This window comes from Chenopodium quinoa, unplaced genomic scaffold (genome assembly GCF_001683475.1).
Source record: "Chenopodium quinoa cultivar QQ74 unplaced genomic scaffold, ASM168347v1, whole genome shotgun sequence".
In the NCBI taxonomy this organism is placed as follows: domain Eukaryota; kingdom Viridiplantae; phylum Streptophyta; class Magnoliopsida; order Caryophyllales; family Amaranthaceae; genus Chenopodium; species Chenopodium quinoa.
The window spans coordinates 2,267,094-2,537,293 of record NW_018742393.1 but is presented as its reverse complement, the minus strand read 5'-3'; the positions used below and the strand labels follow the sequence as shown (position 1 = coordinate 2,537,293).

General features: G+C 34.9%; 31 protein-coding genes, 1 non-coding gene and 1 pseudogene across 47 annotated transcripts; 11 read left to right on the top strand and 22 right to left on the bottom strand.

Annotated features, from left to right (window-relative positions):
* Positions 1 to 2: 2 nt before the first annotated feature.
* LOC110702019 (protein PLASTID MOVEMENT IMPAIRED 2-like) lies at positions 3 to 2,157 on the top strand (the record flags this gene model as incomplete). The annotated part of the gene is given in 3 exon segments (XM_021879662.1): positions 3 to 201; positions 204 to 830; positions 833 to 2,157. Coding segments are annotated over 3 exon segments (1,686 nt in total), but the record flags the coding sequence as incomplete, so codon positions are not given.
* Positions 2,020 to 5,324, bottom strand: LOC110702010 (serine/threonine-protein kinase phg2-like). Its single transcript, XM_021879650.1, has 3 exons — positions 5,180 to 5,324; positions 4,962 to 5,139; positions 2,020 to 3,159 (listed from the first exon to the last, which is right to left on the bottom strand). Exons 1-3 carry the CDS (start codon positions 5,322 to 5,324, stop codon positions 2,631 to 2,633), a joined length of 852 nt encoding a protein of 283 aa, XP_021735342.1. The 3' UTR covers positions 2,020 to 2,630.
* A 21,257-nt stretch (positions 5,325 to 26,581) lies between these two features.
* On the top strand, positions 26,582 to 28,284 carry LOC110703957 (zinc finger CCCH domain-containing protein 14-like). The gene is made up of 2 exons (XM_021881761.1): positions 26,582 to 27,445; positions 27,792 to 28,284. The coding sequence occupies exons 1-2, from the start codon at positions 26,825 to 26,827 to the stop codon at positions 28,050 to 28,052; spliced, it is 882 nt and encodes a 293-aa protein (XP_021737453.1). The 5' UTR covers positions 26,582 to 26,824; the 3' UTR covers positions 28,053 to 28,284.
* A 21,378-nt stretch (positions 28,285 to 49,662) lies between these two features.
* TRNAE-CUC lies at positions 49,663 to 49,735 on the bottom strand. The gene has a single exon. It is a non-coding gene; the product is annotated as a tRNA-Glu (tRNA).
* A 156-nt stretch (positions 49,736 to 49,891) lies between these two features.
* On the bottom strand, positions 49,892 to 55,504 carry LOC110703946 (2-hydroxyacyl-CoA lyase-like). Its single transcript, XM_021881752.1, has 2 exons — positions 53,935 to 55,504; positions 49,892 to 50,580 (listed from the first exon to the last, which is right to left on the bottom strand). Exons 1-2 carry the CDS (start codon positions 55,327 to 55,329, stop codon positions 50,266 to 50,268), a joined length of 1,710 nt encoding a protein of 569 aa, XP_021737444.1. The 5' UTR covers positions 55,330 to 55,504; the 3' UTR covers positions 49,892 to 50,265.
* Positions 55,505 to 58,215: 2,711 nt separating this feature from the next.
* LOC110703937 (RNA polymerase-associated protein LEO1-like) lies at positions 58,216 to 61,455 on the top strand. The gene is made up of 6 exons (XM_021881740.1): positions 58,216 to 58,867; positions 59,009 to 59,062; positions 60,241 to 60,476; positions 60,558 to 60,698; positions 61,063 to 61,122; positions 61,208 to 61,455. Exons 1-6 carry the CDS (start codon positions 58,609 to 58,611, stop codon positions 61,283 to 61,285), a joined length of 828 nt encoding a protein of 275 aa, XP_021737432.1. The 5' UTR covers positions 58,216 to 58,608; the 3' UTR covers positions 61,286 to 61,455.
* Positions 60,658 to 73,080, bottom strand: LOC110703919 (DNA ligase 6-like). Of its 4 annotated transcripts, XM_021881719.1 has the most exons (20): positions 70,613 to 73,072; positions 70,394 to 70,511; positions 70,199 to 70,280; positions 69,256 to 69,358; positions 69,070 to 69,166; positions 68,894 to 68,996; positions 68,166 to 68,279; positions 67,923 to 67,970; positions 67,539 to 67,636; positions 67,384 to 67,449; positions 66,874 to 67,033; positions 66,689 to 66,796; positions 65,247 to 65,296; positions 64,434 to 64,468; positions 64,255 to 64,316; positions 64,009 to 64,170; positions 63,825 to 63,913; positions 63,482 to 63,581; positions 61,737 to 62,027; positions 60,658 to 60,745 (listed from the first exon to the last, which is right to left on the bottom strand). In XM_021881719.1, exons 1-20 carry the CDS (start codon positions 72,861 to 72,863, stop codon positions 60,704 to 60,706), a joined length of 4,179 nt encoding a protein of 1,392 aa, XP_021737411.1. In that variant the 5' UTR covers positions 72,864 to 73,072; the 3' UTR covers positions 60,658 to 60,703. The 4 variants fall into 4 exon arrangements, 3 of the variants coding, with proteins under 3 accessions (XP_021737411.1, XP_021737421.1, XP_021737417.1); XM_021881729.1 differs by lacking the exon at positions 67,923 to 67,970; XM_021881725.1 differs by lacking the exon at positions 60,658 to 60,745 and having other exon boundaries at positions 61,544 to 62,027; positions 70,613 to 72,863.
* Positions 73,081 to 77,631: 4,551 nt separating this feature from the next.
* On the top strand, positions 77,632 to 78,877 carry LOC110703910. Its single transcript, XM_021881711.1, has one exon. The coding sequence runs from the start codon at positions 77,924 to 77,926 to the stop codon at positions 78,437 to 78,439; it is 516 nt and encodes a 171-aa protein (XP_021737403.1). The 5' UTR covers positions 77,632 to 77,923; the 3' UTR covers positions 78,440 to 78,877.
* A 3,286-nt stretch (positions 78,878 to 82,163) lies between these two features.
* On the top strand, positions 82,164 to 88,555 carry LOC110703901 (EEF1A lysine methyltransferase 2-like). Its single transcript, XM_021881699.1, has 7 exons — positions 82,164 to 82,708; positions 83,677 to 83,814; positions 84,484 to 84,684; positions 85,566 to 85,662; positions 87,355 to 87,458; positions 87,805 to 87,856; positions 88,048 to 88,555. Exons 1-7 carry the CDS (start codon positions 82,485 to 82,487, stop codon positions 88,261 to 88,263), a joined length of 1,032 nt encoding a protein of 343 aa, XP_021737391.1. The 5' UTR covers positions 82,164 to 82,484; the 3' UTR covers positions 88,264 to 88,555.
* Positions 88,556 to 90,282: 1,727 nt separating this feature from the next.
* On the bottom strand, positions 90,283 to 92,793 carry LOC110703893. Of its 2 annotated transcripts, none has more exons than XM_021881686.1 (7): positions 92,451 to 92,793; positions 92,069 to 92,157; positions 91,865 to 91,927; positions 91,722 to 91,769; positions 91,593 to 91,646; positions 90,689 to 90,746; positions 90,283 to 90,583 (listed from the first exon to the last, which is right to left on the bottom strand). In XM_021881686.1, exons 2-7 carry the CDS (start codon positions 92,111 to 92,113, stop codon positions 90,543 to 90,545), a joined length of 309 nt encoding a protein of 102 aa, XP_021737378.1. In that variant the 5' UTR covers positions 92,114 to 92,157; positions 92,451 to 92,793; the 3' UTR covers positions 90,283 to 90,542. The 2 variants fall into 2 exon arrangements, with proteins under 2 accessions (XP_021737378.1, XP_021737368.1); XM_021881676.1 differs by having other exon boundaries at positions 92,069 to 92,142; positions 92,451 to 92,785.
* An 834-nt stretch (positions 92,794 to 93,627) lies between these two features.
* On the bottom strand, positions 93,628 to 96,539 carry LOC110703881 (pentatricopeptide repeat-containing protein At4g02820, mitochondrial-like). 2 transcript variants are annotated; one of them, XM_021881664.1, is made up of 2 exons: positions 96,062 to 96,539; positions 93,628 to 95,201 (listed from the first exon to the last, which is right to left on the bottom strand). In XM_021881664.1, exons 1-2 carry the CDS (start codon positions 96,362 to 96,364, stop codon positions 93,945 to 93,947), a joined length of 1,560 nt encoding a protein of 519 aa, XP_021737356.1. In that variant the 5' UTR covers positions 96,365 to 96,539; the 3' UTR covers positions 93,628 to 93,944. The 2 variants fall into 2 exon arrangements, with proteins under 2 accessions (XP_021737356.1, XP_021737360.1); XM_021881668.1 differs by having other exon boundaries at positions 93,628 to 95,196; positions 96,062 to 96,125.
* Positions 96,540 to 97,355: 816 nt separating this feature from the next.
* LOC110703865 lies at positions 97,356 to 100,948 on the bottom strand. 3 transcript variants are annotated; one of them, XM_021881644.1, is made up of 8 exons: positions 100,521 to 100,948; positions 99,724 to 100,139; positions 99,375 to 99,446; positions 99,212 to 99,279; positions 98,888 to 99,026; positions 98,325 to 98,405; positions 98,140 to 98,232; positions 97,356 to 97,795 (listed from the first exon to the last, which is right to left on the bottom strand). In XM_021881644.1, the coding sequence occupies exons 2-8, from the start codon at positions 99,835 to 99,837 to the stop codon at positions 97,706 to 97,708; spliced, it is 657 nt and encodes a 218-aa protein (XP_021737336.1). In that variant the 5' UTR covers positions 99,838 to 100,139; positions 100,521 to 100,948; the 3' UTR covers positions 97,356 to 97,705. The 3 variants fall into 3 exon arrangements, with proteins under 3 accessions (XP_021737336.1, XP_021737340.1, XP_021737347.1); XM_021881648.1 differs by lacking the exon at positions 100,521 to 100,948 and adding an exon at positions 100,432 to 100,520; XM_021881655.1 differs by lacking the exon at positions 100,521 to 100,948 and having other exon boundaries at positions 99,375 to 99,432; positions 99,724 to 99,809.
* Positions 100,949 to 101,763: 815 nt separating this feature from the next.
* On the bottom strand, positions 101,764 to 103,510 carry LOC110703858 (protein PIN-LIKES 2-like). The gene has a single exon (XM_021881637.1). The coding sequence runs from the start codon at positions 103,319 to 103,321 to the stop codon at positions 101,930 to 101,932; it is 1,392 nt and encodes a 463-aa protein (XP_021737329.1). The 5' UTR covers positions 103,322 to 103,510; the 3' UTR covers positions 101,764 to 101,929.
* Positions 103,511 to 104,639: 1,129 nt separating this feature from the next.
* On the bottom strand, positions 104,640 to 104,975 carry LOC110702001. Its single transcript, XM_021879639.1, has one exon. It carries the CDS (start codon positions 104,973 to 104,975, stop codon positions 104,640 to 104,642), a length of 336 nt encoding a protein of 111 aa, XP_021735331.1.
* Positions 104,976 to 112,476: 7,501 nt separating this feature from the next.
* LOC110701995 (S-protein homolog 5-like) lies at positions 112,477 to 112,920 on the top strand. Its single transcript, XM_021879628.1, has one exon. The coding sequence runs from the start codon at positions 112,477 to 112,479 to the stop codon at positions 112,918 to 112,920; it is 444 nt and encodes a 147-aa protein (XP_021735320.1).
* Positions 112,921 to 114,262: 1,342 nt separating this feature from the next.
* On the bottom strand, positions 114,263 to 115,013 carry LOC110701660. The gene has a single exon (XM_021879274.1). The coding sequence runs from the start codon at positions 114,937 to 114,939 to the stop codon at positions 114,520 to 114,522; it is 420 nt and encodes a 139-aa protein (XP_021734966.1). The 5' UTR covers positions 114,940 to 115,013; the 3' UTR covers positions 114,263 to 114,519.
* A 3,838-nt stretch (positions 115,014 to 118,851) lies between these two features.
* LOC110703853 (ATP-dependent Clp protease proteolytic subunit 3, chloroplastic-like) lies at positions 118,852 to 123,838 on the bottom strand. The gene is made up of 5 exons (XM_021881632.1): positions 123,545 to 123,838; positions 121,825 to 121,939; positions 120,968 to 121,143; positions 119,576 to 119,671; positions 118,852 to 119,481 (listed from the first exon to the last, which is right to left on the bottom strand). The coding sequence occupies exons 1-5, from the start codon at positions 123,836 to 123,838 to the stop codon at positions 119,191 to 119,193; spliced, it is 972 nt and encodes a 323-aa protein (XP_021737324.1). The 3' UTR covers positions 118,852 to 119,190.
* Positions 123,839 to 125,410: 1,572 nt separating this feature from the next.
* Positions 125,411 to 130,244, top strand: LOC110703847 (E3 ubiquitin-protein ligase SINA-like 10). Its single transcript, XM_021881627.1, has 3 exons — positions 125,411 to 126,964; positions 128,446 to 129,198; positions 129,782 to 130,244. Exons 1-2 carry the CDS (start codon positions 126,662 to 126,664, stop codon positions 129,109 to 129,111), a joined length of 969 nt encoding a protein of 322 aa, XP_021737319.1. The 5' UTR covers positions 125,411 to 126,661; the 3' UTR covers positions 129,112 to 129,198; positions 129,782 to 130,244.
* A 1,649-nt stretch (positions 130,245 to 131,893) lies between these two features.
* LOC110703835 (dol-P-Man:Man(5)GlcNAc(2)-PP-Dol alpha-1,3-mannosyltransferase-like) lies at positions 131,894 to 138,832 on the bottom strand. The gene is made up of 14 exons (XM_021881621.1): positions 138,678 to 138,832; positions 138,017 to 138,240; positions 137,899 to 137,933; positions 137,666 to 137,803; positions 137,180 to 137,248; positions 135,765 to 135,922; positions 135,607 to 135,673; positions 135,478 to 135,531; positions 134,794 to 134,882; positions 133,142 to 133,258; positions 132,657 to 132,772; positions 132,482 to 132,560; positions 132,338 to 132,394; positions 131,894 to 132,255 (listed from the first exon to the last, which is right to left on the bottom strand). Exons 2-14 carry the CDS (start codon positions 138,201 to 138,203, stop codon positions 132,084 to 132,086), a joined length of 1,338 nt encoding a protein of 445 aa, XP_021737313.1. The 5' UTR covers positions 138,204 to 138,240; positions 138,678 to 138,832; the 3' UTR covers positions 131,894 to 132,083.
* Positions 138,833 to 140,935: 2,103 nt separating this feature from the next.
* On the bottom strand, positions 140,936 to 145,758 carry LOC110703824. The gene is made up of 9 exons (XM_021881611.1): positions 145,587 to 145,758; positions 144,759 to 144,884; positions 144,041 to 144,131; positions 143,870 to 143,929; positions 142,747 to 142,809; positions 142,434 to 142,637; positions 142,235 to 142,343; positions 141,890 to 142,107; positions 140,936 to 141,357 (listed from the first exon to the last, which is right to left on the bottom strand). Exons 2-9 carry the CDS (start codon positions 144,872 to 144,874, stop codon positions 141,265 to 141,267), a joined length of 954 nt encoding a protein of 317 aa, XP_021737303.1. The 5' UTR covers positions 144,875 to 144,884; positions 145,587 to 145,758; the 3' UTR covers positions 140,936 to 141,264.
* Positions 145,759 to 146,505: 747 nt separating this feature from the next.
* LOC110703804 (regulator of nonsense transcripts UPF2-like) lies at positions 146,506 to 160,236 on the bottom strand. 3 transcript variants are annotated; one of them, XM_021881595.1, is made up of 17 exons: positions 160,086 to 160,236; positions 159,690 to 159,787; positions 159,275 to 159,362; positions 158,448 to 158,650; positions 157,504 to 157,848; positions 155,548 to 155,652; positions 154,627 to 154,754; positions 154,129 to 154,302; positions 153,845 to 153,926; positions 152,829 to 153,179; positions 152,520 to 152,717; positions 152,308 to 152,409; positions 150,764 to 151,015; positions 150,453 to 150,671; positions 149,706 to 149,876; positions 148,446 to 148,631; positions 146,506 to 148,150 (listed from the first exon to the last, which is right to left on the bottom strand). In XM_021881595.1, exons 2-17 carry the CDS (start codon positions 159,765 to 159,767, stop codon positions 147,200 to 147,202), a joined length of 3,633 nt encoding a protein of 1,210 aa, XP_021737287.1. In that variant the 5' UTR covers positions 159,768 to 159,787; positions 160,086 to 160,236; the 3' UTR covers positions 146,506 to 147,199. The 3 variants fall into 3 exon arrangements, with proteins under 3 accessions (XP_021737287.1, XP_021737281.1, XP_021737295.1); XM_021881589.1 differs by lacking the exon at positions 160,086 to 160,236 and adding an exon at positions 159,862 to 160,073; XM_021881603.1 differs by lacking the exon at positions 160,086 to 160,236 and adding an exon at positions 159,862 to 160,073 and having other exon boundaries at positions 159,690 to 159,772.
* A 1,663-nt stretch (positions 160,237 to 161,899) lies between these two features.
* LOC110703795 lies at positions 161,900 to 164,053 on the top strand. The gene is made up of 3 exons (XM_021881579.1): positions 161,900 to 162,056; positions 162,162 to 162,256; positions 162,966 to 164,053. Exons 1-3 carry the CDS (start codon positions 161,959 to 161,961, stop codon positions 163,751 to 163,753), a joined length of 981 nt encoding a protein of 326 aa, XP_021737271.1. The 5' UTR covers positions 161,900 to 161,958; the 3' UTR covers positions 163,754 to 164,053.
* Positions 164,054 to 167,463: 3,410 nt separating this feature from the next.
* LOC110703780 (heavy metal-associated isoprenylated plant protein 21-like) lies at positions 167,464 to 170,900 on the bottom strand. Of its 2 annotated transcripts, XM_021881565.1 has the most exons (4): positions 170,811 to 170,900; positions 168,406 to 168,486; positions 168,142 to 168,217; positions 167,464 to 167,908 (listed from the first exon to the last, which is right to left on the bottom strand). In XM_021881565.1, exons 2-4 carry the CDS (start codon positions 168,475 to 168,477, stop codon positions 167,613 to 167,615), a joined length of 444 nt encoding a protein of 147 aa, XP_021737257.1. In that variant the 5' UTR covers positions 168,478 to 168,486; positions 170,811 to 170,900; the 3' UTR covers positions 167,464 to 167,612. The 2 variants fall into 2 exon arrangements, with proteins under 2 accessions (XP_021737257.1, XP_021737263.1); XM_021881571.1 differs by lacking the exon at positions 170,811 to 170,900 and having other exon boundaries at positions 168,142 to 168,213; positions 168,406 to 168,489.
* Positions 170,814 to 176,901, bottom strand: LOC110701986 (annotated as a pseudogene).
* An 805-nt stretch (positions 176,902 to 177,706) lies between these two features.
* LOC110703762 (PKS-NRPS hybrid synthetase CHGG_01239-like) lies at positions 177,707 to 182,472 on the top strand. Its single transcript, XM_021881550.1, has 3 exons — positions 177,707 to 179,424; positions 179,513 to 179,622; positions 181,896 to 182,472. The coding sequence occupies exons 1-3, from the start codon at positions 177,903 to 177,905 to the stop codon at positions 182,400 to 182,402; spliced, it is 2,139 nt and encodes a 712-aa protein (XP_021737242.1). The 5' UTR covers positions 177,707 to 177,902; the 3' UTR covers positions 182,403 to 182,472.
* A 104-nt stretch (positions 182,473 to 182,576) lies between these two features.
* On the bottom strand, positions 182,577 to 183,219 carry LOC110703771. The gene is made up of 2 exons (XM_021881559.1): positions 182,845 to 183,219; positions 182,577 to 182,760 (listed from the first exon to the last, which is right to left on the bottom strand). Exons 1-2 carry the CDS (start codon positions 183,163 to 183,165, stop codon positions 182,620 to 182,622), a joined length of 462 nt encoding a protein of 153 aa, XP_021737251.1. The 5' UTR covers positions 183,166 to 183,219; the 3' UTR covers positions 182,577 to 182,619.
* Positions 183,220 to 192,748: 9,529 nt separating this feature from the next.
* Positions 192,749 to 195,779, bottom strand: LOC110703751 (mitochondrial intermembrane space import and assembly protein 40 homolog). 2 transcript variants are annotated; one of them, XM_021881539.1, is made up of 4 exons: positions 195,532 to 195,762; positions 193,781 to 193,812; positions 193,546 to 193,671; positions 192,749 to 193,172 (listed from the first exon to the last, which is right to left on the bottom strand). In XM_021881539.1, the coding sequence occupies exons 1-4, from the start codon at positions 195,617 to 195,619 to the stop codon at positions 192,990 to 192,992; spliced, it is 429 nt and encodes a 142-aa protein (XP_021737231.1). In that variant the 5' UTR covers positions 195,620 to 195,762; the 3' UTR covers positions 192,749 to 192,989. The 2 variants fall into 2 exon arrangements, 1 of the variants encoding a protein (XP_021737231.1); XR_002507770.1 differs by lacking the exon at positions 192,749 to 193,172 and having other exon boundaries at positions 193,557 to 193,671; positions 193,781 to 194,629; positions 195,532 to 195,779.
* Positions 195,780 to 198,325: 2,546 nt separating this feature from the next.
* Positions 198,326 to 204,729, bottom strand: LOC110703746 (protein AAR2 homolog). The gene is made up of 13 exons (XM_021881533.1): positions 203,744 to 204,729; positions 202,746 to 202,828; positions 202,497 to 202,554; positions 202,355 to 202,414; positions 201,775 to 201,904; positions 201,461 to 201,684; positions 201,289 to 201,381; positions 201,119 to 201,190; positions 200,188 to 200,220; positions 199,849 to 199,989; positions 199,231 to 199,287; positions 198,651 to 198,746; positions 198,326 to 198,557 (listed from the first exon to the last, which is right to left on the bottom strand). The coding sequence occupies exons 1-13, from the start codon at positions 203,837 to 203,839 to the stop codon at positions 198,519 to 198,521; spliced, it is 1,182 nt and encodes a 393-aa protein (XP_021737225.1). The 5' UTR covers positions 203,840 to 204,729; the 3' UTR covers positions 198,326 to 198,518.
* Positions 204,730 to 205,279: 550 nt separating this feature from the next.
* Positions 205,280 to 213,156, bottom strand: LOC110703741 (pyridoxal kinase-like). Its single transcript, XM_021881524.1, has 13 exons — positions 212,942 to 213,156; positions 212,694 to 212,811; positions 212,177 to 212,270; positions 211,974 to 212,078; positions 211,649 to 211,732; positions 210,640 to 210,713; positions 209,534 to 209,598; positions 208,787 to 208,850; positions 207,556 to 207,621; positions 206,828 to 206,884; positions 206,558 to 206,602; positions 206,415 to 206,468; positions 205,280 to 205,951 (listed from the first exon to the last, which is right to left on the bottom strand). The coding sequence occupies exons 2-13, from the start codon at positions 212,772 to 212,774 to the stop codon at positions 205,811 to 205,813; spliced, it is 930 nt and encodes a 309-aa protein (XP_021737216.1). The 5' UTR covers positions 212,775 to 212,811; positions 212,942 to 213,156; the 3' UTR covers positions 205,280 to 205,810.
* A 2,795-nt stretch (positions 213,157 to 215,951) lies between these two features.
* LOC110703722 (trichohyalin-like) lies at positions 215,952 to 222,333 on the top strand. 5 transcript variants are annotated; one of them, XR_002507757.1, is made up of 4 exons: positions 215,952 to 217,302; positions 218,358 to 218,464; positions 221,380 to 221,458; positions 221,741 to 222,333. XR_002507757.1 is itself a non-coding variant. In XM_021881505.1 (2 exons), the coding sequence occupies exon 1, from the start codon at positions 216,328 to 216,330 to the stop codon at positions 217,297 to 217,299; it is 972 nt and encodes a 323-aa protein (XP_021737197.1). In that variant the 5' UTR covers positions 215,952 to 216,327; the 3' UTR covers positions 217,300 to 217,302; positions 218,358 to 220,452. The 5 variants fall into 5 exon arrangements, 1 of the variants encoding a protein (XP_021737197.1); XR_002507761.1 differs by lacking the exons at positions 221,380 to 221,458; positions 221,741 to 222,333 and adding an exon at positions 220,084 to 220,452; XR_002507755.1 differs by lacking the exons at positions 221,380 to 221,458; positions 221,741 to 222,333 and adding an exon at positions 219,824 to 220,452.
* Positions 222,334 to 228,431: 6,098 nt separating this feature from the next.
* LOC110703713 (uncharacterized protein At1g66480-like) lies at positions 228,432 to 230,274 on the top strand. Its single transcript, XM_021881502.1, has one exon. The coding sequence runs from the start codon at positions 229,119 to 229,121 to the stop codon at positions 229,791 to 229,793; it is 675 nt and encodes a 224-aa protein (XP_021737194.1). The 5' UTR covers positions 228,432 to 229,118; the 3' UTR covers positions 229,794 to 230,274.
* Positions 230,275 to 238,525: 8,251 nt separating this feature from the next.
* Positions 238,526 to 239,360, bottom strand: LOC110701653. The gene has a single exon (XM_021879269.1). The coding sequence runs from the start codon at positions 239,109 to 239,111 to the stop codon at positions 238,887 to 238,889; it is 225 nt and encodes a 74-aa protein (XP_021734961.1). The 5' UTR covers positions 239,112 to 239,360; the 3' UTR covers positions 238,526 to 238,886.
* Positions 239,361 to 239,994: 634 nt separating this feature from the next.
* LOC110703702 lies at positions 239,995 to 240,844 on the bottom strand. The gene has a single exon (XM_021881494.1). It carries the CDS (start codon positions 240,451 to 240,453, stop codon positions 240,223 to 240,225), a length of 231 nt encoding a protein of 76 aa, XP_021737186.1. The 5' UTR covers positions 240,454 to 240,844; the 3' UTR covers positions 239,995 to 240,222.
* Between the last annotated feature and the right edge of the window lie 29,356 nt (positions 240,845 to 270,200).

Sequence of the window (270,200 nt, the reverse complement as noted above, 5' to 3'; positions counted from 1 at the left end):
AACTTCATGTTGCAAAGAATAGGATCAACCAAATCAATGAAAACAGGATAATAGCGGAGTCAGAGATAAACCAGGCTGAGTTCGAAATCCTGAAGGCGAAAAAGTTAGTTAGGGAGCTCACATCACAAATACAAGAGTCGGAATTAAGGGCTAAGGAGTTTCAGAAGGGGAAGAGAGTTGAGGAACTACCTGGCCAAGAGGAAATGTTCAGTATGAAGAAGTCGTGAAAGAAGTTGAAGCAGTCAAAAGAGATATCAGCAAAATTAAACTTGAGATAGAACGAGCAGTTGAAGAGAAATTCAGGGCAGAAAAAGAAGCAGATGCTGCTGGTTCAAGACTCAAGTTTTATACGAGTGCTGCTGATAAATTAAGGATAGAGATTGAAGAAGCTAAAGAAGAGGAGGTCTTGGTTGAGCTAGCTCAAATCCAGGCACAGAAAGAACTTGCAGAGATTGAAGCTCAGAAGAAAGAAGAAGAGGAAAGATATTCAAATCTGATTGCTGAAACTAGAAAAAAGATCGGTATATTGAGAGATGAAATTGAGAAAATGAAATATCTTGAAGATATACTAGAGCTTACAGTTTCAGAGGTTGATGTATTGCAGAATGAGCTGAATTTGATTAAGGAAATGGACAGTAAATATCAGAGAAGAGTAAGTTTAAACGACTCTGCTTTGAAGACAGTCACAAAAGATCTGGAAGCAGCAAGGAAAGAATTGGAGACTATCCAAGCAGAAGGGTTTCAGCTTATGGGTAGTATGGATATAATAAGAATCGAGCTGATAAACATGACAAAGGAGAAGGGTGAAATTGAAAAAAAGGAAGCAGAAACCAAAATTTAATAAAGAAGATGAACTCAACACTTCTAAGGGCCAAAGATAAGTTAGAAGTTGCCAGAGCATCTGAGGAAAAGGCTAAGTCAATGTTACCATCTCTATCCCTTGCTTTAGAGAGCTTAAAAAGAGATAAGGAGGCAGCAAAGAAAGAGGAGGAGAAATTGAAAGAGGAGACAGACTGCATCAGGGCTGAGATTCAGAAAATTGAATCTGAAAATGATACTAAGGAAGAGAAACTACAGGTTGTAATTAAAGCGCTAGAAGTAGTCAAAACTTCAGAAGCAAATGCTCTTGAGAAATTGCAGACCCTTGTAGAAAATGCAGTGAAAGCAAGGGCTTCCCAGACAAAATCTACCATCACAATATCAAAATTTGAGTACGAATATTTAACAGGATGTGCAGCTGGAGCTCGAGAGACTGCTGACAAGAAAGTGGCAGCTGCTCAGGCATGGGCAGAAGCATTAATGGCCAGTGAGAGAGAGGTTAAGATAGAAACTGCTTTGGTAGAGAGGGAGATTGAAGAGCTGAAGCTAGAGGAAGAGCAGGAGGTCAAGAGGATGGAAGAATTAGAAAGCGTGGAGGATTCAGAAACAGAGCAGCAGCAAAAAGAGATAAACCATAGCCGGAAGAGCCTTCAGGGGAGGAGATCAATAAAAGATCATGATTATAGCTCAACCCCACTAAGACAAGCCAAGTTGCGAAGATCTGGCTCTCCGGCTACAAGACGAATAAGCACTTCAACCTCTTTATCTATGAAAAGAAGGAGAAAAGTAATGCTCAAAATCGCAAAATATTTTGCTAATGAGCAGATTGAGGATGAAAACTCAGTCCCCTTGAAGGCAGACACAGACAATTAATCACCTTTGAGTATTCATTTAATAAAATCACATTCAAGCATTGTTGTACATACAAGCCAGATTCTTCAGATTCTTTATTTTGGGAGATTTTGTAATCAGTACATAGAGTATATTAGATTAGTAGGATATGATAAGTATGCATGTAAAGATTCGCCAACTAATTTCCAAATTTTGATTCCACGTGAAATTTCACTTATATAATTCTGCAGTTTCCTGCGTCTTCAAGTACGGACCAAGGACACAACCAGATTCCTAGATAAGAATCATAAGATACTGACGATAGATACAAAAGAATCAATTAATCATTTTTGATACTTCAATAACAAATCCAAGATAACAGCAAATACTTATACATTACTTCACCAAAATGTTACATAATCAGAACCACAATGCTTACAGAAAAAGCACCTTTTCTTTGATTAAGCTTGTGAATATAAAAAAAGTAAGAAAAAAAAAGGTCAAAAATATGTATACTAAACAAACATGTATTAGAGCAACAAGACGATATACTGCAATACAAAAAGAAAAGTGGAGGAAAAGCAGGGAAAATGAAATTACACTGTTGAACTCTATGTTTCTTACTCAAAACTGTTTTTCGAAGCAGCACTTTTCCGTTGGTCAGAATCCTCAATGTTTAGTACTCTCCAACTGTAACTGAGTGAAACTTTCTGGAAGCATCGCTGTTGCTGCACTTTGTGCCATTTGAAGCTGAGAAGGCAATATAAGACCAGAAGGTTGAGTTTTGTATATCTGGGCATGCATAGGATCTTCATATTCACTGATATTATTAGTTTTTTCAATGGGAGGAACAGTAACAGGCTGAGCTGGTTGATGCACTGCAGGCAAAGTCACAGGTTGGGTTGCCATTGCAGTTGGCATGTATACTTCAGAAGCATATTCAGATGCTGGAGTAGCAGGTTTACTGTAACCTTCATAAATTATCGGGGTGAAACCACAACAGGATTTGAAGGCACATGGGGTTGACTCCTAGCAACGTTTGGTGCAGTTGTCATAGTACAAGGCATAGACGCATCATACAGATTTTGTGTTTGCCCCATAGGCATCATGTAGACTGGGTATGGCTTATTTAGCTGATATTGGACAGGTTGATGTGGTTGGACATAAGTTGGATACATTGGAGTATAAGATGCAACAGGTATAGAATTTGGGTAATATTGGGGAGCATAATTGGATTGAGGAGCAGCATAGTGAATGTAATGTGGCGTTGCTGTTGCTAGTGATGGTGGCTGAGGTGGGGACTGGTGCTGAGGTTTACCCATTGGTTTAGATACCATATAACCAGAAACCTGAACAGAAGTCAGAATATCACTCCGAGGAGAACGATCAGAAGCATTGCTTTCAGTCTCAACAGGGTTCACAGAAGCAGGATTAGAGTCAAAAAATCCTGATGCGTCTTGATACACAATTCCTTGCTGGCTGAAGTTTGGGCTGGGAATGCTGCAGTCACTGTAAAATACAACAATCCATGAAACTACCAAGATTAGTTACTCAAGATGACCAATAGGTGAATGCTAGAACACAGCATTCCAAGACATGATCCATCAATGCATTACGCAACGCCACAATAAACTGACATTCGTTTCAGAAAATACTTCGTATATATTATAAATGCAGAGTTCAGAATGTAAAGTGGAGAAATCAAACTACGAAGAAATAAGTGTAGGATCAATTGTAGACTAGTCTTAAGATCCAAAATATTACTTACATCTAACAGCTTCCCTTACTACTAGCAATTAATATGTATATGCAAACACCCCACCCAAAAACATAATTAAAAGAAATTTAAAATAAGAAAATGTTCTAATCCTTAGATAGTCACCAAATTCTTAACGAACTATAGTAGATGATAATTAAACCTAATGTTTACTTTATTGAAAGACAATGAGCCCAATGCACATTTGCTGGTGGTCAACAGGCTTAATGACAGACAACACAGGAAAGCAAAGGCATATACATAATTTACACTGAGATCTGGTCATCAAAGGATCACTGCATAGGGAGACAATTATGGCATTATTACTGACAGAATTGATTTATAAACATGTGCATATTAATTTGGAAACTTGGACTAGCATCATGTAAGTAAATATCAAGACTGACCACGAAGCATGTACGAATGTACAGCCTCAACATAAAGAAACCCATTGAAAATTCTTGGAGCTTCTCAAAATATTGCATAAAGCCTAGAGCATTTGGCATGGCGAATGAAGATCACGGACCCCAGTACTTCATAAAAATTATCACACCTCCGCAACCTTTCCTTTCCTATACTTAGCATCAAACATAAAACAGCAAAGGATTTCCAATCACTAAAGCAATCACCACTTTCAAAAATCAAATCTCATATAGCCACTGCAAATTATCACCATACATGGAGAGGTTTTGCCCAGGTCATATAGACCTAACTGCTGGACAATCAACACATGCGACCGAAACCTGAATAGCCTACTCCGTGTATAACTGCACAATATTCATTCACCCCGTTTCTGTACATCCAACAATCATCACCATCACCACCACCACCACCATTGACATACCTCGGTCATTCCAAAAGTCCATTGAAAGTCTTAGCTCTAACCAATCTATATCTTTACGGATACTGTTTCAGTGTTTCAGGAAAACCACCATAATAACCCAAATATCGCCAATTAACTCAATGATATACACAACCTAGTTACAAAAACACAAAACATGTACTCCGTACAAAGTACCAACTACCCGAAAGAACGAATTCCGCCTATGGATCCAGTTCAAACAACATTCCGCTGCAATCTAGCTAGATATCTACAAAGACAATTAACTACTTCTAATTGACATCACAATATTTTTATTTATTTTTTTTAAAAAAAACGTTGACATTTTGTACTTCCTCTTAATAGAATGAATCACCATCCATCCAAACCAAAACATTGCAAAAACCTAAAGCTCATTAAACTTGAATATTGTAATTTCAGGCAGATAATATGATAGCTATGTTTGCTTTCTTTCATTTCTCAATTAAATCAAATAAATTGCAGGAAAACATCATACTTGAAAACTTAAATAATTTCTGTACTTTATGAACAAATAATTCTTCAAATTTTATCCTAGAAATTAACCAAACAAAACCCACATATTTGATATTTCATCCTCCATCTTCAATTACTCAAAGTTCATCCCACAAAAAATGATAATAATAATAATAATAAAATTACGAAAGTAAATAAAAAATATAAATTCAAAATTTGAAAAATAGTAAACTAAATTACCTTCCCAGAGAATCAACAGAAGGCAAAACCACCTTAAAATCATCCGCAACACCCACTTTATTATTCTTCCCGGGAGAATTCGAAGACGAACTATTTGACCCAAACGACGAACTACTCTCCAAAACAATCGATTCCGGCGCCGACGACGAAGAATCATTACTATTATTATTGGTATTATTTATTATTATTATTATTATTATTATTATTATTATTATTATTATTATTATTATTATTGGCAGGACTCGAACTCGCGACCTTGAGCGCATCAGCAAACCAATCATCATCACATTTCAAATCACGAACAGGTTCCTCTTTCTTAAACAGAAAGAATCTGATACGCGAACCAAGACAAAAGTCGATCATATTCATCAATCATATTGTAGAGATCTTCATCAGAGGAGATAGAAATGAGGGAGTCGAGGTCATGGTTAGGGAGCTGGTATTTGAGGAGAAAATTGAGGGACCCATTAAAGAAGGATTTAGCGATGTGAGAGAAAAGGGAGGAGAGAGAAAGTGAGGAATTTCGAGGGATAGAGATAATGCGGGTTTCACCGCCGGCGTAGAAAAGGGTTTTGTCGTGAGGACGAGGGAGGATGTGGCCGTTGAAGCTGACCATTAGCCGGAGTTTTTGACCGGAGTTTTTGGGTTCTTTCTTTGCGCCGCCGACGACGACGGTGGGAGATGTCGTCGCCGGCGGTGTCGACGGTGAGAGATCCATGGGAGTGGATCTGAGGAGAGAGAGAGAGAAGGAGGAGAGAGAAAGTTGGAGGGTGGTTTTTGTGGGTTTGTTGTTTATAGCGCGGGTATGTTTAATAGACAAAATTATGTGTAATTTCTCTCGTTTTGCGGCTTTGTTTCCCCTTTTAGTGGGGTTTATCATTTGTAGAAGAGGGGTAATTAGGTGGACTAAATGAACTATTGTTTCGAATTAAATACGCTCGATGTATATTCGTAATACAATACAATACATTGTCGTATGAATGTCAATAAGTTTAGTTTAATACTAAAACGTGGAAGCTAATTACTTTATGGTTCTATGATGTATGGCTTATGCTTGGATATTATCAATTTGTATGTTTGTTAGGATGTGCTTAGGTCTTGTTTAATTCAACTTATTTTTACTTATTTCAGAAAAAATAAGTTCAAATCAGATCATCGTTTTATATGCAATTTTTTGTTGCTAAATATCTTTAATTTCGTAATGAAAAAAATTATGAAAATTACATATTAATACAATACACATTATTTCGAATCTAACAAGATCCCACTTGATATATTTTTTCTTTATATATTATCGTACACTTAAGGTCAAAGTTTGGTCAAATCAGACATTAAGATTAGATCAGATCAGACTAAATCAGATAAGTTCAAATAAGGTGAACTAAACAAGGCCTAAGTATTGAGTCGTTAGAAATAAAGCATTGTAATTGGCTTGGACCAATGTAACACAATTGTAATTTAGATTAAATAATTGTAGAATTCAATTAAATATTGTTGGATTTGTGTAAGGAAATTGGACATTAGCAACCACTAACCAATTCCAATAAAGCTTGTCTTGAAATGGAATATATAAGGTAGTCGCCAACAAGTTTTAGGAACTTATAAACTGTTCACGGGTGTGAAGGTTACACCCCATTCACGATCACGGAAATCGTTAACTCCATTGTAGTCCAGAACCATGACTGGATGTTCGGGGATGATGGTACGAATCCAACCTTAAAGAGATTTAACCCGCCCTAAATACTCAATTCTTATGATACGCTTTTCGATCAACATACACACATCAAGTTAATCCTAAACATGTTTAATCTATGTTAGTTGATTATTAATGCACAATCAAATCTATTATTGGTGATCACTTAAAATGGAATATATAAGGTAGTACCTAAAAGGCGACTTGACTGGGTTTTAAGTTTATGTGTGACTAGTTGACTTTTTATCGTGTTGTGTCAAGCTTGAATGTATATAAGGGTTTTTTTAAAGTCATTAAAGATGAAAATCATCTTATTGATTTCTTATGAAGGAGATGCTTTATAATAGTTTCATTCTCTATCTTAGCTTAACTATTGCCCATGAACACTTGTTAGAAAATCTCACTTGTTGTTAATCTACAATTGGATGTATGTGTTTCTGTTGCTACTAATCCTATAAGTCAAACCTTATTTATTATGCAGAAAATCAATCAACTAATATGTAAATACATGTATAATGATTACATTTAGGTAAAGTTTTGGGTGAGACGGACTCACCGTGAGTCCGCCGCCAACACTCACAACACCATTCATTCATCAACTCTCGCTAATCGAAATCCAACCATCATCATCTCGTTATCCACTTCCACCGTCTTCCTCCACCACCACTTTCGCCACCAGCGACGAACCCCATAGGAATATCGCAATTCCCGTCGATCTCAGCGACAAGAGCGCCATCACTGTTCAATAGGCCGTCCAAAACTACCTCTGTCCCTCTGACTCCGTCACACTCCTCCACATCCAACCTGCTTTCATCCTTTACGGCGTTTGCTGCTGCTGCTGCTTTTTTGGCATCGAGGACTGTTCGGATGCCATGCTGCGGTGATTAAGTCGAGGAGAGCTTTGAGTGTGAGTTTGGAGGGGAAGGTGTCGGATGGAGATGAATTGTTAGGGCTTGTTAGAGATGATGTGAAATCTGAGGGTTGAGAAGAGAGAAAATATTATTGTAGCCATGGAAGAAGAAGAGGGTCAGTGGTGAAGGAGATTATTATTATTATTATTATTATTTATTTGGTATTATATTATTATTGTCAGGTATTAGATTATTATTGTTTGGAATTAGATTATTATTGTCAAATATTATAATATCATTGTCAGACATATTGGACTCACGATGAGTCCGGTCTCACGCAAAACCTTCTCTTACATTTAATTTTCATAAAAATGATAAGAAAGCGACAATTCTTTTGATCTAATCTCCTCACGTATGTGCTTTGGGTGACAACCAATAATGAAAATGGTAAGAATTATGGATAGGGGATAAAAAAGCAAGTGTTTGGATTTAGGAAGGTGGTATAAAAACCGCTTTAAAAGGGTGAGCTAATTTATATCCACATGCAATACAGCACACACTTGCATTCATGCATGGTATATGGCCGCATGGGGAATGGTCCATTGTTCTGGCTAACGTTTGCATCGAAACATCATAGCCACCTCTACCACTTCAACTACAAGTATATAAATTATATTAAAAATACGTTTTTTTTTTTTTTTCTTTCCCTTTTTGTATTTTTGACATTCGAAAAAGCATATATAAAGACTAGCTACTGTCATAAAAAATTAAAGGAGGACAATAGTTTTATTAATATTATTTTTTTAATCGATCTCCATTCCCCTTGAGAATTAGGCGTCATTGAAAAAAAATTCCATTATTGTATGATCTCTTCGATAGGTCATTTTATTCAATATCTCTACTTTCCCATCACCTACAATTAAACACCATTTTCTTTCACTATATACTTGTATAAAAATGCACAAACTACCCTTGTTTTTTTACCCTTTTTTTTTTTTTTTAAGGCTCCACAATTTGTTTTCATTTACTAAAAAAATTTAAATCTAGCTAGCTATCAGTAAGAAAAAAGTTATGTAAAAATAAGTTTTATCCAAAAATCACACATCATCAATAAACTCTCCAAATAAAAGTAAACCCCCATAAGGCTAAATCATTAACCCTATGATCGGATATATTTCATAACATGTATGCTCTTTAGTTGTACGATACGGAATTTATATCACCAAGCAAGCAAACAATATACGAAATAAATAAAATTAGTAAGGCTTTTTGTAGATAGAGTTGATATAGGACATGTACTTTATACATAATATTGCATTGTAAAATTAGAGTTGATTTAAGCTACATTATTAAAAAATAAATAAATAAATAAATAATCAACAATTAAAAATAAAAGTAAAATTGATAATTAAGGTGATGCATTAGAACGAATCATGTCTTTCAAGCAAGATCAAAAAGCTCATTGTCTTGCATAGTTGCATTGGATTGAGAACGACATGAGCTAACTACATTAATCTCTTTTATAAAATTAATTACATTCTCCTTTGTCAAAATTAAAATAAAATGGCTGAAATTATATTTTGTCAATTCGATCATCTTGAACAATAATTAATAAATCCAACTGCAATCTTAAATTGATTAATAATATGCATAAATTGTTGTTCAAAAAAAAATTAATTAAATAATATGCGTAAATTGTTGACAAAGTTTAGTCCCAACCAAACGTGTAGCTTGTCTAGTTTGTTCTTGGTCTTACGTTGGTCACAATCAAAGCAACTCAATGTCGCTCCTTTCAATTTCATTGTACTCGTAACATTTGATGACTAAACCTTTTTTCTATCAAAGTTGCCTCAAAGGATATGTCAAAAATATGAACCAATCATGGTACAATAATCGCAATCATGAGTCATATATAAACTTAATTATGGTAGAGGGGGGGGGGAATGCAATACTCGTACCTAGCACAGTAAATGTGGTCAGCATAAGCTTAACGAAGTACCAATACGTATTACACGTAATATGTATTATGTAAACGCGTGCATGACAATTGACATGGACATATTTATCTTAAAGAATTATAAATTTGTAAGGACACTGAGCAAGTGAGTAGATATATATAGACTCGATGTTACTATATAATTGTGTTTCATTGTCCATGTTAGACTATAAATGTAGTTAATTATTAGTTAGGTAACAATTAAATTTTAGCAAAGTTTGAATAATTTTTTCATTTGTAAGGTCCATTACGTCAATGAGTTGGTGTGCAACTCCACATAATTAATCAAATTATCCAATACCGCTATACATTGCTTGATTATGATTCAAAGGGTACTATACATACTATAATATGGTAACTACCAAGAATTAATGCAGCTAACCAAATAGAAATAATTGTTTGAAAAGATACATGTATAGTAATGCTTCTCAATAACAAGCTTTGTGGCACACAAAGTGACAAAGGATTACAAACTACTACAATGACTACAAGTCAAGAAATTTGGCATTTGAATAATAGACATTAACCTATCTAACAATAGAATGTCGCAAATATAAACACATTAAAGAGGGGATTAACGTTACACAAGAAATGAGAAAATATAGGCTTTGATGGGAACTATAGCAAACTTTTTAGGCAAATTCTTCGTAGTTACTCTTTTCGTCAATCTCTTAGCTAGTAAAAATTTAAAAAAATTCTTAGCTACTAGTAACATTCTTTTTACTAATTATCAATTGTTTTGCTAATATATCGAGTTTTTTTATACAAGTATTTTTGTAAGGAATAATAATATTCTTTTTTAATTTATAACGCAATTTGTGATCAATTTAAATCATTTTAATAAATTAGCGTGTCATAAGTCTCTTGAGTCTTCTTATTTCTACTTGATTCATACTCCCTCTTTATTATTTAAGCCTTCAAATATTATCTCATTCTTCAATATTATTATATTAATGCTCATAATATATACTATTTTGACAAGCTCAAAATTCAATTCCTAAAGTATATGGATGGTAAAGATCACTATTGCAAAGCTAAGAAATTAAATAAGTGTGAAAGTTGATTTTTGCACTCCTACAATTCAATGAGCCCATAGCTATATGTGTACTTTTGGTCTTCGATACCCTACTTCCATGAGGAAGATCGAGTCAAAATCAACATTAAAGTGGCAAAATAACTTCGTATATTAGTTTGAAAATGTACAACCTAATTAAGTCCTTAACATTATGTAGAGTATTTAATGAAATCATAATATCATATCATCATATGCTTATTTTTGAGAATTGAAGAGATTTTATTGTCTGCAAAGAGCCAAAGAGTATTAAAATGTTACTCGTAAAGCAACAAAAAAATTAAAAAGTCACAACCATCAATTGTGGTAAGGACTCATAATAAAAGCAATCCTCTATATCGAAATAAATAACGAGTTCTTTTTTTTAGGATGCCCACCTGATTTACCGGAGTTTAGCTATGACTACATCCGTATCTAACCTGGATCGCACACTTGCCTTATAGTGGGTGAGTCTCCCAACAAGAGTTGATGTTGCTTATCACTTGAGCCAACTCTTGTCGGTAAATAAAGAGTTCACTCATACTATCATAGTATATACTTTGACAAACACATGATATATACTTTTTTTTTTTTTTTTTGTGTTTTAGAAGACACATGATATATTTACCTTTAAGTTACCCTGCCTCCAACGCAACGTTATAGCTTATAGTTAGTATAACTGAAATTATAAAAGTAATATTTGTCAAAGTTATACTTTACACATGATACAATTATATACAAAGCTTGGGTTAAATTTATGAACAAATAATCATCTTAAATTCACAAGATCAAATTTTTACAAAAAAAACATTAATAAGGAAAAAAAAAGGTAGTATGAATACTCTTTATTGTTGGTGTGGTTTTTGCGGGGCGAAAATTAGGGTTGATGGTCATTGACTCATTGTTGTTTGGTGGTGATGGTGGTTGATGGCTGGGGTGGCAGAAAAGGGTGGTTTCGGTGGATGGGCTTGGCTGGAAAGATACTTTTGGTTGCTGGGGGTGGATGTAAAGGTGGTTTTAGTGGATGGAGTTTGCTGGGTAAGTGTGAGAGGATGGTGGTGGGAGTTTGGGGTTGAAAGTAGATTTATTTATTTAATAATAATGTAAATAATCTAACCAATAATATGTTGATATGTTGCTCATTTTACCTGATCAATAGGTTAATAAAAGTCTGAAACTAATTTGAGAAGGGACCCCTCCTAATTGGGATTATTTTGATTTAAATCATAGTTGAGATTAAAATGAGAAGGAAGCCAATAGTTTGGATTATTTTTGTTAATTTTTCCAAAATTAAAAAACCTAAAACACACCTAAAGATTTAGTAATAATGTATTAGTGTAATTAAAAAATGGTTAAATTTGTGGATGCCGGATGCTAACTAATTTTGTTTGTTAAAGTGTTGCAAGTTGTGTTAATTTGAAATCAAATTCCGTCTACATCACTGTCTTTTGTGTTCTTTGTACTTACGCACACACAAAAAACAGGTTAATTTTAAAAACTTAAATTGGGCTAAAAGACTAAAACCGTTGAGTTAAAAATTGGATTGTAACAAAAGAAACTCAAAACAAACAGCCCAACAAAACCCAACAATGAAACCCTAATTTCAAAAACCCCGCCCAAATCGCCGTATATATTATCTCTCTCTTCAAAATTCTAAAACCTGCAAATTTCAGAGAGAATAAATCCATATTGGTGTGTATTTTTTGATTTGTCTGATTTTTGGGTTAGTGATGATGACGAGAAGGGGAAAGGGTTAATTTCTCAGGTTGATTATATTTTTTGGATTTGGTATGTGTTTTTTGATTTATCTGATTTTTGGGTTATTTGATGAAATTTGGTAATTTATCCAGTTTTATTGTGTATATATGTTATTAAATTGATTAATCAATTTACTTGAAATTACAATAACATAAGAAAAATGGCATTTGATGTTACATTTAAGTGTGTAAATTCCCCCATTTGGGTGTTGTTGGAGTCTTGGAGATGCTGATTGTACTACATTTTGATTAGTGTAGTTTTGTAATACATGGGTTGTTGTAGTTGTGACAATAGAGCATGGAAGAGTTGGTTAATGTTGGATATTGTTGTAGTGAAGGATGATGGTAATACAATTGAAGGGGATTGAGATATTTGTGAAGAAGTCGGGTAAATCAATTGGTGGTGTTGGAATTATTGATGTATTATTACATAACACATAATGTGAGTGCGATTGAGGATAAGTGATGCTTGTGAAGTTGGGTGTATGAGGAATTGCATTAGGCTCTCAACGTCGGGGATCAAAAGATGATGGGTACGTTTTTGACATAGTAAAAAACTCGAAGGCCTGAGCTCCAAGAGTAAGAGAGTGTTTCTTAGCCAGTGTAAGGTTGCTGCCTTGCTGGTTTCAACTCAACTTTGATCAGTCCTGAATTTGGTCAAAGTGATACTGTCTGCATTTCTTCTTGGATTAATACAGGGAACTTACTGGCTTGAGTTTGCTATATATTCTAATCTTGATAAAAGAGATTTCTGTTCACGCTGCCTAGTTGTCCTTAGTTGAAGATGGTTCTTAGCAGTTAGCAGCTTCTATTCACTTCATGTAAATGCATTCAGTCACTAGGATATTGGCGAAAGCTGGATGAGCAGTGCCAGACATTTTTATCATTAACTTGTATAGATTTTGTTTGCCAGTCAGATTAAAGACTGAGTTTAGTGCTCCTTTATTTGTGCTGGAATCGATTAGTGTTGCTCGTGTGAGATATTCCTTCGTGTATTCTCAGAATTAAGTCTCGTTCAAGTAATCTTCCTTTGATTAGTGTTCATATTGGAAGTTCTATAGGTCAAGTCATATAATTTTGTATGACTACCCTGTTGAAGTTACAGTACCGCCAATACTATGCTTTACAAGTACTGGCAGAAGGCCGACCAGATGGTTGTAACTTGTAAGTACTACGCTTTACAACCTTTATTTGTTAAAGATTAATACGGGTGCACTCTAATTTAAATAAATAACTTAAGGACACGTTAGTGATAAGCTAATACAAGATTTATTTAAGAAAAGGGAGGGTGGAATCATAATTATTAACTTTTTTACAAGCACAGAAAGATAATCCACTTGTTTAGACTGCTGCCAAAAAAAAATAAATAAAAATGTGTTATTATATGGTCAACATGGACTTAGATCTATATATAGCACTGTAGCAGGCAGTACTGAGGCAACCCTTAAACAAAAAACTCTAATTACAATTAACCTCTAATCCCCTTTATCTATTCAAATCTCAAAATTAAATGGATTCCAAGAAAGGAAGAATCAACTTCCTTGACAAATATGAATCTCCTTGGAACAGGAAACAACCCAAGAAGAACAAGAATCCTAAAAATTGGTTAAGCACCAACTGCCAGAGATTAGCCACAATAGATATGTCCAAATTGCGCCCGGGTTTCGGGGCTGGTGTCGGGTGTGGTGTTGGGGTTGGGTTTGGGTTGATAGGTGGGTTTGGTTATTCTAGTGGCAGTGGAATCACCTTCGCCCGTTTTTTTGGATTTGGGTTTGGTTGCGGTGTTGGGGCCGGGTTTGGGTGTGGGCAAGGGGTCGGTTATGGGAGATGTTTTTATGCGACGGTGCTTCGGGTGGTATTTGGGTGGGATGTTTGATTCACACTTCTTAATGTTTCCCCCTCTTTTTGTAAGGCTAATAATATTGCACCATTGTGTTGAGGTATTACCGTATTAGAACTTGTGGTATTAGTCCCATAAGAGAAATGAAATCAAATTTCGGGAAATTGTACAACGTATGATTTAATGTCAAATAATTGTCTCTTCTTCTTCGTGCTACTTTTATTTTATTTTTTTGACAGACATTTGGTGCTACTAATTATTGATTTGCTAACAACTCCTTAATTATTTGCATAGATGTTATACTTAATGGTAAGTTGGGCATGTTAGTGATGTGTAACGTTGGTGAAGTTCAGTGAAACTGTTGTTGTTGAAGAACTCAAAGGCCTGGGCTCGGAGAGTTAGATTGCATTTCTTAGTTAGTGTAGGTCTTGCTAGTTTCAAGTCAACTTTGGTCTGTTTTCAAAGTTAAAGTCTTTTAGACTTCAGAAGGCAGAAGTTGTTGAGATTTGATTTATTACTGGCTTGAGTTTGGTATATATTACTTCGTATAATCTTGATCAAGGATTTTTGTTCACAATGCACCTAGTTGTGCTGATAGTTTTTGTTTGCCGGTCGGATTAAAGACTGAATTTAGTGCTGCGTTATATGTCCTGGAATCGATTAGTGTTGCTCATGTGAGATCTTCTTTAAGGCTTGTTTAAGTAATCTCCCTTTGATTAGTGTTTATATGGGAAGTTTTTTTTTTTTGAAACGTGTTTATATTGGAAGTTCTACACGTCAAGTCATATAAGTTTGTATGAATACACTGATGAAGTTGCAGTACCGCCAGTACTATGTTTTACAAGTATTGGCTTGATTTTGTCCAACTTCTGACCTGAAAGCCAACTAGAGGTTTAGACTATTGTGAACGGTCCAAACCTAACTCTACCATCTCCTCAATCTTTATTTGTTAAAAGATTAATACGGGTATGCTTTAGTTTAAAAAATAACTTAAGGTCCAAAAGGCACGAGCGTGTTAAGCTAATACAAGATTTATTTAATAAAAAGGAGGGTGGAATCATAATTATTAATCATTAAACAATGTACTGTATTACTTTATGGTCAATGGACTTACTCAGATCTATACATAGCACTATAGCAGGCATTACTAAGGCAACCCTTAAGCAAAAAACTCTAATTACAATTAACCCTAATCCCCTTTTTATATTCAAATTCCAAATCACCATGAATTCCAAGAAAGGAAGAATCAACTTCCTTGACAAATATGAATCTCCTTGGAACTGGAAACAACCCAAGAAGAACAAGAATCCTAAAATATGGTTAAGCACCAACTGCCAGAGATTTGCCACAATGGATTTGTCCAAATTGGGCCCGGGATTTGGGCCGGTGCCGGGTGTGGTGTTGGTCTTGGGTTTGGGTTGATAGATGGGTTTGGTTATTCTAATGGGCAGTGGAATCACCTTCGCCCGGTATTTGGAGTTGGGATTGGTTGCGGTGTTGGGGCTGGGTTTGGGTATGGGCAAGGGATCGGTTATGGTAAATCTTTTAATATGATGCTCGTTCATGTGTTGGCTCATGTGTTAAATGTTTCCCACTATTTTCAATAAACCTAACATTGCATCATTGTGTTATGGTATTAGTCCCAAAAGAGAAATAAAAACAAAATTTCAAGAAAATTAACTTTAATTTTACTCTATCTGCTATATGATTTTATGTCAAACAATTGTGGCTCTTATTCTACGTGCTCTTTTTTTTTTGGACGGATTTTTCGTGTTACTAATTGTTGATTTGTTGACAAGTCTTTAATTATTTGCATAAATGGTATACTTAGTGGTAGGTTGGGCATGTTAATGATGTGTATTGATGGTGAGCTCACTGAAAGAGAAGTATAAATGAAAAATAATGTTAACTAGAGATTTCTTACTTTCACGCTTGATTTTGTTCAAGTGTTATTCAATATATTCATGAGTTAGACAACACGGAGTAATATTTTTCAACGTTTGCACTACTAAAATCTAAAGGAGTTGGAATAGGAAACAAAAAAAATTGTTACTTGTATTATTAATAGAAGTGTACATGCTACACGGCACAACCGGTTGTGAGGATCCATTTAATCCTCAAACCCAAGTACATCTGACTTAATCGACTTCCAACTCGAACCATAACCGAACCCTTGCCCATACCCAAACCCAACCCCTACACCACACCCAAACCCGAACCCGAATGCAAGACGAAGATGATTCAAAAGCCCAGTATTAAACCCAGCTCCACCTACCAACCCAAAACCCAGCCCAACACCACATCCAACACCAGCCCCAGCTCCCGGGCCCAAAACGTAGGTATCAGTTGCAGCGTTTTTCCGGCGATTCGTACCGAAAAGATCGGGAGCAGAGAAACGTTTCTCGTCAAATTTCCATTTACTGAGTTTGTTGTTTTTGTTGGGTTGATGTTGTTTCCAATTCCAGAAAGAGTCAACGGGGTCAACTTTGTGAAGAAAATCGATGCTGCTTCTTTCTTTGTCGGAGAAAGCCATTGGTGTAGAACAGTGATTGTTGAGCGTAACTTTGTGATTTGAATGGATAAGGCCTTTGAAATTGAGAGTTTGATTTTTGCTATTTTTAGATCTGAGAAATTATAAGAAACATCCACTTTTTATTACTCCAGTAATCTAGGTGCTCACAAGACTGGGTTTTGGGCCTTGTTTAAATGTTTAGATTACTAGCATTGCTTCACTGCATTGGTTCTCTTTAAAGGACTCTGTGTCGCCACGGATATTTTAGTACAAATGTGTAATTCTACTAAGGTTTCGTCTGTTTATATTATTTTCACTTAATCGAAATAAATAAAATTTAAGGAATTCAAAATTGATATATTTTTGTTTAAATAAAGCATTAAGGGTTAATTAAATTTAATTTACAACTAAATAAGTTTATAAAATTTCAAGTAAGTTCTTTCATATTTAGATAATTGAAATTTAGTTGGATGAAAAACACTCTAAAAAGTTTTTTTTTAAGACGAAGATTAAGTCGGGATTATATTGCAAATTAAGATTAGGCAGGGAAATTAGGTGGATGAAACACACCCTAAAATAATGTAATATATACTTCGTATAAGTTTTGAGCTTAATTCTACAAAGTATTTTATAAATTATAGTTGTTCTACAGAGTATTTTATAAATTATAATTGTTTGAACATAATTTATTTAATTGTATGATTGATTAACCTATTTTAATCGTAAGTTATTGTATTAAAAAAATTTAGAGATGAAAAAGTAATTGTTTGACAATATTTAAAGGACTTTTGATTAGTGCTCCAAAGTCCAAAGGTGGTCATTCATTGCTTCATCACTCTAGCCGTTATTTATAACATGATTAACACCTAGTTTTGGGCCAACATACACTGCAAAGTTTCAAATCCAGACTAATATTCAAAGCCCAAGCGGCCAAGCCCCAACCTTCTTATGTTTTTTATTTGACTTTCACTTTAGGAGAATTGGCCTAGTTAGCGTAATGTGTAATCACCAATTCATCAGTCATCACCATCAAGGCATCAAAGTGATGTTCATCCCATTTACATTTTCTCTTCATCTTAAAATATGCGAAGTACTTCGTGTGCAATAACCATCCATGTTATCATGTTATAAACTATACAATAATCATATTTTAGATGATGTTATATTACGTATGCAGTAAGTGTTGCAAAGATTTTTTTGGTATTACGTGTTATAGCAAACACCACATCATCCATGTTATCATGTTACAAACTACGAAAATAATTTTTTTTTTTTAAGTTAAAATATATTTTTCGCCGACACTTCTCTGATGTTAGAGAATTTTTATACCCAATGCAATGAGTTCTCTAATTAGTTAATCGCTTCAATTGTTGTAATACCAGCAATGTTTAAGCAGTATATACAACATAGCTCATGCTAATTAAAACTTCTTAAGCATTTGATGACGTATTGCTGGTCTCAAAGAAGTTTCACTAAGTCAATTTGATTATGCGAAATATTATGATTTAATTAATCTTCTTTTGATGATTATGCTGACGTTATTTGGTCTGATGAAATTTTCAGCAAAGAGATGCTTTTGCTAATAACATGTTTACTTTAAGGTTGGAATCAAAGTTAGAGAACTTACTAGGAAGTGTAGCAATATGATTTTTATACTGCTATTTATTAAATTTAAATTAATCACCCTTAATTTGCACACTTTCTAAGTTGATTGTTGATTATTATAACTAGCATTTACTCAATTTAATTTCCAGCTGCATGGTATGGTCATGTTCAATTGTACAGTTGTACACTCCTACGACTTAATGTAAGTTTCTTTCTCATATAATTGTTATAGTTGACTTTTACACCATAATATATCTAAAGGAATTGTAGGAAAATGATTATTAGCTTATTATCTTCTTTTTCGCCAAATACATCTAAAGGTATCATTTAATTTTTTTTTAAATAAAAAAAAACTAAGATGGTCCCTAGCAAATTTTCTCAAACAGATGTGTCAAAGAAAAGACATCAATCAATCAATAAACCTATACTAAAGGCGAATCTCAAATGAAACATGTCATTTTGTGGTAAAATAATTTCCCGCCTAATTTTACCTTCCAAAATTTTTCTTTTTATTACAGTTGTTACTAAATCTTACCATAACTTAAATTATCATTTTCAAGGATAATTATTTACATGATATTTTAATAACTATTAATAACAATAAATTTCCTTTGTATATTACAACAAATCTAAAGTTAGAAAAACATTATTTAATAAATCAATAATTTATAAAATTTCTACTAATCAACAAATAAGAAAAATGTATAAACTAAAATCAATTTTTTTTTAAAAAAAATATTATACATAATAATTTCTTATAAAATTAATGTTAGTACTATAAATTCAAAAGGCAAGACATATTTATGCATCAATTAATTTCATTAAAGTTTAATTATGATAATCTTTGAATTAATAAGTTAAATAAAGATCTTACTACTATCCGTGCATGCACAGGATTTATACTAATTTATATTCTAATTCGTAATTATCCTCTACATCTCCCACTTTTATATCCTTTGTCCACTAAGAAACCAAGACATTTCTCGTAAATTATATTCTACCGAGCATTTGTAAATAATGGTACAATACCCTAATCAAACAACCACTAGAAAAATGTAAATAACAGATAGCGTTTTATAATAATTCAAACACAACTAACACATGCTATTCCAACAAGATAACTGTAATTATTGACCTAATTAGTCCTACTAAACGAGCTTCTTAATTCATAGTACTAAATTGTATACAACCACGTATACACAAAAAAGTTGACAAAATCATAATAATTTCAGCAGCATAAATATTTGTTAGGCACGCAAAATCCTAATTGATATACGAGTTTTCAAACCGGCCTTTGCGGACTTTTTGAATATTGACCCAATTAAAGCCAAACTCCTTATGTTCACATTTATTCAGCGGAGCTTGCGTCACTACATAAAACAACAACCAACCCATTTATAATATAGTTTATAGTTTTATACCCACAAAAAATAGCTGCATATATTGCCCTCATATTACACATTCTCTACATACAAAAAAAATATGGAAAAAATATCTAGGCCTTTTAATGGGAGTAACTATTGGAAAAAGAATGGGTACAATCTCTTAGATGGAGCTATTGAAACTAAGAGGAACATACAAGTGGTGAAGATCAAAAGCGGATCAAATGACTCTGCTACACGAAATTTTAGAAGGTTTTGGAGGATCAAAAAGACGCTTAAGTTTAAGAGTTTGAGGAAGACAATTACTCATGCGCCAAAGAAACTATGGCATACGTTCAAGAATGGGTACGTTAACATGATGTTAAAAATAGCCGGCGGAGTAGGGCAGATTGATGGAGGTATTGAGTTTGAGAATAAGAGGATTTCACAAGCTAAACATGTTAAGATTAAGTATAAGAATCAAGATGATTTTGAAGCTAGGCTTGTTTTTGAGATTTACAAATCGTTGAGTACTTCCAAAGGGTTGTCTGAGATTGCCTAGTAAGATAAGATACGTGTATAATTATTATTGTTGTTGTAGTGTTTATTTATTTCTTTATTTTTTATAATTTTGCATTTAGGTCTAGGAGTTGAATTATGATGATATCTTCAAGGTTTGTCACTTGTGTAATTGCACTCGAGAGCCTTTGAGATGCGTTTTAAAATTTTGCACATGGTTAGAAGCATAATCATGCCAATTCAAGAAAAATTGTAAATTTTCTCCATCTTTATTAGAAATAACATTACGTGAAGAACTTGTGTTAATTGTGCACCCAATTGTCTCATGTGAATGTTAATACTCTTGCAAGACGAGTTCAAGATGAACACTTCAAATGAGTAGCTAGTAGAATTGGACTCGATCCTATTGGTCAATTTGGTTTGGGTCATATTTACTCTAGATGCTAAGTTATTCGTAACTATTTCGATTCTTATACGAGTGTGTCAATCAACTTATCATAATAAAACAATTGATAAAGTCGTATCATTTTTGTAAATTAAATCGAGTTGCCTCAAGTCTAGAAGCATTTTTATGTTGTGTGAAGGAGACTGGAGAAGATGCTCATCAACTTTCAAAATTGGACTGCGGATAACAGCAGATATTATTACATTTGCTTGAAAAATTCAACTTCAAAACCTCAGAAAGAAAGGTTGCTGGTGTGGAACTGAAAATTTAATAAGCAAATAGTTCATACGGAGTAAGTTATATAGTAAAGTAAAGACTTTTCTTTTCTCTCCACCGTAATTATTAAACAATTAGAGGTAATTTAAGTGGAAAAAGTAAAGAAGATTAATCAGACTTTGGTAGCTATTACTAGTTAATACTAATAGATTTAATAAAATTAATTAGTTAGCTAAGATTTGACCCTTTCTCACTCCAACCATTTGTTTGTTCTCAATCGAAAATTGGAAATAGTAGCATTATATAGCTTAGGCTTGAATCTACATATGACTATTGTTAGCTTTTGAATGACACTTCTCTTAACATGATGTATAACTAACTATTATTGTTGCAATGATTTAATTTGTGAGCATTCATAAATTTTTTTAATATAATTAGAAGTCTAGCTCAATCAATCAAATTGTAAACCAAACTAAGGAATACACCAAATTTTGGTTGGATTTCATATTTCAATACTTTTTATTGATGCCTATTGATGAGTGTTTGTACAATAGTAAAGTCATAAGATTAGTCTCAATTAACTCTTTATTAGGAATCTCGTATGTCTTTTCTCCATGATACCTTCAACTTACGTAATATGTCTATGTCTAGTGGCGGATCTTGGCCGAAAATATTAGAGGGGTCGGGATTTAAATATTTTACCACTTGTTCAAACCTAATCACTATGCCCCAATATTTTATAAGTAAATATAGGTTATTTAAGTTCATTAACTAATTAATTACAATAATTTACGGGGGACCTGACTTCGAATGGCCCCGGTGGAAGGTCCCCCTCTGTCTATGTCAATTACAGTGATTAGAATGTTATTGTATTGTGTGATATAAAATTTGTTGTTTAGTGTTTACTTGTTGGATTGACTGATAGATTTTAAGGGAGTGTTTGATATAGGGATTTTATAGGGATGGAAACGGAATCATATTAGCGTTTCCGTTACATTGTGTTTGGTTACGGACTAAAGTAACACAAACCGTTAGTTAGGGGTAACCCAATCCACCCAATTGTTTCCCCTGTAATAGGTGAGGAAACAAATCCCCTTTCCTTCCTCTAACACAAAAAATAAAGAAAATTCTTGTCTCTCCTCTTCACTTGCTTGATAATTCTTTGAAAATTCCCAAAAAATTTCGACGATTCTACGAGGAAGATGCAATTCTCCAGATCTTACTCCTAAATTTTCGATTTTCTTCTGCAAATCTTCAGAAATTATCACAGGTTTGCTATCTTCATTTCTCTCATTCAATTTCTAGGGTTCATGTAGTATCAATTTTTGCGTTTTTGGTATGAATTTATTACTTGCGTGTTCAATTGCAACTTCAGAAAGTTGTTTTCGTTCAATTTCTAGGGTTCATGTAGTATCAATTTTTGCGTTTTTTGGTATGAATTTATAACTTGCGTGTTCAATTGCAATCTTAGAAAGTTGTTTTTGTTTGATTTTTGATTGTATTATTATAATTACTTCAAGTTTCAGCTACGAATGTTATTGTTTTAAGCTTCAATTCATTTGAAATTATTTAACAAACATTGGAGTTTTGTATAATTTCTTCATTTGGTAATTATATCTATGTTATGAATGTAATAGATTATTGGTGGTGCTGAACATGTCTTATTTTGCTCCATATGTATGCATTTCGATGAGAAAGTTGCTGCTACTATTTTGAGTATATAGACCATGGTTTTCTGGTGCTATACATGTCTTATTTTGCTCCATATGTGTATGCATTACAGTGAGAAAGTTACTGCTACTATTTTGAGTATATAGACCATGGTTTTTTGCTTAATTTTGCTTGTTTCTTGAGTAGTTTACTCCTCATGATTTGGTTGACAATATTTGTTATTTGATTAACTAGAGATTGATATAACTATTGTTTTGCCATTTATCAGGTTCAATTTCCATTTATTTTCTGTGTTTCTTGTACAATGCCTCGACTTATGCATTCTATAAGGAAGAAAAAGCTAAAACAAATACAAATAGTAATTGCAATGGTTATTATTATGTTGATGATGTATTGGATGTGGTATATAATTAGCGTTGTTACAATAAGGGGGGTTCAAATAAAAGATAGGAAAAGAAACAAAAAATTGTTACGGATGTTAGTATTGAGAGGGCTTTATAGGAGAGTGATGTGAAATGCAAGAGTGAGCTTCGCGTTAATAGAAAAACTTTCAATATTATTTGTGAGATGCTTAGAGACATTGGGGGTTTGAGTGGAACAAAAAACATGTCGCTTCAAGAGATAGTAGCCATGTTTTTATACACGTTGGCTCATCATAAGAAGAATAGGTCTATTGGACATTACTTCTATAGAAGTGGAGAAACCGTGAGCCGGCAATTTCACCTTTGTCTAAGGGCTTTTCTCAAGTTGCATGAAGTACTACTTTACAATCCCACACAAATATTGGATGATTGTGAAGATGAAAGGTGGAAATCCTTTAAGGTATTGATATTTTCAAAGCCCCTAAATTTTGCTAGGATTTTCTTATTTTTGCTTGTTTGTAAGTAATATTTTTTCCTATTTTTGTAGAATTGTTTAGGGGCATTAGATGGGACTTACATTAATGTAAATGTGCCTTCAAAAGAACGACCAAAGTATAGAACAAGAAAAGGAACGATTGCTATGAATGTATTGGGTGTTTGTGCACCTAATATGCAATTTATTTATGTTCTTCCTGGTTGGGAAGACTTGGCCCATGATATGCGTGTACTTCGAAATGCTCTTTCTAGACCAAACGGTTTTAGAGTACCTTGAGGTAAGTGAAGGCCTTTTTTGTGAGTGTATATGTTTTATTAGTTTTGGTTGGAAGTAATTATTTTTTTTCAATAACTTTGAAGGTAATTATTATTTGGCTGATGCGGGGTATACGAATTGTGAGGGTTTTCTTGCTCCATATAGAGGTCAAAGATACCATTTAAAAGAATGTTTTATTAGTGTGTTTTTATGTATTGTTGTAATCCCATCATTCTCAATTCAAGATTAGTTAATCCTATTATGTTGTTTTGATTGTAAAGTTTGGTGTACATTGATCTTGTATTGAAACATAAGGCTTCATTGGTCTAGATTTACTATTAGGATTTTGTCTTGGATATTATATTTTCTAGTTTTCATTGATTTGTACTAGTGTGCTTCATTGCCTTCATGGTTATAGGCTAGGAAATTTTGCTAAGGCACTTTAATACTGATGCATCTTAGGCACTCCAGCCTCTTTTGACACAATTGATGGATCTTTGGGTGCTAATTAAATTTATGTACCTTTTAAATCTATTGTTGAAAAAAAAACTCATTAATCTCATAATCTCGATAATTTTACTCTTAAGTCTTGACATCTCATAACCTCTACTAGTCTGCTTGTTATCCTTTCAGTCTTTATTGCATCTGTACCACTACCTTTTTTATGGTGTTATGTTTTTGTATGTTAACATTTTCAATGGTGATTGTTAAATGATGTCTTTATTTTAAAAAAATCAGCATTAGGTCAGTAGTAGCTTCAATTGATTTTTGGTTTTTTATTTTTTGTTTTTAATTTTTCAGATGGAGGCTAGTCAAGCTAAGGGTGAGGCAAGCAATCGAGGTAGAGGTAAAAATAAAAGGTATTGGACGTATGAAGCTCAGCATCTTCTATCAAGCTCCAACTAATATGAAGAAACAATATGCAATTGATCTTCTTAAGAAGAAGTAGAAAGTTTTGTCCTAAGTTGTTGTTATTGGAGTTAATGTTTTAATGGTTTTTAAATGCTTTTTTTTTTTATTATTTTTTTTTTTTTTTTTTGAGAATACTTGAATTTCAATGCTTTTGTAGTCAACAACTTATTTGACTTTGCGTATATATCTAGCATATGATATATTATGGTAATCGGTTCAAAAAATATATATATGTATATTATGGTAATTAGTGTTGCTCTACATTGTATAATGTATATCAAAAGTTAGCCAAGACATCAAAAATTAGAAGGAAAACTATTTGTTTCCAAGTTATCTATGCCAAACAAGAGGAAAGGGATTGATTACAATTATTTACGTTTCCTTAGTAATACCAAACAACTAGTAAGGGTAACACTATATATTACCCTTTCCCCTTCTAATTTGTTTTCATTCCCTTACATTTACTAATTTGATACCAAACACCCCCTAATTGAAGTACTACTAGATGATAATTTTTACCTCGAGGTTATTCTGACATACCACAAACATTTACCATTGTCTAATTAAATTCTTTTTCAAGCCTCAAAAGAAAATTATATTCTCGATCATAATGTCCAATTATTTTAAATATTTATTACTTATTTTAGTACGTATTACATATTAGTCGAAATTGAACATTTTCTGATTTTTTATGTACTGTATTTCTTTTCTCGTATATAATTATTTATTTATGTAATGGTTGAATAATGCATAATTTGGTTTTATTTAAATTAGAGTAGAATCGCTAAGATAAGACAAACCATTGCGTTGAGAGGTCAATTAACATCTAGATAAGCATTGAACAAATTGGTAAACGGAGTAACGGCTAAAACAACAAATAGTCAAATACACATTAAAACACTATCGGACTGACACATTAATTAGGACCACAGTGGAAAAAACATGGGCAAAATTAATGAAATACTTAAAAAAAAAAAAAAAATGAAATTACCAAACTATTGTTTTTTATGATTAAAACTATTGTATTTTATTTATTTAATTGTTGTTTAATTAAATGGTGATTCTTTGCGACAATAATACGAGTACAACAAATTGTTTTTAAATAATTAGTCCACATTATCATTGCATGCCTTTTAAATAGGGAAACTCTTTCCACGTGGTGCCTTCCTTTGTCACCTTAACAATCTAAGTATGTAACCATACTATTGCTGTAGTCAATTTTATGGAGTATGGAGTGAATGGTGAGTTGTCATAATTATTGTATAATGGAATACTCCGTATCAAATGAAATAGAGGATTTTGTACTAGGACATCAGATCATATGAAATAAGTGTATGTGAAAAATATAAGGAATGTACAATTCGAACTAAAAACTGTGAAAAACTTTAAGGAATGAAAGGAGTTACTCCTTATATTTTAGCTAAATTCAATTATAATAACCTAAAATTATATATGAGGCTTTTTATTTCGAAATATAAGGGATTCAAAGAGTGATATAAATTAGCGTATTCTTGGAGTTAGAAGTATTTATTTTCAAGTTGTTAATGAAGAAGTATCAAGTATGTACACATACATCAGTTTAATTGTTCAGTAGTTTATTTTTCAATTTATTGATCGAAACAAATTCAACAAGGTTTAATTATGTGATACTATTTTTCCTAAAAAAAAAATTGTGATACTATTTTTTTTTTTTTTAATCTATATATAGATGAGAAATCATGATATAGGAAGATCAGATCAAAATGGTATTGAGGGAGTAACATTTTCATGGAGATCGAAAACTCGAAAAGTGACAGTGGTTGGGATGCAAAGAAGATTAGCTACCAAACTTGAGAGACATATAGCGACATAGATCACTTGCATAGGGATGAAACAAAAAAAATTGAACGTAAAACTTGTACTGACTATTGTCTATTTCAGGTACACAGTACAATAGCAACAACAGCAACAAGAATAAGACAGTTTATGTTACGTTAGTTAGTTACAAATTGTGAACAACAAGCAAGCAATACTACTATGCCATGATTATTTTCTGTTAGCCTCTCTACCTTTTCCTTTCAAATATTATTTGTCAAAATTAGTTAAAACTCAACCAAATAAATCAAACAAACAAATAATAATAATAAATATTAAATAAATAATAAAGTGTTCCAAATCTAACCAATAAACCTCATGATTGACCCAACGATTGAAGCCTTGAAGCCACCTCCACCCCCTTTTTCTCCTTCTATGTTAAGCAACTTTAATTTTATGCATATATATTTCATACTATATATAATTTTTATGGTATGTTACTTTTACTAACATAAAATTTTAATACTATGGATTACAAGAATAGTAATAAAAATGATGATTATTATGGTTCTGATGACATTATATCAAACAATATCAAAAACTACTGTTTGTTTAGTAGTACCTCCACCTCCCCTCCTTCCACCCCCTCGGCCACGGCTGCTGACGGATCAACAGCATCCGGGGCTAGCCTATACCGTGCCCGTCTCATCCTCGAAAACCACCTCTATGATGAGCTCCTAAGCAGGTACCGGCTAGCGATCACCCGTCTTAAGGAGCTCAGTAGGGAAGCAACTACCCTCCAGGAGGAGAATGAGTGGCTCAAGTTGACTAATGATGATCTCACCCGCCGCCTCAACCGTGCCTTGTCGATCTCGGGACAACCGTGTGTGGACCCCGCTTCGGGTGGTTGGAGTAATAATAATAGTAATGCTAGTATTGGTGATGATCATCAAAATAATAACGTGTTTGGTGGTAGTACTAATAGTCCTACAAGTACTGTGGTTGATGATTTGGATGAAGAGGATGAGAGGTTTACATTGCCAAAGAGTATATCAGTTCGATCACCGGGTTATTTCAAGCTTGCGAATTCGAATTCGCCTACGCCGGTGAATCAGTCCCAATATCCATCTCAACATGCCAATGGAACAGTGAGTTTCATACTTAATTAAACTCTCATACAAATACCTCCTAGCTAGCCTTTATTTTTTATAAAAAATATATACGTCGCACTAAATTACTACTTATATTTTTTTAGTTGATACGTATTTTAAAACTTGTGTGACGAAATGAATACAAATATCTACAAGCAAATGACAACAACCTAGCTATAATAAGATTAATAACGTGTATATAATTTACAAGGTTATTATGTGTAATGTGCAGACATTTATTTTCGTGCGTGTAAACTAACAAAGACAAAATATAACCCTAGGGAAAAAAATCATGCTAGTAAAAATGTATGAGTAAATATGTAATGATTATTTATTGTGACAGATATTGAGGGTGAAAAAAGAAGATAAAGCAGTAGAGATGGATGTGTTCAACCAAGGCATGTACAAAACCGAGTTATGCAACAAATGGCAAGAAACAGGTACTTGCCCTTATGGACCACAATGCCAATTTGCCCATGGGGTGGCAGAGCTCCGGCCCGTGATTCGGCACCCACGATACAAGACTCAGGTCTGCCGTATGGTCCTCTCCGGCGTCTCCTGCCCCTACGGCCACCGCTGCCATTTCCGTCATTCACTTTCCTAAATTCATGACTTATGTATATTTGTGTTATATGTTTATACTCCGTAATAAGTTCTGAAATCATCAAATAATCTTGTCTTTATTTTTGAAGTTGAGTTATTAGAGGAAAAGTGTTAAAATGTAGTTATGGTTAATGTTATACTTATTGCTTGTCAATTGCCATAGCAATGATGTGGATCTATGTATCTCAATAATCTTATACTCGTATATATATGGTCAAATAATATTTACAACATGATTGATGTTGATTTTTAAAATTTAGTTGATGTTACACTTAGGGATGACAATCCAGTCCGGATCCGACCTTACTCCACCCTGATCCGAGGAAATAATCCGCTTCGAGTCCGACTCCGTCAAAATAATCCGACTCTGAGTCAGAGGAGGGTCGGAGTCGGATCCTACAAAAAATCCGACTTTGACAAATGTCCAATTCCAACGGATTATCTGACTCCGATGGATCGTGGTTTTGGGTGTGGGTAACGGTGGCAGTGGGTGTGGGTTGCAAAGGCCCAAATAGCCCAATTTCTCAAATTATATTGAATAACTGAAAAAACTCAGAGTCGGATCAGATCGGAGTCGGAGGCCGGATTTTGAAGTCGGATCGGAGTCGGGTGTCGAAATCGGATTTAGCCTCCAACTTCCTGTAGGGTCGGAGTCGGATTTAGCATAATTCGCACCGAGTCCGACCCGTTGCCATCCTTAGTTTACACTTATTCTATATTTTTTTATAGATAATTGATATGGCGTGCTCCAGATACGTCTAATTACTCTAAACATGATATATTTCTGGTACTACTCCTTATAGAAAGTAGTTCTGAATACTAACTACATCTTAATTATAAATCACTTTATCGTAGATCACTTTTAACTTGTTATCTTATCGTTAAAAATGTCATCACTTTAATATTTTATGAATATTGAATAACTTATTAATTACGAAGTGTTTGCTAAGAATGCTAACTAAAGCAAGTGTATTGGGCAAATGGACAATATCAAAGTGTTGGGTGAATTCATTTATCAAAAAGAAAAAAAAAAAAAAAAAGTGGGTGGGCCAGACGATATGTAGGGCGAATTTTGGGCTTTTCTTCATTCTTCCAATCCAGAGACCGAGAAAGGCGCCCAAGCACTTGTTATAATTTCAAGTAAGCCCAAAAACACTTGGAACAAGGTTTGGCAAAGGTGGTCTTTTGCTTGTTTGGACTAAAGCTAAATGTTTAAGAAGAGTTTCAACAAATTCTTAGTCCAGTTACTAGTCTTACTACTGTCAGTCTACAAATTCAAGCATGAAAATTCGAATCTGTAACCTATCGTGCACAGTTAGTGTAGGCCATCAGTATCTGTTAATGAGGCCAAGGCTCATTGATTCACTCTATAATTGTTTAGATGACAATTTGAATAAATTGTTTGATTTTAAACTTGTTTGATCGATTAAAGTAATCCAAATTTAAGTAGGCTACTATACATTCGGCTAAATAACATTACGATGAGTTGGAATAAGGGAATAGGAAATTTTCTTCTTAAGGCTTAATTAAAAGGGAGATAAAAGTTTGAATTTGGATAGACCATTATCAGATTTCATTGAATGGAGGTTCTCAAACTTTCGTCATACATATTCTTTCCCTAAAAGATATTTTGTAGATAACTTTCTCATTTTGGAAGAATTCTGTGTTCGCCATACACATGTGATTACTCATGGAATAGAATTTATACTAGTAGTTCTAGATGCTAAGCTAATTTGACTGGAAAGGTTAGAAAGCTAGATAGATATGTCAAGATAATTAGTTGTCCCTTTGTCTTATAGGTTGTCTTTGTTTGTTGTTTGCATAATTTTTAATAAATATATTTGAAATTTAATAACTCTAAGAATTGATAATATGTCTTTACACATCTAGACAAATTGATTCAACATGAGTATGTTTTTCTTACATTAATCGGCAAATTCGTATGGTTATAGTTTTAGTATCTTCGAATAAAATACTCCAAATTAGGAACACCTTACAGAAACGTAGGGAAGCGCAATTTTACTAGTTGTTTTATCATTGTCATTAAATCTTAACTTACCCAAAAAAAAAAGTGAAATGAATAGAGTATCTACAACTTAGAAGTAGAGCAACATTGTAGATAGATTAATTCCTTAACTATAACAATATTATAATTATGCTTTAAATCTTCATGCCGTCACAAAGAATTGACATATCAAAGCACATCATAAATTGACTCAGTTCGAAAAGGGTTTAAGTTCCACATTATTCTACACCCAACAAAAAGGAATTTTCATGTTACATCTATAACATCACATAGAAATTGCCAACTCTTGAAATGTAAACCATGCATTTTTATTTGCCCTTAAATTCAAGATTCATTCTTCATCAAGTGCCATACAATGAAGCAAAATATGCTTATGATAAAAACTTAAAAGTGTGTTTTCTTTTCATTAAGATATCTTATTTACTTTTTATTATTATATGCTTTGGCATGAATTGAAATGAAAATTAAAGTATGTATCCCTCCAATAATAATACTTGTATAATGGAAGTCGAAGAAAAATAAATAAATAAATAAAATGAGGATTTTTAACTAGAGATTCTCATCAACTAACTATGGCCTACGGTTGGTCTCTTCTTGACGGACTTGTAAGCAATTTGGTATTCCCCAGAAAGGAATAATACGCGCTCCACCAATTTGGGATAGTCCAAAATTTTTGGGTCCCTATTCTTTACCCTACACACCCAGGGAACAGGGTGTGCTCCTTTTCCTTAATTTTTTTTTATAAAAAAAAAAAAAAAATTTAAATATTAATTTTATTTTACATTTTTTATATTAGGATTTGCCACTAAATTTTATAATTTGATTTTTTGCGAATGTAATTGGTTTTGGGACCTTACCATGTGTATCTAACTTTCTTAAAAGATTAGTTCAGTTTAAATAATATAATATTAAAAAGGATTTTTAACATATCAGTAACGTAAGTAGTAAATGGATGACATTTAAAGAGATAGTATGATTGATTGATTGTTGTAAGAGTTTGAATTTCACCATTTTTCATCGACATGTGTTTATATTAGGTTCTCATTCTTCCCCTTCCCCCTTTATCTCCTTTCTCAGTCATCGGTGACCTAATAGAATGATTCCGCATTTTTTTATTAAAACATATTTTGAGTTTTAATTTAAAGTTTTCTCAAAATGACAACCACTTTGTATTCATATAAAATCAAAGTTCCAATCAATTTGAATATCTCAAATTCTACACGTACATAAAGATTAGTATTGTCATGGTTTCTCTATAATTATATTTTAAGGACATTAAAATATATTATATTGATTGTCTCAAGAGAAATTATAACGATACAATTGAGTGTAGGTAGATGGTACTCTGTAATATTGTAAGCAATAATATAAAAATTATATTGTATATATTATCAAGAGGTATTTATAAAAACAATTTTTTTTTTGTTTTTTTTTTCTTCGGTAGTCCAATGTAACACAATATTATACCATGCAAACATGTAAGAAGCATATATCTAACAATTTTGACTTTTTTTTTATACTATAACTATCTAATTACTTAATTAACTACTAAAAAATGGTCAGATCGACATGTATCAGTCATGTTAAACCAAGTTAAGCTTGGTCTAGATAGTAGCTTCACCTTCCAACCTTAAGGTTGATGGTTCATTCCCCTACTAAAAGGCGCATTGAGGGTGGGATCCCTTATTCTCCCTTCACTCTCAAGTGTCTAACCCACAAATTGTATACCAAAAGAAAAAAAAAAACTGTGAAAATTGAGGTCTGATTAATAAATTCTGATAATTTTTCTTACCTTAATTAAAAAAAAAAAATCATGTTAAAATAACAATAGAAAAATTAAGTGGTATCATAAAGTCAGGCCCTGTTCTTTTGAGCTTCTAGGCAAGCAGAGCAGGTGTTAGCAAAATAGAGAAGATTGAGTAAGCAGTGCTGAACAGAGCAGAGCAGCTCAAAAGAACAAGATCTAACTTTATTTAACAAACCATATTTTTAAACAATAAAAATTATAAAGTCCAATAACGAACAATTAAGCCCTCATAGGCATTGAAATAGGATCGGACTATCCACTCACAATTCAAATATTGCACTACAAAAGCTTAAATTTCCTGTGTGATGAAAAATTAGGCAAGAAGGCAACAAATAGTAAAATGATAAGGAATAACTGCTCATGAGGTTGGAAAAGACATGCATATATGAAACATGCATAATCACCTTGACTGATTAATGTTGAATCATCACATCCAAATTGGGGATCAAATGCTCTTAAAGATAATTATATACTTTTTGACATTATATTATATTTCAAACTATAGTATAGTGTATTATTTGAATATAAACTTGATGATGGTATGGGGTGATGACAGGTGGAAGTTTGCATTATAGTTTCAATCACAATGACCGCCCATAATATCTTGGTTTGCACCAACAAAATTAAAAGCAAAGATATAGGAAGACAAATGGGGCAGGCGATAGAATGGAAAAGAGGTTAAGATAAGGCTCTTGTGAATAGGGTTTCTCCAACTTTCTCCATCTTCTTCCCATGCTTTATCTCTCTATGTGCAACTTGCAACGAATTCTTGTGATGTCTAATTTTTCCTTTATTTTCGTTCTGTCTTTCCAGATCTTTCAGCTTTAATTTTTTTCAAAAAAAAAAGTTTTTTTTCATCAGATTAGACAAGACAGACAGATGCCAATTAATTTAACCGATGACTCTTGATAGCTTCTTTAGTCTAGGTTCAAATGCAATTTTTCAAGACAAAGTGCGTGGGACCCTCATATTAGACTCCTTATCACAAAGGATACCCAACTTGAATGATAGGTAGTTTACGAAAAGAGGACACACATATGAATTAGGGATCATATATTCGTACCACTAAACGTACTAATAATCTTATTTAATTAACTAAATGAGGGGCTTAGTATGTGTATGGTTTAGATCTAGATATACCATCGTAGATTGTTAGATAACTTGTTAAAAATTTTAACTCCAATCACACAATTCACACATAACTTTGTTTGATTGAGCAAGTCATATGATGATAATCTCACACAAACTTACCCAAACATGTCAAATTTACCTTAAAAGTATCAAAGATTGCTCCTTATAACAAGAATTCACCTTAATTAGTTTCACAAAATGCTATTCTGGCGACGTATCAACAAATTCACTTTGTGAATTTGACATTGTATAGAGCTAAGACTCTTACCCAAATATGAGCTAGAACAAAATGTCTTACAAAAATAATATGCAATTTTTCGAAGATATAGAACTAAAACTCCAAAATAATCCAAATATGCTTCATATCAAATTGAAATTGAAATTGAAATTAATCTATTGATTTGATATAAATTGCATTGGGTCCAAGAAAATAAAAAGGAGGAGAATAATATATCATTAAAAATCTTCAAAAGAAAATGGTGACCATAGAGATGAAGTATTTGGATCCTCTAGCTAAGCTATACTACAAGTACTGAAGCAAGCTAAGTTTTGGGTTTAAAATAGTGGCTATCTATGCATTCAGGTTTATTTAATGGGGACAATTTTTTACAAGCCGCTATCAAAGATTAAGACGTATCCTAGCCTATTTGCCTTTTTTCCCTTTCATTTTCTACTAATATTGCCAATTCATAAAAAGCTTGCATAAAACACCGATACATACCCCGTATTTCAAAAGCATATATTATTAGACCTTAGACCTTGGTTGCTTAATTATACATTATAATAAATATCGAGACATAATGTCACATTACGTTATATTTGTCTGTAATTCTTTCATTTTACACTTATATATAAAATTATCGTTCACATACACAAAATTAAATCAGATTTAATTTATAGACTATGTTTAAACCTCGTATATGAGAAGAAACTTAAATACATATTTAATTAAATGGAAGGAAGTGAACATTTATTATTAGCTAGAGATAACACATACGGTAATTAATTTGGCACGAATTAAATATTGACACACTATATATACATCCAGTAGCATATATTCAAAGCTTATCCGATCCATATGTTTTATTTGGATTGTCTTTTTCTCAAATCCTTGTAGAATAATCTCTTTCCATTGTATTATGTCATAGCAATGCCCATATATGTAAGCAAGTGTGTATCTATGTAATTTACATTTGGATTGTCATCATTTTATCATATACGTGTCGTTACAATGCCTGAATGCATCTGTTTCCCAATCTAGATTTTCACTACCTTGCCGACTTTATTACCCTATGTACATTAAACTCTACAACTTGTTGATTATAATCACAAATTGTGCATTGTATGAAGACACAAACATATTGAACTTTACCTATATTCATATGGGAAAAACTTGATGAAATCTATGATTTTGAAAGATATTGTAGGATTCTCTTTGTTATCTTTCCTTATATTTAGCATAGCATAGGTTCACTATTTCAATTCACGACTTCACGTTAGCTCACAAGTCACAGTTGAAAAGAAAATATAACATATTATATTTTTCCAAAATAACATTGATATTATTATATTAACCAGGCCATTTGCAAAAATTATCTACCAAATTAAATAAAATTATTGACAGATAGAAGAGCCTTTCATTTTGGGAAATATGAAATCGCTTGCATATTCTCCAAATATGACAACAAATAAATATTTTCCTTTAAAGGGAATATTATAAGGTATATATCTCTACCTTTCATTTTTAATTAGTGCATTCACATTATACTTCATAATATTATGTGATCATTTGAAGTACAATAACCCTTCACCCCTATAAATAGGTTTTCTGTACTTCAACTCTCTTCCAACAATCCACAAACAACCAAACCTCAAAGGGAGAAATTGAAGCTAAGGTCATCTACACCAACCTTCAAGCCTTTTATATAATTTATCGCGGTGTTCGGAACATGTTAAAGAGGAGGCAGTGGTGAATGGAAGCTGACAGAAGATAGAGAGCACTGAGGATGATATGCAGATTAAATTTGCTGCATCTCAACTCCTTTGTGCTCTCTATGTTCTGTCACCACCTTTAGCCCCTCTATCCTTAATTTAATTTAATTACCAATTATATTTCGTTGCTTTTCATTTCTTGGTTCATGTAGCCGACTTTAACATTGATTGGGATTAAGGTTTCGATGTTGTTGCAATTGTATGTATAATAGGCGAATGCGAGGCGCTGACAGAAGATAGAGAGCACAGATGGATGAAATGTTTGAAATTTGCATTTTATTACCTTTGTGCTCTCTATCTCTGTCATCACCTTCCTCCCTTCTACATATACTAATGTTCTTTTATTATGTTTAGTAATTATTTAGGAATGTTTTTTATTTGCATATGTTATGCTTAATATATAAATCATGGCCTTGTTTATTTGTATTTACATGTTTGTTTATGCAAATTGAATTTCAGATGGAATTCTAAGGCAATGAAATGGTAAGTCTATTTCTTTTGGATTAAGAGGCTTAAATTGAATTTGACTAATTATTGTCTTCATATATTTAGGTTATATTTGATTAAGGTATATTCAATAGAGAAGGAAAGCGCAAGAAATTGGAATGGATATTGATTATTGAAGACCTCAGATTAAGAGGGTAAGTCTCATGGAATTAAAAAATCATATTTTTTCGTCATTTGTGAAGGAGTTGTTCCAATTTAATCTATGATATGTCTTGATCGAGTTTCAGATTTAAATTATAAATGCCCTAGCATTGATTGCATAGATTTTTCCCATTTGGAATTTGATTCGGCTCTAATCAATATTAGCTGAAATCTATTTGGCTTCTGAATATTTTGATTTACATAAAAGACGATTACGTGGGAATTCCTGTTCTATTAAATCAAACATATAGCTAGGTAATTCATCAACTTTTGAAGCACCATAAGTTCCGATTTATTTTGTTTATCCATTACCAATTTTCTCTTCCATGTTTCCAATTTTTTCTACTACTCAATTAATTATATTGTAATTAGTGTGACGTAATTGGTTCTTGATGAAATAATGATACAGTCTGATCCAATATTAAAGTCTCAAAAACCTAATTTGGTCTATATCATGATGTAATCTTTGGAATCTGTGTGCCAATTTCTGACTTATTTCGATTCGGATTTAGATAATAATTTAGCATTAAGCGTTCTTTCAAGCCTTTTAATTGGTTCAAACTTAGAAAAAAAAAATTGATGACAATGTTTTAACCCGTCGTATTGCTAAGATAGTTCCATTTAATGTTATATAATTGCGCGATAAGTATATACTCGTATTTTTTTTTCCGAAGATCTCCCCTTATGTATTGAGTATTCATGAACACTTTGTCCTTTAATTTACGAACTAAGCTAGCTCATCTTAGTAAGTTCACTAATTGTATTAATTAAGTAGCTTTACTTATCCTATGTACTTTCTTGCATTAAACATTGATTAAATTGTTTTTTAATTTGTATAAAATATATTATTCATGATCCATTCTTTATTGTGTTTGTAAATCAGGAACCAAATTGTCTATAAATCTCGAGCACCGGAAGATGATCAATAAGACGAACAACATTTAATTGAAGCACGAGCTACTTCTTTAATACTGTATTTTTAATTATTTGGTCAACACTTTGCTAAGAGAAAATCAAATTAGAGAAATATTTCAAGGTAGTTTATATAATTAAGGGCGGTGATTGTCAGTTTAAGATATGTAATTATGGGTTTTAATTATTAAATTAGGCCAGCAAATAGTTACTTTGTACTTTATACAGTATTAAATTTTAACTATACGATTGTGTACTTAATAACTATACTTGTAAATTGATACTCCGTAGTAGACTTTTTATTAGTAGAGTACAAGTTTTCACATGGAAATGGCAGACCATGATGTAATTTGTCCGCTAATCATGTGATAATGAGACCTTTCTATATTAAGTTACCTTAGTCAGTTTCCATATGTGGTAAAAAATGTACACTTTCCACAATTGGAAAAGACTATATTACAGTACTGAAAAAGGTACATGTGTAATTACAAAGTTTTAAGTACAATAATTGATCACTAAGCAAGTAGAATATCTAATTTTTATTTTAAAAAAAAAATAAAAATAAAATAAAAAATTAAAGTAAGGAAAAGGACCCTTATCATATCTCAACCTAACTCTTATGGTATTAAGGAATCCCGGCCTCACCCCCAACCTTAGTTATATACTATGAAAATAATGTTTTCAATAATAAATTATTAACATTTTGTAACCTTTTGTAATAACCCATGTACATTTCACAACATTCATTTTGTATCACACATTTTAAAACGAAGTTTTACAAGATCATATTTGACCAAATGGTAATATTTATTTATATCCTTTAATAAACAAATTTTGACTGCAAAATTCAAATTGTTGCACTTCAAAAATATGAACAGAATGTATAAAAAGCACAACTTTATAGTCAGAATTTGTAAACTTTGTCCTAAATAAATCATTAATGACAACTAACATCACACAACGGATGTATTATACCCCTTAATACTAAAATTATCATTAAATAGTATTAATACAACTTTACCATTCTCTTAAAAAAATTCATGTCTGGATAATGATTGTCTTACCAAAAAAAAAAAAGTTTTATCAAGTACTGTATTAATAATAATTTTCTATAAAAAAAACGATATATGTATTACCCCTAGAAGAAATTAAACCCTACTGCTTGGTTGATTAACCTAGTATAAACAAATAGCATGCCATATTAAAGGTTTTTTTTTTTTTTTTTTAAGGCGTACTAGCCTACTACTAATTACGGAAACCCGAGTCGGAGCCCTGCGCCCGGTGCCCAGTAGTCCCTTACATAAATGGCCCCAAATTTAATTTACGTTTTATAAACGCCTTATCTTAAATCCTGGCTAAAATTGCAAAGACCAATTTCTTACTTGGGCCCATGCACTTCTGTTGGCTCACAACCGTCCATTCTCAGAACTTCATAAATGTAACTTTTTTGTTTTTTTTAAAAAAAGGAACTTCATAAATTACCTTCGAGGAGGAAAAAAAAAAAAATAGTAATAATAAGGCTGGCTTGGTGTAGGTGTATCCGTGGAGTCGGTCTTGCTGTATACTCCTTTCGTCTCTTTATTGTTGTCCCATTGCTATTTTTAGGGTCAAATTTTAAAAATTTTGACCATAAATTACCGTTAATCTATAAAAGATAATATAGTCATGAGTGGTCTTGTTAGATTGTATATTTTATTAATATCACATTTTTTTAATTTTTACGTGTATAGAAATTAAGATTTAGACGTTTTAATACGCGTCTTGGAGACCGTGTACTGTCAAATGGGGCAAAAAAAAATAAGGACAGAAGGAGTATCATACAGCACAGGATATTTTAGACATTTTCTGTAAAATTTTAGATTTTAATTGTATATTTTGTGTACCATTAGAAACATATATAGTATCATTGGAGTTTTAATGGTATATTTTATGTATCATTAGTATCATTGAAATTTACCTAATATATTAAACTTTATTTGTACTACTAGAAAAAATATCATGACATATTTGTACAATCAGATGATATTATAATACCATTGCACAATCTAATGATACTATTTATTTACTTAATGGTATCTTTATTATCTCAAGAAAAAAGTTCATAATATTTACAAAACTTTCATTGTATGTATTGGTTCATAACTTCATACCGCATAGGTAAGTACCAATACTTAGCGGTATCCGTGTATGATATGTACTTCCTTTGTTCTTTTTTGTTAACACGTTTCTTTTGACAATATACAAGTCAAATGCACGATTGTCAAAAATTTATATTATAAATAAAAATATATATTGAGACAATTCAAACAAAGATCACATGTGACTATATTTATGAAATGGTTTATCAACAAAATGAAATTTTGAAATATCAAGTAGATAATATAAATATGAAAAAAAAAAAACCTTTTATGGTAGGGTAGATCGATTACTTCAAATAATATAAGTTGGATCTTGCGTAAATAATATACTCATCAACTCAGCAACAACTTCCCCCCCCCCCTCCCCAAAAAAAAAAAAAACAAAAAAAAAAAAACTAAATAACTTTGCGTTTTTCGAGCTATAATTGTTAAAGAAAAGTTTACAATTTTAAGTTTTGGTTTAGTTTTGTGGTATCTATGACTAGTAGGACTATAGGAGCTTATTGTACCCTCGACATATGTCAAAAAATTTAAAACGTGAGAATGTGAGATATTACATCGTGATGAGACTTTTTTTTTTTTTCTTCTAATTGGTAAGGTGAACACTCACCTTAAGAGGAGGGAAATAGGGAAATCCTCCTAAGGTGAATTTGATGAGAATCAAACCCAAATCTCTCACCTAGAATTTGAGAGACTTTGTCAATTGAGCCAAGCCTCCTTCTCACACCACGATGACACATGGTGAGTATTAAATAGGTATAAAGCAACATTGAAATTATGTAGATTACTATGAATTTAGGGTTTATATCAAAAGGAAAAAAAAATATTAGGGCTTAGAATTTGTGTTGATCCATCCAACCAATAAAGAAATTTCATGAAGAATCATTCACGACCGACTTCTTCCTTAACTTTCTTGGTTTGGACCAACAAGCTCGGATAAAAGCATGTAATAATAAAGGAATAATGGAAAATTCAAGATGATGGTATTTAATTTTCATGTATGGATAGGATGTAAGAGAATCATATCTTGAATAATTACACCACAATCCTGGGAATAATTGTTGAAGATATGGGGTTATGACAGGTGGAAATTTAATTACTTTCATTTGTTCCTCAATCATGACCGACTATGTTCTTATTTATTACTTCTACAATGGTATAAAGTAGTATATATATTATATCATGGTACATTCTTTTCATCTAATTTTCCATTATTCTGATTTATTGATGTGATTATTGTTACATTGCATAAGTAATCCAAGTACATAGTATAACTTACATAAAATTTTAATAGTATTTCTTATAAAGTGATTATTTAATTTTTGTATTTGTATATATATATATATACATATATATATATATATATACACATATATAATAGGTAAAATTATTTGTCCATGCGATTTATATATATATATATATATATATATATATATATATATATATATATATATATATATAATAAAATAAAATAAAAAAAGTCTTTTGAACTATAAAATCTTAATGTTTGAGAACGTATATAAAATTTTAATTAGAAAATTGGTGTGCAAGACAAATAACTTTGTATATTTTCCACCACTATTTTAATTATCTACACTATACATATACTTCTTTAATCTATTTTGCTGATTCACATTATTGTCGAAGTCTACCATTTTAAGATTGTTAACGATGTACAATACGTACTATACATGTGTATGTGAGTATCCTACATTGAAAAATGAGAGAAAATGACCATGTTATAATTTTAAATTAGAGATATATTCCTCCGATTCCGTGCATTGCCAGTTAGGTAGTAAACTAGTAATTTTGAGATGATAAACCTCATTTGGGCTCTTAGCTCTTAACTGATTCAAAGATTCTTTAATTTATTCAATTTAGAATTTAGCATATCAAAATTTCACATTAAATTGACTTCTAAACAAAAGGTTGAAAGAAAGAGAGGCTAAATAACATAATCTTTAAATAGAAGATAAAATAAAGTATATCTTTTTCCATATCTTCTAATTATTCACCAACAAATTCAAAAGTACCACTAGCTGAGCAGGTGATAAAATAGAAAAAGGAAGATAGGGTTTCTTCACCTAGCTTTCTCTGATTTTTTCGATCTACGCTTTATATCTCAACTTGCTAGCTAATTTGTGACGTCTTGGACACTATATCTATCTAAAGTGTTCAATTGAGCACATATTAAGTTACAAATTAAAATCTCTCTAAAAAGAAGTTACAAATTAAAAAATAAAATAAAATAAAATAAAAGGTTGGGAAGAAAAGGGTTAACATGAGAATGGGGCAAGTGAACTATAAAGGAAGATTTATAATCATTCTACAATTAATTAAGTACGGAAAGATTATTTTAGTTATATATTCAATTTCATGCTCGTATTAATTACAAGCATGCAACCTCGATGGAATGATTTTTCCTTTCAAATTGATTGATAATTAAATCGCATGGACAAATAATTTTACCTATTATATACTGTAAAATATTTTAAATTATGAGTAAAATAATATTGTTGGCTTTAAAATTTGTAACAATATATAAACACCTACTTTTTTGAATGGATATATACACCTACTTCTATCATTTATTTATTGCAAGTGCAGGGTTGACGGGGACAAGGTTTCGGAGCAAATTGACCAACCGGTTACCATCAAAGATTGATACATATGTGCATGCTTTTACCTAATTTAACCAATTGATTTAGGCTTTTATGAAACACCAATTTATTTTCCAATTGCAATTGTAGAAGTTTGATATAGACCTTACATTGATGTTAGTTGATTTTATTTCATTCTTACATAGAGTGGTATTGAAATTACACAACGAGTCATAATTCATAAGCACTAAACAAAAGGTCAGTTGATCATTGCATATGAAATTTAATACGTATATAGTAAAAGTATTGTATCTCTCGTATAGCTTAATTAATATTATACGTATTAAGAATTTGGGAGAGGCCGAGAGGCAATGAATTTTCCAAATCTATAATTTTGTAATAGTTAACATTGTCCTCAAGATATTTATTTTTAATTGGTTGAAAGCTTTTATTATTTTATTTACATGCACAACAGCAAACATGACATGACAATGTTACTCTTTAGAGTTTGTCTTACCATCAATAAATAATTATACAGCGTAGCTTGCATTGGAAATTCAAATCATAAATAACGATGAATATATACAAGCATAGGATTCAATTCAGATTCAAATGTGTGTATAAATATGTATTCCAAATAGAAGTCGTCATCAATAACACTAATTGATCGCTAGCTAGAAAACCATTTTTATTTGTAAGTCGACACGTGTTCAATGATCGTCAAGTATTGAAATAAAGTTACAAAGACGATTGGATCCCGTCACCAAGTAATTAATAAACATGTTATTAATTAGTTAATTTGTTTCTTCATTTCCTAATACTTGTATAATTAATAACCTATTTAGCTATTCATAATTTCATATATAGAAAGAGAGGCTAAGCCATATAGTTAAGCCATCTATGAAGCTATCTCTGATTACCTAGAATTAAACTTTGTAGTATAATTAACAGGTCGGTCTATCAATCAAACCATATAATTAATGGATTATGAACCGACTAAAACAAGACTTAGATCCATGATTTATCAATCAGATATAATTTAGTGAAATTTTATACTTGTTTTACATTTGAAAAAAAAAAGATTAATAATAATAATCACTTACATAACTACCAAAAGTAGAATTTTCTGACAAAAACTTGTATTTTGGGACATTTATTTCATAAAATCATGAGTATATTCTCTAAAATAAGTACTGTTACAGAAAAATTTCATGCATAATTTGGCTTCAAAAGGGAATATTATAAAGATTATATTATTTCACCGCCTTATGTACGAAAAATCTTACGTATACACAAATATTTCTCCCCTATAAATAGGGTTGTATGTGTAGTTGTGTATTGTTATGCATGCTATAGTAAATAGTATGCTACTCCCTTAGCTTCCTCCAAATATATAAAAGCTCACACCAATAATTTGAGGAATCCCTCCCTACATATAATATCCGGCCTTAAGCCTTCAATTCTCAAAATCTCTCGATCACCCTCTCTAGCTAGCTCTAGAATTTTGATAGAAAACATGGCAACTTAATTCAAATCCGATAGGTAATAATTTAAGTCGTACGTGTTCTTGTAGTGTTCATAGTCTCTCTTCTGTGTATGGTAGAAGGTGAGCGAGGAGGCGGCAGTGGTGAATGGAAGCTGACAGAAGATAGAGAGCACTGAGGATGATATGCAGATTACATATGCTGCATCTCAACTCCTTTGTGCTCTCTATCTTCTGTCATCACCTTCAGCCCCTTTCTCTTTTTTCTGTTTCTTTTATATATACTCGTATACTTTTTTTTTTTCTTACTTACTTAAATGGTGCAAAGTTGTTGACAGAAGATAGGGAGCACAGATGGGTGAAATGCCCATGAAGTTGCACCTCACTTCCCTTTGTGCTCCCTATCTTCTGTCACCAACGTACCTTTCCTTAAACTTAGACTTCTTGTCGTCGGATATTCTAAAATAGTATCGATTTACTTTGGATTAGGCTAGTGTAACACGGAGTTTTTTTATTGAGGTAGCTAGCACGCATGCATGGACATAGATAAACGAGCGACGACATAAGATGTAATTTAATTGAATTGGTAACATATTATTAGCTCTATATATATTCATATTTATTGCATGCGTATCTCTACATACTGATTTTTGTGGCTGAAATATACATACTATAGGTAGCATAAAACTGTACCGTGATATGGTAATGGTCGTAGATAGAAAACAGAATATTTTTTTATTTCTAGATGTACCTAAAAACAAAATTTACATCAAAATTCAATATTATGGAGTAATTCGTATTAATTAGCTTAGTACGTCGACAATATTAGCAAAATCATATCATTTAGATAAGAAATGATGATGATGGCGCGAAAGCTAGAAGAAATAATCATATATAGAAACAAGATTAGATTAATAGTTTTGGTAACAATTGGTCAAGATTTGTTAAAAAAGATAGAAGGATTTACAATACATGGGCTAGGATTGGACGAGAACTTCTCAACCTCTATTACATACAATGAGTCTTTAATTATTCTACCAAATTATGTCTAGCTTTTGGTACCAACTACCTTAGAATTAAGACTAAGTTTTATTAATCATTAATGACTCGCAATACTGGAAACTGTTGAGATCTTGCACACCTATTTGTAAGAGTCTAGTTTTTTATGTTCTTCTCACGTGGTGACGTGCCAATATCAATTAAGAGTATGTCAATACCAATTAAGGGTGTGTCAAATTACGCATCTTTGGACCGAACTACCCTTGACGAGAGCATGGCACGAGAGGTCATTCTATTGTCTAAACGAGCCGCTAAGTTACTACTGTACCTTATTACCTTGTCTTTTTTGTATTATTTTAATTTATTTCTATTTGTGAAATGCATTGTACTCTCATACTCCATAAGAAAGGCTTACTATTGGCCGGTGATTGTCTGCTCTTATAGATCACTAAGACTTCAGTCTGTCGAAGTTTCATGGTATAATATAAATATCATAAAAGAGTACGACTTGTTTTCCGACATTTCACATGCAATTTGGCAGAAATTGAAGTTGATATTATTTGTCCTCTGATCATGTGAAGAGTACTGAAGATGAGAACTTTCCTTATTAGTCAACCCACTTTCCGTATGTAGAAAATATTATGTTGTACACATACACTTTATATATATGGACACTTCTTTTAGTGCTAAAATAAAGTTTTACAGTACATTATTTTTCTAATATAATTTGTTCTACTTGTATATTAAAGTTCTCATTGATTGCACATTAGAGTAATTACTCATTATTGTTCGTAAAACTTTCTCCATGGCTCCGTATAGTACCTATTAATCCACACGGAGTTTTTCTTAGAAAAATTTCCCTACAATCGTTGTAAATGTCAAGTGATATATAATACAAGGCCATAGTTTCTAACCAATCATAAAAATTGAAAAACAATTTTATGATATAAAAAAAAGAAAAAAAAAAAAAAAACCCTCCAATTAACCCCTTATGGAGTTGGCCTATTGAAGGAGCATATATAGCGTATCTTTAGATCCATATTGTTAAAAGATGACAATAGCCATGTAATTCTTGGGGTACAAAGAGTCACATAAAGCAATAATCTAAAATCATATCATTCAATTTTTTTCAAAAAAAATAAAATTCATATCATTAAAAAATTTATATGTCAAATAATTGCATGAAAACATGAATTTCAAGAAATCATCCTATAGAGCTATAGGTAACATGTCATGTCATTTCAACTAACATAAAAAGAATAGACCAACATGACTCAAAAACAACGGAAATTAGCTTATAATTAGCATTGTATGTCATCTACTAGTCTTTGTATCTGCTAGTCCACAATTACAACTTTCTACCCCTCCACCTTTTGTCTTTCCTCTTTAGAGAAAAATGAGACCACGATATTCGTTGTTTAATTGTTTCTATAAGTGTACTTGTTACCAAAAAATAAAGGTTTTTGGTTTATTACATGCTAGAAATATACAAAGCACAACATCTCCACCAACATCAGATAATGATGATCCATCACCACCTGAGCCTCCTCACTTGCCAGGTCCAATTCACCGTCCACCAATACCGGACAACTCACCGCCACCAGGCCAAATTCACACTTCACCAACTACTGATGATGATGAGCCGCCTACTCGTGTGGACTCACTTGTCGTTCTTCCTCAATGAGCGGTGCAGGCCGGTCACGTACCACCATATTGGGGATGGTTTCGTACTTTTGAATTATGTAGTGGTAGTAGTAGCATCTTGTAACTAATTAATTCATTCATTGAAACAATAATGTATGATACTTGTCTAGAATGTTTCTGATTATTAACCTTTTTTAATTTTCTCCTTATGTGAACAACACATTAACAAACAAACGTTATTAACAATTTCTTGTAATTTTACCTTAATTATTAGTACAATACTTCAATTCGTTTGTTACTTTATTAAATTAAAAGGATACGTGAATGATTATAAGTTGCTTGGTGTATAATTGAAGAGAGCTCCAACGACCTAACGTCTAACAATTACTAAACTTGCTTGTGTTTCCTTTTTTTTCAACAAACTTAAATTGTTGATGAGTTAGTCTCAACTTTATCATGTCCTCATACCTTTTGCCCATTGTCTTGTGTTCAAAGAAAAAAAGACTATAAGTTTAGGAAATATATAGTAAGGGATGGGTACGTATTTGACACTTAAGGAGCTCCCAAGGTACCGGTCTAGGCCCTAGGGTTCTCGTTATTCGGAGTTTGGGGGGGAGCTCCCAAGGGTCTAAGGCCTTGGAGGCTAGAACCATCCATTCATGTCTTGATCCATCCCACACTATCATAGCTTAATTGCCTTAGCTTGGCGTTGTTGCCTTGACTTGGCTTCAGTGCTTCACCTTGGTACCTATGACAAGCCAAGACGTTACCCCAATCTAGATTATCTACTAATATAAGTCATTCACTCATTTGAGAGTCACTAACTATCTAGTACACCAATACAACGTAATCCCATCAATTATCTATGGAAAAGACTTGCATATTATTTATTGCACTATTGTTAAATACACAATAGTTGTCAACTTTGTAAAAGGGTGACTTTTAACTATATAACTAAAGATAGACTTAACATGTTGTATCATATTATTTGTGACCCTCTCAACCGTACATGTCAAGATGTTTCACAAGGGTCACATGCCCAAAAAAAAAAACCTCACCTAGAGCTGTCAACGAACCGAAAACTACACTAAATGGACGGTCAAAGAGCAAACACCAAACCATCAGAGTTATTACTTAGCATAGTTCCCTAAATTGACATTCCAGCTACCTAGTAATCAAGAAAGCATCATTCAGAGATATAATTCACAATTTGCCATTTTACATATCTACCAGTCTAAGTGTGTAACTGTAAACTATGTGACCACTTGGTAGTCCACATTTTTCCCACCAAAAAGTCAACAAAATATTAGCCCTGCCCATTTCCTCTTTATAAATGAGGCCTCCACATTGAGTCATTTCTTAACTAAAGCCCAATTCATAACCTCTAAATAAAATCTCAAACTTTGGTCTACAAGAAAACAATCAATATGCCACATCCTGGGCAAGACCACAGCCATGATCCACCAATGCCGCCACCGCAACAGCCACCACCACCTGGACCTTCTGGCCCACCACCACCCATGCCGTTCTTTACAACACCACCACCCCCAGGTCCTGTCCATCCTCCTTCACCTCGAGGCTCATTTTATCGTCCACCTCCACCAGGCCCACCAGGTCCTCCTCCTGGACCACAACCGCCTTTTGGCCCACCTCCCCGTCCATAAGTTTGTGACAAGTAGAAAATTGCGCTGTAATGGATAGTAATGTTTGTACTTAGCTCATCTTAGAATGTTACATGAAAGCATAAATAAATCTTGAGCTAGAATCACCATGATCTAGTGGCAGACGGTAGTAGTAGTAGTACCTCAAGTATGTTACAATAGTTTATATGACCCTATTGTACGTATAAATGGCTGATGATCAGTGATGTGTTGAAAATTAAAAGTCATGGATTAAATGTTAGATAGTATGTTTAATATGTGTGAATTCAATCCCTTTGCAAACTTATCCTAGCTCGCAATTTTGATCCGGTGAAATTTGAAATCTAACCATACACTTATACAAACTTATCTATTATATATTCAAACTTTGTTCCAATACATCATTCATTTTTTATATCATCATACCTCATTTTGTTGTATCAAATTTTTTTAGGAATGTAATTCTTTATGCTTTGTCACATATTACTTGTCCAATTTGTTATTTTTCTAAAAAAAAAAAATTTGGATCAAATGAGGCAAATATACAAGACAGACTGTATAAATAAACTATAACACTTATGGAACATGAAGAACTTGTTTTCTTGAACTTATTCTTAGCAAAATCACTTTAGATTTTCAAACCAAATATTCATAACACATAAGACTAAACTTTTAGCTAGTGCTTACTTTTTACTAATATTTTTGATTGTTTACATCATGTTTGACCTAATATAATAAAACCAAACCAAATTACCTTATTTCATATTCAGCATAACCACTTTCAATGGTGGGCAAAAATAATGCTTGCCCAATATCTCTCTACCCAATTTCTCTCTCAACAAATCAGTTTTGCCTATGGGCAATTTTTTTTCACCATTTCTCTCCCAATGGTGAGCAAAAATAATACTTGCCCACCACTCTCTCTATTACTTTTTCAATACCCCACCATTACTTTCTCTCTCCTACACAACACTTCTTTATTTATTAATTTCATTTATATTTTAACAATATTACTCCAAATAAATAAAAACTAGTCTAAAATAAAGAATATGGAGGATTTATGGTATTTCTGAAATTATACCAAAATGTATGTCTATTTATAGAGAATTAAATTTTATGACCGTTGGTAAATTTTTTTTTTTTTATTAAATATTTATTTCAGAAATTACATTACAAACATTATTACCGTTAATTAATGCATGCCCACTATCTTACTATTCATCCCAATTTTTGCCCAAGTCTTGGGCAAATTAATACATGTCCATGGGCAAGTTTTCTTTAGCCCACCATTGTAAGACAATTAATGACATGCTTGCCCACCAAAATGCCCATGAGCAATTCTTTAACCCACCATTATGGGTACTCTAAATAAAAAAGTTACATTCACAACCTTAAAAAGTTAAAAGTAATTTTTGGTGGGGTAAAAGAAAAATGGAAGACATGTTACTAATGTTAGATATCCCAATAAATAAAAAGGTACTAGTGATTCATGTGGTAGCTTGCATAGAAAATGTGTGAACCACATGGATATTTGCCAAGAAAAATTGGACACGCCCTCATCAACTTCTAGCCCCCACTATTATTTAATTTGTAACCCAAAAATATAAACATTGAAAGCTACTTCACCGACTTTTTAAACACCAAAGTATTAGTTTCTTAACCTCATAAACAACCTCTTTTTTTTTTTTCTCAATAAACCAATTTCTTCATATCATCCTTTTTTCCACAATAAACTCTACCTAAGTATCAAACTTCAACCTTTGTTTGATACCAACACCACCATTATGGCCTATAGAGGTCCTTATCCCTCAGGACCATCACCACCTGATCCTTACGGCCCACCACCGCCACAACCTCCGATATACGGTCCGCCACGGCCTGAATATGGCCCTGGCCCGCCACCACCGCCTCGGACACACCCTGATTACTATGCTCCCCACCCTCATCATGGGCCACCAGGCCCACCTTCACCTCCTTATTACTCACATCATCATCAGCCCCATCACCGTCCTGGCCCTGGTCCTCCAGGTCCAGGCCCGGCTCCACCACCCTACATGGACCGTGATCCTTACGGCCCATCACCGCCGTCTATGGACCGTGATCCTTATGGTCCTCCTCCACCTCCCAACATGGACCGTGATCCTTACAGTCCACCACCGTACATGGACCGTGATCCTTACGGTCCACCTACTCCTTGGCCTCGCCAGGGTGCAGCACCACCGCCACCACCTCGGCCTTATTAAGTTGAACAAGCCAGCTGAAGATGATCATGATCCTACTTCAGAGTGAAATGGATTATGGATTAACATCTCTTTTGATATGATCTTCCTTCTATATTCTATAAATAAAATTTTGTGTATGCTAGAGTTACTAGGTAGATTGGTATTAGTATATCTTATTGCATCTGTATCACTGTATGTTTTTTTAGGAAGATCTATGAAAATCAAGCTGATTTGAGCTACGTTCAATAATGTTTGTTCAGATTTTTTTTTCTATACAAAATAAATTTATGCGATATTAAGCTGATCTTTAGTTTGGAATGCAAAGATTTGGTCAATCGTGATATTCGGTAAGGCCAAAAAAAAAGGTAGTTCCGTTGCCGGGACTTGAACCCGGGTCTCTCGGGTGAGAGCCGAGTATCCTGACCAACTAGACTACAACGGATCATGTTAATAACAATTGAAGAACTTAAATTATAATTGTAGCAAAGATATTTTCAATATTGACAAAAGGGTTACTTTTCCAGAACTAAATTATTCTCAAATCGAATCAGAAATTTAATTAACCTCTAACCATTCTAACGTCTTTCGGGCATGGTACTAATTCCAGAATTTATAGGATATTAATATATTAAGGAAAAAATATATACTTGTACATGCCTACATGGCTAAACGTTAGAAAATAGAGTATAAGCCTAATAGGATAAATACAAGTATCTGCTTTGCACATCCTATTATAATCAGCAAGCACTCAGCTTGAATTCATGAATGATATACATCCCAACCTCAATTCATCGGAAAATAACATAGATTTATACTACAGTACTTATAACAACTTATTTCAACAAATATAAGCTTAGTGGTGTTTTAAAAAGTCGAAAGGGCAGTGGATGCTCAAGGCGCACTCCACACTGTACTCACATACTTACACTTAAGAAGAGGTTGTGGATTTCCGTTATATGATATGTTCGTACCTCAGTTCTTGTGTTGCATCCGTCCACTTTCTGAGCCAGCATAAGGATCGATTATGACATTTATTACAGCAGGCTTTTTCGCTGTGAAAGACTCGTCCAAGGCTGACTTCAGTTCAGCAGGATTCTTGACAAGATAACCTTTTCCACCAAAAGCTTCAATTAGAACATGATATTTTGCTTCTGGGACAAAAGAAGTTGGGGCAGGGTCTTCTTTATGAGGGCCAGTGAGCTCTTCAGGACTTCTTCGGTCACCACCATAAACACCATTGTTGTTGAAGACTATAACTATAACAGGCAACTGATATCGAACTACAGTCTGCAGAGAGGTTAAGATGAGAAATAAGATGACAGTGAAAGTTACACAACTATATTCTATAGGAAATCACTTGGCCAAAACAATTCACAAATTATGTTGAAACACAACTTGTATTAACAATTCACAAATTATGTTGAAACAAATATAATGTACTTCGTCAAATTTCTAGGAAATGAATGGGTACAACCGTACAACTTATCAGATGATGAGAATGCAGGCAGGCATTTTAGAGAATAACATGTTGATCTTGTAATAACACTACTGTGCACGACTTGTTTTGTTCTATTTTTATCATAACTTTACATGATAATATTCAGTAGGTGGTTTATGCATAATGTATTAATATGACAATGTTTACCAACACTGTCAAGTTATACTTTACACAATAATACCAACATTACCTAATGGCTTATGCTTTTCATTATGCACACAGCCTCAACAGAGTCAACAGTGGTGATCACCAAAAATTTAAAAAAAAAATGATTTTAACTAGTACATGATTCAAGATGTAATGACTGTAAGTTACTTTCACAGCATATTAAACTAAGGAAAATTTTACAAGAATAATCCAACCTTAGCCCTGTTCTCCCAAAATAACCAATCTTTCTATTAACCCTGAATAATCCCAAGTTTACTACATATTTTCTTCTACCGAGCCTATTTGACCAGTTACTTGAATTTCAGGTAACCATTTTTTTTACCCCTTAATTTTTCCCCTCCCTTCTTCCTTCTCCCCTCTTCACCTCCATTTCAAGCTTCCAGCCTTTAACAATGGCTCCCTCACTTCCCTGAACCTTCCCGCCACCACCTCACATCACTGTCAACCTAACTTGTCAACCAGCCCACCCCACTACCCCCTCCTCTCTCTATCAACCAGCCCACCACGTGCTACCCCCTTGCAATTAGCCCGCAACTCAGCCACCACAACCTCCGCCACCACTAACCCCACCCCAACCAAACCCAGACCCGAAACCCTTCCCCCACTCCTACCCAGACTCAAACCACCACCTCACCTAGCCGAAACCATTAACCCCAGCCCCACCCAGAATCCGAAACCCCAACCCCACCTACCCAGAACCCGAAACCCCAACCCCCACCATTTTCCTTCTCTTCTCTCTCTTTCTCAATTGAATTTGGGGCTGAATTGGTTGTGGTCGTAAATTGTTGATGTTGTGGGGGTTGTTTTCGGTTGTGTTGTGGGTGGTTGTTGATATTGTGGGTGTTGTTTGTGGTTGTGTTGTGGGTTGGTGTGGATCGATGTTGTGTTGAGTACTTGAGTGGCGATGTCGGTGGTCTTGAAGTGGTTGTAGGTGGTGGTCCCGTGGATGGTGTTGAGTGGTTTAGGTTGTGATAATGAAGGAAGGGAGAGGAGAGAGAAACAGGCAGGAAGGGGGAAGGAGAGAGATTTTTTCTTTTTTAATTTTCAATTAAAAATAATTTTTTTTTAAAAAAAAAATAATAATAATAATAATTTTTTTATATTAAAAATAAAAAATTGACCAATTAGGAAGTGCCACGTGGATGGTAACCGGTTGTAAAGTGTAAGGTGACCTGCTAGGGTTGCTGGAAGATTATAAATAGTAAACTTAGGATTATTAATGGTTAATCGAAAGGTTGGATTATTTTGGGAGAATGAGGCAAAAGTTGAATGATTCTTGTTAAATTTTCCTTAAACTAATGCACCGGGGGGGGGGGGGGGGGAGGCCTTAATCTCTTAACATTATGCTTACTTAGTTTTTGATAATTTAAGATGTACGTGATTAGTTTAAAGAAGGCTACAACTTACAAGTCACAAATTTTAAATGTTCAGATACATAAGATGAATTATTTAGGCAAAATAAAAAAAGAACCTTTGTTTATTGGAGCATAATCCTAAAAGACAATAAATAGTGATTTTATTTGCTCTATTAATAAAGAGAGCTTTGCCTTAAAAAAAAATAATAAAGAGAGCTACAACGTATTAGAAAAGCAGATGCCAAATTGAGGGTATACTAAAGCAGCTACAACATTTGTTGTTGTAAAGTAGTAGACCAATCTATGCCTTTTTCCAAATCAAGGGTATGGCTTACAAACTTATAAGGCCAGGAGCTTTTCACCCTTCACAAAACCCACCACAGGAGACAACCTCATGAAAACTATTAGCATTTGGGGTATGCATGGTAAACTGTCACAAATCCAACTTATCATATTTCATTTGCAAAAACAACTGATGGTGTATAAAGAGCTAAACCAATTCTAAGTAAAACATTAGATACAAACATGTCAGAGCACACAACGATCATCTACAGCACATTATAATTGCAACCCACACACAGGCTCTTTGATCTGTACACCATATTAGAGGTAAAATTGCATCTGCCCTCATGTTAGCTCTCTGAATGAACACAGGGATCAGCTGAACCAACTTGCACATATAAAAGACAGTAGAGCAAAGATACAAGGACAGAATTTCAACTTACACTTATTAGTAAACAATGCAACCAACAAAGCAAACCTATGTGAACATATGAAAATAATCCTAATCCCATTGAGATTTTAATTGATACTGGTGCTCTCAGAGCTATTCGCTGATTTAGAGACTTAAAAATTGCATGCTCACATCAGCAAATGTTTTATCCAGCATAAATAAGAAAGTTAAACATCTCTGCAATCTACTCTGGACCACTAACACAGTAACACTAGTGAAAAAAAATCAGAAGAATCATCTACCAGATGTCCAGATGACAGTGTCCCTAAGGGAGGAAAATAAAACCCCCAATACCATACAATAGCTTTGGTAATCATAATGTGAAGAGACTTGAGGATTTGAAATTTGTTGTGCACCAAACTATGGAAAGGGTAACCAAATAATTAAAAGAAAGAAAAGTCATTGCAAATCTCTCCATTGGCACATTTGATTAGGAAGGACTCAGTTGGAGACAATAAGCAAGAAGTGTATACTATGGATGTAAAAGATCAATGTCGAGCCTATCATTCAGAAACATAATTCACTTCAAAGTTCAATACTCCCAGCTTCTTAAAAAGTTTAATTTCAATCTTTCCAGCCACAGCGTAATTGATTTCTGATTCACTATAGTGAACCAAAAAATCCACAAAAGATGCTAATGCCTCTCTGTCTTTGTTAAAGCTCCAACAATAGTAATCCAATCCTATTACTATGACAAATTGATTTCTACTACTAAAAAATGGAAATTCATAGCATGATCTCAAGTAACAAAGCTACATTAGTATCATTCAACAGAAAATCATATTGCACTATCAAATAATCACATAATAAATTGCATTGCATCTAAAGATAAATAAATACCACATGATTTTAATGTACCATACAATATAAAAGGCAAATGGACATACCTCTACTTCCATAGCACTAAAACCGAAACCAGAATCTCCTTCAACAGCAACCACCAAGCGATCAGGGCAAGCCACAGCGGCCGCAATACAGTAACCTAAACCAACTCCCATAGTTCCCCAAGTACCGGCATCCAACCTCGTCCTAGGCTCCGTCTGAAGCAACACAGCTCGCCCAACATCCATAGTATTAGCCCCTTCAGACACCAACACAGGCGCAGGACTCCCAACTCCAATAATAGCATCCCTAATGATCCTCAAAGGAGTGAAAAAATTAAAGGGCACAACATCCTTAGCCAACTGACCCTCCATCCTAGACACATTATCCTTAGCCTTCTTCGAAATCGCCTCGACCCAAGGATGATTCCTCCCTAAACAAAAGGGATCATCCTTGATCACCTTATTAATCAAACCCACAACCTTCTTAGCATCCCCAACTAACCCTATATAAGGCTTCCTAAGCTCAATTTCCTCCTTACAAACATCAACCAATATAAACTTGACATCCTTAGACCATTTTGGGGGCTCCCCAAAGTGAAGCAACCAATTTAGCCTTGCCCCAACAACAAGAGCAACATCACATTGTCCAATTGCAAGCGACCTCGCCGCGGTTGCAGCCAATTCATGATTGTCTGAGATCAAACCCTTCCCCATAGGCGTGGGCAAGAAGGGCATCCCAGTACTATCAACCAACTTCCTTAATTCATCCTCGGCCCTCGAATACGCGGCCCCTTTTCCGAACACAATCAACGGCCTCTGCGCGCTCCTTAGCGCAGCCACCGCGTTTTCTACATGGGAAATGGCCGTCAAATTCGACGAATCCGATGATTCCTGTTCTTTTTTCACTTGTTCCTCCGCTTTCGCAATGAGATCCTCCGCCTCAGCCTCCGACACAGTCTGGTGGAGAACATCCGTGGGCAAGTCCAGGTAACACCCACCGGGCCGACCCAAAACGGCCCGGTTCAAAACCCGGAGAACTGCACCCGGAACTTCGGAAATGGAGGTGGGTTTAACGGATAATTTCGAAAAGGGTTCAACGGCTGAGATTTGATCAAGCTCTTGGAAATCTCCTTTACCAGAATCACGTTGATCGGATGAGCCCGAGATGAGGACCATGGGCCAGGTGTTAATGGCGGCGTTGGAGAGCCCGGCAAGCCCATGGACGCAACCCGGCCCGGAAACGGTGAGGAGAATTCCGGGTTTTCCGGTGAGGTAGCCGTAGGAAGAGGCGGCGTATCCGGCGGATTGCTCGTTGTGGAAGGCGATGAAGCGGATACCTTGGGAAACTGCACGGGTTGCGACGGAGGTTACGGGGATTCCGACGACGCCGAACATGTGGGTGACGCCAGAATGGGCGAGGGTTTTGGCGACGAGAGTGTTGCCGTCGATTTCCGCCATTGAAGGAGGTTAGTGAGGTCGGAGTTTGGGGTGGTGAGTGTGGTAGTGGATAGAGACGTGGAGTGTGGATGAGTGGAAGAAGAAATTAGGGGGAGCAAAAAATTTTGGGGGTTATATATGAGTTTGTTTTTGTAATACGCGGTTTATGAGGCTTTGGAGAGTGAAGTGAATATTTTCTTATGTTCTTACAATCATACATTCATACATGAACATGTACGAGTAGTAATCTACAAGTTATTGCAATTGAGGGCGACAAGTTTCCGATAAATGACTTATACATCAGCAACTTTTTGGTGTAGCAGGCCACACCATGTGACAGGGATTACCCGAGTTATTTTGTTAGGGGTTATCCGAGTTATTCAGTCAGGGGTTACTTGAAGGGTTCGGACAGGAGTTACTCGAGGGCTTCACTCGGTCAAGGTTACTTGAAGGGTTACTCGATCAGGGTTTACTCGAGGGGTTACTCGGTTAAGGGTTACTCAAGCTACTCAGTCAGGGGTTACTCGGTTAAGAGTTATTAAGGAGTTCAGGGGTTACTCGAGTAATTCGATTAGGGGTTACTTAAGGAGTTCGGTCATTGGTAGTTACCTGAGGGTTCAGTCAGGAGTTACTTGATGGGTTACTAAGTCAGGGGTTACTTGAGGGGTTACTCGGTCATCAGGGATTACTCGAGGGGTTACTTGGTAAGGGGTTACTCGGTCGGGAGTAATTCAAGTAACCCCTGACCGAGTAATTTGAGTAACCCCGACAACTCAAGTAACCCTGACCGAGTAACTCGAGTAACCCCGGCAACTCGAGTAACCCCTGACCGAGTAACTCGAGTAACCCCTGACCGAGTAACCCCGGCAACTCGAGTAACCCCTGCCGCACGGTACAGCAGGCCGCATACAAAAAATTGTGTTTATACATTTATACAGGGCGTTTAGTACGAGGAATAGGATAAGTATAGAGAATTGGTGAGTGGGATAAGGATAAATAATTGTAATTCCATATTAAGTATGTATTCTATGTGGAAATAAATCTGGAATAAGTGATAATATCATTAAATTACCTTTACTAATTTCCTTCTATCCTTTTTATCTCCCTAAATGAACACTCCATTTGTGGACATTTACAATGCATATGATCAAATAATCAAATATATTTGTTCTTTCTTATAATAATCAAATATATATGATCAAATATATTTATTCTTTCTTATAATATATTTGTGGACATTTACAATGCATATGAATATTCTGCATTCATTAATTTATTATAATCAAATCGAACAATAAACTAAATAACACTTAAGGACATTTTGCTAATATTGCTTCTTACAAAAAAAGAAAAAGTTTGTACATTAACATCTATAAGACCGTTTCGCTACAGATTTATATATTTGACTATAAGATTCCCCTCTTACACCGTATATACACATTTTTATTTGACTATCTTTGTAATTCATACATGAAAAAAACACACAATTGTAAACATATAACTCTTTATTGTTTTTTCTACTTCTACATAATATAAAAGAAATATGAAAAATACGGTCAATATAGAGTGCTATTCAAATGACGAGATTTGTCATTGACATTTACTACTCGTCTTAGTGGTTCCTTCTTTTTGGGTGAGGAGTGGAAATTAAATTATGAAGACAAAGTTGGCCTAAAAAAAGTTGAGATTAGGTGAACGGCACGCGAAGGAATTGAATGGGAGAAAGCGAAGTTAAAGTTGATATCATCCTCAAATCTTGGTAGTTTGGTGATGATTTGATTACTATTTTGTTGATATTTGTAATAGTTTAATAATGTTGTAATTGTATATACAAGTATCATCTTTGCCTTGGATGTAGCTTGGGTGGAGTAATTCTTTTTCATTCAAAACCGAATTTATGGAAACATAATAAGCTTAACTTTTTCTAATGGAGATTTGCATGCAACATTACTTCATAAAGCAACAGTACAACTAAATTGGACAATATAAAGAATTTATGTATGAAATTAAGGTTGTTTGTATGTTCGACAACTTGCACACAATAATTGCATGACTGGTTATATTGATTAAATCCAATCAATGTTAATCACAAGATGTATTTGTAATAGATTGAATGGTAATTGATCATATATAATTAGAGTAACATAATGATCAAAACAAGTCATTATTTTTAGTGATACAAATGATACATGCGTGTGACGCTTTATGGTCGCATAAGTCTATATATATATGCATTATAAGTTTATGTTAGATATTATGGACAATTATTAGTTTGAAACCATCTTAATTAGAAATAATATCATTTGACTATTTATTAAGGTTAGTAAGGAACAATAATATTTGGTGGTCCATATTCCATAAACAGTCTAATAACTAAAAATACTCGTAATCGATATAATTATGTCGCTCAGATCAGATTTGGGTCTTGCCTAGACAGGTCGGATCACGCTCAGCAAAATCGTTCGAGTTGATACCAAGTTCACCACCAACAATAATTATAAAATAAATCAATAATCAAATCAAACGAGGCCAAATGATTTCGTGTACATATTAGGTGTTGTTTGGTTGGAGGTAAAATACATGGGAAATTCTATTTCCTAGGAAATGGATATGACATGTGTTTGTTTGGTTGACACAAAAGTGTTAAATTAGAGGAAATAGAAATTCCAAGGGAAGTTTGAATTCCCATGAAACATGGGAAATCACTTACCAAGCCCCCCTTGGTAAGTCACATTTTCCATGATTATTGTGAGGCCTACTTGCATTATTAGCACTAATAATTTAATCTCTTTCTTTCTCTCTTCAAATTTGTTCACCTAATTAAAAAATAATCAAGCTAATTAATAAAACATAGGAAATCAATTCCTAGGAAATTTAAGTTCCCATATCTTCAACCAAACAAACAAATGTCAATTCCTAGGAAATGGACAAAGAAAATTATATGGGAAATTATTTCCCATGAAAACTCATTTCCCATATCAACCAAACAACACCTTAGTTTTGTCAAGTTTACAAATAATAAAGTATTTGAGTGAGTGGTAAGAATTAATTACAAGATCCCTTGAAATCGAAAGAAAAACTCGACCAAGTGAGTTAATTTACAATTATAGACCCGGGAAAGTGCATCATACGGGTGACCCGAATCAATACAACCCGACCCAAAATTCCTGAATAGCTAGCTGTCTTCTCTTCCCCCAAAATCTCACATAAACCCTACTCTTTCTCCTCCATCTTTCTCTCTTCCTTTGCACTTCAATTGCAGAACAAAATAAAAAAAATAATAATTAAAATTTTTAAAAAATGATAAAGAGAAGATTTTACAGAGCAGACCGCGGCGACAACGACAAGGACGACGCTTCATCGGATTCTTCATCGGATTCCGAGGTTGAAGTTCGGAGCTCCGATGAATCGGAAGAAGATGAACCAACGCACCTTGAACACGAACCCGATTCCAACGTTGAAGTTGACAATGATGCTGATAATGACGACAATGAAGATGATGATGACGATGATGTTCCTTCTCCTTCGAAACTTCAACAACCTTCTTCCTCTTCTTCTGGTTCTCTCTCTTTCTGGGTTTCTTTGAATGTTATATTTTGTTTAATTTGTAATTGGGTTTTGTTTATTGGTTTTAATTTGTAATGGGTTTTATTGGTTTTAATTTGTTATGGGTTTTTGTTTATCGGTTTTAATTTTGCAGGGTATGAGAGTGAAGATAGTTCTGCTAATGAAATTGATGCTGAATCAGGAGAAGGTAATTTACATTGTTCTTCTGTTTGTAATTTTAAGTAAATAGGATTGGTTGATAATGTGATTGATATTAATGGAAGCTAGAAAGTTTGGATTTTGATTTAGTTCTGATATGCTTGATTGTTGTGAGTTAAGTTGATTGATTAGTGAGGAAATTGGTTTTCCTGTTAATTTTCATTTTTACATGGGAAATGCCAAATTTATTAGCTAAGTTTTAAGTTATCATTTAGATGATTAGGCATTGTTTTTGGTGTAGTCGGAATAATCGAAAACAAAGGAAAAGAGAAAGAAGATTGTTTGTATTATGTTGGGCTGCTGTTGTGTGGTTTAATACTATTGAGGTAAGAATAAGCTATAGAAGTAGTATGAGAGGCTGAACTTCATTGGTGAGAGTTTGATAGTGGATTTTTAGGATGATCTTGACCATTTGCTTTTCACTGAAGTGCTTAATTTCTGCGCGGGTGCCTTGTAGAAGGTGGCATTTTGCTTGTGAGTGGCTCTATTGGATTCGCTAGTTACGTGTTATAGCTAGGTTAGGAATATAAATGATCAAAATGAGGGTAGAAGTATTGTATGGCTTCATCAGGAGTAATTTGGGGTATGATTGCAATTTGCATGGCCAGTTTAGAAATTTTGTACATAGGCCAAGCATATGTGAAATGACGGGGAGGGTTCACTATGGATGAAAAAGGTTGACTACTAACTAATGGCTTCTTAGACAGTATTTAGATATATCTATGAGTATTCGTTTTGGGAAAATAGGTGAAAGATTGCTAGGTTTATTTCATATATCAACAGCAATTATTATATTGCCTGTTTTCCCCCTGTATGTCTAGTGGTTTATTTCTTACAAGGCTTGAGATTTTTGAACTGTTTTGCTTGAATTAAAAAAGGTATGGATACACAAGCAAACTTTGAAAAAATCAAATTATGGGTTTTGAGTCCATACCATAAAAGAAAAAAAAAAAAAAAGATTAATTGTACAATAAGACAGGTAGAAAAAAGTTTTGTAGCTCCAATCCATGCCCAGGGTTTCTTGTTCTCATACCATTCCATGCTAAGTTTTACAAATGCTGCTCTTTTATTATCCATCATCTGGGTAGTTTTGTCTGATCATTAATCAGTAGTTCAGTAATATTAAAGAAACTATTCAAATTTTTAAGGAATTATGAATATTGGCAGGTTTACTTGCAAATGATGATGACAGCGGATCTGAGAAAGACGGTGACCAACTTAAGGAGAGCCTCTTATGTAACAAAGAGAGTGGTGAATTAATAGAGACACAGACTGAAGATCAATCAGCTGTGGATGATCTTCCAAGATGTGTTTTGAAAAGCAAATCAGTATTTAAGTGCAGGCTTTGTCCGAAAATTGTCTGTCTGAATGAAGAGAGTTTAAAAACTCACCTCAAATCCAAGGTTTGACATTCGACCTGAAAGATTCATAATGCTTTTTACCTGAAATATTGCTTTATTACACTCACTCTTTATTTCATTCAGAGACATTCAAGATCAGAGAAATTACTGAATGGAGGAAGATTAAGGCGTTATCTCAATAGTGACGGGGAAGAAGAAGTAATTTCTGACGATGATTGTGAGACTCATGCTGAAAGACATGCAAGGATTATTGCCCTGGCACAGGTTTGTCAATTCTCTGTCGGCAGATTTGCGACATTTCCCCCCATCCCCTACAACAACATCAATGCTTTAGTCCCAAAATGATTTCAGGTCGGCTAAGATGAATCGTTTTGAGGAATTGTACGATATAAAGATAAGGAAATAACAAAATAATCATTTGAAAGAGTTTGAAAATCCTAAGATACCCCCCCCTCAAAAAATCCCCTGCCCGGAAAAAAAGGGAAACCCAACCAATCCTCTGCCCGCTAAAAAAGAACTCCGTCCAGTTCAAATTTGCTCAGTTTTGTTCAATATTCAATAGTCCTTTCCTTTGGGCTTTGAGACATGGCAATAGTATCCTCATGAATTTCTTCACTTGTCATTTTAGGACACATCAGTGAAGAAAAGCAAAGGGCGGCAACGACAAAGGCACCGGTTAAAAAGAAAGGTGAATTGGTCTCATATGTTTTACAATGAGCTTTATATATATATGTGTGCTATCAGATTTAAAGCGTTGCTTTGTTAAACTGCAGAAGAATTCTTCAACAGTACCAGGCTCTGGACAACAGAAGGAGAACCGCGCTAAGAGGAGAAGAAAAAATGCAGATTGATCCTAGTCTGTTTCATACTTGGAGGGACTATACTCGTAGGCATTGTAGCAATTTGTTATAGCCTGTAAACTGTTGTGATATCGGATACTGTTTTTGTCATCCAAACTATACATTCCAAACACTTATAGTCTTTCGTTGGAAATTTGTTAGTAAAAATTTGTTCATGTCTTCATAAGGCTTATAACCTACTTCAGCTAAGGATTGGCAATATGATTTTTGCAACAGCAAGGCATGCTTTGAGAAAAATCAATCAAAAAAGAAGGTAAAAATACGTGCTGAGGACACAATCCGTCCTGTCATTTTGACACCCTTACCTTGTGTACATCCTAGTGTACAATAAATTAGGGGAATTGCTTTGAACTAACTAACAAAAGGAAAATATCTTGACACATACTAAATTTATGTACACAACTACACATTAAAGACGAAAAGTCTAATGAACACCACTTACATCCATTTTCCGAGTTTGAGAATGAAACATTTCGGCAGTTTCTGAAGAGGTACTGCAATCTTCTGGTTGTCTGTCCGGACGGGTACGGATGAATCTTGGAAACCTCATAGAAATACCTCGTGAAGGATGAACGATTCCTACGGCAGCCTTGTGAACAGGTGATACAGTGAGGTCTGCACCTCTTATCTCCCACACCAATTCAGCTGAAAACCACATATCAGGAACTTCATCTGTTCGGTAATACAAGGGCTTCTTGATCAAGATCTTATCTCCAGAGAGAAACTCTTTCATCTGTAGTTCATTAATTGTAAAAAATAAATATTTATTCTTCAATATAATAGATTCATATATTGAAGACTGTACAGCTACTTATGCCAAAAATCAAACCATAGCGGAAGGATCAGAAAGACAACATCATTCATTATCATCCCAGTTCCCAAAAGCACTATAGAGAGTTGATAGTCACAGTATCAGTTTTAACTGAAAGAAATAATCAAAAAAAATTCCATGAGGTGAGAACAACCCCCCCCTCCCCCCCCCCCCCCCCCCCCCCAAAAAAAAAAAAAAAAAAAAAAAAAAAGGAAAGAAATTTAAACCAGCCGGCAAGCTAGTTATCACCAAGCATTCCACATGCAACAATGATGACCTTAACATAAAAAAGATTATGCATCCAATACCAAACTAACAGGGATGGAGATTAATGCTAATCAAGTAGGAAGTGCGTCGATCCTCTTATTTTGATTTCTCAAACCAAGAGATTCATAAATCGGGAGCTAATTTCCAAGTTGACCAATGATAGATGGGTAGGAATGGCAGAACCTAAACGAGGAATTCTACAATAGCCATTAGCTGCTCAAAGTTCTCCCTTTAGGACCAATGTCTAGAGACACTCTTATATAATCAATCATTAATGCTGATACATCGTCATGTATCTAAATTAAATCGACTTAGAATTATGCATCCTATCTCCTATGTTTATCAAAAGAAAAGGTCACAATTTCATTTCTGCCCAACTCAACTTACAATGTTCATTAGTGGTATTAGTTAGTCCTTTAATACAAAGCCTCTTTTAGTTTTGCGCGGAAAAAAAGAAAGTTGTAAATTCCTTAAAACTAATGATTAAAAGTACATATCTGCATGTGGGGTTAGAGAGAGATAGAGAGAAAGAAAGTAGTTGGGAATAATTGAAGAGATAGAGAGAGAAAGTGTTAGAAATTGATGTTAAAAGTATAGAAAAGTAAAGAAAAAAAGATGACAACTCATCAAAAAGAGGGTAATAATGTCAAAAAATATAACCTTTAAATAGAAAGAGGCATTGTATTTGGTTTACCCAAAAAGGAAATGAAGCTTTGTATTAAGGGATAGAGGGAGTACTCTATTACTCACCTAACACCAAGAGTACAAGAACCTTCAAAAAGAAAAAAACCAATGATATGTGAAAGGGTGGGGGATACAAAAGGTCTATTCTCTCAGTTTCGTGACCTTCGACATTATGTGAAGCAGTCACTAACTACCTGCCATTCAGAAAGGGGACATTCTGAACGATAACTTCTAAATAAAGTAGTGTGCACCTTTCACTTCATAGTCTGTAAGTCTGCACCATCTTCAATTACTCCATACATTTTAACAAATTTCCCTCAACCCCCTCTTTCCCCAAAGGCCAAAACAGAAGGGGAAAATTTTAAAAAGTTTACTAGTAAAAACATCTTGACAAGACTTCAGCAGAACAACCCAGAACAAATTACCTCTTTGTAGAAAGCATCCGTAAATCCTGACATAACACGGCATACACTTTCAAATTCCTCTGTATCAGGATTGTAACAAGCCATAAGAAATGGACTATACCTGCAAAGATTGATTAAAAAAATGATAAAAATATATATATATATATATATATATATATATATATATATATATATATATATATATATATATATATATATATAAATCAAATAGCCAATTCATATTGATAAAGTGATATAAGCAGCACTTGGAAGTGTATCACACTGCTATCATGAACTTAAATGCCAAGGAAAAGTTGACAAGAAAGGGGTATCATGAGATGTTTTCGATGCAAAGTAGAATTACCATCCTGCCTTTCTCCCATTGCCATGCCAAGCACCAATGGGTACTAAATCAAGGGAGTCCCCCACACCATCCATATAATCTCGCTTTACCTGAGGAAAGTAATTATTGTTAAGACTTACAGGCTCAATACCGATTTTTTTATTAACATTCAACATAATGAACAGTGAAATAACCCAGAAAGCACCTTCAACCATGTATCTGCACGCTTTGAAGCAAAGTAGCCAGCATCAACATCTAGTGATTTAACCATAATTCCTTCACAAGAAGACTGGAATGCATCTTCAAGGAAAGCATTAATCTTCATCAGAGTGGCTTCACAGTCTGGATGAGCTTCATCTGCTTCCACCTGGGGAACAAGGGGCTGTTTTTAAGAATGGCCATAAAAAGGTCAAACTCGATCAATAATTCAATCAACAAATGATGCACTTACAGTTAATTCCTTTGCATATTCCAAATAACCAGGCTTATTCCCTCTAAAAAGACCGTTCATGCCTATGCATATTTCGAATTTCAGATCAATATTAAATCACACACTTTTGCCATCAGCATAATATTTATTTTCTCATTGGCACAGAAAAATGAATGATCGAAGGATAGAAAAATGCATACACTGCCGTCTCTCCCTGAGTGAGCAAGGCAACAGCCTGGATCACATAATTTATTTTCTGTCAGCACAAAATTGCATAAATCTAACACGAAAATACTTTGGAGCCAAAAAAAAATAGATTCAAGATTATCTAAAGAGAACAGACAAAATTAATCATCAATTATAAAAGGAAAAAAAAAAAAAAAAAAAAAAAAAACCTATAACTTAATATTGAGGTCAATAACTGTAATGGACCGGGCTGCCAACACCAAGCAACCACCTTTGTTGGGGTATGCAAGGCAGAATCACAGAAAGAGGGGAGACAAGGGTCAGCAGCCAAAAGTAACAGAGGGCAATTCCATGCTACATGACAAAAGTAATTAAGACTCCACTAAGAGGAAGGGCAACAAGTCCTGCAAACTGATTCTCTCTAAAGCAGCAGTAGATGACAAACTTAATTAATGTTAGGTTAACTTTTGTAATTGGTAGCTTGAGTATATAAGCAAGTAGTAAGTTGGCAGTAGGATTCATTCAGAAATTTGTGAGGAAATTGTAAGAGTTGTAGCCTCAAGTCACAAGAGAGATTGATAGCCTAAAGCTATTGTTGAGACCGTTTGTCATTATCTAATTAACAAGCTTCCATCCTTTCCATAATTCGTGTTACATTTACTGCTTGAATATTGAGGCTATAACAATAACTCCCCCAACACAGAAAGAGTATTAGAAAAAGAAGGAATGAAACTGGAAAAGACCACACAAAATATAACAGAAAACATAGAAACGAAAGGCAGAAATGAAAATACATAAACTCTAGGCAGAAAAGTCTAGATGATTACTTCTCTCCATTGACGAGCATGACATCGAACACATGGACACAGATGTCAACCTGCAATTCCGCAATTTAGGGTGAATAAAAATCATAAAATGACCAAAAGGGGGAGGGATTTGGAGTAGCTTTAAAATGTTTTTGAGGTCTGGGACATCATCAAAATCCCCATCAATCTGAAATTCGCTAACCTAATGCGAAGTATATTAGTATGAAAACTCCCCAATAACAAAAACCTTTATAAAAGACTAACAATCAAAATTCAACCAAAAAATGTCATCAGTAAACATTTTTGACTAAGGGTGGCACTGAGCATCTAACAAACTTTTAGTTTTCAAAAAGTCAGCAGAGAGTTGGACAAAAAACAACAATATACATGATCATATATTCAAATCATTGGAGTATCCAAGGAACAGCTATATACAGTAACTAGTATAAGTCCCGTGCAAATGCACGGTTTTTACAAAATCTTATTACGAATTACAACGTTTAGTTATTACTACAATAATTAATTTTAAAAATGAATTACATTACTTTACATAATAAAACTAACTTCATTATATACAATATATTATAACAATAAAATCAAGGTCAATACCCGTGCAATACATTTTTAGTCCCACACTTTGATAGGCACATGGGTAATAATTTAATTAATAATTTGTTTCATTTTTAGTGAATGGTGGAGAATTTAATTTTTGTTTTATTAGTACTATTGTTATGATTATAGTCAATGGGTATTTTTATCTAATATTCCTATAATATTAAACAAAAAAAACATTGTTATGTATAAATATATAATTTGATTTATTATTTAGGATTACATATTTGTATCATGTTTACAAAATGAGGTGCAATGTTAATAAAAATATAGATTCTTACAGCTTCATTTATTTTACTTTTCATCGAAAATTGTTGATGGGTCATTCTTGAAAATAAAATATAAAGTACAAAATATGCATATAATTAGACAAAAAAGAATAATTTAAAGTCTTATAGAAAATTTCTACTTTAATACCCAATAAAAATGGTAAGAAAGATATGAAAATATATATTGGTAGAACATATATGGAAGAAATTTGATGTCAAATATATATAGAAGTTAATATTTGGCAAAAAAAAAAAAAAAAAAAAAAAAAAACCATTTCGGCGGGAAAATTTTTAATAAGAAGATGACACGTGTCATCCAAAAGTTCGCCTTAATAGATCACTTGCATCAAGATGGAAGGATCTGGCAGGTCCATATGAAATACTACGTAGGACAAAGTGAAGGATGAATGGCAAGATATCACTTGCACTAAGTGAAGGATGAATGTGTCAACAAACTAAGTTACTGGTTCAAAAAAAGATCCTTAAGAAATGCATGTAAAGAACCCACCAACCTCCAAATACAATAGCTTTCAAGAAATAGATGGCAAAAACATTATAATACGGAGTAATAAATTGATGAACCTTTATTCTATCCAATGAAACCGAAGAAGCTTTACTGCCTCTCTCTCTCGCAGATAGTTCTTGAAAGGATATAAACTTGTTTCCATTCTTGCGATCAATTCCAACCACCTGGGACAAAAAATAATCTTTACTCAAACAGAAGACAAAAGAAATGTTGACCTTATAAGCAAGGGGCCAGGGAATACCTCCGCATCTATAATAAAAGACTCTGCAGAAGGTTTACATAAATCCTGAATAATGTGCACCAAATCTGGGAATTTTGAGGTCGTCTCATCCCCCTTTCTTGAAAAGATGCGCACAGAACCATTATCAAGTTTGTGTATTTGGGCACGTTGACCATCATACCTTTATAAATGCAGAAACATTCAGAAAGCATTCAAAATAACCTCCAGGAGTTCTATTTTCTTCTTATTCTAAACTCTCATGGTACATCACAAGTAATTACTCGAGTTCACAAAAAGTCTCAGATTGAGATAGGTCAAAGAAAATCCATGGCTCACAAAGAGCCTGAGACAGCATTTCACACTTCCACCTGGAGCATTTAATATGAGTACCATATTTGTCTCAAAAACCATATAAGTATAATATTATAGAGCATACAAGAGAACATAAGCATCAAATAATCTATGAATTCAGATATGACATGGGAGACACAAAGCAATGGCTAATGAAAAAACCAAATAAAATGAACTTACTTGTACTCACACGTGAAAGCTCTATTCTGGAATAGCTTCAGTGCTTGTGCAACCCCATTAGTTATTCTGTCATAGAATAAAGCAAAATGCCAATAAATTACAAATATAACGCGGAGAAGCATAATATAAAAGATGTATTAAAGAATGGAACTTACTTAGCAAGCATGGGCCTGATAGGAATGCCTGGTACCATAGCTAGCGCAGTAGCCGAAAACTTTATGCCTTTGCTCATAAGAGAAGGCACCAATATATTCTTCATAAAAAAGATGCAAGTCTTATCAGAAAGTATATGACAACACCTAAATGTTTTAAACTATGACAAAAGTCAAGTAAGAAATTGGATGTCACTAAGAATAGCTGAACTAAACAATAACCACATGCACACTCATCTAATGTAGCAACACAAACTTATTATCAAAAGATTGAACATTTACCATATATGTTCACAAATTAAGCAAATTGTTCAATAGAAAAAAAAAAAAAAAAAAAAAGGAAAAGAGATATGAGAAAACAGAGAATGAGCCCTCTGCACAACTTACCAAGTCTGGAAGAATATTATAAGCTTCAACAACAGCAGCAGAAAGGCCCTGCAAGCAATGACAAATCTCCGAAATAAGAATGAAAACATCTTACCTGAATTGACAATTTCACTTCTAATATCAAGTCAACACTGATGAGGGATCATTCCCATTGTTTACTACTGGCATTTATTGTGCCGCATCCCAATAACTCATACAACTAACTTCTAATATCAACAGTCAATATTGAGATAGGTGTCTGACCTGAAGCAATTCTTTTTGATTTTTTCCTGCACCATCATAACAGTTCAAAGCAACTGCTTGAGCCAATGCAGGAAGAACTGTTCTCATCATGGCTCCAATTCTTAAGTTCCTAACCTGAAAGCAGAATATTTTCAAAATATTTAACCAGACTATTTCATCTGCTGCAAAATATATATTGACCTGGGGGCCTATGCTGGCTCAATTGATGTTTAAACAATAAGCTATGTTATCATAATCATATACTACTATTCTATTCAGTTGTAGATATAGCATAAATATGTAAGAATCATCTTCAAACTGCTGACTGATTATATAATCATGAGAATCTTCTCAACCAATACGGAGAAGATGACCCAATGAAAACATGTTTTAACATATCTTTAAGCTGATTCAGATTTGTTTATAAATTATAACAGCATTTGACTTTACCCAGTCCCACCTCTTACACCACCCTTTTAGATTTACCGAAAAAGCAAGCAATCTAATATTGCATTGCATAAGATGCCCAAAAGGGAAGCTGGTAAGAGATGAGAAAGTCCAAGACAAATAATCATTAACACCAAGCTAATCAGGAGTTGAAAAATGATCAGGTGGTCAAGCCCGCTGTCAAATCTAAATGATCAGGTGGTCAAGCCCGCTGTCAAATCTCAAAAAAGAATACAGAAAGACTAGAAGCTGTCAGCTTCTCCATATAAGCGTATGTAAAGAGAGTTTCTTTCATAACTCACCAAGGTTCTGACAAGAAACTTCATTTCCTTCTCTCTGCAAGATCGCATCATACCTACAATAAGGCCTTTTCTCCTACCCATGCTTCCACTGCCTGTCTGTATGCTGACCATATATAGGCACATACTAACATCATACCTTGAGCTAAAGATGTAAATGAACCAGATATCAATCTTACCTAATTTTCTGAAGTACAGAATATACTTCTCGTATCAAAAGGGGTGAAGGAGGAAGAAGTAGTGATTGTGATTGCCGACATTCCTGTGCAACATCACCTATTAAAATATAATATCACTATACCGTGCACATAATTATTATGCACAAAGATTAATCATAATAAGACAGATTATTGAGTAGCACATACCAAGATCACCAAGATTGTTGTACCTTTCTCTAATCTTAGCTCTATTGGTTCCACATGCCTCTTCAAGAGCAGATGCAACCAAACTCCCGCCGATGTTTAATTCCTACATTTACATTAAAGAAACAAAATCTGAGGCATTTAAATCATAACAGCTTGTTTCCTTTTGCCCAAATCCAAAAGACCAACACCATCCAAATCACATGGCAGAGTTGTTTCAGACACGAAATGAAAGCATTTCAATCAGCAACCTACATAGTTATCAACTTATCATAAACATAATTTCCAATTAAAGCCAATAGATGGCAGGTTTTAAAAGATTGGAAAGCCTCACCTTCTCAAGCATAATATCATTATTTGTTTTGCAGAAATCTTCAAATACTCAGAACTACTCATCAAACAATTGACGAAAAAATGTCCAGAGCAGTTTATTTTGTTTTATAGACCTTCAAGTCTTCAACTACTACCAGTTTAAATCACTTAGTTTCCATTTTCGCTTCTCACTTTAGTCATTCCCAGATTCTCCCTTCTTCTATAAGTAAAAGACATTATTCTGTTTCAAAAGAATTATTTCATAAACATTCTCTCTTTATTATTTAAAGGAACTCTTGCAAACAATCATAATTAATCTACTCCGTATTATTTAAGCCCTCTCTAAAAACTGTATTTTTTTTTAGGGGTAAGAAACTAAGAGCATATATCAAATAAACCTAGACCACTCCAGACCCTGCTTCAAAGATCCAAACTGATTGGTGGTGGTGGTTGTTTTCATTTACAGGAATACCTTCTCTAATTAAGTCATTTATTAAGTCATACAAATTTTTTTTGAAAGGCTAAGCAAATTGTTACTAGAAAGAAATTGAGAATATCACTCTGTATGTAGTATTACAAAGAAATATCATTTACAGATATAAAGCAATTTATATAAAGCAAGTAGTTCACCAACCATATTCTCATGGTCAGCCGCAATCTTATTTGTGCAGAGATAAATAGCAGGTAGGACATCCTCTGGAGACAAAACCAGCAAACTGCATACAAATAAATGAAAACTTTGAACTTGCAAACTATCTATTTCAAAAGACAAGATACCCGATGGAAGAAAAAGAACTATATATAACTGATACACAACATAGCACAAAACCTTCTAAACATATTGGAAAGCATAGAGGTAGCTTTAATTTTTCCCTTTTCACCTTCAACAATATCAAAAGTCCGTGCCAAGTGTAAATATGGAGCAGGCTGACCTTGCTTCCAGCAAGCTACACGAAGTGCACATGAATTTAGCACACACAGCCCAGGAAAAGAAACAGAAGCAAACCAGACTGCAAGAATTAAAAAAATAAGTGAAATTAAGGCCAACCATGTTCTATTGGAGAATACTTCTCTGGTGGCAGTGATACATAGTTAACAGCAATATTGTCAACCAATGAATCTTGTGCCGATTGATAGATCTTGTTGCCAGTTTCAGACCTTTCTTTCCCTTGGCAAGAGAGGCTCTCATCCGGAACTTCACAAGGTAGCAATTTGCTATTAACATCTATACTTTTCTGATTACCACCAAGGTGAGCTTCAGAATTATTGTAATACATGTCTAGTGCCAAGCCAACATTTCCTTCAGCCTTTTGTAACAGCTCAGCAGCAAAGTTTTTCATTGATTCACTACCATCAATGATCTGAATAAATTGTGCCAGCTCTTCCTTATAACATACAGCTGAATGTTCAGAAGATAAATTCGTGTCTTCAGTACTTGTCCCAGACAGGGGACCAGCAATGCTTCCCTGACAAACACTGGTATTTTTACTAAAAAACTTGGTTATTGTAGATTGTTTTATGCCACCAGATTCAAGATTTGAGTTAATTTTCCCTTTCTTACTCTTCTTATTTTCAGAATTTTTCTTTCTTTTTCCAGGAGAAACACTGCTTGCAACTGACTGCTTCAATGGAAGAAACTTGGCCTTTTGATTAGGTGACTTCACCAGTGTCTGCAAACTGTTATCAACAGAGCAAGGATTATGAAATGTTGTGGATTGACTTTCTAAGTTTGACAATGATGAAGGGAAAAGTTTGACAATCTGCTCATAAAATTCTGTTTCATGTTCATAAAAATGAGAAACTGCATCAACAATATTTCTTCCATATGTTTTGATAAGTTCTAGCATCTGATCTACAGAAACCCATGTAGGCAAACAATCCCGAAGCTCTTGCATGATCTCCTCCTTTTCCTTATCACTCAAAGAGGCTACAATTTGTGAACCAGGATCATCCATAGGATCTACGGGACACACGGAACCAGAGTCAATTTTATGTTCGTAATCCAATGTGGACACGTCAAACTCCTCTTTGAAATGTTCTACACCTTTGTCCAACTCGGTCAATGGATCATCTACCTTGACCTTCGCTTTTCCCTGAGGTGCACGGTAAAAACCCATCAAAAATTCATGTTTATTAGCCATCTCATCCACCAATCCTGCAAAATGCTTTTGCATTTTAATAGCATGTTTACTGTCCACATTCTCAACATCAGAGCCAACAGTAGGAAGTACACGCTTTGGCTTCAAAAACCTCACATATTCTCTAAGCTCATTGTAGTTCGAATGCTCACTGTAAGGCACCAGATGAATCTCAAACGAATCTTTCGTCCTAACTGCAAACTTATTTCTCTTCACTTCATAAGTCCACCCAGTAGGAACAAATCCCACAACCTTCTTATAATCCTTCTCAACCATAATTTCACTCATCTTCACAAAATTAGGCCGAAAATACGGCCAAGTCTCACCCAACACATTCCACCCAACAACATGAACATCACTAGCCGACTCATCCTCCGTAAACACCCCTTCATCCTCATAACCTAAAGCGCGCAAAATCCCCATTTTCCTACTATCTACATGTATCTTACAACCACACCTACGCGAAATTTCCAACAAAATCCTCTCTTTTCCAATAACATAAGTTGCAACAAGAAACAAAACATTCTTCCCATCATCCCTATTCTCACTCCTAATCCTATCTATCACACTAACTACATAATCAATCGATTCCTCTTGCAAAGGAAACAAAAATTTAGGGTCACAATACGTCGTATCGAGAAAAACAGCATCACAACCAACAAATTCACTCAATTTAGGCATCAATTTCGTATCATCACAAAACCTAAAATCACCCGTATGAACATAACGCTCAAATTTCCCACCATTAACAGGAACCTTAAACAAAAATTGAACAGCACCAGGACAATGATTAGCATCAATTAGGGTTACCTCACAATCATCGATAACCACGGTATCGTCAATCGGTAAACCAACAACAAATGACGCCGAAACACCGAGAACTTTAACAACGAGACGAGCTGTGGTTTCCGAGCAAAAGACGATGCCGCGAGACCAAGTTGAAGTGAGTCCGGTGTAGTGATCGGAGTGAAAGTGTGAGAGAAAGTAGGAGAGAGAAAATTCGCCGGAGTTTCGGAAACCATCGACGATGAAGCGGGTTTTGGGGATGAGTTTTGAGGGTGGGAAATTGGCGGGAAATGGTGGAAGAGATGATGGAAGAGGATTTTGCGATTGAAGGAAGAGTTCGGAGGAATTTAGGGTTAGGGTTTTGGAGGTTGACATGGTGGTTTAAATGGCGGATTTAATGGTGGTTCTAATGGCGGTTTTGTCGGAGCATTTTTGGAAGGGAAGGTGTTGGTTGAAATGGTGGTGGAAAATAAAAATTAAGGATTTGTGCGCCAAAAGAAGTTACTGTGGTTGAACCAGGAATTCGATTACAATGAAGATATAAATTGTCCATATTTTCTGGGCCAAATGGCCATTGGGCCGGATAATTTGCATCATTATGTCATTAACCCTACTACTAAGATTCAAATATAGTCACAAGACTCACAAGTTCACAATTCACAACTCATCACATTTCATAAGGTTGATATTGAGTTATACGTGAGTACTATGGAGACATGGAGTACATAGCTTATATTAAAAAAAATTCCAAAGTTGAGATTATTTAAAGAAAATCGGTCAAAGTGAATTATTAAAAACAATTTTTCCTAAATAAAACATGAGAAAACGATTAGATATAGGAAGATGATGAAGCCTTGATTTTATGCCACCTCAATTCTTATGATGCTATGGGTCGTTAAACACAATGTTAGAGTTATTGAGTCTAATCAACATGGAAAATTTGAGGTTTATTACAAATAACAATTGACAATAACACCAATTTATCAACTGGCCTAAAACTAATTAGTATAGAATGGAGGTAATATCTCATATAAGCATGGTTTGACTTTAGGTATGAGTCATGAGTACTAATATAGTTCATACAAAAAAAAATAAAAATAAAAATAAAAATAATACAATGAATGAACTAAAAGTACCTACATATTACAAATAAGGAGGACCGCCTAAGAACAATGTTTTATTAATGTTTGAACATACTTGTTCAAACATGGTACTCCGTATGAAATACAATATGATTATCCTACCTCATCTTTTTTGACGAGGTGATTAATATTAAGAAGCTGAGCACCTAAATCCCAATCATATAAAAAACACTACGCAGGGTGCAGATCACTAGCATTTTCCTTGTATACAAAATAAAGTAGTTACATTTTTATTACATTGATAATGACCCTGTTTGGTGGTAGCGTTTGAGGTAGCGGTTAACGTTTTGACTAGTCAAACCATTACTAAAAAAATTTGAGAGTGTTTGGCAAGGTAATGGTTCTAGTAGCGGTTAGCGATAAAGGAACCGTTTAGGTAGCTTTTTTCAAACGTTAAAAATAGTAGCGTTTATGTTTGACAATTTTTTTAATTATTTTTTAAACAATATTTATATGAATTTTAATATATTTTAGTATTGCAACCGCTACTTTTGCCAAACACTCATACTCTCAACTGTTACTTTGACAGCTAACCTCTACCCACTACTATTTGACAACTACTCGCTACCTTAATAGCTACTCGCTAATCGACCGCTAAAAGCTACCCGCTATCGCTACTTTTACCAAACAGGACCAATATATACTTGTACATTTAAACATAATTTAAAAAATAGTACGAATAATATTAAATAATGATACTAATAATTCATGAAACTTATTATTTACTACGTTACTTGTACTTGAACTGTGGAATGATATATAGGTACTCGTGACGCGACAACGGGAAACATATCTATATTATCATAAAAAATATAATATAAAGTTTTTATGTATATATTGATCTTATATGAATATGTAAGGGCATATTAGTAGAGTGTATGATTCCAAAGAAGCTCAACCGAAGCTGCGATATCGACTTCTCACCGGCTTAATCTATCGATCATGTGCTGTGTGACATCCTACCTCCTTTCCGAATGTACGAATAATTCCTTCTTCTCATCATACATTCTCTATTTTACATACTGACATATATAATTGTTTTTAATAATGTTAGTACAATTATGTTTGGTGATCAGTATTGTATAAGATTTTTTAGATTTATTTATTTAATGACTACACATTATGACTACGTAATCTTTGGTACATTATTATCATGACTAATAAATATCCAAGAAGCAGGGATCGATGTAATAATTCACTAGTTGTTTTTTTTATTAAATTATTCAAGATAATTATATTTATCGTGATATATCCTAAGAGAGTAAGAGTACATAATTTGTTCAATTTTTGAAATTGTTACTACTTACTCGATCTGCATTAAGATCATTATTTAATTATATTGTTCATTTACCATTATAATTAAGAATAATCAACTCTATAAAATATTTTAATTGAAATTTCAGAACATGTATTTTTCTAAAGTGTTGGTATAGTTATCTACTAAGCCTTGAGTAAGATATACTCCATACGACTAGTGTGAAGAGACTATTTGACCCACGTTGAAGTAAAAGAAGAGGAATGGTGATTGAATTGATAACTAACTTATAAGCTTAGTTGGTGTTTTTACAAACCAAATTTACGATAAAATCTAAACCTTGTTACGTACGTACACTTATTATCTGTAGCCAGACTCTTCAAGTGTACTATGCTTGGTAAAACTTAGCAAGCAAAGTAGTTAAGCTAAGATTTATTAGGCAGCTATATGTTTGTTACCTCTTAGTGAGCTCATTCTAATCAAATTTGTCGTTGAGGCTCATATTAAGTTTCAAGTTTAAAATTCATATTCATGTTTTTTCTTAAAACCATTTATTATTATTATTATTATTATTAGCAACTTCTTCAAATGTTCCTTTTCTCCATAATATATAATCTCGTATTCTTATTAGTTTCCTATCTTGCAAGTTGCTTCATTCCATCGTTACATTAACATGAAACCTTTGGAGACAGGAAACATCATCAATCAAATATGAAATATTCTTTGATGGAACATCAGTACGTTTACCTTAAACAAACATACATAGTACTTATATAAATGAAAGAATGAATAATATTGACGAATAGTGTTTTGGAAAGTGGAATAATTTGGTAAGAATCCAATATCCAAGCCATGTGAGTTAGACTGAGATGTAATAACCGTGTAAAATCTTTACGCATATTTTGTCTAACTTTGACAACCATCTGTATTTTTTAATCTAATAACAAGCAAAGATACGGAGTAAAAAAAAAAAAAAAAAGTTTTTTCTATATAGTAACCCTGTTGTGCCCCAACATATATCATTTTTCACATTGTAACTCCAATATACATTTTGTTTCCATACGGTAACCTTGCTGTTATCCAGCCGTTAAAAAATTACGTTAGTGGGGTCCACTCTCCATTTATTAATATTTTTTTATCGATTTGCGCGTTGGAAAACCTTCCGTTAAAGGTTTTGGGGGCTAATTTAGGTCTTAAGGGACCAAATTGAGCTCATATTTGGCAAAAAAATAACTTAAATGTCTCGTTTTGCTTATTAAGAAATGTCTCGATGTACATGTTCTCGTTTTAATACGCAAAATGAGGCATTTATGTTACTTTTTTGTGAAATCTAAGTTCAATTTGGACCCATAAGGGCCGAAAAAGCCCCCTAAACCTTTAACGTAATATTTTCCAACGCACAAATCGATAAAAAAAATATTAATAAATAGAGAGTGGGCCCCATTAACGGAATTTTTTTAACGGCAAGGTTACCGTATAGAAATAAAATATATATTAGGGTTACCCTGTGGAAAGTGATATATGTTAGAACACAACGTAGAAAAACGAAATTAATAGGGTTACTATATTAGAAGAAAAAAAAAAAAAAAAGTCATAATCATAAAACAAGGAATCAAATCAGAAAGATACATTGTATTTAATTTAACAGTTCATGTTTGAAAATGACAAAAATCATTGTTTTAAGTGGACAACACAACATATCTTACTTTGCCAGCTTAAAGGGAAGTTAGCCCACTATACCCAATCAAGAAGCTAACTAACTAAGCTTTATTTGCCTCCCCAAAAATAAAAATGAAAAGTCTTACTTTTATACGTGTGGTACTCTTTAAATTGAAAAGTTACTACATGCTTGTATATTGTAATGCTTGCTTAGGTATTAATTAACCTATATTTACAAGGAGCACCAAGAAATAAGTGTAAGTCAATCAGATCATCTATAACTAATTTTTTGGTTAAGGTTATGATTTATGAAGTAGTATTCAAGATTGAGATCAAATCTCATCTAAATACATACTTGTATTTAATTTATTTCTTAGAAATGTTTTACCTCGTTAACACTTAGTACATACCCTAACAGAAAAAGAGACTTAGATCAGTTCGTTTTACACGTCATATATAGTTAGAGGTCATTTTTAAGAATTTTCTCAAAAAATTATAATTATTCTTGATAACAAACAGAGTTATTAATAACTATCAATAAAATTTATATATATGATACCACTAATAATTAAATTAGTTTACAATTAAGAGTATTATGAGTTTTTTTAATTTTAACTTACACTACGTGAAAGTGACTTACGAAATTATTTTTCTAAAACATTCCAAATAGAAATGTAGCATATTATATTAGGATGGAAGGTGTAATCTTATGGAATAGTTTGTGAAATCAACCACCGTATTTACTATGCTCTTTTTCATTTAGTTTAATTAACAACAGAGATATATATTATACTTCATAGATACGATGAAAATGATACAATTAGTCCTTAAGCTCATGCATTGTATCATGGCTAATGATGGGACCTTTAATCACAAAAATGGACCCCACGCGAGCTCAACCCCATCGCATTACTATAACCATAACAATAATTATGATCAATAATTTGATTAACTCAAAAAAACAATGTACATATATACAAATATTGACGGATCACAACTATATAACGCGGCAATACCTTTAAAAAATACCAAGACAAACAAAACCTTAAATTTTATTTTCCCTTTTTAAAATGGAAAATAAGATAGAATTTCCACTTGTCAAACTTTCATAACTTCAACAACTGGCAAATGAATCTTCCACTTGCCTCTTTTTTAACCGTAGTTGACTTCCACCAACCTTCCCTATATATAACAAACCCTATCTTCCCTCTCACTTCAAATTCATATCCATTAAAACCCATTTTTTTCTCAAAAACTTATTTGAGTTATCAATTTATTATCATTTTCGTCTCGAGTTAAGAGGTTGAGCGTTCGATTCTTATCTAAGTTTAAAATTAAACATTCCGACCACACGAAAGTTAAAAAAAATATACATAAACATGGGCAACTATGCATCTTGTGCGCTATCATCAATGGGCAAACATAAATCAGCTAAAGTGGTGTTTCCAACCGGAGAAATCAAGCAATTTCAACAACCTACAAAAGCCGCGGAACTTATGCTTGAAATGCCCGGATTTTTCCTTGTAAATTCAAAGGCTTTACAAATTGGAAAGAGATTTTCAGCTCTTAATGCAGATGAAGATCTAGAGATCGGGCAGGTTTACATCATGTTTGGTATGCAAAGGGTGAATTCTTTTATTACTGCTGCCGATATGGGAGCTGTTTTCCTTGCTGCTAAACGTGGCTCTAACGGAAAGGTGAGGGTTGTTCCTTCATACTCCGTTGAGAGTGAGTCAGAATCACCACTGGCGCATGAAGAGGACGCGCTTGAGATGAAGGTTGTAGTTGAGGAGTTGTTGTCGGAGTTTAAGCATAGGAGGTCTGTTTCCCGGTCTAAAAAGCCGGTGTTGGAAACCATTGTGGAAGAACCTGTTAGCATTTTTTCAAGAAGGTGAACAAGCTAAGCAACCAAGTTTTTATCCTTATGTTATTAAGGTAGGAAAAAAGAAAAAAGAAAAAAAAAGGAAAAAAAATGGGCTTTTTGGAATGGATTTGGAGGCTCTCTTGCTAGTTTTAGATGGAGGGAGAGAGACTGAATTCTCGTGGTTTATTACTTGCTCTATCCGGAGTTTAAGATAATTATTAATTTCGGATGAAGGGGTAGATTTTTAAGGGTGAAAAAAGATGTGCGTATTGAAAATATGTATTCTTTTGATTTGAATTGTATTAACGGTTTTAGGGGTTTTTTTTTGTGACTTGAGAGGTGATTAATCACCTAATCAAGTTATTGTTGTAACCCTTAATTCTCGTGAAAATATATATTCTTGTGTAAATTGTCAAGACAAAAATTACTGTTATGTAAATTGATTGTATAAATCTTTGTCTTATTTTAACCCCCTCCCTCAATTATCTATAGTTCTGTACAACTAATAATGGATTTTGTTAGTATTAGTGCCAACGCAATAAAGCAACATAACAGATGGGACATATTTTTGGATGGCATATGGACATGTTTGAAAATAAGAAGCTACATCCAAAATAATTATTCCATAAAAAATGATTTAAAAATACGATCAACTTGATTAATTAAAACACCCTTTGAAATATTAAAATATAATTGTAATAATATATACTACTTCTATCGTTTCATAAAGTTCTTCCAACTTTTAATCTATTTGTTTCCATCGAGTTCAAATAAAATACACTTCGTAATTTATCAAGTTAAACTCAAACAACACGCGGAGGCGTACTAATTAATAATAAGTAATAACTACAATAAGTTATGGCCTTACTAATGTTAATGTTATTAGTCTTTTTCTCTAATGATGAAACCTCCACTCACTATTATCAGCCTACCATACCTTGCTTGTATGTGTATCCAACTAGAGGCAATGTGTGGCGATAGACGTATCTACTTATCTCGATCTACGCTACACTGTTGCAAAGTTATAGACCATAAGTTCAAAATCATAATATTAATAGCGACTCCCTCCATAATCTATCGAAGAAAAAAGTAAATTAAATACATCATATATTGATGATAGCTATGTTTTTCGGAGTAGTAATCTACATATGACGGAGCGTGATAGCATAGACATGTATTCCGTCATACGGAGTAATAAACTTGAAATTGTTGATATTTTTACACTTTTGTTTATGGTAAACTGATAATATATTTATCATCGTCTTATCATAAATGATCAGATAATCCATCATCATAACATCCTTCAATCAAAATATGCAATGATTTTCTATATTTTAAAATGTATTATTATCCTATCCCTTAAACAGAAAAAGTCCACACGCAAAAATAATGCTAGGGTCACAAGGCTCACAACTCACAAGACAAAGGAATGAAGGATGAAAAACATGACATTGCCACTTATCTAGCAGTCATATGGGGTTTGTACTTTGAGTTTTGTCGACGTAAATTATGACCAAGTTAACAAACAATTAATGCCCATTTTCTACGCATAATAATTCATTAATTATTATTCAAATGTTATTATTATTAATTAGTAGAATAATATCATTAATATGTATGGTAGGAAGTTTGTTGGTGATGTGAATTCGGTTGAATTTAGTTATGAAAAGTAGTCCAAAGTAGAATTTACCCTTTCTTTATGCATGTATTGTTTGACAATTAACACGCCATACCGTCTATAACGCATTAAGTACCTTCAAAGCATTATATGGCTGCTCCAAGCCTCCAACTCATATCTTCTTATCGACCTTTTGACCCCACATTAATGAAGCCTTGGACTATTTTTTCGTTTTCATATTATCTGATCACTTAACTTAACTAATTTATCACAGTGTTGTGAACTTCAAATACAAATATGTACATTAATTGTAATTTGCTAAACCTTAGCTTGTTCATTACAATTAAGATAGAATGACAATAGTATCCGTAGAAGATTGGAGTATTTTAGTATGGACTATGGAGTAGCACTCATTTACAGAGATACAAATCAATCTTTATATTTTTTTGTTTGAGGAAAGATTTATAATAATCTATTCAAACATATGCTGATAATATTGTATAGAAAAAAAAAAGAAAAAAAAGGATTTAGGATGTTGATGATATCTTTCTACCATAGATGGATTTCCTCATGCAAGTTTTGTTTAAAGTTAAGTTACATTTGACTTTTAAGAATTAAGGACGTTCGTTGAACTTTAATCATACATGATTTCATACTAATTGCGCGTGAAAAGTAGCTGTTGGTCAAAACTCCAAAAAAAAAAAAAAAAAATATATTTGAGGAGTGAGATAAGATAGAAAGTACACAATTTACGTATCATCAAGGTTTTTGACTGTTCAACATACTAGTGATTAGGTCCATATAAATAAAATAAATGGTGAGTGTACTCTTGTTTTTTGCTGGTTAATGGTGAATGTACTTAAAAGAGGCACACAATAACGACCATGAGAAATGCATTAGAAATGTTAATCTAAAAACAAAAAATTGAGGTCTTAACCTCAAACTTTAAAGAATCACAAGTGGTCCTATAGTCCTATTCATTTCCTCATCATATTTATGAGGAGGTCAATTCCTCAAACTAAACTAGCATTTTCCTAGAAAGAGCATTGAAACACACAACTTAATGGCTCCATATCTTGAGCTACATTACATATTTACATGGGACCATGACACATTTGGAACCATGTGGTTCAAACACAATAGGGGTCCAGTGGGCCATAGTTGATGATAGTGAAAATTCATAGTACATAAAAGTATACTATTAGTACTGGTTAGTATATGTCGTATTGGTGGGCCATTATGTGTGTAATAAACAGTTTTCAAGTTGGGCCTGTCTGATGTTGTCACAGGATAATTGTGGTCCACTAGTTGTGGACTAATGGGCCCATGTTCCGTGCGTTGGTTCTGTTGAATACTATCTATGTTGATCATTATCAAGCTATAAGCCTATAATAATGGATTATTATGTTATTACAGTTGTTAAGTTGGAAGTTTGGAATATGGAATCTTAGACGTAATGCTTCTTTCTTCTTTCTTATTATTTAGTTTTTGTAGGCTGCCTCCTCCTCTAATTGCCATTTGAAATTTTTCTTATTGAATTGGAATGAAAATTTAGTAACAAAGAGTGCAATAAAGTCTTCTTATGAAGTAGACACTAACCACGACATATGATATACATTCATACTACTCACTCGCTCACAATAAGCCAGTGATAGAGTAGATTTGTACAAAGTTACCTTGTATTTTGGGTACATAAAAAAAAAAAAAAGACTAAGATTTTCTTATCTGATCAATCATAGTGCATTAAGTACAAGAACATAACATATAGAAGAAAACTATGACGATCATTAATTTAATAGTCAATACTAAGTAGCATATGCGAAAAAAAGTGACAAGGTATCATATGTTATAGGTATTAACTTAAAATTAACTTCATATACGTAGTACATGAATACCCCCCTTTATACAAGAAGATCATATAACGAAAAACGGAAAAACAACAAAACATACCAGATAATGACAACTACATTAAATGGCAAAAGTCCATGAAAGACAATGTGAGCAAGCTTCACACTAGGCATAGAACAACAACCCAATTAGTTTTCCAAAAAAATGAGTAGTCATAGTGTCATACATTCTTAATAAAAATTGGGTGCAAGTAACCACATAAATATATAAATTTGTTTTTTTTTTTTTGTTGGTAAGAACGCTATCAACCAGAAACTCTCGCATGTTCTTCCGACTCGGATCATAGAAATATAGAATGATGGATTAATCAATCTTCCTATGAAATGGGTTAAACAAATAACATCCTCCCTAGTCCCTCCAAGTATGTAAACGTGGGTCCAAAATAAAAAGACTAGTCAAACATCAAGACTGAGTTTTCATTCCATTCCATTTCATTCCATTTCACCGGATAATCCTTCCAATCAAGTTTCTCTTTCCTCTATTGTAGGGTTTTATCCTTCTTTCTCCTCTATCTCTATCTTTCCCCCGAAATCCCGATTTATCTCCATTAATGGCGGGAATCAAGCTTCCTCCGGCGGAAGATACGGCGGAGCTTCCTCAACAGCCCAGAACTCCGGTCACCGGAGATCTCATTTCCGACGATGATCGTTCTATTGCCGCCGATTCCTGGTCGATTAAGAGCGAGTACGGTAGTACTTTGGATGATGAGCAGCGTCATGCTGACGCTACCGAAGCTCTCGCTGCCGCTAATCTCCGCCCTTCCTCTGATTACAGGTTCTCTCTCTTTCGATTTCTATGCTTTTGATTTTGTTCTGATATTAGGTGTTTCTTCAATTTTTTTGAATTTGTGTAATTTGATTAGGTGTTTGTGCAATTAGGGTTTATATTGTTGTCGGCGTGATCGATGTATGCATTTTGCGATATGAGTGTTTATTCACTGAAAGATTTTGGATTCATTTGATTTTTGTTGAAATTTGTGTAATCAGATTAATGTTCTGTGTAATTAGCAAATTTTTCATGGTCATGAATGTCAACATTATGCAAATTCGAGCCTTTGTTTGCTGAAATTGAATCTTAGATTAATTTGGTGTTTTCCTCTTCACTTTTGGCGTGGATTTGCTTAATCAAACAGTTTATGTTGTTGTGAATTAGGTTTATTTGTTGTGTTCAACGTCTGCATTCTGCAAAATGTGTTACTCCGTTTCTTTTTTTGCTCAAATGTGTGTTCTGATCAATTTCGTTTTGAAGTTTATCTTGCTCTCCCATTTACTTCAGGTATCTTTCTGCTTTTCGTTTTCATTGACATTTGTTTTTTCTGATCAGATATTGTTGTTTGATCACTTATTGGCTTGACAGCATATGTGTTGGTTGAAACTGTCTGAATTGAGGTTTATTTTGCTAAATTGATCGGTCACTATCATGTTTAGTTAGGCTCCTTTCATGTAGTAGATGTATGTATCTGGTGATTGGAGTGTTTGTTTGCTGAAATTTATTCGCCATGTTTTATTGGAGTTTTCCCTTAGCTTAATTAGGTCATTTGTCATTACATTTAACATTTTGCACCTTTGATGTTTTATTTAATTTTACACCAGGTTTTTGCGATAGTTTTGAGTTGAAATCTTCTTAATAATTTCTTTCTCTTCACAGGAACAATTATTGCCTATCTGCTGAATTGAATTTCTTTTTTTATTTTTTGTTTGTGTTAACGGAAAATTGGATTTTGTTCCTTTGGTGAGTGACAGTTCAGATAAGGATTCAGAGAAAGACGCAGAAGATGGTGATGGGATAGCCTCAATGCTTGGTCTTCAGAGCTATTGGGATGCAACATATTCTGAAGAGCTTGAGAATTTCCGCCAGCATGGCCATGCTGGTGAAATTTGGTGCGTTGTGTTTTCATGTTTCTGTAAATATTGCAGACAAATTTCCTGATGTTAGTTGGAAAATTCATTTACAGGCTTTCAGCCTTCATTACTTATGCTTGTATAGTCATCACAAAGAATTGCTCTATTATGCTGTGGTTGTGCTTATTGTGAGTTACCAGGATAGATATTAATTGTCTTGTTATAGTTGGCTATAATATCCTATGATGCTGGTCTGAAAACATTCAATTAGATGACTTTATTGTTTGTCGATAGTTTCAAGCCTTTGATTATTGGTATGTTCAATATTTTTGGTATGCAACTAAAAAAAAAAATGGAGGAAGTATTATTTGTGAACAAAAACAAAAAAGTCTTAAACCCAAAATGACTTTCAAAATAAACTAAAAATCAATTAACAAAAACAAAAACAAAAAAAAAAAAATTCCCTCCAAAAGGTTTCACTTGAGTATATAGAAATATAATATAGACTTTTCTCCTAACATAAGCTCTAAAGTATCTTTCAAATTTCTTCTGTCTTTGAAAATAGTCTCTACCCCCACCCCACCTCACACCATTTGGTAGATTTTTTTTGTATGTGAGACAAAACCAATTTTTCATAGGCGAGGATTATTTAGATTGGAGATTTTGTATGCCTTATATTTTTTTTTTCTCACTGCTACTTGCTGTCAGGTTTGGACCTGAAGTCATGGATACTGTTGTTTCTTGGACAAAGAATTTATGCATTGATATTTCTCGGCGTCGCTTGTTAAATCATGTTGGTAATGACAAGACGGAACATGATGATCATGCAGCTCATGACCTGTCCAGTTGGAGTGTACTTGACCTTGGAACTGGCAACGGTCTGCTTCTTCAAGAGCTTGCTAAGCATGGGTATTAATTGCATACTGTTAGTCTCCAACATTCTGCACTACCTAAACTCTAGTTTGATTATCATACATAGTAATATGTCTATTTGGTTTGATAATCCTTAATGTTCTTTATGTATGGAAATTGATCGCAATGGGAACAATTTGCAATTATGGGTTTTTGGTTTTTAAAAATTTAGAAATTTATCACATTGATAACTGTTGCTTGGATGAATAGGCACTAGTGTTTATTATTTGTAATCAAGGATTTGATTAATATGCTCAGAATATTTGGTGGTAATCTAACTTATGCTATGGAATTCAATGCTAAATTTTAACTTGCTCAAGTATTGGGTTCGATGCTATTTGTGAAAGGAGATAAGCTTTTTGATTAGAAATTTGAGTATTGGATGTCTGCTTCCTGGATGATTGATAGCTGGGGCTAGCTTGTTCTGCAAATCTGTGCAGGTCAATTTGGTTTGGTTACTGGTGTATGCTCTCTCTCATGAAAGAAAATAAATAAAAATCATGTGGGATGATGACATGCTTGTATTTATTTATTTTCTCACTAACTGTGCAAGCTCTACGGGATTAATGTAATTAATTTCCTGGTCTACTATCTTTGCATCTTAATGTATATTGAGCGTACAATTACTCATCATTTTCTCAAGATATCTTGGGAAATATGAGCTATAAATTATTAAATGAGAGCATGGTGATTGTGAGTGGTTTGAAGTTTATTTCGTGTAAAAGCCAAAAGATAGGAATAAGTGGTGTTTGAGAGGATTTTGGTTGCTTGTCATATAGAGTGCCATTTTTTTATTTTTTTTTTAGAATAAAGGCATGCACGCTTGATTTCCCCTCTTGCTAGAATTGCTGACTCTGCCTTTTGTCTGCTTGGTTCAGGTTCTCGAATTTAACTGGTGTTGACTACAGTGAAGGGGCTATAGGCCTTGCTCGTGCTCTTGCTGAGAGGGATGGATTTAATAACATTGCTTTCTCGGTATATCATTTTCATCAGCTGGTTTATTAATTATTTTATGCTTTCAAATAACTTTTGGAAACATAATTAGGATTAGAATGAAGAGAAATCTGCAACATCTTTTGAGCTTAGCTGTTAGAAGCATTTAGCAAAGAATGAGGTGTCGTTTGGTTGCTATGGGAATTTTCTTCCCATAGGAATTTGTATTTCATGGGAATTAAATTACTACATCAAATTCATGGGAATTGCATAAAGTTGTTTGGTTGGAATGAAGGAAGTTGTAAATCATGGGAATTTTGACTTACTTAGGGGGGGGGGGTTGGGTAATTAACTTCCATGTTTTGTGGGAAGTCACAATTCCCATGAATTTGCAATTCCCTCATTTACACTTTTTATTGTCAACCAAACAACTCCTCCATTTTCAAATTCCCATGATTTTCCACTTCCCCCATTTTCTTTGTGTAACCAAACAATCCCCGAGTATATCAGATGTGGAATTTAATTAGGAGGGATTGAAAATGAATCTCATATTTTTTTAAAAATAATTTATTGTGTGTGTCTGTTGTTGTTGTTGTTGGGGGGGGGGTTAATAATCTTATTGTGTGTGTGTGTGTGTGTGTGTGAGAGAGAGAGAGAGAGAGAGAGAGAGAGAGAGAAATTCAGTATCAATCGGAAGCTGAGGTGAAGAGAAAACAAATGCTTACATCCAGTTGCTTTCCTTATGCCTGGTTGAAATTGTAAACTGACTGTTCAAACGTGAGCAATATAGCCTTTTAGTTATTATTTGAACTCTTGAAGGTCTTATCTTATTTGTAGCTGAATGCCTGACCGGATGCATGAGTCTAATTGCATCCTGGATCTGTGTTTGTATTTATCTACCTATACATGTTTATTTCTGCCTCTTGACCATAACATTTGTTTCTATTATGCTCTTAGAAACAATGTGTTCATAAAATCTTTAGCTATTTCTCCACTCATTTTTTCCTATGCTGATAGTGAGCAAAAGCTAGGTATCCACCCAGTCATAACAATTTAAATACTAGTGCTTGGGTTATCATGATTGAATGTACATGTGTATTACTAGTCTTTTGTATGTAATTCTCCATTGCATATATTTTGTCATGCAGGGCAGGCCTAGTGTACTGTTTGTGTTGAAACTACAGAGCACTTATCCACTTCTCAATCCTCCTCTTGTACCCTTTCTCTTTTTGTTTTTGCTTATTTGTCCTTTTTCAAGGAATCTGTGGTTTCGGGGCATCTTCTTTACCCCTCTCCCCTTTTTTGCCTTTTTGGGGTAGGGGGCTAGATAGTTCAATGTATTTTACTCCTGTTTCCAAATTTTCGTTACTAGACATTTTGCTGCATTAATTTAGATAGAAGTTTCAAATAGAATGGATGAGGAAAGATATGGGGAGCCCATGGTGCATAATTATAGATGTTGAAATAGACCAGAAAGGAAATTGTTGAATTAAATTGGAAACAGAGATAGTATGCCTAGGTACCTGCGCGTAGGTTTTATAAAGTTGGATAAAACTTATTTTCAGTTTGTCTCAACATCATACTTCGATGATGAGAACTGCCTCTTGTTTCCTATGCCTGTACGGCTGTACCATCATCAATATTATGGCGAACCTTTTATTAATGTTTAGTTCCAAAATATATATGACCTTGCAATGCTCTAGTCTTACTATTTTGTTCAATGCTCTAACCCAGGTTGATGATGTTCTTGATACCAAGTTGGAAAAACAGTTTAAGCTTGTGATGGATAAAGGAACCTTGGATGCCATTGGCCTGCATCCTGATGGCCCTATTAAAAGGTTGGTTTTATTTTTTTAAATCTTCTCAAAGAGTTAGAGAGCTGGTGATCAACTGTTAACTTCATAGAGTACTATTTTTCAATAACCCACTCCTCTCTTTTTGTATACCTTGTCTTCTCAAGAACTGGTGAATGGCTAACTTCATATTTTGTTACAGAGTTTTTCTCAAGTAGATCAATGCACCAGTAGTCTTGTATCTCATAGTACTGCTTATTCTACGCAGTACATTAGCAATTAGGACATGACAATTATTCAGTTATTCAATATTCAGTTTGTTTTATGTGACACTGACTGTGAGATTTGATGTTCTGAGCTACAATTACCAATACTCGCTTTTTTATTTCAGGCTTATGTACTGGGATTCTGTTGCAAAATTAGTGGCGCCTGGTGGAATACTTGTAAGTTCTGCTTACTATTGTTATTGCTGAGGTTTCTTTTATTTGTCTGATAGGAGTATAAACTTATTTCTAGCTCTTGATGGTCTTTGTTGGTAAAAGAAATAGTGATTTTTTTTAGTGATTGACCTTGTTTTGAAGATCTCCTGCTTGTTTCTTATTCCATTTTTGATTTCTTTCCATGAATTATGCAGGTTGTAACATCGTGTAACAGTACTAAAGATGAGTTGATGCAAGAGGTAGAAAGATTTAATCAAAGATCTGCTGTCCAACCAGACACCTCACTAGACCAAGGTGCTCTAACATCTGCTCCTTTCCAATATGTTGACCATATACGATCTTACCCGACATTCATGTTTGGAGGAGTCGAGGGATCACGTGTTGCTACAGTAGCTTTTCTCCGCAACTGAAGATCAGTAGATTTTTAATACAGGCCTTATGTTTCATCTAACTTAATATTTTTATATGGTTCAAGTTTGTGGGTGGCAAAATATTGACTGTAAATGAAAGTGCCTGCGAATTGATTTAAGTTGTTTACAGTTCAATGGTTGAAACATTTTCGAGTTAACAACTTCGCTTGTGTGGATTGTCAAATATAACACAAGGGAAGTCTAATGTTGTAAAAAGCATGCCCTGTAAATTGAACCTGTTGGATTCCATTTATTATTTGGGATTATTAAAGAGGGTGAATTCGTCTCTCTATCTCCCTTTCTTTCACATATTTGTGCAATTCACGACTTCGAAATACAAGGCTTGTGCATTTGCGCTAAAATAAGCCTACATCAAGCAACTTCTTGTGCTGTAGTGTCCACAGAAATCATTTCTTGTGCTGTAGCGACACTTGACATTCCAATTTTTTGCCTAGTGTCACGCCACATAGGCGACAAATAGGAATTATTGTGACATATATGATGCTAAGTAAGCAATTTTTGGATAGATTTTTTAAGATAAAATGTTGTATAGAGTTTTATTATCATTATATTTTTAATATTTCATATATACAAAATTAATCATAACTTTTAATAAATATCTTATAACTCCGTTTTATTTTTATCATAAAATTCTTTTCAAAAAGTTCTTTAAAATAAGATCCATTGTATTAATTTTAGTAAAAAAATAATAGAGAATCAACAAAAATAAGTTTTAACCAGTAAAAATAATTTTGGTTTAGTAAAAATAATTTAAGTTCAATAATAATAATTTCAAGTCAATAATAACACAGATATCTATTTACAAACAAAATTACAAAAAATACACTATTCTATAATTAAGCGATAGGATGTTGTATGTCAAAATATCCTGCATTATTAAAAGGGATTACATGACCGTATTAATAAATATTCAAGACAAAAAGTTTATGCTAAAATTTTATCAACAATCCGGGCATCGCCTGGGCACAAAACTAGTCACTAATAAATAAAGCCGGTCACGCAGCCAGGGCACGAGACAGTGACACTTGGCATTCCGGTTTTTCGCCAAGTGTCGAGCCACGTAGGCGACAAATAGATATTATTGTAATTAGATTAGATGCCACGTTAGATTAGATTGGATAGATTTGTTTAGGATAAAAAAGTATACATAAAATAATTTATAATTCTTTTGAAATAAAAAATTTATCTTTTTATTGACAATAGAATTTTACTTAAAGCAACACACCACATATTATAATTACTATGAATATCCAATTAACAATAGAATTTTACTCCTATACGAATGACCATGGAATTATATATGGTCAAGTATCATTAATTTTTTTTATCTAATATTCTAAAAAATATAAATAATAATAATAATAATAATAATAATAATAATAATAATAATAATAATAATAATAATACGAAACATGTCCACAAATAAGTACACTCTCTAAAATGGGTATCTAGGACAACGCCCGGGGCACTAACTAGTATATATGTAAAGGAGAGTTTTCCCGAGTTTTTAGAGAGCCACGTTGATTTTTATTTTTTTAAAAATTATTAGAGCATCACTTAGGATTAATATTTTTAAAACGCTACAATCGGATTATGCCACGTAAGATTAGTTTTTTAAAGCGCTACCTAGGATTATAATAAAAAAAAAGCACGCACCACATAGGATTAATAATTTTAAAACGCTACAATATGACTAATAAATTGCAATTCTTTTTTTTTTTTTTTGTTGGGAGACTTGTGAGTTCTGTAAAATGGTAAGAACGAGCAAACTCTCCATAAATTACTGTCCTGCAGGTCTAAATCTTTCAAAGAAAACCTACTACCATATGTCTCAAATCACCCTCTCTTAGGGGAAAGACAAGCTGCCATATAGATGTGAGCACGTAGGGAAATTTAAACACAATGCATTTAGTTTACAGTTTTCTTTCGCAATTATAAATGCCTTTGTGCGTAAATTAAAGCAGTCCATGAACAATACATGAGCTCACTTAAGTCAAATTGTATGTAAATCTCTCAAATCAATAATAACTGGATTAGTCCAGGAATAGTGTAATTACTCTACTGCATATAAGAATGTTCCACATCAGAAAAATAACCATGGAACTAAGAGAAATTACGATTGAAGCATCAGCACATAATTGTGCAATTCAGTCAATTGTGAAAGTCTTATTCTAAGTAAAAACAACAGAGCATTACACTTTATCTTAAAGAGATCGAATAACAATGAGCAATATAGAAAAGCTGCAGTGTGTTCTCATTTAAGTAGAAGCTGGTTCCTCAGAAGCAGCATTTTCTCCATCTACAAAAACAAAAAATGGAGCACGAAAATTCAGCTCAGTACAGAACCTATGTATAAACAACATAGCATCACTAAGAAGAGCAAGGTTTTTAATGTAGCACTTACCTTCACCATCTGTTGGAGCACAAGGAGATTTACGGTACCGTGTTTGTTGCTGAGTGGGCTGCATAGACAGAGACAATATGAGATATCACCATCATCTAGATTACTAAACACTTGTTAGTTTGAATAGCACAGCTATAGTGACAATCATTTTGAGGACGGAATACAAAGAACAAAGAAAGCAAGCAGAATTTCAAGGTCACTAAGCAACAGCATATACAAAAGGCATCTATCATAAGATTAAGAACTCAGCTGAGTTAGCTGATTTCTCAAAGTAACTAGACTACAGCCAAAATAGTAGCACCCCCATCAAGAAGTAATTAGGTTTTAAGCACATAAGATCCATAAAGAATAGACTACAGCCTATAATTCAATACTATCAAACAGACCATGGTAAATAGTTCCCCAAATTAGTTTGCTGCTAAAATATATTCAACGACCCAAATGCTGCAAGAAGCATCTCAAAGGTCAGGCACTCAGGCTAAACACAATGCAAGACTTTCAATTAGCTGGCAGATGTTTGGTTCAAAAGAACCAAGTATAACAAGTTTAAACTTGATAAAGTAAGAAGATAACTGACATTTCATACGTTGTAAAGCCCACAACGAACAAGCAACAACAACAACAACAACAAAAAAAAGGATATCAATGTCAGATCAGCATTATTTGATAACATTCAAACATTGTTAGTCTGGTATCTAGTGTACATGATTATAATTTCAAAACCAAAATCTGGCTCAAGTTCCTTAGGGTACCACATAGGGATTGGCTCAATGTTCTTAGGGTGCTGCAAAGGATAAGTAACAGCTAACAGCAACAAAGAAACGGCACAAATCATTCAAATTAATACTACAAGAATTTCACATAATTGAATTAGGGATTTCTCAAGGTGAAGTTTGACAAATACCTGCAGCTTAGGCCGAAGTGCCTCAAGAGGCCCTTTAGGCTTTTCTACGCCTTGCTGTGACACCAAAAAAAAAAAAAAAATGCATTAACAAAGCTAGTTAATGGGACATATTAAAGTGCAAGAAGGTACCTTCCCAAGAGCCCAATCGGCCGAATCAAAGTATGCCCTCTCATGATCCTGGGATAAAATTAAAGCTTCAGTTCATCCATTAACCCACCACATTGATATTAACTTATTAAGGGATTCTCATATTCAAAATGACATGTTTATACCTTGGAGATGAGTGGTGGTTTCTTAGGCACAATTCCTCCATACTTTTTCTTAAGTGTTGCTTCCTGTAAGTTCAGATAATTTTCAAAATTTCAACATTTTACAACTCAGAAAATCAAAACCCATTTATTTGATCTGCAATAAATTGAAGATAATGTAAAATAATAATGAAAAAAAAAAACATCAAGAAAATGGGCTCAGAGAACCTGCTCTTGAGTAGATGGCATTGACCTAGAACCATCTTCTTCCATCTTTTCTTACTCCTTGATATCTTCTGCTGCTGAAAATTCAATCTCTACCCATATAAATACAAGATCAAACAAATTTTGAGGAAATATATAACAGTAACAATTACACCATCAATAATACCATAATTAAAAACAATCACCATATAATAATGTGTTCTTGAAATGGATCAATCCAAAAACAAAGCTCAGGATAGCAAGATCACAATGAAATCAGATTGGGGAAAATTTCTAAAAATTGCACAAACCCTAATCTAACTTGAATCAAGATTACCCAGAAATGAATTATACAAGAAGAAGGTACATCTGAAAAATTTGAATGCAGCAAAGTGAAAGAAAGTACCTGGGGTTTTCAAATTCAATGTTCTTGCCCTGTCCAAAAAGCTATGGCGCCCTCAGCAGCAAATCTTCTGTATCTATCTATCTATCTATATCTCTTATGTAAAACCTCTGTTTATTTTTTTTTTGTTTTTTCCTTTTTTTTTTTGAGAAAAAAAATTGAAGATTATCTTTTATTTTTGTAGATCTTTTGACAATGAATAAAATTATTATTGACTTGCTGATGAAATGCTATGGATCTTATTCCGAATTTGATTTTTTCATTATTAACATTTCATACAATCGTTTTCAATATAACGGCCTTAAAATAAGGTGAATCATTATATGAACTATTATCTTTAAAAATGACTCATAAAATTATATTCATCTTACCACATGATATTTGTTTTATGGTACACTTACTTATACACGCTAATTTTGATTTATATATACTCCATTTTGATTCATCATTATCAAATAAATTGAGACAAAAGAAGTACGTAGTATATTTAATGTTAGTTCATACTATACTCCTATATTGTTAAAGACGATTATAGACATTTATTATACTACGGAGTACTCGTATAACTTACGCATTTAACCTTAGTATTGAAAGTTATTGGTCAAACACTCAAGCCCCTGTTTCCAAAAAGTGGTGGGAGCACTCTAAATTCAATAGTGCACGTTTGAATATTACCTAATGCTTGTTGTTGCTCTTTGATTTGTTGATTAAAAAAAGTGAAATAGAAGATTGATTTCTAGTTGAAATAAAAGAAAGATAAAAAAAAAAAAAAAAAATCGGTTGCATACATAAATCAAAACAAATTCGGATTGTCCAAACTTGAAATCATGAAAGGATCATTAAAAATACAGCCTTGTGGTTAGTTATACAAAACGTCAACTTGGATCCTGTTGGAAAATCCACAAATCATTTTCTACTCGGATTGAAATCATTCAGTAGGAAACCATAAATGACTCTCTTCTTGGATCCTGTTGGAAAATCCGCCGGTAGCTAGTCCTACTTATGTACCAATTGAACAACAGCAGTTATGTAAAGATCAAGAACAAAGGACCTAGTTAAGCCATGAAATGATGCGAGTAATCGAACAAAGATCATCAATCAATAATATCATAGTGTAATCGTCCAAACTTCAATTTCACCATCAACATTGGCATTCAGTAGCTTGAACAATTCCCAATCAGATTACTAAAGTATTGTATTCATTGTATAAATGTATTTAAAAGCATAGGCATAGATCTGAAAATATAATAAAGCATGAGGCTCGAGTACCAAAATTTCAATAGCTATCTTCAATTGAATCTGCGGAAGTCATGCACTCTTTCAGCACTCAAATGCTGATCAATCAACTGTTCTTGCTGCAGATGCTTTCACTTCAAGCACACATTCAGTGGCCTTGCCAGATGCATTACTCTAACCTTTAACTAGATTTAGGCCGTTACCACGACATTTCTTTGCTTGTTGCATTTATTAAATAAAAAACACCAAATTTGCTAAAGCTCAAGATAAACAGCTTGAAACATCAGCAACACACATCGTGCTTGTTAGCCTGATGAGTTCCTTGGTCTCTTCATTTAACAAAACCTTGTCCTCTGTCATCCTTTCTTCAATTATAGGTGGCATCTTCCCAGCACTTGCATAAGTTCGGAGCAACATGTTGTAGATCTCTGTGGTTACATACCCAGTATTACGAAGCACTGTAAGCATATCTTCAGCTCCCTCAATACTCTCCTGCTCCTCTAAAAGCTTGTAAATCTCACGGATGAATGTCAAATTGGGTTCCCATTTCTTGACACTGGTGACAGCTTTTTTAAAACAGTCAAGAACTTGATCTACCTGCTTCAGTTTAAGATAACCACTAGTGAGAAGCTCCCAAGTGGTGTAACTAGGTTTAATGCCTTTCTGTGTAACTCGATTAAAAAATTCAGTAGCTTTTTCCATATGGTTTGCGTTGATGTAAGCTCCAATGAGTAAATTAGGGACACGGGAGTCGCCACTCGTAGAAACTAACTCCCACTCATCGTAAAATTTCTCAGCATCTTTCAGTTCCCCGAGCTTTATGAGGGAAGCTATTATGCAGGTGTATTCTGAATCATTCAATTTGCGGAACACTGACTTCATCTTCTTCCATGTATTATAGACTTCATTTTTCTTTCCTAAATTTGTATACAAACTGATAAGAGAAGAATATGCCGAACGATTTTTGCGGGATATCCTACTCTTCATTTCCTTCAAAGCACACTCGGCTTTGTCATTCATTCCCTTCTTAGTATACAAACTGGTCAGTATGCTAAATGTCATCCAATCAGGCTCAATTTTGGCCTTCTTTATTTCAAGGAAAACATTTTCTGCAGTTTTAACATCGTTCTGAAACTGACATGTGGTTAACCACAGATTGTATGAGACAATATCTGGTTTTGTATTCTTTTTCAACTCTTCCATCAGCTCAGGAATCTTCTCCAACTTTCCAATCTCCTTGTACATGGACATCATGTGATTATAAGGAAGGGGGGAGCTCACATAACTGCATTCTGCCATCTTAACCATCAGCGCCTCAGCTTTATCATAGGCACGATGCTGTACATAGGTGTGCAACAGCGCAGAAAGTGTAGGTTCAGCTCTCATTGTTTCAGGTATATCTTCAAAAAACTTCTCAGCACTGTCCAAGCCACGGATTTTAGCAATCAAATCCAAGTGAACAGCATAATCTCCACACAACAGCTTGATATCTTCTTGAGTTCTCATCCATTCACTAATCTAAGCAATTAAATGATTTAAACTCTAAATAAAATAGCAACATATCTTCAGATAGACGAAAAACTTCTGTTCATGAAATAATGCTTGCAAGTCCTAAGCATATACAACACCACAAGCTGACATTATAATTTAGTTCACCATTTCTCTACACGGTATACAATCACCTCATTTCGTTCCATATATCTTTAATGTTTATCACATAATCAGAAAGCAACACCTCTGCACTTAAACATTAGAAACCCCAAAACGAAAAGAAAAAATAAATAAATAAATAAAATTTCCCTCTTAAGAGTGCTTCCTAAAAATCTCTAGGGAGTGCAGCATTCCTGAATCCTGATAATCAACAGATTGGGGTCAATTTTCTCCAGCTATTGTCCATTCATCAAAGCATCAAACAACTTAATTGACAAGTTAATCCACTCTTTCACAACTGCTAATCCAAATTGACCAGTCTATCATCCCTTTGCGACCCTCATTACCAATTCCTACCCGAAATCCGGTGCTCCTAGGTGTTTGTAGGATTCGTGATTGTTCACGAAAATGAATTCCTCGTCAAATAGGATCATAGAGTGTGGAAAAACAATCGCAAATTCTAGCAATGATGATGCTAGATTGGCATAACCCCAAATATATCAGTTTATCACAGATTAATATGACAAAATATTAAAACTTGCATATATTTCCAAGTGTTTACTTCAATGCTCAATCAATGTCTCAATGATATATTAACATAACCAATAGTCATTTTAACAAATATAACCAATTTCAACTTATAAAAAAAAACCAAAAACACAAAATCAATTTTTTTTTTTCCTTAAAACCCTACATAAACCCTAATATGCAAAGAGAGAGAGATAAACCTCAAGGGCATGTTTGAAGCGCCTGAGTTTACGAAGCTCACGAACAATACGATTAAGCTCATACTTGCGAACTGCATGACCTTCCTCTTTCCATTGACGAATAGTGACCACTGCGCTCCGTTTTGGGTGTATCAGTGCGAGTAGCCTTCTTCCCAATGTATCTCTGCCCCCACCTGAAGAAGAAGAAGAAGAGGTTGTTGGGGTGGTTTTCTTGCCTGAAGATTCTGCCGGTAAAGCCTCTGCCGCCGCTGAAAAACGGCGGGCGGCGGAAATGGCGGCTGCTCCGATGCGGCGTTGTAGCATTTTTAATACTTGAGCAAAGAAAGGTTTAATGCTTTAAGCCAGAAGAAATTTGGTAACTAAAATTTGTTCTGATGGCACCACGCCACCACCCATTAGGCCACTAGTAGACTAGTGAGGTTTTTGTTTAATCCGAATCAGGTTGAACCTTTTTCTTTATATCGTATTGGGTTTTTGGTTATAGACTTAATACTCATTAAAGAGTGACATGTTTTCTTCATTTGATTAGAAAAATGCCTATTTTTCGCCTATAATAAATTCAAAATAATGTGACCTCGGATTTATTATCAACACATGATATCATTGTTAGATGATGAAGCAAAAATTAGAAATAATGTTAGGTAAGATTCAAATAGAACTTTTACATATGGTTTAAGTCATAACATATGTAAAATTTGATAATCATAGAATGAATTGGATTTGATTTAGATTGAGTTGATATTGTATCATATAACCAACCATGAGTGAGTATGACTTGCACTATCCGAAGTTATAAGTCCCCTTAATTTAGAAAGAGACATAGATTAGAAGTCGCCTCCTCCCAATTACGAACATGGGAAGGTGAAGTCCAGAGTTAAACCCCAATTCTCTTTACGAGTAACAGCCTATGTATCACATGTGAATCGATTGCCTATGAGGAAATACGGAGTTTATCTAGTCACACATGTGGATTATTAAGCCCTCAGACACATCCCCCTTTTCGCAAAACACCTCTTTGTATGATTAGAAAAATACTTATCTTGTCCCTACGTATGTTAGAATTTATAGACGCCCCTATGCATGATTAGGGTGAATGCTGAATGCTAATTTCAACCATTCTTGGTGGTTTACCATCCCTCGCTGCTAGCTAGCTAGATTAATGACTTACTACCATTTAAGGTATTATGCAATGTTGAAGAATTAGGGGCAGGGGTGTGTTGGAGTTATACAATTGCCAAAGCAATATTTGTGCTTGACTGCTTGTACTTTGCATGTTGAACATTTTCCAACCCGATTTTCGGATTTTCCTAACCATTAAAGGCCTGAGATTAAAGAGCTTCTTATAAATGAGTTTATATACAGATACTGAGATACTACTATTTACATCTGCAGAGCGCGAGATACAATTTCCCTTTAATGAAGTCATATGCTGAAGAAATGACATCCTTCTTTCCTCTATGACTTCCACAAGACCACAACAGCACTTTTGACAACCCCATTCATGCCTTTATCCAAGAATATGTGCATTCAGTTTGACAAAAGATCATTCTTTTGATTTGGAATTGGTCAGGCGCTTATGAATGTTATGATGAATCAGAAATTGCCACAGTGAGGGTCTGCTCTATCAGATGATGATCATGTAAATTACTGAATGCGGATCACATGAGCTGAAATCTGTGGCTGTGCTAGCTCATTTTCTTCATCTGATGAAGCGTGATAAAATGCTGCAGGTGTCTGTAGGGTAAAAGAGGAAAAAAAAATTATTACATCGTGAAGAGTATGCGCAATCTTCTTATCGCTCACATATTCTACATGGCAAAAAAAGTGCTGAAATGATTGATGGCCAAAGAAGTGATCATATAATCTTTCTACTAAGGCATCTTGCAATTAGATTTGAAACAAAACAATATAAGATTGCAACGAAATGTTTCAAATTTGAAGTACAATCTAGAGCAGTTAAGGGGAAAAAAAAAGGAAATGAACAAACTCCAGATTGCATTCCGTACGAGTGAAAGAAGGCAAAGCATTCACATCTGAAAGACTATAGCAGATTAGCAGGGATTTCATACTTCACTGACCTGTCGGTGTCTCCGATGATGGCGTATAATGCTGCATGCTTTAAGCATGACAAACATCGGCAGAAGAATAGCAATGGTCCGCAGCATCAATAACTGCAAGTAGTTTAAACAACTTTAAAATCTGAATATTATACTGACACATCCATACCACCACCAACATGCTAAAAGGGGTAAAGGTAACTCACTGTGTATAAGGTAAAAGAGTATTCTCCGGCACCACTATATACAATAGGAAGAGTATGGCGTAGAACAACCAAAATCATAAACTGCTTGCAAAGAAACAAAAGCAAAATCTGTCATTCTCTATGCATGAAATGATTGTCATTCTTCTGTATAGACAAAATCTACATGAAGAAAGGTGTGTAAATGTACTCCGTAACACTGCATTCCTCTACCCACTGAATATGGTGGCAGAAGAAAAGATAAAAAGGTTCATTGCAGAAGATTCACCACTTACACTGGAGATAACTGTATTGACATTTTTTAACTACATAATCAAGATGAGGACGAGGGGAGAACAGCTAGACAGTACACAGTAGAGGCAAGGATCCGAGTCATGAATTATATATTTTGCTGTATTTTAATAACAATCAAAATTTAGACAGCATACAATAAAACTAGTAAAATGTAGATTTTTGATCCTCCACAAGTTCAATAATGACATTTGTGCCGCGTGATAGCAGAAGTATGCTTACAACTCAAGCAAGTTTAGATATGCAAAAACCAAGCAAGGAGAAAGAGGGATTACTATGACTGTAATGATCCGACAACAAATTATGCTTGCAGTGGGAGCTGTATAGTCATCAAGTCTGTGATCGAAGAAATTCTGTGCAGCAATTATTGATGGATGATTATATTGATTACTTGTTGCAAATTCCCAAGGTTCCCTACAGAAGTTAGCAGGAATATTAAATTTACTACTAGTTGCTTCGCGCCAGCAATTCTGCTCTTTAAGAGGATAATCTCAGAGATGCAGGAACATCATTGATAATATGATATAGCAATATACATGTGTTCTCAGAAAAAATAAACAAGACCTCTTGGCATGTAATTATTTAGAGATGAGAGGTACCTCAAACGCACGGGAATGACAGCAAAGGGCAATCTAGGGGGTGGCGCAGTATATCCAGGCTTATATGGCTGCAACCTCATAAAATTGAAGAGACTTAATAGTAAATACAGTGGACAGTTAACCAAAGACCACAAAGAAATAATTGGAGAAGATTAGAGCGAACCTGCAAGCAAATCTCACAGACAGTGTCACCCTTTTGATTGCACCACATTTGTACACATCTACGGTGAGCATACTGCAATTATTCAGACATTATGGTTCGATTGGAAGATCTAAACACATAAACTACCCAAGCATATAAAGCATTTAAAAAAAAGAATCAAAACACAAGAACACCATAATTAAACCATAATCAAAAACACAAAAGAACTTTCCATATCAAAACATTCTTGTAAACAAGGCAATACAAATACCTTCACAGCTTCAGTCAACACAAGTAATAAGACAGATGATCAAATCAAAATTCAATAGAATACAGCAACAATCAAATATTAACATAACATTATACCGACCTTCAAGCTACCGCAACAAGCACATGGTGCTTCCATGTTCGACGATTCATCTTCATCATGGCAAATCCTACACTGAGCTAATTTTCTAGGGAATGACCCATCATTTGCATCCATCCTATCAAATGAAAAACTTGTCTCCGTACCTACAACTCTTGTCTTGTTTACACTTTTTACTTCGATAGGAAATACGAGCTAGTTCATTAATCAACGGACAAAATGTCCATACGTACATACAGGGAAATCTCCAAGGAAAATGTTTTTCCCAAACTTGTTCAACACCAAGGTACTTTCACAACTTAATCTCAATCCACATTAATCACACCACGATTACACTATTATCTCTTTAATCAAGTAAGTAATTTTGACACCCAAAATGTCTTCTCCATCAACAATCTCCCAAACTCATAAGCAAATCCCTGCATTAAATTTACAACATCATATCAGCAAGAAATGAATGGGCAAATTAACAACAAAACACTCCCATAAAAGTTAATTCTTCCTAGAATATGACACGAAAATCAATAAATAAGAGATAATTAATACTTCGTACAATATAATGTTCCAAAAACATATGTTGAAATTACAAGAAACCCATGTCAGAAACAAAGCTACTAATACTCATTCACATAATTAATCTGATAATCCAAAATTTCTGGGAAACAAGAAATATAAACAGAACAAACCCAGATAAAAAATCAAAGAACCCACCTTTGAAATTGATTGATGAAGAAGGAAGGAGAAGATTAATGGCATGCAAGAGCATATTAAAGGGAGAGGAGAGAGAGAATAAGACTTACAAGCGATGATTTCTTGAAATAGTTATCTTTGAATTATGTTAAACAAACCAAAAAAGCAAGGTATTATTTGGATTTTGTTATTTATACTCCATCTTTCCTTAAATAGTAGTTTTCTTTTCTTTGCCCAGAAATTACTATTCCTACAATCTTCATCTTCTTCTTCGTGTTGTTCTTGTTATTATGTTAAATAAGAGTGTACAAAAACCAGAAAAATGAAAAAAGGAAGGCATTGTTTGAGTAACGAATCTTTCTATAATTGTGTTATTGCAATTGTTTTCTGAATAAAGTTGGATTTAAAGCAACGGAAGTTGGGGAATTCTGTAATAATAGAATTTGTGATTGGAATTCTCATTGCGTACGGTTCCAAGCCTGTCACCTAGTGTGGTGTGGAGTATGTGGACGGTTTGCTTCCAAGCCCAATTCGATTCAAGTTGCTACCTCTATTCGGAAATAATAGTCACATACTTATTGTCGATGTCAAATTTTGATCTACTCAGTGATTATTTGTCTATGTTGATGTCAAATTTTGATCTACTCAGTGATTATTTGTCTACATTTGTTGAAATGATACGAGTACAACTAGCTTAGCTCGCATTTAATTAAAGATGATTGTTGGTTGAACTGAGTGGAAATAATAAATATATTTATCACGCACAGCTTAATTTTTATCGTTTCGACATGCGTATAAATGTAGTCGTTGGAGTTTATTATTCAGATTATTGAAAAAGTGTCATTTATTTTTTGATACACTTTAAAATATGACATGTTATTACTGATATGTGTGGATTAGTTGGTAAAAATCGAAGGATTATATCTAAAACATTAATCAAATTCGGTTTACATTAGTTTTATTAGCTTCAAAGATTTCAAAAAATTAGTTACAATATAGCTGGAGTAATAAAATCAAATGGGTAAATATAATCATTTATATTCCAATCAAAAGTGATCAACTACAAATCATGGATATTTATAAAAGCAAATCATGTTTAGTTGCTCAACACTCACAAAAGCAATACACATTGATTGAATACACAAATACATAATGAAGGTTTTGTTTTGTGCGCTTGTCACTTTTTCTGAAATGATTTGGAATCGTCATTATCAAGCCAAATCTTATGTGACAATTCATATAAAATTAGGACTATACAAACCCTCAAGTTGCCATCTCTACCATATCAAAGTCGAATCTAGTAATCTACTAATGTTTTGAAGGGTAAGCAATGGGAGTGATAATAGCAACTCATAATTATATAAACAAGTCATATACAATCACCACAACGTATGCTTTTACAACAAAATTCACAATTTTAGTCCGCCGCTAACAAGATGAGATACTAGACATGTCGGAAGTTATATCACATCAATATATTTTCAATATCTCTGATATCCCATATCTCTAACAAAAACCCTTAAGTTAGCGAAGACATGAGAAGAAACTTAAAAAACACGAAAATATACACAGAAATTGAAACAACAGCAAGTACATGCTGCCAGAACAAAAGCGCTGAGGCTTCTTGCACTGCAAAACCCCTTAAGCTAGCAATAGCACCAAGTAATATAGCACTAGGTGTAACATAATGCAGCAAAATCACAAACCTATACATTTGATCACCTTCAACCAAAAGACCTAACTTATCAGCCAAAACAAGCACTCCAATCCCAGCTAAAGGAAGCACCAAGAGCCTCGCGACAATGATCCCCACAGTAGTTTTTATACCGAGCCTAGACTCCTCTGGACCCTCGGCTAGCATCCCACCCAACACGAGCATAGCAGAGGGCATCATTGCATTCGCCATGAATTGAAAACTATCGGTGATGAAAGAAAGAGGGGCATCCTCACCAAAAACAAACCCTTTAAGCTCAGGCACCATACCAATAATTATGGCTAAGAAAGAAGCAATTATTGGTGGGCTAAGAATGTGCTTAATTGGTGTTTGTTCTGCTACAATCCTGATTTTTCTTACCATTTTTGGCTCTGGAAAACACCTTCTTGATTTAGGATCATCATATTCTTGGCCTTCTTCGAGTGTCCCTAACTCGGGTAGTGATCTAAGGGAATCAAACAATAAAGAATTAAAGACTCGAGCAACAAAGGGTGTCTTAGAGTAATCAATTTCCTTATCTTTTATCCCTGGCCACTCTGCATCATGAAGAAGTGGCATACTTAGCTCATTATCATCGCGAATAATCATATCATATTCCTTGTCTTGAATCTCATCCTCAAAATCGCTTTCTTCCACAACCTCATAGTATTCTAAAGGAGGCTCCATCATATGATAAACAAAGGTATAAACAAGAGCCACAGCCACCCATTGAGCAAAAGAAGCATAAGCCACACCATTCTTCTCACAATCTTTTCCAAAGGGATGATTCTTTGAATGACAAACCGAGGTTATAATAGCTAAAGGAAGATTTCCCATGTTCCCTAACGCGGTCATGATCACAGTAAACCGGACATATTCAGGTGGAGGGCGGCATATGATGGTTACAAGGTACCCTAAGAACGAGCCTATAACGATTGAGAGAACGACATTTAAAGGGATGAACCACCAAAGGGTGAAGTTCTTAAAGGTGATAGATTGGCCTAAATTGGTGAAAATCAAACAGGGCAAAAATAGGCCAAATACAAGCTTGCTTAGGAGCTTAAATGTAGCTCTTGGTACAAGTTTGGCTTTCGGATGTGCTAAAAGAACACCAATTAAGGTTAAGGAGATAAGCTTTAGTAATGGTATTATAGCACTATATAAACTCTCATTTTTCATCTTTTCTTGATATACCAAAGAAAACAATGATTCAGCCATTTTAGAAATTACAAAAATTTTGAAACGACCAAGTTTCCTACAACAAAGAGAATTTTAAAGGGAGAACAAAAATTATAAGTATCAGATTATCAGGGCATACATGCTCAGCAAGCTAAGCTAAGGTTGAGGATGATAATAAGCAACATTTTTAAGTCAAATGGAATTAAAGTCTTTCTGAATACAAAGGAAATGGACAACAAGTAACATTTATGGACTGCTTCAAATTAAAGTAGCAGAGAAATATTCCTAATGCATTTTATTTAACCTTGAAAAGGCTTAGGAATGACAGGACAAATGCATTAAAAAGGGTCTTTTAAGCTAAAAGAATTAAGAATCGTATTGTCTAACTAATCATCACCTCATAAGGTCATAAGTAAGCATATACGACACAGTTTTAAGTAAAAACTTTTTATAGTAGTTGGATCGTGATCATTTTCAATTCTTTTCATCACTTAGTAAGGGTATAATGGTTAAACCAATCACAAACTATGTATATATTATTTTTAATATGAAATAATTTTTCCAAATATCTTCCCGTGAAATATTTAATTGCAAACGGACATGTATATTATTTTAAAATACCAATAATTCAAAATTTGAAAGTACAACTTATTGATTTGTTAAGAATATGGTGGTGTAAGTCTAATTGTATTTTTGGCAGTATGCTGTAGTTGTGAATACGTGGCATTTTTATGATTTTTTCCTTAAATAATCAGATTTATTTGTCACCAATAGTTACTGGATACTTGGCTAGCTAGTTAGCTGTGGATTATTATTACAAGTAATTAATTAAAATCAAGTCCGTAATTAAATGGAAAATAGTAGCGATATGGCTACAACTTCTAGCTGTATGGGCCTGTGGGCTTTGTCCTAGGCCAAGTTATGTTGCTATTTAGCCCAATTGAAAGTCCAAACATTCCAAACAAATGATCAGCCCAATGTCCATATTATGAGCTTAATTGTTACAAGTATGACTTATGAGAATTGTTGCTTTTATTAAATTTTTTTTTTTATTTTTTTTTATTTTTTTATTTCTTTTCCTGGTGTTTAGAGAGCCACAAATACGAGTGATGAAAATCAATTCTAAAATTCTCTGATAGTGGGAGGAAAGCTCTAACCACCTGATATATCCCTCAGTCTCTTTGATTAAGTTTTAATATAGGGTAAAGAATATTGCATGGCATGTGATGTTAAAGTGAGGAAAATAAAATGCGTCTAAATAGGGATCTAGTAGAAGTTTAACAATAAAATAAATTAAATTTTGCACAAACTAAATAATGTACATAAATTATTACAATAAAATTGGAGCGTCTAACTATTAAAATGGAGAAATTTTAGCTGTAATTTCGTTTATCATTTCTATGATATGGGCCGTTAATAGACCATTTGAGAATAAAACACTTAATATACCATAAGCCATGATTCCTAGGGCTAAACTTGGTCTAGAATTCATTAGAACAAGTTGCAAGAAACCAATTGCTCCATGCACACCACCTTGAAATTGTATGATATGTTTCTTCTCCCACTCAAACCAATTTGAAGGTACACAAACCTCTTCACCCTTTTCCATCATTTCAAGTTCCTTTATTCGCAATCGAAGCACAATCATATCTTCATCCACCATTCCACCACCTCCGGAATCTTGACTTTCCATTCTTTTACACGATATAACATTCGTCGAATAAACATGTACATCATGTTTGTTGCTCGTATGTGTAAAACCTCTTCTCGTCCTAGGAAGTCTGCTTCTTAACAAACTTATCGAGGTGCATGATGGAGAAACAAGAGACAAACTCGAACTCATTGATTTCGTAACACTTGGGAGACAAGAGGATGCTTGAAATAGGCTACTTATCTCCATTTTTTATGTAACTTGAAGAATTTGAACCAAAAAAAAAAAGTAGGTTTGCAAACAAATATAGAAGAAATAGTTTGTGTATAAATGATTAAATGATGATGAATTACGTTGTTAATATATGATTGTATATATATAGTGTATTACCGCGTTATGAAGTGCAAATTGAAATATAAAAGACTAGGAAAGCGCGTGTAATTCGTTTGAAATGTTAAAAAAAAAAAAAAAAATTGGATTATTCTGCAATTTGCGTGTATAACTGTTTAAATGTTTTTGCGATTGTATTCTAGATGTATATTTAGCCGCACTTCATACTATTCTTAATTTGGACGTCCTTAATTAGGATAAGAAGAAATCCTATAGACATGTCCTATCATGAAACTTTCTTCTAATTTTCCATTATTGTAACGTGTATTCTTGACCCAATAAATATATAGATTTGGGATCACGTGAGAAGTGTTCTTATGGTGAGAAGTGTGAAAAGCAATTACAGCCCTTAGATCTAGAAAATTCAATGGCTGCTATTTAACCCACCTCATTAATGGCATTATTAGTAATTTTCACCAACTTTTTAAATATGTTGATAAATGACGTTCAATTCTATCTTATACTTGACCCTCCATTAACATAGTAGTATACTTTCTCTCTCCTCATACAAGCCCTTCCAGGCTTCCACTATTGCCTTAATTTCATTATATTGTATCAATTATATGATTTTAATGTATCTATAATATATATTGAATGTATCTGTAATGTTCTTTTGATATTTTATCCTCATAACAACTAACAACCCATCTCAGCTGACCTTCAATCTGAATTTTCAAATTTGAATATCTTAATTCATCCAATTTTGTATTGTCTTATGTGATGTAATTATAATTACGTGTGAAATTTTCTTGTAATTATCTGACAAATCAAAACTCAACTTAAACATCAAGAAAACAGAGTATCTTTAATTTTGGAGCAACATAGCCTAGAATATAAAATCTTCTTCAGCTGAATGTTTGTGGTAAATTGCTGAAATTTTAAAGTGGACACTTATTTGATGACTTGATGTGCCCGAGAATGACGAGAAAAGTACGATACGAATTAAGCAGTATGTTAATAATAAGTAAACATGCTATATATATTTTTTTTCTCCTTGTTATATATATTTGGTAATGGTGATCATAATTGGTTGATAAAAACTGGGTTAACATGGCTTAAACTCAAATCAGCCTTCCCATCACACTGAATTTTAAAGAATCTGCAGCATATTTTGGATGTATTTATAGTGTAATACTAATGCATATGCAATGTATTACTAATGTACTTACAATGTGTTACCAATGTATTTACGCTTCTCACGTTAAGTGTACTTCTCACTAGATCCTAACCCTATATTTCTATTGTGATCATCAATCCTTTCCAACTTATTACAACGTATCCGGTCATTACGTTGTTGAATATATTCAGTCTATTTGTTGATCTGAATTTGATTCTAAGTTAAATCTTATACAACAATAGCTAACATGACAAGTTTTGAAAAAAATTCCGTTAGCTAATCGCTCTGTATCTCATAATCTAATTGAAAAGTGCTAAATACATCAATTTTTCGATACAAAAGACATGTTACATTTCATTAAATTAAATAAAGATACTCGGAAAGTTCGATACAACCACGTCAGATATCACATATCCAAGGGGATCATTTATACATTACTTAGCATCATATCAAGGTAGTAATCTAATAATTTAAAAATGGTTATTCATCCTTAAATGAAAAGCAAGATACGTGTGCTTTGCTCTCCATTTCAAACAAGCAAGCACCAGTTTCTTTGATCATCCACCAACATCTTTCCCCACATTCTTGTTTATATTTATTGACATTAAAAATTTCAAAAACATGTACCTTTTTATCCCATTCAAATCCACAAAGTATCTCTTGTGTATTATCATTAACTTCAAATTCTTGGTATTTCCCAAACTTTAAGCTTTGTTTTCCATAATCTTGCTCCTTGGACCTGCAATGTACTCTTAGCTCCTTCCCTTGGGCTAACGCATTTACAACTCGAGCATCACGACGTGGTACGGTGCCTAACCCTTGTACGACGAGTTCTTCTGCCTCGCTAGTATTATTAATAACGTTCAACATAAGAATTATTGACACATTGACGGTAATGAGACCGCCTCGTAATTTCAATTGATTATTGATCATCTTGCTACAAATTGTACGTAGTCGTAGAAAATTATTATTTTGATTAAAATTATGGTTTTGATTTTTGAAGTTGTACGTGACCTTAGGAGGGTTGGTACTTAATTGGTATTATATAAGCATGGAATTAAAGAATTATGTAATTTTAGAATGTATGTGAAAAATAGTATGGTTCCTCAGTCTAATACGCTCAACCTTTGCGTAATTATTTCGATAATGTTCAATATTTAAGAAAAGAAAAAAAATATAAATGGAATTATTTAAGGTACTTTTGAAGTTATTTTGAAGGCAAATAATTAATGATGTTTAGAGAAAGTAGGATGGATTTATAATAAATAATGATGTTTAGAGAGAATAGGATGGATAAGAAGAATGACGTGGCATGAGTGTAACGAGTGGCATTCAAACCTTTAATTTAAATAACTCATGAATTACTTCCCCCGTGTTTTTTCAAGTGTTACATTTTTACTGACATATAGTTTTAGACAATTTAATTTACTTAAATAAAAAAAGAAGTAAATGGGGTAGTAGGAGTATTAAAAAAATATAAGTAATAGTGGGTTTATGTGGAAACCATAAATAGAAAGAGATATAATATTAATATGTAGCTTTTTGCCAAAAAGTGAAGTGTAACACTTTAAAAAAAACATGGTCAAATTTGGTAAGATTTAATTAATTAAACACGGAGGGAGTAGGATTATTACGTGATTACTTAGATTAGGAGTAATATAAGGGAGTCAAAACCCTAATCAAATAATCAGGAAGTGAGTTTGATTAATTAGTTAATCTATCTGGATTCATATCATTGTAAATTATGTTGTTTGAAGCAAATTAAAGGAATTTTATAGTACCACTAAATTATGTAGGTTCATAATTAACGTACGTTACTATTCAAAAAAAAAAAAAATAGCGTATTAAATTTGAAATTCAACTCGATCAAACAAAGTTGATGATAAGAAGGGAGTAGTAGTTCATTATTTTCTCTCGAACAACATATAAATTATACTAATAAAGCATGTAGAAATACATAATTTAGCTACTTTGTAGTTCATTATTTCCTCTCGAATAACAACATATGAAGTATAAATTATACTACTAATAACCAATTGCTAACACATGCACCAATTTAACGAACATTATAACTATATCCTCAAATTCTTATGTTTAACATCCCAACCATAGCATTCAGTAAAATCTTCCGTCGAATAATCAAGCAAGCAAAGGTCAGTTTGGTTGACTTTCCACCAACATTTTTCCCAACAAGGTCCAGCATCTCTATTCTCATCATAAATATCAAACCAATGTAATACGTTGTCAAATACAAAACCACAGAAAAAAAGTGTGTTACCAAATAAATTAGCCCCGAATTTAAACTCGTAGAAAAAACCATATGAAATTAGTTTCACCCCAAGATCGTCGTCCTTAGATTTGCAATGAATTTGTAGATCTTGCTTACTATCTAACACGTTAATTATTCGAACATGTACTTTGGGGCGTAGTCCTGCCTCTATTAATTCTGCAAACAACATCAAACTAAGTAAGGTTAACATAATAATTATTGCACCATTTTTGTAGGCTTGATTCATGTTTATTAAGAATTTAATGAAGAACTATGGTATTAAAAAGATTTGAAAATGAGAATACATAAATCGGAAGAGGAACATTTGTATATATAATGTATAATCCTATCTCACTTTTTATAGTCTCTAATCCGAGCCCTAGTTACTTTGGACAGATTATTCAATATTGTACTAAAATTAATTATATGAGTTAATTTTTCAAAATTAAGCAAGAAACTTTACAAAAAATGAATGCCTTATCTTATGTTTCAAAACGTTCACAATAGACTGAGAATGCGCATAGTTACTATGTACATATGGAGAAAATTGTTATGTTCATATCAGTGGTAATTTCCAATAATAGAGATGAAAAATAAACCCTAGCCGCTTTTCTCCCATTTTCTCTTTAGGGGTCTCAAAACTCAAAATGTGCTTGAAATTTGACTATTTTAATTTGGAACCTTTTGTTTTAGTTTTTTATGTTTTATCGTTAATTTCAATAAAATTACATAATTCTAGTGGAGAGAGTCCCCTAAGGTGCGATAATTTGAGTATTTTATTTTCATTTTAACTAGTATTCTTTTTCTTTTGAAAGAATTTTAATTAGTATTCTTGGAGTACTTTGAAATTGGTTCGTTGATTAAATATTATGCGCGATCACAACAATTATTAATTTTTCAATGTCAATCAAATGGATTTGACGAAAAAATCATTTTCACAGCTATAACAATTGCTAGATTGTTATTCCAAAAAAGTTGTATTTTCTAGCGAAATTTAAAGAGATTAATCTTATGCCGTTTATACTATGTCACCTCATAACTTTGAAACATAAAGGGTTTTGGATACTTGGGTGTGGAAAAGATGTAAAACAAATAAATAATGTTAATAAAAATGAACTGATTAACTACAGTAAGAGGATTTCAATCTTGAACTCTCTTATTTGTTAGATAACTAACTAGTATGTCACTTAAAATAGTACTAATTTCTTAAAAAAAAAAAGTACGTAGTATTAATTTAGGAATGCATGTCAAAATCACGTGTTGGTCGGTATAGTTAATGTTAACTTTACATGATATTTCCACTTTTAGTTCTCTTATCTATTACCCCGAAGACACTCGTTGCCTTTTACCCAAAAAAAAAAAAAATTGATTCCGCATGTATACGCACTTGGTGTGCACGCAATGGGACTTGAGACTATTGGGTAAAACTGTAAAACATGTAAAATTGATGCTCCTGCTCCTAATACAGAGTAGATCATTGAAAAAATCAACAAACAAAACTTTGATATTGAATCTTAAGATGATTCTAATGTAGTCTTGTTACTTTTGACTATTACAGTTTTTAAAAGTGGACGGTTGAAATTATTTGTTTTTTGATTTATTTTTAATTAGTAATTTTAATTAAAAATAATTTTTAAAATATATTTTTATCTTCCAGAAATTATTTTTAATATTTTTGAAAATTTGGAAATAAAAAAATTTAAAATAATTAAAAAATATTTTTTTAATTAAAATTACTATTTAAAAGTAAATAAAAAAACAAATAATTTTAGCCGTCCATTTAAAAAATTATGGTGATTAAAAGTCATAAGATTACATTAAAATTTTCATTGAATCTTAATTATTAATTTATAAATGCAAGTTATAGATCGTCAGATCATCCTAGATCGAGACTATGGGGTATAGGAATTAATGTGTCATGCATTGTGTCATTAAAAACGCAAAGAAACAAAATATTTTAAAAAAAAAAAAAAAAAAAAAGGAAGAAAGCAAACACATTTATTTATTGCGATTTACTTGTTTGAACAAATATAAAAACAAGTTTATTAATCAACAAATGCACCTCTAATCCATATCAATTACATCCTTAATTCCTTGAGTTTAGCAAGTTTAAACTCCTGATGTTTAATAATCCCAACGATAGCAAGTTTCAGCACTAGTAGTATAATTTAGTATACAAGGCCCAGTTTCGTAAATTTTCCACCAACATTTCAAACAATGATCTCTTTCTTTAACATAAACACCAAACCAACGTAAGTTGGTATCAAATGTAAAGCCACAAAAATAACGGGTGTTGTCCCATACGCTATCTCGAAATCGGAACTCATAGAAAGTGTCATATGGTATTTGTTGCACCCCAAGATCGTCATCCTTTGATTTGCAATGAACTTGTAGATTATGCTTGCTATCTAACACGTTAATTATTCGAACTTGGTTTTTTTTCACGAAATTCTGCCTCTATTATACCTCCACACAACATCATAATTATCATGGTTAATGTATAGCACCATTTTTATAGACTTGGTTCATGTTTAATTTAATATGAATTTGATGAAAAACTTTGGTATATAATACTTTGAGATTAAGACTTAAGAGGATAAAAAACAAGATGAGGAGTGTTTGTAATTCTTCCTCACTTTTTATAGTCTCCACTCTCCAACTAATGTCCAAGTGATGATTTTGGATTATTTATTTATTTATTAAAAAACTTTGGAATGTTTTAGTGCATTGGTTTCTGATAGGATGCATTATTTCTCCTAAAATTAAGCAAGATTTTATTCCCAAAATTTGGTTCATCAGTTATGTTCACATCACTTATGACACAAGTCAAGATATATAATCCCAACCCTTGATTTATTATGTTCACACAATCACACATACAATACCACCTCATAATAACACTTGAACAATATGGGTTTTCGAAATAAATAAGGGGAAAGGAGGAGTAAAATATTAGTGTTCAAATTGTGGAATGCACGAAATTTTTCTACATTTTATTTGTGTACATAGTGTTTGGATAAATACAATACTTGAAAATAAACGTATGCAATTAAATTATCCAAAAATTGGTTGACCATACCAAAATTGAAAAGATACATATAATAATTGATAATCAATTGGCTTAATTACCAAAAAAAAAAAAAAAAATGGTTTAGCTTATTATAAAATACAATTGCCTTATTGATGTGTCAACTAGACTTAGAGTCTTGGGGGTGTTACCTGACCTATAAGAGAGTCGATAAATAAGTTTTAGGAAAATATATATCACATGTCGTGAAGAATAATCTAATATCTTGTTTTCAAGTCTTCATTCCTAAATTTTTTCTTACATTACATGATCGTACATTCAACATATATTATGTCGAAGCTTTATAGTTTATACTCATAAGAAAATATAAATGGAAAAACAGAAACATCATTCGAATTGTGAAATATTAAAGAAGTATATTCTCATGTAATAAATTACATATCATGATACCATGTACGTATGACATATGTACAATGTACGTGGTAATACATTGTATCAAGCTAATTGGGTCTACTCTTAAGAATTAACCTATTCTTAAAATGCAGTTGGTTATATTACTTACATACAAAGAATCTGGTATAGGTAAAAAAAAAAAAAAAAAAAAAAAAAAAAAAAAAGGAAGTAAATAATTAACGTACCAAAGGAAATAAAATCAATTAGAAGCCTTGAATATGGCACCTATATAAACAAGGCTTGATTTTCTCATAAAATTCACTAATCCCACAATCGTTAAACAAAGATGACGAAACACACTAATAAACATTATGTTATCATAATATTCATAATTTTTGCCATATTTATCTACCAATATGAGGCAGCAGATCTTCGAATTTACAACGCATTGGAAAACAATAAAATCCTTCAAGTGCATTGCAAGTCCAAGGATGATGATCTTGGAGTGCACCAACTTAACTTAGGGGAATTCTATGAGTTTCACTTCCTCCCTAATTATGTATTTCCTAACACATTATTTTTCTGTGGTTTTGTGTTTGATGATACTTTGCATTGGTATAATATTTATGATCAAGTACGTGATCAAGAACGTTGTCCTGATAGTTGTTATTGGACTATCAAAGAGCCAGGGCCCTGTTTACTTGATCTTGGGTATACTGCTAATTGCGATGTGTGGAATAAAGGAAAACTTCATATGATTAACGATGTCGTGAGAAATGTTATTGGGTAGTCAAAGAGATAGAACCTTGTTTACATGTGTGTTTTATAAATACTCGCAATTATTATTTTCTTTCATATCTCACAAAATAAGTATTTTATTAAGATATATTGTATCGTACAATACAAATTCTAATTTAATAATATCTCGTGCATTAGCATGAGTAATTGATGAATACAATCTGATAGCTAGATGGATATTCAATTAAATCCCATTAAAATGCCAAGGAAGGCAATGATCATATTGTCCACTCGACATATTGAGCAAACAAAGGCCAGTTTCATAAACTCTCCACCAACATAATTCTTGGCAATTTTCGTAGTCAGGCCCCGTATCATAAACGTTAAACCAATGCAATTGGCCAGGCACATAGTCGTCAAATACAAAGCCACAAAAAAATAGTGTGCTCCCCCAAAAATTCGGGGTGAATTCAAATTTATAAGTTTCTCCCGACGGAACTTGGTGCACTCCTAGATCGTCGTCCTTTGATTTGCAATGAATTTGAAGGTTTCTACCATCGCTCAATGTATTCATCACCCGTAAATCTACCTTAAATAATGCTTCAATAACCGGGACATCAAGAACTAGCAAGATAAGTAACATAGAAATTGCTACATATGTAACCTTGTTAAGTAGGCTCATTCTTGAATTTTTTTAATGTCGGAACTATATTTGATTTGATGAATAAATCAAATTATACTGCTAAGTATTTTGTATAGTACTATGTATGAATCATTTTGTATGAATTAAGCCAAACTATGGCATGTTTTTTATAGCCTCATGGAATCAATAAATTTTTTATTTTTTTTCCTTAATTGAATTTTAATATTTATTGTCTATAGTAATGTAATTTCGGATAGATGATGCCTGGGTAATCTTTAAGGATTCTATTCAGTGTATTCACCTTATTTTGAATAATAGAATTGATTTTTCAAGTAAGTGTTACTATTTCTTTCTCATTTTATTGATGATCTTCTTTCCTTACTATCTACATAATCATTTACTTCTGGTGTAATTTATTTAAGGCAATTTAAGTTGAATTTTCCATATTAGCAGATTACCCTCTTTTTTTTTTCTTATAGTAGGTGTACACATTCACTGTATTGGTTCTTCTCCAGTCATATGTGAGTTGTCTGTATCCTATTGTACGGGGTAGTGAGTTTAACACTACATCAAAATAAGTAAAAAAAAAAACGGTGCATCCGAATATATATAACAATCTTTATGGGTAAATTTCCTTAAAAAATTAAATGATTGATTAGCCTTGATTATAATTAGAAAAATATAATAAAATTCAGGCATAAACATATTTGAGTAAAAACTCATCATTCTTAATTATCATAGAGTTGCATTAATCTAATATAGATGAAATTGCTAGGTAACCCTTATTATTTTAAGTAAATTAAACATACATACAATAAATTACTGTAATAAACAAGTCACTAATTCTTAAGGGGTCGCCATTAAAAATCTTAGCTTAATCAACCCCAAATCTAAGTATTAAGCACTAGAAATGAGAAATATGTACATTGTCAAAACCAGATCTTCAGTCTATGCTTTTAAAAAATTACTACGTACTATAAAACTTGATGATCGTATAATATAAGCAACCTATGTAAAGTGGAAAGCAAGCAAAAGAATCGAAGTAGGCACACTCAACGTAAGCAAAGCCAGGGCACCAAGGGCAACACTAGGTCGAGTATTCATCAATTGAGTTTGAACCACACCCAAAACCGCGCATATATACTCATCATATTGAGCGTACATTTGTTTCTCCCATTCCATCCATTCCTTAGGAGGCTCGTAATTTCTCTCAACTACCTTCATTTCGTGGATCCTTTTTCTCAAAACGATCATATTTTCATCCACTAGACGACCTTCATATTGAGACTCGTAAGAGTTACTCCTCCGAAGAGCTGAGACTATTCTAACATTATTGTTGTTATTTCTCGAGTTGAGTTTTGAAGTTTTGGCTAGGGGAGAAAATGAGTATAGAGGATTTCTTATCGAAGAAAGAATTGTAGTTTCCATGATAATAATTATATGTATTTATGCTTCTTGTAACTACTTTGGTGTAACAAGTTTGAATAGGCTAAAATGTTTTTATGATCATATTTCTCTTGGAACGGTCCATATATATAGGCCAAATACAAAGAGAATGTAGAAGCAATCAATCCAAAAGTATTAATTTTATATTGGTTAATCAATATTCTTAAAATATTAGCCGACAATTCAACGCGTTGAAATGTGATTCGAGTTTTTGCATCGATATAGTTTGATGGCAGTTAATAGACGGCTTGTTTAGCGTAATTAAGAAAATAATATTTTAAATATTTTATATGAAGATTAATCGTAGAAATTATGAAGCAAATGCGAAGAAGTTGAATAATTATTGAAGAAATTTCCTCATCGGTGATGTAAATGGTTCATTAAATGCGGCGAACAAGGCGGGCATGACATATTGGGATGCATCACATGGAGGGAGGGCTTAATTATTTGGAATTAGTAGTTATATTGCAACAGTGTTTTGTTTGTTTATTTAAGATGATGTACTTTCTAAATCATAATTTGAGTATTGCCTTACCACGAAGTCGTAGTTGACAATCGACATATGTGGAATCCAATCATAGATTCGTTGTAAATAATTTATGACTACGAAATACTCTTCCTTTAGAGCGCAGAAAGAGTATAAATGAAAGAGAGCTCCATTTTGTTTCTTTTGATCGAGCTAGTTATTATATCTTATATACAGAATTTATCGATACATCACTAGCTTGATAGAAGTTAACGGGAAATCAGTAATCTTCATGATACTATGAACGTGAACTTATACAATTTTGTCCAAACTGAATGCCAAATAGACTAACAAATGAATATAAACAACAGTATCGAGACATCTGCTATGCTGTAAGCCTGTAAGTGACAATGATCGATATTCTAATTACTTCGTATGTTCCAGACATTTTGTCCATTGCTTGCATTAATAATATTGACAATTGAATGCTACAAGTGCAACAATGTGCTCTTGCCCAGCTCCTTTACAAAGGTCAAAAGCTTAATTCAGTAATAATCTTAAATTTGCTGCAGCACTATCAATCATCATAAGATGAATGTGGGGCTGATGTGCATCCGGGGTCAAACGCGTCTTCTGATCCACAACAATGCCAGTACTGCAAAACTTCGCCAGAGTTAGGGGTGTTCATCGTGCCTCCTGTGTAGACGCTCTCAAACTTTCTTTTTGTCTCTCCTGCTTAAGGTGATGAGAAGCAAATAAGGAACAAGAAGGAAAATTGATAGACATAGATAAATACTCAATGTTATTTCAAGTCTTCTTCAAATCCTTAATCAGCCTCCAGGCTTAAATTACACCAAAAAACAACATTGACTACATGAGGAACCCATCCTTGTCATCAAGGAGTACACACAAGCACCACATGGAAGTCCTCAGCAGCATACAATGCATACAGAATTTTGCAAGAAGAAAAAAAGAGAGAGAAAAGCCTAATCACGTCATTTACAAAATCTACAGATAGATGGTGGAAAGTATGTCTTAGGTATAACACTCCTGCTTCATCTCAGGCATCCAGCATCCAAGACTTTTCCTTTTCAATCCAGAAGCAACAAAGTCAGAGTAGGCATAAAAGTAAACAAAAATGAAGAGGGGTTTGACTTAGCAACATGATGTCAATCAAGTCACCAACCGATTTCAATTAAAGTTTAAAATGGAGAAGTCTGCTTGAAACACTACTGAAAAGGGAATGATAGTCTCTTGCAGACGGGAGTACATGTAAAGCACAACCTGGGAACAGGAGCCTAGCTCTCATGCATATTTTTTTTAGTAGTGTAACAAATTCACTTCGAACAAACTAGCAGCAAGAGACTATATTTGCTGCCATCGTAAACTAAAGAAAGAGTACGTAAACTCTCTCTCTTAGCTCTCAGATTCATTTCTTCTTGATATGCCTGATGAAAGAACTTAGAATATTATTCAATAATCCCTAATTCCAACAATCTATCAAAAAATAATCAAGGAAACAGCTCTCTAGCTACATGAGGGGACATGTATTCTCAGTAGAACCTAACATATCATCAACAAGAGTTTCCCTCAATTTAAGGATCATAAGAAGTGCACACAAGATGCAACCAATGTCAAAATTCAATGTTTATGCCTTATAAGGTAACACATCCCCACTTAAACTCATAAACCATGGTGTCGAGTCCAGTAGCAACACCTCCACATTAGAAGAAAAGTAAAAAAGGAGATTAAGCAACTATTTTTACAAAAAATAGCAACAATAAAGCTTTAGATGTCACTCACTTGCAATGTTCAAGCAATCTAGATTCTCTAATAACAAAACCGTGAAAGGAATATCTGATGTGAAGCTCTGAAGAAGTTTAAAGAGTTGGGTGTTGGCAATTTGGATGAATTCTTGTTCATTGTTTAGGTGCTAACAAAACAAAAGGGAGGTAAAAGAGATGGTGGAGCACGCTGTGGTTGAAGTCATACGAAGCAAAAAGGTACATCCACTGGAAGAAATTTAACAATTCAGTGAGATACAATTGGTTAAAGCAGCGGAGCATCCTTATGCAAAATATAATCCATCTATTCAGAAATTGTAGCTACATTGTCTCTCCTCTATATGTTAAGATAAACACACTTTTACTAATATCCTACTAAAAATAATTGCAGCATCCCTAGCTTCTCTCCATTACATGCTAATTGGAGCTCTTCAAACGAATAAATTAGCAAGAAATACTCGGTGTACTCCTAGGTGTATAATGGAAGCTCTGATCATTTCCTTACAGTTTGAGTAGCAAATATAACTTACTTCATAAATATTTGAGGCTACCCTTATGAAATGAGCATTTGCATTGTAAAGTGTTGTTCTTTCAAGCAACATATACACATTTCTTAAGCAACCCCAACTATTTTCTACAAAAGTCGAGATGATTACAGAAAATCGCGGTCGCAACAACGGTAAATTAGGACATTTAGTGATTAGTACTGTAATGTGTAATTAACTAATTATATATAGTTTGCACCTCCAATCCTACACCATATTATCATCTGTCAAGTTTCCCATCCAACTATTTCCACAAATAAAAAACACCAAGATTCAATTGAAAATACCAATTCTATACAGCAAGTTAACAGAAATTAATAATTTGATATATGATTCAAAATACCCAGAAAACATGAAAAAGAGCAGGAAAAAAAAAAAAAAAAGCAATAAAATCAAAATTTTTAAAAAAATATGGAAATGGTGAAATTAAAAGGGTACCTCCAAAATGGGCAGTGTGAAAACGGCAAGCAAGAGGGTGATTGAGAGATGGATCGAACTGGGTTTTGCAATTTTTGCAAGTTCTTAGGGTTTTAATTTGTTTTTCGGAGCAACAATTGATTTTTTGGCAGAATTTGTTCTTCCTTTTTCCAGTGGGAAATTTCAGAGAATTAGTCACTAAGCAGGTGGAATCTAGTATGAAAAATGGAGGATGAATTCTGGGAATTGAATGGAATTTGAGGGTAGAATTCATTGATGAGTAAGAAAGAGTGTGTGAAGTTGTGGGCATTTCGGATTTTGCGCCAATTTTAGTCGTGGTCTTTGAAGAATGCAGCTTCAGATGAGATAATCAACTCATGAAAGGAATTTTTTCTTTTTTTTTTTTAACCTAAATATTGCTCATAGAAAATGTACATTCCAGCAAAATTGACAAAATTTCTATATTGATAGATTTGAGACGATTTCAACAAGTTCTCATACGACATTTAATCATAAGACACAAGGCATGAGTCAAAATGTTATACAAATTACATATTAGCATACATTTATACTGGTTACTCGGTAGTCGGTATATAATACGAAGTATGTAGTAATATAGAGTGGGAGATTTTTAGACAAAAGAATGGGGAGAGAAAACTAACACCAATAATGTACATAAAACTTAAAATTAATACGTACTACCTCCGTTCCTTAATCTTTACATTTCACTTTTTCATGCTTGCCAATGTAAATTTTTAATCATAAAAAACTTTAAATATAAAATTATTAAAAATTGATATTCAGAATGTACACATTAAGACGAATCTAAAAGCCCTACATGAATATATTATTGCTAATAGCAGTGAACTTAATAGCAATGGAACAACTACAATACAACAAAATAAAATCAATTTCCTCCCAAGAAAAAATTGCAAAGTTTCATCATATATCTCAAATGTACTACTTCAGTAGCACAATTTGGATAAAATAGTGTACACCGGGCAAATCTGGGTTGTGGCCCCTAAACTGAAGTTGGAGTTTCCATATCTTGCTGAGTACCCTTGTCCTCGTCGCTTTGGCTTCCAGCATAACCATTCCTTAACAACTTGAGCTCAGATGGAAGATTCTTCCTGGCTTTGCGGCTACCCTCGATCTTCCATTGATCCCACACCTTTGTTTTTGGTGGTGGGGAAGTATCTCCAATGGGTGCAACCAAACCTGGCTTACCATCATCGATAACATCATCTACTAGTCCATATTCTTTTGCCTCCCATGGATTCAAAAAATTATCACGATCGGTGTCTTTTTCAATCTGTAAAGAAAAGAAATATAAAATTCATGTTATAGAACTCTACACAAGACGTGAAGGATGAAAATTGCAGCTAGATCTTTTTCATGTTACTAACCTGCTCCTCAGGCTTTCCTGTGATTCTGGACAAGATTTTGTTTAGCTTGACTTTGTGATATGCCATTTCTCTTATACGTATGCTCATGTCTGTTGCCTGTAAATACAATCATGTAATTTTCAACACTCATGAGAAACATACTATGCATTAATATCGACAGCATAAGGACTAATGATTTAATAAATTAAACAGATTAATCGATAGCCATAGCCATAAGATGTTGAAAAATGGAAAAGGAACAGAACAATATGCAAAAGAGAAAACAGAGTAGCATCAAGTGCATTGTGTTTAGTTTGTAAACAAAAAGTAGACAAATCATATGAATAAAGCCAACTGGAAAATGAGTACCATTTAGAAGTATTAGCCTCTTCTTATTGGGTTATAAATGGATAAAGGGAAATTGAACAATGTATAGTGCAGGCTTGCAGCAGTTTTCGCTGCATGGCGTTTTTTCTAAAAATATACAGAAAGGTGCTACTCAAAAAGAAGCAAGGTAACTAGAAGACACAGCAAAATCAAGCATTCAATCTATTACGAAGTATAATTTATCAATTCATAGGCTGGTTAATGTAACAGTTTTTGCAATGGCTAGCTGATGACGCCTGACGGCCCCTGCTATAAGCAAAATGTATTTATAGATTTACATAGGATAAGAATTTAAAAATATACTACTACCTTTTCATTTGTTTGGTTTAAACCATAGAAAGGAATCACTTAAACCTAACTCCTTTCTTTTTGTTTGAGGAAGGTAAGGGTAATTGTTACTCCGTACCATAGATTTTAGAGAGGTAACAAATAGGAAGAAACCATAACCCAGGGGTAATGGTAATTGTAACCCAAACCTTCTAACAAAACATTTAGTAACGGTAATTGTTTAATTGAATCCATTTCCAACCCAAAAAAACACTCTTACCAAACATGCTCTTAGAATCTTAGGGGATGGGATGGAATTGAGTTAGATACTAATGTTATGAGGTTCCACGGAAAAAATTGCCTAGCCAAACACTGGAATGGATTCTACTCCATTTCAACTCATTCCAAAAGGCCCAACCAAGCACCCCTTCAATTTATCACTTAATTATGCAGACTAATCCACTTTATCTGAAACCTAAACCAGAAATACATTAAACAAAGTGTCTACAAAAATATCAAAGATCTAAATAGAGAATAAAAGGTTGAAGCTTTACTAAAGCAGAAAAACATTACAGCATCTATAAAGACAGAATAGTTGACGATCAAGATGCAAAACAAAAGACCAAAATATTTTGGAAGCTCAGGGAAGAACGTGAAATAGAAAAGAGGATAAAAGAGTCACATTTCCCAATTAGAAAGGGGATTATTGCTTATTGGAATACTTGAATCTTAAAACAATTAGAAGGCCGGAAAATTTACCTTGCCACCAGCTGTTCCAAGAGGTTGATGGATCATCACTTTTGAGTTTGGCATGCAAAAGCGCTTCCCTTTACTGCCAGAAGCAAGAAGAAATGCTCCCATGGATGCAGCTAATCCCATGCAAATAGTAGATACATCTGCCTTGCACTGTTTCATAGCATCATAAATTCCCATCCCTACAAAAGTGAATAGAGCAAACTGGAGAAATTAACTGGAAACCACTGCACTTTTCAACTATAAGTAGAGTAATTTACTTGACTTTTGACCTGATTTCCCCCTATTAGTTAAATGTGAGTTAGATTCTAGATTGAGCAGATAACAAAATATAAGGCCGGGCCTGTTTCAAGCATACAAGTAACAATCTTTAGAGACAAACATCTGAGTAGAGTAAAAGCGTAAAGCAGAAGGTGTTTTCACATCGTTCTCAAGATACAGTCATACAAACCTTTTGAAGTAGAAAGAGAGTAATTAATTAATGATACATGGAATAACATTGTCACCGTTACAGAAAGTTTAAATCAGCTAACAAGTTCACCATATATGGCAAGTTGTATTCATACTTGATCAAAACAACAGAGCTACCAGACCTCATTGAAACCACTAGCAACCTCAAAGCAAGACACTTTTGACTTTTCTCATGTGAGTAACCAGATTACCCTCAACGACATCACCCCACAGTTCCCACCCCTTCTCAAAAAAAAAAAAAAAAAAAAAAAAAAAAAGCAGTGAAGAGATAAAATGAGCCAAAATTTTTTTGGGACTACTAGGTGTCTAGGTTAGTCGAACTAAAACAATCTACAACATCAAGCCTGATAATATTAAGGATAAACATTGCTAAAATGATAAACAAGTCATACCTGCAGTCACCGATCCACCAGGAGAGTTAATAAACAACCTAATATCTCTCTTGGGGTCTTCTGCATCCAAAAGTAAGAGCTGGCTTATGACAAAATCTGCTGTAGTGTCATCAATCTGCAGACCATCACATCAAAAGGAAAATTAGCTTATCAACCCACAGATTCTGCTCTGTAATTTTATATCTCAATATAAGCCTCTAGCTCTATTCTCAACCCTCTTGAATCTACATGAAATAAATTAGGCAAAATTGGCCTCAACAACACGAACTTTTAACAAGGTGCATATAGCAGCATGAATTTTGACTAATAGCCGTAACAGCACCAACTTCTTCATCGGGTGCACAAAATATCATACTTCATAAATGAAACCTAGGACCAGAAATTTTGTCGAAGACGTGGAATCTTTAGTATTTTATTAACTTTTTGCAAATTTTGATATCATATTTAATCCTCAAGGTCCAAATTGACCGCAGACCTTAACTGAGACATTTTTATAGCACGCAAATCGATGCTTTTTTGTAATTTATTTTGCTAATTTAATCTCAAAAATGACCCATATTGACTAAATTGACCTCCAAAACCTCGTTTGATCATTTTTTTCCGCATACAAATCGAGGCACGCAATACCAGATGATTTTTTATAGTAATAAAATATTAGATACCTTGTCTTCGGCAAAATTTTTGGTATTGAGCTTCATTTATGATATTTTGTGCACCTAATACAGAAGTTTGTGTTGTTATAGCTACTAGTCAAAGTTCATGCTGCTACTTGCACCTTGTTAAAAGTTGTGATGTTGAGGCCAATTTCGCCAATAAATTAAGGTTGTACTCTATTCACCTGATATTCACTATGTTGAACTTATTTTTACTAATCTGAGCTAAACTGAACTTCGGTAGCCCCCTTATATATAGGAAAATATTCGGGGGTGGTGAGGGGAGGGGAGTTACTAAGCACAAAAATCAAATCACATTATGATCTGCCAAGACTACGGCACCTTGTGGAAATAAACAAACTACATAGTGAGCCACCGTATTCCTACCCCTTTTAACATGAGAGATGAGAAACCAATGAAAAGTTGACCTCATAGCACACAAGTGTCCTCCATGATCAAGTATACAGGGCTGTTCACATCGTCTGATTGCAAATCGCTTTCACTAAATTCACAGCATCGCTTTCACGTTCTAAATGTTGATAGCCAGCCTCCTAGCAACTATCAATTTGAATCTTGCTGCCTACCATTCCACTCTATACAAACTTCGGTAGCCCTTATATTTCTTTAACTTAGCTTATTAAAACTTAAATTTCCTAATCTTATCTTCTTTGAACTTATTACTCCTATAAAACGTGGAAATAAGGTGAAGAGAACAAAGCCTAAATCCAAGAACAAACCTAATTCTCCAACAATTCCCCCCTTCTGTCCCCTCAAAATCAAGAAGTTTAACACCAATAACAAGCTCATCACAAAATTCCCACATGCAATCCCTATATTTCATTAATTTGCAGCTCAATTTAGCACACAATTTCAATAAACAAGCGAAAAATTGAAAACTTTGACATCAAATTACAAGCAAAATCCCTAAAACCTCTTCAAGCAAAACAAATTTCATCGCATATAAAAACCCAACAAATTTAAATCCAATTAATCCATAAAAAGATAACAACAGTAAAAAAAAAAAAAAAAATTAATTAAATAAAATAAAGGGGGATAAAGTTACGAACTTGAGAACCCAAAAAGATGATTCTTTGACGAAGAAGCATATTTGTAATATCAAGTTCTTCAAATCTGGGCAACCTGGGAGCAATAGTGGCTGAAACATCCCAATTAGAAGACAAAGTATTGCGTTCAATTGACCCTTTTAAGGAATTAGCTTGAATTAATCTGCTTCTGTTTTGATTGAATGACTTAATTCCAGAAAAAGTTGAAGGCTTGAATTGTTTGAAACCATGGTTAAAGAAATTGAGTGGCCTTGTTGAAGAAGATGGTGTTGTGAATGTTAAACTGCTCAGTTCCATCTTTCTCTCTCCTCCTCTTGCTGGGTTGGAGTGAAGGGTATACACAGTAGAGGAATTTTAAGGATTTGGGTAAACAAAGAACGTTTTTGGTAGATGATTTTTTTATTTAGAAAAAAAAACTGTATAATTTTTTACCTATATTTTGGATTTGTTTTTATTTAATTATTCACAAAATAATTTCCATAACTAGTGGTAGAACGGTAGAAGAAGGCAAGAAGCTTTCCTAATCCTACACTGTGTCAAATTACTATAAATATATCTTAGAATATAGTTAAGACATATTATTATTCTAAATAAATAAAATATATGTGGAAAATATATCACAATAATATAATTTCCTATATTCTTAACATTAGGATATGTCAAAAAATATACAGTATATCAAATCTGAAAATTGATCCAAATTGCTTCAAAAAAAAAAAAAAAAAAATTTGATCCAAATCCGAATTAAAAAAAACACAATTCATAAATCGATAACGTAAATTGAAATTGACTCGACCTAAATACCCATAAATTTGCAATCAGACTGATTCAAAATTTGTTTAACTATAATTAAGTATTATTGTGATGAAAGCAAAATTATTAATAAGTGAATATCTTATATTGTAAAATGTATTTCAATAAAGTTAGACAAATTTAAATCCATACCACGTATCAACAATTAGAAGTGTTTCGGGAGAAAACAATGGGACCTTGTTGAAGGTCCGATAAAGTGGAGAAGACTGGATTCGGTCCAAGTGAGGTTGGGCCGAAGGTTTCCTGCACAGCAAACACAAGTAAACTAGCCTCGGGGGTGTTGCCGAGGGAGGCCCCTCCAATGCTAAAGTCAGTACAGTGTGTAGAAAGAGAATGCTATGCAAGAGAATTAATTGCTTGAGGCTTTGTATGAATGAATGTACAAATGTAATATTGATGGCTTTTATACCTTTGCTTATATGGAGAAGTTGGGCCTTAGCCCAATTGACTTGCCTTGTGGACTGATCTTGACTTTAGTACAATTGGAGAGTTGAACCTTGACCTTGGGCTTTAAATTGGATCATTTAATGACTAGGCCCAATTGGACTAAATTGGACCCAAACAAGAAGTATTAGTCCAAAAACAATCCCGCTCTTCTTGACTTCTTGTACATATGTACTCACTAATTTAAGGTACCAAATATATATACTTCCTCTGTTTCTTTATAGTTGCAACATTTCTTTTTTCACGCTTATCGATGCATGATTTCAATTGTTAATTTCTTTAATTACCAATATGTAAAATTATAAGTATAAATCATTAAAGCTAGTCAAAGTGAAACACATTAATAATGTAAAAGTCAAACTGTTGCAACTAAAAAAAAACGGAGAAAGTATATCCTTTAGTTAAGCTAACTATCTAATTAATTATCTAATTTTTAAATGGTATAGATTCAAAAATTTCATATTATGACCATTATAGTCAAAGAGGGAAAATATTTCTATTGAAGCAACTTGTAACCAAAAATTTAACAAATAATTGTTGAGGTTAATTTTTTTAAAATCTCACAACCGAGTTTGTAGAATCAATCTTAATTAGGGGTGAAAGTAAATTGGATAAAAACCGAAAACCGAACCAAACCAAACCGAATAAGCAATTCGGTTCGGTTTTTTTCGGTTTTCGGCTTGGATCGGTTTGAAAAAATGGAAATCGAAATATATCGGTTTGGATTCGGTTTTGGGATTCGAAAAACCGAAAACCGAAAACCAAACCGAAGTTTATTAAGCCCACTAATCCCAGCCCATTTTCCTACATATGTATATCCAAAACCCTAAACTGTTCCCCTCTTTTCCCATTTCCCTTTCACTTTCTCTCGGCACCTTCCTCACCAAATCCCTAGATTTCCCCACTTTTCTCCCTCACCACCTCACTCTGTCCGTCCACCACCACTCTAGAAGTCCACTTAAGGTATCTCACCACCAGTTCTTGTTTCGGTGTTTGTGCTCTCAACGTATCTCAAAGTTGTTCGCTGGCCGCTCGTGTTTCATTGTTCGTTTTCCCTCATATCACCACCACTTCACCGCCGACCACCACCACGTCTCCTCACCACCACCTCTCTGGTCAGTCACTCAAAGGAAATGATATTAGTAAAGAGGTGCAGAAGCAGAAGATTTTATTTTTCTATTTAATTTTTTTTATAACTCAAAGGAAATTATATTAGGAAATGAATAGATATGAGGTTTTGAGCCAAATTATTGAAGGAATGCATGAAGCAGAAGATCTGATTTATTTATTTAATTTCTTTTTTAATCGGTGGACAAATTTATAATGGTTGATTGTATGTAATTAATTCTTAGTTTAGTTTGTGTAATTTTATGTTTATAATTATAAAGATTGCTTAGTTTTCTTATACTTCAATTTGCATCTGGTAAAAAATTCGGTTTATGGATCGGTTTCGGTTTGCTAATCAGAAATTCGGTTCGGTTTGATTTGGACCGAATTAAAATTCGGTGTGGATTTGGATTGAAAAATGTAAAACTGAATTATTTCGGTTTGGCTTCGGTTTGGGCCATAATCCAAACCGAACACCGAACTTTCACCCCTAATCTTAATTACATGAACGACCTAAGTAGTTAACCCAAAGTACTAAATGTGTCATGTTCCTTTGTTATCCAAACTTAACTCGATTTGAGTCTTTTGACCAACTTGTTCATCATTTACCAACTTTTTTGTTTTAAACCAAAGATTAATCCTTTAAAAAAAAAAAACAAAAAAAAAAAAAAGTGAAACGTGCCACCATTACCGCCACCACCCCCTCCAATTTCTGTTTGTGGGTAATCTTGGAGGTGGAATTGATTGTACCCTAAAATGGCGAGATTCTCCATGAATTCCAGAGATGAAGGTGAAGACTCCGACTCCGACTTCGACTCCGACTACGACTCCGACGACTCACCTATCCGCCTTCCTAACCCTAAAAGAAGAAGAACTTCTGAAACCTCTTCTTCCTCTAACTCTAAGTCTGATCATCAACAATCATCAAAAGATGAATCTATTTCCGATTCTGCAGTGGCACCCACCAAGCCGCCTGCCTCCACTTCTGTTTTTCTAAGCGACCCGGATGTCTTGGATTGCCCCATTTGCTTCAACCCATTGACTGTTCCTGTTTTTCAGGTATTCTTGTATTCAAGCTTTAATCTTTTTTCCCTTTTTAGATAATTTTGATTTCGATGATTGATTTTTATGTGATTTGTGCTAATGGATTCTTAGAAATGATTTTGCTTTTTAGGGTTATAATCTGCATTTTTAGGTTTTGTGTTATCTTAATTAATGAGTCTGCAGGAAGAATTAATATTGGGGGTTTTTGTTTTGGTTGGGGGTGTGTTGGAAAGTTTCAACTTTTAAGTGATTAGGGAATTATTGCTTGGATTTGGTGGTAATTTGGGTACCAAAAGTGATAGGAATTTTCAATCTCAACTAGTTATTGTGGTGGTATTTAGGAGACTGGAATGTGTTTGGTGTTTCGCCAGGAGGAACCTATCGAAATAAACAAGTAACTCTTTTGGGCTTGTCTGTTGAGGATTAAGGTTAATGCTATGTGGTTTATATAGATTAGTTTGATTTTGCTCTACTTGGGTATGCAAATGCAATATAATGAATTTGATGGTGGAGTGGCAGTGCACAACTTTCTCTTGTAAGTTGTAAGTTTAACAGGACTTGTGATTGATGCTTTTGTGGACTTTATGGTGTGAAAGAGAGAGGAGGGTTGATGTTCTGAGGTTTCTTGGAGCATGCTTCTTTTCTTGGTCACGGACAAATTATTATGGACGGTTTATGTCTTAGTATAGTTGATGGTTGGAAATGTTAAGACATGGACAAAAAATTAAGATTTGTAATATAAAGATTTAATATGATGTTAGGTACTTGAACAATGATTCACTCGGGTTATGTACTTCTTCCTGTTATTATTGGTCATCAGATATAGTGATTTACAAGCAAGCTTCAGTATCATGCTCAGGCTATCACTACTTTAGTAGTGCAGGAGTTTCTTCCCTTAGAATGACAATGTCTTCTTGTTCTCTTCTAGCATTGAATGAGTCGCAGCATTTATTCCATTAAGTAATTATTAAAATCACTACAGTGTGATTATCTTGAAGATATGACTTAGATCAGATTATTGTTATTTTCCCTTGTGTGAAGAGTATTATTCTAGGATCAATCTCAAACATGAAATTTTGGTTCGTTTTACTATTTTAGGTGCAAAATTGTGATTTGGCGGGATGATCTGTAACTTGTGGTATCTGCAGGATTGCTCTTTTTTTTCTTTCTTTTTTTATTTTGTTTATTTTTTTTTTATTTTTTTTTTTTGTGGGGGGAGGGGGGGGGTGGATTTGTGTGTACGGCTGTTACTTTACTTCAGGGTTTAGACTTTCCAATTTTTTGTGACATACTTGTGTAGCTGTTTAGTCGTGTTTGACATGAATAACTGGAGATAGATACTCTAGGTAAAATTTTTACAAACTGAATCAACTCATATGCTCATTTTGGAAACTGTAGATCTGACATCTAAGCCATCACTGAATGAGTAGATCATGTGAAACTTTTGCGCTTGCAAGCCTTTTATTATATGACGTAATTATTGTTTGCTTGTGCAGTGTTACAGTGGGCATATAGCATGCTCCTCATGCTGTGTCAGCCTTGATAAAAAATGTCCCTCATGTCGTGGGATAATTGGAAATATCCGATGTCGGGCCATTGAAAAGGTTATTGAATCAGTACAAGTATCATGCTGTTATTTAGGGTACGGTTGCAAAAAGAGTATCAGCTATTGTATAAAACATGAGCATGAGGATAAGTGCATCTACGCACCATGTATATGCCCTTTTCCTGACTGCCTCTTCCGGGGTTCACCTATGAGACTTTCCAGCCACATGTCTAAAGAGCATGTTAATTTTGTGACTCGCTTCCGTTACAACTCTGTCTTCACTGTATCTCTGGGGGCGGATAAAAAATTTCTTGTTCTTCAGGAAGAGAAAGATGGCTTTCTGTTCATCCTGAATCAAGGAAACTCAGTAGCAGTTAGATGCATTCATCCAAGCCCCTCAAATGGAAGATTTGCATATGAACTTGTATCAAGGGGAGGCGCCACCTCTCTTAAATTTCAATCTTTCACACGTTGTACCACAAGGCATTTCAATGATCCTCTTTCTGTAGATTATTTTCCGATTCCTGATTATTTCTACCACAGTGGTGGGTCTGATAGCTCCCTCAAGTTGGAAATTTGCATACGGAGTAAAGATGCCTTGGTGCAGTCATCTTAAGCAGTTTGGCCATTTAAAATAACTGAGCTCAGCAGGTTATCTGGCAGTTAAAGGGTGTTAACAGTTGAAAATTGCAAACATGCTAAGGTTAGTGTTCTGTGTGGTACTAAATTCAATTTGGTCCCCTTCAAATTTTAGGCTTTTAGCTGAATTCTCAAGCAAGGCTTTCACAGTTTGCAACACATGGATGTTCTATTTCTGTCAGCATGAAATCAAGTTCACTGTCTCTTTTAGAAAACTTATCAACTGATTTAACCTGATTAAAAGGGCTTTAACCAATTATCCTGGATTAGCCATTTAATTAAAATTCTACCCCTTGATACTAGACAAGGGTTCCCTTTTTCGCTTTCTGTTGGTTTTTTTAATCTTTTGCATGAATAATTTTGTTACCTCTTATTGCTGATTCTAGGCTTTTCATTTTTAAAATGCATTATCCTGTGAACTTTGACAGTTTGTAGAGTTAATGCAGTTGTGCACTCATTCATCTTATAAATTTAGACTTTGAATTTGACAGACGACTAATTTAATTCTCCCTTTGTACCCTTATCTTTTAAAATCATTATACTACGTATTAGAAATGTGAATTTATGATCATTTTGCATCCACACTGCTTTATCTTGACTAGTTGGAGTGCGATTTTTGATATAAATTCTCGATGACTTTGACATAGCTGGAGTTTCGAGCATCCTTTCACCTCCTGCTTGTTCTATGGTTTGTAACTTTGCCTCCCGGAGGAGATTGGGGGGAGCTTAAGTAGTGAAATTGATTTCATGCTCTTTTAAGCCTTAAGTTGGACTCATTTTGGGAAAGCAGTGGTGACGTTCTTGACTGTTTGGCGTAAGTCTACAAGTTTTGGAGCTTGCAGAACAGTTCTCCTGTCGGCCTCCTGTGTTTTTTTTTTTTTTTTTTTTTTTTTTTTTTTTTTTTTTTTTTTTGTGTTAGGAAATGGATATGTATATATGCTATATTTATGTACTTCTAGAATCTAGATCAATGGAGAGACAGAATGCTTGTCATGTATGTTCATATTTTGTAATAATTTAATTAGTGATTAAAGGCATGTACTATACTGTTAATAAGCCTGCACTGAAGAAATTTGCATCTTCATTGTTAGCTGACATTTTCTCCTGGTAGATTCTCTTGTAAAGCTGTTCGAATATGCTTGGTATACTTATGGACTCCACAGTCCCAGGTGACAAGTTTGTTTGCGAGTGAAGTGCAACAATTATTAGCTTGTTTTAACGAAATTAGAAATACTCGTTGATAATAAATTAATAACACATACTTGTTCTGCCAAAGAGGTTTGAAAGGAGGCTGCCCCTACCCCCAAAGAAGTGATGAAGAAAGTTTGAGATGTACACACAGGATTAACATTAACATGATGCAATGAAATGAGTCAAATTTCTTAGTTACAATTCTCATGAGACGTGTTTTGATAGGTAAATATGTAGCAATGGCCAAAGGAGTTAACCCATTTTAATTTTTTAAATGGGGGTTCTCAAAGGGGTCTTTCTATCAAAGGTGCCCCTCTACAAATTGACTATCTTTTTTCTCAGATCTGTGAGGACTTTATCTCTATGTTTGCTGATAATGATTTGAATTATGACAACCTCAAGGGAGTTAGTTTTGTGAATCTAGAGAGTGAGGGAGAGCTTAAATGGTTAATTCTCATCATCCGTTTTTGTGGCTCTTGAAAAAAAAAAAAAAAAGTCTTGTATTTGCTGTATCGCTTGTAGAAAGTTTGACAAACATGAGCTCATCTCAAATCAAAGTTCAATTCTAAAGCCAAGGTGTGGATTAGATTTGGTCACAAGTTGGTCTTCTGTAGCCCCTTAGGAGCATCGAGAAACTCCTCGATGCTTAATATTGTCGAGTGTGAAAATGTTCTTTAGAGGACAATATGAAGGTTATAAATACACAAAAATAGTACCATTTTTAGAGAATTCAAAACCCTGTGTTGCAAGTTGAAATTACGGTAAAGGAAGCATCTCAAGGCCTATGGCATTGTTTGAAACTACATAGAACCATCTTTAGGTCACATATGGGCATGTGCTGTCCTTGTGTTGTTTAAAGAACATTATGTTTGTAGCTAGTTAGCTGGATAGGTAAGAAGTAATGTGGATGGTTCTAAACTTCTAACCACCTAAATGGTCTCCCAGAGTCTCGTTGGATGCATGAGAAGCACCTCATTCTCTTTCCTTTCCGGGCCCAAAAATACAAAAATTGAAGTCTTGAATCCACGCTTTTGAACCAAATTCATGAAAATTTTCTAAAAGTTTAGTAAATATAGGGGTGTCCATTGATGTCATAAAAGTTGGTTTAGAACCATGACATGTCTATGTATTTTCGAATTAAGGTTGTTGCAAAGGAAGCTAAGAGGTGCAAGAGATGATTCCAATTGCCAACAAACTTATCTCGGCTTGTGACTGAGTTGATTATACAACTATTTTGCAAATTTGTTGCAATGGAAGCCAAGAAGTGCAAGATATGATTTCAATCACCAACTATGAATTTCAATAACTTATGAAGGTCGAGAATCCTTTGTTGTTGACGCACAAGTTGTTTATATTGGGTTAGTCATATTTAAACCCACCCATTATCATTGTTGAACGTTGATGCATAGTGTTGAGCCATTTATGTTACTCTCAATAATGAATTTGTGCATATTGTCTTTACAAGCACATCAGATTTAATTCATTTAAAGACAATTAGTTAGAACTTGGCCTTTGGCATATACTGTACTTTGTTTGTTAAGCCAGAAATAAACTGATCAATCTACCGATTTCCATAGCAAGCTCTTGCAGATCAGTTATTCAAAAGAATAAGAAAACTCTGTTCCAAAAATTTTTACATCATTGCCTTCATTGGTACCGTAAAACTCAAAAAGTTTTAAGTTAACAAAATTTCAATATTGCTGCTCTCTTTTCCACATTGAAGAAGAGCATCTAACTATATAGTTTTGTGTATGACTTTCATTTTATCTTCTGTTTGGCTGATGAATTTTCATCCACGTACGGGTATTCAGGAGGGGCAATCCAGAGTCCCCATAGTATTACCAAGTGGATGCAAAGAAGTATGCCGGATGAGTAGCTGTTTGACGGATAAACATTCCAACAACACTCTACTCCCACAAACAAAGCAATGCTGCAATATGAAACACGGAAAAGTAGATTAGGTGCTGGCTTCACTAGTCACCTTGTAATCTAAACAAAGAACAAATAGATACCGCAACAATGTAGGGAAGGGTGTCTTCCACAACAGATATGGCACGCTGAAGAAGTACCTATGACAAAAACAAATTGTCATGATAAGATACACTGCTATATGGACAAATATATACATAAACATATCAGATTATGCAGAAACTTACCAAGAGTAGAACTGATAATGTAGTGAGCGGGCACAAACGATACCAATGAAGTTTCCAACAAACATGGTGGTTACAATATCTGAAATTGAAACATGTGATTCAGGGTTCAAGTATGAAGATGGCATTAATCTTGTTCTATCAATCCCAGAGAAAGCCAATTGCATGGATAACTTACACTCTTCCTTCAGTGTTTTTGAGGTTGTGCCATACGCGTAAAGTCCCTTGAGTGGGAAGCAACTTACAGTAGAGATGTAAGCAGAATGCAACGCTTTCAGAAGTCCACCCTCATGCCTACAAGACAGTAAATGATTTTCAACACTCCTGATCCTTAAATACTCTCCATTGTCAAACAAATTCTACTTAAAACTGCCACTACATTATGAAAAACATGACTGAGGTTATATTTCTAGAAACAAGGCAGAGCAGATTTCACTACAGCTCTACCCCAGGCTTTTGTCTAAGTAACAAAATCCTACGACGTTTAGTGATTGAATTTAAATAGCCCAGCCAGCAAACAGTCATTAATTTCCAATTTTCCATTATTATTAATTGTAGGGTTCTAACAAAGAAATTTCATGTTTTAGCATCTCAACGGAATCAAAGAGATATTACGACCATGAACACCTTTCTCTACCAGTAAAGCAGAATGTGACTTCTTACTTGCACCACTTCTTGTGAGCAAAAATAGCCAGGAGCCCGAGATGTAAAATCAGCAGTGTAACTGCAAATGCCTTTGAAACAAAGACTGGCTCTGGAACAAATTTGAAGTTAACAGACCTGAAAATGAAGCATAAGATTGAGGAAAATAGCATTAAACAATAATAGATAGAATTACCTAAGGATCGCGGTTTGGAAAGTAAACAACGAACACCAATTTATCATATTTCAACTATCAACATTTTAGTGAATAAATAGTACATACAAATCCAGGGAAAAAAATATGGGGATTGAAAAAAAAAAAGGCATCAAAGATATATAGTGCGTCATTTGCTAACATATGCTCGGAAGAGAAAGGGGCACACATCAGGATGTATATATAACAGTAAACAAACACTCAATATACTTCCTTCGTTTCTATTTAGTTACACTCGATATACAAGACATGACATCTGAAATACCCTGTCAAATATCACAGTGAAGGTTATAATCCATCACACCAAGACCAAATTACAACCCCACTAAAGGTAATAGTCCATGTATGAACAACTCACCAGAATGGCAATTGTGCATAATCTAAAATCCCACAGGCTCCCTAAATACATCCTAGTATCCCCTCAAGAATTTGTCATCCACCTAATGGACCACATTATGAAGGCTATATGTCATGTTTATGAGACACTTCCAAGGCACATGGCAACTGTAGACTCAAATTGCAGGGAAGCCTCTTGTGGTATCTATCATTCGGTCTGGAACTCTGGATGCCACATTAGATCAAAGATTTATTTCCGGCTGCAAAGGCCGTAAGTCATGCCCAGATGACAAGACTTAAAATCAATATCGGAAAGCTCGACAGAACCCAAAATGGAAATTTTCTAGAATCACAAAGTCACAGACATCCTCTCTGTCACCCGCGGCCCAAATTTTCCATTTGGACAACAAAAACAGCCTTGGTAAACCCTGTTTTAAAAGCTGTAACTCACGTGGAACCTTTCCGAGAACCCACAGGAATGTTGATGCAAGATACTTCCTTTATTTTGCCCAATAGTCACAGCTTTATCTTCACATTTGAGCCAAAAAACCCCACCATGAAGACAAGTCATATTAAAAAGACCCTTTGAGAACAGTTTAGGATAGTTTCAGTAGAAAATGGATTTAGAACTGGCTTATTAAAGAAATGCCAAAAATTTTGATTTCCTGAGCCACAAAAGTCACACCTAGTGTTCAATAAAACATCAAGATGAAGGAACACCAATGTGAAAAAATACCAGACATTGATGTTCAAGTTCTTATTTTTTATTTTTATGGTGCCTTCTCCATGCCAAAAAAACTAAGAAAATACTGAAGGAACCTACCTCCCACAATTCTCAAACATAACTAGAGCAGTAAGACATGCATTCTCGGCGACATCTATCCCTTAATCCAATACTCTGCAATAGGCAAAATTCCTATTGGGTCTGTCACACTTTCTTACCTAGCAAGCAAGACAGCCATACATATATTTATGACTAACAAGTGTGGGCCTAATAAATATAATAACTAGTAAAAACAATATTTTCTGGATCCCAGTTTCTAGCATGCAGCTAGGCATGTCTTTCTCATGTGAGCTTCCGTGAAAAGGTCCATATAATTTCAACAGCGGTTTGAAAACGTACCAAAAGTGGATGAAAACACGTCCAAGATTGAAGGCTCTGGATAAGTAAGCTACTGGATATGATACTAAAAAAGGAAACCCAAGCAGGATCTGCAGAACCATCATGAATTTGAATGGATTTATCATTTGAAATCAATGCACCTGACACAACAGCAGCAGCACTTGACATCTTACCTAACAATTCATAGCAAAAGCAAAAGAAAATTAAGCACATCCCTATGAACATAATCTCGTAACAATAAGAGAATTTTTTTGAGCAGGAAAATAATCAGTGGGGAAACAATGATTTGAAGTTTGATCAAGTTCAAGATTGGATTGTTTTGGTTACAGAAAACCAGTATTTGCAGTTTTATTGCTGATTTACTCTCAAGCAATACAAGCTTAAGCACATTAATAAGAATTATCTATTGTTTGACCGCATGGTTGAATGTGTTGTATTGCAATATAATGCATGAAATTGAAAGGAAAGCACGAACTTAGACCTCATGGTTGAAAAGTTGGTAAAGCATTCCAAAGTATTAACAGAATAAGAACCGCCAGTTGTACAATCAAATCAATAATTAACATAAACTGAGGTTGAAATATCTGCTAAAAGCACTTAGTAAAATCTTGAGATATCTGGATCCGAATATCAATCAATACTATGACAAATACCAGTCTGTGGCTAATAGGTTAGAGCAAGCACCTGAACTAATCCTGCTCCTCCAAGAGCCACTATTGTTCCACTGATATCCATAGCCTGTGGCAAAAGTTTCTTAGCTTTTTAAGAAACAGAATATAAGATTAAATAGTAGAGCACAAGGTATGTACCTACCTTCAACAAGAGTAGTAGTAAAGAAGGCGCATAGAGTAGCACATTCATCTTTATTGACACAGCCAAGCTGCATAAATACAAAGGACATAGTAAATCAACTCATCTCAAATATAAAGCCTCACATTTGTTAATTCTAAAGTCTGAACTCTGAACAGAACCTGAATATTATTAACCCCAGCCACCACCTCTGATAAAGAAGAGTTGCAAGTGCAGCATGAAGAAGTGTTGTAGCAATGCAGTCATTGAAAAGACGAAGTACAAATATGGAATGCACCCTCTTTGATAAACAAAGAAGGATAAGAGCCCACCAAGGAAGCTGTAAAAAGTAGCAGCACAAACTCAGATTAATATCCCATCAAAAACATATTTCATGCAAATAATAGTACTCACGACAAACTTTATACCAAAGAATCAAAGATATATAGACCCAAAACTTTCTACAAGCAAGCTCAGTCAATACCTCATCAAGTCATCTATCCAAAAATAATTGAAAGGAAGATTAGAGCATAGTACAAACAAATCTGATGATCTAACTATATCAGATAAACATGATATTCTCTTGAGAGAAAAGCCTTCAGTGATTTCAAGTTCCCTCATTTAAAACACCACACCTGCAAAGATAAGTCTCTTTTAAGGAATTTCAACAAAATAGTCTAACTATCTGCTCTCCTTTAACTACTGACTCGAAAATTCAGCCATACAGATGAAAAGACAAGGCTATCAATATGTACATCCTCAAGCCACAGTGTATTGGATGTGATTCCTTCCTAGATCAAAAGGCTTGAAATCAACTAGGCATTTCAGTGTTTTTAAAGTATTCCTCTAATTCAAATTATAGGGTTTAACATTTTAACACGCATGAGCCGTAATCAAAATAATATAATTGTCTGCATGACCAACTGCTCGTCAGCACAGATTAATTCAGATACACTATTTCAGAAGTATATGTAAAACCCCTTAAAACAATGAGTCAAATGCAACTCTAAGTCTCAAATCACGTTTCACCTAGGTATTTCAGTGTCATTTCAGATTCAGAAAAAATACTAGTTTACATGCCAAGAATCGCAGTTACTTCCAAATTACACGTGAAGCAACTCAGTTGAATATTTTGAAATTTTTTGCAATTTGCTTTTAGCTCACGACTATTCCCTTCCAATTTCCCCCAATATATTAGCAAAATAGCAAGTCTAGCAGATATGGTGAGTAGAGACAAAGTAATTCGAAGTCAACTTCAAAGGCTAATTAAATTTCTCCCTGTGCTCTAGAATTTCACAATAATATCATCAAAATAAGCTCAGGTAAACAACCTGTAAACTTTAGAGTTTGATACCTTCCAGCCATAATTTGAACACTTCAATCTGTAAAGGAGCAAGTAGCCTAGAATTCTCAGAATACGGATATGTAAGGTGTTCAAAATTCTAAGTATCTACAATTTGTTGTTTAAACAACTGGTCTATGTATAGGTTTATAACACTTCAGTGGCCAACACAAAACCGATGATATACAATTATACAGCAGAGCAAGCATTACAGTAGTGTGGGGTACAAACGTACAACAGGAGGAAGAATCATACCACGTCAGTTTTGATATAGATGAACAACACAATTGCAAGATTAATAATGTACAGAGCACCAAATAAAATCTGCAAAAACAATAAGTTCATTGTCAGTCAGTAGTACAGTAGCACAAAGCAAGAGATGAGGAGAAAAGAAATATTTAAAATGATTGAATACTCCATATTTGATTTGCATCCTTACATAAAATATTTTCAAATGGTTTCAAATTATAATTACCAGATTACATTTTTTTTCTAAGAGATTGTGGGTGAAAGCTTTGTCATAAGTTTTTACATACAATATATTCTTCCTTTATCCTTAGTGGGCGGACAATTGTGCTACAGAAAGAGGAAATGGATACCAAATTCTAGCACTGTCACAGTATGCAAATGATGAGCCATGATACACTCAAGACATCACGGACCTTCCTCAATGCCACAAGAGACTCAATTGCTCATGTGATCAATGACCAATTAACTAAGATGACACGGAGAGGAAAGAACCTGAGCAGGATGGACTAGCCCTCCTGTGATGTACTGGATAGCTGAATATACATAAAGAAAACCAGCGGGATAGACAAGAGGTCCGGTGTCACCTTCAATGTTACTATAATCTCTCTCTCCATTCAGAAATTGTGAAACCTGTTTGGCAATATCATAAGTCAATATCATGATTACTACTGAAGAGTCGAGCTTAGCTTCCTAAAACCACATTACTATGTTAATGCTTTACACACCTGTGACATGTAAGCATCCCAATCAATTTTTGTGTCTGACAAAGAAAACCGAAATCTCTTAGCAAATCCAACCCAGCAATTCACACAACAATGTAGCAAGAGTTTAGAATGAACTTACACGGGACATAAGCAATTATACAAAAGACTAGAACAGCATCGAACACAAGAAGCGCACAGGCAAAGAACACGGCTTTATTCTTTTTAGCTCTATCCAATAAATTCGGGGGCGTTTTCGATAGCTTGTGATCGGTCTCAGGACTAACTTCCAGGGATTTCCTTGCTTTTGATCTTAACTTGTCACTCATAGCTCATTCACCAAATTTCCAGCTATTAATTCTTCAGCTAATTATCACATTATACAATAAAGTATTAGGTTTTCATAGCCATTAAGCTTAATATGTCTGAATCAATCATAATTATTGCCTAAAAACTGAAACAAACTCCGCTTCTCAATAATCCGGACTAATCTAACCAAATTAACCACGAATTTCTTATTTTCGAGCAATATAATGTGGTTCAATTCAATTCACAGACATAAAGAATCAATCTTAATATAAATTAGAGACAAACCAAACCAAACCAAACCAAATCAAATCAAAATAATCATACTATATGATGAGCATATTCTATATGAATTACATAAAAGCAAAACATTCGGGGGGAAAAAAAAAAAAAAAAAGAAGCGGAAATTACAATCATGAAAGTTACAATCAGAATTAAATGAAATAAAGTGAAGAATCATGAATTAAAAAGCGGGTGTTAGAAGGGAAGGTGAAAACCTGGAAATTGGAGATTTCCCAGAAATTGTTGCTGAGAGTTGAACTGTAAAGTCTTGAGCTTTCTCCGTTTGGCTACTTTGTCTTGCTTTAGGTGCAAGTGTCTAACAACTAACTGGTCTCTTTGGAGACATCTCATAAAACTAACTAAACTTCTTAAGAATCTTAACCAATACTCATAGAAATTACTAGGCTTATTTTACTTGTAAACTAGTTTAGATCCCGTGTCATGCACGGTTATTGTTAAATTTATCATATCATTAATCATTTTGACTTAACAAAACATCTTATATCAATCACTAATTATAGTTTTATGAAAATTATAATATACACTCTGGTTCAAAAGTATTTCTTGCTCATTTGATAATTAAATGAACAATATTTATCAAAATACGCAAAAGATAATCTTGAGTACACATTACACCCAACTAAATATAAGAATCTTTGTCACTTTTCTTGTTTTGACTTTTGCATAATTTACATACATCACATTGACCAACGTTTGTTATAATCGTATCAATGTATAGTTTTCAAACATTTATAAAAAATAGAGGGAGTATAATCTTCATATTTCAAATGTTATTTAACACAGTAAATAAAAGAAGTTGACTCAGACAAAAAAAAAATGAAGTAATATCCTGATACATTACCTATATTATCGACGACAATAATTCTATTGTAATGTACTCTGTAACTCAGGTTGGGTTATTTAAAGAATAACCAAAAGGTTTGATTATTGATCTAACCAACTAAAACTTTGCTTATTTTCAACAATTGTTTAACACAAATTTTATTTATATCCATATAGCAAACTCATGGAAAGGATTAATATTGCAGTAAAAACAATATTAATCTAAAAATACCTTAATAAATAAAATATTTATAATTTCCAAACTTTTATTAATATAAAATGTACTATTTTCCCAATCTATGTGATCTTTTTCTAATATAGATCTACTCTATTTTTTCATATAAGGATTTTTTAAGTTTTGTAAATTTAGAATATATATAGGGAAAAAAAATCATATCAATAATAATATATTTCTTATAGTATAACATGTCACAGAATATGTCTAAAATCTTATCACAAAGTACCTTTTTATTTATAATTGTCATTATTGTATGTTAAAAGATACCGATTATATTAAATCTTTTATTTTAAGTAATTACTATATTAATGAATTGAAGATAGTTATTATGTGAGTAAAAGATCTTTTTAAAATAGTTTTTTTTTTTTTTTTAAATAAGTAAATTAAGGACACACTAAAAAATGACACGTGTCATTGTTGGTGTGTCTTTTAGTATATAGTTATTGATTGAACTTCATAATCATTAACACAACCCTTATATTTTGAGGGGTTTGTCTATCTACGTATTATAAATTTATAATGGTAGTTTGACTTTGATTTTATACACGGTAAGTTTCATTTCACCATATAAAAATAACTAGATAAGTTTCATGTCCGATCAAAGTAGAAACAAATTAGTAAAACAGATGAGATACCATATGCTTAGGATAAATAATGTATTTTAGATTTAGAAGAATAGCTTGTTTTTCTAAATTTGCTTAAATTTTCCTAATTTTCTTTTTTTGTTTTTCTGTTTGTTTCAAATGAATACTACAAAAACTTTTACCTACATATTTTGGCAATTTTAATTTTCCAAAGTAATTTCACCAGCCAAGAAAATTCATTTCTCCATTGATTCCAAATTCATAAAACGATTATACTTGGAATAAAAAGATTATCTCACTTTTTTTTTTTTTTTTTTTGAACTGGAATAAAAACGATTATAATTGGAATAAAAAGATTATCTCACTTGATTCAACAAAATAAACGAAAAAATGTGTCCAACTTTTCTAACCGATTGGTCTTTTTCAATCCAATTTTAGCAAGCTAATCAACGTTTAATGTGTGATTTACCTGTTTCTAAATTTATAACCTTACTATCCATGTTCGATGAGACATGGGTAAAGAGGAGCTATTGATAGGTTGGGTTGATAAACCAGTGATAATTACTTACAATAGACTACCAAGTATTGCATATCAGATTGGTTATCAACAAAAATTATCCCTTCAAAGTAACAAACCCGAAATAAGTTGAAGAATTCACAGGCAACTATTGTTTTTGCTAGGAAATGCAACATTTATCTCCCCTCAGGATAGGGAATACTGTCTCACAACTCCTACCCAGTCTAGTCTATTCACCTTCAGCCATGTTTCTGCTTGAAGTTTACTCGTAACCAAAATTGCAAGCTGATATACGGAGTACAATTTTCAGAGAAGAACCCACTTTATTTATGGACTTGCTAAAAGCTTTTATTAAAAGCCGAGTATAACAAATTGAAGAAAATACACCATCACCAAGCACAAAGCAAGAAAATGTGAATAAGTAGATGAATAAATTTTACAAAGGCCATCTCTCCCTCTGGCCATAGTTAATAATGATACACAAAATAGCAGAAATTTCAACTTTCAACTCGCAAAGCCGACCTTCCTCTTTGTTTGACAATCTTTGAACACCATGGGAATCGACATCCTAGTACGAATGTTGCTATGCTACAAAAGGGGTTGTTCATGCGAACAGTTTATCAAGACTCTTGAGGAACCTCAAACCTTGAAGGAGTATCAATGCCCATCATACAGCAGAGCCCCGAGATTAATATTATAAGCAGGACTATAGCCTGAAATTAGAAGGGAATTTTTTTTTATCAGCAAACAAAGATTTAGCACAAGAAAGCAAGTCAGTTGAATCTTCAGCTATGACTAGTACAAGTATTCTCTTGACCTCTCCCTGAATCTTAGATTTAGTTTGTCCAGAAGTATAGCAATCACTTCATAATGAAGCTCGAATTTCAAAATTATGATGGCACCAAGCATTTTTCTCTGAAAATAAAAAAGATGACACTGACTTCTACTCACTTTCTCACCATCCGATACTCAAGTTTCTTAAAAAAAATATACCAGCAGAACAGCTATGAGAATTCATAGCTGGCTATCTGAAGTCTTACACAGCTTTCCCTGTTAAGCTAGGAAGTGTCCAAGTTTCATGGATATCTAATCATTTTTCTTATCATTGCTGATATAATAAAAGAGCAGCCACAAGTGGTGAATTAGGAGACACATACATAAAAGACAAAAGGTGGCAGAGGTAAAGCAGGAGCAAGTGAACACATATCATAGTTTCATCAAGCAAAACTGGTGAAGAAGACTTACAACAAAAACTGCCTCTAGAAGGGTCTTTTTAATTTGGCAAACCCCGTCACAGAAAACGGTAGAATTCAAAGAAGCATTTCCAGGAGTCTCAGCAAGCAACCTTCCTGTTTGATGGCTGGATGGATACTGAATGGGGTTATATGGATCAGAAACATAAAGGACGGTGTACTTTGCTCCAGAATGGTCCAATGAACTAATCAACTCCGAAAAATATTGACCTGAAATGTTGATACACTTTAGACCTTCCAGATAATGAAAATTTAGAATGCACAAGTAACCATACAAGAATAAAATTATATATATATATATATATATATAAATTAAGCATATTATTTCAAAGAATACCTTCAGAATGCAGCTTGTCAAGATTTTTCAATGAGCTGAAGCCTCCACGACAAACCACAAGCAAATCAGTTTGTTCCTTGGTTCCTTTCTCCATTGTTGCCACATACTCCTGCAAATTGATCAAGTTGGGAATACGTTTTAACAGAATTGAAGTAATACTACCAAGTGCCAATTTAGCAGGTTAGAAAGATAAACCTACCTCCACCGAGTGCATGTCTGCAAGTTTGGAATACCCTTTGTCCTCTACCAAGCAAGAATCAGTGACAATAACATTGCCAACTCTCATTTTATGGCCACAAGATTCTTCAAACTCTTCAATCAAAGAATTTTCAAAGGTCTCCTCCTTTACCATTGATGACACATAAGGATACGCCATTGAGAAATTGGACTGGGTGAAGGAGTCCTATTTTATATATAATAAAAAGAAAATGAATTACCATGAGAAACGGAATATCACAACGATTCTAATATGATGTCAAGATTTAATTTAATAAATTAGATTTCAATATTACCTTGAGCAAACCCACAAGCGAAGCATCACTCAAACTGTTTCCAGTTATACCTGATGATTCCAACTACAGATTGAAGGACATTATAATCAGCGACGTTTAAACATAAACTAGTGTGTGACCCGGGCTTTGCCCCGGGTGATACTTTGAATAATTTCATTTTTATATTAGACGCTTTAAAAGACTTATTAATTTGTTTAACGTGGGTAAATTAGAATACAATGACAACAATAATTTATTCTACATTCTAATACATGTATGTATTTATATATAAATTTGGATTTATAGAGTATGAATAAATTCTAGTCAAGATGGTAATACATATGGTTTCCATTCAATGAGGTTTGGGGTTCAAATCTCTTTGCATACATTTTTAACTAAGATCATTGGATGATGACGTGGCATGAACCTAAAAGTTGTTGAATGATGATGTGCATTATACTGGTGTAAAAAGGGATACACGTGGCACATACACAAATTTATGAACACCTTTTGATATATAGTATAGATTACACCAGCTAAAAACAGATTAATACTTTTTCCTTTTTTGGGGGGGGTGGGGGGTGGGGTAATGGGGAGTGCAGGAAGCTGTATAGTTTGTACTAGATGATTGCAACGAGAACACATCAAAACCCCATAAACAAGAAAGTAAGAAACACTATCTGCCTAAGCCCAAAAAATAGTATTTCTCTGTTTTTTTATTTCCCAAGTGACAAAGGCTATGGTTGCCAGACAACAGATTCATACCTTGTACACCTCAACTCTGATGCGAGAATGTATATCATGCTTACTAGGCAATGACATGAATCTGATTCTTAATTTCTTATTTACTCACAAAACTCAAAGGAGTTATAATAACATTCAACTTAAGCCAATGTCTCATATTCTGAAGTTAATGAAACCAAACCCACTTCCACAGCCAATACTTCGAGGTTTATTTTTTGCCTCAGCCGTGTGGGTAATAACATTCTGTGCTTATATGGTTAGTTTTGATGTCAAAGCCATGCCAGACAACAGATGTAACTATGTAAGGACTAGGGAAGCAGTTCCTATGTGTAAAATCAGGCAGCTGTCAGAAAGATAGATCAATAATAAAGCAATTTGAATCAACCCAATGTCCCAATACCTCTTTTCCAACAAAAACTACGGCAATGTCAACTGGTTGATGAGATTGTTTGCCCTCGCACTGCAGCAACAAAACCAACATAAGAATCCAAACAACTCCAAGAACAAGTGGCGATGGTTGCACGAGGGAAATAGTTATATCACTATAAAGTGCCTACAGCAAAAGAGATACCAGTATGTTTGACCAGCCACCCGCGGACATGACAGACCTTGCTAAATCTCTTGAGGAAAGTGTTTGATAGTTCACCTTTTCAGTCAACTCCCTATTTGAATGCATAAATACAACACAATATAAGGATAGGGAAAACAGTAACTATTACCAAACAAAAAAGCATATCAACCCCCTGTTCTTTTCAAGAGGTAATTCGAAAATTATTATTGAAAAAGATTATAATCAACAACTGACCACAAAAAAAAAAAAACCTGAAAAAATGGCTTACAAAATAAAGCAAGTCCAATGGTTCAAAAGCAAGCACCAAAAAAAAAGTAGCATTCAGAAAATTTTATTTGATAAAAATTAGAATACCAAAAAATCAGAAAGATGGGAAAAATTTTATAAGACAAAATTCTTCAATATACTCACAACACTCAAATCAAGATGCATTTTCAACCCTTGAACAGGTGTGCTCCTTAAAAAGACAACATAAATTCTCTTCATGTCAAAATTATAGACAAATGCTAAAAAATAAAAAAAATAAAAAATAAAAAAAGGCAAAATGTCACACAAAACTGCTCTGGCAAAATCATTCATTTTCAGAAATACAATTATAATTCGTGACTAAAGTAAGACACAGCATCACACAAACAAAGTATAGCACTAGTATTTCAATATGGGATGTTACAATCTTCAAAAAATACACATCAACTATGAGTGTATAACATATCCATACATGTCGATGTGAGGAGACCACATGAATGCAGGGCCTGTTGTTTCCAACGTCAAGACAGAGCACAGTTGGGATATGATGACCATAATTGTAAGCATTGTCCGTCCATACTTCTTCATCTTCACCACTCTGCGCTCAATGTAACAGACCTTAATCAGCCTCAAAAGCAATTGCAAAAAGTTCATACGAAAGATTTGACAACACTCAAAACAGTGTATCAATAGTCAAATACTTCTGATTGAACCTAAAATAGTGGTTCAACAAATTATAGTATTTAACTACCATGAATTCATAACAGAAAAAAAAAAAAAATCAGAAGCCACAATAATGGCATACCACTTGATCTTCCAAATTCAAAACTATTACTGCCATTACCATATAGATAACTATACTCGAGACCTCACTCAAAATAAGTTCAGATTTCGTTACAGAATTACATCTGATCGTTAATTTCACCATTAGTGCAAATAAGCAACATTATCTAAATTAGATAATAACAAGTATGAATTAACATCAATTAACATGATCTAAACTGTTTCAATTAATCAATAGTCAAATTATAATCATCGAATCGATCAAATCAGGGTACAAAATCGAATCAAGCTAAAAATCCTTTTAAAAAAACAATAATTGCTTACAAATTCCAGAAATTGTGATCAAAGCACTAACGCGCGAAATCAGAAGATGAAAGAAAAAGTAACAAAACCCTAATTGAATAACTGAAGCTCGAAAATAACAAATAGAGCATCGATAATTCAAAAATAAACCCTAATTTACAGACGAAGGAGAAGAAATTGGTAACTGAAAGATGATTGAAATTGATAATCGTACCTAATTGAATCGAGTTGGCAATGAATTTGGCGAAAGGATGTTGAAATCAATGAGATCAGTCGTGCAAATAACAATGAAAGCTGATTAGAGAGAGAAATAGTCTTCTGACCTCTAGTTTCCTTTGTAATTTGTATCTTTGTTTTCTTCTGTTGCCTCTTTCACCCTCTATTTTTTACAACTCTATCTTTCTCTCTCCTTAAATTTTAATTTTTTAATACGATGTATAATTGTACCGTATAATAAGTATAGTAGAAGGTATACGTATATAATCATACCGATTGAACATAAGAAAATTGCCCTCGCACCCAACAATCCAAAGCGTGTGGCATGTGTGCTATTTGTTTTTGCATATTTTCATGTATTCCTCTTTTGGAGTAATTAGATATGGTCGGACATTCTGAAACTTGTGTGATAGTATTAATGATTTGTAATGTTACGAGAAATATAAGCAAAAAAATTAAATTTTGGATTAGTAATAATCATTTATCTTTATATTATGATCTATAAACAATTGCCATCTAAACTCAAAATATAAGTACAAGCCTACATGTGAATAAACTGCATGTTTAGTTACTCAAAAAATTTATAAAACAAGGTAAAAGTAGGCTCAAATTAAAAACAAGTCTTTTTAACCCTGTCAAATGTAGTTGGCAAAGATAAAATCAATATGAGAACCTGGATTGTTAACTAATAAATAAACAAAACCAAGATATTTATGATCAATGTTGAGTTCCACAATTCAATTAATCTAAGGTCCATTTGTTCATTGATAAAATATCATGCATCCAAAATTCCAAACACCAATTCTAACATGCATCACTTGAAATATAATTGACTTTTACTTCCTACGAGATTCAAGGATCAATAACTTTAAAAAATAAATCTAAGACATTAGGAACAGACAATAGCTCAAAAACAATTTTGAAGTGAGTAAATTTGCAAAGGAATCTGTAGAGAATTTAGGGCATGCTAATCACTAGAAAGTTTTTACAAGGCTTTGATCTTCTGATTGTTACATCAAAGGATTTAAAGCCAAGTTCTTCTCCACAAGTTTCCTTCAATCAAATCAGAGATCTGAATATACAAAGAGATACTTGGAGATTATGGAGAATTAACTGTGCCAGCAGTTCATCTACCAGACTCGTAAAAAAGAAGCACCCAGCACCTATATAACTGAAAACCATTTCGCATTCCATCCAGGGGCCAACTATTTACATTGGCAGTTAATCTTGTATAGAAAAATTTACAATGTTTTCAACCTAAATACAAGATAATATGAAAACTTCGCATTTTGAACATGAAACCCCCTTCAGCTATAGTTATAAACACACATTATCTTCAATCTCATGTCTGTTGGTATCCTGGCTTATGTCACGCAACATCCCACAGAACGCCTGACTTCCATGGTAATCGGAGCCCGTGTTTTGATGTTCCTCAAGCCTTTGCATTCCGGCATTGGCATCTATCTGCAAATACTGCCATAAATCATCTCAAGTGCAGCCTTATGCAGTTATGCTGACCCCCAGACTTAGTATGAAGTATCTCTGAGGAAGAAATCAAGAATAATCGGACCCAGTTTCATTCATTATCCAAATAATACATTAAATTGTTCCTTATCTCCTTCGACTATAAAAATGTCCACCGCCTGAATGATGGTGGTACCGATGGCGTGAGTCAGAACCTCTCCCGCTGCTTCCATCCCAAGCGCCACGACTAGGTATTCGGCCAATCCCAGATTGTGTCCAACCCATTATCTGGTTACCAACCCCATTAAGTTCCTCCTCTTCTCTGTCATTGTACTCCAAAACCAATCTCTTTATGTCCTGCTTCTCCTCGAGCTCAGCGGCTTCTTTCTGCTTCGTGCTCCTCACAAGAGAACAATCTTGAGGAATGGACATTTGTTTGGTTTGTTGCTTGTGCCCTCGCTTCACAAGAACTTTTACACGGACCTCTCGGTTTCCGCCATTCTCTTCCTCCAATGTATCCTCCCCACTCTCTCCTTCAAGCCCTCTTCCATGATGATCCTTAGAACTCTCTAATAGGCTCATTGGTATCATCATGTCAAGTGTTGGGCGGGACCGCAGCTCAAGCTTACGGGATTCCAAACTCTCCTGCATAAGAGCTTTGAGCTCCCGATCAAACTCAGATTCTTCCTTTGGATCCCAAGCAGATGCCTTCTGTCTGACATGAATTTCACCATCTTCATCAGAAGCAGGACCGACATCATCATCATCATCCTCTATCTCACTACCTGCGTCGTGATTCTCATCATCCAAGTCATCATCGCCATCATGACCCCCATCACCAATTGAGCCACTGCCTGAATCCGATTCACTATCCCCAATTATATCCTCATGTCCCCCACCATTTTCATCGACACCATTTGCAAGGCCTTGACCATTTACAAGATGGTTTCGAGATATACTGTTTGAACGCTTCTCATTGTCCGAATGCCTTTCACTACTGGCCTTACCTTCATGCTCCTCCAGTTCTGCAAGGGCAGCATTTACTTCTTCAACAGAGGTAAATCGAGACATATTGGGTCGCAGATCAGCAAAGAGATCCTGTGAAATGCAAAATTTTTAACCAAAAATAGAAAGAAATGAAACCTAAACATATACAAAGCATATATCGACCGCTTATGCAAAAAAGAATTCTTCTTCCAATCGCCATAACCAAAAAGAGGAGAATCAATCATGGCTTTAACAAGGCCACAAAGATTAATTACAGGAATTGCAATCGTGAACATTATATAATTTTGAAGCTATTAAACAGCTTTCACCAATAAATGATAATGTCCTATTATATTCATGTCCAGGACCTCATACAGACAGCTAAGTGAAACTGTGAGAGACAAACCTGCAAGTCAAACTCAATATCAAGTGGCAGAACACCCTTGCTCAGACTATATCTCTGGAAATGTATCAAAAATCGATCAAGTTTCCTTCTGGATGAACCTCGATCAAAGTAATGTCCACAGGTCTCAAGAAGTGTAATAACCATTCTAATACGGAAACAATCCTCGGGGGGGTCAAGAACATCTTGCTGATAGGAAGAAAAAAATCCAATTAGGAATGACAGTTGTACTAGGGGAAAAAAAAGGAAAAACAGAAAAGAAAGATAAGAGACTTCATGATTAAAAAAAAATGCATATACTGAAGGTCTAGGGTATGTCATCTAAGGAATTTCGTGGATGAAAAATTCAAATTGCACGTATAGAATTCAAAACACAGCTCAGTCTTCATGACACATATCTCCAATTCTCCAATTATCTTGTAATTTTTCATTACAAAAAAAGATGGTGAGTGATTTTGGCAAGACCTAGGCTCAAGTCACGATGGGACAACATTGCCGCGGACCAAGGCTCGTTCAGTAAAAGGAAGGCAGAAAATAGGGATGGCAGGTGGGTATTAAAATGCGGGTCCCGCACCGCACCCGCCCTAGTTGGAGCGGGTATGGGTCTAACTTAGGCGGGTATGGGTACAAAAGTCATACCCACCGTGGGTAGCGGGTAGGTGGTGGATTTGATGCCATACCCGCCTATTACCCGTCTACCCATCCAGTTACCCGCCAGTTACCCGCCAACTTATTACTACTTTTATTTTTTTATCACAAATTGATTACTACCTTGTATAATATGCTATTAAAATATTTAGATATGGCAAAATGACATATTTATAGAAAATTTATGAAACAAATGTTGTTAGGTCGGCGAGTAAAAAGCAGGTGGTGGATATGCACATGGGTGGGGTGGATCTAGGTTTCTACCCACATAGGCGGGTGTGGGTGTTAAAATTTTACCCGCCGCGGGTAGCGGGTAGGTGGCGGGTATAAAAAATTTTGGCGGGTGCGGGTATGGGGGAGGGGTTACCCGCACCGCCAAATTGCCATCCCTAGCAGAAAATATACTTGACCAAATAAAAAAAAATCGATTAAAGCATGACCATGTGGCCTCAAGTCACGATGGGACAACATTGACGAGAGCCAAGGCTCATTAAGTAAAAGGAAAGCAGCAACTATCTTGAACAACTATACATACTATAATCACTCTCGTCAGTATCATGAGGCATCATATTTCATAAAAGAAGAGTGACCTCAAGGAGAAGTACAGTTTAATACCTCAGCAGTACCATGGCCAAAAACAAGAATCAAGTACAGTGTCTCAAAGATAACAGACGAGTCCACATGCTCATAGTTATATAGCTCCCCTAAGAAACGCATGTGTGCAAGTCGTCGTTGCTGCATAGTAAAGTCATTCAACTCTAGTCCCAATCTGATCTCCTCCAAAACCTGAAATCAAATTAGCAAACATCACACAACTCACTAGAGGACACATGGATAACACCTCTTTAGAAGATTCAACCAACAAAGTTTGCTGCCTAGCAAAAAAAAAGGGGGGGGGGGGTAAAATACTGAAATAAAAAGGGATATAAAAGATAAAAACTACAATTAGCAACTTAAAAAACTCCAAACTGTTGTGCAGGTCAACGAATTGAATCTTTTGGCCTAACCCCGAAAAAGGACACTCATGCTAGGTGAAAACTTATACAAAGTATTACGTGTTAGGAGGCCCTACAATTACCCATTTAGCTTCACTCAACACAAAATTCTGAACTCGTTGTTAGCATCTTGTACAGTAGTATATTAATCAATAAATCTTGACCAAATTACCCCCCCCCCCCCCCCCACCAAAAAAAAAAAAAAAAAAAAAAAAACTGCAATAATAAGAATTACAAGATTTCATAGGTTCAACATAAATAGCAGAAAACAAAGACAGGAAAAAAACTATGAAATTCGATACTGCAGAAGATATTATGAAGATGATGCCAAATGCTAGCCCAGAAATTAATCACTAAAAAACCCTACCTCGTCAACAACAGCAACGGCAAAATCATCATGGTAGCGACTTAGTCCAGCAGTCAGTGATGCAATAAGGTGAATTTGTCCATATTTTCCCCGATGAACCTTCAAAAAGCATTTCAGAAGATATGGCTCACATTCACTCCATGGCAATTTCCGAAGTTGTCTAAGCACATGCTCAATGGAGGACTTGTCAAGATCTGAGAAGAGCATTTTTCGAATATACTGCAGATAACATAAAGCATGTTATGTTTTAATACCAAGACCATTAACACTGGCAAACACAAAAGTAAAAAATAACCGAATATAGATCAAACCTGATGCAAGGGCGGGCGAACTTTAGTGATTCTGGCAGATCTCTCTGGAGGTTTGCATAGATAATATGCATTTTCAACAAGAGTGCTATGACGAGGGTCCAGATTCTTCACATTTTTCAGCCGCATCAGAATCTCCAACATGTTAGCCATGCGCATTGTGGTTTCAGGAGAACGATACAAGAACCGCCCACATGTCTCCAGAAGATTGCAAGCCACATCTATATTATGATGGGTAAATTCATCCAAGCAAGCCTGGACCAACAACAAATGCCATCTTTTCATAAGTAAAAACAGAAAACGACATAAGCTCTAGATAGATATCATCTGCAGAATCTACACTCAATCAGAAAATATAACTTATCCATTGCTCAAGTTTTACAAACTACAATAGCAAATATTTATCATTTCCACACCCTGAGGATTTACAAAGTTGCGTTCAGAACCCTAAGATTTGAAAAAACATATCATGCACAACAGTCAAAAGAGGTCATGAACCAGAACACCCTCTCACCCATCCAATGGGTCAATAGACCAACACATCCCTCGGATTCTCGGAAGGCCTGAATGTTATTAAAAAAAATTTTGAAATAACATATGGAGCTATAACTTTGACTGTGTTTAAATAAGAAAATTTGGAGGGAAGAGAAAAGGAGTAATTATTTTCTCCTTTTTAATTATGACATGAAGAAGGGAAAGGAAGTGAACAAAAGATTCAAAGCACCACACTCCTTCCCCTCTTAATAAACCAAATCCTTCGACTTGAAAGAAACATAAAAGCTCCCTTCATCCCTCCCCTTCCCTCTATGATTGATATCTAAACAATGTGATAGACCTGAGATGCATGTATACTAACTAGTAACTACCAAGGTTGTCAGAAATTCAGGATCAAGATCCTACTTCCAATGAAAGTATACCCAGCAGTAGACTGTGGGATCCGAAAAAAATGAATCAAAGATCGAATTAATACCATAGACCAACAGCTGTTATCATTATCATAATAATGATAAATGTTCGGAATATTTAGGCAAAAGACATCTAAATAGCATAAATTAAGACAAAAGCCATCTAATAAGGATAAAACTAAATTATAAGTCATAATATTATGCTACTAGCTGATCAACATCACTATTGCACCTAATCCAACAAAACAAGAAAGCCAAACATCATCTAAGATTGTTTTACTCTTTGTCAAACTTCCACTGTGAATAATCAGTCTCCAATTTTGCAAATACCAAAGTTTTAAAAATTTAAAAATTATGAACTGTATTGTACAACCCAATAGATCTGGATAGTAACCCTAACAACTAAAGGTGATAATAAATCCATAGTTGCTCATATACTTGTAATACAGAGCTTGCAGCTCAGTGCAACTAATTTTTGCAATACCGTTAAGTAGTAGAGACTATAGAATATAGACAATAATCGTCATCTCTAACAAATATGAAACATTACAATAATAAACTGCAATCACAGTTACTATGTACCACATTACCACCTAACAAACAACCTCAAGCTGGAAAAAACTTCATATACCACAAAAGTACCTTTAAGCAGCTAAATACAAGTGCAGCTGGTGCAATTTTAAATTTGCACAGTTCCCCAATGAATCGGATATTCCTGATCTTTGTTTCAATGTTCATTTGATCCTGGGGTAGGTAATGTACAATAAGAGAATTTTAATTTTCAGTACAAAGATGGGAAGGGGAAAAAACAAGCTAACCATGCAACTGAATGCACATAGGAACTAGAGAATAACCTTCTTATTAATCAAGTAATTGAACTCCTCTTCCAACATCTGAAGGAGCATTGAAGAAATATCCTTCATACAAGTAGACAATGTGGCAACCATTCGAGAGTAATACGGAAGCAACTCTAAGGAGGTTCGGGGGACATTGAACAGTGCCCTCACAAGCTTTTTCCGATTACTCTTTGAGTTCAAATAGCAAAATTCTACCTGAAAAACAAACAATCAAACATATATTTTTATTCAGAGGCCATCCAAGATGTAAAATAAGAGTTGAAAACGAAAAACTTCATCAAATCTTTAAAGCAGCGCAATACATACAGTTAATTGATCAATAAGATCACGGCTGACAGAACCTGGAAGCCGCTGTAGCAAAGTTTCCAAATTGGTACCGTCAAGACCTTTGTGTTTTTCCTTTTCTTTATCTCCTTTCTTATCTGCATCTTTATCTTTTCCTCTCTCTTTGTCAACTTCTTTATTCTTCTCTTTCTCCTCTTTATCTTTTCCCTTCCCTTCTTTATCCTTCCCTTTCTCCTCTTTATCTTTTCCCATTCCTTCTTTATCCTTCCCTTTCTCAATTGTTTTACCATCCTGCAATGTTGGAGAATCTACAGAGGATTCAACATTATCCTCAATGGCTATGTGGCACTGATCAGGTTCTGAGGCAGCATCCTGATTATAAAACAATCAAGTCATTAAATGGACATTAAAAAATTAGATGCAGACATTATAAAATGCATAGATTCTTGAGTTCATAGACACATTTACATGTATCATCAAAGATGGACTTAGCAGTTTAAGACCCTATGAGATGATAACCAAAATTCTTCCTTACCCATGACTTTTGGATTCTAATTTCTTTATCCCTCACCCATTAACTCTTAGCAAACTCCTAAAAATATCATCAACAACAGTGAAGAGAACAGAACAAGAGGCTGACTTGGATCATGTTTGCATCGACCAAAAAGAAAGACGTGACCAATCAATTAACTTTTGATATCTAATCAGTAGATTTTCAAAGATCATCATTTCATACAGTAACAGATAAATGACAATGTAGAAGGCCTTTTTTTAAGTCTTATACTCTACCAAGAAAATCCAAGAGTACTGCATTAAGGGATCTACCTCCATCACATAATTCACAACATTAACATTAGCCCAACATCTAGTAAACACAACATCAACAACAAAAGTCAAGTTGAGGGTTAAAGACTTGTTTGGACTATAGCACAAATTAGAAATCAAGTCACATTAGCTAACATTACAGAATCACTTACATCTGATAATAAAATCAACAATCAAGGATTATGCATTACTAAAATAACAGAATCACTTACAGATGACTGGTCTTGCGCCTTTGCATGTTGCTCACTGGATTTGGAATCAGCTTCCCCCAATAAAACTGCGGGAACAAATGCTCTGGAAACAAATAAAAAAAAATTAATCATTCAATGATTGTATGTCTTCTAATCAAAAGCACTAGCTAAAAAGAGCATCAACCATCTAATTCTAATATTGCACCCCTGTTTCTTTAGGGTGTTCCCTGTGGAAAGAGAATGCCCCCAAACAGACAACTAAATCAACTAGTTCAAATGTAGAAAAAGATAATCAAAAATCAAACCTAAGATCAGGCAAACACTCATAGAAAGCTCTTGTATCTTCATCATCCCACACAGCTTCAGCAGCAGAAGATTCCTTTCCAGCAGAAGAAGAAGAATCATCCCCGCTAGTTACCCTTGTAGTATGACCATCCTCAGGCATCACTGGAGGTTGCATATCAAGGGCTTCAGCTAGACTGACAAGAGCAAAGAACAAAAAAAGTAATCTGAATAAAAATACTTCAATTAAAAAAATAATAATAAATTGACCAATCAAAATATAATCCCTCCATCCCATAGAAAAGTTTGCATCTACTGAAAGTCTGAAAGATGCCCCACATTAAACTATTATAGTACGCATTCTTCTTTTAGCAAGTTTTTTCACTTTACTTGTTCTTGGGCCTTTTACTCTCTACTTTCTCTCTTTAACTTCCATGCCATTTGTCAATAACTTGTCCTAGGGAGTATATAAAGCTAAATGGATTCATATTTTTTTTTAAAAAAAAATGCAAGAAACTTACGATGATACACCCCGATACAAATGGTCATAAGATTTTCGCAGCTTCTCGTATAAAGATGCATTATCATCACTAAGCTCCCCTTTTGCATTCAAAATTTTTGCATTCTCATGCTCCATCTCGCGAAGAGACTGAAGAAGGATTCAATCAAGAATCAACAGAAGTTCCCGGGTGGAGTGGGGGGTTGGTAAGTAATTAACAATCAAAGGGAATTAAGGTGTGACAAACCGTTCAAACAACTTCAGATGAAAAGAAAGAAAACATATTGGAACATTACCTATGAAGTGAAAAGTTTTAGCAGCACACAGCAACTTAACAATTCTCAGCATGAAAAATGGAAAGTAAAATTGGTGAGAGAAATAGGCACATGAAGCTAACACCAAAAGCAAAGTACTCAAGAAAGTAAACGAAGTGAAGGATAGAGAGTAAAAGAGAAAATGCTACTTTCTTACTCCCTTGTAATCATTCCCACTAGACATTTTGTGGCCTTCAAGACAGAACTATAATGAAGAAATTCTCTTAACTTATGCAAAATGTTTTTATCCTAAAATAGTATTTCAAAATTATATAAGAAAATTTTGACATAAGATATAGGCATACAGCATATGAAATCGCCATATTTTACAGGAATCTAACCACACTTTGACTTGGAACAGGTCATTAGAACATTATATGCAGAATAGAGGGAGTATAATATGCGCTTCAAAGCACAATATGATAGTGATATACTATGCCCTCTAACTTCTCAGTACAAAAAAAAAATTGAGAGTAAGCCAATGATAAGAGCACACAATAGATACAGCATCCAAATAATTTTGCACGAACAATGAAACCTCAGAGCAAATACTAAAAAGAACACACATAAAAGTGAAGCTGAATGGAAAACAGATAAAATAGAGGGGGTGGACAGGTATGGAGACTTACAGCATGCTCAGTATGCAGAACTTCAGCAACAGCATCATAATACCCATGAAATGCCTTCTTAAAGATTTTCTTCTGATCAGCAGTGACATTTAGGCCTTTGAAAAACTGTTATAAGATACTAGTGTTCAGAAAAAATGCACCACGGGATTGATAACACTACCGGGAAATTCCAAAAATGTTATTATCGTTATGATAATCTGTTATATGATAGCCCTCTTTTTCCATTTTCCTTTCTGGAGTGGGGGTGTTAGTAAAAGAATAAGTGGGGTGGAAGACCAAAAAAGAGTAGATGTAAGGACCAAGGGTGACATGAACATCAAAACATCAAAAATTGGCTACCTTAGATTACGTAAATCAAACAATCAATAACATAATACTAAAAAAGACACCATGAATGACACATGTCATTTCTTGGTGCTGTTTTTTCCCTCCAAAACTCTCCTCGCCCTTTTTAGCAAAAATCTTTTATTTTTGGAATATTTGTATAATACAACTATAATAATATATTATTCCTAATCTTATATATTACCTTTATATAATTGTATTCCTTTTTATTTCATGTTCTATTTATTTAAAATAGTTAAACATGATTTTGAGACTTTTCAATTAAGGGAAAATAAGCTATAATTTAGAAGGTTGAAATATGGTGGAGGGTATAAAATAACGGAGCCAAAAATACGATATTAACATTTAAATTACCATTATATAGTTGTATAGTAGTGGGGTTCAATGGAATTTTTATTTTTTTTAATTCATGGTGTTGATTTGAAACCTTATGAAATAATAATAATTGAGTTAGTTTTCTGGTAAGTATTTTTGAAATAATTTTACCAACAAACTTTTTTTTTCCTTCCAAAAATATATTAACTATTACAAAAACAGGTCATAATTACCTCGATCATTTTGGACATATGTCAAGCTATCATTTAAAAATTTCTCGCCAATACAATATATGATGTCAGCTTTAAGGGTGGCTTTTTTTTTTAAAAAAAAAAAGTTATTCTACTTAGCTTATTTTTTGGAAGTACATTATATAGTATATATTTTTTTGAACTAAATTAAATCATTAATAAAAAAGCATAAAACATCTACGTTGTATAGTTTTATTAGGAATAACATGCATCGTTAATATAAGATAATGTATACTATGTTTAAATATTTTCAACAAAACTAATCAAAAATAATATATTTTTTCCTCAATTGCAGTTTTAATAATTTTTGCCTTTTTCATCTTTCTTAAATGTATTGTATTTGTTTATTCCACATGAATTGTCTCATTTTTATATTATATCACAAATTAATTATGGAAAAACAGGGCTAATACTACCGTGCATCGCACAGGCACTAATCTAGTTCATATCTAAATAAATCTTTATCATTGATATACCCTAACAGCTTAACTTTACTAACATCAAAAAAATCATAAGATTCTTTCTAATTTTAAGATAAATAGATTTTTAAATCAACCTTCACAACTAGTCAAAAGAGATATCAAATCCATAGCAGTTCTTCATAAAATGAAGTGACTCACTGAAAGCATAATTTTCTGTTTGGCATTGAATATCGACAAAACCACCACCTAGATAGAACTAATTAAGGAGGTCAATTAATGTTCACTTCAATTAACTATACAAATGAATTATGAAAATTTCCAGCAGTACTTCAATGATGTAACTTACAGAACTACAAAAAAGTTCTTTACACAAACTATATGCATAATCACGGACACAGAGAACACAAACAAAAATTAATACATTGGAAAGATGATAATTCAGCATTGCCTTAGCTCTGTTAAGTTTACAATGCACACTACCTTATCTTGCTAGGTCAAAATTTACCACTTTTCCAAGCCAGCTAAAATGTACTCCGCATTTGAAGGGAAACTAACTCAAACAGCATAAGAGAGACATGTAAGCAGCAGTTTTACGTATTTTGAAGTCTCATTGACAAAATTACCTCTTCATTGGCTTCTGGTCCAGATAGTGGAAGGCCCAGGAAAACTCTTCCTTGTCGTGCAAATGTAGCAAGCAAAGACAGATTAGTCTGAGTAGCATCTCGGTCCTTCAGGTGTTCCAAGCTTGTGAGATCTTTAATGATGTTAACAAAAACGCTACTGTCTTCTATGACACCAACAAAGTACAATTCCAAAAGGAGCTTCAAAGAGCTGCGCTTCTTCATGGCTTTTGAATTTTTATCCGTCTCTAGATCTTCTGTTCCTTTCCCAGAAAAAAACACTTTTGATAAGCCCTGGGTCAGGCTCGATGAGAAATCCAGGTATCTTTGGTGAAGCAAAGAACAAATCTGTCAATTGTTGACCATTTCAGATGTCACAAATCAAAAAAAAAAATGAACATGAAGATCTACGTCAAACCCCCTCCCCTCAGCATTTTTCTTCTTTTTCATTCTTCATCCTTCCACTAGGACTAAAACGAGGCGTGACGTATAGAACTATAGACTCTATAGAGGTATCAAAAACAGTTCTATTCAGTCATAAATAAAATATAAAACCTCAACCATAAGACAAGATAAACACAAGTTACTGGACAGAAAGCCCAAAAAAGTTGCAAAGAAAATAACTTTTTCCCATAGAAGACCAGGAAAGGAGTCACAATAAAGGTATTATCTTCCCTAAGTAACTCCTACTGATAAAATAGTCATACAGAATTCCTTTAGAAACATAGACATGGGAAATAGTCCAAGAATCAAATATATGATTCATTAGACAGATAGCAAAGTGGTGAAATATCAAAATTCAAAAGAGCTGACCACATTACTCCAATCTCAAAGCAGTTCGCCAACAGATAATTCATAATAACGACAGTCTACTGATAATGTACAAAAAAACGAAATAAGACAATATATAGGGCAAAGACTGTGTTCGACTCCACAAACTATGCTACCTGAACAGCAGCCTGAATGTCTGAAGTTTTTAGCTTTGCATCACATATAGCTGCCACTGCCTCGGTCACAAATTTACTCAGGTTGACACCTCGCAAGTCATCCATCAACCCTTCACGTTGATCTTCACTTATCTGTTTAAGCTTTTTGATAACTGCAGTGTTACGTTTGATGCTAGAATCCAGCGTCCTCAAAAAAGCAGGATCTAAAAGCAACATGGAACAAAATCAATAGTCACAAGAAGATACCAACAATACCAAAAAGGACACAAGCTTTCAAGTTTCATTAATTCAATATACGAACGAATTCACTACTCATTAGATAGAAAAAATTAACCCCTCCAAACGAAAAAATAAGCCAACTAAACTATAACGAAGTGTGTTAAAAAGCTGTCATAGTTTCAAAAATAATAATGATCACTAAACGTAGTTCCCAAATAATTTTATTTTTAAAATTTATGGGCCTCAGATCAATGATTTAGGTCTTTGCTTCTACATAATGAACAGCTGGGTACAAATCCAATTCTACTCCAAAAAAAAAAAAAAAAAAAAAAAAAAAAAAAAAAAAAAAACGGGATATAAAAACATAATTCGTATCACATAAAAGTACAGCAGCTAGAGCTCAACATTCCACACAAATTCCAGACTAATCTCCATTATATGCCCCCAAGTTCCAGGAACCTATCCCCTTAATTACCTATCCACCATCATTTCCCAAACAACAAATGACATTTTCCTATTCGATTGGCAAGTGTTTGCAGTCATTCAATTAACAAGAGAACAATTTCATAAAGAGCAAAGGCAAAACCAGAAAGTTCTCGTTCACTAACCAGGTCTTTCGGGCTTCAAGTTACTTTGCCGAAGAGCCAATTTTGCGTCTATCGATTTCTTTAATTCTTCAACACGGGCAACGGCTTCCTGCATCCCAAGGGAATAAATGTTTTTTCAGGAGCACTAACAAATAATCTTTCCACTAATATTGCGAACAGGAAAAATCATGATGGTACCATATAATACATACTAATATATCAAACAAAACCAAACAAACAACATATTATAGCCTATTTGCCATGAATCCCATCACACCCAAAACACAATAAAAGAAAATTATAAATAAATTAGATTCGTAAGTATATGGCATTGATATATATCAAACAAAAATTACTATTAAAACTTTTAGTGAACATCAAATTTCGAACTACAAACCCCCAAAAAACTAAGAAGAAATTTTTCAAAAAGAAATACCTCGTCATCATGTTTGTCATGATTTTCACCAGAAGAATGGCATTCCTGTTGTGATTGTTGATCCATTTTTTCCGTCATATTATCTGTGTAAACGAGGACTGAAAACACAAATTTATAGGAGAAAAATTAAACAAACATAAACCCTAATTAAAAAGGGGATAGAGAAATTCACCAAATTAAAATCGCGGGATTAGTGGAATCAAAAGAGTTTTGTATCGAATAAATGAATAGCGGTAACAGACAAAGGTTACGACAAAATTAAGATGTTAATTTTGCATTCAGGAGTGTAAATTGGGGAAAACTAAAACCCTAAATTGCATCAAATAGAGAAAATAAAGGGAAAAATGTTCGAAATAAAGGAAGACATTATTACGCAGAGAAGAGAGAGGTCTTTACACAGTTATAGACTATACAAAGGTCAATTGCTTGACTTTTAGCCAAACGTCGTCGTGAAATGGTAACTTTTAGCAAAACGTCGTCGTGAAATGATGTTTGACGAATTGACGGTGGATGGGTGAACCGCCTCAATCTCGGGTTCTCATTCATAAACTCGTACGAAGTGATCTAGTTATTATGGGTCAAACTTGCTTTTAAAACAAAAAAATCGGTCAATTTCTTAGGCATATTCGATAGTGGTCATACGCAATTTCTATCTTACTCCCGGAGTATCGTGAGTATGGTATTTCGGAGTTAAAATGACGTCGTTTTTAGGTTGGGCAATACGTATATAGTCAGCCTCTTCTATTATCCCCTCCTTCTCGATTTTCTCCCTTTTCTTCTTGATATACTTTGTTTCCCTCTAATTTCTAAGATGATTTTGCGCAATTTGTTTGGTATCGAGGTCGATGATGCTCATTGTAGTGGTACTGAATCTGCTCTTGTGTGATTTTGATGCGAAAATCATTACAGATCTAAAATAACGTTTATTAGTTCTAAAATAATATAATCTATTTATAAAATAACAATTATTAGTTTTTAAATAATATAATCAGAAATAACATTTGTTAGTTCTAAAATAATATTTTTAGTTATAAAAATAGTATGCTTCTATTTGTAAAATAACACTTATTTTTAAAATCATAAAATCTGAAATAACATTGAGTAGTTCAAAAATAATATGATCAATAACAATAAATAACATGTTTAGTAAATAGAATAATATATACCCTTAACAAAGTTAATGGACTTGAACTACTTGCTGCTTCAGTGGAATAATATATAACATGTCTTCGATGGATGCAATTGAAGAATTTTCAACCGTTTCAAATCGTGAAATACAGAGAGAAAAAAGAAGAGTGATAGTGGAGAGTGAAATGAGGATAGTGAAATGAATTTATCTGATTTTCGTCAGTTTTTTTTTTTTCTTATTTATATATATATATTAGATTGGGCCTGGAGTACGGAGTACAATACTAGGTACTCCAGGAATACTTAATACTAATTGGTGATCATGGGTTGAACTTGCTTTTAGACCAAAAAAAAGTCAATTAATTTCAGGCATACTTAATAGTCATCAAAGGTCGAACTTGCCTTAAGATCTAAAAAAATGACAGTCAATTACATAAATATCCTTGATAATCGATAACAATTGGCTTTAAAAAAGGCAAAATACATACTTAAAAAATATACTTGTAAGTTGTACGGAGTAATAATTATGCGGATTAAATATTAAAGTCAAGCTGAAAAATTTACACATGCAAACTCTCTCAAAGTCTCAGTCACCAAAAAAATTCGATTCAGATTTCGATTGATATGGGCACATTAATTTATCATGACTTAAGTTTCAAATTAGGCCTCGTTCACTTCACTTTATTTTTGCTGAATTGAAATTATTTTTACTGAACTGAAATTATTTTTGCTGAACTAAAATTATATTTAATGAACTGAAATTATTTTTGTAGAACTTAAATTATTTATACAAAACTGAAATTAATATTACTGAACTGAAATTATTTTTTACTGATTTTCAATTATATTTCTTCTTTATAGTTACTGAATTTTACTGAAATGAAATTATTTTTACTGAATTAAAATTATTTTTACTTAATATATTTTTTTAAGGTGGAATAAACAAGGTCTTAAGTCCGATCTCATCAAATCCGATCGAACACCTAAATTGACACCTCCAGTTAGGAGTGTTAGAACTTAAAAGTGGGTTAAAGGTAAATTGGGCGCAAAAGTAATACAGAGTACAGTTTTAAAATTACAGTAACATCGTTGATTAAACATTTTAATCAATCAATAGTATAGTATTCTAGTGCTTAGTTAAATGGTATCAAACCTTAAGGTTACTCTGCAACAATGGCGTCCCCTCTATTCCCACTTCTCTTTCCTACCTTCTCTCTCTCTCAGCTCCACCTCCCTAAGGTCCCTCTTTCTCCTTTCACACTTTTTTTTTCTAGGTTGTTTCAATCAAATGAATTGTCTCACTATTTTTCATTTCTGATGATATCTTATTCTTCTTATTTTCAGGGGCAGATTTCTTGCTGATTCATTTGCAGCTAATTCAACATTATCCCGTGAATCTTTATTTGGGGTTTCTCATCCCCCATCATTCTATTTCCAAGGTTAATTAACTTCATTATTTCTTATATTTTTGGTTTTTTTTGTTTTGTATTTGCTGCACTCTATGTGTTTGTTAAAATTCCTCAATGCATTAGTGATTGAAATACAAGAAAAAGTTGCTTGCTTTGTGTTATTTTTTTAAAGTATTTGTAATTATTGAAAGATTCCTCAGGTTTTGTATCTTGGTTTTGTAACATTGTGTTGGCCAAATCCGCAAATATAACTATAAAAGTATGAAATATTTACTGCTATAAGAACAGACACTGATTTACAAATGTAACAGAAACATGTTAATACGTACTCAGACGCTCAAGAATTGCTGCCAAAGCTTATTTTCTAAAAAGGGGTAAATTTTTGGTAAGTTTTAGTGCCCTGATTATCGATTTTTATCAGTTGCATCAATGATGTGGTCCATTACTCCAATCAACGAAATCGCCCCCTACTTATAAGGTGGCACAACGATTACTGAACAATTTTTGTGTGAGATACAATTATGCACGCTATGTTTGTATTGGTGTATGTTGTCTATTTTACATTAGCTAAATTCATCAGCTTCACTCTGTGGACTCTTGAATCTTGAACTTTTGTTATGTCTACTTTCTATCTGATGAATCATATTGTATATTGTACAAGTGTATAGTCTAAGACTCTAAGCTATATTTGATTACTACATTTGGGTGACAATTGAATCTGAATGGACTCCTTTTGCAGCAAGATCATATGCCCGAGGTGATAGAAAGCAGTATGATCTTTTTGGTCAAGGACCACCAGGGAGTAAAGAATTTAGGAAGGCATGGACAAGGCAACTAGACGAAGAGGACTGTGTATGGACAGCGAGTGAAGATGAGAGCGATTCTGAGAAGAAATCAAGCCCTCTTGAGAAAGAAATTAGGAAAGTGAAGCAGAAAGCGAAAGAGCACTCTGATCGTATAGATGCTGATGACAGTGACGAGCTTTGGAGTGTATGGTCAGGCAGTGATGAGGAGAAAACATTATGGACAGGCAGTGAAGAAGATGATGACGATGATATTCCTACAGAACCTTATCCAAATGAGAAGAGTGATGAGTATATAGATAAGTTATTTGAGTTTGAAGAGACGCCTAAGTATAGAACTCTCTCAGAGCTATTGAAAGCTGAAGATGAACCAGAAGAGTTGTCCCCTGGAAAGAAAGCACGAAAACTTGCAGTTGAGAATGCCCTAAAGAAGTTGAAAAAAGGGCCAGATGGAAGGTACACTAATGTTTGGGAAGTGATGAGTGACATAGATATTCTCATTGGTGCATTTGAAAACATCGTTTCCGGGCCAGAGTATGCTGAACTTAGGCAGGGAGGTCCAAAGCAACTGAACATGCAATTTTTCAAGGACATTCAAGCAAAAATGAGGGATCCCAACTATAAGTTCACTCCAGAACTAAAGTTAAAGCCAAAGAGCAAACTAGTCCGAAGGAAAAAGTGGCAAAAGGCACAATCTAGAAGGCGGAAAGATCAAAAGCGGTAAATGTCTCCGTTTAGTATTCAACTTTTCTTGATTATGCTTGTAGGCTTGTAGGTTACTTTTGTCTCCCTACATAGTCATACATGTGAACATGCTAATGATCAATTTTGTAAAGATATATATATTTGTGTGTAGTGTGTAGACTGTGTACTGCTGTTCAGCCGTGCCACAACTAATTTAATGTGAAGTGAGCCTTACTGTACTTAATTTGGTATCTGAAAGCTTTTTAGAACTTCTGATTTCTGTTTTATGAACACTTCAAATGAAAGTAATTTACAAAATGACTAGATTAAGTTTCTGAAATTCTTGATTCTGTAAACAGCTTTTTATTTGCTTTAATAGTCTAGATGACATAGTACTTTGCCAACTTTGGTACCTTGGGATTGCCCATCATCATGTACTACATACTCGATTATAACACATAACAAATACAAAGTGTTAGCTATATCATAGCTGCAGCACTTGCAGTTTATTACACTGGTGATGTCTCTTCCTCAGCTAACATGTTCTTTTCCTTCCTAAATAGTAGGAGTATCTCCATCTAGTCTCTGGCTGCGTGTACTACAAGGCTATATGGTAATTAATAGCTTAGTACTGATTGTACATGCTGAGATATCCATCTTGCATCTTGCTATTATTGTTCAGGATTGCATGCACACTCTGAGGGTTTGTACTGAGCCACTTATCGTAAAGATTTTGGTTGTATTGGGTTCCCAATAGGTTTTCTACCATCAAGGGTGATGGTTGCTGCTGCTGATATCCATAAACTGCTGGTCCTGCTGGATAGTTTTGGAATCTTTGAAACCGACCCGAGTCAACAGAACCACCCACATCATATCCACGATGATAATGGTCATGATACCTGTTACGCTGACCATGATCTTGATGCCCTTGAATGCCCATCATTGAGATCATGGAACCAATGTCATTTTCATAGTTTCCATCCCCAATTATCCTGTTGCCTAGGGGATCCATATAAAGGTTTGCCCTCTCCTCTGCCTCTTCCAGCTCCAAGTCTTGGTCTACACGCCCTTCAACTCCCCACTCACTGCCGAATGATCCCTCACCATTTAGGTTAGGAATCAATTGGTCCAACGAAACCGCTCTTCTCGAGCGGTTGTTATGGTGATGAATTGGGATCTTGTTTTTGGTTTTGCGTTGAGAGAATGGCTCCTGATTCAAGTCTAGCTGCTGGGACTTTGGAGACCACAGCTCTGCATGTTTGCCTGACCTTGCCAATTTCTTGATCAATGTATCTGGGTCAGCAATCCCTATAACTACGACTCTCTGCTGTTCTGCATCTATGTTTACTGCATAAACCCCTGATTTTAAAATCAAAGACATGTTATTAGTACTAAATGTCTTAACTATTTTACAAGTACCAATAGCCAAATAGTTCAATTAGAAAACCTACTGCAAAATGTTGTTCTCAGAAAGCACACACTGCAAAAAGTTTCTACAGGAGAATCACGGATAGATTTATTACATAAAAATTCAGAATTATATTTAGTTACAAGCATTAGGCATAGCAGAGCTTCTTCTTTCCTCGTTTTCTTCCACTTCCACTTTCACTTTCTCACTTTTGTTTGTTTAGCTTTTTTTTTTTTTTTCCTTTCTCTTTACTTTTCTTGTTTCATTTTTCATGTACGGTTCTTTGTGACGATTCATGTTAGCCAACCCCAAAAATTATTTTGGGACTAAAGTCTTTGTTGTTATGTTGTAACTCTTGTAAGAACTTTTAGTGGGTTTAACAGTTTAGGTATGTTCATTGATTTAAAGTACTAAAATTCATGGCATTACCATAGTGTCGAGTTCACACAAAGGTATTCATATCACAGAAAAAATAAGCTATACTTTGCATTTTGTCATAACAAAAAAAATCAAGGTAAAGTATGTAAATGACACAGTTCAAGTGAAGATGGAGCAGTGGAAAACCTTCAATCTTTTTCAGAACTTTCTTCACTTTTCGACGACAGCCATGGCAATTCACATTCACCTTGAGAACCACAGGCTGTAAACAGAGAGAAGTAAGTAAATCAGTACTTAAGCTAGTTATTACACATAGATCTAATCTATATTAAACAAACAAGAAAAAGAGAAAAACTGGATAATATGATAGCAAAGAAGTTATAAACCTCCATGTTCAGGGATTGGTTTTGAGCAGTAGGCATTCTGAAGATTTCAGACTTATCTTTGCTGTTGAAATGAAAAAACCCTTTGCTTTTCGAAGTTCCCTGTTATAATATATTACTGTATGTTTGTTTTGGACATTTGGCTTCTTTGGCAACATGCATAAATAGTGCATTTTTTGAGAGAGAAAGAGGAGAGAGAGAGAGAAAGAGGTTGTGATTTGACTAAGATCAGAGTAGTTCAGGCATAGATACAGAGACAGACATGCTTCAGAAATTAGGAGTACACCATTTCCTCGTGTAGGTCAAATCAGTCATCTATCCATTGCTCCTGATTTGGTTTTGTTTTGGCTTCACGAGATATTCCAACTCTAGAAAGTACTGCTCTGTGTCCAAAAGATATGATAATGATATACTCTACCTCAACAATCATTTCTTTTTTGCTGTTTTTTGCTACTCCTTATGATGTTCTAAAGAAGTAATTCTTGAGATTATTTAGTTGTTGATCTGGGTTACAAAACTAATGCTTTCGTCTCATTACCATTCGTAATTAGAGGTTATATGGTGCATCTCGACCTACGACGCGAAACCTTTTATTCCCGGCCTCTTGGATTGTTGTTGTGTCGTTAGGGATAACGGTTGGATGCACGTAATAGATTCTGCTCTTGTGTAAATAAAATGGGTGTGTAGATAATTCAGCATTAAGTTAGTGTTTATTTCCCTTTAATACTCATACTCATTTTGAACACATAATTGTATAGAGATACTATGAAATGCGTAATATGCAATGAAGTGGTGGTGCTTCTGTCAACTCAACTATTTTGTTTCAGGATTCCTGACTGAAACAGAGAGCTTTAGCTGTTTAACTAGTCAAATTATTCAGAGATTCCTGATCTTTACAAATGTAGATAGTTGAGTTGAAGACTTTTAAACTTGTGACTTCCAGTTTAAGTTTGCAAGCTCAACATGTTTGCAAATTTACTCTCATACATACTCCTTTCCTAGCAAGCCACCTCATTTTCATAAAAAAAACACTATAAGGTGAAAAGTATACTTCCTTTGTTTTTGTTATTTTTTTTTTTTAAATACAGTACCCAAGTTTATCTGTACATTTGTCAAAGCAAAATTTTGGTTGATAATTTCTTTAATTAAAATAAGTATAAAATATAAAAATTGATTTTCGAATACTATATATTGAAAAGATATTATGATTATGTTTGATCTTATATATAAAGCAAAAACATTGGTCAAAGTGATATACTGTATCAATGTATCCCAAAAAATCAAAATTGAACACTAAAAAAAGGAGGAAGTGGTTTATAACTTGTTAAAAAATGAGCAAACATCTATGAGGGTGGAGTGGTTAACACATCCACACGTATGTTTATTTGGAAGACTTAGAAACTTATTAATTACTTTATCGGCTTAATTAAAAAATTCAATCGCCATAACGAAATAAATTTAAGACAAATACAATACCAAATAGGTATTAAAAAAACTTAAAAAAAAAATTTAAAAGGTTAAATTAAATAAAAATTATCTTATGATTTTAAGGATTTTATCTAGTTATATATTGGACGAATGTAAATCCCAAATAATATACAACACCTTAGGTTAGAAAAAAATATAGTATTACAGTTATAATCATTAATTCAACATATTAATTGTGGAATTTCAACTGGTACATACGTGACAACTACATCTGAACGAAAGTACGTATTACATAAAATTCTTTACATAATGGAACAAGCATCAGTATTATCATCACTAAAAAATGTAGAAATGTTATCTTGAGGTCCATTGTAAGAAGGGTAAGCTTGAGGAACATCTTTAACATAACCAGCAGGTGCCCTCTTATCATAGGCTCCAACAACATAAGGATATGCTACTAAATTATGCTCAATGTAGGGCCAAAATTCAGCTCGTTTCTTTCCAGTGTCCTTCACTTTCTTTAGTACTTTGTTTGGATCCACATGCCCACTTACTGTCACCTTGCTCTGCTTCCTTATTACTTCTACTGATCTGACTCCTACATTAATATGTCACATTAAGAGCAGTGATGTAAACGAGATATTGTATAAAAATTGTCACGATATTCATCAGAGTTATATGTGGAACGTAACCATACATGATTTAGTCTCATGAAAAGGAGTTACATGGGAAAATGTTTAACAATTATGGAATACATCTGTATATGTATAACAAGAGAAAATAGGAAGAATTCAAAGAGAAGGATGGTTTATGAAGAGAAGAGAAGAGAACCTTTGAGATTGGTGACAGCACTTCTTATTCTTCTTTCACAGCCATCACAATCCATTTTGACTTTGATCTCAACTGTCTTATGACAAGAAAAAACAACACCAAAATCTCATCTATAGTGTACTAGTTATACTTCATATCACATACTAACTCCATCCAGATTTAAAAGTCACGATAACGAGTATATATAATTACACTGTATGTGTACGTGACTATTAATTCTGGACAGAGGGTTTGATTAAGCAAAATGTTACCGGAGGCGCTTACCTGAAAAGGCCTACGCCTGTTCCTTGTGCTGGTGACAGTGCAAAAGTTGGCAAAATAGTCAAGTGCACCCATTTTATGTTGCTGTGAAGAAATGCAAAGCATGTATGCACTTCAGGCAGAAGACTTATATAGGGTGAGAAAATATATTGTACATTTGTACTATATAATAATTAAAATTATTCAAATGTCACGTAAAGTAAGTAGCCTTAGTTGTATGAGAGGTCCAAACCTTAATTTATCTAATATATTTACAGAATTTTGGCCAGGTTACAGTATAATCACTTTGTGCCAACTTTCTTTAAAAAGAAAAGGTTAGATATAGGTTTATGCAATTAGATTATAGTAGGATTATCATTACAACAACTGTCTCCAAATGTTTTAACAGTATTTCTAATAATGTATTACAGCTTGGGAATATTAGTTAGTCTACTTAATAATCTTCTTCCTTGGATTAGATATTCTTGGAACGTATATGAGCGATCATGCATGCCTCTAACTTTGTGGCGTTAGAGATAACTAGATAAGGTCATATTTATGTCTATCTGGAATAATAACAGTCGTATTGTGATAAAAACATTGTCCTAAAGTTCAAACTAACTCGTATTTGAACCATGGCTTATATAGTCTCTAAGGATAACAACTTATAGACATAAATCACATCAATGAACTAGTGTTTAAGATAATATATTATTTTAATTTAAATGAGGAATGGTATCTCTTCACGGCGTGATCTTAACCAAGAGATAATGAAAAATCAAATATACTTGTTCGATAAAAAGAAGGTTGAATGATTGATCTAAGTATATATGATCTAGAATTTAGACCAAATTTATGATCAAAGATGCTCAAAATGCATGAAATTGTGTCTTGATATTTTAACTTTATGAGTAAGTGAGTTTGCTTTTTGGATATTAGAATTAATTAATTATAGATTAGGCTAATGGAGAAAGTATTTTTGAAGTGCTTTTGCGTTTTGCTTTCATTTTTGTTCGTTAGGTGTGGCTTTGCTTTTTAACCAGTTTATATTTTTAATTAGAAAAAGGGCCAGAATAATTCAATCATGGCTGTAAAAGTTTGATATTATCCGTGTAATTAGCAAATAATTTTGTACTAAGCTGTGAAACTCAACACACACCACAGTGAACCAATCTTGTTCAAAGACCAAGTAAAATGGAGATGATATATATTATACGGAATATACATTAATTACGAGTAGTTTTTTCTATTTTTTTTCACGATTAAAAGCTGAATTTTACTGATCAAAACTATTTTTTGCGGCTAACACTCAAGGGTTGTAAGTTTAATTTTTGCGGCTATTAGTGAAGGGTTGTAAGTTTAAAGCAATGTCATATACTCGCGTAGTGTACATTAGAGTCGCATCATGGCTGGCCTCCCCATCTATTAATTGATCAACCTCTAACTACCAGGTTTGAGGATAGGGTACGAACCACTCATAACGCCCAAACTCACTCGAGCAAGTCTTTAATTTAGCTTTCAAAATCCACCAAAATTTTTACCTACTTTTAAAACATTTTGTGGGAAAAAATTGTCTAGCTTTTGAAAGACAAAAGTACTAGGACGTCTACGAATATCATAAAAACCTCTAAAAGTATATGAGAATTAAATGAAAAAAATAATATCAACCCTTAGTACTTAGTAGCCATTTATTAGCCTGTTAGGGTCATTGGATTAATGAAGTTTCTTCATCAATAATAAACTATGTAACGGCCTATTTGATAGATGGTAATAAGAATTAACATGTATATAAATATAAATGTTGTAAGAAAAATCAATATTCATTCCCTAGCAATTCTCATTACCACTTGGGGGAGGTATTGGGCGATAATGAACATTTATGAAGAAAAACACAGGTCTGGGGATGAGTTTGCATCACCAAAGAGATTAGAATATAACTTTCCTTGCCAAATACGAGTACATTTCAATTCATTCTCATTATCACTCTTTATAACCAGCTAGGCAGCTACCAAACTTAATTCCGATTATTGCTGATCAAAACTGATTTTGATTTGAAATAAATTAAACCCAGTCATGTTACTATAAATCTGTTGGCACTTGGCAGCAGAAGTATGATGTCTCAGATACAATATCATGTTACTACATGATGATGTTTGTTTGGAGAATAGTAAAATGACAGATAAGTGAAAGAATAAGTTACTGGCAAGGTAAGTCATTATGGAAAAAAATGCTGCTATAGCTATGGAAGGTACTGCTAAGAGAAGTCAGTATTGACAAAAATCAGGCATGGTGATATAGCTATGGATGGCACGTCGTGTAGTGCCTCTGCTGCTCTCAAGTTTCAACTCTTCAGTTAAAGCAAGCTAGCTACGGCAGCCTATCCTCTTCTCACTAGGAAGTTCTGATGAAAAAACGAAGAAATTACTCACTTTTTACGCTTGTGACATTGCAGCTCCCTTGTTTACGAAACTTTTAGCTTTTGACCTCGCAAGCCATTCCAAAATGCAGCTGCATTCACCACTTTCTTGCCCGGGAGCTGAACTTCTAGAACCTGCATTACCATAATGTTCTCTGCTTTAATTATCAATGAAAATGTTAACAAAGAATTTATTAAATCCAATACTATATTTTAGGAAATTTGACAGTATTTCCAGTCGACCCAAATTCATATACATGACTATACTAATATTTATACAAGGGGAGTACAAAAGAAGACTACAGGGCATACACACTTCAACCATTAGTGATCATCCTGATACGTTATAGCATTAGAGATTCTCATCTTGACCAATATTTGATAACTCTCAATTGGCAATTTGGCATACCCCACAATAGATACCTCCTGAACGGCTGCAACCAAAGGAAAGGAAAAAGCATAGCAATTTCTTAAAAAAACAACAGAATTAAGGACTCTGACCTCCAAAGCTGTGCCTCCATCACAAGTAAAGATCAATGCACCATTTCTGAAAGCGACACAATCTGCCTCAGCATTCTGAGTGTTGAAAGTGCTGGAAACTTTTGTTGAAATTATTTTTAACTCTAAAACGTTCTCTTGAGCATGTGCTGCATCCTCAACTAGAACTCTACCTCGAGTTCCAGGCCAACCTGCAAATGCCCGTACCTAAAAATGTCGTCATGATTGACTCAAATCATATAAAAGAGTACAAAAGAGTACTACCTTATTATGCAGGACAGTAGCGTCTTGATCAAACGATAGCCATGATTCTTCGGGAGTAATCTGCACAAAGGTATCACCTCTTAACTCAGCTTCCATGGAGAAAAGATTCCCAGCATGGCATATCATAAAGTAATCAAATAGATACCTTTGGAGCTAAGGTAGCTTTAGAATCATCTTGAAGTTGTGCTTTAGTTCTTGCTGTTCCGTCAATTATTGAAGGAAGCTCGTGCAACAAAATTTGGGTTGAGGAAGATTAGTTTACTCTGTATTTAAAAGGATAGAGGCAACATAAGCAAAATATACGGAGTAAAATAATTTAAGATACATCGTCAAAAACATTAAAGTTAGTCCTGGTTTAGTATTGCAATAATATGTCTGCTAGATGTTGAAAAGTTAAATGTGAAAAAAAGTAGGATTTGGGAACAACAATATCCCAGTCAACATCAATTCAAATTCAAGTTATAATTCCATACTTCCATAAAAGTTACTTGTGCAGAAATGAAGCACCTATTTCACAGTACAACTTTACATTGCGCATATATGTACAATATATAGAAGTTGCATCAAAGGCAGCTGAGATCAATAACAGCTCAAGTCAAGGCTAACATATATCAGCTATCTAAGCAAGACAAAAAAGTAGGATTTGGGAACAACAATATCCCAGTCAACATCAATTCAAATTCACGTTATAATTCCATACTTCCATGTAAGTTACTTGTGCAGAAATGAAGCACCTATTTCACAGTACAACTTTACATTGCGCATATATGTACAATATATAGAAGTTGCATCAAAGGCAGCTGAGATCAATAACAGCTCAAGTCAAGGCTAACATATATCAGCTATCTAAGCAAGACAACAGAAATTTTGCAGCAAATAGTTGATACATTAAAGAAGTTGACAGCTGACACACCAAGATCAAAGAGAAAATCCAGTAACTCTGGTGCCTGCGTGAAAATTGGTGAAAAGTATATTAGTTAGACTATTGTGCTCACTGCGACCTACATTTAATTGAAAATTATATACACCATGCTCCATAGAACGTATCTACACCTAGCCATCATATAGTTAATTACTAAAGTTAGAGAAAACAGAAAAACATTGTGGAATCTACAACAAACCATTTTGTCTAACAAGACTTCAGAGCTAAAATATAATTCTTGATGCAAATAAAATATCATGATACATCCACTTCTTAGTAATTTCACTTTCTTAATAATCTATATATAGACTCAGGTTCTACAATCAACTCCAAATTAATAATTGAGTTTCATGATTAGTATATGTACCTTAATATTGTCATCCACACCAACTTTTTGAGATGCAATGATAGGTCCAGCATCCAGTGCTCTAACAGTGAAGGCTAATGAAACTCCAGTTTCCCTAACACCATCCTAAATAAAATTGAAACACCCCAACATATATATATTAAAATATGCATGCATGAAAGTAAATAGTAAAGATCTGATAAATCATTTTAACCTGCAATGCTCTTTGAACAGGAGCAGCACCACGATAAAGGGGCAGCAAACTTGGGTGTATATTTACCGTGCCTATAAATGTGCAGAAACAACAGAGAAAGCATTGGGTTAAGAACTGGAGAGGGGAAAATGAGTGGATATTAAAAACAAAAAAAAAAAAGGAAAAAAAAAGGAAAAGAAAAGATAAACATCATAGTGATTCCATTCTAATCTACTACGTATTAATTAGGAAACCTATGCTATCCTTTGAGTAAGGTGCTCTATTGCTATGGTCACAGAATCAATGGGATACAAATATTTGAGGGACTGTAAGGGGATTGACATACCAACCTTGCTTTGGAATGCTTAGGAACTTGTTTGATAGAATATTCCCATACGCTGCTGTAATACAAAGTTCAGGTTCCAAGGCTTTAAGATTGGCCAAAAACCATTCCTGGGTAATATGAGTACATAAAATGATCAACTGAATCATTGCTTTCAATATTAGAGCTACAAAAGAGGATATTACAGAAATCGTCACTGCTTAAGATAATTTAATAAGCATCTACAAGAAGTAGCCTTTCTGGAATCCAACAGCATTGACAATGGACCAGTTATGGTTCTGAGGCAAGGTCTGGGGAGGTCTACAAGAAATCCTAGTACCTTGACACTGACCAATATAATACGAAAGAAGCTACTCTTGAAAATCCTGTAGCCTTTTCTTTTTCAGAATTATGAATTTTTTACCTAATACTTGGTGAGATTGAAGCTTCTAGAATCTCAGCGTATACCAATTTGCAGTCCACCTATGATGGACATGGATCGAATTCAACAGTATAAAACAAATTTCACAATGCATAAGTACTTATGCCCCAACAAAGGCAATCAAAGCACAACATTTGTTTATCATGTTACAAGGTAGCACATGAGAGTATGGGACATGATCTCCCTTATGATGGAGTCCATCGTACATATAATGGGCTCACAGCTGTTGAATAAACACATGCTACAGCATATTTCATTCGTTATTAGAAACCAAGGCATACAATTTAAATCTTGAAACAAACTATTGCAAATTCCTACGCATAAGCTTCATCTAGGGGACACAATTATAGTTCCCTAGTAACTCCATAGTCATCATATACAGCACAATAATATCAACATAATAGTTTACAATAAAAGCATAATTTGGAGTGACGAAGCCACAGTAATCACCTCATTTGCACGCTCGGGTGTGAAAATGAGATCTGAAGAGAAACCTCTTTCAAGGGCATGTTGTGCAACAGCAGAAGGCAAGACCTTTCTGCCTCTATTTCTCTGAGATGGAGGTTGGGTGACAATAGCTGCAACCTAAATCACAAATATTCACAAGTAATTTGAATCAATGATCCAACCAGCATGACAATAAATGAATTGAAATGTAACGGCAACACATTCTCAAGGACATAATTACATAAAGGATGATCCATTAGCCTTATTTCCAGGCAATTTTCTTCTTAAAGTTTTATGAATCTAATATACAGTACATGCTCTCAAAAGCAAATGTGTTATAACAAAACAATGAAAGACAACATCAACTTCCAGCACAGATTGCTTAAACCACAACTAAAGTACACCTAAGGGATCATGCTGCATAGAATTATGACCTTAGCGGCTTAGCCAGCTATAGCAAAGACACTTTTGAAGCTTCTAGTCATTAAAAATAGAGGAATAACAAATAATTTTAAGAAAATACATGTTTACATTGTTCACAACTTCTGCTTAGGAAGGGACATATACAATGTTGTCAAGAAAATAAGGAAGAAATTTGCACAATGGATTTCCTAATTCCATTCAAAGGCAAGTAGGTTATATCTTATTTCACCCAATTACCACACTTCAAAACCAGTCCTTAATTAAGAAAATTTCATACCCATTTCAATTATAGATCAATAAGACCAGTTGGGGTAAAAGAAAGGGGGCAAAGTCTTCAATTGATTACACAAAAATAACTTTTCTCCTTAAAGGGAAGGGGAGGTTGGGGAATTAAAAAAAAAAATCCATCTTCCTCTAAACAAAATTGGCATGGAAAAACTAGCACGGGAAATATGTCAAGGTCCTATCCTAGCCCAATAATGTATTTACTTATTTCTACCCTCCCTCTATTTATACTAAGGTTACAACTTCTACTAACCTAATAATACTAGATTTACCAAATTGCCCATACTACATTTGATAACTACTAACACCTAAACTACCCATAATGCCCTCCTTTAAGTTAGTTCATTACATAAGATACAGAAGATTAGGACCAAGCATATGATAGAAGGTTCAGTGTTCCCCACTCTTCTATCACTACAAGAAAACGCCACTGCTCTTGCAAGAGAATTCGTCATATCAAAAAACATATGTAAATCATTACCACTTAGAACCTCATGCTTCTATACCCTTATACTAGTCCTATGTTAACGATGATGCTTCTCATACTAAACGTGACTAATTTAAGGGAGGTGATTAGCACCAACTTGGAGTCTTTGATTAAGGGTTTCAGTTTTCAAGAATGTTTTAATAATTCTGATTGCAAAAAACACAATGAACTAATCAAATCAGGAAGTTAAAATAAGGGAAGATAATCACCAGACATACACAACAGCTGATGAATTAAATGTAGAAATCTCAATGCAATCATAAAACATTTCCATGGTTCCACCAAATGCTCAATTGCTACAACAATCATAACCCCAACTCCAATTTCAATTAGAAATACACAACAGTTTCAAAATATACAAAATCACTAATTTCCCACAAAATAAACCAATCAAGCTATAACATACTAAATAAACATCTTTACAAAAAAGCCCAGAAATGAAATCAATAAAAATTGGAAAACCAACCTCAAAAGAAGAGTCTTGAGACTGGGATGCATTAAAAAGAGCATCTAGAACCTTGACAGAAACCTGAGGAGAACCCAAGAAAACAAGAGGCTTCTTTTTGTTATTCAAGGATGATGAACAACGAGGATTGCTCAAGGTTGCGCGACAGAAGCTGCGTCTTAGCAACATTGTTGAAGTGTTGTTCATTCTTTACTCTCTTTCCTCAAATTGATGGCCTGTATTTGCCAAGTTGCCAACAGAGGTTATATCTCCATTGATGAAAAATTGACGTGATTAAAAATAAAACGGAGTAAAAACGAGTAAACACAAATAGAAGGTACTGAACTTTGTTATTAGTTGCAGATAGAATTTAAAGCCCTGACCCAGCCCTTTTATTAAAGGGTTTTATCCATCCAATATCTGAATAGAACAGCTGAAATTGGGTAGACTTATAACGCTTTCCTTGGACAAAGAAAGCGTTATAAGTCTACCCAATTGAGAGCTGAAATTGGGTAGACTTATAAACTTACAACGCTTTCTTTCAAAATAAAAATTCCCAATTTTCCCCAAATTATGAACCCTAAAAAGAATTCCCGAATTCCTGACGTCAATCTTCTTGCTGCTGCTCTCAATCTTCATATAAAGCTCGGCTCGGCCCGGTGAACAGGTCGGCCCACCACATTATACGCCGCGAACTCCTAAAACCCACCTTGAATATTTATGGGTGGGGGGTTTTCTGAGTTTCGACAGAGGTGAGAGGGGGTTTTTCGACGGAGGTGGGTGGATTTCGAAATTACTGACCATTAATTTCGAGTTTTGATAAAGAAGGGTGGCTGGTGGAGCTTGACGATGAGGGAATGGGGAAGAAAGGGTCGTGTTGAGGATGGGGGTCGCTGGTGGTGGGGTTGAGGGGGGTGGCTGTTGTGGTGTTGGTCGGAAGTTATGGAGGAAATGGGAAATGAAAAATTCTTCCAGTAAATTCTTCTTCCTAAGATTTATTATTCGGTCAGGTAACCTGTTATTGTAAGTAAATGACCTGTTTGGCCTAATAAAAAAGATGGGACTTGTTATTCATCGCCCGCAAATCTCTACATAAAGCCCACATTTTATAATTTTTTGACAAATTTGCCCTTTTTATAATTTTAACGGAAGATAAATTTTTCGCACTAAAAAAATGTGGAGCAGCACCGGATCGCCGAGGATCACCGGAGAATCGCCGTCGTCATCGGAAAACGAGGTTCGTAACGCATCGTAAGGACGAAATGGTGGCTGGCGCCTAGCCAAAAGGCCATGCCGTGGTTGTGGCGCCTAGCCAGGACGCCGCCACCGTGGTCACGGCGCCTGGTGGAGATGCCTCGACCATAGTAGTGGCGCGTGGCCAGGACGCCGCAGCCACGGCCAAGGCGCCTGGCCAGGACGCCGCCACCATGGCGGCGGCGTCCTGACCAGGCGCCCCGGCCGTGGCTCCGGCGTCCTGGCCACGCGCCAATAGGGGAATATTTTTATTTTATTTTTTTTTTTAATTTTTTAATTTAATCCCCTTTTTTTTTTTTTGTTTGTTTTTGTTAATTTAATCTTAATGTAATTATATTTATACGTTATATGTTATTGTTACAGGATTATGGTGGAGACGGAAATGATTACAGTGGGATTTTTGTACATGATGGCCTGTTCGAAGATGCTCAACAAGCGATTGATTGGGCAAAACAGGTTGCAATTAGATCAGGCTTTTGTTTAGTAGTAGCAACTCATAAATCTCAACGGGATGGTAGAATGGATCGCATTTTGAGATGCGACCGTTATCGCAAAAGAGAAGAACGAGATTTCAGTAAAGCGATTCGGTTTGACTCAAAGCGGAAAGGTTGTGGGTGTCAGTTCCGAGTTAAGGTTCGACAACATCAAAGGCGTGACGGTTGGGAAGTGAAGGGTTACGGCAAATGGGGATATCACAACCATGAGCTGATAGCATACAAAGTGGGGCATCGGCAGTTAAGCGGCCTAAGTCCAGCTGCGAAACTAGTTGTAAAAGAAATGAGTGATGCTCAAGTGAAGCCCGCTAAAATATTAGCGTCTGTGTTAGAGAAATTCCCCGAAGACCAGCCAAACCGAAGACACATCTACAACGTCAGACAGAAATTGAGGTTTGAACGGTCAGAGGGAAGGAACCCTATACAGCAGCTTCTGCACCAGGCACAAGCACGTGGTTACCTTTACTGGTTTGAATCTGACGAAGACACATCGGAGGTAACTCATTTGTTCCTTGTCCATCCTGATTGTGCTGATATGATTTCGTCTTGGCCATCTGTGATTTTGATCGATTCAACGTACAAGACAAACAAGTACAAGTTCCCACTGGTTGAGATGGTTGGGATGGCTCCAACGAACCAGAACTTTCTGATTGGTTATGCAGTCATGAAGGATGAGACGGCTGCGAGTTACCGTTGGGTGTTGGAAAAGTTGAGAAACTACATCGGCCCAAATGTACAGCCATCGGCCATCGTAAGTGATTGTGAGGGAGGTCTTTTTGCCCCTATAGCGGAGCTGTTTCCGGAGTCGAGCCATTTACTGTGCACATGGCACATCAACAACTGCGTGAAAGTCAAAGCCTACAACCTTTTCAACAAGAACTTAGATTCAGCAGAGAGATTGGTAAATGGTAAGTGGCGGAAGATCCTGCAAGCTACCACGGAGGCAGAGTACGATCGAGCCTTGGAAAACTTAAAGGATGCGTACAAGTGGTGCCCGCCAATCGTAGACTATGTGATGCATCAGTGGGTACCTCAGAGGGAAAAGTTTGTCAAATATTGGACGAACCAAGTTCTTCATTTTGGGAACACTACGACATGCAGAGTCGAGAGCGCTCATAGAGCTTTGAAGGACTGGATTGATTCTTCCACGGCTGCTCTGGATACACTGTTCGAGAGAATAAACAAGGCTATTGATACTCAGAGGAACGGCATCAAGAACTATCTCGAGGACTCCAGACGACGACATGGCATGTTGTATGGCCATTTCATATTTAAGATTCTCCACGGTCGTGTGTCACACCACTGTTTGGGGTTGATTCTGAGCGAGTATACCAGGATGAGGGAGTTGGGCGATGAAGTGGCTATTCGGTGCGGATGTGCTATATCAATGACTCATGGATTACCTTGTGCATGCACCATTCACCGCGTAATTACGCAAGACAGGGCGTCGTTACATGTCGATCAGGTTCATCCATTCTGGCGGACGCTCGTTATCGGAGAGCATGCTGTTCCGCATACGGTTCACCGTGAACAGGAGGAGTTGGAGCAGTTTCAGATGATGTTTGACCAAGTGTCCTCCAGTCACCCTTCGATCATTCGTAGTGCTACACACATACTTCATGACATGTTCAATACATCGTGTTTGGATACCGAGGAACCGGAAGGGGTCGAGCGACCTAGGGGTCGACAACCACGGCGGAACAAGAGTGCGTTTGAGTACATTCGCGGTCGTGGCCGTGGCCGTGGTCGTACATCCTCATCAAGTGGCAGCCAATCATCGTCGTCGGTGAATATGCCCGGCACCGGTAAGACATTCGACTTCAATTTCTTTTGTTGACTGTTTGATTAGTTTACTGTTGACTTGTTTATTGTGTTTATTGATGTGTGTAACAGGGAGAATGGACATTGAACATTTTCCATATAAGGACAGGATCCCTAATATCATGATGCCATTCTTGGACGGGTGGAATGATGTCATTGCAGATGGTAACTGCGGATTTCGGGTTGTGGCGGATGTGTTTCAAATGGGTGAAGACAACTACGGTTTAGTGCGGCAGTTGATGTACAGTGAAATCGCATCAAACCGAGATGTGTATGGCCATGTGTACGGCGAGGACTTGGATAGGTCTCTGCAGCGTATCCGGTGGGGAGGGGGACCTTGCGGTCAAAATCATTGGTTCGATGCGCCACTTGATCTCTTTGCCGTTGCAAACATCTACAAGTGTGCAGTCATGCATTTCGGCCTTGGTTTACATAGTCGAGCCTATTATCCATGTACAACGGTTCTGCCCTGGTGTTCGCGCGAGACCGTCACCAGACCGGTAAGGGACGTTGCTATTGGATTTCTTGGGCCGTCATACAGACATTTTATCCGATTAGACATGTCACCCGATTTTCCGGTCCCAAATATCATACCGAAGTGGTATGAAATTCGTAGAGCAAGCGTGGAGGGTTGGGATGCTTTGTACCATGCTCGCGTGCAACAGTGGAACAATTTAATTGCCATGTAGTTTTTGTTGATGTACACCTACCTTTTACTATGAGGCCTTGTATTGTCAATACTATGTCATTTCTATGTGTTCATTTTTAAAAGATAATGTTTCATTTTAAAAACTAACAACAATAATTTCAAATATTACAAACTAAAAAGATAATATTGAATTTTAAAAACTAAGAACAATAATTTCAAATATTACAAACTAAAAAGATAATGTCTAATTTCAAATATCAGTAATCCCTCTGTGACGCCCACTGCCACTGCTCAAGGGTCCGTTCCAGATCGTCAATAACAGCTCTGCCTGATGCACTCGTCATGCAGTCCCTTTCCTCAAAAAGTCGGTGTCCCAACTGCATAATCTTGCCCATCCACTACACAAAACAAAAAACATCAAACGACGTATTATACATATATATATTAAAATAAGAGAACAACAAATAAAAGATGAGACGTACCGCATAAGAGGCAGTGGCAGGTGGCACATCGTCATCATCTGCGTCGTCGATGTCTTTGATCAACCTCGGGTGCGAGTGCCGGATGTACCATTCCATGTAGTGCTGGTCACACATGGCAGTCACCCCACTTGGCGGCCGCTGCAGCTCCGCCGTCCATAGGCGGGCAACCATCGGAAACTGCTCCCACATGGATATCATGTTTGACGGCCATTGGACGACGTACTCCTTCGACGACGCAGATCGTACCGCCTTACTGGGCCATGCCGGTGGAGGTGGGACAACTTGGACAAATCCAAGCTGGCGAAGACAGCGCTGCGGCATGTACGCCTCTACGATCTCGCGATACTGAATCAGTCCAGTGTAGAGGGTCCTGGGTACCCTATTACTAGGGTTCTGGCCGAAAGGCATCCAGTTCACCTGCACATTATTTAAAATCAGTAACAGTCATAAAATAAAGCATCAGATTGTAAAAGTAGAAATAATTTAATCACTGTACCTCTAAGGGGGACATCCTGTCAAGCGATAACCGTATGGAGCGCAGGCGGTCAACGGACTTCTTCTCGACACGCGGACTCCACGCACAGGCACGTGGCTGGCCATCACCAATGGGAACCGGGTCGCGGTGTGGTCGAAACGCAGGAAAATACTCGTATATCCAGGTCTGTAACAACGTCAGACATCCAGTGATACCTGCTGCATCAGCCCGGCTCGAGAATCCTAACTGGCGATACAGATACGCCAGCGTAGCCGACCCCCAAGAAAACTGGCCTACTCTGTCGGGCTCACACGCGTCAACTATGTCGCGTGGCCTGAGCTTGTTCCCGCTCTTATCCGGAAACAAGGTACACCCGAGAAGAAGAAAAACATATGCAGCCAGCTGTGTGTCCTGCGTCCTACGTGCCGTAGGGTGCAAACATCGCTGCAAGACGGCTGCGATCTTAACGCCGCCGTGATCCCACACACCAAGTGCCGATGTGTACAGCGCAGCCCTATCCACCGCCAACAGCTCCGCTAGTAAATCTGCCTGATCCGCATCAGTGACGACAGATGCTCGGTTTCCCTCCACGGGAATCCCAAGGATGGCCTCGACGTCATGCAACATGATCGTCATCTCACCGAACGGAAGGTGGAACGAGTTCGTATCCGGCTGCCATCGCTCAACGAAAGCCGTGATCAGCGTCCAGTCAATCTTGTCGTGCATGGTGGCAGGAAGGTGACTCACTCTAGTGGCCCTCAATCGCCCGACCATCTCGCTCTCCTCCGGCCAAGCATCAGCCCAGCTACACAAAAACCTACAAGTCTTTTCCCGGGTTTGGCATTTCGGGTTGTGGCGGATGTGTTTCAAATGGGTGAAGACAACTACGGTTTAGTGCGGCAGTTGATGTACAGTGAAATCGCATCAAACCGAGATGTGTATGGCCATGTGTACGGCGAGGACTTGGATAGGTCTCTGCAGCGTATCCGGTGGGGAGGGGGACCTTGCGGTCAAAATCATTGGTTCGATGCGCCACTTGATCTCTTTGCCGTTGCAAACATCTACAAGTGTGCAGTCATGCATTTCGGCCTTGGTTTACATAGTCGAGCCTATTATCCATGTACAACGGTTCTGCCCTGGTGTTCGCGCGAGACCGTCACCAGACCGGTAAGGGACGTTGCTATTGGATTTCTTGGGCCGTCATACAGACATTTTATCCGATTAGACATGTCACCCGATTTTCCGGTCCCAAATATCATACCGAAGTGGTATGAAATTCGTAGAGCAAGCGTGGAGGGTTGGGATGCTTTGTACCATGCTCGCGTGCAACAGTGGAACAATTTAATTGCCATGTAGTTTTTGTTGATGTACACCTACCTTTTACTATGAGGCCTTGTATTGTCAATACTATGTCATTTCTATGTGTTCATTTTTAAAAGATAATGTTTCATTTTAAAAACTAACAACAATAATTTCAAATATTACAAACTAAAAAGATAATATTGAATTTTAAAAACTAAGAACAATAATTTCAAATATTACAAACTAAAAAGATAATGTCTAATTTCAAATATCAGTAATCCCTCTGTGACGCCCACTGCCACTGCTCAAGGGTCCGTTCCAGATCGTCAATAACAGCTCTGCCTGATGCACTCGTCATGCAGTCCCTTTCCTCAAAAAGTCGGTGTCCCAACTGCATAATCTTGCCCATCCACTACACAAAACAAAAAACATCAAACGACGTATTATACATATATATATTAAAATAAGAGAACAACAAATAAAAGATGAGACGTACCGCATAAGAGGCAGTGGCAGGTGGCACATCGTCATCATCTGCGTCGTCGATGTCTTTGATCAACCTCGGGTGCGAGTGCCGGATGTACCATTCCATGTAGTGCTGGTCACACATGGCAGTCACCCCACTTGGCGGCCGCTGCAGCTCCGCCGTCCATAGGCGGGCAACCATCGGAAACTGCTCCCACATGGATATCATGTTTGACGGCCATTGGACGACGTACTCCTTCGACGACGCAGATCGTACCGCCTTACTGGGCCATGCCGGTGGAGGTGGGACAACTTGGACAAATCCAAGCTGGCGAAGACAGCGCTGCGGCATGTACGCCTCTACGATCTCGCGATACTGAATCAGTCCAGTGTAGAGGGTCCTGGGTACCCTATTACTAGGGTTCTGGCCGAAAGGCATCCAGTTCACCTGCACATTATTTAAAATCAGTAACAGTCATAAAATAAAGCATCAGATTGTAAAAGTAGAAATAATTTAATCACTGTACCTCTAAGGGGGACATCCTGTCAAGCAATAACCGTATGGAGCGCAGGCGGTCAACGGACTTCTTCTCGACACGCGGACTCCACGCACAGGCACGTGGCTGGCCATCACCAATGGGAACCGGGTCGCGGTGTGGTCGAAACGCAGGAAAATACTCGTATATCCAGGTCTGTAACAACGTCAGACATCCAGTGATACCTGCTGCATCAGCCCGGCTCGAGAATCCTAACTGGCGATACAGATACGCCAGCGTAGCCGACCCCCAAGAAAACTGGCCTACTCTGTCGGGCTCTCACGCGTCAACTATGTCGCGTGGCCTGAGCTTGTTCCCGCTCTTATCCGGAAACAAGGTACACCCGAGAAGAAGAAAAACATATGCAGCCAGCTGTGTGTCCTGCGTCCTACGTGCCGTAGGGTGCAAACATCGCTGCAAGACGGCTGCGATCTTAACGCCGCCGTGATCCCACACACCAAGTGCCGATGTGTACAGCGCAGCCCTATCCACCGCCAACAGCTCCGCTAGTAAATCTGCCTGATCCGCATCAGTGACGACAGATGCTCGGTTTCCCTCCACGGGAATCCCAAGGATGGCCTCGACGTCATGCAACATGATCGTCATCTCACCGAACGGAAGGTGGAACGAGTTCGTATCCGGCTGCCATCGCTCAACGAAAGCCGTGATCAGCGTCCAGTCAATCCTGTCGTGCATGGTGGCAGGAAGGTGACTCACTCTAGTGGCCCTCAATCGCCCGACCATCTCGCTCTCCTCCGGCCAAGCATCAGCCCAGCTACACAAAAACCTACAAGTCTTTTCCCGGGTTTGGCATTTCAAAATGCCTGTATCCAAAGCCCTCTCCTGGTCCTCCCAAATACGGGTAGCGATGTGTCCTAAAAAGCTAGGAATCACACTCCCGTCTATAGGTCCCCCGGCCACCTCACCCCTCACCATCCAAGAATCATTAACGGCCCTCGACCGTTTTCTGCTACCCGCAGACACAGTGGACGCAGATGATGTGCCAGATCTACTAACAAACCTACCATCTCGACCCTTACGCACATCTACCCTATGCGTCTCATACGTATCATCACGTCTCTGACTGAATGGACCGTAATCATCATATGGTCCACTCTGATCGTCGACATCCTCATCTGCATCATCCTCGTCCTCGACCTCCTCCTCCTCGACCTCCTCCTCCTCCTCCTCATCATCATCATCATCATCTTGATCGTCCGCAGAACAGTGCACCCGTTCTCTGCGGGCCGAGGCCGAAATACCACGGGATCTAACGTGTCTGGGCCCCGAGCTCTCCATTGAGTAGATCGTACTCCTCACGACGTCAATACTCTTCCCCGCACCAGGTCTAAATTGCGATGCCTAACTCCAAGTAAATAACGAAACATAATAACGAAAACAAATTAAAAAAAGTCGAAAATAAACACAAAAGCAAATAAACATGTCACGGAAATAAAATTATAAACATAAAAAATATAAAATTAAAACAAATAAAAAAACAAAATTTAAAAAAAAAAAGATAAAAAAAAAAGGGAACATACAATTTAAAATAAAGAAAAACAAATTTTTTAAAAAAAAAAAAAAAAAATCGAAAATAAAATTTAAAATTAAAAAAAATCAAAAAAAAAATTTAAAAAAAAAAAAAAAGAACGAGGCGCCTAGGCAAGGCGCCCGTGCGGTGGTGTCGGCGCCTAGCCCAGACGCCACTACCACGGCCGTGGCGCCTAGCCTCTGCGCCGCCGCCGTGGTAGTGGCGTCTGGGCTAGGCGCCGCCACCACCGTACGGGCGCCTTGCCTAGGCGCCTCCTCCGTGGTGGTGGCGTCTCGCCTTGGCGCCACACCGTCGCCGGAGGTTTTTTTTAAAAAAAAAAATTACAAAAATTAGAAAAATTACCTTCTGGCCGGCAAACCGCCTTCCGCCCACCGCCGGTGCCGCCACTTCCTTGCCGGGCCGCCTAGACATAGCTCTGGAAATAATTTAGAGAGAGAAAGTGGAAGTAGAGAGTAGAGAGAGAAATTGTGTGTTTTTTAGTATGAGGGCAAAAGTGTCATTTCACTCTTATTTTGTGGGCTTTATGTAGGAATTTGCGGGCGATGTTTAACAGTTCACAAAAAGATTGGGGGTAAAGGTTGGATTATGGTAGAATAATTAAAAGGTTATTATTATTAAAAATAAATCGATCCAATATTGTTGAAGTATCTAAATCAAAATTTCTTGATAAAAAAATGTTACGGAGTAAAAAAAATATAGGAATAACACAATAATTATTAATAAATTCCTAACAAATCCATGGTAAAAACAAACTGAAGAAAAATCAACAATAAAATACAATGGTAATTTAATTTTAGTTTACTTCAATAATAATAATAATAATAATAATAATAATAATATATAACTATAACTTAACTATATACTAAAAGACACACCAGTAATGACACATGTCATCGTCTGGTGTGTCCTTAAATACAATATTTTTTTTTCTTTTATTTCTTTGGAGAAAATCTTTTAATGAGATAAAAAAAAAGTTGACTAAAATGTAAATAACCTTAATTGTAACAAAATAATTATTATCTAGATCTTTAATTATATCCTACCGCGGGACGTAGCTTCACAACACCCAAACCCTCTATGCGCTCTCTGGTAGCGCGATAGGAAGAATAAAATACAATAACTTCTTTAGGAAGGAAAAATATCATATACTTAGTAGATTATCAACAAAAGATTTTTATTACTTATTTTTGTTAAGTAAATTACCTTGATAACCAATATTTACATAAGAACATCAATCAATAACTATATAATTCATTGATTGATAACTATTAATTATAATATAAAATATTAACAAAATATAATTAAAAATATATTGATATCTAATTAGAATCATATCAGGAGAAAAGTTGAATAAGAAATAATATGTTGTCGGAATGATATGTAATAATATTATTTTAGATTGCACAATTTTGAATGAAATAATAGAGTGATTTTAATAGTGTGTGCAAAGAAAATTTATTTGTAAGGTTGGTACATAACTTTAAAATTTTACATGTAGTTAACAAGAAAAATAACACTTTAACAGTAACACACAGAAATACATAAAATAACCATATGCTCAAATGCTTAAACTTAAAAGTACATATTTAGCTAATCGGTTTTTTCATGACTATATTTCATTTTAGTAATTGTTTCGATAGTTAATTCACACTAATTTTTGACAATTTTTTTTTTACATTGATTAAAATAGTTGTAAATTGATAATAACATTAAAAATTACCGTGCATGGCACGGAACCTAAACTAGTTAATTAATTAGAACTAAGTAAAGAAATGGATTGAAATAATACTATTTTTTTTTAAAATGGGGGACTCTCTTTTTTCGGATGACTTTTTAGGGGACTAAGTTATTTAACCAAGGGAACTATCTTTTTAATTCACCTACAATTAAATTTTGGCCGGAAAGTACACTTGAGGTCCCAAAAGGTGAAAAAAAAGTATGAGGTCCCAAAAGGAGAAAAAATAAAAAAGATAGAACCCATTGTTACACTTAACTCTAATTTTTATTTATTTATTTATTTATTTATTATTATTTTTATTTTATGTTTTTGCTAGGTCAATCATATAGGGAGTATCAATTACCACTAAGCTGAACTCCATAATTTTGTCAATTATTACACAAATATTCATTTTAATCCGTTCTTTTTCCAAAAAAAATATGTGATGTATCCGTCACTGCCCGAACCCGCAGTAACCAGGGTAAACCCTATCCCAAACCGACCCGTTTCAAATTTGGAATGTAATGTCCCAAATTAGGAATGTATTATCCCAAGTTAGAAATGTAATCTCTTCATCCACCACTAAACTAGATACTCCATCCGATCCTAATTGTTAATCTCATATTCAATTTTGGGCGTTTCAAAAAGATTTATCCAGATTGAATATATTCCATTTTTAACTTAATATATTTTTTCCCTATTTTACCCATGTAAAATATATTCAAAGCTTGTAAATTGAAGACACACTAATTTTCATACTCTCCGTCCCATAATACTTAACACAGTTTTCATTTTCGTTCGTCCCAAAATACTTGACATGTTTCTAAATATGGAATGACACCACTAATAAAAAATATTTCCCACATGTTCTCTCTCCTAACCTACCCCTCTCACCCCACTTGTTGCTTTCTTACAATATAAAAATGCTAAAAAGAATTTTTTATACAATAAACTAATATTTTAAATGAACTCGCTTGTAGTTTTCTTAAATTACACGTGCATCCCTATGTCCCAAGTAGTTTACTTGCATATTTCATTCGTTATTAGAAACCAAGGCATACAATTTAAATCTTGAAACAAACTATTGCAAAATCCTACGCATAAGCTTCATCTAGGGGACAAAATTATAGTTCCCTAGTAACTCCAAAGTCATCATATACAGCACAATAATATCAACATAATATACAGTACATGCTCTCAAAAGCAAATATGTTATAACAAAACAATGAAAGACAACATCAACTTCCAGCTCAGATTGCTTAAACCACAACTAAAGTACACCCAAAGGGATCATGCTGCATAGAATTATGACCTTAGCGGCTTAGCCAGCTATAGCAAAGACACTTTCGAAGCTTCTAGTCACTAAAAATAGAGGAATAACAAATAATTTTAAGAAAATACATGTTTACATTATTCACAACTTCTGCTTAGGAAGGGACATATACAATGTTGTCAACAAAGTAATGAAGAAATTTGTACAACGGATTTCCTATTCCATTCAAAGGTAAGTAGGTTATATCTTAATTCAACCAATCACCCCACTTCAAAACCAGTCCTTAATCAAGCAAATTTCATACCCATTTCAGTTATAGATCAATAAGACCAGTTAGGGTAAAAGAAAAGGGGGGGGGGGGGGGGGCAAAGTCTTCAACTGATTACACAAAAATAAAGCCAAATTAGAAAATAACACTCACAAAAGACCCCGATTTTGATAATAACACCTTTGAAAAAAAAAGTTTTATTATAACACCACCAAAAATCCCAAAATTTTGGTTTCACCACCCATTAACGGATTTTTGGATGGAAACCGTTACTGGGGCCTGCCATGTACACGTGTCAGTTGTTTATTGGTTTTAAAAAAAAAATTTAAAAAAATAAATAAAAATCTAACCTTCTAACCCATCCAACCCCACCACCGGCACTACCTGCCCCAGCTGCCGCTGTCGCGGGCATCCCCTGCCTTCACATAATCCGGCGAAACCAACCCTAGCCGCCTCTTCCCTTCTCCTTCCTAGCCCAGCCCCTACCGGAAAACGCCTCTTTCCCAGCCTGCAATCACCTCCACCCCCAGTGATCTACTACAGCAAACTCACCTCAATTTGGAAGGAAATTGATCGGAGATTACCTAATCCGATGATTTGCCCAGAAGACAAAACGATTTACAATCATTTGACCCAACAAACCGTTTATATCAATTTATAGCAGGTCTTGATGATTCCCTGGACAAAGATCGAAGAGATCTACTAAACTCAGACGAACAAAGAAGCGGTTTTGCTACAAAGGGATGAACAGAGAGACCACAATTCCGGCGAGTAGATGACCGGGTAAACCTAAGGTGTACTCACTGTGGAGGAGCACGACATACGAAGGAAGGGTGTTTCAAAATTATCGGCTACCCTGAATGGTGGCCGGAGGGGAAGAAGAAAAGGTTCGAAAATCGAACCCCATGGAAGGGAGAGCAAAGAAAAGCAAGCATAGCCGCGTGTAGCACTAGAGAGGAAGGTTTTGGAGGCGGAGTGGTTTTTGCGGTGGTTTGAAGGGCTTGGGGTGAGGGCAGGGGATGCCGGCGGCGGAGGCGGCTGGGGTTGGTTTCGCCGGATTATATGAGGGCAGGGGATGCCGGCGACAGCGGCGACTGGGGCAGGTGGTACCGGTGGTGGGGCTGGCTGGGTTAGGGGGTTAGGTTTTTTTTTTTTTTTTTAAAAAAAAATTTCTTGTTTTTTTTAACCAATAAACAACTAACACGTGTACATGGCAGGCCCCACTAACGGTTTCCATCCAAAAATCCGTTAGTGGGTTATGAAACCAAAATTTTGGGATTTTTGGTGGTGTTATAATAAAACTTTTTTTTTTTCGAAGGTGTTATTATCAAAATTGGGGTCTTTTATGGGTGTTATTTTCTAATTTGACCCAAAAATAACTTTCTCCTTAAAGGGAAGAGGAGGTTGGGGAATTAAAAAAATAATCCATCTTCCTCTAAACAAAAGTGGCATGGAAAAACTAGCATGGGAAATATGTCAAGGTCCTATCCTAGCCCAATAATGTATTTACTTACAAAAATCGTAAAATCCATAGAAATTTGATGAGTCCATTTTATATATTTTTTTTTTATTTCCCATCCCATGGTCATATTTGTGCTTATTTGAGCTCTACGGAGCTATTTTTATTACTAATATATGTCTTTTAGTGTTTTTGTAGAGTTGATATTATTTTGTAGAAATTTCCATAATCATGATAATTTTCGAGCTTATTGAGCCACTAGAAAGACATTAGAATTTGATCGTATTTTATGACCAAATGTTATAAGCCCAAGACCGAGTTAGAGGAATTTAATTTGATGGTTAAGGGCTCGATTAAGTGAAAAAGTCCAAAATAATATCATGATCAAGTTAAGTCCAAAAGTGGAGATTGGGCTCAAAGCTAGAGAAGTCCAATACCAAGGAGAACACTCAAGCTCGCGCGTGAAGAAGCCCAGCTCGCTGCCAGACAGGCGGGCTCGATTGGGCGGATGTGTCCAGCAACACGTTAGGCTGCTTCAACAGTTGGGCTGTCTTTCTTCTTGGACTTGCTGATTTTGGGTTTTGTTTGCTGATGATTGTCGGTTTAGGGGTAGTAGTTTGACCTGGAATCAAACACCTTTTCCTTTCTTACAAAAGGATGGTTATTACGTAGGTTGTGGGGTGTGCTTTTCTTACTTTAGCTTTTAATTATTAGTTTCTTAGATTAAGTTTTAGTTTGTTAATTTTCTTTTAGTTTAGCTTTTACGTAGTTTAGTTTTAGTTTCGTTTTGTTTTCTTTCCTACGTTTCTTTGTTCACATCTTATCACTTTGATACTATTATTCTCTTTATTTTATAATTATTTTTATTATGCTTTCTTTAATTGTTTTGGTTAGTTTAGATTTAAATAATATATATATATTAAACTTAATTTATTTAACAAAGTCGAAGCTCAAACGTGCCAGGCACGTGGGCCGTGTAATGGGCTGGCTTGGTGGAAATGGAGGCACGGCACGGCCCGCCGCCATGGCTCCAGGCAAGGCCCGCGACGGCACGACTCGGCCTGTTGCCCACCTTTATTGATTAGTTGTGTTGAAAATATTTAAAAGTAGTATACATTATAGATGCATCTTATTTCCTGATAAAACTAATATTAATCAAACAACAAATCGAATAAAATCTACAGTAAATTTATTAGCACAACATACATATAAATATATAAATTCAAATAATATATTATCTTTATATCCAATAAAATAATTTCAATGGAAATAAATATTATTTGGATCATTAAAGACAATAATAATCTACAATTAGGCAACACTAACTATATTATTAATAGTTTATTTTCTATTTATGAATTGATGCTCTACATGATATCGTCGCTCTTTGTTATTATATAAAAATGTGTTTGAAGCTATCCAATAATTGTAGTTTGATCATTGTTTGTTTATTGCCTTAAAAATTTATTTGTAGGTGATAACTATTTATTGAAAAAAAGGAATACACAAGAAGATGTCACTTGTTACTATATCTGACGTATCTTTTACTATGCACCTTATTAATAATGTCGAATTTTATTATATCAATCAAATGTTTCAGCAAAAGATAATTTTTTTTTTTGTATTTACTAAGATATTAATTTATTTAATTACATAATAACAAAAAATTGATTGATATTTCACATTTTCCTAGAATTAAACATATGATATGATACAGTTGTCGAACACAATATTTATTTTACAGTCATATCTAATACTCCATTAGTCTAAGAAACAAAATATTAGAGGTATTTGAAAAAAAAAATAAAGTGATGTTTTAAAGTAATTTATTTAATATCAATTATATGAATCAATTTATTATTACTTTTTGGGAAAAATTTAATAATACTTCGTCTAAAAAATGTCCCGATGGTAATGATAGTATCTTGTACCTAAACCAGTGGCTCACTCTTTCTATAATTAAAAAATAGTTGGAATAATATTTTAGGTAAATGTGTATTGAAAAATTAAGAACATGAATAAAAAGAAATACATTTTATGTAAAGATAATATATAAAATTTGAAATAATATTATTATAGTTGTATTATACAAATATTCCAAAAATAAAAGATTTTTTTTTACTAAAAGGGGAGGGGAGTTTTGGAGGGAAAATACAGCACCAGGAAGTGACACGTGTCATTCCTGGTGTCTGTTTTAGTATTATGTTATTGATTAATGTACCTACAAAGTTATTTATTTTTATTTATGGGGTTGACTATTGACTTACATTTCCTTTTATATTTCAATTACTACTTTGTATTAATTTCAAATAGACAACTTGTTTGTTTGTGGGGATGATTGATGGAATAAGGATTTAATATCCCTCGTGTCGTAGATAGAGGTGGCAATGGGTCAAATCTGTACTTTATCCTACTGGATTCGAATCTAAATCCGTTTTTAGAACAAGGATCCATGAATCCGAATTTGCAAGTATTTTTTTTTTTTTTTTAAAAAAATATCTTTTAATTTTTAGTTTAATATGAGCAAACTATTTTTTATTAAATTCATCTAATATATCTACATGCTTAAACCATTATTTTTTCAAAATAACAAATAAATAATAAAGTTTTTAAATTGTAAAAAAATAAAATAAATAAATAGTTTAGGGTATTTTTTTTGAAAAAAGAAATACTTGGTATATTTATATAAGAAAAGTCAAATTAATTAATAATTAATCTTAATCAATAACATTATAATATAAATAAAAATATAAAAAATCAGGTCTATAGGTTAGATTCGGATTGGATATGAACGGTCCATCAAAATAGATTCGCCGGGTCCAAAATTTAGAGATCCAGGTCCTAAAAGATGGATCTGGATCTAGGATCCATTGCCAGTTTGCCACCTCTAGTCCTACAGGATCCATTACCAGTTTACCGGTCTTATTCTTTATAATCTCATCCTCATTATACCTGCATGGAAGAGTGAGCAAATTTGAGGCTTTGTTTAGATAGGATCTGTGTGTGTATGGGTGTGAGAGGGGAATGTAAGGGGTGAGGGCGATCTGGATTGGAGAAAATTATGGTTCTGCTGCACTGCCTAGAATCAATTTACAAATCGAGCTACTCATAATACTTTAACACAAACAACAAACAGAGAAAGCAATTACGAAGTAGTATAACTCTGCTCGATAAGGAGGTACAAGCTACGCAAAAAGTAAATGCATTTGATCATATATTACAATTTCAAAAAATGTATGAACTCTGGCCATGTCATGCCTGATTGTTACTTCTAACTCATAAAACATGCGAATTCGATAGAGTGATAGACAACCCAAGTTTAGCAGTTATCAGATGTTTGCAAATTTGGAGTGAATAAAGTGCTCTAAGGTCTAGAGTCTAGGTTTAGGACTCTGGGATTCCAAAGACCATTTTGGTGGATTTATTCTGTGATTAGAAGACGACTCTACCTTCTCCTTGACTTGATCATCTCCCGCGATATCATCTGGAAATGCATTTGGATTGGTTTTTATACAGCTTTGCAATGCAACAAATGGATGCACACAGTCCGAGCCCTGAAAACAGAGAAACAAAAGGCATGATTCAATCATGACCCAGCCAAGGATATGTCCTCAATTGCTTGAAGGAATGAAGTGTATCGATAATTCCATTACAGATTATTAACCAATTTTTCGAACATTATTTCCTTCCCAGTCCTCAAATGAGTAGTCACGCCATCTACACTATAGCCTCCCCTCCAACCATAAACATTAATGATCATTAAACAGTTAAAATTAATCAAACTTTTCACTTGAATTGAGTTAGGTTCTTCAAGAAATGTAACTAAGGTACACATCACTGTATTGCCTTTCAAACATAATACTATGCAAAAAACTGTCAATAGAGTCTATAGAGAAACTAACAAACCACTATACCATGTGCACTCACCTTTTCTTCAGCAGTGCTCTTAAGAAAACAGAGGAAGGCCTCCGAAAATTGAGTACCGCATGGGCCTTTTCGCAAGTCAGCTATACATGGGCATTCCAACGCCTTTCTAGCTTTTTCATCAATAGACTGTAAGTAATACATACAACTCATTTAGGAAAGAACAATAGAAAACATGGAGAGAAACGATCTTGAAGATATAACAAAGAGTCAAAGTATTCAAGTAAAGCTCAATTACCTCTTTCTCGCTATCACCGTATGCTGCTGCCTCTGCAACACCAAGATATTATATAAGCTCAAAATACTAATAATATATTCATTAGCAATAACATGCACAAATATAGGTTGAATTTCCAGTAATAATCAATTGACGTATTACAAGAGACAAGAATAGCCTTGAAACATCATTGTCGCTGTCTTTCTTCTTCGTTATCAAGATATTGCTGTAATGCCCAACTCCTGTCAATTATTTGGTTATGCATTCAGCACAGCTAGCCTTCCCTATGCAACCATACACCCAAGCAAGTCAAGCACATGTCTTTGCCAATGGATTTATAGCCTAAGTGATTAAGTAAGCTTTCAAACTAGAAGCCACTTACACAGTTACACAGAATAATTACCTCCATGGCCTTCCTTATGCTAAGGTGGATTTTGGTTAATTTCTGCTTTTACTGTTTACATTTACATTAGTTTTTACAAAAATTAACTCTAGGTCATGATAATATATAACCACGTCATACATTCATACCAAGCCTTGCTAAGAGCAAAAAGGGCGACAACACAGCAACACTGAATGTGGAGATGAGGCCTAAAGAAGCCCTCTATGGCTGCTATTAAGAGAGGAATTCGGAGTTCTTGAACCAACAGCTACAGACTGGACCTCCCCTTTTCAAACCCCTAAATCAGTTCAGACAATATCTCTTAAATCAAAGTGCTTTGGAATCTCTTCCACTGCAAAGACAACCCACACGGATGACTTAATCGAGGAAAGTTTTACATGACTTCCTTGAGGAAGACTATGTTACATTCCTCCAAAACCCATGACCAAATGCTGTGGGAACAAGCTCACCAAACAGCCAGTCCTCACCTAAATCCACATAAAATGAAGGCTATAGTCAATGCTAGCAAGAAAGAAAGATAGTCCCATCTCATACATCTATTCAAGGACAAAAGACAATTAAACACTTTCAAGTGGTTTAAAGGTTACGAGGTTTCAACCAAGTGACCAACCAACAACAATGTCTTACAGAAACACAGCAAGATAAGAGTCCAACAACACTGCAGACAGTTTCTATCATTGGACAATAACAACCCAAAAGTAAAACGAACATGCCTATTCACATAATCACATCTATTATACATCCATGCCCTGTCTTTTTGCCTCATTTCCTGACCCAAACTTCCAACATTCAAGAAAGCATCTTATATAAGCATAACATAACATCCTACACTTGGTGCTAATTTTTGAAGATTTCAATTCACAGTAAGAACAGCATTATTATAACACTAAAAGTTATTGAAATAGTCTTCTACTACATACATCTTCTGTGAATTACTAACCTCTAAATTACATATAATTTACTCAAAAGTTCCAAACACTTCATTGCAGTTATTTTGGAATTTTTGTGAAACAATCATGAATTTTATATAAGCCCAAATTCTGGCGAAAACCATGGAGACGAAATTAAGATATACTGTAATTAAAATGACATATCAACTCTGATAAATCTTCAACCTTTAACAGTGGAAAAAAGGATCAAACTTTATCAGTCAAGACCGATTCCTAGATGATTATTATTATTATCAATCAAACTCCCTAGAATGTTACTATCGAAATTTCTCGATTCTAATCAATGGTTACATTTAACAGAAAATCAATAATAAACTAAGGAGGGTAATTTGCAGAGAAAAAGTGAAATCAAATTAATCATAAAAAGTTGATAAAAAAAGTTGAACGAAACACCAAAAGAAGATTGGAAGGAAATAGACCTGCAATTAGAGATTCTATGGAAGAAGGTGGGGCCTTTGAGGTGTCATCAATGGCGGGGGCGGAAGTGTGACTTTGAGATTGACCCATATTCTCTTCTACTCTAGCTTTGCTGCTTACGAATTACTAGGGTCACCGAGTTGATCTCATTGATTCACAAAAAAAATGAAAAGTGGCAATAAATTGTGTTGGTAAGGATTAATGTTAATCAACGTGAGGAACAAATTTGTTTCTCGATAAGTTATATTTGTAAAATTACAGGTAAAATCTCTATAGGCAAAAACCGTTACTTTAATTAGCGGTTTATAAGTAGCGGTTTTGCCGATAAACAGGAAAAAAAGGTGTTTTTATTTACGTTTTTGCAGTTTGAGAAACATAGGTTGTTTCTTTTTTTTAAAGCAAAACATAGGTTGTTTTCTCATGTTGAGAAACTTGGAATTTCTCGGTATTTTTAACCCCTTCAAGGCTAAACCCCTTATTTTCATCAAACCTTCTTCTATTTTTTCGTTTTTTTTAATCACCCACAAAAAGCAAAAATTTAGATTAAACTATCTTTTAATTAACTCCCTAATTTCTTACGAGTATGTTTTTTTAATTTTTTTATTTAATTTTTTTTTTGTTTCCTTGAAAAAAAAATTAAAGTGTTCTATGTTCACTCGATACAATATTTTGATTTAACACTTTGATCATCAAGGCAAAAAATAGTTTAATCATCAAGGCACATTTGTAAAGATCATCACATGAGAAATGATTCTATGGCAAAAACTTTAAGTGTAAGATGAATACTACCTCCATTTCATATTATTTGCAACGATTAGACATCTTTCCTTTTTACTTCATGTCAAATCGTTGCAAATAATATGAAACGGAGGTAGCATAATTATTTCCTCCGTTTCTTTGTCGTTGATACGTTAGGTTAGTCATGTTTGTCAATGCACAAATTCAATCATTAATATTTTTAATTACTAATAAGCAAAATAAAAAAAAAGTTGATACTTTGAAAATATATGGAATCTATCAAATCTCATATGACTATTATTTTCATTACGTATAAATTACAAAATGGTCAAAGAAAAGTGTGTTAATAGTATTTAAGTCAAAATGTGTCAAAAAAAAAAAAAACAAAGGTAGTATTATATAGTTATAGAAAAAACCTCTTATATTTGATGTATAGAAAAGTTCTTTGGTTCAGGTTTTTTTTTTTTTTTTTTTTTTTTTTTTTTTTTTTTTTTTTTTTTACAATGAGAACTTCATAAACAAGGAGCAAATTACAACCTAAGAGCTAAAAATAACTAAAAACAAGCAAACACACTTACAGCAAACTAGCAACCCTGTGTAACTTTGCTGAGGACCAAGAAATGGAGTCGTGAAGAAGACCACCAATTGCATAACACCATTGACTTAGGCGTTGGGAAAACCAAGAGAAACCTACCGAAACTTCATTATGGACCAGGAATTGCCAACTTAACCGAAAAACTCGAGATAGACCGAGAGATGAGAACTAAAGCTTGCAAAAACCCAAAAGCAAAATCAAAAGTAAAGTTGTTGAGACCAACACCAACCAAAAGACTGCATCTTGTTGTAGGAAACCTGACCGTTGACACCACTCCACTCTCGGGGATGGCAAAGCGTAAGTATATCCTAGGAGTTTGAGAATACAACTAATAGAGTCATATTTTTTTTATGACTCTACCTTGAGAAACCTTACACGACGATGCAGGTACTTTGCCTGCAACTTTACCAACAGTGAGTGCAGGACATTGGAGGACTTTGCTTGCCCCAAACTTTAAAGATGGGGAGCCTCCTTCAAGATTTAGATTAACAGCGATGGCTGACTTTGCCATCACAAACACTAACAATGAGATGATAGCAACTGATCGGATACTCTTATCATCCCAAAACCAAGAAACAACAGGATGAGCAAACAAACCTCTCCGCTCAACAACACCTTCCTCCGACGAACTCCAAATGCAGGAATCGTACCCCTGCACAAATAAACCCACCCCCTAAAAGACCACATCATCAAACGAAACCACTCTAAAACACTCAGTCACCCACTCACCTATAACTTCCAGGGAACCATAGTCACACCCCAAAAAGGCAATCAATAAGACCACCAACACCACAAACAAGGTTGAACTTAACCTTGCAACCTCTAACAACCAGAGCAAATCTGCCCAACAATACCCCAAAGACAACATTCTTATACCCTCCATAAAAGGTACTACCAAAAGAAACCCCAGCACAAGACAAAACATCAATAACAAGAGAAACTCCCTTTGAAGGTACAATATTGTTAACTTATGGAAGAACTTCCTTTGATATACACTATTTGTTGAAATATTCTTATCAAACTCATGTAATGCATTAACATGCTTATGTAAAACTTGCTACAAATTACCAAGACTAAGGTATTGTTTGGTTGAACCAAAAAAATGGGAGAATTGAGAAATCATGTGAACTTGAAAATGGAAGGTTTGTTTGGTTGACCATAAAAAGTGAAAATGTAGGAAAATTCATGGGATACAAATATATGGGAAATTAATTATCAAGGCCACCTTAGTAACTCAAAATTCCCACAATTTGCAAACGCTTTATTTACCACCAAACATGTTTAACTAATTCCTAGGAAATTTGACATAGGATTATAATTCCAATGAATTGTGAATGCCTATTAAATTTATTTCCCATATCAACCAAACATTACCTAAGTATACCCTAGTTTTTCAAAGAGAGAACTACATGTATGATGGATCAAAGATGACCCAAAAATGAAGAGAAGACAAAGCTGCTCAATAAGCAAAAAATGAACTGATGTTTCGAAAATTATTGTATTTGTCTAGTTGAGAGATATGTACAATCACCTATCTGCAAAACACGATTATTATTATCTAACCAAATTTGTGTTACATTCTTGCTCTGTAAAACACTATCCACCTCGTATTTCTTATCTTCCTTTCCAGCGTCAAGTATGTTCAACCTGCTTCATCTAGCTGGATTCATCCAGCATCTCAACCACTGGAGCATACTACAAAAGTAAATTCAGATAAGTGAACAGACAACGGAAAAGATGCAATTTTGTAGAAGCAGGTTATGCTGTACAGTCAGAAATCATACTGACCTCGTCATCTTCTTCAAAATATAATCCGTCCACTGCACTTTTCCGATGGAATTCCCAACCCAGTGTGTTCTCGAGCAATTCTCTGAGTTTTCTGGTCTATTGAGGTCATCGAGGGAAAAAGTAGAGGTTTTCATCAATTGATCAGCATAAATGCATAAACTGGATATGGGAACGGGGAAGCATGAACGCAGCAGACCTCATTCTTAGGTTTCAAAATCCATAATGCATGAGTATATTTTCAATTGTTCCACATACTAGACACCGTATGTCTATTAAGGAAATTTCATATTGTTAGAACGTTATGTACATAATTCCAAGCAGTGCAACAGAACCATAACGTTCTCCAATCCAGTCCCCCTTGCCCCGTGCCTCCCCTACCACACCCACAAAACCACACACAGACCTAACTAAAAAAGGGATCATATGTACTCTTTCACTTCCATAGTTCCATGCAGATATAATGAGGATGAGGTAATTAAAAAAAAAAAAGTAAATGAAAAGCAGACAGTTATTCCATTATTTCCATTGTCACGTAAGCGCTAGAAAAGCATTGCAGAAACACCGTTAACATAAAACTCACCCATGTTAAAAGATCGCCATCAACAACTGAGGCCTCATCAACCAGCAAAAAAAATTCCTGCACATATCAGCATAGAAAAATGACTAGATTCAATACCAGATGACCAATCTTGCTTCACACCAATCTTCTTCATCAGATATTTTCCTATGAAGCAATCTTGCTTCACACCATCTTCTTCATCAGATATTTTCCTTTTCATCACTTTGCCAATCTATTTCTTCAGGGTAAGGGTTTGAAGAGGTTAGAAATATTGAATGTATGAATCCTTTCCTAATTGCTGCAATCTACTTTCACAACCAAAGGGCAAGTTCAACAGAGTGACAAGACAGAATTGTAGGCTACTAGATGAACTACGCATACTAAGAGCCCTCATCTTTTCAAACGAAAAAAAAAAAAAGATATATGGAGATGCAATGTCAGGCTTGTGAGGGAGATTCATTTGGTGCAGAAATATGAATAAACCAAATATTGCTGGAAGGAGAAAGGAAAAAAAAATAAAAAAATCATCACCATTACTCCAGGATACAAACCTAATAAGCAAGAAGTCATTGTTCTTCAGCAGAGTCGATCTCTATAATCTATCTAAATACATGAATATATATTTGGTGAAATAATTACCTTGCAAAGGTGATGCAGAAAACTATCAGAAGTAAGCCATGAATCATCAAGCAATAATGACGATTCCTTCTCTATTGTGCTATCTTTTGCATGACCCCTTTGAAATCCATATTTTAGTTGATAATATACACACTTGATGAACTGCAAGAAGTGTCCTGAACATTAGGAAGGAAAGAAAGAGAGAGAAGTAGTGCACCATGTCCTGTCATCCTCTAAGTAGCAGTCTACCAAAAGCACATCAATCCAACTAGCCATTTATCTCCTAAAGGACAATGACTATTCAAAAATTTAAGTTGTAATATATGGGTAGTTTATAAACAATTAGGTAGTAGATTTTACCTTTATGAAAAGCTGGCTCCTAGTATGAAATGGCTGCAAGAAGAAGGAACAAAATTTATAAAGATCGTTTTCAAGAACAGAACTTCATTATAAGCACACTTGGTATGCTCCAGAATGAAACCATAGAAATTCACATGACCCCCACCCACCTAGACGTAGTGCTTAGGGGGCTTGGAGCTTATTAGAAATGAGACCTAACCTCACATTTGTGAGAAATCTGATATTTACAATATCAAAATACTAGGCTCTTGAAGAGCATCAATGATTTAGTTTGGAGGTCTTCAAATATATCAAGGTAAGATGAAAAAACTTTACTTGACCCTTGATCCTTGACCCTGCCAATTAAAAGATGAGCCCAGCTACTCTTAAAGGTTCCTATGGTTGTGCTTCCAACTTCCAAGTAAGAAGAATTGGATCTTTTGGCCACCACCCTTTCTTCAGTGCCTAACTTCGTTTATTGAACTTTTGGCTTTTTTCTATCCAAATTCAAGAACTTTAGTAACATACAGCAACCAACCATCAACTCTTGCTTAACATCTCAGTCTTTAGTTGAGGGTAATTTTCCAGCTCAAATACTAGAGTGAATCAAATGACTAAGTTTTCCTCTCCTTGTACTATGAAACAGCAAGCAACCAACATATTCCCCATCAATGGTTAAAACAAGGATAAGAGCACTTATATATGAACCTTGTGAAATCATCGAGGTGATGCTATGAGGAATGATTATTACAAAGCTTCCCAAAATCCAAAAAATACACAAGTAATGTACACGGTACAAGTGTACAACTGCTTAAAACCCACAAACTAACGCAAGGACCCAAAAACTGAAGAAGAGTATTTGCAAACTGCAATATGATTTAGATACTTATGGGCGTCTGATAAGGAAATCCTAAAATGTAAAGCAGTGAGAATTGTGAGTGAGAACACTTACAGCTTGGGTGCATCCAAACAGAAGACTGACCAAAGATTTCCACTGTAAAAATCCATCGAGTGATTGCCCCATCTGTGGAAGATCTAATTGTCATTAAGGCACTAGACAGAAAGACATTAAAAAGCTACTTGACTTGTTCATTTGAAGAGCTGTAATAGTTTATGTCATACCAGAAACGCAATAAATGCAAATTGCAGCTCACCAAGAAGTCTGTCTTCATCACCCTCAAACTCTTTCATAAGAATGCTTTCCAGAATATAAGTCTGAAAATCACAGACAGAATTGTTAGAAAATGGGATCCAAAGTTTATGGCAAAAGTATAAACATTTCTCTAGAAACTACCTTGTCTAGATTCACAGAGGTAAGTTCTGCTACAGAAATTCCTCTCTGCTTGATTACGCGAGGAACAGGTGTATAGTAGCATCCTTTCTTATCTGAAGTTTCAGCTTCTCTATTGAATTTACTATTCTTTAATTGTTCAGCCAAAGCTATCTCCATGGTGGTTTTGGGAATGTTGCCAACTAGGCTTGATTCACATGCCACTGTAATTTCCCCTCCTATTGGTTCTGTGATATAGGACAAGAATAAAAAATCATAGGCAGTCAAAGCTTAAAATAATTCCCAGAAAAGCTTTACAAAAATAGGATGGTTCTCACCAATACGCTCAATGACATCCTTAGTAATGTAATTTGACAAACGTTTCCAATCTCCATAATCACTCAATGAGTAAGGGCCAAGGTGCCTATCAAATTCAAACTGTTTCACAGCCTGAGCATATCTCTCTTCCTACATTGAAGCAGAGAAAGGATGTTAGACTGTTAAAGTTGGAAGCTTTAAAATACGACACTACAAGAGTATTAACTAATCAATTCTCACACAAGCCAAGCAAATTGAACTGTCACACCAAGAACTTTTCAGATATGAAAGCAACAACCGACATGTATTTGCTGTCCTTGCCAAAATGACTGTTATGAACTTGATTATTACACTAACATGAGTAAGAAAATTACTTTTAATATGAGTGCGGAACTAAGCATAACTATTTCTAGGTACAAGTTCATCCACTCAAATGATAACATGGAAGATGCTCAAGGAATGACAGGAAGCCATCCAGGTTACAGGAATCAAGTTCCTCAACTGGAAGCTAGCATTGCTATGAAATTCATCGATGCAATGTAAAAGTGACCTTAAGGTATCCCCATTAGCTAACCAATGTTACAACTAACAAGTACTAACCTCTTCATCTGGAACTTTCACCAGTCTTTCTTCTTCCAGGTTCCATTTACGAACAACAACCTGTTGAAACCAAAGAAAATGAAATGGCAGCAACAACTGGAATCCAATGGATAAGCTCATAATATATAGTAAGCAATTAAACCTCAGATGGGGAAGTCTCAATAAAAAAGCCAATGATGGGTGAAAACTCCTTTCCATCTCTGCACAGAAAATTGAAAGCTCTAACCATCAAAACACATAACTGATAGACAAAATGTCAGAAACGAAATACGGTAGAGCAAAAGGCTACAAAGTACCACTAAGTAGAATATTTAATTCAGCTAATTACAAACAGACGAATAAACTCCCAAAAGCTCAGACAAGAACAAATGAAATAATCAGGGAAACATACTTGGTAGACGAGCTGTAAAATATAAAATGAACTCCAGGAGGAATCATCTTAATACCCTTGAATTCAGGGCCAGCGGAGAAAACCTGAAAGGAATAAAACCCAATTTTTTTTTAGAAAGTCGAATATCTACAGTCATTTACATCTTGTCATCAATGTCCAATGTAAACCTACAAGGAAGAAGTGCAAGGTTTCAAACTCATGAAAAAAAGATTATAACCCATCTTATTAAGATATATTGTACAATGACATGCTAAGTACAATTGGGAGCAAAGGTAAGGGGCCAAGAAGCCGAGAACGAATACAATTTACAATAAGATAGCTAGATGATATTAATCTGATGGAGAGAATTAAACATATAACGCGCTATACAAGATTTATCAAGCCGAAATTCACTTGGAAAATGCACATTCAGTCCTCACAACGATCAACTTCCAAAATCATCCTCTCAACAACCTTTTTTTTTTCTTTCTTTTTTTTTTTTTTTTTTTTTTTTTTTGAAAAGATACTCTCAACAACCTAAACCTAACTAAGTTGGCTATTAATCCAACAGAAACTAACAAATATATAGTGAAATTCCACACTTTCCTTGCAATTTTCCTAACCTCCTGCTCAAATTGTAGATCACTAGCTCAGGTACAAGCCAAGTATCATAATTTTATGATTGATCCTAAAATTGTCACTCAGAAATTAAGGTTCCATGTTGCCATAACTATCAATACTTGAACAAATGAAACTAATAATTCGAATTCAGCTGAAAAATAAGACAACCCCATCACTATAATCATTAACATTAAAGCACTCAAATGAGATGTAATCCAACAAAAGCATTCCTTTTTTCAGGAAAACCCCATTAACAAACATCCAGAAATTAAAACCCCAATACTTATAATCAATATATAAATAACATATTATGACAAAACATGTAAATAAATCAAAATTCTTAAATATTTAACACAAACCCAGAAAATAGAAGAAGAGAAAGAAATGAAGAAGATGACCTGGGTATCAATGCCAATGAGAGTGTACTGAGGAACATCGAGAAAGAGAAGGGTTGAGCCTTGCTTTACCAGTTCTAATGCTTTTTCTTGCTCCATTTTCTTTCCCAATTTAATTTCTTTGTTGTTATGAAATTGGAAGCTTAGAGCTTTAATAAATCCAAGTTCGCAGTTTTAGGATTTACGAAATTACGAGTCCAGAAGTCTCTTCGATTTTCCTGTTAGAGAGTAGAGGAAGAATGAAGAAGCCAAGAACACCCGTCTTATACAAGTTAATCTCGGTGATAAACATGTGAAGTTTATCACAGGGTATTGTGGTCATTTCGCAGTTAAAATGAGGGGTATTTTTGCCATTTGAAAGAGGAGATCCTCCAAGCAGCTTTAATGGGAGAATGCAAATCTGATGAAATCGAAGAAGCTGACGAGCTCCATCAATGGTGAATACCAATAGAAGGGGGATATCAAATAAGCAAACGAAAACACTTTCCCCTTAGGGGTTAACCATTCCCTTAATTTCTACATATTTACACAGGGTTTTCGTTGGATTTGGCGACGAAGTCGCCGAATATGGTGTTGAGGTTTCGTATTCACCATTGAAGCATCTAGAAGAAGAAATCAGAAGATTAAGGTGTTTGGGGATCAGAGAAGGAGGAAGAAGATGAAGGTGCTTGCAGGGTCGGGAATGTGAAGGAAGGAGGAAAGGAAACCATGGATTAATCATGGAGATGGGTCACGGTGGAGTGAGGAGGAAGATGATGGTGATTTTTTATTTTTATTTTTTATTTTCAAAATGTAAAAATATTTAAAATTTTGCTACCAAGATAAACGTATCCGTTTATCACGGAGATCAACCTAGGCTCCCTCGAAACCGACCAAATTTATTTATGTTACTGTTTAATGGACTCCGTAGTTTACCTTTAAGGAAAATTTGTCAATTATAAATTTGTATTTACTTTGCGGGTTACAAACATAAAAAGTCATCCAACATCAAGGGTGAAGCCAGACTTAACTAAGAAGGGGGGCCGGTCTAATAAGCGCGATTGAGGATGGGGCCAGTCTAATATGCTTATATGCATCCATGCTACTTCAATAAGCGCGTGTAAGGCAAAACACCACAAGGGCCATGTCCCTCTTAGGCCTCAACTAAGCTTTGCCCATGCCCAACATATTATTACACTATAACCGAAATCCGATTTCCGACCACTTTCACCAGAATATGACGCCATTCTCTCACAGATGCTATTGAACGATCAAGTTCATATTTCTTTCTTTACGGTGTAATAAATTTCACAGTATTTGTTTAACTTCAATGTCATCCGTTACCTCAGTAAAACATAATTGTAGATGAAAGTACTACAGCATACGTAGATTAACAGGCAGTTTCTGATGAATGCTTTTGCAATTCACTAAGATGCTACGGTAACGAGTACTTTGTAAAGAGAGTTATTAGTACTGCCGCTGTCTTTTATGAGTATTACATACGAAGTGTCAAACATGTGACTATAATGCTCTTGCTTGACATAGATGAGAAATGTGATCTTTAAGGACAGTTAAATTATAATAACATAGAAGAAGTTTATATGCCTGAATACATGCAAACAATCTTAATTTCAAATCAAGAATCAAGACTAGAAATAAAGAGAACCAAAACTGACATTACATTTTCAAGGAGTGCTTAGAGGCTTCCTGCATAAAATCAGTTTCCAGAGGACAGAGGAGCCTTTGCCTCTTTGAGTAACAAGCATTGTGGTCCATATTGAGCTTTTGTGCCAAAGTCATTATAATTTTGTTTTTACAAACAAGTATAGATATTGTTTGGTTGACAAGGACAATCATTTGAAGCTGTAATGAGAGGGAACTAGAAGACCGAAGGTTGTTTGGTTGACCAACACGTTGAGAGTATAATTTCCTGAGGAGTCCGAAATGGAAGAAATAGCTTCCTGATCTCCACAAGAGTGACTCCGTGTAGGAAGTTCTACTTCTTTTAATCAACCAGCTTACTTTAGACACTTCCATAAAGTTTTGATTTCCTTAGGGAGTTGCAACTTCCAAAAGTGCGCTGAACAAGCACTAGCTATACTTCTCGGCATCAAACTTGACTTGGGGATTACGGATATCATCCTGGCTCTGAATCAATCGGATTTCTAGACTGCTTGTCTTGGGATCAAATCCTGCAAGACTGTAGTCGCTCATAGTCTTATGCAGAAGTGCCTGAAGTGATTGATGCTTTGTAAGAATAATTACAATGCACAACAGACATGACAATAACCATATTTATGTAAAGCAGATTGGGCCTTTTCATGATTCTAAACGCATCCAGACATAACAGACATGAGATTAGGCCAAAACTACCGCCTACAGAATATTACATAACATAGGAATGAAAGACCCCCAGAAAAAAAAAGAAAAAAAAAAAAAAAAAAAAAAGTACGCATCCCAAGAAGTCTTGTGAAATACAAAGGAACAGATCAACTGACTAATAATACAGGGAAACAAAAGCCGATAACATAATATCATGAGTCATGATGATTGCCAAAATTAGCATCAACTATCCTTAACTTAGATTGGGTTATTGTCAGAAATATATACTCCATACTAAGTCTAGAGGCCAGTCACACAGCTGCCATATCATCACATGACTCAAGCACAAGCAAGAAAATAAGTGGGAAGGTACCTGCAAGCTTGAAACAGCAAGCTCTGCTGCCCTAGCAAGATTATCAGGATACTTCTGTAAAATACAAACATGCCAAGATTAGCAACAGATGAAATAGAAACCAAGTCAAGTAAACTCAGGTAGATTAAGGAATGAACAATTACATTGCTCCACCCTAGTAATAGTGCAGTCATTAGGTCTCCTGTTCCCTACACAATAAATGAACAGTCTTATGTAGCAGCGTAAATGAATTTAGAACTTTAAACATTTCTATGCAGCACAGCTAGCCAAACACTAAAAGTGGTATCTCATGAGAGTAATGCCATATATTTGATTGGAATGCAAGTGCCAGATATAGCAAAGCATATAAATTGTGAATTTGAGCAAAAGTACTTTGGATGTGCAAAAGAAAAATAAAACGAAAAACTACGTACCGTAAAATATGCTGGGATTTTTGGAATCATAATTTTGAATTGCTCAGATGCCTCGTCCTATATATGATGGAAGCAAAATACTGTCAGGGACTAGAGGTTTACACACGCAGAATGGGATCATTGGTTTATACAACACAGTTACGGCTGCTGTCAACAAATACTACTTCGTATATAAATGTAACACACTCTATAATTTAATCCAAAAGATGAGGACTACTATAGCTCACATTATTATAGATAGGGTTATATGACTCATCTAAATAGCTAACAATTAGATGTTTCAGACACGAGTATGTGTCAAAAGTGTTATGGCACAACCATTTTATGAACAATTTGCCTAATCTTAGCCCAATGTCCAAGTGTCAAGCATCCCACACAGCTGACACAGGTACTTGAGGTGAAAAGAAGAGTTGGAGTGACATAGGACAATTGATTATAAGTTACAAAGAAAAAAGAAAGCAAAAGCGTAGACATGTGACATGTCTAATCGAAGAAATAAGACTTCACAGAAATCGTTCACAATATAGTATCTCATTTTGCTGATTGGATTCAAAAGTCATGTTCCTCAAATTAAATCAGTGTGATGAACATATTGAAAGAATACAAAATTTATGAATTGTTCTCCAATCAAGTCATTTTAGCATTACAATTGCATGATGCACTGAAGTAGACACTCATTTCAGTTTAAACAAAAGCTATACAATTACAGGGATCACAATAACACAAACCTTTTCTTTCTTACTGCTGCCAATGAGATAGAGATTACCATCAATATGTATGCTCGTAATGACAACCTGGAAAGTCATCATCCCACACTCATCACAACTGGATAATAAATTAAAGCTGTATCAAGATAATAAACAGAAGAAACGGGGAAAAAAAAACAGTCAATAATAATTAACTCAACTACTGAGCAAAATTTTATTATATTTATTGTTATTACTGAATAATGACCAGCATTGATCGAGACAAAAAAAAAAAAGTACATTCCCTAGGAAACTAGGCGTGCAAGCCCCCGAAACATGAAGAACTTGTTAAAATTTCTATTTAATAATTGCTCTCTCTAGTGATAGTATTTAGTTTGATACTTTTGTGGTTATATCAAACTATCCTTACATTCATATCATCACATTCATCAGTGGTCTTTGCCTAATATTCCACTTCTGACCTTGTATTTGTCTTGCACAATTTTAAAATTGGCAAAGCCTAGATCACAGGGGGGTTTCCTCATAGCTCTCTCTGCTGTTGTCCAAGATTTATCTCATGAAATGCCAATGGGTAGTTCTGGAGTAAGACAGTGATCGAGGGACTAGTCCTCCCCCCCCCCCCAAAAAAAAAAATAAAAAAATAAAAAAATAAAAAATAAATATATAAATTAAGTGTAAGGGTGGCTTTTGCTTTCAAAGGCATATGGCCCACATGAGGTATAGCTTATAACGAGGAATAGAATGAGTTTTACTGTCTTATAGTAATTTTATTCTAGAATGGGCAGTTATCAACTAAGAGCTGATTCTACCTTATTGGCAACCAGCAAAGTCAATTCTTTATTTTGGAAAAATCTCCAGTTAGCACTGCCACTTCCCCACTTAGGAAGTAGCAACAAAGGCCCTATAGTGTACACCAACAATAAACATACTAGCTTCTTCCAAATTAGTTGACTATAATGAACATCTATCCCAATGACATTAACCAAGTCATTATCCTAGCAAGAGATACACCAAAATAAGAGAGGAGGGAAAGTCTTTCTAAGAGTCTGGGACGGCATCTCACATTTAATTTTATAATTGCAGAGGTATTGCTTTAGCCACAACCACATATAGACATAAAGTACACAACTACACAAGATGTATTACGGAGGTGTTGCATCACCCAATAGCAGTTGTAATAATTATATATAAAAGCTTAAGCTGATGATGAAAGTACAAAAAAAAAAAAAAAAAACAAAAACAAAAAACAAACCTTTGCCGGTCCAGCCGCGTGTAGTTTGCTACAAGCTTCCCTCCCATCTTGTTCTGACACAATCCTGTCACAAATACAGGCTCTAAAACAACAAAACACAAATATCGAAAGACTAACATATTTTTAGACTCCTATATAGGTAGGGTAGATTCATTGCCAAGCAAAATCCAACAAAAATTCATATTGCAAAATGGAGTCACTTCCACCAAGAAGCTCTAAAACAACAAAACACAAATATCGAGAGACTAACATATTTTTAGACTGCATATAGGAAGGGTAGATTCATTGCCAAGCCAAATTCAACAAGAATGCATATTGCAAAATGGAGTCACTTCCACCAAGAAGTAAAAGGTATTATAAACAAAAGGCACTTGCGTAATTCAAATGTTCATTGCTGTCAAAAAAAAAATAATGTATTTACTTTGCAAGCCAAATATGAGTCTGTTAGTAATCCTTGTTGCAAGATATTGAAATACGGAGTTACTAAAAACCTAGAACTCCAAGGTCCTTTTTTTCATTATATTTCAAACTGGAATACAAGCAGAGCTTGTCAGTGTGTATCATATACCTCCAAAAACACGATGTTTTAACAAAAGAAGATGAGTAAGGAAGAGAGTGAAATTGTGGGAGAAAACTGCAAAATGAATCTTCTTTTCATAACTACTTCAGGAGCAGAGTACACCATATAAAATCCTCAGTTCAAGAATAAAGAAATTTTTCCACGTAGCACCAGATAAGAGATGATACCTCAAACCAGTCAGCAGTTCAGCTTCAAACTGGTTAGGCGTCAACATCGATGCAACAGGAACAACCTAGGCATCAAAGAGCACCAAAAAACAACAGCAATATAAATTAAGAGTTTAAACTAAAAGGAAAAAAAAGGCATCAATATTATCATTTCTCTTAAAAAAATATGTAAACTTAAACCACCAGTTCAAGGAGATATTACCACCCAACAGCAAGCTAATACTACATATTATCAAACAAGCATTTGCCTCATATAAGCACTTTTCTCTTTTGGTGAACAGCAGAGAATGTTGTCCCCATTAAAAACTAGTAAGTTGATTAACCAGGGTAGAAGAAAATATCCCCAAATAGAATTGCGGTGTCACGTATCACAAGCAGAGTGATTTACCATTGCGCCAACATTTCTTAATTATCTTAGCCTGGATACTAAAAATTTCAGCTTCATTTGTTTAATTGTTATGATTAGGTCAGTCAAGCCTCAAGCTTTGGTTTTACAATCAACTTGATTTCCATTGCACAAGCCAAAATTTTTAGAGTTACCACATTACTCGCATTTATGCCTTTATTGCCATCCCTAGCAAGTGGGAAACTCATACTCTCAAAGGCGAATCAAGCTAAAGTAAAAGACACTACCACAATTATCAAATTTCTTTCCATCTTCCTAGAAAGAGATTCGATCCTAGCAGGAGATCAAACAACAAACTTTTAATGAAACTGATATCCTTTGAAGCCTTGACTAATCAATCACAGATCCAACCAAACCCATCTCTCCATTTACCTATCATCAAGAGCTGATATTCATGGTAATTAAGTGCATAAAACCATTGTTTTATTTCTCAAGATGTAATAAAATTAAGATCTTCTCAGCTTATTTGAGGTAAAACATCAATCATCAAGTAGAGCCGTAGAGGGCAGTAGCAGAATCTTGAGAAAATACATCAGCATGTATGCAGCTCTATCATAGAAAACAGATAAAGTACATGGTTCCTGAGGTTGTGACAACTTGAAGTTTTAACAGATGAGTCATGCTTACAAAGTTGGCATACAATCTACATAGAAAGTTGGCCTTTTGACGTAGTAGATAAACTTACAGATAAGCTACATACCTTTTGCCTATATACTGACACCAGGTCTTCAGGGACATATAGCTTTCCTTCATCACCCATTACTGGATCACAAACTGAGAAGGAAGGTCATGTATAAAAGAAAATCATTAGACATTGATGCAGAAGAGAACAGAGAGAATTTAACCATAGCTAGCTGAAACAAATATAGCTTTCTCAATTGCATATAGGTATGAAGAAAGAGCTAAATTAACTCCATACAAGAGAAAAGAAACTTTAAATTTAATACCCTCACTTAGAATTGCTTAGTACTTTGTATAATATTGGATTTTAAAGCACTAACAATGTCCATGAGAAAGGAAACCTAAACAAGAAGAAGCTGATCACACTGTTCAATTCACAAAATACTTTTTGTCTAATGGCTCAGCCATGCTAGAGGTTACTCTTCAAGGGTAGAGCATATTGAGCACCCTTGAAATGATTTATCTTTCCAACAAACATCAGATATAATGGAATATCCTCTGAAAAGTTAATCTCCATTAAAAGGTTTAGATACAGTTCTACATTAGAATAAATAAACAAGAAAAAGTCATCCACCTAGTAATTGTGTTCAAGAACAGCTCTTTCATAATAAGGTTGTGCAGAAATGCAGATTTGAGCAGTTAAAAAAGCATAAGATAAAGATGCAGCGTACCAAAGATTACAAATATAATGAAATAAATATTAGAGGCACTGCTCTCAATTTTATCTTGTAGAAATGGAAACGCCCTGATTCCCTATTCATGCAATTTTATCTTCTACTATGTCCTGTGATCCCACCAATACTAGTAGCTTGATGTTTTATATTAAAAAAGACAGTGATCTTATAGTGTGAACTTGCTCGTACTGCTAGTAAGGTCATTAAGAAAATAAGTCCTAGATTATATATATTTTTTTTTTTTGTGTTTTTTTTTAAATCTGCAAAGATGAGCATCAGAAAACCATTCATCATCCAAGTAAAAGAACTACTCTACCATTATATTTGTATACATAAAGTGTGTGAGAAACCTACCAAAGAGAAGTCCAGGATTCACAGTTCGTAGTTTAGTTACAACTTTCAATACAGTATCCAAAAATGAGACCGAACCAATATAACCTGCAAAGTCAAAGAAAGCCATTTAAATTTTTAAGCTATTCATCAAAAAGCAACATGCCTCCAGGAAATGTCAAGCATATATACATATAGTTAGTTGACTTTAATAATTAAAGTTTTGGCCTCAGAAAGAAAGGATACACAAGATTGTTTGTATTAGTAAAGCTAGCATTTTGATTACCGCCTTGTACTAAAGCCAAAAAAAAAAAAAAACTATCTTGCATGAAAAATAGCCCATCCTTACCTGTCAATAAATGAGTGTAGAACAATAAATTATTTGCTTCTAGACCTTCAATTAAGTCCCAGAGTTCTTTCCCATTCAAAACTTGGCCTTTAAATGTCGGATAACCTGCATGATCCACAACTTAACAAAATTAATCAGCAGAAGATCATCAAGCTCCAATTTTCTTATGGAGGATTGAAATCAATGGCATAAGACCAGCTTGCCTGTGTGATTTGAGAATTGTACGGAATTTATCGGGTCTACATCATATCCAAGAAGTTGAAGCGGAAAGACAGCTGATTTATTGCCGACATAACCCTGAATCCCAAAGAGCCACAAAATTACATACTGAACATCAAACATCAACAATTCACTTCTCTTATCTGATATGGTTAAAATTTAAAATGCGCCAAGCAAAAAGGGCAGTGATGTAGATAGGATTCGTTCTCTTTTCCGTGTTTTAATTAACTCATATACTTTACCAACTAAACTAGCTCACATCCGCAACAACAACCAACTTTTAAATCAATGCATTAGCAAAATTCATTAAGAAAAAAAGCCATCACATACCATTTTTACCATATAATATAACTACTCATAGTAACATATCCACCAAATTTATGAAACTTTAAACCAATTTAGCAAATCCCAGATAAAATTCTCCCCGAATTTACATATTATAGATGAAATTAATCACACCCAAATTAAAAAGATGATTAATTTGGCGATAAATTCAAATACCTGAACAGTATGAGACTGAATACTGAGAACACGACCAGTCTCAGAAGGCAAAGCAATCGATAGAATGGGAGGTTGCGCCATTAATGATTTCTTCGAACTTCTCTTCCAATTATTTAACCTGGTCAATTCACAAAGAAACCCGCGAAAATCAATCAATTTCAAACAATTCAATGTATACAAATCATAATGGATAAGGGAATTAAAAATACCCATCAACAAAAGAAAAAAAAAAAAAAAAAAAGGGTCACCTCAAATTTAGGGTTGGTGGGATTTTCGAGGATAAAAAGGCTGAGAATCAATGAGCAAGATAATTGAAGAAGAGTATGAGTTAGACATTTAATTAGCAGAGGAGTCCATTTTTTTATTCAAGTTCTTCAGTCTTTTTTGTTTTTCTTGGTGAGAAACTTGACTGGATTGATGGAGTATTATTAATGTATAATTAGTGAATAGTGATTTTGCTAAATGTCAATGGAAATGAAATCATGACAACATTTTTTAATTTGTCACCAACCAACTATTTTAGGAAATTTCCAACTGCTTACCTTTCTAATCATACATTATTTCCATTCATGCACATAAAACTTTTGTGAAATTTGATTTGAAGTTTGTTGCATGTTACTGACTCCGTTTTTTTAAAGTTTTTACTACGAATTTTGAATATATGCATTTTGTAATCTACGGAATATTTTGACGAAAAATTAATTAAATGGTAATCACCCTTCTTTGGTTGGTAAAAAAGACTCTTATCAGGTACTTGGAGTAAAGAGGAGGATAATGTTATGGGTCCAGCCAATTAAAGTAAAATGTATCTTGTTTTGGTGCATTTACTTGGTCCATTTTTATTACATTTTACTAGCTTGAATTAAGTCCAATTTAGGGACTTAAGTTGTGGCTTCTTCTAGAAGTTTTTGGGATGCCTTTTGTGGCTTCTCTTGGAAGCTTTAGATGGGAAATCTTGTGGTAAACGAGTGACCAAGTGAGGCAGCTAGTAGCTGAGGATATACACACACAAAAATAGAGAAAGAGTTAGAGTTCTTTACAAGAGCTTTCAACTTCGGAGATTTTCTGGGCAGCCTTACAAAACTAGTTGTTGCCGGAGTTTTCACCGTTGGATCATGCTCAAATTTTGGCAGCTTGTTCCAGACATCAAGGGCTTTATTTTGGACGGTTAGATCGTCGTTTTGAGCTCTGTTTTGGTCTCAGTCGTCTCTGGACAGAACTGCTGTCTTTTGGGTGAATTCTACTCTTTTGCTCTCTAGTTTTCAATCTCTTATTGTTTGTTGTTGCTGGTGGGTTGTGAATTGTTGTGAACTATATTGGGTTCATTTTACCCTCAATTTTATCATCAATAAGAGAATATTAAGGGTGGACTCCTCAAGAGGTCTCGTGGTTATTATCCTTCACATCGAAGGGGTTTTCCACGTATAATTCGTATGTGCTGCTCACATTTTATTCCGCTTATCATTGATGCTTTGTGAGTGAAATATTGCTGTCCATATTTCATATTCTTGTTGTGTGATATTTTGGGTTGATTGGTTTGGATATTTGGTTAGTTGTTGAGTTGGTGATTCTGTGAGTGTCGTAGTGACCTCTTCCGATCCCTACAGATAAAAACACCTTCACTTGGTATGATTTATACCCCATGCATCTAAGATCTTAACTTAAGGGTCATTTGTCAATTGAAAAAAGCCATTTTCATGTTTGAGAATTGCATGTGTAGATTTACATAAGTTGAGGCAAGGGAAAGAGTTGTGGCTTTGCCAACCACGACATTCTATATATCTTTGTTGAAGGTGCGTACCTTCACCCCAAAAATATCATAAGTTGATGGAGACATCCCCACAAGCATAGTTTGAGGGAAGCAGTGGTCTTACGCTCGATACCATCTTCGAGTGTAATTGAGGATAATGGCATCGATGAAAAAAAATAAAAAATGAAGCCATCGTTTGTGAATGAGAATGAAAATGCCTTTGTTGATGCAAATATTGATCCTGTCCACCCGCCGCAAGAATCTACCTACATCGAACAAAGTGGGTTCTGAAGAGAAGGATACTAGTTTGCTAGTTCCTAGGAAAGACTCCATTCAACCTTCAATAGAGTTTAAGAACAAGTCCAAAGGAGGGAAAGCTTTTCTAAAGTCATGAACTCATGGTCGTTACATCCGATCTTCAAAAGAGGAGATTTAGAGAAGGGATTCGAAAACGAAGCAAGAGTTTGTATTGTACTTTAACCACGTCTATCCTATCATAAAATCTAATTTCCATGCATGTATAAAGAGAAAGGGCGGTACACGCATAAATCTCTTTGGATATCCAAGGAAAAAGCTTAATTTTAGTTTATGTGTTTGTATATTCTAATTTTAAGTGTCGGTGTACTAGCTGTATTTAGCGTAAGACGGCTCAAAATCTAGCAAGTATCGTTAAAGATGAAAAATAGTTTTTTTTTTTTTTTTTTTTTTTTTTTTTTTTGAGTGAAGAATGAACAGTAGTCTTTAGTCTTTTTTCTTTTTAAGTAAAACGTTAGGCAGATAAATTTATTGCAAATCAAGTTCCGTCAAAGTTAATACGAATCATAGTCTTGTGTCTTGTTTATTTACTCTGTTGAAATAAAAAAGAAAAAAGAAAATGGATTTTTGACTTTTACCACAAAAAAAAAATCAAAAAATTGTTTTTACCACCAAAACTTCTAAAACTTTTATTTTACCACCAAAAAAAAATTCAAAAAATTATTTTTTACCATCTACCGTCTAGAAAACCGTTAAATCTAACGGTTTGAAAAAAATCTTCGATTTTTATGCGCAAAACATGTTCTTCATAGGTTTAAGGGGACATTTTGGTTTATATTCGATTTTTATGGGTCCAATTTGAGGTCAAAATTGACAAAAAATGATCGAAAATGCTTTGTTTTCAAAATTGACAAAAAATGATCGGAAATGCTTCGTTTTGCATGTTTCACGCAAATTGAGGTATTTTTTAGTAGGATAAACGAGCCATTTACGAATATTTTTTGTCAATTCTGACCTCAAATTGGACCCGTAGAACCAAAATGCCCCCAAAAACTATGTGTTTGGCACGAAAATCGAATCATTTAAAAAATTCCGTTAGGTTTACCAGTTTTTTTGACAGTTGATGGTAAAAAATAATTTTTAATTTTTTTTGTGGTAAAATAAAACTTTTAGAAGTTTTGGCGATAAAAAATAATTTTATTTTTTATTTTTTTTGGATAAAAGTAAAAAAAACGGATTAAAAAATTTGACTGTAGTATGTTTGTGCTTCATTCTTGAAGATAGTATTTTTACCGAGTAGTGAAGAACTGAAGAAGTACGAGTAATAATAATTCTGCAACAATTTATTAACCCCCGAATAAATTAGAAATCAAAAACCTCCATTATCGAACACAATATCCTTCATTTTGCCAAACAATGAAGCGCAAGAAATGGTCAGAAATCGAAGAAAATACCCTTCTCACCAAATACGCGGAGCTCCAAAATTCTGGGACTTTATCAAAGTTAAGAACCCGATAGAAGAAATTCAAGCCAATTGCTGATCATTTGAACGCAATTCATCATCTTCAAGATCCGATTAACTACCCATTTAAGTGGTCATGGCGAGATGTATCGATTAAGGTCCAAAATATGAGGCATCAGTATTTGGGGGTGAAGCAGAAAATTAGGGTTTCAGATGGGGATTTTAATTGGGATGATGGGGAGAATCATTGGGAGAATTTTATCAAGTATAAGGAGGTTTTTGGGGATGTAGAGCTTGAATTGAAGGATAGTAAGAAATTGGGTGTTGGAGATTTTAATGAAATTGGACTTTTTGGGGGAAATGGGGATGATGGGTTAGGGTTAGGGTTTGAGATTGATTGTGATGAATTTGAGGAGGATGGTGAAGTGGGTGAGGAAGAGGAAGAGGAAGAGGAAGAAGAGGAGGAGAGAGAAGGGGGGGATTTTGTTTGTGGAGAGGAAGAAGAGAATGAGGGGAAGAGTGAGAGTTTGAGGAAGAAATTGAAGAAGAGAAGGATTGCAATGTTGGGTGCTAGGGTTGTGGAGTTGAGAAATGTTTTGGTGAAGAGGGATGAGAGGAGGAAGGAGAGAGAGTTTGCTAGAGAAGACGGGTTGGCGGTGAAGGATGGAGGGAGGATTGAAATGGAGAATTTGAAGGAGAAGAGGGAGAGGGAGGCAGAGGAGAGGGTGGAGGAGAGAGAATTGGAGTTGGAAGAGATGCAATTGAAATGGGCAAGAAAGGAATTTGATAGGAAGTTGAGGTTTGAGAGGGAGTTTGATGAAGAAAGGCGGCGAAGGATGAAGATGGAGGAGAAGAGGGAGGAAGAGGAGCTTGAGTGGAGGGAGAGAATGTTGAGTTTGCAAATTGAACATGAGAAGCAAACAATGCAAATGCATGCTGATGCTTGCCAAAACCAGTTGCAAATTCTCGGGATCATGGCACGGTTTATGTGTCAGTTTTTCGGGTCATCCGGTGATAGTTTGGGCGGTGGACTAGGTGGTCTTCCTCCCCAGGTTTTACAGAATCTGCAACACCCAGGAGCAGGAGACTTGGGGGATAACAGCAAGCCTGGGTCCAATTCTTCTCCAGAGTTTATGTGAATGGTGATTAACCTCTTTTTTATTTTCTTTCTAATCCTTTATTGAGATCTTGTATTGAATTTGCTGTTAATGCAAAATTGGAAATCTATAGTCTGTTAATTCTGCAGCCTGCGTAGCCTATATTAAAGGTTCTTGCAAAACATCAAGTCTGTTTATTAGGAGCATACCTTTGTGAACAATTCTGTAGTTGCAATCATAAGATTTGTAACTTATATGGCGATTAAAACCCGAGAGCACAAAATTGCCTAGTTATGACATCTATACTTTTTCTAACATGTTTACGTCCATATATAGTAGAGGAACTACATGGGTGCTGGAATTACTATTTTTTTCATCTATTCGTGCTGTGGGACGTTAGAGAAGATCTCATACAGTCATACATAATGTGATTGGCTTAGGCAAATTTTTACCCTTGCTCTATTGATGTTTGCGGTGAAGAAGTGGCTTGTGCTTGCAAGGCAATGTGATGTGTATTTATAGCCAATATTAACATGCAACAAGGAACTAGAAAGTGGAGGAGAACAAAGAGAGTTTTTATTTAAGGGTTTGAAAATATTAAACTGTGATTAGTATATTCCTTTGACATATGGCTTTCTCGCTGAATTTTTTTAAGCATTTGAAAGTATTACAGGATCACTGGGTGATGAATCTGATGTTATACAGATTAACATGGCCTTTAATGTGAGAAGACTTTATAAGTAGTGTAGCTGGATCAGTCCTCGTGTTTTATTAAGTACAGTTTCGTTGTTTATGGTAATTCTGTGGATGCAAGACTTGCAACCCAACAAATATGTAGTTTGTTGTTTTTATGATGGTTCTAATTTACTTTGAATTTGATCAATGATTATTGACTTACTGTGGATTTGTGGTATAGCTGTTATGTTTAAAGATAAAATACTTTATGTATTTGATCAATTTGCCATCATTTATGGCGATTTCCTGATGTACTGATGTCCTTCTAACCCCATTTTTTTTATCTGCATCGAACTACCCTCCCACCTAGTTGATTCCTCTTCTGCAATTTGTTGACCCTTCTCTCTTTTTTATTATTATTACAGTTTATTGAAGGCTTAAGTATTACGGTTGATGACAATAAACTGTTCAAGAAGGCTTCTCATGTGTGTTATGCTGCTGCTGAAGCTCTTTAAGCTGATCATACTTTAAGGTATGCCATCTTTGCATTAGATTACCTCCTCCCCTGTGTCTAGTTTTAAAGCACACTTAGAAATTGGAATCTTATGTTCTCTCTCTCTTTTCGAGCCTTGTTTTACTTCCTTTTCTCTGTTGCTTTAATTATCATGTTTCATACCCTGTTTCCTTTCGGTTTCCATCCTTTGTGTTTTCTTTCCTAACATATTTTTGGGTTGGGGTATCAAACACTTTTTTCTTCTGTAAAACTTTAAAAGAAATTTTGAGCTATATGGGTTAAATGGTATTGCCTATTATAGGCTTCTTATGGCCTTTCAAAACTGAAACTTGAGGGCATGCCAATATAATCGTTAAAAAAAAATAAGCTCATTCTATTTAAAATATCGCTTTGCCTTATTTTTTTTCCAAGTTGAAATTTTACTGCAATAGTATATTTATTTAATTTATTTGGCCATTATACTCTTAGTTTCTTGAAGCTCTTGCTTAACCCGTTGTCGTTTTAACACAATTTTTGGGTTTCCGGTGCTCTCATTGAAAATTTGTGCAGTGCATGCATTAGGTGCATGATTTGTTGGTTTTCCCTATTTGTTGTTATTGTTGGCTATGGTTGAATTGTGCACGTAATATGTGCGTAGTATATTATCTCAACTCAGAAGTCTGTGGAAGAGGGGATTGAATTAATTATTTTATTGAATTTTCTGCTTAAACACTAGGCTAGATGTGGAACCTTCATGGAGTAGCACCTTGGTTTAAGGAGATTTGAAGAGTCATTATCTGAATAGTTACTTCATGAAACCTCCAAGGGTTCCAACTAATCATCGTAAATGTTCTGTTGATTTGCTAGATAGGATCTCCGACTATTAATTGAAATTGCTCTGTTGATTTGCTGCATAGGATCAACAAACGATTAGCCGCATAAATGCATGTTTCCTCCAATCTTTCTCACCAGCCATTCAACTCTTGTGTGACTAGTTTGAAGTCTTTGAACTTTCCTGCCAACTACCAAGGCTTTGTTCTTTTAATCTTTAACCCTTAAATTTAAGGGAATATTATTTCAGACAAGGTGATACAATGTACAATAAGTTCATATAAGTTCGGATCATAAGGGCTCCTTGGTTTATTTTTCAACTATAGCTACGTTCAGATAGGGCTATTCAGGTGAATAGAATAAAGACTAACCATCTAGCTCTCCTGCTAGTCAAATGTGATCATATATGTTTTTAAGTTTCCAATTTCGAAGACTTGACGGAATTTTCCTTCACCTTGCTAATTATTTCATCCAAAATTGCTTAATATTGTAAGATTTTTTAACGACGCAAAATATTATAATTTACGATCCCAAAAACCAATAATTTCAAACATCATGAGACAATAGGAGAGTTTGCTGCATTCAGTCGCATGATGGAGCTGGAATCGTCTGTTGCTGAAAATTCTCTTGGAATGGTAGGAGTCGAACAATTATTTCTGGCAAGAAGACATGCCACACGAACCACAAACTGTAGGTCTGTAGCTCCTAACTGCCAGTCAAACTTGAGTTAGTTGATCCCCCTTTGATACATTGATTTTAGTCCATATCCTTTGCCGAATCCTTTCATGTTTCATCTTTTTTCTTCTGCTAAACTCTGTATTAATCAGGTTGATGATATAATCTCCTCCAGCACTACGTGTTGACCTCAATATGTAAGAAATTGGTGACTGTCAGCAAATCATTTCATATCTGTTATGCTGTATGCTCCTAAATCTGTCAAAGAAGCTATACATACAGAGATGTAGATAGGAAAAGTTAAAGGTCAGAGAAATTATCTACAATTAGTTAAAATTACTTGTTTTGCGCTATCTGGTGGGTGTTGTGAAGTGAAAGATTGTGTCCTTAGCTTCTTTTTTGTAACATCAAGTTTATGTATACGATACTGAATTTGACTAGAAATTACGAACATATTGTATTTTTCTATTATGATATCTTTAATTACATATTAATAATAGATTGGATGCTTAGATACTCCATTCTCTCATCTAGATTGTGATCAATGTTTTGATAAACATGTCGAGAAAAATGATATCTTATCAAATGAGAAAGAGACATATTCTAAATAATGTTTTGAAATCAGTGAATGGTAGTCGATCGATCCCTGAACAACTAGTCAACCATATGCCTTGTCCACCAGTCATACTTGCGACAAATACATTACAGTACAGAAACCCAATAGTAAGTTTTTGTGAAATTAGTATAGTGTGCACGGGTGCACCATGCGCATGGTGCATCCGGTAAAACTAATAAAGGCGGAAAGAACATACTAGTGTTTGAAAAAGAACATACCTATGTAGGCTATGTTTGATAAAAAAACATGTTTGTGTTTGACAAAAAACATGACATTACAAAGAATATAAAATCTTTACAAAAAGAACATGATAATATATTTAAGAACATGTTCTTTTTCATGGTTACTCAGGTAGTTGAATGTGTTTGAAAAAGAACCTTATGTTTGATAAAAGAACATGTTTGTGTTTGACAAATAATATGTTTGTATTTGACAAAGAACATTACGTCTTTACAAAAATAATATGATAATACATTAAATAATATGCTACGTATTCTTTTTCGTGGTCACTCAGGGTGGTTGAATTTAACAATTTTTTTTTTTAATATATATGTTTATACATTAAAGAATATATTGTATGATGTAAAGAACATATAGTTCAAACTCAAAAAACATTATAATCAAACTCAAAGAACATATTATACTCGTGTTCTTTATAAATGTCTATAATGTTCTTTTTTTTCGCCTATATTCTTTAAAATATGCCTAATGTTCTTTCCGGGTGCACCAACCACGCATTATGTTTTGAGGTATTCTTCAAAATCCTATCATAATTATATTATTTTTATTAATTTATCTATTTACTTCTTTATTGTGTATGTGTAACAATAAGTCCCAAGTTCAGACAAAGCTGAGATATGTCAAGATGAGGAGGACCTTATCATCAAGCTCCATGCTCTTCTCGGCAATAGGTACATTTTCTCTTCACTTCACTTAATTATATATAATCTTCGTCTTTAATCTCTATCCCTTCAATAAATGAATGAATTTTGAGTACGTGTTGGACACATAATTACGTGCATCTAAGATCGATTTAGACTTATATATCATACCTAAGCTATGATTTTACATAAATATAGAGTTATAATATAATCTTAATTTGTGACATTAGTTAATTAATAGTTGCTTAAATTAGAGAATATGTAAATGATACGGAGTCGTCCTTAGTATTATATGTATGTATTTGTTGTTAGGTGGTCATTGATAGCAGGAAGGTTGCCAGGAAGAACAGACAACGAAGTGAAGAATTAAGGAAGAAGCTAATTTGCATGGGAATTGATCCTAATAACCATAAACTCTATCATCATCTTCCCCATCAACAAAAAATTCCACAGCAGCCACTAGGGTCTCCCATCGCGATTTCATCTGAATCGAAGAAGGACGATGGTAATGCATGTAGTAGTAAGCCATCATTGAAATCTCATGGAACTAGTGCTACTTATAATAATGATGATGACATGAATGGAAAGAATTACGCGATAGCTTGCACTGGGGAAGAGACATCGCCTATGTTGGATTTGAACCTTAAGCTCGCCGTTGAGATGCCCTAGCATATATTTTCTCAAAGAGTACTTGTAACTTGTTAGGGAATCAAAAGACGGACTGGTAAGTACGTAGATATTAAGAAAAATATTTATTATTTCTCTTGGTGTATATCATATCATCATATGTTTGGTGTATAATTATTGTGATATTATTATTAATTATGGCATGTAAAAGTATCTTTGTTGACAGTACCATTTTTTTTTTTGAGCAAATTTATAGACAATACCACTTGGAGGATTAATCTTTGATTTATCTTTTGAATATGTTGTCAAACTTGTCATAGATTGTATTAGGCTTTAATCCTCTTGCAATACCGCACACAAATTTTTTGCATTATTTCATTAATATTATTAACAATCAGTTTCCATTATTAATAGTCTACATTCACTACAATTATTATTTTACATGCATGCATTCTCTTGATAATTTGATATCTCCAATAATATGTGGAGTAATATGTAAGTTGAGAAGTATTGATACTTAATTCTCAGAATTTATTTATTTTTTCGTTATTGTTAAGAGAGGCATTAGGGCGAGTGATGAGAACCGATCCCACGATCACCTGGAGTCGAGAGGAGAACTCTAACCACTTGAGCTATCCCTCACTCTCATACTTGATTGTCAGATTAAATGTATAGTTAACCCTATATCCATCAAGGAGTTCACCTTATTTTTGCTTATCTAACCTTTTTTATTATTATTTTTTTATTTTTTATTTTTACAATTTTATCTTATTTTTTCTTATCTGATCTAATTAGAATTTAATCTTTTTGATCTGATCTAATATAATTTATTGTCTAATTGACCTTAAACATATGCCAATCCATGAGAAGAAAATTTCAATTGAGACATTATTAGGTTTGTAAAAATGTGTGTTTTTTAATATAGAATTTTCATGACTTTTGTCATTAAAGAATTAAAAATATATAGCAATGAAAAATCGCATACAAATTAAAACGACAAAATAGATATGAATTTTTTTTTCTAAACTTTTATTCTAATCTCATCTAAAATAAGTAATAAGGTCCATAAATAAGGGTAAGATTAACACAACCATATGGATAAATTAGCCACCATATACAATAAGCCCATGAGATTCTAATTCTACATATATAAGTAACAAAATCAAGTATTAAAAGGTTAAAATCGATGCATAAGAAAAATAATCAAGTATTAAAAGGTTAAAATCCATACATAAGGAAAATAAACAAATAACAGAAAGTAATTTAATCATATATATATATATATATATATATATATATATATATATATATATATATATATATATATATATATATATATATATATATATATATATATATATATATATATATATATATATACTCCCTCCATTCTATATACTTGGTAATTGGTATAATTGACATACTTGGACGTTTTCACTATTCATATATTAGCTAGCTTTGACTATGATGTTTACTATAACGTAATATAAAAAGATTTATCATGTAAAATGTTGTTTAATAGATATTGATACAACTGTTTTAAAAAAAAAGATATTGGTATAAAGTTTCATAATATCCAACTTTTATAATTTTTGTTAATTAATGTTTGATTATTTATATTTAGGGTAGTAAAGTGCATTTACAAGTGTGCTAAGTTTGACTGTGTCAATTATCATGAAACGAAAAAAGTATATATTATAGTATAAATACACATGTACTCACTTTAACATTTGGTTCTCTTAGCTTATCACTAGCAAATACAAAATTAAAAATCCTCCATCCATAACAACAACACAACAACAAATGGCTCGACTCATGATCAACCACACACTCATCGTGTTCTTAATGTTCGTTACAATGTGTATTACCCGGCCCTCGGTGCTAGTGAGAAGACGCTTTTCCGATTAACTAATGAATTGAGCAAAGGGAAAGACCTTGAATTTCATTGCAAATCTAAGAACGAGGATCTAGCTAGGAATACGAAACCTTAAATCTGGGGAATCCTTTGAGTTCGTTCGAGTTCACAGAAGACCCAAGCACTCTAATATTCTGTGGTTTTACGTTTGATAACACATTGCATAGGTTTGATATCTATAAGTTTTTTCGTGATTCATGTCGTTGCTTAGGTGTATGTCATTGGCAGATCAAAGAGACAGGTCCTTGCATTGAAAATCCTTTTGTTTTTACTTTTACATGCTATGGATGGAATTAGTAAACAAATTATGATTGTCTACAATTACATGCATAGACATATTGTTGTTAGTGTTACAATATTGCAATAAAAATTGTATTTTGCTTGCAAGCTGAGAGGATTTCAAATTTGAGTTCATTTCCAATTATTTGATATATACGGAGTATATATATATTTTTTAAACTCCCTTCATTACTTTTGTTTGTCTCACTTTGACTTTTAGTCTCACAAAAAAACACAATAGAAAAAATAAAAAGGATTAGAAGGAGTATTTATGAGTCAAAGAAGAGGTTGTTTACGATTTATTAATTTCTTGTAATAAATGTTAACACACTACTACATTTAAGGGCTAATGCAACGCCCAATTCCGTTGCATTAGAGCCCTAAAACCGTCGCAATAGGGTTAAAAAAATACAGAGGTAGAAAAAAAAAGTTGTTGTATTAACTTTTGATGCCGTTGTATTTGCCCAATCTAATGCAACGGCATTTAATGGTCCGTTGCATTAGATACAACACATGATAGACCGTTGTGTTAGCCTATCATTGCGTAGTATTATCTTACCTATTGCAACGGCATTAGAGAGGGCGTTGTATTAGCTCATTTTTGGAGGTTGCATTTGATTAAAAATGTTGTAGTGATACTACGCAATATCCCAGATGATATAACATTATAACATAATAATAAATGCATAAATATGAATTACATAATGTTCATTGTAAAAAAACAGTTGTATCATGCACCCACATGATACAAGCAACACTATTAAAGTATTGAATACGCTATTCTGTTATTTCCATATACTGTGCACATCATCACATTTACTAAATGTAAATACATGGCAAATTAACAATACCGCATTATAACTTATTTTATCTAAACTTATATAAATTCATCTTTTTAAAAAAATAAAATAATTTAGAGACATAAGCTAACAAGCGCCCCGTGGCGTTAGATAAGAGAACTAAAAGTGAAAATATTAAGTAAAAAAACAATAATTACACTGATGTGTGATTTTGGCATACATACATTTCAAAATTAATACTATATTTAAATTAGATTATATATTGGAGTAATTAGTTATTTACCAAAATCCTAATAAGATAAATAATACTCTACGAAACAGACCCTTAATTCATTAGGGTCGAATATGATAAACACCAAATAAATGTGACTTAAGGTATTTTTTTTTTTTTTTTGGCAACGTAAGGAGTACAATTTTTTTAGGCAACGTACGGAGCTGTACTATTTACCCTTTTTTTTTTTTTTTTTTTTTGAGAAAAAGAGGTACTATTTACTTATTTAGGGATGAGGAATGCTTTAAATGTGTATTTAATTTATCATCCAAGACACCTTGCACAAAAAACGTATATCATCTTCACACAAAAAAAAAAAAAAAAAAAAAAACCGTATAGCATCATCAACATCTCTGATCTAATCTTGAACTTCCCTTATATATACTCAATTTGAATAAATCTATTCATCACACCATAATTTACAAAAATAAAAAAATAAAAAAATGGCTCCTATCATAATTATTAAGCATACACTCATCACGCTAATGATGTTGTTTACTTTGCTAATAAGCCTTAGCGAGGCTGACAACGTTCGAATTATCAACAGCTTGAGTCATAACAAACCTCTTTTAGTTCATTGCAAATCCAAGAACGACGATCTAGGTGTACGAAAACTCGAAAAAACAGGAGCTTACTTCGACTTTAATTTCGGGAGAACTATAGTCACATTATTTTTCTGTGGTTTTGTATTTGATAACAAATTGCATTGGTTCGATATATATGATTATGATCGTGATGCATGGCGGTGCATTGAGAAATGTTGGTGGGAGATCAAAGAGGATGGTCCTTGCTTGCTTGATAAATTAACTCTTTGCCATGGGTGGAATAAAGATTAAAGCTTAGCTTGCATAGCAATTTAATCTCTATGCATATGATTTGTCATGTATGTATTCACATAAGAATGGAATAAAATGCTGCAAAATAAAAAACAGCTCCTACTTTATTTTCTGTTGTCGGTTTTCAAAATTAATTCGTATGATTACTACTAAATACAGTACTAATACATAGCTATTTATAATATGTCATAAGACTCACATTGAATGAGAATTTTTAAAAGGTTAAGAAGAACTTTATTGGACAAGATTGGATTAAGGCCAAACCCTCAAAGTTGAAGCCTTGAAGGTAATAAAACCCTTAATTTAAGGCCAAAATGAGCCTAGATATTGAATGAGAAAAAGTTACTAATAATCCTGTTAAACAGAAATTAAGTGTACATATAGATAACATTATAGCCTAATCCTCATCAATTTTAACTAATGCTTCAATTCCGCCGTTCATCTATAACCAATAGTCACTAAAGTGTTATTTGTATATATTCTGTATAATTTTTTTTTTGAAACAAATATATTCTGTATAATAATCGAAACTATATTTGGAAATATATAATATTATACCAAACTCTGAAAAATTAGTCCTAGACAATGGCAAATACTACATACTACATGGATTATTAGATGAACCACAAAACCCCTTAATTTTAATAGGCAATTATCAAGGCATGTATGACTAATCGGTCATTTCTTTTCTTTATCAAAAACAATTCTAATAAACTTGTTTTGATAAAAAAGAAGAATTATACCGCTTCTCTAGAAGCTGAAAATAATACGGAGTATAAAAAATTATAAAATAGATTTCTTGAAGAAGTTGATTTCATGTGATTAGCACTTAATTCTAGCTAAAGACTAACATAATTACTTTCATATGGGGTTTAAAATTATTTAAGCAAAAAGGTAATGTCGATTTCTTTCCCCATCAATTTAGATAAGCTTTTACAAGAAAAAGAGAGGTTTGTGACAGACCATTCATTAGTCAATTAGATACTCCTTTTACTTATATATTAGTTATATAGTGGAGTAAAGTGACTAATGACTATAGAACTATTTTTTTTTTACATAGTTTCAATGGCGGGTGATGAGAAGATCTCCTAAAAAGAAAGCTCTAATAAACACTTGAGCTATCTCTCACTCTCTCATTATAGACCTATTGTGGTTTGATAATTTTTGCTTTTTTTTTGAGATATTTTTTTAGTAGTTATATATTTTCATTTATTTTAATCTCAAAAAAGAATAATTCTTTTCACACCAATGCATGATATATTTTTTTTTAAAAAAAAATTTATTTTATGAAAAATGCATGATTCTTGAGGGATTGGCAATTTAGCAGCATCATGAACATTAAACAGTACAGTACTCTTTTTTTTTTTGGTGAAGAACAGTACAGTACTCTTAATTATCTTTTATTATTATCAATTAAGTTATGATCAAATTATTATGATGTGTGTCACTTAATTTTTTACAAACCAAAATTGAAAATAGTCAAGTTTAGGATTCATGTCGATATTGTATTAGCTTCACGCTTCAAACTCCAGCATGTATTGGGGCAATTAGCATACAACTCATCCATTGAGAATATTGACACTTTTAAAAAATATTCTTTAGAGGGGAAAAAAAAAAAAGAAACTGATGGCTTGAAATAACATGTTACATGGCACTTTAAGCCAATTTAGTGAGTTAATTGATGATGAGTGTTTCACTCGTCTTTAAAGTTACTCTCATTTAAATATGTAATTGTCTCATATAATAAATTCAAAACAGAAAGAACTTTTTAGAACAGAAAGAATATTAATTTGAGAAGACAACCACAATAGTTGGTATTCGTGTGAGCTATTCTATGTTGTATTTACCTTATTAATAAGCCCAGATAAGTAATTTTAAGAAGAAAGGAAAAAGATTCTAATAAAAAGGGTTAACAAAGGTTACACTTTTTAAATTATGATTAAAATAAGCTTTAACATAGCTAATTTATAATTAAATGAAAATAAGTGCATAGAACGCAATAATTTTAATATTAGTTTTTCCGATCATAAGGTTTCACAACATTATACATCATGCATGACATGAAGTTGAAGTCATACTATGAATTCCATCCATAAGAATATCATAAATGTTATTACCCTAATAAATGTCAATGCTATTGATCATCGCTGACAATCTAGTGTTTCAACACCAGATCGTAGTTGAGATCAACATTGATTTATTCGCCGCCTCACCGCTATTGCCACTCACCGCTTCATGATTGTCGTTGGTTGTTTGGTTAATTACTTGTTTGCTTTAGCTTCTATGAGAAGCTATACGCTTTAACATCTTAGAGAAGTTTTGTTTTGCTTTTTTAACAAGCTTGTTTTTTAGCATAGGTCTTTATTATTATTTTTTTGTTTTTTAATTTTCTGTATTTTTCTTTTATCTTTCGTCTATTAGTCTTTCCCTGAAATAGGGAGGCTTTTAGATTCTAATAGTCTTCCCTGAGATAGAGAGATTACTAGTACCGTGTACCTTTACAATTTTAAAACAAAAATAAAAAATAAAATAATAATAATAAACAAAAAACCAAACATTACAACACCAAATCTATTCATGTGCATACCATGTGCTAAAATCAAACAGGTAAGTTTTTTCCCTTTAAAAAAAATAAAAAGAAAAACTTTCTTCATTTAATTGCACAATCTCAAAATTCTAAACTAGGTTAAACCATATTAATTTCATTAATTCAAGACACTTTCTCTACACGCCGTAATCTGGATTATGTTGGCGCAAATTAAAACTTATACTCAACCATTTTTTTATATTGCCCACCAAAGTTCGACAAAATGCCAACTCCAAAAACCAATTTGTTTCCATTCACACTTCCATCAAATCATCCTTTTTCTAGAAACCCAATTCTCCCACCATTCAAATATTAATTATTTTTTCATATTCTATCTTATCTGACCTTTTCTGAGGAGAGAGAAACACAAAATTAATGGGGAACAACATGGGTGGAGGAACCAGTAAAACATCAAAAATTATGAAAATCAATGGCGAAAATTTCAAGTTGAAGATCCCAGCTAAGGTTTTTGATGTTATTAAGGATTACCCAGATCATATTTTGTTAGATTCTGAAGAATTTCTTAGGTTCAATCTCAGAGCTAAACCTTTAAACCCAGATTTTGAGCTTAAACCCAGAAAAATCTATCTTCTTGTTGAATTACCCAAATTTCCCTTGAATAATACTTGCAATAATAATACTCAAACCCCACTTAGGAAGGTGAGATCTGGTGTGCTCGCGCCCACGACAACTACGAAAGATTTGATGTCTCGAAGATCTGCTTCTGATGATCTTACTCTTATTACGAGATCAATGGCTGATAATGGAAGTTCAGTGGGTCCTACTAGGGTTAAGATAAAGCTGCCAAAGGCTCAGGTGCAGAGGATTATGGAGGAAAATGGAGACGATGTTGAGGCTGCTAAGAAGATTATACAGCTTTGTTTGGAAGATAACCCGGCCGTGTGCGGTGGTGTTGCGGCGGTGGAGGTGGAGGAGAGAGAAAATGGAGGGGAGGTTAATGTGGAGAGTCGGAGACGTTGTTCGAGTGTTTATGATAGGTGTAGTCCTTGCTCTAGTTACCGCCGTAAGTATAAGAAATTAACCTCCTAGTAAGTTACACGGGTACGGATACAAGTACGAGATATTGAAGAACAAAGTATGAAGTACGTATGTTTATGTGGTTAAGACGTGCCGGTGTTTGAGTACACGCCATCTACTGCTATTAGAAGTGTATGTGAGATAAAATGAAGTGTTAAGTATTGTTTAATTTAGTAGTTAGAGAGTAATTTGTTTTAGGGTTTATGGTTTACTATTACCTCAATTAGATGAGGTTAAAGAAGTGTACAAATTAGGGTGTGAAATTAGGTGCAAATGTATATACTATATAGCGTGGTTGATGCTTTGATGGTATGATTAATGACTATGATCCATTCATGAATTTTGAGTAAAACTTGTGACAAGTCTGAAAGAGTTTCGGCTATTCAATTATGTATTGGATGTTAGATGCATATATGATAATATTGTGTGATTTATGAGCTATGAGCGTGTTTTGTATAATTGTATGAAATGATTGTATATTGTAAGGACAGTTTCTATTATAGACATAATTAGTAAGTTTATAATAGAATTGTGTCAACCAATTTTACATTTTTGTCGTTAGATAAGTTATTGCAAAATATAATCTCTTATAGCCAAACCACTTATACAAGAGTATGTTTTTTTATTCAAACATTTCTCTCTACCGTAAAATGATTATGGTTTTCCTATTTAACAAACTAGCGACTCACATATGAAACCAAGATAACAAACGAAAGAAGTACGAGTATTAATGAGGCTCTACTGTAATATGTTATATGTACATTAGTTCCATTATTTTGACTACTTGGTAGTAAGATTGAATCATCTCACCAACCACAAAAATCTAAGTCAAAAAGGGTTTGCATTCCCGATTTTTTACCAAAACTTTTAAGGATTAAAAAGGTGGAATGAAGCCAGTCAGTGAGCAACAGTTTATATTTTTATTACAGTACTCATCTCAAGTCACTTCCAACAATCTATGAATTTAATTCGATTTAGTGGAAATGCAACTCAAATTCATATAATGCCAGTCTTACATTGAAAAAATGTTTTTAAGGAAAAGGGCCTTTGATCATATTACTAATGAGACTTCATGTCTACCGATATTTATGTTCAAAGTTATAATTTACTCATTGCACCCAAAAAAAATAAAAAAATATGGTTACGATTTATTTCTTTCGTTTCATAATAATTGCAACACTTTCCTCTTACAACCGTTTCATAATAGTTGCAACACTTTTTATTTTAGTAAGGACCCACTACTATTTTATTATTTCTCTTTCCCACTTACCCCACTTGCATAAATATTTAATTATTTTTCTCTCTTACAAACCCCACTTGTACTACTTTTTTTTATTATTTCTCTCTCCTACTAAAAATAAAATATAATCCCACTAATTATACTTTATATTATAAAATTTACCTTATAATCCCTACCCTATAAATGGAGGGAGTATGTCTTACATATCCTCTATATGTCTTTTACGGAGTATACACTACACAAGCAACAATTCTTTTTTTTTTTTTTTTTGAAACATACAAGCAACAATAATTTGATTTACCATCGAAACATACAAAGAGTGTAACAAGTGAAGTTAACTTTTACATACTTTGTACAGAGTAGTTGGAGTTGGTTATTTTTTTTATGGATAAGGAGAATGACCTTACTAAATTGGGATCTATCACAGGTAAACCAGCCTAGTTATGCATGTTAGGCTATTAGGGAATGAGGCAGAAGATAAAGGAATCCCAATTCCCAATCCCAAGAATTGTAACTGGTAGGAATCGAACCCATAAGATGAAACTCATACCCACTACACCATGTAATGTAATACTTGGTGTATAGAGTAGTTGGAGTGACCGAGCCTTTTTGTTTAATTAGACACACACGTTTTACATAGAATTTTGTTTGATGGAGTAGAGCTCATCTTGATAGGGCTTTAATTTTGATTGAATTGTTTCTATAATCTGACGAGTAATGACAATAATCATCACATACTAGTATTAATCTTAAGGAAACTAAGCTATGACAATAATCATCACATACTAGTATTAATCATAAGGAAACTAAGCTAAAATTTTGAAATAAAAAATAATTTGTAGTTTTGTGCATTAGTTATTCAAAGTCATCACATGATGTAGTATTCTTTTGTAACTTGTAAGAGATCACTATATAATAACTTAGTAATTAGCTAGCCAAATGGGGTAATGTCGACTTATTAATTGAAGGAAACTTCTTAAAGTCTTAGGGCTAACTTATATAATTATTGGTTCACGATTGACTTTATTTTATTACTACTTTCTTTTGTTGACTAGAGTATATTTTTGTCAATTTGATTAATTGCTACCAGCAATAAAATAAATAAAAATGAGTACGGGCTACAAGCCGGCCCATGTTTTCTCATTTGCTTTTTAGGCTTTGATCGCAAATTCTTCTATAGACCCGTTCATGTAGAAATAGGTGCATCACGCCTATACTTTTAAACATTTAGTAAAAACATCTAAACAATTGAAAATTTTGAACATTTAGTAAAAAAAATTCGAACATCGCAAATTTTGTACATTTAGTAAAAATATCTAAACAATCGCAATGTACCACGCCTATACTTTTAAACATTTAGTAAAAAAATCTGAACAATCGCAAATTTTGAACATGTAGTATATTAAATACAACACTATATAATAAACATCAATTTTTTGAAAAAAGCTTGTCTGACTCGTAATAATTCAATAGTTTTGTAATATAAACGGAACATTTACTGCATATAAAATGAAGATTTCCTTATAAAATATGAACATATAAAATTGGATGTTTATGTTAATTTTTTGTGACGTGTTCATATTTTTTACTAAATGTTCATTTTTTTGTAAAGTGTTCAATTTTTTTTTTACTACGTGTTCAAATTTAATTTACCTTTTTGCACTATTTTCGTGTTTTTCTTCCATGTCGGTTCGTCAATTTTAAGAGGAGAGAGAATGTGTAGTTCGGCAATTGAAAGAGGGAATGAAAGAATTGAATTTTTCGTCAGTTTTTTTTTTAATTATTATTATTATTATTATTATTTTAAATATGTCTGTTGGGAGCGAAATTAAGAAAGAAAGAAAGTGGGAGTGTTTGGGCCTAGGTTTTTAGCAAGAAATGAATTTTGTAGCGTAAATGGGCCTGTGGTCCAGCTATTCTAGATGGACCAGGGTGCACAATATACTTATTAGGCTTTGATAACTGAACAAACTGTAATGTATAGGCTTCTTATTTGGGCCATCTAGCTTAGTATGCCTTGGGTTTATTAATGTCAAATTGTCAATTTACCACTCATTTTAATACAGTACATCTTAGTTAAAGATGGCAATGGATCTTGGATCCGATCCGGATCCAGTGGATTCAGATCCGTTTTACAGGATCTGAATCTCTAATTTTTGGACCCGTTGGATCTAGATTCGGATCCATTTTAATGGACTGGATCCGAATCTGGATCCTATTTTTGAGATCCGGATCCGGTCCGAATCCGATCCGTGGATCCGTTTTTAATTTTTTTTATATATTTTTTTTATGGTATTGTTTAAGATTCATATACTAATTAAGTTGACTAGTCTTATATAAATATAAACCTACAATTTTCTCTATTATTACATACCTTGTTTGTTATTATTTTATGAATTAAATTTTAATCAATTTTCAAAACAATGATTTAATTCCCGTCAAAATGAAAAATAAGGGGTGAATCATGTAAATATATATTAATTGAACCTATAAATATATATTTTAGCTCCTTTTGTACAAACAAAACTTTTAAAGGTAATAAATTTTTAAAACAAAAATAAAATACATACGAATCCAGATCCGGATCCCAAAATTTTGGATCCGCAGATCTAGATCCATGTCCTTAAAACGGATCTGGATCTGGATCCAATAGGTTCTGGTCCAGATCTGGTCCGTTGCCATCTCTAATCTTAGTGGACTTCTAATTACTTTTCACTTCAAAATAGAGATTGATCTTATTTTATTTTTATTGGCTGTAAGTGAACACAATTTTCTCTTGAGAATCTCTGCATATAAACCAAAGTTCCACGTTGATAACAAGTTTTAATTGAATTAATTTTTCTTACCCATATGTTGCAAGATTGAAAGCCATATTTGGCTTGATCTTGAATAAAAAAATATAAAATCACTTTAAAATATAGCGTGTCCATAAAACTTACACTAACTTGGAAAATTTTAGCTATCAACAATATTCACATAATGTGTTGCCGTGTAAGTCATTTGAATTTAGGAACAATTTTATTTCCTTAGATTGACCACCAATGACTATGAGTCTATGAACATATTTTAGATCTTATTTTTCTTTTAGAAAAATCAAAGAAGGGTTGATTTGTCAAATATTACGATGCAAAAAGTAATTTTGAATTGTACAGAACATTCAAACAGTTGATAATTCTAACTTAAATAATGGTGCAGCTAACAAGACTCTCATTTTGCTTTATTCTTTTTGCAGAGAATTCCATGTACAAAATATTCACACATAAAATTAAAAATAAAAAAAATAAAATAAAAAACCATCCCTAATATCAGATTACCCATTCTTACTTTCTTAGTCTCTTAACATATACAAGTATTTGAGAGTGAGGGATAGTTCAAGTAGTTAGAGCTCCCTCCCGGTTTCAGGTGATTTTGGGATCGATTCTCATTACTCGCCCTTATGGTTCTCTAAACATATACAAGTACTAGTTCATCACAACTTGAGTCAGTGAACAAGTTACTAAATCAAGGCGAGCAGAGGTAACTCAATCCGTAGCTAGTTACATACCAGACTATCCAAGATCGTACCCTAACATTAAGTCTCATGCCAAGGAGGGGTTCGAAACGGGCTAGTTTATCACCTATGTCCCTTAGGTAGGTGGCAAACATGGATCACACCAATAAAGATGAAAAAAAAAAAAAAAAACCTGAGATAATCAACTCTTTATCTGAGCTAATTATCTTCTCCTTAATATTATCGTCCATGACAGAGTTATCAGGCAAAAGATTACCCTCAGAATCATACTCAATCTTGCCAGAAAAATCAAGTGGTCTACATTTCTCGCCTTTAATGATAGTCTTCTTCCAAACGGCATCATCATCAACAATAATATAATCATCATGAGTATTATGTATACTATTTATATCATGATACTCATTTTCTTCATCTCCATGTTGAACTTGTTTTCGCCACGAAACAATCTTCAAAAGAGCCTTACTACTAATACTATTAGCTTTTGAAAAGCTTTCAAGCAAGTTTTTCTTGCTAATTGAAAGTTTTTTCCTAGTGAAAGCCTCCTCTTTTTGCCTCTTGTGTGATGCACATAAAAATGTTACTAGAGAAAATATAGACAAGATCAATAACACCGCGAAAACTATGTAATAAGTAGAAAATATATGAATTGGAAGCGTTGATGATACTATTTGAAGAGGCCTTGCCATAGCTAAGAATTGATGTTCTTTTGATGAATTGAAGATGATTTAATTTAAGGTTTTTTGAAGGAAAATTAAAATGTTTTTTTTTTTTTTTTGCAAAGAATTAAAATGTTTGTTAGGTATTAGTGTTATGTAGGTTTATATATATAAGGGAGAATGGTATAAAATCAAGGGGTCTTTTTTCAAAAAGTGGAGTGATGAACTAATAGTGGCGTGAGATTAGGGAGGCTTATATTGGTTGTTTGACTGACTAAAGTCTACTCCCTCCGTCCCTTATTTTTTTTGCCCCATTTGACATATCACGGTATTCAAAAAGCGTCTTTAAACGCATATATCTTTATTTTTATAAGTGTAAAAATTATAAAAACTAGATATTAATAAAATATACAACGAGATGAATCTAACAAACCCCACTTGACTATTTAATATCTTGTATATTAACGAGAATTAATGGTCAAAGTTATCAAAGTTTGACACAAATATTAGCAATGGGGCAAACAAATAGGGACAGAGGGAGTAGTACTCTAGTCTAGAAACTCGCTTCTTACTGATTTTAAATTTTGAATTTTTTGTATTTAAAAAAGAAAACAATTTTTTTTTTTTTTTTTTACAAGTAAAAGAAAAACAATTTCTGGATCAAAGACATAAATTACTTAATAGGAGTATGTTCTTATGATTTTCTTTATTTACCACAATTATGTCACATACTCACATGTATTGTCTGTTCTATAAGAGAAAATATTTAAGTTTTAATGTAATTGTTTCTTAGTACAAGTCTTAGATTATGGGGGATTGGGGGTGTAGTTGAATATGTAGGGTAAAGAGTAATCGAATTGTCGTTCTAAATCTCGTAATTGTCACCTCCATTATAAGATAAAAATAGTACATGTACTTTATAAAAGAATAGTAGTTTGAAATCGAATGTAACTAATTGAGATACATTTATTAAATTTACGGTTCATAGAGTTTATAAACTGATTATGGGCTTTAACCAATCAGCTTAAGTTTTTGGTTGAATTGGTTTTCTAACATGATGTAGTTTTTGGTTGAGTTGGTAGTTTAACATGGTATCAGAGTTAGTGTGATACAAAGGTCACGGATCCGAATCTCATCCACCCCTCATTTCAAAGTGGAAAATTAAGCGCAGGGTAAGAGGAGGGCCCATGTTGCATCCACCTTTCAAGCCCTACGGGCTCTTGTATGAAAGAGCGTGATAGAGTATAAAAATATATTTCTAGACCTCAACTATCAGCTTAAACTTTTGGTTGAGTTGGTCCTTTAACAATGGTAACTAAATCTGCTACAATATTAGGGTAATTAATCAAACTCGTTGTTGTATACTCGTATCAAACTAATCAAATACTTAATTTAGATTGAGCACTACAATTTAGGAGGTTAGATTAATGGCCATGAAAATTAATTTACAAGTAGCTGAAGTCACTTTCGATAGTAGTGTACTAGCGTGGTTTATTCGTTATACACGACCCCGGTTGACTTAAGGGTAGACCTTATCTTGTTACCTATAATACTTATTGGCTATGTATTTTTTTTTTTCCGGAAAATGATGGAATGTAGTTAGTTATACGGGTGGATGCCTTTGGACGAAGGTATTTGAATAAAAAGGTTGCTGCAACTCATTAGAAATTTATATCTTACCTCGTAACGATTATGATTATTACGGAGTAGTATATGTTTAAGTTCAATCATTATTGAGAAAATAGATTTAATTTACAAAAGTAAAAAATTAATTAGCTCCGAAAATATGCTTATAACTTTAATCACTACACTTTTAGACTTGTTAAATTTGTGATAGAAATTAGAAAAGGAAAACACTATGAAGCTAGTTCTTTGTGTTTAACTGAAAAAGAATAGGTGTTTGCACGACTTATTCTACATCGATCGAAATTATCAATGATATAATCCATATATTGTTGCAAGTAAGGTATTATAGATTGCAATTGTGAAAGGATTCAAACATGATAAAGCAGTCAAGATCGAGTTCGCCTTGGGTATCACTCGTATCAGTGTATACTTTTGAGATTCGACCACTAAAAATGAAGACTTTGTGATCAATTGAAACCGTTCATAATGTAGAATAATGATTGCTTAGAACAGATTATATACACTTTTAAGCAAAGTTCGGTTATCTCTACCAACTACAGAGGTGCTCTTTACATCCATAAGCATTAACACAACCAACTTTCTATGTGCCCCTCAACTGCCCAAGGCCCCCAGTGAACCCTTTTGTAACTACTATTCAGTAGTACTTAATATACAACTTATTTATGGTATCGTTTGTGCTACATCAACCCCACTTTTGGTAAATTGTAACAAAAAAAAAAAAAACAAAACTACACTAAGGAAGGAAGTTGAGGCTCCGAACATATACTTAAAAATTGTTATAAGCTAATTGACAATAGACTTGAAATAAACCTGAACCGGATGCAAATGATCTAACTTGGTTACCGGGAAGGTAATAGGGAAGCTGCTAACCAAGGCGTTTCTCAAGGCAATCGGATTGATCTTATTCAAGTCCCCTCTTTGACCCTAGGCCGTAGTCTTCATGATGATGTAGTAGCTAGTAGGTGTAGCTTTTCCCCGTTTTATTCCCCCTAGTTTTCTTTATGTGTTTTTTTGTTTTCTTTGGGGCTTAGCCCCTCGTTTGTAACCAAAAAAAAAAAAAAACATCTAAAAATCTAACTTGGTTGAGTCATAATTCAATATGATATGAACTGAACTTGGTATGAAAGTTTGTTAATAAGAGGCGGACTGTAGTACCACTACTAGTTTCAGAGCCGCTTGTATAATTGGGCCTGATAGTCTACTTTGTAAAATGGCCTATGACCCAATTTCGAAATAGTGCACACATCAGTACAGCACAATTAGGCTGAAGTGGTCAAATACAAATTCATCGAGCATTTCTTATTTGCATTACAAGGCTACAACTTGTTCATGTGTCAAAATTTAGCTTACTCGAGGAAAACGACAACCCAAACCAAATAATTCAGTGAATAGTATAAGGCAAAAGCTAATTAGCTCTCCGGCGTTAGATAAGGTGAATACAAAACAGAAATTCTTATTAGCAATAAATGATAAATTTTATTTTAGTAATTACGTTTAATTTTATACTCTAATTTCCTGAAAATTAATTACATTCTACCGTAAATAGCACAGCTTTTCCGACGGGGTTGCCTCTTCCCCTATTTTCTTTCTTTTTCCTTAGGGTTTTCATTTTAATTTCGACTGCAAAGCCGTCGAAGTCATCACTAGCGGTAAACAAGGAGAACAATAAAGCAACACTAATTCATAAAGATAAGGACAAACAAAACATCCACTCCTTAAATTGCATTTCATTGTCATTTGTCACCACATTTACACGATTGAAAATAAAATCAAAAGTCAAACATTAATAGACGTAACACAATTAGAACTAGAAGTAATCCAAAAAATTATAAAAATTCCAACAAAGGATAAGCAATTAAGCACTAAACAATTTTATTTTTTTTTTACCGATGAGAAGTTACAACATTCGGAGTAGTAGAGGTAGAGCAGTACACAAAACCCGAGAGGTCGAGATCAAATCCCATCTACATCATATAACCGACATGAGTCCCTCAGTCCCTCTCCATCGAAACATAACACAAATACAGGTACTGGTAGCTTAGTTGTGATGATCAAATAGGAATAGCATTAGAAACTTTAGGATAAACAACAGAAACAGGATGACCCATGATTCTACGACCTTTGGAGTGGTTAAATATGTAAACCACCGCTCCCACCGGCCACTCAATAATCGCCGTGACAACAAACGCCAAGAAACCTAGCGTTGGGCCCACAAACTTGCACCTACATGGATTATCCCTCGTCCCACATTGTATACATACCGGCGCCCCTGTCATCTCTGTTCTTTTTCTTTCTCTCAAGCAAATTATCGAACACTTGGTAGTATGCACGGTAAAATAAAACCAGAAATTCAAAGTATCTTGTAAGAGAATGTACAAGATTTTTGTATATTTATGATATAATATGTAGGTGATTATTTTTAAATGGTAAGATTATTAGATAACTGAGTTACATGGTAGCTATGACAGGTGTTTAATGACTGGAGCTTATCTTATTACGTGTCAGTTGCTCCTTGATTCTACTTTCCACTCTGTGGAAATTTTCTTTTAATTAATGATTAATTAATTGTAGAAATAAATTATTAATTGGCCCTTTAAATAAAGTTTCGTTAGAGAGGTCGACATACTTTCCAAAAATATAAATCTAGAAAGATTGGTCGACATATTTGGGTGATGTCGACGTTGTAGCACGGCCCAACATTAATTGAAGAGTTAAGCCAACAATATTAATATGGCTGAATATGTATTGGACTGGTCCTTTACGGCAAAAATAACAATATTGGTTAAATAAACGTTTTTAGTTTATCATGAAGGTAAACTTGTACTTTCTCAAATAATTGTCAACTAATAGCTAATAGAACTTAGCCTTTAAATTTGTTGTTGATTAAATGGATGTTAGACAGAATATAGTGTAATGCTCCCTATACCTTACTCCCACTTTTCCTAAATACAAATCTAAACTTAGGTTTTGTTTGACATATATTTTTCAAAATCATATGATATATGTCATATAATAAATAAAAAATTAGTCAAATTTATTAAAATCATGGTAATTAAAAAAACTCTTTTGAGAGATGGTAGATCTTCAAACAACAAAAACTAACACGACTAATAGGTAATTTGAAAGCAACTAGCAAGGTAGTAAAACCAAAACAAACCATGATCCAAAGCGTCTATGAAGTGTTCCTATTAAAGCAATTAGGATGTCATTCATCCAACATCTATTTTCAATTACAAAACACATATGAAGTACAATACCATAATTAGATAAACCTAAACACTTACTACTTCGTATAACATTCCAAGTTTGCAACTAATACTACAATTAATACACTTATAATCTGATCATAAGTACATTTTTAATAAAACTATATCAATAGTAATCCCATCAAATGGGAATAGCATTAGTAACAGAAGGATAAACCACAGAAACAGGGTGACCCATAATCTTCCGACCCTTCCGATGCTTAAACGGGTAAACCAACGCACCCAACGGCCACTCCACCACCGCCGCCACCACAAACGCTAGGAACCCAGCAGTGGGTCCCACTATCTTACACCTACACGGGTTACTTCTGGTCCCACACTCCACACATATTGGCACCCCCAACATCGGCATTCTTCTAACTCTTCTTTTTCTTTGAAACAAATGATCGAACACTTGATGTGCGTATTTAGAGAAAAAAAGATGATTGATTAAAAGTTAAAAGTATCTTGAAAGAGAAGGAACAAGTGCTTCGTAAAACAGGTGGATTATGAGAGAGATTTTTCTGAAGATTGTGATATGGTATGCTAATCGTAACATGGTTTTATATATTTTTTCAGAGTTTTGGAAAGATGATGATTATACAGTTTTTTTTTTTTTTTTTTTTTTTTTTTGAGGAGATGATTATACAGTTTTATTTTAATGGAGGTTTTGAATTTTTCGATTTTTTTTTTTATTTTTGGGGTTTTGATATTTTGGGAGGTTTTGAGGAGGCGGTTACACGTGTCTGATGATGAGTGCTTTATCTTGTTAACGTGGCGCTTGCTCCTTGATTCTCTGCTTCTCTTCTGGTATTTTTGATTTAAGCGTCGGAGAATAAAACTTGACAATTATAAACAGGTGGAGATTTTGCTGATGTTATCGTTAGGCCCAAATTTTAATGATGGGCTGGGCTCAGATAATAAGCATACGAGTACTTGATTATTGTGTTGAAGTTGAAGGCGTTAAAGGTCAACAGAGTTTACTTGAAGCTCATAAAACTTTAGGTCAATTGTTAACCCAATTGCTCATAGTACAAACTTTACAAAGTGACCAAACTGATCACCATGAAACTATTTTCGAACACGAGTCGAAAATTATCCCCAACTTAGAAAATGATCGATACTCATAGATTTTTTAATAAATCTTATGTAAGGGTGTCATAAATGAGTATATATAGAGGAGATTTGATCACATATTTTAATCAAGTGAGATAGCTAACATTCACATAAATCATAAATGTGAGTATTACTCCAATGCATGGTTGAATGATTTGAAGGGCCCTTTAACTATATGTATATATGACTAATGGCTCTTGCTTGAGGCAATCAACCATAAATAGTGTCTTAATAATAAGCTTTCTTGGGCTAAACTTGGCCTGGTTCTATATTTGAAACTAAGCTAATGGAAAATGGGAAACACTTTGGCTGTAAAATTGGTGTCTAAAACAAAAGCAACAATAGAACAAGAACAAAATTAAAAGAAGGAAATTCGGTGTGGCGTGAAGAATCAATGCCTTTGAAAACGAATTCCGACGCAATCGGGGTGCTCAATTGTAATCGCCGGATCGTCCCCTAAGGTTACACACCACTCTCAGGTTAAGGCACTTTAGAGTAAGAGGTGGAGCCTATGAAAACTTATACCCAAAAGAAGAGTGTGTTTTGCTAGTGTTTTTCAAGTGTATATCAGAAAAGCATTTCTCAAAATATATAGAAGAAATGAAGGAAGATGGATGATCAAGAGGAAGTCAAAAAGAGAAGGGATAAATCAGAAATAACAACATGATTTAACCACCATAAAACCTCTATCAAAGTAGAGGTTACAAGAGATTAAAGAAGAAAAGAATCCAAGGAAACTAAGGTAGTCCAATAGCCGAACTCACGCCCGGTCGGGTGAGCATCTAGGCAAAAGTTTGGTTGCTCTTGCGCCCGGTCAGGGGGAGTTCACCCGGTCGGGCGAAAACTCCTCTTTTCCAAACATCCTCTCGCGCCCGATCGGGCGACGGAACTCCAATTACACGATTCCTCTCGCGCCCGGTCGGGCGCCCTGGTCAGACTACTTTAATTTCCTTTCTTTATCACAACAAATTTAACCATACGTCTTGAAATATTATACACAAACAACTTGTAGGAGTCAAATCTTAATGCTACAACTGAAAATAGCGTAATAATTATAAATTTGGGGATTATCTTTGCCAGTAATAATTAATAACTTGAAAATATATAGACAACCAACATAATAAGAAATCATGATAGGTATAGTATATAGATATGAGTTACCCTTTTACGCGCTTATAAAAATCATTTTGCACTTGAGCACTAAAAAAACTTGCAATTAAGGATATAGATTAGAAACAAAACTAAAACATATCATGCATACTGTTTGGGTCCAATTTAGTCCAATTGGGCCTAGGCATTAAATGATCCAATTAAAAGCCCAAGGTCAAGGTTCAACTCTCCAATTGTGCTAAAGTCAAAGGTCAGCCCACAAAGCAAGCCAATTGGGCTAAGACCCAACCTCTCCATGTATGATGAGGTATAAAAGCCATCAATATTGATACATTTATTATGTTCATTGATATATTCTCATAGATTCCATCAAAGCCTCAAGCAGCAAACTCTCTCTTGCATAGTGTCCTCTTCCTACACATTGTACTGACTTTAGCATCGGAGGGGCCTTCCTCGGCAACACCCCCGAGGCTAGTTTACGTGTGTTTACTGTGCAGGAAACCTTCGGCCCAACATAACTTGGACCGAATCCAGCCTTCTCCGTTTCAGCGGACCTCCGGCAAGGTCCCATTGTTTTCACCCGAAACAATTTGGCGCCGTCTGTGGGGAAGACTTTCAAAAATCTTTAAGCCAAATTTCTAACCAAGATCATCTTGCAATTATCTTAGCAGCAATGGCTAAGAACCGCAAGAGCAAAAGCCTCCGTCAAGGAGCGGGCGAAAAGCCTAAAACCCCTACACCATCGCCCTCGCCGGACCGGAACTCTCCCAAGGGTGCCGGCTCGGGGGGAGGATCATACAAGGAGGATTCCCTATCTCCCGTAATTCATGACTCTCAATATAGGCCGGGCCACTCTCGGTCTAGCAGGGGTCAGTCCGATCATAGAACATATTCAGTGTCCCAAAGCCAACCATCGGCTGCGCGCCCTCATTCCCACACTCGGCCGAGGACCCCTTTGACGGGGCCCAGCTCGGAAGAGGTGGCAAGAGCGCTGGCAGTACTCATGGAGGCGATGAGGGCACAAAATATGCCACCACCTCGTGATCGAACTCCTCCGCATACCCGGCATCAGCGGAGGAAGTTAGACCATGATGGTGGGAAGCTTCCTTCCTTCCGGGAACTGGAAGAGTGGGAGGAGGATTCTTGGAAAAATGAAAAACAGAGGAAAAAGAACCCTCAATTTTTAAAAGGATCCTCATCCTCAAGACCAGAAGCGCATAAGAGCAGCAGCTCAGCTTCTCGGCCAGAATCTACTCACCGAGAACCTGAGACTGTTCGCAGAAGCGTCCTTGACCGACTCGGCGGCAAGGAACTGAGCGTGCGTAGTCGCCTCTCGTTCCCTGCAGCCGAGGCCCAGACTTCCCAGCCAAGGACGAAAACCACTCCTACCTCTCTAAGAGGGCGGAGCGCGGTCCCTTCGGCCAGGAACAAGGGCAAGGCCGTTATGCTACCCGCCAGTTCACCATTCGAGCAATGGATACTGGAAGAGCGCGTACCCACGGTTAAAATACCGTCGCACATCACATATGACGGGACCACGGATCCGAAGGATCACGTGGCCTCGTATGAGACTCATATGCATCTTTGCCCCAGATCCGAGGCGACTTGGTGCAAATATTTCCCAACCACTCTCAAGGGGGTCGCGCAAGCGTGGATCTCCAAGGGAGTAAGGCAAGGCTCCATAACAGGGTGGGATGATCTGTCCTCCAAGTTCAGGAGCAAGTTTTCCACGGGGGGAAACCGAAAGCCTCCGAGACTATCTGACCCGTTTCAGTAACGAGTCATCCAGCGTCTCTCAGCTGGACCATGGGCTAGCCATTTTTGCAATGCAGAATGGCCTTCAGCCCGGAAAGTTCCTAGACTTCATGGTCATGCATACCCCGCAGACCTTGGAGGAAGCTTTGAATGCCTCGATAAGTTCATCCGAGCCGAAGAATGGAACAAAGCGAAAACCCAACCTCAATTTGGGGGAGGGAAACAAAGACAAATACCCTTGTCTGAAGGCCAAGGCCATAAGGCAAAGGGAAAGTCAAAGGCCTCGGAGCAATCTTTGGCCAGCGACCCAAAGAAGGAAAAATCTGCCTCATACACAGGCAGATACGAGTCCTACACTCCGCTCTCTCTTCCACGCGCCAAAATTTACAGCGTGACGAAGGAGGAGCAGAGTTACCGAAAGCCGAGACCACTCCCAGAGTGGTATCAGCGAAAAAATAAAAATCAGTGGTGCGAGTTCCACGAGTCTTCGGGACACAACACTGAGGAGTGTATCCAACTGAAGGACCAGATAGAGGACATGGTCCGGAAGGGATACTTGAAAAAATACATCGCGGATCACCGCGAGAAAAAAGAATCCGATAAGTCAGCAAAGGACTCTCGGCAAGACCTCGACTTCCCCGGAAGAACAGTAAAAAGCCGGAGGGGAAATTCCCTCCGATCAATGTTATCTCGGGAGGAATATACTCTCGGAGGGAGCACAAGCGACACCTTAGAGCTTTGACTCACCAGGTGAACAACGCTGACATTCAATCTCCCCAGTCGCCGGTGCCGAACATGACGTTTACAGCCGCCGACTGCCGGGGGATTACGTTCCCTCACGAGGATCCGTTGGTGATCATCGCCACGGTGGCCAACCACGACGTCAGTAAGGTCCTTGTTGACGGTGGGAGTGGAGCAAACATTCTGTTCCGAAAGGCCTACAATCAAATTAAGCTGAAGCCCAAGCACCTTACGCCGGTACCCTACCCGGTATCCGGGTTCAATGGGGCTTCAACTTATCCAGATGGGAAGGTGACACTTCCTGTCACCATCGGTTGCGATGAGGCAGCCCGGAACGTCATGATTGAATTTTTGGTCATCGACGCTCCTTCAGTGTACAACGTGATTTTGGGGAGACCCATAATTCACGAGATCCAAGGGGTCGTCTCAACTTATCATCAGCTTATGATTTACGTCTCAGACGCCGGCTTCCCCGAAAGGATACAGGGCAACCAAAAGGACGCCCGAAGGTGCAACTACCTCAAGCCATCCAGTAGTCGCCCAGATGACGACAAGGATGAGGAGGAGAAAGAAAAAGAAAGAGAGCCAAGCACAAAAAAGCCAAAAGGCCTAAGTGCTTCGGCCCAAGGATCTGTGCCCAGAGAAAAAGGGCCCGAAAGGGAAAAGGCTAGCTCTTTAGCTGAGCCGCAAGACTCAGAGAGCCAGCCGAAGAACAAAAAGACTGGGACACCTGCTGACAGACTGAAACAGTTGAGTTGGCCGAAGGAGACGTTGAGAAATGTGTAACAATCGGGATGGACCTTGATCCGAACACCCGTTGTGAACTTATTCAGCTCCTTCAGGACAACAGAGATGTGTTTGCTTTCTCGGCAGCTGATATGCCCGGGATAAGTTCAGACCTCATCTCCCTTAAGCTTAATGTTGACCCGACGTGTCGACCAGTTAAGCAAAAGAAGCGGAATTACTCCGCCAATAAGAACCGAGACATCGCAGCCGAGGTCAAAAAATTATTGGAGGCAGGATTCATCGAACCTTGCCAATATCCAGAATGGCTGGCAAATGTGGTGATGGTTCAGAAGCCCAATGGTACCTGGAGGATGTGCGTTGACTTCACGGACCTAAATAAGGCTTGTCCAAAGGATTTCTATCCCTTGTCGAGGATCGATCAGCTAGTCGATTCGACAAGTGGCCATGCCTTGCTTAGTTTCATGGACGCATTCTCGGGGTATCATCAGATCTTTATGCACCCCGACGATCGAGCAAAGACAGCATTCGTCACGAACGCTGGGGTGTACAATTACAAAATGATGCCCTTCGGATTGAAAAATGCGGGGGCAACCTATCAGAGGCTGGTGGATCAAGTTTTCGCCGATCAAAAGGGCCGAAACATGGAAGTCTATGTTGACGATTCGATCGTCAAAAGCAAAAAACTAGAGGACCATGTAAAGGACTTGGTTGAAACTTTCGCCACCTTGATAAAGCATCAAATGAAGCTGAATCCGAAGAAGTGTGTCTTCGGCGTGAAGTCAGGGAAATTCCTTGGGTTCATGGTCAGCAAAAGGGGGATTGATGCCAATCCCTCTAAAGTCAAAGCGGCACTCGACCTTCCTGAGCCGAAAACGAAGCGGGATGTTCAGCGGCTCACCGGAAGAATGACAGCCCTCTCGAGGTTCATTTCCAGAGCTTCGGATAAGGGGTTACCTTTCTTCAAAGCCCTGAAACTCCCGAAAACAAAAGAGCTCGTTTGGGAGGAAGAGCAAAAAGACGCCTTTAAACAGCTTCGGGAGCATCTGGCTGAATTCCCAACGCTGGCTAGCCCAGCTGAAGGAGAAACTTTATACCTATATGTGGTCGTTAGCCCTGCCACCATCAGCGCAGTATTGCTGAAGGAAGAGAGTAAAAGTCAGCAACCGATCTACTTCGTCAGTCATACACTGACGGATGCCGAGACTCGCTATCCACTACTCGAGAAAGTTGCTTTCGCAGTAGTAGTAGCTGCTCGGAAGCTGAGGCCCTATTTTGATTGCCATCAGATAGTGGTCTTAACTGATCAGCCGTTGGAAAAAGTTCTCGGCAAGGTTGAAAAATCTGGTAGGCTAGCCAAGTGGGCTTTTGAGCTCAGCGAATTCAGCATCAGCTACCGTCCGAGGGCTGCCATTAAGGCTCAAGCTCTAGCGGATTTCCTGGCCGAATGCTCATACCAAGAAGCGCTAGACAGTGAAAAGAAAGTTTGGACCGTGTTTACGGATGGATCTTCCACCGAAAACGGTTCAGGGGCAGGAGTAGTGATAACTTCTCCCGAAGGAAAATCCTTTGAGTATGCACTAAAGTTTTCTTTTAAGGCCTCGAACAATGAAGCCGAGTATGAGGCAGCAATCGCCGGCCTAGAATTGTGCATCTCCCTGGAAGTCGATCATGTCTGCTTAAAAACAGACTCTCAGCTAGTTGCATATCAGATCAGTGGCAGCTACGAGGCCAAAGAGCCCTCCATGATAGCTTATCTTGCCAAGATCAAATCAGTCATTGCAGAGCTGAAAAATTTTGCGGTTCAGCTGATCCCAAGGGGTCAGAATACTCAAGCCGATGCACTCTCCAAACTTGCTAGTTCATCTCTTACCGAGCTGAACAGATCTGTATATGTAGAAGTGCGTCGAGAGAGAAGTGTCGACGAAGCACCTGAAGTGTGCTGCGCTGACCCAGAGCCTAGTTGGATGGACCCCATCCTAGCTTTCAAGCTTCGGGGAGAAACTCCTGAAGATAAAGCTTTGGCCTCCAAGATGAAGAGAACCAGCTCTAGGTTCGTTGTCTTCAGGGGGGAACTTCTGAAAAAGTCCTTCTCAGCCCCATTGCTGAAATGCGTGGGACCAACAGATGCAGATTATATCCTACGGGAGATTCACCTCGGCATCTGTGGGAACCACATTGGGGGAAGAACCTTAGCCCACAAGGCATTGAGGGCTGGATATTACTGGCCCACCATGATCGCAGATGCTAAGGAGCTGGTTCGGAAATGCGAAAAATGTCAAAAATACGCTCCAGTTATCCATCAGCCAGCAAGGGATCTTCAGCCGATCCTTAATCCACTCCCGTTTGCCCAATGGGGACTGGATATACTGGGACCATTTCCAGAGGCTGTGTACCAGAAAAAATGGCTGATAGTTGGTGTCGACTACTTCAGTAAATGGATCGAGGCCGAAGCAGCCTCAAACATTACAGAGCAAACTGTCAGAAAATTTATCTGGCAGAATATCATCACTCGATTTTGGCATCCCGAGAGTATTTGTCTTCGATCATGGGAGGCAATTCGATAACTTGCCGCTGAAGCGGTATACAGATCAGTTCGGCATCAAACTGGCATATTCAGCGGTATGCCACCCCCAAAGTAACGGACAAGCCGAAGCTGCAAATAAACAGATCTTAAATGCCCTCAAGAAGAGGGTGGAAGATCAAAAGTCCAAGTGGCTGGAGGAGCTCCCTGGAACCCTTTGGTCCCTTCGGACAACTGAAAAAGAGGCAACGGGCCACTCACCTTTTGAACTGGTGTATGGTGCCGAAGCAGTCCTTCCAGTGGAAATTGGCTCTGAGAGCCTTCGAGTGCACCACTTCTCGGCGGAGAATGAGCGACTATTGAGGGAATCTCTCGATTTCCTCGACGAAGTAAGAGACTCAGCCCGAGACAGAATGGCCGCCTATAGGCAGAGAATCAGCAAATTTTATAACCGAAGGGTCCATGCAAGGCCTCTCAAAATTGGAGACCTTGTCATTCGGAATGCTGCTGCAGTTCAGAAAGGCCGAATCCATGGGAAACTCTCAGCTGCATGGGAAGGACCTTATGAAATCTATGATGAGCTTCAGCCTGGGACATACCGACTTCGGCAGTTGGATGGAACTGAGTTGAAAAATCACTGGAACGCTGATGTACTGAAAAAATACCATGTGTAAACCCTTCGGGGCAGAACAATCTTTGTAAGTACATTTTGAACTAATAAAAGGCCTTGGAGCCGCCATTTATATAAATGTTTACTTTTTATCCTTTCAAAATTTTCTTTGTTCTATCTACTCTTTAAGGGTTTTTTATTCAGCCTCGTCTGAAACCTTCGCCTTCGGGTAACTGGGTTTCAGATTGCTGATAAAATCCGTCTTTTTAAAGAACACTGGTCTTTCAGCTGAAGTCAAACTTCAGTAAGACTTGTTCTCCAAAGACATGAGTCCATGGACAATTCTGGGATATTGCCTTAACTGAGCCTTGTATCCCAGAGAGCCATTATCCGAAACATTGCCTTAAGTTGGCCCTGTGTTTCGGGTATCCATTTTTCAAAGATAGACAGAAAATCAAGGATAACAGCAACAGTTGAAAATTTTTAAATCAGCCTCGTCTGAAACCTTCGCCTTCGGGTAACTGGGTTTCAGATTGCTGACAAAACTCGTCTTTTTAAAGAACACTGGTCTTTCAGCTGAGGTCAAATTTCAGTAAGACATGAGTCCATGGACAATTCTGGGATATTGCCTTAACTGAGCCTTGTATCCCATAAAGCTAATATCCGAAGCATTGCCTTCAGTTGGCCCTGTGTTTCGGATATCCAACTTTCAGATGAAGTCAATCTTCAGTAAGACTTGTATCCCAGAAGCATTGCCTTCAGTTGGCCCTGTGTTTCGGATACCCATTTTGAAGAAATGAAGAAATTTCTTATTCAGCTGAAGTCATACTTCAATTTCTGGGGGGGGCAAGAGGCACTATCAGTGCAAGTATGTTCGGCAGAATTGAAGAAACAAAAACAGTAAAGCATTCAAAAACAAAGCAACTGAAGAAAAGAGCATCAGATTAATAATTCATGCTCAGAAATTGAGCTACAAGTTCAATTAAACTGTATCGGCAGCCGCCCACAAGCGGAAAATAACAGCTGGCGAAATACGTACATAAGCAAAAAAATAAACTGTTGTACGACAAGGCAAGCTGAAGCAAAAAACAAGGAAAAAAATTCAGAAAGCGGCAAGTCTAAAGTTAAGCGCATGATGAACCGCAAGATTCTGAAGACGACTGCCCGAGTTCCTATGCTTCAGCCTGAGGATCAGACTGATCAGCGTTGGGCCCCATGGTGGCCTCAGCCCCAGCAGCAGAAGAAGCGGGCTTTGCACTCTGCCGAGCCTCCCTTTCCCTCTGTTCAGCTTCTAGCTCCATTCTCTCAGCTTCCTCTTCGGCTTCCTCAGCCTTAAGAATTTCAGCTTCGACTGGAGTTGCATACTTCATATGAGGGTCTTCGGGATTCTGGACCCATTCAGCACATTTAGACCAGTCCAGCTTCGGTTCAGCATGAAGGCAGACTCTTCGGCATACTCTGAACCCGTTTCTGAAACCCATCTCATATTCCTCTTGGGTATAGACACGGACTTTGAGTAGAGCCTCAGCATCAGCCAGCTTCTTCTGGGTCTCCTCCAAGTCTTCCTTGGATTTCTTCAGCTCATCAGCGAGCTTGGAGGAGGAACCTTTCAGCTCATTCAGCTCCTACTGAACTTGGGAAGCCTTTGTCTGAGCCTGGGCCACTTCAACTTTTTTGGTCATCAGTTGATCCTCAGCCTCATGGAGTTTAGCTCTCTGAGCTTCGGCAGCAGCAGCAGCCTCTGAGAGTTGGACATCTCTGGCCTGGAGCAGCTCTTCAGCAGCCATTCGGCTGGCTTCAAGAGCTTCTAGACGCTGCTGCACTTCAGCTTGTGCAGCAGCTCCTTCATGAATACGGCTCTCAACAGCAGCCTTGAATTTGGAGACGTCCACTCCCATATGCTCCTGGAGGAATTTTTCCCCTTCCATCAGTGGGGGAAAAACTTCCTTCTCCATAGCGTCGCAGAAGGTTTTGAGGGCTTCAGCAGCTCTTTTCTCGTACTCCTCACCCTTCTGCTGCTTCTCTTCAGCTGCTGCTTGCTTCAGCTTAGCAAGCTTTAATTCCTCTTCAGCTACCTTCTTGTCGTGCACAGCAGCGTCTACCCTATCTTGTAGGGTATCTATCAGCTCTACAGTGAGAGTCTGATTGTGCACGAACTGAAAACAGGAAGACAAAAAAAAATAATAAATAAAAAAATAAAAAATATATATTTATAATAATAAAAATAGAGCTGAATTTCAGAGGAAATGAAGACAAGGAAAATTACCTGCATCATCAGCAATTGGTTAGACCTGGCTGGGTCAGGAACTGATCTGCTGGATTCGCCCATCCCAGCAGTGGCCTTCAGCGACCAGATCCTTGCCCTATCTACTTCGGACATGCCAGCAAAATCGCCGAAGTAGGCTGCAGCTCCTTCTCGGTTCTGACCCCATATGAGGTCCTAGATGTGGTTTGGGATTGGAATTCGGGGGGCCGAGAAACCCATTTCTCCAGATTGCAGAGTCTGGAAGGAAGGGAAGGATGACGATGGAGCTTGATTAGCTTTGGATGGCTCAGCATCATCCTTCTCAGAGGAGTCAATTACTATGACCTCCTCTTCTTCAGGGGTGAGGACGAAAGCCTCAACCTCTCTTGCGATGTCTGCCGTGAAGCCCTCAGCACTGGACATCACGGCATCCTTGTTTTCGTGCTCAGCAGCACTCTCCTTAATTTCTTCTTGGACCCCTCCCTTAGATTCGGGAGTTCTCTGATCCACCTCCATCTCAGAAGGTGGCGGAGGGGTCTTTTGAGGTGATTGGGGTGGTGGCCGGGGAACCCTCGGCAATCCATTGCCTTCCTCGGGTTCCCTTATTTCAACGCCGATGGTCATCGGCCTCCGCTGAAAGTCATGAGGGCCGATGATGGCCATTCTTCGGCGCCTTTTCTGAAGAGGCTGCTCGTCCATGTCTGAGTCTGAAGACTCTTCTTGTATTTGGTCTTCGGGACGAACAGGGGCTTTCCCTTCTCTGTGTCTGTTACTCTCTTCAGACTGTAACAGACAGGGGGGAGGAAGAATGTGAGTACAAAAAAAAAAAAAAAAAAAAAAGAAAAAAGAAGAAAGACAAAGTTAAGTCTGAAAGCTCACTGAGGTCTTCAGCAAAGCCTCGTCTTCTTCAGCTGCCCTAGCTGCAGCTTCTTCTTCAGCAGCTCTGGAGGACCCTTCTCCTCCTTCGCAAGCTTCGAGAACCCGTGCAACCTCTTCGGCTGTACGGGCAGCTTCAGCTTCTTCGTCCAGCAGCTGAAACCAGGGGTCTCTCTTCTTCCACCAAGGCTTCTGCCTCTGATACAGAGCAACAGCCTCAATTTGGAAGTGGGAAGAGTCTAGATGAACTTCCCTATGCCTCGGCTCAGTGATAGACGGGGCCCGTTCAGTTACAACTCGTTCTCGGTTGACACCAAGACGAGCGTAGTTAATGCCAACGTTGGTCTCGTCCCGCTCTGAAAAAGGAAAGGGGAAAGGTCAGTTCAGATAGGTTGGCACAGCATAAAAAAGCGAAGCGAGAGAAGAAAAAGAGATAATTAAAAAGCCTCGGCCCCAGCCGAAGAAGCTTACCATCCTTAAACTTTCGGCTGAGGCCAACAGCTGCTAGCATGTTCTCTTGGAAAACGTAATGCGTATCGGGGAGCCAAGTCTCCGGGATATGCTGCATTCGGCCACTGCCCCCCCGGTTCGGCAGCTTGCCGAAGATATGTTGCTGATCAAGGTTCGGATCCGCCCCGTTATCTGCGGGGGGACCTAGACTTCCCATTTCGGGATCAGGCTCAGCGAGGTACCGGGGAGCGCTGAAGACGCAAGGGTGGCCCGGATCTGTGGGTGCCCTAACCCAAATCCATTGACCTCTCCAGTCCTTGTCTGAAGAGTCGTTTGGCCACATGGTTAGGTATTGGGGCCGGGACTCAATCCGGTACCACCCAGAACCATGGCTTCCGTGCCCACTTTGAATATTTGGCACTAGCCGATGGAGCTTTTTGAAGCAGTGCAGGTTCGGCACATACTTGAAGAACTTGCAGACCCATAAGTATGTCATCACCCTTCGGATGCTGGTGGGAGTTAACTGACATAGAGAGATGTTGTAATGGATCAGCAAGTCTCGGACGAATACGTCCAAAGGGAACCTCAGCCCGTATTGAAGCTGTCTTGTGTACACCCCCACATACCCCGGGGGTGGACGATGGATTCTATCGGATGCCGAGGGCATTCGGCACCAATACCCATCAGCTTCAAAAATGCCGTAATGCAACTCAATTTGCTCGGCAAATCGATATTGATCGGCATTCTCCACCCACCATGAGTAGGAGCGGTTCTTTATCATGGCCGAAGCAACTTCGGCATTCTCCCATTCTGAAAACCCGGGGAGGATATCCCAAAGGACAGCGGGAACTTCATCATCCCGTCCAGAAGCGCTCGGCTCCTCCGTTCTCTGAGGAGGAGCCGAGGAAAGGGGAGTCGCCCTAATCCCTTCAGCAGGGTCAGACTCTGGCCTTTGTCCATTCCAGGTCCCAATCCTGTTCCTAGGATCGGGAATCGGCCTTGCTCTTCTTGGAGCACGGGCTCTACCTCTAACTCCTCTTGCCATTGATTATTTCGAAGAAAAAAGTCGAAAGAAAAGGGGAAGGAGTTCGAATTCGAAGAAAAATAAACTGAAATCAAAGGAATTTACCTTAATCTGAAGCGAAAGTTGCCGATTTACGAGTTCGTAGTGGCAAGTCTCAGTTTCTAAGCTTAATGCTCGGGGAATTTGCGAAGTTTTGATGCGGGTTCTTGGTTTCTCTCTCGAGAATTCTGGGTTTGTGTTGGTGAATAAGTGAGGAGAGATGACGCGCCTCTGTTAATATCTTCAGGAATGGGATACGAGGAGTCTGCGTTTTAATTTCTCTTAAATACTCCACTAAGTAACTGTTAAACACATGATCTTGTGATTAAACTGCCCATTATCCGTCCAACTTCCACAATCATCCGCCTTAACCGTTGTTATCTCATTAATTACGGTTTAAATTCAAATTTTTGGATTAATTAAATCATTTACTTCCCTCATTTTCTGAATTAAATCAAATCCAACCCGTCATCCTTCCAAATCGGGTCTGGGGGGCAAATTGTTTGGTTCCAATTTAGTCCAATTGGGCCTAGGCATTAAATGATCCAATTAAAAGCCCAAGGTCAAGGTTCAACTCTCCAATTGTGCTAAAGTCAAAGGTCAGCCCACAAAGCAAGCCAATTGGGCTAAGGCCCAACCTCTCCATGTATGATGAGGTATAAAAGCCATCAATATTGATACATTTATTATGTTCATTGATATATTCTCATAGATTCCATCAAAGCCTCAAGCAGCAAACTCTCTCTTGCATAGTGTCCTCTTCCTACACATTGTACTGACTTTAGCATCGGAGGGGCCTTCCTCGGCAACACCCCCGAGGCTAGTTTACGTGTGTTTACTGTGCAGGAAACCTTCGGCCCAACATAACTTGGACCGAATCCAGCCTTCTCCGTTTCAGCGGACCTCCGGCAAGGTCCCATTGTTTTCACCCGAAACACATACTAAATATAGAGGAATCTATTCAAAGTATGCATGCATTGATGCATATATCATCAAGTAAAGGTTGCTAAACAGAAACTAGTACTAGTTGCAAGTAGATTACGCTACAATCAAGCTGGACTACGTAGGGAATTGCTTTGTTTAAGGGTATATGATTTTATAGAATCTTCGGATACGGCATTTTAAAGCTAGTGGCCCATGCTATTTATGCATGCATGATGACTTATATCTAGCTGTTAAGTGGTCATACTTCAACAGCATAATTTAGTATTTGGTGAACCACCACATTCTAAACAACTGTCTTTCTCTTAGTTTGTAAGTTGTAAATCAAAATATTTCGTGGAAATTTTCATATGAAATATTTAAATATTTGCGTAATATATTTTCTTCATTCACATTTAGTTACATCAGTTTGACTAAAAGTCAGTATCTTTGATCAAATTATTGCTACTTAAATTAAATGGAGGAAGTATTATATAGTATTGTCAATATCATTGCATCCAATTGATGTATTTATCAAATTATCGCTTTTGGGATTTAATCATTTTAAATGTTGTAATACTTCCTCCGTTTTTTTAGTTGCTACACTTTTATTTTCACGGTCTCCTACACAATTTTTTAAGAGGAGAGAGATAGAGAGAAAAATAAGAGGGACCCATGTGGGTAGGAGAGAGACAGAGAGGAACAAATGTAAAAAATAAAAAGAGTTACAACTAATTAACAATTTCCAAAATAGAAAAGTGTAGCAACTAAAAAAAAACGGATGAATTAAGTCTGATCTACTTGTTCTTTCAATATATGTAATGTTAAATTATAGCAGTTTTTAACTGCCAAAACTCTATTAGAATATTGATACTATATATACACTACGTATTAAAGTATTATAGAGGCCTACCATGAGCTAGTTGAGATGTGGGATGAATCAAATGAAGATGATTCTTTAGCTATCATATTTACTCTTAAATATTTTGTACATTGTGTATGGTTGTGAGATAAGCTATAGTGTTTTATGAATTGATTCAGACTAACACAATGCAATATTTTGGACCACTGACGAACAAGCTTCCTTTGACACTTTGTTCAATTCGTTTCTTATTGGACAAGCTAACCTAGTAAACTTTGTGGTCAATTCAATGGATTTGAGATTTATTCTTGTAAGCACGTATGAATTGAAACGAATTCCATGCTACTTCAAAGTTTTTGATCGACAATGGGTCATGTCACAACAACAAACCTAACTAGCTTGCATGCATGATTAATAGCTTTATACATACATGATGCGACGTATTATATCATGTATCCGTACTAGTGTTTTTTTTCTTTTCTTAATTAAGGATGGTGGATTTAATCAGCTAGGCCTCAACTCTCATGGTTTTTTTAATCCAATATTTACGGGCCAAACACTTGGGAGTTGAGGAGAGGGTAAGAGAATCCCTACTTCAAGCACCCTGCTTAGTTGGTATGATTCAAAACTTAAACCTTTTGGGATGTGAGGTAAAAAATCTACTGAATGAGCCAAAAGTTTATTGATTTTATTCCGTACTGTTAGATTTAATCCATACATGATAGATGCCATGAAGTATTTTATATCCATTAATTTGCATGTATTAACATAAAGTGTAACTCTTTTAAAGTGATGACAAATATGTTCCAATTAACATTAGCTAATGATCAATCATAAGAAGAAGAATCTTAATTATTTGGATTTATATAAATGTATTGATTGATGATTAGCTCATTATGACTAGTAACTTATTTAACCTTAAACTTTTATATAATAAATTTATTTTAATTAAGTCTTAAGACTCTTAACTATACATAAATTATATATTTACCAACCATAAGATAAATGAAGAAGAAAAAGTGAAAAAAGAAGATAAAAAGTATGGATGAGATTATGCAACAGAGAACGAAGGGATCGATAATAGAGAAAAGGTCGAGTAAGAATATATGCCTAAGCTGGCAGTAGCTCAGAAAGTTCTTAAATTATGTGACAAAAGGAAATAAGTAATGGCGAAGAATTGAAATTCCCTTTTTATATGTTCTTTCAACTATAAAAAAGCATTCGATTCTGTTTTCAGTGCAAAAAACCTTTTATGTCACCAAAGGCTTCTTACTTCAGTTAGGTGTTTTAACAAAGTACATTTATAACTGATTCGTGACTCGTGTTGAAGTTGTATATATTATCACGTTGTTAGTGTAATTTGATAATTAATATAAATTTTAGATGAAACGAATTTACTCATAGAGTCGTAGTAAATTTTTTGTCATAGAATGAGATCGACATAGGAGCCTAGTTGATTATCAGGCGAACAATTAAGACAAGGGCATGTTCTAATTATGTTGAAGACTATTTAAGTTATAAGAATAAATGAATAATGCCAGCCTCAAACTTTCTGTACTGTGATATCAGTCAATTTGCACAAATAATATTAGAGCCCACTCGTAAAATTTTTCTTGCCTCCTAAATCAGCCAAAGTCTATCATGTCATGTTTGATGTTTCCTTAATGTAGTAATTACTATCTCAATCATTAACATGAAAAATCAATTCTTAATGAAGCTCTCTTATCATCATTCTAGAACATATGACTGATGATCATGGCTCCTTATTATTAAACAATGCTTACCAATCACCGTCGTAAACCAAAAACTAAAAATACATATGTCCTATTTTATTGCCCAAATGACATTAAGTTAAAACTGATATATGTTTCACTAAGGAGTATTTCTGTGGTATTAATACTTAAGATTTCTACTTTTAACTTCTTTTGCGTATAATAACCCTCGAAATTTTATTTGCATTTTTAAAGGAAAATAAATTATATATTCCATTTTATAATAGTTGCATTATTTTGACTAAGTACTAATTTTTTTGTTGGAAGAAAAAAAAAACAGAAATAAATTAAAATTAACATAACGGTCGTATTTCTTTATTCAATAATCACCTATTAATCATGAAGTGTAACATTATTATATTCTCGCCGACCATATATATACACACAAATATACACTTGTGAAACTTGTAGGGAAGTCAAGAATAATGCGCGCGGGTTCACTCACAGGAAGGAATCACTTCACATGGCTTTCCTATATGCCCGATAATCAAATTTGTTTCTCTTTTAGAATTTTCAATTAGAGAAAATATTTATCTTTGTGGTCAACGGCTCAACGTTGCATGACTACATTCATGCCATTGTATAATTGTATTATGCATGTTTTATCAATTATTCATATCAAAATTTTAAATTATGTCCATACATTAAATATTTTCTTATTTGAAAAAAATAATGAGAAACTTATATATCAATTAAAAGAATTCTTAATTTTAATGCTTTAGTACAAAATTTTGTAAGAGATGATTTGGAACCCGCTGTTTTTGAATCTAGGTTTCTAGCCGGTCCACCATTGTATGCTTCAATATACAGATTATATGTCGGTAAATTAATATTGTGTGCTCTTGTAAATAATGGCTTAGATGATTATTCTACTCAGTTTCAACGTGTGCACATCATGCAAATACATGTAACGTTGACTGTGTCACGATCTCTCACAAGTGATGTGTAACAAACACAACCCCCCCTTCCCTACACTAGTTAATATTGCGCACATGTTAGATTGGGAGCACTATCTTATATAATCTTAGCCTCTCAGGCATAGGCATAGGCATAGGAGGATCCAAGGGGGGCCTACCCGGGCATTGGCCCCCCAATGCCTGGATTTTGATATTTACATATAAAATCTTGTACAAATATTAAAGTTTTATAGCAGGCTTAGTTGGTTGGTTACTTGTTGCATAAAATTGGAAGGTCAAGAGTTCAATTCCCCTTGTTTGCACATTTCTTTTTTTGTTATTTTTTTTCCTTGTGGGCTTCTTAAACTCATATCCCTTTATGGCTTTATTATTTGAAATGCTTTATAACTTTGGTCCGATCTATAAAAAAATTCTGGATCCGCCTTGCTTTCAAGTACATACATCTATATGTGTTGCTACTTTCAATATAGTTGAATATCCGAACCCGATGTACATCTTATAGCTTCTTTGAACCATTAGTAATTTGTCACACCTACATATGGAAATCAAAATAGGCACATAGTAGGAGTCACTAATTAGTTATATACTACGCGTAGAACCAATAGAACCAAAAGAAAGAGGAAGAACCTTCCAACCCCACTATCCCTTTTGGAAATTCTCCTCCCAAAAAGCCAAAAGTCCACCTAACAATATGACCATTATATTACTCTTATAACTTGACCTCATTACACCCTTCTATGCATTATCTTTCATCAACGTACACCACCCTAACAATCACAAAATTCTCCTCCCTTTTTCTCTCTTTCTCTTAATGCAACAACAATCATGTTTTCAATCCACAAAAAATTCCACAATCATCTTCTTCTACTCTTCATATTATTAATCTCAATTTCTTGTTATAAAGCACAAGATATTACTCCACCACTTCCTGAAGACCCTAGCATAAAGTGTGACACTTGTCCTTGTACCACATGTGAGGAGCCACAAGCACCACCGCCATTGCCGCCACCACCACCACCGCCGCCGCCAGTTGTAGAATGTCCACCACCACCCCCACCACCATGCCCACCACCACCATCTCCACCACCAGCGCCGAAGGAGCCTCCTTGTGACCCTTGCATGAGCAAGCCGCCGCCACCACCAAGGTTCTACTATTCTCCGGGCAATAGTAATCTATACGTGACGGAGTATAACTACTCAAGTGGTACAAGAGCTAAGATTGCAATGAGTCTAGTTATGATGTTTTTAGTAGGAGTTACATTGTTTGATGGGATCATATTTTTATGATACATAAATAAATATATGATGGGTAAGTGTAGATTATTTTTAGGAAATTGATCGATGTTCGGATAAAAATTCTCATTTCTAGTATTCTGAATTCTGATCTTCCATTTTGTTAATTAGTTGCATTTAATCCATTTAATCATTTGATCATTGAATTATGTAACTTTTGATTTTCATATTATTTATTTGATCATCTTGTTCTCTTGATCCATAATGAAATTTAACTCTAAGCTTCTTCATGAAGAGCTTATTATTATTACATTATTTCTTGGTCACTATATACTACGTATGTTTAATAGTTATTTCAGTACTTGTACTCTTGTATTATTATGTTTATTAATCATTTTGGTTTTACTAATAAATGTTTCAACACTTTGACTCTTTACACTATCTACGCTTTATCATATGATTTTATACTAATATACAGGGTGAGTTTATTTATAAGCAAATATATTATATGAAATATTACAGTGTTAAATATGCAATCTATGTATTTTTGAAATATCTAACTTTCAAATGTAGATGTTTTTGAAAAACCAATGTTTGAGTTTTTTTTTTAATTTTTCTCTCTCCACCAAAGAAAATTATGAGAAAACAATAAAATAAAATGAAAATAATAAAAAATGGGGAATAATTTGTATTGTGCTTCATGAAGAAGAAAAGTTGCGGAAGTGGTGGTGGGAGAGAAAAAAGGTAGATTCTATTCTAATTCTCAAATAAGAAAAAGCGAGTAGTTAAGGTGCAAGTACAAATAATTGTGTGGCAAGCAGTCTTTGCCAATAAGACATAGGTTTGATTGTCGTGAAAGCAATTCCAACTATTATTTCTCTGCCTAAATTGCTATACAGAGATTATTGCATTGTAAAATTAAATGTAATTTGTCATTTTTATAATAAATTTTGGTTATTAATAAGGGGGCAGAGAATTTTGTGAGCCTTAGATTGCATACCTAAATTTTGCTATAATATTTTGATGTTTAATCATAAGCTACTTTATTCAACGAAACACCTAAAAGTTCCTTAACTTTATAATTCACTGATTTTTATTTACCATTTAATTAGTATATACATTCTTATATTATGTTTAGATGGGAATTGAATATGGGATTATTATTATTTGGGAGGTTGAACGGCTTTGAGACCATCACCTACTAGGCGAATACAACCGCAACCATCATCACAAAGACTTGATATAAAGCCTCGCTAAGCAAGCATTGTAAGTTTGTGAGCTAGCTTAACCTGCATGAAACGATCTCTCACTCATGACACACCACTTAAGTGTAACTATATATCGAGCCAATCACAGGCCGGGGACGTTTTAGGAAACTAAGCTTCCCGAAGAAAATAATTACAAATTTGGTTGCGTGGCAAAAGTATTTACAAAAATAAGCTTCTGGGGTAAACCGCTGCCTCGGCAGCGTTTTACCCTCTATTTTTTTTTAAAAAAAAATCTGCTACAAAAACGCTGCCCCAGGCAGCGTTTTTATAGTTTGACTTTTTTTTTTCCCTCGTTTATTTTTTTTTAAAATTAATTAAAAAAAAAAGGCAACAGCATAAAACGCTGCCCCAGGCAGTGTCTTATGCTTGAACATAAGACGCTGGCTGGGGCAGCGTTTTATCTGTATATGTTTACAGGTAAAACGCTGCCCCAGGCAGCGTTTTACCTGGTTGGCAGCACCAAACCAGTTTCTTGCCCCAACCCTCAACATCCTTCCAACACCACCCCCAACCTCCTTCCACCACCTCCAACCCCTTTCCACTACCGCCCTCCACCACCACCGCCTTCCACCACCACCACCACCTTCCACCACCTCCAACCCCTTTCCACCACCGCCCTCCACCACCTCCAACCATCACCTCCACCACCTTCCACCACCACCTCCAACCATCACCTTCCACCACCGCCTTCCACCGGCTTCCACCACCTTCTTCCACCGCCGTCCACCACCTTCCACCCCGACCTCCCACCACCACAACCACCTTCCAACAACCGTCCACCACCACCTCCAACAACCTTCCACCACCACCACCTCCAACAACCTTCCACCTCACACCACTACCTTCCACCACCACCGTTGACAAGTCAATATATACATAAATCAAAACATATTGGGAAACAAAGAACATAACACACAAATGTTGACCGAAAAACATTTATTATATTAGAAATGTAAATGTTATATACCTAATCTATACAAAAATTTTACTACATGAAATAACTAAGCTAACACTATCCCGATTCATCTATCCGGGGCAATTGATCTAGGTCAGGTTGCTCGGCCCTCTGTCTGACACGCCGCCGCCTGTAATGAGTAATGGTGGTGAATGGGTCTAGAGGCGGCGGGGGAGTAAGCTGGATGGTATCTGGCACCTCTTGAGAGCCGGACGGCGCAGTGCTGTGGAAGATGTAGTCCTCTGAGAATGTCGGCGTCGTAAAATCACCTCCACAACTACTCTGTCCGAGCTCGAACTGCGAATGCATCGAGTGGCCATCATACGTGTCCCGTTGGGGGACGAGGTAGTCGTGTCCATATCGACGCAAGCTGGCCATGCCCATATCCCGAACCCGCTGGACCTCGTTCCCGGTGGGCCCGTCAGCCAGGCTAAGGGACAACGCGTCAACCATCGATGCCATGTCTGCCGCCTGCAATAATCATTGATCAGTTATGCATAGAAACCTAAAAAGAGATGAAAATTAATCGGTTGGAAGTGAAACTCACATATCCATAAATCACGTCATATGCTGGATGGTAATGGGTGGAGGGAGGTGTGTAGCTGGGGTTGATGAAACGCCGGGTAATCCGCTGGTACCAGACCATGTACGGATCGTGAGGCTGGAGGACGCCCTGCATCGGTACACCGCCCACAACGAACTCCAGTCGGCGATGCCAGAGCTCTACGTACGCACGATGCTCCACCGACCAATCCGTCTCTGCCTTTCCTCGTCGGTCAACCCTGTGCAAACGAGTGCTGGTGTCACATGGCTGAGGGACCGGCTGACGTATCCCATATTGCCGCAAGACCCGGTCAGGGAGGTGACTCTCCACAACCTCAAAACAGATCACCGGGGTCCGAGCACGCCACTCTGCCTCATGCTAATATTTGTAAATACTCAACTAATATTTAACCATACCTTGAATTGGATGTAATACGAAATTGGGTTGAAGAGGATTGAAGAGGAAATTTGGGAAGGGAAGGAAGAGGATTGCGAAGGAGGCGAAGGAATGAAGAGCAAACGTGATTGAAAACGAAGCTCGAGTTTCTGGTTTTACAACCAGACAGAAACGCTGCCTGGGGCAGCGTTTCATTAACAAGATAAGACGCTGCCTGGGGCAGCGTTTTATGCTGTTGCCTTTTTTTTTTTAATTAATTTTTTAAAAAAATAAACGAGGGAAAAAAAAAGTCAAACTATAAAAACGCTGCCTGGGGCAGCGTTTTTGTAGCAGAATTTGTTTTTTTAAAAAAATAGAGGGTAAAACGCTGCCCGAGGCAGCGATTTACCCCAGAAGCTTATTTTTGTAAATACTTTTGCCACGCAACCAAATTTGTAATTATTTTCTTCGGAAAGCTTAGTTTCCTAAAACGTCCGACCTACACATATTTCTATCACAAGAAGCTCTATCGCATCTATGTAATAACCTAGAAAAAATGTACAGCAAAAAATAGAAATAACACACTCACTCTCTAATTGATTATTACGTAATTATACACGGATGCAACCATTAAACCATTATATTATATTATCCAAGGCAATACACTAATACAGCTTGACCCCAAGTCGCCTTCCCAATCTTCCATTGACGAAGAACACGCTACTACGCTACCAAAACATCTTTTATTAATTCGTCTTCTCCTAAATTAGTGTTATTAGGTAGGATGTTTAGTTGACCCAAATAGATCAGTTAGTTGATAATAATATGAAATATACGACTTATGAGTACACTAAGGTAGGGGGGGGGGGGGAAGTCATCTAAAAAAAAAAGGTAGGAAAAAAAAAAGAGAATTGCTAGAGTATACAAGCTTTATTCTTATCTTTTTGCAATATATAAAAATGTATTACTCCATAGTCATGTAGTATGGAGTATAAAATAAGATTACAACTTGTATGTGCTATTGACCACATTTATACCTGAAATATTTAGTTTTAATTACTAAAAAATAGTTATTTCTTGTAATAATTAATTAAATAATTAACAATCTTAATATGTAAAAATTAGTTTCAATTCTAATAAAAAAAAGTTTCAATTAGTAAAAATTAGTTTATACTACCTCCGTTTTTTTAGTTGACACGTTTTGGCTTTAGCATTATACACACTCTCTCCTTTCACCGTGTTTTGTGCTTTATACATAATAAAAAATATAGTCAAGTAAGATCATGTTAGATTCGTCACGATATATATTTTCAAAATATCAAATTTTCATAATTTTTGCTTATCGGTAATTAAAGATATTAATGGTCGTGTTTGTGCATTGGCAAACTTGACTAAAGAAACGTGTCAACTAAAAAGAAATGGAGGAAGTATATTGATAATAATATTCAATATTATTGTTAACCAATTTTTTCTAGTTTCAAATAGTATCTATGATAATCAAACCACATACAAGTGTAAATGTCACGTGAACTGAATATGGCCTTATTAACACTTATGTTTCATAGGCTAGCGAATTACAGATTATTTGTTAACAATTTAGTTGTCACTATAGTTCATAGCAATAACATCCACTTCCTACATATATGTAAATTTCTATCCATAATCCTTGTAAATTTCTTTCCACCACCCTCCCTAAAAAACTCCAAAAGAATACCTAATACCAAAATGGCCATTAATTTACGACCAATATACATGACTTGACCTTAGTCACACTACTATAAATTTTGGACATTTTGATACGTTACAACATCCTAACAAATCACATACACCCAAAAACAACTCCCCATTTTCTTTTCCTTCTTAGAGTTTTCTTTCTACTTCCCAATGTAAAACAAAGATCATGACTTCAATCCTCAAGAAATTGTGCATCAATTTTTTTGTACTCTTTTTAACCACAATTTCATGCAAAGCCACCGATGAATTCACTTCAAACACACCATTACCAAACCCAAGTATCAAGTGTGACACTTGCCCTGAATACCTTCCTCCACCACCTCCCCCGCTTCCCGAATGTCCCCCACCTCCACCCCCACCATGTCCCCCACCACCACCTCCACCATGTGATCCACCACCGCCACCACCTCCGAAGGAGCCGCCGTGCATCCCTTGCATGAGTCAGCTGTCGCCACCACCACCACCAAGATACTACGACAATACTCCGGGAAGCAATTTGTATGTGACGGGGTATACCTACTCAGGTGGTCCAAAAGTTATTAAGGGTTTTATGAGTGGTTTTATGATGTTTGGTATAGTTACACTATTGGAGGTGATCATACTTGTATGATAAATATGAATCATTTTATCTATTTTGCCTTTGAGTAAGATGTAATTTATTACTTTATAATTCCCTATACCATAATGAATTATAATAACTTCCAAGTTTTTTTTCAATATTTTTATCTTGGTTGGGTTGGGTTCTTAAGGTACACCAACTAACTCTTCCTAAAAGGTGAGCCTAACCTAAAGGTTAGCTTTTATTATGTTAAATACGGGTTTCGGCCGCTCCCGCAAATTAAGAGAGAGAGTCTACTTCATAAGTCCAAACGAAGTTTTATCCCAAAACCATATGGTTATAGGAGTAACCCCTTAGCCTTATAAAGTGTTTGACTCTCTCTTCTTTTCTCAATGTGGGACACTTTTATGTGTTATTTGATAGGATATACTTCAACATATTATCTTGTCTTTTGTAACAAGAGAAAAGTTGAGTCTATGAATTATTTATATACTCCCTCCGCCCCATAATTTCATGCCTATTTCTCAAAAAACACGGTAATTAAGAAGAATAGTGAAAGTAGGGGAATATTTTATTCGAAAGATAAAAAGTAGAGAATATTATATTGGAATAATAAAAAGTAGAGAATATTGTATGAAAAAAAAAGTAAGTAATGATTTTTTGGGCATATGTATATTTTGTATAGGAAAGATAAAAAAAAGTAAGTAATGATTATGAGCTATTTTAAGAAACAGGCATAACATTTTGGGACACCCAAAAAGAAATACAAGTACAAAATTACGGGACGGAGGGAGTGCTTCGTACTTTGTTAAGCTTATTTAAGCGAACATAGTAATGAGAATGAGGACATGTTGAATTGTCAGGTTCATAATGGTTATAGCATAACTTTTTTTTTTGCTCATAACGACCAAGATAATTTGGAACGTTAAGGCCGATTTTTTGGGAAATTAAGGCTGTTTGATGAAAAATCTACTAACTTAAGGAGTTATCACATAAACAAATGTGTTCATCTAACCTAACATGTTATTTTATTATATATTGACGTTAGTTTAATTTAATTTACACGAAGATTGGTCTTCACCCCATCTAACCAATACCTCATAGCAACATCATATGATAGCGAAACTTTATATATTACTTGAGAATGACATATTCTAACTGTATGATGATGATGGTATATATATACAATATACCTTGGGTTTAATAATTGGAAATAGGTTGTTTTATTAATAAGTGGTTAAATGTCTTACTAAAACAAGAAAGTTTGTGTAATTTTCTAAGGGTTCAAGAGGATTGGGGATAATATATATAATCTATAAAATGGATTACTTGTTCGACATGCAACTCCATAGTCCATTTAGAGGGAAACATGTAACCCAAAGTCAATTAAAGGGGAGTGGAACGTTTGATATGGAAATATGACTTTAGCCGGGATTAAGACATTACATAGGAAATTAGGAATTGATAATTGGATATTTAAGAACTCAAACTATCTTTTCAAAATTACAAAATAGAATAGCTTAGAAAGTAGAAAAGCTTTATGTTATTGGTTTATATATATGTCCCTATGATTAAGATTTTTTTTTATATTTTTTTATTTTTAAAATACGGTATGTTCTGAAAAGTATATGAAAAAGTAAAGCGAAAAATGAAGTTAGAGTCGAAGTTTAAAGAAAAATACAAAAAAATATTGGAACCCAACAAATTAAGTTGGTAACAACAAAAAATATGTGCGTAGAAATAAAAAGGACCGATGAAGTATATATATTTGTAGTTCTTGTTGTCGAGACTGACCTCCTCCCACTTCCACGTTGGTAACTTGCTTGGCCTTCATAATGCTCACACCCTAATTTTCATAATTGATTATTGCAAAGCAAGTGACTAAGAATGTATATAGCTCAATAATTAATTATCACCATTTATCTTGGTAATAAGATGATGGAAATCTTAAAAAAAAAAAAAAAAAAAAAAAGATGATGGAAATCATAGAGGCTAATCTTTTTCCAAATCCCAATCTACCTACATAAAAGTAGAAGAGTCACGAGTAAATTTTAGAATTGTCCTACAAGTGGCTCAATATATACAAAGATCGATAGTGAGAGTGATGAATTGAGAGGGCGGTTTAAATTATTATAACGAGTCAAGAGTCAAGAGTCAAGATCAACCCATACAATTAGCTAGCTTTATAATAATGTTACTCTTTCTTGTCATTTCCATGTTCAAATAAATTATTGTCCTCTAGTTAAATATTATAAAGAGTACGTTAAGTGGTGGAAAGCAAATTCCATGCGCATGTTGAATTTTCTTCCTTACTATAAAACATGGTATTGAATTGATTGATTATAACGTTACACTGACTAGCATAGTAATTGTATGTGTAGAATTAGTATAAACTTACGGCTTAGCTTTCATTAATCAATCAACACCAATATATATACAATGCTAATCCTAAAATTACCTTAACTTAGATAACTAGGAATAAGGAAACAATATAAAAGATAACTACCAAAATATCCCACAAAATATATCCTCAATAGTATGTATGGCCATATACCAAGTTGCAGAAAAGTGATCATGTAATTGTCTTGAATGCTTTAAATATTCCTCTTCAATTGAACAAAACAAGAGATAAGTGATAAATTTCCCTTCCTAATCCCATTTGTATATAAACGATAATATAACAAACGTCTCATCAACACTTGTTCACTAAGTATAGTAAGTTAGCAAGTAACCTGTAATTCTGCATGCCACGTTAGAACAAATACAAAGGAGAATAATGGTGGTAGTTTGTCATATTTCAACCCAATCCTTTTATCACTTTCAGTATTTAATTTGATTCTAATAATGTACTACTGCAATTCATCAAGCATGGTAACATGATTAAAAAAAGTTTAGCAATAGTAATTGATAAAGTTAATATCTAGTCATTTAAATATAAAAATTACGAAAAGACCCCTTATAAGAAGATAATTAAAGACTTAAAAACGTTCACATGAGTCATCAGTTAAGTTTGGATTGAGTTGAGTACTAGAGTCATTTGACTCATTTCATATACAAGTATATGCCAAAGTATTGCGTTTATATATATCATGTTTTAAATTGTGTCACTTTGAATTATACTGGGTTATTTTAAATTGGATCATTAATTTTTGACACCTTTAAAGACAATAACCCAAAAACTACATTCATAATTTCATAGACATTATCAAATGATATATAGTCAATATTGAAGACCATAAGAAAAAAAAATATATAGCTAGAAGAAATGAAATTTAATCACACACAACGCTTATTTTAGTAACATCTCTAGTTAATATTATTGTAGAAAATACGAGAAACAAATTAATTATTAAGGCTAGTACTAGATTACTAGTCACCATCTACTTTTTTCTCACACAAGTGTAAAAGTGGAATAAAATGGGAATATAAGTGCCTATGCTTTATTATGCCATTTAATAAACTCAATTCACCAATAATAATGACTCAATAATAGTCTTGACAATAATTATAGAGTTGCTTTATTTCTTTCTAAGAGGCCATAATAAGATACCTCCAAGAGAGTCCCTTTCATATCTCTTCTGTCTCTTTCTCTCTACTTTCTTGTTGTTACTCTCATTTTTTTATAACTTACTCTTGTCTTTAAATGCTTAGGTAACGATAATTCAAGCCTTAGAACATGCATCTAACTAGAATATATATACTTAACAACTTGTTGATTAAATTCATTTATTATCACTCTAGTCAATGTTCCACACCAGAACATTAGGAGTTTAGAACTACTAACATTTCCCTTTAGTTAATCCCTTAAATGGGGGATAGAAAACTTGATTGTTAAGTTAATATACTATAAAATTAATAATGAGAAAACCATGGCTATCAAAGGTACTAAAAATTATTGTCCGACTAAAGCTCAATCCAAAAGGACCAAGTTGATGAACGTGCACAATAGCTAACATAACAGTACACTTAAAATGATCTTAGAACATTAACAAACCCTAAACGACTTTTGCACCAAAAAAAAAGCTTAATGACTTATGTCATAAGTTCTCAACTTTGTTATGTCCGTAAGTAATTAAACTATTACAAATTACCTATAGGATTCCTCATTATATCTTGGTACTTCGTACTAAATATGATAGAACAATTTTTATTGCATTAAATTATTTTATCTTCTTTATTACACTTATCAAATTTATTAATTACGACAAAAAAAGATTTTGGTTCCAATGTACACCAATTATACATAGATGAAACATAATTAGTCCAAGTGTAATCAAATCAATAATATACACTAAGAGTAGTTACCACAAAGTCATCACTACAAGATTTTTTTTTTTTTTTTTTTTTTTTTTTTTTTTTTTTTTTTTTTTTTTTCTATCTTCACTTTTAAAAAGAACATACAAAAGTAAAAAAGAGAAGATAAAAAACAAAGTAAAGCTATCCTAATTTACATATATAAAAGTTATGACAATTGAAAATTGTTATAAACTTATAATAAATTATATACATATCAATGTTGCTTCCAAAGTTTCCAAATAATAATTCACCTCTCCCACCCATAATATAATGTCCTATCTTTTCCGGGGTACCCTACATAAATTGGTCCACTACCTTCCCTTATAGGCGGCTTTCACTTCCTAAATTCCACCAACTCTTTTCATCTTCTTATATTTCTTCTTTTCCTTACCATTCAATCTTAATCCTCACTTTCTTTAGTCATATTTCTTCATACAATATGAGTTACATGACCAATATATCAACAAATTCTTCTTCCAAAACATTTCCTTACATTTTGATCATCTTAATATTAATAACAATATTTCCACAAAAGTCATTACAAGATTATGTATGCCCTTACCCTTGTCTACCACCACCCACAGCAGGCGGCGGGGAGTCCATACCGACACCGGTCCTCCCACCGCCACCTAAACCACCCACAACCACCCCCTCCTCATCAAACTGCCCACCACCACCTTCGCCACCGGTGACCCCTTCCTACGTCTACTCGTCGCCACCGCCACCGTCTTCGTCGGGACAATACTACTTCTCCCCTCCACCACCATCATCAGGAGGATACACCCCAGGACCGCCAAGTTATGGGTATTACCCTCCTCCTAGTGGATCAATGTTTCCATATGGCAATGCTCCTCCACCTCCTAACCCAATTGTGCCTTATTTTCCTTACTACTTCAAAAACCCACCACCTTCACCTCAAGACATATCTTCAGCAACCATGAATATGATGAACAAGTTTCAGTTATTAGGTAGTTTATGGTCAGTTTTGTTGTTGCTTTCATCAGTTGCATTTCTTGGTTGGAGATGATCAAAAAAGGAACACACTTTGAGTGAAGCTTAAGTGTGAAAAAGGCTCAAATTATATGTAATTGATGTGATTACTTTTATTCTTTTTCTAGCCTTTTTTTTTTTAATTGTACTTGAATTAAATCAATATATAATGTTATGACTTTATTATACCTAATCAGCAGATGCAACTAATGGAGCAACATGTGGTGAAATGATCACATAGTCAGCCAAAGTTTTGCTGATGTATTTATGAATTCAAGTTTGTTTTGATCATGTAATTAGAGTTCATTTGATGCCTCTTAACACCTTTGAAAAGCAATAAAAACAAACTTTGTTACCTTATACAGTAAATAGACCTCTGTTTTTTAAAGTTCTTAATACTTTCCATTTTTGTTCGTTACAAAATTTTCGTGTTTTTTTTTGGTGAAATTTCAAAATTCTC

What these genes read in the sequence shown, in the direction of transcription:
- LOC110702010 (XM_021879650.1), bottom strand. Translation starts at nt 5,324, where the DNA reads ATGATCGACTTTTGTCTTGGTTCGCGTATCAGATTCTTTCTGTTTAAG. An exon ending in TGCCAATAATAATAATAATA is followed by an intron (nt 5,140 to 5,179) that starts ATAATAATAATA and finishes TAATAATAATAA; the next exon opens with ATAATACCAATAATAATAGT. An exon ending in TCTGTTGATTCTCTGGGAAG is followed by an intron (nt 3,160 to 4,961) that starts GTAATTTAGTTT and finishes TGTATTTTACAG; the next exon opens with TGACTGCAGCATTCCCAGCC.
- LOC110703957 (XM_021881761.1), top strand. Translation starts at nt 26,825, where the DNA reads ATGGATTACAAGAATAGTAATAAAAATGATGATTATTATGGTTCTGAT. An exon ending in CTCAACATGCCAATGGAACA is followed by an intron (nt 27,446 to 27,791) that starts GTGAGTTTCATA and finishes TTATTGTGACAG; the next exon opens with ATATTGAGGGTGAAAAAAGA.
- LOC110703946 (XM_021881752.1), bottom strand. Translation starts at nt 55,329, where the DNA reads ATGGCGGAAATCGACGGCAACACTCTCGTCGCCAAAACCCTCGCCCAT. An exon ending in TTAGTGCTATGGAAGTAGAG is followed by an intron (nt 50,581 to 53,934) that starts GTATGTCCATTT and finishes ACCTCTCTGCAG; the next exon opens with ACTGTAGTTCGATATCAGTT.
- LOC110703937 (XM_021881740.1), top strand. Translation starts at nt 58,609, where the DNA reads ATGATAAAGAGAAGATTTTACAGAGCAGACCGCGGCGACAACGACAAG. An exon ending in AAACTCACCTCAAATCCAAG is followed by an intron (nt 60,477 to 60,557) that starts GTTTGACATTCG and finishes TATTTCATTCAG; the next exon opens with AGACATTCAAGATCAGAGAA. An exon ending in GGCACCGGTTAAAAAGAAAG is followed by an intron (nt 61,123 to 61,207) that starts GTGAATTGGTCT and finishes GTTAAACTGCAG; the next exon opens with AAGAATTCTTCAACAGTACC.
- LOC110703919 (XM_021881719.1), bottom strand. Translation starts at nt 72,863, where the DNA reads ATGTCAACCTCCAAAACCCTAACCCTAAATTCCTCCGAACTCTTCCTT. An exon ending in CGGCTGACCATGAGAATATG is followed by an intron (nt 69,359 to 70,198) that starts GTTGGTGAACTA and finishes ATGTAAATGTAG; the next exon opens with GAATTAAACATCGGCGGGAG. An exon ending in ATAATATTCTTCCAGACTTG is followed by an intron (nt 67,637 to 67,922) that starts GTAAGTTGTGCA and finishes TTTTTTATGAAG; the next exon opens with AATATATTGGTGCCTTCTCT.
- LOC110703910 (XM_021881711.1), top strand. Translation starts at nt 77,924, where the DNA reads ATGGGCAACTATGCATCTTGTGCGCTATCATCAATGGGCAAACATAAA.
- LOC110703901 (XM_021881699.1), top strand. Translation starts at nt 82,485, where the DNA reads ATGGCGGGAATCAAGCTTCCTCCGGCGGAAGATACGGCGGAGCTTCCT. An exon ending in TTAATAACATTGCTTTCTCG is followed by an intron (nt 85,663 to 87,354) that starts GTATATCATTTT and finishes GCTCTAACCCAG; the next exon opens with GTTGATGATGTTCTTGATAC. An exon ending in CCTGATGGCCCTATTAAAAG is followed by an intron (nt 87,459 to 87,804) that starts GTTGGTTTTATT and finishes TTTTTATTTCAG; the next exon opens with GCTTATGTACTGGGATTCTG.
- LOC110703893 (XM_021881686.1), bottom strand. Translation starts at nt 92,113, where the DNA reads ATGGAAGAAGATGGTTCTAGGTCAATGCCATCTACTCAAGAGCAG. An exon ending in TGCCATCTACTCAAGAGCAG is followed by an intron (nt 91,928 to 92,068) that starts GTTCTCTGAGCC and finishes CTGAACTTACAG; the next exon opens with GAAGCAACACTTAAGAAAAA. An exon ending in AACCACCACTCATCTCCAAG is followed by an intron (nt 91,770 to 91,864) that starts GTATAAACATGT and finishes ATTTTATCCCAG; the next exon opens with GATCATGAGAGGGCATACTT.
- LOC110703881 (XM_021881664.1), bottom strand. Translation starts at nt 96,364, where the DNA reads ATGCTACAACGCCGCATCGGAGCAGCCGCCATTTCCGCCGCCCGCCGT. An exon ending in GCTTCAAACATGCCCTTGAG is followed by an intron (nt 95,202 to 96,061) that starts GTTTATCTCTCT and finishes TTAATTGCTTAG; the next exon opens with ATTAGTGAATGGATGAGAAC.
- LOC110703865 (XM_021881644.1), bottom strand. Translation starts at nt 99,837, where the DNA reads ATGGATGCAAATGATGGGTCATTCCCTAGAAAATTAGCTCAGTGTAGG. An exon ending in TCTGTGAGATTTGCTTGCAG is followed by an intron (nt 99,280 to 99,374) that starts GTTCGCTCTAAT and finishes ATGAGGTTGCAG; the next exon opens with CCATATAAGCCTGGATATAC. An exon ending in GTCATTCCCGTGCGTTTGAG is followed by an intron (nt 99,027 to 99,211) that starts GTACCTCTCATC and finishes TAACTTCTGTAG; the next exon opens with GGAACCTTGGGAATTTGCAA.
- LOC110703858 (XM_021881637.1), bottom strand. Translation starts at nt 103,321, where the DNA reads ATGGCTGAATCATTGTTTTCTTTGGTATATCAAGAAAAGATGAAAAAT.
- LOC110702001 (XM_021879639.1), bottom strand. Translation starts at nt 104,975, where the DNA reads ATGGAAAGTCAAGATTCCGGAGGTGGTGGAATGGTGGATGAAGATATG.
- LOC110701995 (XM_021879628.1), top strand. Translation starts at nt 112,477, where the DNA reads ATGACGAAACACACTAATAAACATTATGTTATCATAATATTCATAATT.
- LOC110701660 (XM_021879274.1), bottom strand. Translation starts at nt 114,939, where the DNA reads ATGGAAACTACAATTCTTTCTTCGATAAGAAATCCTCTATACTCATTT.
- LOC110703853 (XM_021881632.1), bottom strand. Translation starts at nt 123,838, where the DNA reads ATGGAACTGAGCAGTTTAACATTCACAACACCATCTTCTTCAACAAGG. An exon ending in TCATCTTTTTGGGTTCTCAA is followed by an intron (nt 121,940 to 123,544) that starts GTTCGTAACTTT and finishes GATGGTCTGCAG; the next exon opens with ATTGATGACACTACAGCAGA. An exon ending in TTGGAACAGCTGGTGGCAAG is followed by an intron (nt 119,672 to 120,967) that starts GTAAATTTTCCG and finishes TTGTATTTACAG; the next exon opens with GCAACAGACATGAGCATACG.
- LOC110703847 (XM_021881627.1), top strand. Translation starts at nt 126,662, where the DNA reads ATGGCGAGATTCTCCATGAATTCCAGAGATGAAGGTGAAGACTCCGAC. An exon ending in TGACTGTTCCTGTTTTTCAG is followed by an intron (nt 126,965 to 128,445) that starts GTATTCTTGTAT and finishes TTGCTTGTGCAG; the next exon opens with TGTTACAGTGGGCATATAGC.
- LOC110703835 (XM_021881621.1), bottom strand. Translation starts at nt 138,203, where the DNA reads ATGAGTGACAAGTTAAGATCAAAAGCAAGGAAATCCCTGGAAGTTAGT. An exon ending in TCTATATCAAAACTGACGTG is followed by an intron (nt 135,923 to 137,179) that starts GTATGATTCTTC and finishes TACTTTTTACAG; the next exon opens with CTTCCTTGGTGGGCTCTTAT. An exon ending in AAAAACACTGAAGGAAGAGT is followed by an intron (nt 132,561 to 132,656) that starts GTAAGTTATCCA and finishes TTTCAATTTCAG; the next exon opens with ATATTGTAACCACCATGTTT.
- LOC110703824 (XM_021881611.1), bottom strand. Translation starts at nt 144,874, where the DNA reads ATGAAGAAGTATGGACGGACAATGCTTACAATTATGGTCATCATATCC. An exon ending in GTGGCTGGTCAAACATACTG is followed by an intron (nt 143,930 to 144,040) that starts GTATCTCTTTTG and finishes TTGTTGCTGCAG; the next exon opens with TGCGAGGGCAAACAATCTCA. An exon ending in TAGTTTTTGTTGGAAAAGAG is followed by an intron (nt 142,810 to 143,869) that starts GTATTGGGACAT and finishes TTCAATCTGTAG; the next exon opens with TTGGAATCATCAGGTATAAC.
- LOC110703804 (XM_021881595.1), bottom strand. Translation starts at nt 159,767, where the DNA reads ATGACGGAAAAAATGGATCAACAATCACAACAGGAATGCCATTCTTCT. An exon ending in TTCGCCCGCCCTTGCATCAG is followed by an intron (nt 150,672 to 150,763) that starts GTTTGATCTATA and finishes TGTTATCTGCAG; the next exon opens with TATATTCGAAAAATGCTCTT. An exon ending in CCGTTGCTGTTGTTGACGAG is followed by an intron (nt 149,877 to 150,452) that starts GTAGGGTTTTTT and finishes ATTTGATTTCAG; the next exon opens with GTTTTGGAGGAGATCAGATT.
- LOC110703795 (XM_021881579.1), top strand. Translation starts at nt 161,959, where the DNA reads ATGGTATCAAACCTTAAGGTTACTCTGCAACAATGGCGTCCCCTCTAT. An exon ending in CTCAGCTCCACCTCCCTAAG is followed by an intron (nt 162,057 to 162,161) that starts GTCCCTCTTTCT and finishes TCTTATTTTCAG; the next exon opens with GGGCAGATTTCTTGCTGATT. An exon ending in CCCATCATTCTATTTCCAAG is followed by an intron (nt 162,257 to 162,965) that starts GTTAATTAACTT and finishes CTCCTTTTGCAG; the next exon opens with CAAGATCATATGCCCGAGGT.
- LOC110703780 (XM_021881565.1), bottom strand. Translation starts at nt 168,477, where the DNA reads ATGGGTGCACTTGACTATTTTGCCAACTTTTGCACTGTCACCAGCACA. An exon ending in ACAGGCGTAGGCCTTTTCAG is followed by an intron (nt 168,218 to 168,405) that starts GTAAGCGCCTCC and finishes TCTTGTCATAAG; the next exon opens with ACAGTTGAGATCAAAGTCAA. An exon ending in TGCTGTCACCAATCTCAAAG is followed by an intron (nt 167,909 to 168,141) that starts GTTCTCTTCTCT and finishes ATATTAATGTAG; the next exon opens with GAGTCAGATCAGTAGAAGTA.
- LOC110703762 (XM_021881550.1), top strand. Translation starts at nt 177,903, where the DNA reads ATGAGTGATGCTCAAGTGAAGCCCGCTAAAATATTAGCGTCTGTGTTA. An exon ending in GGTGAATATGCCCGGCACCG is followed by an intron (nt 179,425 to 179,512) that starts GTAAGACATTCG and finishes TGTGTGTAACAG; the next exon opens with GGAGAATGGACATTGAACAT. An exon ending in ATGGTAACTGCGGATTTCGG is followed by an intron (nt 179,623 to 181,895) that starts GTTGTGGCGGAT and finishes TTGGCATTTCGG; the next exon opens with GTTGTGGCGGATGTGTTTCA.
- LOC110703771 (XM_021881559.1), bottom strand. Translation starts at nt 183,165, where the DNA reads ATGCCGCAGCGCTGTCTTCGCCAGCTTGGATTTGTCCAAGTTGTCCCA. An exon ending in CTGCCACTGCCTCTTATGCG is followed by an intron (nt 182,761 to 182,844) that starts GTACGTCTCATC and finishes TGTTTTGTGTAG; the next exon opens with TGGATGGGCAAGATTATGCA.
- LOC110703751 (XM_021881539.1), bottom strand. Translation starts at nt 195,619, where the DNA reads ATGGGTCAATCTCAAAGTCACACTTCCGCCCCCGCCATTGATGACACC. An exon ending in ACGGTGATAGCGAGAAAGAG is followed by an intron (nt 193,672 to 193,780) that starts GTAATTGAGCTT and finishes TATTACTTACAG; the next exon opens with TCTATTGATGAAAAAGCTAG. An exon ending in AGAGCACTGCTGAAGAAAAG is followed by an intron (nt 193,173 to 193,545) that starts GTGAGTGCACAT and finishes CTCTGTTTTCAG; the next exon opens with GGCTCGGACTGTGTGCATCC.
- LOC110703746 (XM_021881533.1), bottom strand. Translation starts at nt 203,839, where the DNA reads ATGGAGCAAGAAAAAGCATTAGAACTGGTAAAGCAAGGCTCAACCCTT. An exon ending in GGAGCCAGCTTTTCATAAAG is followed by an intron (nt 199,990 to 200,187) that starts GTAAAATCTACT and finishes CACTTCTTGCAG; the next exon opens with TTCATCAAGTGTGTATATTA. An exon ending in ATGGCGATCTTTTAACATGG is followed by an intron (nt 198,747 to 199,230) that starts GTGAGTTTTATG and finishes TGACCTCAATAG; the next exon opens with ACCAGAAAACTCAGAGAATT.
- LOC110703741 (XM_021881524.1), bottom strand. Translation starts at nt 212,774, where the DNA reads ATGGCGCAACCTCCCATTCTATCGATTGCTTTGCCTTCTGAGACTGGT. An exon ending in TTCAGTCTCATACTGTTCAG is followed by an intron (nt 212,271 to 212,693) that starts GTATTTGAATTT and finishes TTTGGGATTCAG; the next exon opens with GGTTATGTCGGCAATAAATC. An exon ending in TATTACTAGGGTGGAGCAAT is followed by an intron (nt 206,469 to 206,557) that starts GTAATTGTTCAT and finishes TGTATTTTACAG; the next exon opens with AAGTATCCTGATAATCTTGC.
- LOC110703722 (XM_021881505.1), top strand. Translation starts at nt 216,328, where the DNA reads ATGAGGCATCAGTATTTGGGGGTGAAGCAGAAAATTAGGGTTTCAGAT.
- LOC110703713 (XM_021881502.1), top strand. Translation starts at nt 229,119, where the DNA reads ATGGGGAACAACATGGGTGGAGGAACCAGTAAAACATCAAAAATTATG.
- LOC110701653 (XM_021879269.1), bottom strand. Translation starts at nt 239,111, where the DNA reads ATGACAGGGGCGCCGGTATGTATACAATGTGGGACGAGGGATAATCCA.
- LOC110703702 (XM_021881494.1), bottom strand. Translation starts at nt 240,453, where the DNA reads ATGCCGATGTTGGGGGTGCCAATATGTGTGGAGTGTGGGACCAGAAGT.